The 241,058-nt window shown below is 39.7% G+C and overlaps 2 protein-coding genes and 1 long non-coding RNA gene across 12 annotated transcripts; 2 read left to right on the top strand and 1 right to left on the bottom strand.

Moving 5' to 3' along the window:
- Nucleotides 1-2,887: 2,887 nt before the first annotated feature.
- SPMIP2 (sperm microtubule inner protein 2) lies at nt 2,888-101,441 on the top strand. Of its 2 annotated transcripts, none has more exons than XM_082727797.1 (5): nt 2,888-3,057; nt 43,829-44,061; nt 56,891-56,949; nt 85,428-85,617; nt 101,251-101,441. In XM_082727797.1, the coding sequence occupies exons 1-5, from the start codon at nt 2,994-2,996 to the stop codon at nt 101,296-101,298; spliced, it is 594 nt and encodes a 197-aa protein (XP_082583923.1). In that variant the 5' UTR covers nt 2,888-2,993; the 3' UTR covers nt 101,299-101,441. The 2 variants fall into 2 exon arrangements, with proteins under 2 accessions (XP_082583923.1, XP_082583922.1); XM_082727796.1 differs by lacking the exon at nt 101,251-101,441 and adding an exon at nt 87,472-87,587.
- FNIP2 (folliculin interacting protein 2) lies at nt 93,318-227,631 on the bottom strand (the record flags this gene model as incomplete). 9 transcript variants are annotated; one of them, XM_082727780.1, is made up of 18 exons in its annotated part: nt 226,889-227,630; nt 159,517-159,643; nt 156,413-156,550; nt 154,059-154,159; nt 153,884-153,955; nt 152,155-152,255; nt 151,886-151,975; nt 150,292-150,363; nt 137,785-137,914; nt 130,258-130,459; nt 129,844-129,932; nt 127,353-127,499; nt 127,067-127,236; nt 119,391-120,744; nt 118,329-118,485; nt 103,681-103,881; nt 99,029-99,144; nt 93,318-97,073 (listed from the first exon to the last, which is right to left on the bottom strand). In XM_082727780.1, exons 1-18 carry the CDS (start codon nt 226,999-227,001, stop codon nt 96,995-96,997), a joined length of 3,459 nt encoding a protein of 1,152 aa, XP_082583906.1. In that variant the 5' UTR covers nt 227,002-227,630. The 9 variants fall into 9 exon arrangements, with proteins under 9 accessions (XP_082583906.1, XP_082583914.1, XP_082583913.1 ...); XM_082727788.1 differs by lacking the exons at nt 151,886-151,975; nt 226,889-227,630 and adding exons at nt 184,322-184,473; nt 184,946-185,279; XM_082727787.1 differs by lacking the exon at nt 226,889-227,630 and adding an exon at nt 184,322-184,468.
- A 21-nt stretch (nt 227,632-227,652) lies between these two features.
- On the top strand, nt 227,653-230,813 carry LOC309863246. Its single transcript, XR_014310944.1, has 3 exons — nt 227,653-227,722; nt 228,367-228,407; nt 228,759-230,813. It is a non-coding gene; the product is annotated as an uncharacterized lncRNA (long non-coding RNA).
- The last annotated feature ends 10,245 nt before the right edge of the window (nt 230,814-241,058 follow it).

The raw sequence follows: 241,058 nt of genomic DNA, 5'->3' as shown, positions 1-241,058 counted from the left end.
GTACTGGTTGGATAAATTATGGCAGATCTACACAATAAAGTATTTTGAAGCTATACAAAAATGAGAAATATCTTTAATACTATAAAGTAATTGCCAGGGGTGCCTGGGTGGCTCGCTTGTTAAGCGTCTGCCTTTGGCTCAGGTCATGATCTCAGGGTCCTAGGATCAAATCCTGCATTGTACTGCCTGCTCAGTGGGAAGCCTGCTTCTCCCTCTCCCACTCCCCCTGCTTGTGTACCCTCTCTCACCATTTCTCTGTCAAATAAATAAATAAAATCTTTTCAAAAACTTTTAAGAAATAAAGTAATTGCCAGATGCGTAAGGTGGAAAACATGTTCAGTTTGTTACTGTTTTTCTGAGAAAAGGGAGGATATAAGGATATATTTACTTATAGTTTTTAAAAGTGTAAGGAAAAAGAAATAACAAGATGGAGATGACAAGAATAAAAGCTAGACTTTTCTAGATATTTCTTATTTTAAGGATCTTACTTTGGAACCATGTAAATATTTTACTTAATTGTGAAATAATTTTATAGTCCCCCCAAAATGAAAAAGAAATGAACCTAAATATGTATTGAATTGTTGGAATAATCTCACAGAGACAAACTGGTTTTTCCCTCTCTATTTTCCCTTCCCTGCAGCCCCTTTGCCATCAGATTTGTTGACCCTGAGCCCACAGCAGATGTAAACTGCAACAGTTTGTAAGGCAGAGGGGTAGCCTGCATTTCCGATGATGGGTTAATGGGAGGTCCTTGGCCCAATGTCAAAGTTTCCTTTATTTTCTGTTTATTTTAGTTAATAATTACCTTTCCTCATTCAGCTTCCTCCTTCCTTTCTCTTCCCAGCACCATGAAAATCACAAGTGGTATAGCTAAATGGGCAGGTTCCTACATTCGATTAGTAGGTTTCAAATTTGAACCACTTGAGCTTGCAAAATGATATATCCAAGGACACTATTAAGAAAATTTTAAAAAGATTTATTTATTTGTTTGTTTGTTTGTTTGTTTATTTAGGGGGAGAGAGAGAGCTTGTGCATGCACAGGGAGAGGGGCAAGGGACAAGCAGACTCCCCGCTGAGCAGGGAGCTGGATTGACATGGGACTCAATCTCAGGATCCTGGGATCAGGACCTGAGCCAGAGGCAGATGCTTAACTGACTGAACCACCCAGGTGCCCCAGATAGGGGATTTTCTGAGAGAAGCTTTCAGCTAAGGATAGGGAGGCCTTGGCCATAATAACCAGAACTAGTAACTTCAGCAAGAGCAGAAAAGCTTCTGAAACTGCAGAGGGCCTGTATAGAGGACAGAAAGAATGAAGTGCAGGTCAGGATCAAAGAAAATAACACCAAAGATCAGTAGCAAAACAAAGATGGACTCTAGCTGCCCACACAGGGGAAACAGAATCAGTTTCTGATTGGAAGGATTGAGTGGTTAAAATGAGAGGTCTTCCTGTATAATACGCTTGTGCGTGTATGTCTATGCTGTCTGGTCCTCACACATCAGGTTCTCTGGAATGTGGGGGGCAAGATGGTTACTTGGGATCTACATGCAAGAGCAGGAAGAGGCAGAAGCGGGACTGGGCAGAGGGAGAAGCTGAACTGTGACAAGGGCTCAACAAAACCTTGGCCCATCTGGCAAAAAACTGGTCCTGCGGCAGACAGAAATGATCGGCCATTGTACTCCCACCTGGTTTAGTCACTTGACACAGGTTCCCTGGGAAAGGGCTCGACTTCCAACAGAAGAGGCCATTCTGCCACTAAAGCAGACCCTGGAGAAGCTGCCAGCAGAAGGCTGTGGGCTGACCGCATTTCCTGTAGCGAGGAGGCAAGCCCTTCCTTGAAGGGGAAGTGGGTGGTGCATCTCTCTGCCTACCAGGCTACCCAACCTCACCACAGTCAGTCAATAAAGACTGGTTTTATTTTAATTTCTTTCAACAAAGAAAAGGTATTACCTTTTCATACATTCAGTGTTGAATTTGAAATTACCATTACAATTTCTATTCCATAGATTGTCAGGTGGTCAATATTATATTTCTGGGCAGGCTGAAATTACCTGCTCATTCATCCATCTATCTCAGAAACATTTGCATGGAAGTCTCTGGAAATTGAAAAGATGAATAAAGATGCTTTCCCCATGAACTCTTGGGAGTTAGATTCTAGTAGGGTGGCAGACAATTAAATAGACAATTAAAACAAATGGTTAGAGTTTAAAAGATAGGTATGAACAATGTGCCATAGACGTTTAAGGGTGGTGAAGAACAAAATACTCAGCTATGTCTGCAGGGATCCTCCTGGAGAGGAGATGTGGATTCTGGCCCTCAGATGACAAGAAATATTTCCACAGGAATATTATAGGAAGAGCGAATTGCATGTGTAGAAGGCTGAGAAGAAAAAAAGAGCATCCCATGTTATGGAAACCCTAAATAAGTTGATACGACCAAGGCACATATTTTAAGTATTGGAATTGGGGCTGGGAAGACAGACAGATATGGATAGAGATACAATCCTTCATTCATTAATGTAACTTTGTATTATATATTATCTAGCCAGTGTTTCTCAAATGCATTTAATCGTGATTTGTGGTTCTGCTTGTTGTTTTTTGCTTGTTTGTTTACATTAACACCCCTCTGCAGAACATTCTTTGGGAAATGTCGAAGGAAGTCTCGATGGAGCCTGCCAGGTCGTCTGTGACATAAGCCTGCTCTAGATCTAGTACTTGGAAAGGTCTGTTTTGACTTGCTTCTGACAGATTTTTAAATATATATTATTAGATCCTGGGAACATTACAGCTGTATCCATCCGTTCTTAGAGACTGGAATACAGAACTTCATTAGAAGGAACACCCGATCTCCCCATCATAAAGAGTCCTTAGCAACCACTTAGTTTTAGGACACAGACAGAGAGACCAGAGACTGTAGAGACTTTGACTCTTTCTGGGGCAAACTGGGCTGAGGAGGCTGAGGAAGAAAGTCTAGGCGCAGAGAGAAGTCCTTCGCCATGGCATCTGTATCATTTCGAGAGCCAATATCTGCCACAGTAGGAAAACGGATGATCGTGACAGGTAAAGAGTTTTCGCATATGCTTTCACAAGGAAATCTATACTTTCTTTATCCCTCACCTCTATGATGCTCACATGTGATACTCACATAATGGATGGAAGAATAAAATCATCACATATGTTTCTTTTATATGATACTTCTACTCTTACACACACAGTTTGGGCATCAACACTGCTGCTGTAAACAGATCTGCAACATCCCAGTTTTCACTCTATAAGCTAACTTTCACAAACGAACATTTTTATATCATAAAGCCACTGGGTGGCTCAGTGGGTTAAGCATCTGCCTTCAGCTCAGGTCATGATCCCAGGTCCTCAATCGAGTCCCACATCGAACTCCCTGCTCAGCAGGGAGTCTGTTTCTCCCTCTCACTCTGCTCTCTCTGTTTCTCTCAAATAAAAAGCTAAAAAAAAAAGTATACTTTTGATCAAATTTTAATTATTACCAATTTAGTCTTCTTGTATTTTTATAAACTTGAAATATTTGGTTAATAAAAATTTGAGCAAGATGTACATTAAACCTAGTACAGTTATTGGCTTGCATTTTGTTCAACTTGTTTTAAATGATTTGAGTGGTGTGGGGGGGGATTATAATAATGTAATTAAATAGAATATGACTAATTGTGATAAGTCCATAAGAAAAAAATTAAATTTCATCTTATTTCCTTTATAACTTTAAATCATGAGCATATCTTATAAGCTTACTTTCTTACCTGTCTATAAATTTCCACTTCAATCTTGAGAAACCGGCTCCAACTACTTGCCATCCACTAACTTGTTCGATTCCAGTATACAGGTATATAAGTACCAGAGTTATTAACCTGTATTCCATGGGAACAGACTTTATCAACTAGAGGATGGTGCCTTCTTACAATTCCTTTTGCTTTTAGATGAACAGACTCTACTCATTTCCAAATGTCGGCATCTTTCCCTCCCACTCCCTACAGTTAGACTCTTGTCACAGTATGAATTCCTTCCTAGAATCCCCCAACTTCCTAAATGATTTTTTTTTAATTTGCATACATCAAGGTTTGCTCTGTGTGCTGTAAAGTCTATTTTTTTTTTAAATTTTATTTATTTGAAAGAGAGAGAGAGACGGAGCTCAATCCCAGGATCCTGAGATCACGACTTGAGCTAAAGGCAGATGCTTAACCACCTAGGTGTCTCCAGGCTGTGAAGTCTAACGACAAATTCATAAAGCCATGTATCCACCATCAGACTAGTTTCACCACTCTAAAAATCTCTTGAACTGCATTTATTCATTTCTTGCTTTTCTCTCCCTGAGATCCTAGCAATCACTGATCTTTTCACTATCTATACTTTTGCCTTTTCCTGAATGTCAGGGAGCCGGAATCATACAGGATCTAGGCTTCTCAGGTTGGCTTATTCCACTGCCAATATGTATTAAGTTTTCTTGAGGTCTTTTCATCACTGGATAGCTCGTTTCTTTTTAGAAATAAATATTCCATCGTATGGATGTCCCACCATTTTTCTATTCCCCTGTTGAAGGACATCTTGGTGGCCTGTGGTTTTTACAACATTTGGATGCTGGCCCTTGTGTGGATATGTTTTCGGATTAATTTGGTAAATACCTAGGACTAGGATTGCCTGATCATAAGACAAGACTATGTTTAGCTTTGTAAGAAACTGCCAAACTACCTTCCAAAGCAGCTGTACCATTTTGCGTTCCCAGTAGCAAAGGGTGAGAGCATGGCTGTTGCTTTGACATCCTTGTCAGCATTTGTTTTTGTCTGTTTTGGGGCTGTTGATTTGTTTTGTTTTGTTTTTCACTTTTAGCCATTCCAATAGGTATGTAGTCACATCTCATACGTCTCACTGCTGTTTAAATTCACAACTCCTTAATGACTAATGTTCATATACTTATTTGCCATCTGTGTATCTTCCTTGTTGAGATGTCTGTTCATAATGTTTGCCTATTTCATAATTATTCTTTTTTGTTTTCTTATTGTTGAGTTTTAAAGTTCTGTCTGTATTTTAGATGCAAGGCCTGTATCAGATAAGTGTTCATAGATTTTTTTTTGCCAAACCTGTGGTTTGTCTTTTCATTTCCTTAGCATCGCCTTTTATAGAGAGGAAATTTTTAGTTTTGTTTTTTTTTTAAAGATTTTATTTATTTATTTGACAGAGAGAAATCACAAGTAGATGGAGAGGCAGGCAGAGAGAGAGAGAGGGAAGCAGGCTCTCCGCTGAGCAGGGAGCCCAATGCGGGACTCGATCCCAGGACTCTGAGATCATGACCTGAGCTGAAGGCAGAGGCCCAACCCACTGAGCCACCCATGCGCCCCGAAATTTTTAGTTTTAATAAAGCAAAACCAATCAATTTTTTCTTTCATGGATTATGCTTTTGATGTTGTATCTAAAAATTCATCACCAAATCCAAGATCACTTAGATTTTTCTCCTATGTCTTTTCTTGAAAGTTTTACAATTACGTCTTTTCAGTTAGGTAAATGATCCGTTTGGCAGTGATTTTGTATTTCTTAAACTTTTCATTTCCATCAGCCATAAGATTTCCTCTTTTCCTTAAGCCACTTTGCAATAGGTTTTCTGTCACTTTCAACTGTGGTTCTTCATTGATAACTTAAAATTTCTTCTGATTTATATCAGTGTTAGTTTCATGTATTTACATAATTCCACATTGTCACCTTTGATAGATTTCAGCATATTGACATAGAATAATTAATTTCACATTCTTCCATATTTTATATTTAATTTCCAAATTTTCACCATTATAATAAAGCCACATGAATACTTTCGTATAAATCATTTTTCTCTTTTATTTTCTTATGGTATATTTACAAAGAATGAAATTAGCAGGTTAAAGATTAAAAACTCCATTATCCTACTTTTTAAAAGATTTATTTATTTATTTTAGAGAGAGCTAGTGCATGTGAATGGGAGGAGGTGCAGAGGGAGAGACCCTCAAGCAGACTCCCAGCTGAGCGTGGAGGCTATGCAGGGCTCCATCTCATGACCGATGGGCTCACGCTCAGAGCCCAAACCAAAAGTCGGAGGCTTTACTGATGCCCCAAAGACTGCATTATTCTGTGCGATAATTCAGGGTGTATTATTTGGTGGATGTTGACTACTTATCTAATTTGACAACTCATCAATTTTTAAAATATATTTTTGAGACTAAATTTTTTTCATACTGCTTTGAAACTCAATGTTAACAAACATAACTGAATCTCTACTGAACACTAAAAACTTGGCCAGGAGAGGGTGACTGGCTGGTTCAGTCAGAAAGAGCTTGGTTTCAGTGGACCAAGAGCTGACTCTTGGTTTCAGCTCGTGTCATGATCTCGGGATCTCAATCCTGAGCCTACACCAGGTGTCATGCTCAGCCAGAGTCTGCTTAAGATTCCCCTCTGCCCCTCCCCCTGCTTTCTCTCTTTCTCTCTCAAATAAATAAATAAATCTTAAAAGAAAGAAAGAAAGAGCAAGCATGGGGCTCTTGATTTCGGGGTTGTGAGTTTGAACACCATGTTAGGGGCAGAGATTACTAAAAAAATAAATAAACTTAAAAAAAATAAGTAAAAAAAAAACCTGTCCAGGAGCTTTGGAGGATATAGAAATGAACATGAATAAGATGTTCTTTTTCTTCTAGAAATTTATAATCTGTAGATCTGATTGGAACATTATATGTTATCCTGTTATCCTAATTGTTTAATCTGAATATCCACCACAGCATAGTGTGGTATTGAAAGGAGACACAAATCTAACGCCAAAGGCCTTGAGAAATAATGTAAAAGAAGTAGAAAAGGAGGAAAATTATATCACAATGCACTCCACAAAACTAAATCACACATTTTGTTTTGTTTTTCCTGTTCATTTCTTTTCTTTTTGAATATTGCAATTAGAGCATAAATTACCTCTGACATTATAGGTGGATTTTAGAATGTATTTAGTTTACAGTTAATAAAGGGATAGAGAGTCTTTTAGAAAACCGTCAGAAGGTCCCACTTTTAAAACTTTATTTTTAAAAGTTTTATCTATTTGACACAGGAAGAGAACACAAGCAGGGCTTGGAACAGCAAGCAGAGGGAGAAGCAGGCTTGTTGCTGAGCAGGGACCCTAATGTGGGGCTCGATCCCAGGACCCTGGAATCATGATCTGAGCCAAAGGCAGATGTTAAATTGACAGCCACCCAGGTGTTCCTCCAACTTTTTTAAAACTTAAAAAAAAAAAAAAAAGTTGATATGTAATTGTTTAACAGATGATGCCCAAAATGGAGTCACTCATGCAAAGCTTCACTTCACCAAACTGAGACTTGGTTCAAACAGCACAGGCTCTCTCAGAAATGGATCTTAAACTAGTCCACCAGGAGCTACCTGATCAGCGGTAGTTAGATAACCAGCCTAACAGCTGCCTGTGATCCCCTAAAGGAAAGTAAACCTGCAAAAGCCAATTTTTCCTAGTGTAAATTCCTTGTTCTTGCTTCCTTCGGCCCATAAAGTCTTTCATTTTGTACAGCTCCTTGGAGCATCTCTCTCTATCTGCCAGACCGGAGGCTGCCCAGTTCATGAATTGTTAGGTAAAGCCAATAAGATCTTTAAAATTTACTCAGTTGAATCTTGTTTTTTAACAACACATACTCTATAAAGTACATTAATCTGGTATTCAGCCTGATGACATTTTATAAACTGAACATTGTGTCTATGTGTTTACTTTTTAGATCAAGATAGAGCACATTTTCATCACCCTAAAAATTTCCTTAATGCTCTTTCCCAGTCGGTCCTCCCAAAGTCCAACACGTTCCGCTTTCTGTATTCCATATGTTTTTGATAATTGTGGGTTTAATCTGATAGGGCAAATTAATCATCTGTATTTTTAAAACATTTTATTTGCTGGTTCATTCTACCATAAAGGATTTGCTAGCAATTTGTTAAGTTGTATTACATAGTGAGGAGATTATTTATAGATGTTATTTTTGCATTACAGAGATCTTATTATGAAAGCTAATATCATAAACAAAATTATGAAGAGATTTAAAAAATATTTTAGAGCATGATTGTTTATTTTTAAAACATCTATTTATAAAACAAAAACAAAAAACAAGAATGGCTTATCCAGTTCTAGGTCCTCTGTTTTAAATTTTAAAAATAACATTTATTTTAAAATACATTCTTTTTAATTGAAGGTGACACAAATGAATGGAAATATAATCCATGCTTGTGGATTGGAAGAACAAATATTGTTCAGATGTCCATACACACAGCAAGCTATAGATTTAATACAATCTCTTTCAAAGTATCACCAGCATTTTTCACAGAACTAGAATAGATAATCCTAAAATGTGTATGGAACCACAAAAGACCCTGAATAGCCAAAGCAATCTTGAAAATGACGGACTAAACTAGAGGTATGACAATCCTAGATTTCAACATGTACTATAAAGCCTTAGTAATCAAAACAGTATGGTACTGACATAAAAATAGACAACACAGTTCAATGGAACAGAATAGAGAGTCCAGAAATCAACCCATGATTATATAGTCAAATCATCTTTGACAAAAGAGGCAAGAACTTGCAGTGGGAAAAGGACAGGACTCTTCAACAAATGGTGTTGGGACAAATGAACAGTCACATGCAAAACAATGAAACTGGACACCTTTTATCACCGCACACAAAATGTATAAAAGACCTGGAATCATAAAAATCCTAGAAGACAGCACAGGCAGTAATTTCTCTGACATCAGTTATAGCAACATTTTTCTAGTTGTGCCTCCAAGGCAAGAGAAACAAAAGCAAAACAACAACAACAACTATGGAACTACATCAAAATAAAAAACTTCTGCACAGCAAAGGAAACAACAAAACTAAAAGACAACCTATGGAACAGGAGAAGATATTTGCAAATGACATAGCCAAAAGATAAGTATCCAAAATATATAAAGAATGTATACAACTCGGGGCGCCTGGGTGGCTCAGTGGGTTAAAGCCTCTGCCTTAGGCTCGGGTCATGATCTCAGGGTCCTGGGATCGAGCCCCGCATCGGGCTCTCTGCTCAGTGGGGAGCCTGCTTCCCTCCTTCTCTCTCTGCCTGCCTCTCTGCCTACTTGTGATATCTCTGTGTCAAATAAATAAGTAAAATCTTTAAAAAAAAAAAAAAGAATGTATACAACTCAACACCAAAATAAATAAAATAATAATCCAATTAAAAGTGGGCAGAAGACATGAACAGACATTTCTCCAAAGAAGACATCCAGATAGATGGCCAACAGACACATGAAAAAATGCTCAGCCTCACTAATGATGGGGGAAATGCAGATCAAAACTACAATACAAAACTGGTGGGAAATGTACCAACAACGCATGAGGATTTCCACAAGTGCAGCCCCTGTGGAAAACAGTATGGGAACTCCTCAAAAAATTATAAATGGACTACCCTATAATTCCATAATCACACTACAGTTTGCCCAAAGAACACAAAAACACTAATCCAAAATGATATATGCAGCCCTATTTTTATTGCAGCATTATTTACTATAATCAAGTTATGGAAGCAGCCCAAGCGGTGTCCATCAATAAATTGATGGATAAAGAAGATGTAGTATCAGGTCATCTGGGTGGCTCAGTCAGTTAAGCATCTGCTTTCAGCTCAGGTGATGATACGGGGGTTCTGAGATCAAGACCCGCATTGGACTCCTTGCTCAGTGGGGAGCCTGCTTCTCCCTTTCCCTCTGTCCACCATTCCCCCAGCTTGTGTTCTCTCTCTCTGTCAGATAAATAGATAAAATCTTTTTTAAAAGATGGTATGTGTGTGTGTGTGTGTGTATATAATATATATATATATATATGTTTCTTATGACATATATATGTCATAAGAAAGAAAAAGAAAAAGCTTGCCATCTGCAATACCATGGATGGATCTAGAGAGTATTAATACTAAGCAAAATAAATCAGTCAGAGAAAGACAAATACCATATGATTTCACTCATATGTGGAATTTTTAAAAAAAGAGTAAAAAAGACAAACCAAAAAACAGACTCTTAACTATAGAGAACACACTGATGGTTACCAGAGGGGAGGTTCGTGGGGGGAGGGGTGAGATAGGTGAAGGGGATTAAGAGTCCACATATCACAATGAGCACTGAGTAATGTATGGAGTTATTGAGTAACTATTTTGTACACCTGAAACTAAAATAACACCATGTGTTAACTATACTGGAATTAAATTTAAAAAAAGAAAAAAGAAATACATTCTTTCATTCAGACTTTTTCATAATTCCCACTTGCTCCAAATTAAAGAAAGGGATAGAATAATTAATATGGGATGTTAAATCAAAAAGGCAGCATGAAAGATGATCTCATTTAACCTCTCATTTTTCAGAAATACTGAGGATCAGAGAGCCAAGTGGCTTGCTGAAGGTCACACAGCCTTGATCAGAAGGTGGAAGCCTGCACTTGCCACCATTTACATGACATATTTATGTGCACTATATCCAGATTAGAATAAAAAATTAATGTATATAGTCGGTCATCATTTACCTACTAGAAAATCTGCTAGTGTAAACGAGGAATATTATAAAATCCTACCATACAAAGGAGTGATCACAGCAAGGGATTTCTGCTAGAAATACATTAGAATTGGAAATACTCTCAAGGAAATGGCCAAAACCCAGTATGATGAATGAAACTATAAGTGGTAGGAGAAGTACATAAATGTGTATGTAATTTTGAAAAGCACTGCTCCATTAGCTTGGGTTTCAGACCCATTTATTCATCTCATTTTTTGCCCTGTGAAACTGTCACACTAATAGTTATGTCTCAAATTCAATTACTTTAAAAATAGAAAATGACTTCACACTGAACTGCCAGTGGTTTCCTATTTGAAGAAAGAATAAAACTGTCCTACTGCAAATTCAGCTGATGTCTCATCACTATCATTCATGATGCAAATATTTTACATTTTTAAAAAGTAATTCATGACAAAAGCTGATGCATTTTAATGGTGCTAACACATTTGGTTGACTAATCTGCATTTTATTCTGTAGACATAGCATGTGATTTGCCTGAATCAAAATTTATCTACAAGGGACAGCAGTTAAAATCAATCTTACCTAAACTCGTTGGTCATCTGCATCATCGCCAATGTGATTTGTAAGAAAAAACAAAACCATCAGTTGCTGTTATCACTATGAAAAGCAGGACAAGTTTTGTCCTATACTCTGTTTGTTTTGTTTTGTTTTGTTGTTTTTTAAACAAAAACACTTTTATTAAATGAGCTAAGATGGGAAGGAGAAGCATCTATTTGTCTTTCTGGACTTTCATTTAATTTTCTAAAGTTGATCCTTTGTGTAGGTGACATTAATATCACTTCTTTAAATCAGGGACAAGTGCTCAGGATGGAGCAAAAAAATTTTTTTGTTTTGATGGAACAGGGTTTGAAAAAAATGGGTTTTTCTCTCAAAGCTTAGCTGAGTGTTTACTCTGAGCTGGGCGCTAGGCTACCTCCTAGGAAAGAGAGAAACATGATCATCCCACACCAAGAAGCAAGGACTGTAGGAAACTCAGGCGTCAGTCTTGGCTTTTCTCAAACTTAACTGTTCTTTTTTCAAAAGATTTTATTTGTTGATTTGAGAGACAGCAGAGAGAGAGAGCATGCAAGTGGGGGGCAGGAACAGAGTCCGAGGGAGAAGGACAAGCAGATTCTGCACTGAGCGTGGATGACATGGGGCTTGATCCCGGGACCCTGAGATCACGACCTGAGCCAAAACCAAGAGTGGGCGCTCAACTGACTGAGGTACCCAGGCGCCCCTCAGCCTTTCTAACTTCTGTTTTCTCATCTGTAGTTTGGGAATAATAGTACCTCTTTCATAAGGTTTGCTACGAGTTCATGAAAAGAAAGTGCTCTGCATAGAATACAAATAACTTTTTGAACTTTTTAAAAGACGCTATTAAAAAATAAAAAGAAGCTATTTTTTTTTTTTCTTGAGAAGGGGATTAGCTAGAGGATAGATGTACTGAGGAGAGGACACAAAAATCGTTTTCAAATCCTTTTTTTTTCCCCCACAACAAGCAAGCCAAGTTTGAAGCCATTAGCAGGTTTGTAATGGGTATAAAGAGAAATAATTGAAGATTATATAAGTCAGTGGCTTTTCATTTTTAATGTACACAGGAATCACCCAGAGTCTTGTCAAAGTGCAGATTCTGACTCCAAAGTTCTGGGTGGGGCATTTCTATCCAGCTCTCAGGTGAGGTCCATGCTGCTGGTTCAGGGACCCCACTTTGAGTAGTAGGGGTCTAAACATTTCTGGCTTCCGTTGTACCCTGAAGAATGTATTTACCACTCTGTGCCTCGGTTATACCATCTGTAAAAGGGCCATAATAATATCTACTTCACAGGGTTGCTGAGAGTTTAAAGTGAGTTAGCACACATCAAAGACTTAGTGCCTAGAATGTGGTAAGCTCCATACCTGTGTCACTGTTGTCAACTGATACAGATCTCTAGCAATACAACAAAACTGCCGGCTTCTGGGCCCAGAAGATGAAGTTATTTGTGAGGCTAATAATCAGAGCCCTCATAAAACACATTTTTTAACCTGCTAACTATTGGCCTTTGGATTTTCCTATAAATCTCCCATCCAAGTACTAACCAGGCCCAACCCTGCTTGGCTTCTGAGAGCAGACAAGATCGTGTGCGTTCAGGGTGGTATGGCCATAGATGGATTTTCCTATAAATCGAATCTAAACCATACTAAAAATACAAGTTCCATTAAGAAGATTTTATAGTGGAATGGCAGATTTTGGAATATGACATGCAAGCCCCATTTATTTATGTAATCTTAGTTGGTGAAAACTAGATGTCATTCTATAGGGAGAGTAGAAAGATCTCCTTAGGGTGCTCTGGGCAGGACGTCTTTTCCACCGGCACCCATCTTTGCTTGTTCAGCTGGAGTCCATTTCTCTCTCCTGCGGGGGGGGGGGGTAGTGCATGATGACATCCAGCGGGAAGCACTTTCCCTGGGCACCTGCTGTGTACGATCCTAGTCCATTTCATTCACAGCAAGCGATAAAGGATAAAGTGCCTCACTGTCTTGCTAACCCCAGTTGCCAGCAATTATCTCAGAAAAGGTAGAACCTTTCAAAGCACCAATTAAAAGGCCCCTTGGACCACAAACATCATCTTTTAGAAAAATACACTCTAGGGGAAAGTCTGAGGCAGATAGAAGATTATCTACACCTTTTAAAAACAGTACTGAAAGAGACCTTAAATCATTTATTTGGTCGAATCGTTGACTTGGGGCAGCACTTTCTAAAATAAAGGAAATCACTCTGTCAAACTACACAATTGTGGGATTATGTACACAGAATTACAGAATTACTGGACAGGGTCCACAGTCAGGGATGGATACTCAATTTCCTGGCACTTAACTTTCTCACATCTTAACTAGACACAACTGAGAATATAAAATGTTGAGCAAGTGACTCCAACATAAGGTAGCTTCAAAGACAACTTCTACTAGAATGGGTTTTCCTGTTGTCTCTTCATCAAAATGGATCACAAGGGATCATTTGAGGGGAAGAAAGGAGCAGACTGACGGCTTTTGTTCTGTATTAGGTGTTGAACTAGACAGACCTCACAGGGAGGACCAGTACTTCATTGCCAAGCAGAGTCTGAGCAGGGCAGAGTTTCTCTGATGGGAGCTGGAACAGCCTCAGGAAATCTGGTAGAGGAAAGGGGAGACCCAGTTTCTTTCTAAGCCTCATTCTTGACAGGTATGTGAATTGCCTTGGGAATGGAGGTTGGGGGCGTGAGGGCACAGCTAGGAACCCCGAGGGGTCAGATAATGCAGTACCTCCCAAGTGCAAGAAACAATGATCAAAACTCACAAACACATAATTAGGAGAAGGAGGTGGCTACTAAGGGAAAAAGAGACGCAGGGTGCCATGAAGTGTGAGTCAGCCCGTTTCTGGGTTCTTTGTCCCATTCTGTGCCAGCAATACTAAGATCTCCCTGAAGGGGACTCCGAACTAACCACAATCCCAAATGCAGGGCACTGATTCTTAAAATGTCATAAGCTTAAGGAGCACTTACAGAAACTGTTAAGAATGCAGAATACCCCAAATCTGGAGTTTTCCTGGGGCCTTGCACATGACACAAATATACTAAGGCTTCGTGATCCAGGTGGTCCACGTGACTGGGGAAGGCAGAGACTCTCGGGTGCTCGAACTGTTCTGTGTTCTGCTCCTGGAAGCTCACATATGCTCCAATCCTATTACTCTATAAGCTCGAACTTGTCTTTCATCAGAAAAAGATCAGAAGTCTCAGCTCACAATGACTGATTTTTTAAAGTAGTTTAAAAGCCCACAATGAAAAGAATAAAAGAATGGAACATTTGTGTAATTTAAATCAGCGTGCCTTATATCATTCTGTAAATGATGATAAAAAACCAAAATATATGTTTTCCAGCCCAGTGAATTCTGGCACTGATGACAGATAATCAAGAATCTAAGTATTCAAAACTCATGCAAACAAAGCGATCTGAAGTTAAGGGAAAACTGGCGAATAAATGCTGATAGCCATTGGGTTACATAAATTCTTTGTTCACAGCAAGGAAATAATACCTCCCACATCTCTTTATTTTAGGGATTTCCAGACTCTTTCAAACTTCAGTCTACAAGCTAAACAGCTCTCACCACCCTCTTTTTCACAAAATGGAACCAGAACAAAGTACACAGGCTAGTCACGTGGGTTAAGTAAGTACATATTTTTTTAAAAAACCCAAAAAAAAAAAGCCAAACATATGATTCTACAGTCCTAGGAACTGAGGTGGGAAATCACGCATTCCCCTTCCTGAGGACTGTGTCAGTACTCGGGACACAGGATCCAGCGTTAACCCACGTCCCTTCCTCCATCACTGCCCCTCACAGACTGTGCACGCGTGCGTGGGTACACACCAGCTCACACACGTGCCCTGGACATGAGGAAATGCCCTGCAGATCCCTCTCGTCTGCAGGGATTAAACAAAATAACAAAAACGAACACAACAAAAAAACCCCTATCTCTTCTGGTCTCAGGGATCACCCCCCCCCCCTCAAACCATGTGTCTTAGATTTCCTTGACATGGGCCCCAAAAATAAAGGGTTGCTCATCACTGACCTCGGCATATAATTACCCAGAAGATAAGGATTGAAATGAACTTGTAATAAATCCCCAGTCCTGTGATCATTCTCTCTCTGCTTCTGGGGGAGGAGAGGTCCGATGGAAACACTGTCTGTAGGTATAGATGGTTCTGGGTGGACTATAAGGTAGGAAGCTATTTACATTAGTCTATATTTTGGTCAAGAACCTCATTAGTCATGGTCTGATCAATCATTTCCTGCTGCTACTCACCCAGAACACCGTGAGGCATAAACAGCAGTGTGGAGAAGCCACTCACTCACCGTCATTGTGGGAAATCGAAAGCCGTGGTGATTTGGGGTTTGAGGATCGTGGTCATCCACGAACAGCAGCCTGATGTGGCTTTCTCCAGTCGGCAGTCCCAATTTTATTTTATTATTATTTTTAAAGATTTCATTTATTTATTTGACAGACAGAGATCACAATTAGGCAGAGAGGCAGTCAGAGAGAGAGGGGGAAGCAGGCTCCCCGCTGAGCAGAGAGCCTGATGTGGGGCTCGATCCCAGGACCCTGGGATCATGACCTGAGCCGAAGGCAGAGGCCCTAACCCACTGAGCCACCCAGGTGCCCTGGCAGTCCCAATTTTAATGTGACTTTGGAAAACTGTGGTATTTATTTGCAACATCAGCCTTTATTTCAAATCAGACCATCTCAAACATTATCTTCAAATTTTGATGGGCGTTTGTCCATTTTTGTGCGATGATATAACAAACAGACAAAAACTGTAGTAAACGTTTACCTCACCACTATGAATCACCTAAAATAATGACAGAGTGCTTCAGCTTCAAATGTTTTGAAGTTGAAAACATACATTTGAAGCGGAGATGGTGCCCAAAGGAAAATGATGTATTGTACAAAAAGTCAGAACCATCTATTAAAGCAGAAAGTTCAACAGAGAGTGGGATAGTGTCACCCCACAGACGAATGGAAAGGAAATGCCAACCCACCCTCCCTGGCCCAAAGCCGAGCCTCTAAGGTCAGGGGTACTTCAGTTTTCTGCCGCACACCTTTTTACGTCTCAGCTAGTCACAACAGAGTAGATAAACGATTTTTAAAAGATTTTACTTATTTAGGAACACCTGGGTGACTCAGTCAGTTAAGCGTCTGCCTTCAGCTCAGGTCATGATCCTAGGGTCCTGCGACCAAGTCTCGCGTTGGGCTGCCTGCTCAGAGGGGAGTCTGCTTCTCCCTCTCCCTCTGCCTGCTGCTTTGCCAGCTTGTGCGCTCTCCCTCTCTTTTTCTGGTAAATAATAAATTTTTAATCTAATCAATATAATTTATAATTATTTATAATAATAAATAATATTTAAAATAATATTAATTTATTATAAAATTGATTGACTTATCAGAGAAGAGAACACAAGCAGGGGGAGTGGCAGGCAGAGGGAGAGGGAGAAGGAGGCTCCCCGCTGCGCAGAGAACCTGATGTGGGACTCAATCCCAAGACCCTGGGATCATGACCTCAGATCATCTACTGTATCCTAACTTCACCAAATGACTGATATGCCTTTAACCTCTGTGTCTACTCCCCACCTCCACTCCCCAGTCTCTATTTTTTTCTCTTCTACAGTTACAGAGACAAAGAAAAATGAGGAGCAAAACAAGCTGCGTATAGATAATCACAAACCCTAGTTGGTCTCTGTTTATATATTTTTTTAAACAGCTACCAAAGGATATTTAGGGAATCTTGATTAGAGCTTTGAAATTCAGCTCCAGTACAGAGCTGATTTACTGTCTGCCTCTCTCCAACCAGCAAATCCAACAGGCCAGATGGCTGTTACCACCTCCTTGTATATTTCCTTTACCTTTCCTCTGGCTTTTGTTTCTCCTACCGCCCAGGTTGAGACCTCCTTTTTCCAGCTACACCAGCATTCTGTCCTAGCACGGCCCATTGTTCCAACTTACCCCAGGGGAAGGGTTTCCTGGTACATTGAAATTTCAGTGCTAAAACTCTGACCCTTAGTTGCTGCCCTGGCCAGGCCAATCTCCCCAATCAGAATACATCCACCTCAAGGTGGGATAGAACGCATTATTGGAATTCTGCACAATGCAAGTAGGAAAAGTGTTCATGATGTCAGGGTTCTATGTAAGAGTTCCCTCATATACAGGCCTTTACTAACTTCCTCTCCTGCAATCAGAATAAGATGAAAAGGTTCAGGCTGTTTCCCCAGGGATCCCTAGGTAGATGTCCAGTGGTGACCAGACTACTACTAGATAATCTGTCTGAATTACTTTCCAGAGCTGGTGAGTGGACTGATTATGTGTGGAGGTTTATCACAGTCTTTCTTGTGATGCTATTTGGGCAGTTCCAGCTAGGGGACTGGGATCTCTGGGACCCACTGTCTTTCTGGTTCCAGCTTCAAAGGATAGGGAGATAGTCTTAGAATTCAGGGCAGCCTAGCAGAGCACCTTCTCAAAAAATCTGCAGAGGGGCACCTGGGTGGCTCAGTGGGTTAAGCCTCTGCCTTCGGCTCAGGTCATGATCCCAGAGTCCTGGGACTGAGCCCCACATTGGGCTTTCTGCTCGCCAGGGAGCCAACTTCCCCCACCCCACACACTCTCTCTCTGCCTGCCTCTCTGCCTACTTGTGGTCTCTGTCAAATAAATAAATATAATCTTTTAAAAAAAATCTGCAGAAGGAAGGGGTGCATGAACTGATTAACAAAGCCTTGAGAAATGTGCAGTCTAGGTATTTTCCTTACACATTTGACCGATTATTCTTCTACCCAAAGAGTCATTCTGGATATCAGTTTATTCCTAAACTGGGTCAGTAATTATCTCAGCATAAAAGGACAAGGCAGAGAGAACACACTGTTGTTCACTCTTTTAGTTCTTTAGTTCTTTGCCTGGAGAAGATATGCATGGGTGGAAAGGAGAGGAGTCCTCCACGATATTTTCTTTCTTAAATCGAAAATTTCTCTCATGCTACTTTCTCAATGATTTCTATGACTTGTTCGCCAATACAGCACTGCTAAGAGCAACATCGAGAAACAGATTTCAGACAGACCTTCCACCTGCTCCCTCCAATCCATACCCCATTCGCCCAGCCTTCTACCCCCTTGCACCCCCTACAGAGCTTTCCCGAGTGGTGGTTACTTACGTTCAGGCTCCTTTGGATTTGCTTTCTAGTAGAAATGGAAACATAAAGGTATTGCAGAGGCATAGTGGGAAGCAATGTCAAGGGATCATCCAAGTTCAAAGGGAGTGGATTTTAACCCCTCCTGGTTCCAGGGGCCAAGCTGCTGCTCACCCAGGGTCTCCTCATGGGGGGCAGGCTGCTGTTAGAAACGAGAAATTGAGAGCACAATAGGACTCTCCACTTTAGCCTTTTTAAACTGACACACAGGCGTGAAGTAGGCAGGCTACAGCCACAAGGGGCTACCAGAGAAAAGGTAGGAACATAGAAAAGATGACAATCTAGAAAGCCTCCCTAAGAGAGAAGGAACAAAAATTTTTTAAAAAGAATTCCCTCCCCCCTTTTTTTAACTAGAAAATTGGAAACTGGGGGGGAAAAGATCTGTAATTCTTAAATTGTTGAATTTTTTCCACAATAATAATTAATATGAAAAAGTAACACCTGATGGAACAAAAGTAAGGTAATTGTGAAATCTGTGAACCCTGCAATACTAATTGGGCTAAAGAGAGTGCTGTTAACTGGTCCATGACTATTGCTTTAATTTCTTGAGCTGCTGTATGAAATAGTGTTTGAAGAGAGGAGAACTATGAGGGTTCTTTTATATGAACATATTTATCTCATAACGGTCTGATTAATGGAGAGTGGGGGTGATGTTGGAAATCTGCTTTACATTCCATTTTTTTTAGGTGGACAGCAGAAAACTTTAAGAGATTCCCATACCCAGATTTCACGTCTTTGACTGTATACTCACATTTTTAAAAATTACAATTTCTAATTTTTTAAATTTGTGTGTTGATCTTCATTGATCTGTCCAAGTCCTGCACCAGAGCTACATTTTCCGTGACTACCTCTCACTAATCACGCCCTTCTCTGAATTTTTTTTTTCAATGAAAGGTAGCATTACCCAGGTTTGCTCTAGTTGTTCAGCATGTAAGACTATTTTATATTATATTTATTTATATTATAAGATCATTGAGGGCCAGGCCAAGCCTTATCCTTTTGCCTCCTCTGTCTCCTCCTCCTCTGTCAGCATAACACTGTATATGTAGTACACACTTAATATAACTTTGAAACGGCTATAATCATTAATCAGTCTAATTGCACAAAATTCTAGGTTTTTATCTTTGGTCAACATTTTAATAAATGGTATTCATATTTATATACAAACTACAATGCAAAGCATTATAAAAAGCTGAATTTCTTTGTTCCAGCTCTCTTCTTCTAATAGGATAGACTGTTTCTCTTCCCTTTGCGTCTAGTAAAACTTGGAAATTGTGAATTACGGCATTTGCAAAGGCATTAAGACAGATACCCAGAAGTCACACCAGTGTTCTTGTCTTTTGCTTTACAAAAACAGCTAAGGGATATTGAAAATTTTAATTTCTAAATACGCTACTACACTTGAAAAAAAATCTTAATAAACCAAAAATTATTAGCTGTATTTTCAAAGCTGAATTATTCCTGTAATAACGTAATACTATTTCAACATGTGTTCATACTCAGCTTAGACGTTCACACCCAACCGTTTTGCATGAGACACTGGATTTTTCCCTTTCTTCAACAAGGGAATTTTTGTATAACATACATATCCCACATTTATTCATTTCTTCCACAGATTTTTTTTAAAAAAGGTTTTTGTTTATTTGAGAGAGAGAAAGGGAGAGAAAGAATCTCAAGCAGACACTCTGCTGAGTGCAGAGTCCAACCTGGGGCTTAATCCCAGGACCCTGAGATCACAACTGGAGGCCAAAATAAAAAGTCAGACACCCAACCAACCGAGCCACCCAGGTGCCCCTCCCCGACAGATAGTTATTGCATGCCTGGACCCAAGCATTCCCTGCATTTGGATATTGGATGAAGAAGGGAAAGATACCAAAGGGAATATAAATCTGGGACTTCCCAATTTTGTTAGTTTAGAGTCAATTAACATCTAACAATATTGTTAAATTATTTACATTCTTGTAGGGCTGGAAGTCCCCAGACTGATTTTCCCATAATTCAGTAAATATACAGTTTTATTACCATCAATGTGGTGATGATACATGAAAAAAACTGTGTTTCACATAAAAATTTAGGAGAGCCTATGGAAAGGTAGATGTAGATGATGAAATACCCACCTTATACATCTGAAAAGACAATATAGAAAAAAAGCATAAAACAAGGAATTAGACTGTTGGTTGATACGCTGATGGCACATCATGGTAACATAGTGTGTGTGTATGTAAATGTGTTTCAGCAGAAACAGATCCATCAAGGGGAAGGGACACTTGGGTCACATACTAAAACATGAATGGTTTAATCCAAGAGTGCTTTTTTCACTTTTGTTTTGAATTTTGGTAAAATAAACAAACATAAAATGGTCAATCTAAGACTTTACAGCATAAAATAGTAAATACCTAAAAACATACAACTCTGTTTCATTAAGTACATTTACACTGTTGTACAACATCACCACCATCCATCTCCTGAAGTTTTTCATCTTGCAAAATGGAAACTCTGTACCCATTTACCACTAACTGTCCATCTCCCCCTCCCCCACCCTTGTCAACCACCATTTTACTTTTTGTCTTGATGAATTTGGCTGCTTTGGTAATCTCATAAGTGGAATTATACAATATTTGTCATTTTGCGACTCGTTTGTTTCACTTAGCATAATGTCCTCATGGTTAATTCATGTTGCAGCTTGTGTCACGATATCCTTCCTTTTTAAGGCTGAATAATATGACATTGTATGTTCTTATGGACTGAACTGTCCCCACATCCCACTCCAAATTCCTAAGTGAAACCCCAGTCCCCAGGATGACCATATTTGGAGTCAGGTCCTTTATAGAGATAATTAAGGTTAAGTAAGGTCATAGTTCTAATCCCATACAACTGGTGTTCCCCTAAGAAGAGGAAGGGACACCAGAGGGCTTTCTCTGTGTTTGCTCAGAAGAAAGGCACACGAGAACACAAAAGGGGGCCAACTACAAACCAAGGAGAGAGGTCTTACCAGAAACTGATCCTGAAGTTACCTGGTTTTGTTCTTCCAGCCTCCAGAATTGTGGGAAAATAAATTTGGTTTAGGCCAACCAGTCTGCAGAATTTTGTTATGGTGGTCCCAGCAGACTAATATAGTACCTTTTAAAAAAAATGTATTTATTTTCGAGAGAGTGAGACAGTGCAGTGGGGAGGGGCAGAGGGAGAGGAAGAGAGACAATCCTCTAGCAGACTTCATGGTGAGCATACAGTCCAATGACAGACTCGATCCCAGGACCCTGAGATCATGACTTGAGCTGAAATCAAGAGTCAGACCACTTAACTGACTGAGCCCCCCAGGTGCACCATATCCCATTTTTAAAATCCATCCATCCATCAGTAGATGCTTGGGTCGCTTCACCTATTGGCTACTATAAATAATGCTATGAACGTGAGTGTACGAAGACCTGTTCCAGTTCCTGGTTTCACTTCTTTTGGGAATATATGCATAATATATATGGTAATGCTATGTTTGATTTTTCTACAGCAGCTATGCTGTGTTACACTCCCACCAGCAATGTGCAAGGGCTCCAACTGCCCTGTGTCTCCTACTTTAAAAACATATAAATATGATATTTTGGTGATTGTGAGGAACCTATGATTACTCAGTAATAACTATAGACTTGGGACTACTGACCACCTATTCAAATGTGTAAAATGAATTTGCTTTCCTATAAGCTGTGATGCAACAGTACATGTTACAGCTTTTGAGGGGGAGATTCAAAATAAATAGGACTATTTAATGCCATGTTGTATTGGCATTACTAGCAAAATTATCTCAAAATTCTGTGATGTTAGGTTGGTCAGGGTTAAAAGAAAAAGTCACCTCCCCTGCCCCCTCATGAGGGTCATCTGAAACATATTTTCTAATCTTTCTTCTCTGGGTAGTCTAAAGGTGCCTGACCAGATATCCCTCAGAGACCACCCCTTGAACTGAATTATGGCATTTGTGATTTTGATGTTATTTGCTATCAGCTCCACATTTTACATAACCATGTAACTCATAAATAGAGTTTAGGAATAAGTTTCTTCACATAGCCTGTAAACTCTACATTCTGCACTGAACAGGAGATTTTTTAAAAATCTTTGTCACTATTTTCAATTTTTACAGATTTACGGGGCCACTTGAGGAACAATTTCCATACACATAAAAACAATTCAAAGAAAATTGCAAAGAAACAGATTTTGTAGTAACGTTTTTAGTACGGTTCATATCAATGCTAAGTACCTCAACTAATTCAGGATTATGATTAAAGCTTTTAATTTTTCTACATTATTCTTAAACTGTCTCTTGCACACATCAAAGGATAGGGATATATATGTCAAATAAATCTGTAAAAGTATCCTAAATGTTTCCTAAGAATTATTTACAGTGATTGCAGCATTTTTGCTTTTCTGGCTACAAGGCAAACTGAGGTAAAACTGGCAAGTGAAAGTCAATATTAAACTTGTACGTCCCCTGGACATTGTACTTCAGTTTTAAGCTTTGATGTTTAATAATTGATTGAGGGAGGACAGCAGGAGTAAGCTCTGTTTTGTTCAACAGTTTTCTCAGTGATTTGAATAGAAAGAAGGCATGCCATTAGGTTTGCAGAAGGCATAAACCTGGGAGACAAAGAGAAAGAAAGAGAGAGAGAATTAAACCAGAGGACCATTTAGGTAGTAAAAGATAGTATTTTAGAATTGGCGGCTGAAACTAACAAGATCACAATTTAACAGGAATAAATATGAACCTTGCACTTAGGGTTAAAAATCAACAATACAAGTGAAGAATAGCTAACGTGTTACGTAATCACTTGGTGTGGAGGTTGTGGCTGATGGGGATTCAAGATGAGCCCAACTCAGGTCAGGTAAGTGGCATCATTTTTGGTGATGAGTGGTACATTTTAAAGAAGAGATTAATATATTAAGGAGCATCAAGAGACAGAATGGTGAAGAGTCTGAAAATCATATTACATGAAGAATACCCAAAAGACATGAGGAACTTAATTTGCATAAGAAGCTAGGGCGAGCCTTTCCTCTATCTGACAGGCTGCCCAATAAGAGATTATTAAATAAGATTCAGAATTTAGATGACTGCTACAGGAAGCCAGATTTCAGTTCGGTATATGGAAGAATAATTAGACCTGTCCAAAAATAGAATGTGCTCTGTGGCTGGAAATATTCTGATGGTTGGATGACCACCAGGCTCAGGAAGGAATCCAACCTAGGGTACAAGGTTGTACCTGCTGACCTCTAGAGGCTGCACCAATCCAAAGCCATCTACCCCTCACCTCCACCCCTGCCGCCAGATTCTGCTGCAAACATGTACCCCTTTGCCAATATTGTGAACGCAATAACTGGATTTAGGGCCGTATTAATGTGATTTCCAAAACCAACTGGCAACCCAAGTTGATTAATATATCCACTAATGCCACACGACATTATTTATTTTAGCACAGGAATTATGCCCTTGATGTCTACTGCCGAAGCCACCAGAAATCACAACTGGTAGCACTTAGTGACCCATTCTTAGAGACTCTGAGTAGCAGATGAAACATGGAAATATTTGAAAATGAAATTGTCTTTCTCCCTCACCGTAAGAGTAGCAGCTTGGTCTCTTTTCTTGAATATATGAGTTAAATTTCAGAGGCCATAACTAAATGCTTTTAAGAATCAAAACACCGACATTATTAGTCATTAGTTAGCACACTAATTAATATATGTTAGAAGTTACTTAGCACTTTTGCTCCCTCAGAAACAACAGCAGTAGCATGAGGCCATGGCTTTCAAAATTTTGTATGCAACAAAAGCACCTGGAGGGATCATTCAGACGCAGATTGTTAGCGCTGCCCCCTACCCCCACTCCATCCTCATGGTTTCTGTTTCAGGACAGGAGGAAGGACCTGAGACTTTGCAATTTTAATAAGTTCTTAGGTGATTCTATGCTCTTTCCATCCCTGCATTCAATGACATCAGATTGAGCGTTTTAAATTGGCCGTGGTGGGAATACTGACATCACAAAATTTGGTAAACGTAAATGCTAAAATCATAGCTTTCTCCTCGGAGAGCCAGTTGTTAAACATTTACCGGGAAACCACGGCTGCAGACTTGGAGCCAGAAAGAAAATACTGGATGAGCCAATGTCCAGTGCACCATTGCTCACATTCACCTCATTCATGGATTTAATGGATGTTTCCTGAGTCCTAGCTCTGTAACCGCAGCAATATTTTTTCAATTATAATGCGTTGAAAGATTTAGTAAGGACGGAGTTAACAAAATAAAGTGTACTGTTGGATTAAAGCAGATAATGAAATATGATTTACTATATTAATGATTTGCTATAAAAAGTCAACATTTGATCCATTTTATCAATATATATTAAAATTGTAACATGAAAATGAACAGACCAGTGATCATTAAATATATGTATATATCAGATCATCACCATCACCACCATTATCTAACATTCATTGACAGCATAGACTATGCTAGGCACCATTCTAAATTCTTTACATGAATTATTTTATGTAATCCTTATAAAAATCTGTGCCATGGATCTTGTTATCGCCATTTTACAGATAAAAAACTGAGTCACAGCAGTCACAGCAGGTATATGGAATATCTGGCAGCTACGTATCAGGTGAACTCATGTGTAATGTCCTGAAAACCTCAAATACAGCATTTTTAAAAGACAATTGACTGAAAACAACCACATTATTATTAATCCCTGTATTTTTTTATCATTTTTAAAAAAGATTTTATTTATTTATTTGACAGAGATCACAAGTAGGCAGAGAGGCAGGCAGAGAGAGAGAGATGGGGAAGCAGGCTCCCTGCTGAGCAGAAAGCCCCATGCGGGACTTGATCCCAGGACCCTGAGATCATGACCTGAGCCGAAGGCAGAGGCCCAACCCACTGAGCCACCCAGGCACCCTTAATCCCTGTGTTCTTAAATATTTTTTAAATATTAGAAGAAAATACTGCTAGCATCATCATTCACAGAACTATGCTAGAAAAACATTGGTATTCCAAGGAAAACAATACACAACATTGACTCAATGGGGCTAAACCATAATGGCCTGACCCTCCTCACTCTCCTCTTGAGTAACATCTTAACAGGAGACCCCTCAGCCCTCTTTTATGGTTAGCAGACACTTTCAACGTTTGCCATTCTGACTACCTCATTTATATGCTTCCATGAAGTTGACCTATCTATGGTTGACATATTTTTTATTTATACTCTTTACTAGGTAATTAGTAGTCTGTGATTGCTCTGACTTAACCTTCTGTCCCTAAAGTTGTCTTGTATCTATCTGATTACAACTCATAGAGATCCAGGCGATCTTAATTTGTCACCTTCTCGTATTACCTATAATCATCTTTCATAGTCAGTGTTTTATTCAAAGCCATAACGTGACCTGGGATGCGTGGGTGGCTCAGTCAGTTAAGCGTCTGCCTTCACCGCAGGTCATGATCCCAGAGGCCTGGGAGATAGTCTACATCAGGCTCCTTGCTCAGCAGGGAGCCTGCTTCTCCCTCTGCCTGCTGCTCCCCCTGCTCATGCTCGCGGTCTCTGACAAATAATACAATCTTAAAAAAATTTTTTTTTTTTTTTTTCAAAACCATAACATGACCTAAAGTGAGTATTACGTGGCGTGAAAACTTAGAAACTTTCAAGATATCAGCATGTGCAACATATCCTGTAGGGAGTGTAATCTCACTCTAAAAGGGATCCAGCTGTGAGCAATTAGCCACAGAAACCTGGGAGGCAGGTTTCAGGGATGAGTAACGAGTTCAACATTACATTGCACTGACAAGGCGTGGTCGCTTATCCACACATTAAAGCCACTTGCTCTTCCCCTGCATAAACACAGTTGCTCAAATTAGTTTCATTTTAGTCTCCTGAATAGACCATTCTAGACGCTTCTGACTCTTCAGTGAGTTATGCTCACAAAGACCTCGCCCTCTCTAACAAACACTGCAACAAGTACTCCCCATCTTAAGAGCCACATTTATAATTATCCACCAGCTTAAGGATCACAGAATTTCACAAGTTTCCAAACTCCAGACTAGCACTGTTCAATAGGAGTATAATGCAAACCACAAATATGTAATTCAAAGTTCCCTAGTATCCATATTTTAAAAGTTAAAATAGGTGAAATAACTTAATGTACTTTATTTAACCCAATATATCCAAGTTCTTATCATTTCTATATGAAATCCTTATCAAAAAGTATCAATGCAATGTTTTGCATTCTTTCTTTGGTACTAAATCTTGGAAGTCTGGTATGTTTTCAATTTACATCATGTTTCAGTTCAGACTAGGAGCTTGAGTACTTCATATCAGTTGTGGCCATGGGTACTATATTGGAAGGTGCAGCTCTAGACCTGTGAAAGCTCAGATCAAAACTTTTGTGGAACATCCAAATATCCAAACCCTACACCTGTTGATGGGTTTTAAACTAAGTTTCTGGAATGAGGTATCAATGAGACACTCTTGACCTATAGCTTCTATACCAGGCCATTGTTTATAATTGGAATGACTGAACAAATTAATTACGGTGAAACAGCTAGACACTTACCACATGTAAGTAAAAACGAGTACATTTATTAAAATTGTGATACGGTGCAAAAATAGAACAACCATATTAGCTTCCAGAATTTCAACACGTGTAATCAGGTTGTGTTTACCTAGGCTAGGAAGGCAGGAATTCAGAGTGCTTCCTTGATTATTTTTAATATTTAAGGAAGTAAACACAACAAATATAGTCTCCAATTCCTCTTTGCAATGGACTCACCAGATAATTCTTAGACAGACAGTGGTTCAGTCCGAATTTCTCTTGAGTGCCAGACATTTTCTTATCTGGTATAAGACAATAGAATAGTCTTGCCCCTGTTGGCAATCACAGAACATTCTAATTGTTGTCTTTAGGTTCTGGGGAATGGTAGTTTCAGCTACGGCTTTGGTCCTTTTAGCTGAATGGTTTACATTTCTAGCAGCTGCGTTCTGTCTAAAGAGTATTTTTCTTCTACTTTGACAGTGGGGGGGATTTTTAAGGTTTCTTTTATGGAAGAAGAATTTTTCTCTTTTAGATTAAAATTAAATCTGATTTCCATCTGTTTGGCACCATGACACTTCATGTGTAATAGCATTAAACATTTCTCACTGCAGTAGCCCAGGGCAGTGTATTTACTTATCACAGGACTAATCTTGTAGAGGCTACAATAGCATTAACACAGAAAAAGGAACAGGCCTGGCAAAAGGTGAGAGGAGTAATAAAAATGGTGGTCAGAAGGTATGTAATAGGATAATAACCATCATCAGGCATCTGTTACATGCCAATGATATGCCTAGGCATGGCATACACATGCTACATACAATACCTCTCAATTCTTGCAACAATCGTATAGGTTTTTAGATGTGGTTCCATATAAGTGGGCCAGAAAACAAAGCATTTTGAAGAAAGACACAAACCTCTAATGAAATAGAATTCAGATGAGGTATGGTCTCTTCTCTTTTCTCTACATCATGATGTCTCCCAACAAAACAAAAGGAATGAGAAAGGAAATGGTTTGCCATAAACCACCTGCAAATCGCAAGACATATTGAATGAAAGGGCAGAGTGTGAATTACACAGGGAGAGTGATGTATACTCAGTGGCGAGAAGTAAAGTAGGAGAGAAAAAAAAGTAATTTGAGTGACTGTTATATCAACCACTTTCAAACCTTTCTGACTGCAGCCCACAGTAAGAAATACACTTTATACAGGGACCCAGTAAACTACCACTGTGTGTGTGTGTGTGTGTGTGTGTGTGTGTGTGTGTGTGTGTTTGTGTGTGCATTTAGTGATGTGTATAATTAGTGATATATCACTTTAAAAAAAGAGCAAAGACAATTCAGGGGGAAAACGACAATTTTTTAAAATTTTTTAGTTTTTTTATAAACATGTAATGTACTCTTATCCCCAGGAGTACAGGTCTGTGAATCACCAGGTTGACACACTTCACAGCACTCACCAAAGCACATACCCTCCCCAATGTCCATAACCCTACCCCCTTCTTCTGACCCCCCTCCCCCCAGCAACCCTCAGGTTGTTTTGTGAGATTAAGAGTCACTTTTGGATTGGACAGCCACATGCAGAAAAATGAAATTGGACCACTTCCTTACACCACACACGAAAATAGACTCAAAATGGATGAAGGACCTCAATGTGTGAAAGGAATCCATCAAAATCCTTGAGGAGAACACAGGCAGCAATCTCTTCGACCTCAGCCGCAGCAACATCTTCCTAGGAACAACGCCAAAGGCAAGGGAAGCAAGGGCAAAAATGAACTATTGAGATTTCATCAAGATCAAAAGCTTTTGCACAGCAAAGGAAACAGTTAACAAAACCAAAAGACAACTGACAGAATGGGAGAATATATTTGCAAATGACATATCAGATAAAGGACTAGTGTCCAGAATCTATAAAGAACTTAGCAAACTCAACACCCAAAGAACAAATAATCCAATCAAGAAATGGGCAGAGGACATGAACAGACATTTCTGCAAAGAAGACATCCAGATGGCCAACAGACACATGAAAAAGTGCTCCATATCACTCGGCATCAGGGAAATGCAAATCAAAACCACAATGAGATATCACACCAGTCAGAATGGCTAAAATCAACAAGTCAGGAAATGACAGATGCTGGGGAGGATGCGGAGAAGGGGGAACCCTCCTCCACTGTTGGTGGGAATGCAAGCTGGTGCAGCCACTCTGGAAAACAGCATGGAGGTTCCTCAAAATGTTGAAAATAGAACTGCCCTATGACCCAGCAATTGCACTATTGGGTATTTACCCTAAAGATACAAACGTAGTGATCCAAAGGGGCACATGCACCCAAATGTTTACAGCAGCAATGTCCACAATAGCCAAACTATGGAAAGAACCTAGATGTCCATCAACAGATGGATGGATCAAGAAGATGTGGTATATATACACAATGGAATACTATGCAGCCATCAAAAGAAATGAAATCTTGCCATTTGCGACAACATGGATGGAACTAGAGCGTATCATGCTTAGCGAAATAAGTCAAGCAGAGAAAGACAACTATCATATGACCTCCCTGATATGAGGAAGTGGTGATGCAACATGGGGGCTTAAGTGGGTAGAAGAAGAATCAATGAAACAAGATGGAATTGGGAGGGAGACAAACCATAAGTGACTCTTTTTTTTTTTTTTTAAAGATTTTATTTATTTGACAGAGATCACAAGTAGGCAGAGTCAGGCAGAGAGAGAGGAGGAAGCAGGCTCCCCGCTGAGCCGAGAGCCCGATGTGGGACTCGATCCAAGGATCCCGGGATCATGACCTAAGCCGAAGGCAGAGGCTTTAACCCACTGAGCCACCCAGGCGCCCCACCATAAGTGACTCTTAATCTCACAAAACAAACTGAGGGTTGCTGGGGGGAGGGGGGTTGGGAGAAGGGGGTGGGATTATGGACATTGGGGAGGGTATGTGCTTTGGTGAGTGCTGTGAAGTGTGTAAACCTGGTGATTCACAGACCTGTACCTCTGGGGATAAAAATATATGTTTATAAAAAATAAAAAATTTTAAAAAAATTAAAAAAAAAAAAGTCACTTTTGGTTTGTCTCCCTCTCGATCCCATCTTGGTTCATTTATTCTTCTCCTACCCCCTTAACCCCCCATGTTGCATCACCACTTCCTCATATCAGGGACATCATATGATAGTTGTCTTTCTCCGATTGACTTATTTTGCTAAGCATAATACCCTCTAGTTCCATCCACGTCATTGCAAATGGCAAGATTTCATTTCTTTTGATGGCTGCATAGTATTCCATTGTATATATATACCACATCTTCTTCATCCATTCATCTGTTGATGGACATCAAGGTTCTTTCCATAGTTTGGCTATTGTGGACATTGCTGCTATAAACATTCGGGTGTACGTGCCCCTTCAAATCACTACGTTTGTATCTTTAGGGTAAATGCCCAGTAATGCAATTGCTGGGTCATGGGGTAGCTCTATTTTCAACATTTTGAGGAACCTCCATGCTGTTTTCCAGAGTGGTTGCACCAGCTTGCATTCCCACCAACAGTGTAGGAGGGTTCCCCCTTCTCCGCATCCTCCCCAGCATCTGTCATTTCCTGACTTGTTGATTTTAGCCATTCTGACTGGAGCGAGGTGGTATCTCATTGTGGTTTTGATTTGTATTTCCCTGATGCCGAGTGATGTGGAGCACTTTTTCATGTGTCTGTTGGCCATCTGGATGTCTTCTTTGCAGAAATGTCTATTCATGTCCTCTGCCCATTTCTTGATTGGATTATTTGTTCTTTGGGTGTTGTTTGCTAAGCTCTTTATAGATTTTGGATAGTAGCTGAAAGGACAATCATTTAAACATGGTACTAGAGCAACTAAATATCCGTATACAAAAAATTTTATTTTCCAAACCATATCTCCCATCATATATAAAAATCAACCTGAAATAGATCATAGACCCAAACAAAAACCTGGAATTATAAAACATCTAAAAGAAAACATAGGAGATAATCTTTGTGACCTTGGGGTAGACAAAGATATTTTAGATTCAACATCTAAAGTGTGATCCATAAAAGAACATTTATAAAATGGTCTGTATCAAAATTATTCTCCATAAGACACTGTTAAAGAGGATATAAATATACAAAGACAGACTAGAAGAAAATATTTGCAAAGTACATATTGATAAAAGACTTGTATCCAGAATATATAAATAACTCAACCTCTCAATAAGAAAACAACACAATTTAAAAATGAGCAAAATATTTGGATAATTCATCCAAAGAGACATATAGCGGGCAAATAGGCACAAGATGTTCAACATTATCAGGGCACCTGGGTGGCTCAGTCATTAAGTGTCTGCCTTCCACTCAGGTCATGATCTGGGGTCCTGGGATCTAGCCCTGCATTGGGCTCCCTGCTCAGCGGGAAGCCTGTTTTTCCCTCTCCCTCTCTCCCTTCTTGTGTTCCCTCTCCTGCTGTGTCTCTCTCTGTCACATAAATAAAATCTTAAAAAAAAATGCTCAACATTATCAACCATTAGAGAAATGCAAGTTAAAACTGCAATGAGATACCACCACACACCTATTAGAATGGCAAAAATTAAGATCAACTCTACCAAGTATTACATGGATGTGACGGATGTGGAGAAAATACAACTCTCATACCATGCGGAAGGAAATGTAAAATGATACAACCACTCTGGGAAGTAATTTAGCAGTTTTTTAAGTTAATACACCCACCCTATAATCCAGCTATTCCACTCTTAGGTATTTACCTGGAAGAAATGAAAGCACATTTCCATACAAAGATCTGTGCACAGCTGTTCACAGCAGCTTTCTTTGTAACAGCTACACACTGAAAACCACCTCGAAGTCCATCAGCAAGAAAATGGATAAACTGCTGCTTACCATACAGTTTTATTTATTTTATTGTGAGATACTGCTCACAATAAAAAAGAATAGTCTGTTGGTACATGTCATAATAAAGATGATCTAAAAATAATTATGCTTGGTGTAAGAAGCCAGACAAAAGAAAGTGTATACTGTACTGATGTCATTAACATAAAATTGTAAAAAATGCAAATTAATTATAGTAAGAGAAAGCAGTAAGTGGTTGCTTGGGGTACAGTAAAAGGGTAGGGAGGGAGAAAAACGATTTGCAACAGAGCATGATTAAACTCTTGGGGGTGTGGATATGTTCTTTATCTTTATGGTGGTGGATATTTCATGACTAGGGTTGTCAGATTTAACAAGTAAAAAAATAGAGGATGCCCAATTAAACTTAACGTCAGATAAAGAGTTTTTAGCATATGTATCACACAATGTTTGGAACATATCTATACTAAAATATTCATTGTCTACCTGAGATACAAATTTGACTGGGTATCCTTTATTTATCTGGCAAACCTGTTACATGTGTATATATAAAACTTAACAAATTATACACTTCAAATATATGCCGTTTATTGTATTTCAGTTATACTTCAATAAAGTTGTTGAAAAAAAAAATGATGAAGAAATTGAGGTTAACAAGGAAGACAAAATGACTTTCGGAAGTTCACAGCCAATGGCAACGAGGTTAAAACCAAAATCCCAGGTGCCATTCTCCTTGCCCAAGTGCTCTTTGTATTATACCAAATGGATTCTAGAGGAGATGTTTGCTCACGGGGATGGAAAATAGATCCCAGAGTAAGGTTATTTGATATGGAGTGATAAGGAAATTTAAATTAACTTATGATTTGTAAATCTCTGCTCTCATGTGGCTTTGTGAATCTTACAGTTCACCTGTTCACAAATCCATTTTGAAAGCAAAGCTCTGCAGCCCAGTGAAATCTCTTCTAGGAATAAGTAAGCAGTCATTTTATTTTGATTCTTCAAACTGTCTGGGCGCACCACAAGTCCCCAAGGGGTCCAAGTAGAAAGGGTTAAAGGCGTAACAAAAAAGATAAAAAAGAACTATAAAGAGTACCTGTTGATCAATGCTTTCTTGTTTTTTATAATTAAATATTTCTCAATAATTCAAATAGCAGGTGTCATATGCTTTTCTTACAGCATACCTTTAGTCATTTCTAGTTTTTTTGTTTTGTTTTGTTTTTTTTAAGTAATCCCTACACCCAGTGTGGGGCTGGAACTCAACAACCCTAAGATCAAGAATCACATGCTTTACCAACTGAGCCAGACAGGCATTCCTGTACTTATTATATAATTTACAAGGTGAGAAATATCACTTACTAGTCTAAATCACCCTGGTCTAAATTGAATTCACTTGCTGGCATCTAGAAATAGACAATCCTTTCCTGACACACTGTTTATCGAGAAAATAAGAAGAAAATTACCATCTTTCACCGAGGCTAAAAAAATGTTATTTTAATAAATTACATTTTAACTTGTCTGTAGTTATGATGTACCTTACTATCAATATCTACATTTAAAGTGGTAAATTTCTTTTCTTTTCTCTTTTGAGGCCAACCTGATATTAAGTCAACGGTACATTTTGTAACTGGAGTAGCCGTTTCTATCCAGTCCGGTGTTAGCTATGCTCTTTGGATTAGGTGGTAATTATTATCATTACTCAGAGCACTAATGGAGCAATGTGTACTCTCTCAGCTCTTTCTGGTGGGGTAAAACCAGTGTAATTCTTAACTGATGTTATTTCCAAACAACCTGTATAATTTAGTATTCCACCCCACTGTTTCTATATTTTATTTGCCCTGGCAGGTTAACTACATTTGCATCTCCTTATTGGTCATTTGGACAATCCTAATAATAACAAAATCAAGATCACAAAGTCAGAAATGACATGAGGCCAAATTAACATCAGCAAAATAGAATTAAGCAATGGTCTTTACTGGGACCTATTATACAAATAAAAAGTGAATACTTCCATGCAAAATAGTGCATTTAAAAGAAAAATTTTTTTAAGCACTAACTTTTGCTGTGAAGTAATCAGAATAGAAACTTCCTATCTAAAATACGAACGGCAGCTTCTCATCTAATGATAGCTTCTTACGTAAAATAAAAGGCAAATATAAGACACACGTTGGATCTGTTAACTACAGCCTGTGGAACCAAATCTGGTTTGGTACCTGCTTTTATGCAGCCAAAAATGGTCTCTAACTTTGTAAGTGGTTGGAAAAAATTAAAAGAATATTTGGTGACATGAGATGACATAAAATTCTAACATCAGGGTCCATAAATCAAGTTTTGTTAGAATGTAGGCACACAATTGTTTACATATTGTCTGTGGCTGCTTTTGTGCTGCTTGGGGCAGGGTTGAAGAATTGTGACCAATAGGGTATCACCCACAAACCAAAAACATTTACTCGCCGTCTTTTACAGAAGAGTTTGCAGACCTCTGCTCTCTCTCTGAGGAGTGTGTGGGTGACTCAGTGGCTGAGGATCTGGCTCTTTTTTTTTTTTTTTTTAATTTTATTTATTTGACAGAGAGAGATCACAAGTAGGCAGAGAGGCAGGCAGAGAGAGAGAGAGAGAGAGAAAGAGAGAGAGAGAGAGGGAAGCAGGCCCCCTGCTGAGTAGAGAGCCTGATGCGGAACTGGATCCCAGAATCATGACCTGAGCCAAAGGCAGAGGCTTAACCCACTGAGCCACCCAGGCACCCCCGAGCATCCAACTCTTGATTTCAGTTCAGGTCATGATCTCAGGGTCCTGGGATTGAGCCCCATCTCAGGCTCTGTGCTCAGGGGGTCTTCTTGCCTTCCCTCTCTTCCTCTCTCTCCCCCTTCTCTCTCTTATAAATTAAATAAAATCTTTTTTTTTTTTTTTTTAAGGTTTAAATAGATAGGAACACCAGCAACTGCTCTCTTTTCCTTGCATTTTGAGAAGATGAGTTCTGATGGAGCCCCTGGCTTGCCTCCATTTCTTTGCATCATTTCCATATAAGTCTGTATCCTCAGGTAGGAGAGCACAAACACCAAACAGATCATCATGATTGGAGATCATGCTCCAGAACCAAAGGAAGGTGAAGTACTGACTTCAAATAATTCATGCAGTCTTATAAGTAGATTACAAAACAGGAAAAAGTTGTATTTTGTGTGTGTGTGGGAGATTTCTTTCTTTTTTTCTTTTTCTATGATGAACATTTCCCTATATGCTTTATAGCAGACAACTCAGAGGGCAATACACCTTCTTCCTTTTAGAGGACCTTCCTTTTGTTCACATGACTCAGGGTTAAACCCTGACTCCTTCAAGCCAGTCACTCTTACCAGTGCTTAGTTTTCAGAAGAAATGAATGACTCAATCCTGGCCAATAAAATGAGAGAGCGACTCATCTGGGGTTTTCTAGGAAAGGCTTCTCCACGGACAAAACACACCCCGCCCTCATGGGCATTATGGTATCTGTGTTTGACACCAGAAACTGACAGGCTCATTGAGACCTCACTGGGAGCTTTGCCTGAAGGCACACAGGTGGAAAGACTCTGCATTTCTGAAGACATCACTGAGCTTCTGAATTAAGCAACCACAGAATCTTCCTACCACAAAAGATCTTATTACATGACAGCAATTTTTCTTATTATTGAATCCATTTGCCATGGATTCCCTGTTATTTACAGTACTTATAACAAGTTCTTATTAGTGTTACATAAATCTTTTAAATATCCTTTTTCAGTGAGACACCTAGAACCTGTTTCCATGAGTGGTAATACAATTTCTTATAATACAATTGACTATGCATGTTTATACTAGGAAAATTCCCAAGACAAAAGCCAAAAGGAAAAATGAAACCTATTTATTATTATCTACTTACATTTCCCCTTCATGTGAGATGAACCTGTAGCAAATCACCTGGTTGCAAACTTTTGTCAGGGTAAATCTGTTCGTTTTATTTTCCAAGTAAAAGTCCAGAGATATCTGCAAAACTTTTGATATTGCCTTCTTTCTGCACCCAGCAGGAAAAATACAGAATTTTATACTTTTGAATTATACCAGCACCTTTAATGATAAAGTAGTCAGTCTTTTAAGAAATATTACCAAGTATTTGCTTACTGTATCGCACTACTTAGAATGCCGTGGAAGTTACCAAGCAAACAGAAGACAGTTCGCGTCTCTAAATGGAACTAACAAGGGCTGGCTTGACAAGCAGAGAGACTAGACCGACACTCACGAAACAGCTAGGAAATCTAAGCAGGCATATGACACCTAGATCAAACTGTACTTGAAAGTTTCAATGAATACCACTGCTTGTCATGAGAGCAATGTTTCCTAGTGGAGATGAACATAGTCTTCTTTAGACTGTATGGTGTCATAGTTTTTTTGGAGCTACTGTAATAAAATATCATGGCCTTGGGTTATTCACAACAGAAATTTATCTCTCATGGTTCTGGAGGCTGGAAAGTCCAAGATCAAGGCACCTGGTGAGAGTAGAGTCAGCATCTGGTGAGCACCCCCCGTCCTGGTTCAGAGACGGCTATGTTTTTTGCTATAACCTCAAATGGCGGAAGGGGTGAAAGAGCTCTTCGGGGTCTCTCTCGTGAGGGCACTAAACCCATTCACAAGAGCTCCCCCCTCAAGACCTAGTCACCTCACACAAGCCCAACTTTCAAACCTCATCACGTTGGGCCTTAGTAGTTCACATATGCACTTGGAGGGGGACACAGTCATTCAGTCTATAGCATTTGAAAAAGCAGAAAGACAGAGGTTATGTCCTATTAATCTTTGTTCAGCCTGACCCAGCTCCGGGCACACAGTAGGGTGCCATCAATGTGAGTCCAACCATCAGCTGAACTGTGCAGAAGTCTCAAGTGAAATCTCAATTTCTTTATAACTCTAAATTCCAATTTGTAATTTCATATGTAATTATCATATAAGTTGCTTATTGATACAATAATCCTTTGAATTTATTAGAGGCAGTTTGAGTTTATTGGAGGCTTCCCCTAATGTTTTCAGATTATCCACAGGAGGTTTATTGTTTGAGAGAAGAACAGATGTCCAGAGCAAGGATGTTTCTGCCTGTTTATTTGCCTCTTTCAGAAATCTGACAAACTTAATCTTTCAGTTCGTTTAATGGTTAGACCCACTGCATAACTGCACCAATGGGACTGAAATGAAGTCCTTAAAATTTTTCCAGTCCGTGGGTCCATTCTGTAGTAATTGTTGGAACTGGAGAGTCCTATTCACATTAACAGTTGCAAAAATTAATTTACAGCATCCTTTCCTCTCTTCTCCCCCCCACATGGAAAAAGATGTATCTTGTGCTATGTATCCATTAGTGTTCATTTCACAGTTTCACATTCCTGCTGTCACCTCTGACCTCTGTCTTGCCTCCAGTCTCCCAATAAGCCCAGCTGTTCTGCACAGCGCATCTGTAATGGCAAATTTATGCCCATATTGTCAACAGATTTTCAAATATACTTATTAAAACACTCATTTCCATGTTCCACTTGATTCCTTTCGATTTATTTCCTTGGAATGTTTCATTTTGGTCACTGAAGTGGAGAATTGGCCTCATGAGGCAATATTATAAAATGAAGTAATATTACTATGAGCTCTCATCCTTCTCTCTATTAAAAATAAATGTTGTGAAAAGCAGTTCTTCCTCTGACCTTACCCTTAAGTGTCATATCATAAAATCCAAAATAGGAGGATTTAAGGCCGCCCTAGAGAGTAGATTGCTCTTCAGATATTTCAAGAAGTGTTTGCTTCTCTTTTAATATAAGTTTACATGCTTCCTCTGTTATGACGGATTTCTGTTAAAGTTTATTGATTTATTTATCCTAAGTAATCTCTACACCCAACACAGGGCTCGAACTCATGACCCTGAGATCAAAAGTTGCATGCTTTTCAGACTGAGCCAGCCAGGCACCACTTTGGATGGAATTTTCAAATTCCTTTATTCAACTAACAACTCACTTCACATTTGACACATATTTCTTGAGGACCAACTGTGTTCAAAGTACTGTGCTGGCAAGAAGGAGTTTACAGAGGTAATAAATACAGACAATGGAATATTATACAGCCATGAGAAAGAAGGCCATCCTGCCATCTGCAACAATATGGATGGAATTTGAAGACATCATGCTAAGTGAAATAAGTCAGACAGAGAAAGACAAGTACTATATGATACACTTATACATGGAATCAAAAAAAGCCAAACTCGTAAAAATATAGAGTAAATTAGTGGTTACCAGGGCCTGGAGACTGGGGAGATATTTAAGGGCAGAGACTTGCAAAGACCAGTAAATAAGTCCTAGGGATCTAATGCACAGCATAGTAAATACAGACAATAATAATGTCTTATTTTCATCTAACCTGTCAAGATGCCATATATTAACTATGCCAACCATTAAAAAGGAATTATAATTAAGTGACAGATAGATGTGCTAATTATCACAGTAGTGGCAATCATATTACAATATATGTATCAAATCAACATGCACACTTTAAATTTACACAGTTATGTATCAAATATATTTCAATTAAAGAATCTTTTTTAAAAGTTTAGAGACATAAATAAGATAGAGCCTTTACCCTCTAGGAGGGTAAGCTCTAAGAGCTTAAATATGATATAATCAAATAAATATGATATTAAATATCACATAAATATCATATAAATATGAGATTAAGCTCTAGGAGCTTAAATATTATATAAAAAGGAAAGTGAAATTAAAAGAAACTACTGTTAAGGCAGCCTGGGAGTGTCTAATTTGACTTGGGAGAGTAGGGGTATTGTCTAGAAAAGTATCACTCACAATAAACCTTTAAAGATGAATTTTGATAATGAGAAAAAATGAAGGAAGGTAAAAATAAGTAGGTTAGGGTCAGATTATGAAGATACTTATCAGTCATCCTAAGAAATCTGGGTGGAAAAAATTATGAGCACTGTAGAAAATCATTTCATGTTTTTTCAAGAGAAGAGGCATTTTTTAAAAAAGATTTATTTATTTATTGACAGACAGAGATCACAAGTAGGCAGAGAGGCCGGCAGAGAGAGAAAGGAAGAGAAGCAGGCTTCCCGCTGAGCGGAGAGCCGGATGTGGGGCACAATCCCAGGAGTCTTGGATCATGACCTGAGCCGAAGGCAGAGGCTTTAACGCACTGAGCCACCCAGGTGCCCCAAGAGGCATTTATTTTAACTGAGTTTTAATTTCCTTTAGCAGCTGTGTGGAGGACGGATTGGACAGGATAGAAACCAAAGCCAAGACTAGTTTAGGAGGTTATTGTGATAAGTCAAATGAAATCTATTGAAAGACTATTTACTTTTATTGCCTGCCTCTTCAAGGAAATGTAAGCTCCGTGAAAGCAGGGTGCTTGCTTTGCTCACTTCTATACCCCCAGCATGCAGAACAGGGAGTGACATGGAGATCAACAAACATTTGTTGAATATATAAATAAGTGAAAGCATAAACAAATGAATAAGTTGATTATTAAGTGAAACACTAGAAATGTCAAGAGGTCAGAAAGAGACATTTGCCTCAGAGATGGAATTTTCTCTTTTTCTACTGACTCATGCCATAGTTGGGTCCTTTTAAGGGCTGGCAACAGATGAAGCTTGTTGGAAAACCTCCCTGCCTGTCTGTGCTCTTTTCAGCCTTTGTGGTGATCTGCTTTCTTAGGTCCACCATGATCCCACCATCTACAGCAGAGGTCGGCCAACTATGGCTCCTGGTTCAAATTTGTCCTGCCACCGGTTTTTGTAGGTTGGTGAATAAAGAGTGGCTTTTACATTTTCAAATAGTTAGGGAAAAAGCAAAAGAAGAATATTTTGTTGGTGAATTTCAACGAAATTACAATTTCAGTGTCCATAAATAAAGTTTAATGGGCACATAGCCACACTCTTTTGTTCACATGTTGTCTGCAGCTGTTTTTGCCCTACAGTGGGAGAGTTAAGTAATTGAGACAGAGACACTATGCTCTATAAAGCCAAAACTACTTACTCTCTGGCCTTTCATAAGAATAGTTTGCCAACCCCTGGAGAGAAAAGGATTTGAAATTCACAATAGGAATAAATTGCTCATCAGGGAATGCTACTGGAAAAAAAAAAATATATATATATATATATTTTTTTTAAGATTTTATTTTTATTTATTTATTTGACAGATCACAAGTAGGCGGAGAGGCAGGCAGAGAGAGAGAGAGAGGGAGAAGCAGGCTCCCCGCTGAGCAGAGAGCCCAATTCGGGGCTCGATTCCAGGACCCCAGGATCATGACCTGAGCCGAAGGCAGAGGCTTTAACCCACTGAGCCACCCAGGCACCCCCCCTAAAATATATTTTAAAAAAAGGTTTTTTTAATTTAAAAATAAATATTTTTTTTAAAAACAAGCAAAAAAGAGGAAAAAACACTAATAGTAATATTAGCGATATACCGTATGCCACATTCTCACCTAAGCACTTCTTTAAATAAAATTGATCACCTCCTCTCCATCCAACATGGCAACAAGATAGGTAGGCATCACCATTCTCATTTTATAGATAAGGAGCCTAAAACTCAGAGGCTGAAGAACTCTTCCTGGGTGACAAAGACAAGATTTGAACCTTCAGCAGTTTGATTAAAAAACCATAACCTTGGGGCACCGGGGTGGCTCAGTCGTCGGGCTGCCTGCTTGACAGGAAGCCTGCTTCTCCCTCTCCCACTCCCCCTGCTTGTGTTCCCTCTGTCTCTCTGTCAAATAAGTAAAAATCTTTTAAAAAATTAAAAAAAAAAAAACCCTCACAATCTTAACTGTAAATCTAGAATCTCAACACAAACGAGTGAGTACTATTGGGTCTATGTAGCGGAGAGAGGAAACATACTCAGCCTTTCCAGGTCAAGAAGATAGAGAAGCGTGGAGCCACGAAGCCGGGTACAGGTTTGAATGGAAGTGCATCTCCTTTCCCCATCGTAATGGGGCTCCCCAGTGGAGAAGAGTTCAGAGTAGACTGGCTGGCACAGGGCAGCTCCGTGTTAGTGCCGTAGCTGCTCCTTGTCCCGTTCGAGCAAGCCTTCAGACACAGAAGAGAACTTTAAAGAAGATGGGCAGATGAGGACTTTATTAACCCCAGGCGGCTGATTTCACTGTTGGCAAAACGAGGCTGAAGTTTGGGGAAGAGGATGAAAGATCCAGGAAAACTTGCCATAGGATGAAAAAAGAAAAAGAGAAACTAGAAACACCCTAAGGGATGTAGCAACCGTGGGTGAACAGAGATGATCGTTGGTAATGGAAAAATAAAGAAAGCATGGACTACACATGAGTTGGAAGTTCTACTTTTAAACAGAGAATCACAGCCAGCATAGAGTCTAGGATCTGGAGGATGAGGTTTGGAAGAGCACAATGGCTCACTTTAAGCCGGGAGCATCTAGGGAGGGCTCTTCCTGTGAGTCGCTGGTCGGGCAGTGATATGCCCAGGTCTGGGTCCAGTAAACCCTGGGCTGGCTCCAGGGCCTCTGCTGTGAAAATGGGGCCTGCCTTGCACTCTGGCATCTAGCTGCCTCCATCTCTTAAGGCAGATGCCTGAGTCCACTCTGTGCCCAGGGCAGGGTCTTCCCAGGAATCTCCTGTGCCATGACTATCGAATCACACTATTTCTAAAGCATGGATAAGGAGATAGGACTTTGGAAAAATCCAGCGACCTGACTAAAGCCACAGAGAACCCTGATTGGAGCCCCCTGCCCACCCAATCAACCCTTAAACATACTCCCGGTTTGCAGAGTATGGGTACCTTCCCCTACACCTCTACAACGAAGTGCTTTTGATTCTGCCGCAAGTCACGGCTCTTTTAAACAACAAATAGCAGTCCACAGAGTGACTAAGGAACTAACTACAGATATGTATCTTCTCTCCCATCTATAATAACAAGTGGTGATGACAAAATTTTAATGATAACCAAAACATTACACAAATGTAATGTTCCCCAAATCCATTGGTATCTGCAGAATGTGTAAATGGGACCCAGCAGAGAGAAGAGATGCATGTTTAAATAAGTTTGGGAAACACTGGGTTACCTCATTGTAAACGGGCTTATTTACTACAGGATTTCTCAGAGCTTTTATTATGCTTTCATATGCTGTGACTATGTTAAAGGCAAAGGTAGCAATCCGTGTTCCCAGATGTTTTTGACTAAAGAGCACTCTTGTTCTTGTCCCGGCCCTACATATATCTTCATGGTACCCTCACGGGAGCAGCATTTGATGAAACATTTGGGAAAATACTGCCCTAAACATATACTAAAATTTCAGCAAGACTAACCACAGTTCTTCTGTATTTTGTTGCGTACAGAAGAGCCTGCAAAAAATCCCTATGACAGGAGTTTTATAGGTAAGACCTCAGTCCTGTCACATAAAAACAAAACAAACAAAAAACATTATTTCATACTCTGGCCATTCTAATCTTTACCAAAGTCATTACACCTGAGGGAAAACCCAGACATGAATACAATGGAAGAGCCAATGAATTCATCAAGGGAAATTAGCCACAGTGAATACTCAGTGCATCCTAGGGAGTGATGGAGGTTAGGAAGCTGTGAAAACATTGGCCCCAATCACATGTCTGAAGAGCAATTTCTTATGTTCCCAACTTCTCAGGAAAGCTTAAACGACTTTTGTAAGCCCAGAGTTGCTAGCATGTTGACCATCCCGTCAAGAGTACCTTGTCAAGCCATAAGTGACTCTTAATCTCACAAAACAAACTGAGGGTTGCTGGGGGAGGGGGGTTCGGAGAAGGGGGGTGGGGTTATGGTGAGTGCTGTGAAGTGTGTAAACCTGGCGATTCACAGACCTGTACCCCTGGGGATAAAAATATGTTTATAAAAAAAATAATGATAATAAATTAAAAAAAAAAAAAAGAGTACCTTGTCAAAGCCCAGGTGCATCTGTGTGCTCTGCAAACACTGAGCTTCCTAAGCCAGAGAGCCAGATGAAAGGAGCCACAGGACCCGGAGGGACCAGGTGACATCATGATCACAGCACAGCTTCTGCCTCCATTGTCTTTGGTCAAGTTCTGGGAAGGAGAATGAAGCTTCTCCTTTGCTCCCCTCACCTGTCCAGACAGTCTGCAGCTGTGTTGGGTCTGGGACTTCTGAAGTACTCCCTGGCCAGCAGCTCACTTTCTATTGTACATCAGTACCATTCTTCCCACAGATCTTTGCTCCCCATTACGTTTCACATCCTCAACTTTCAATACCAGGTTTATTTAAGTGATCTTTTCCCAGATCTTCTCTTATTTCTGCTTGTTTCACCCACTTCCACAATTCATGGATTCCTTTTTGATCACTGCCTTACATGTAAAATACAAATATTTATTAAACATCCCCATCTCTGGTCATCACCTGTTACACAAGGCCCTTCTCATCTGAGAGTTTCCATTTTCCAGTTGCTTCTGCTACATTTGGGAAATTTGCTCATTCTCATTTCAGGATTTTATCTACCTCAAACACCCCAATATCTAAAAGCCCGCAGCCTACAAGTGTGGCACGAGTGAGGGTTTTTAGTATCTAAGACATGTCTGTACTAAGTTGGTTCTAAACAGAGCAGTAGAATGGGGGACGATGAAGAGCGCAACCTGTGAGACAGCCTGTCTGGCAGCGAAGACCTTGCTAGCTGTGACTCCGCAAGAGTAACCAGTCTTTCTGGGCCTCATTTTCCCCACCTATAAACTGGTGAAAACAGTATCACATATCTTACGGTTATAAGGATTAACTGAACTAATATACTTAAAAGGCTTATAAGAGCAACTAGCATCTGGTCAATACCATATAATCATTAGCTATTATTATTTTCACCATTTAATATGACAAAGAGCACTTCGGAATAAAGTGTAGAGGTTTTTTTGGTGTTATTTTTGTTTTTTTAAGTAGGCTCCACACCCACCATGGAGCCCGGTGCGGGCTCAAACTCAGGACCCTGAGATCAAGACCTAGGCTGAGATCAAGAGGCAGATGCTTCACCAACTAAGCCCCACCAGGTGCCCCAAGTGTAGAGTTTTTTTGAAAAGTCTGTCTTTCCATCTTTTTAAGGCCCAGATTATATAAAGGATCATCTACCTAAAGTTCATCAGCACACGTCCTATATAGGAGAAAAACGCCCGGCATTGGAAAAGACTGGAGATCTCAGATATTTATGGAGACCTGCCTCAAATGGAAACTTACCAGCAAAATATAAATACGAGTATGTTGGTGAAGTTGGTTGGGGAATACCAGAGTATGATTTTATCAACCAAACAAGGCTTCGGACTGGCTTTCAGATCAAGGTATTGCTCTTAAATACGCTCTTCATAAACGGATCGTTTCTGACTTGAATCCTTTCTGAGTAAGCTTCCCCAGGAAATGTCATGTTCTTGATTTGTCATTGAAAAGTACTAGGATTCGAGTTTTGCAGAAAAAGAAATGTGTGAATAAATGGACTTGCTATGATTCCCTTTTAGGCCCTTTAATACATGAGAGGAGAGGTGTGAAGAGAAGGAAGCCATGCATAATCCAAAAGCGTTTGTGTTTGGCTTTGGAATGCATTCAGATTCACATTTCTGCTGCGACATTCACACGTACTCCCCCCATCCTAGCGCTGCATTCTGAGTGGGTGGTATAAAAGAAGCCTGGGCTGGACATCATCCACAAGCCGAAACAGAGAGTTCCAGCTCTTTAAGATGCACTGTGTTGATAATGCCTTTGTATCACATAATTCAGGGTAATTAGCGGAAGGGTGCTTCGAGACCTTGTCTTAGTTCCTTTTGGTGATGTTGATGTAGGCATGAGTCCAGACAGTCTCCTCTGAGACAAGAGAACCCAGGTGATTTTAGAAGTAAAATCTGAGAATTCAGACTTTTTTTTTCCAGGCAGACCTTTGCATTATCTGAAAACCGGACATGGATCAACCATGAAATAACTGGATTTCCTCAAATGCGTAAGGCAATATGGGACTGCCTCCTATGGTAAAGGTCAACAAAAGAAAAAACCTTTTTCTGGCTCAACTTAGGGCAGTGGGAGAAAGTGCTTGGAAGCTCAGTCTTTGACGTCAGACAGGGCTGGATTCAAATCCTGACTTTGAGTTAGGTTTCGCTCTGTGACCCTGAGCGAGTGAGTTCCGCTCTCTGGGTCCCTGCTCCCTTCTCTCCCACACGGGAGTGCGTAGAGTGCCCGTGTCCCAAGACCACCTGAAATCCCTTCCTCTTCTGCCACCTACTTGCCTGCTCGCTGTGGGTGGCCCTGCAAGTTCCTTAACCTCTTTGGTTTCTTCATTATGCGTCTTAGTGTTTACCTCATGGCACTGCTGTAAACAGTAAGCAAGTTAATATTCGCAAAGGGCTGGGAACAGTGCCTGGCACATACCAGACCTCTATGTATTAAATATTATTTTTGTTATGTTGTGAGGATTAAATATGAGACCACAGGAACACACGAGGTATGAAGCCTGGCACGTGGCTGACATCCAGATGTCAGCTCTTAGCGTATGTTTGCGGTACTTACTGTTAGTTAGTGTTATTTAACGGAACAGATATTCAGGTTCTTAAACTGTGTCCCATTCCGTCTAAGCAAGAAAGATGAAGTCAGAGATACCAAGACTGGCCACCTGCGGGAAGAGTACAGCCCAGGCGAGGCGGCTGATTTGAAAGAGTCCAAACAGTCTGTTCCTTTTTTGCTTCTCTTTGGGTGGCACCATGTATCTGTCTGGCCATCTTGGGTGTGTATTGCTTCTCTTCCTTCTTTATCTTTAAATTAAGAACACATTTGCTTATTCAAATGAAGCATATTCAAGTGTTCCTTGGATGTTGAAACAAGCTGTGAATCTAAAAGAGATAGCAGCCATGAGCTAGCCTTCCAGGAAGGAATTTATTGTTTCTTCCATTCATATTTCACAGGCGGCTTTAAATCACTATTCTGTTCCGTAGCACTGTCTTCTTAACCCCTGTGAGACGGGAGTATGAGCCGCATGATGGTTTTTCTCCCCTGACTTGTGGCACATTCAGAATCTCGTCCTGTTCGGCACAAGCCATGGGAACTGTTACCTATCATCTGTGCACCTTCCTGGCCCTGGCATTTTGACAGTAATTGTTTCCAAAGATGTACCTACCTCATAACGATCTTCAACAACATCTTATAGGAGTCCTTGGACTCAGATCTTTGGAAGGAGAACAAGATTCATGGAGATTGACTGTACATCTGACCCCTGAACAATGAAGCAGTTAGGAGTGCTGATCCAACCGTTGAAAATCTGCGTGTAACTTTTGAGTCCCCGCAAATTTAATTACTAATAGCCTACTGTTGACCTTCAAGCCTGTGGATAATAGAAAAGAGTTGATGATGATGATAATGATGATGACATTCTGAATATGTATTATATACTGTATTCTTATCATAAACTAAAAAAAAAGAAAATGTTATTAAGAAAATCGTAAGGAAGAGAAAATACATTTATTTGTACTGTATTTGTCCAAAAAAATTCCACATGAAAGTAGACTTGCACACTTCAAACCCATGTTGTTCAAGGGTCAGCTGTGCATATTAGTGAATAACCATCTATAATTTATCCACCAGTTAGGGTCTAGACCTGGCCATCAAGGCTCCTGATCTTCCACTAGGCACCTAGACATGGCTGTCTACATCTAAGGCAATATTCGTTTTTCAGTCTAGCCTCAGATTCCTTACCAACCCAGAGCTTCAGGCAGTTACTTTCGATCCATATGACTTGGCATGAATTGACATTTGAGTTGACACAAATACACACACTCCATGCATAAAAATGATTTCCTAATTACAAATGGTATATGAGAGTCCGTGTCACTCAAACCCCTCCTTACCGGGGAGCTGGTTCATTCCCTAGTTTGATGTCACTTAGGGAAATGGAGAAATGCCTCAAGGTACCTCCTGTTTTTCTCTGGCTCCTTGTCTTTAGTGGACCTTGTCTACATCCCTCCACCATCCTTGTGCATAACCCGATGAAGACGGCGCTCTGTTTCAGCCTAACTTCAGGGACTCCTCAGGGTCTCTCATTGCAGTTGCTCAGAGCTCTGATTTTTCAGCACAAACCTTTATCTAGTGGGTTTCTATAGCCTGAACAGCTATTCTTTCTAATCCACCACTCCAGGTTTGCAGGAGACTGTCAGCTACCGATGCTCAGGCACCTCCATTAGACTCTTGGTAAGATGCCGGGGCAGCTGCTTCCTACCTGGGAATGGCCTCTCCTGTTTGGGGACTGGGAAGGGTTTTATAGGTCATCTGCATTTTGGTAGAAAGACAATAACTTCTAGACTGAGTGACGACTGAAAAATGTCCCCACATCAAAGAGGTCAGTAAAGATCATAATATCGGGTTTCTTTTCTGGATCTTTTTACATTTAGCTATTTCCTACTCATGTTTATACGGGCTGCAATGTCATCATAGCACACGTATATATAAACCAATAAAGATCATTGTTTTTGTTATTATCTCAGATTTAAGAGTAGTACATTCTCCTTCTCCTCTATTAAAAAATGGATTTAGTCTCTGCCAAACAGCATGTGATATTTCTGTAAGAATATGAACACTGGGCAACCCTCTCGAGTCTCCTTCCTCTTTGGGAGCTTTGCACTATCACTTTATTATCAGTCAATAAACTTTGCCCTGCCGCCCACAAAGAAAAGAATATATGAAGACCAATGAAACAATTTTGGTTTCAACCCCCTGCTAAACTGAGGGGACTTTCTAACTCCTTCCTAGCTGAGCATCTCTCCCTCCCCTTGGTTCTCTTTTTAACTCAAACCTCAATAGTATCAGCTGGCTTCCTAGTGCCATTTTCTGCTCCTGCACTCTGGCCTCATGACCAAATGATTTAAGTCATTTGGTTTTCCCACAAAAACAAGGTTATACTAGATTCAATGACTAATTCTTCATAGGTGTGATCCCAAAGACAATATTAAACCAATTAATCATAACCTATATTACAACCAATATGTCATGGAGTCTAACAACTTGAAAATCTACATAAAGTTCTCTTTATGGGAACCCATCAATATATTTATATATGATACAGTATAGTGTAATAAAAAGTAAAATCTTCAAGACTTTGCAACTTCTGCCTTATTTGTAAATGCCACAAATTCCAGGGTTATGAAATGCAGAGGTCAGAACACCTGAGTGGCTCAGTTGGTTAAATGACTGCCTTAGGGTCAGGTCATGATTCCATGGTCCTCAGATCAAGTCCCACAGAGGGAGCCTGCTTCTCCCTCTACCTGCCGTTCCCCCTGCTTGTGCTCTCTGTCTCTCTCTGTCAAATAAATAAATAAAATCTTTTTTTTTTAATTTCTGTTATGAAAAAAAAAAAAAAAGAAATGCAGAGGTCTTCTCTGTGACAGTATTAGGGCTATTTGAACAGACTAATAATGAGACCTTAAGTTTCTTAATGGCTGTGAATAAACCAACCAAGGTTTGGTTGCTTCATTAGACATTTTTTTCTCTCTGTGAATTTATTTAGAGAAAGCAAATGTAAAACGTGTTTACCATGTGAGGGCGTTTCTGTGATTAGTTCTGTTTTGGGTTGAGGAAACTGGAGGTATTGACAGGAGGGTTTCTTGTCCGAGGCCTTGGCATTAATAAAAGGTAGAACCAGGATTTCAACGTAGGCTGTGGAGTCACAGGGCTTCGTGGGAGTACAGCGTTTATGAGATGAAAGGACTGAACATGAAGTCAGAACCCTTGACTCAGAGCCACCGTGTGAAGCTAACATCTATCTGCGTGATCCTCATTCTGTGAGGCAGGGTCTGGCTGGGGTCAGTCCCAACTGCCTTCTCTTACAGAGTGTGCATCATTTCCTCAAGGTTCCCTCAATTTTCTCCCAGCTTTCCATTCTGTTTCACTGGCACCCCAGAGATTTCATTTACACTAGTAAGATTAATTTTGAGTAGCTATCACTCACATATTTGATATAGTAAGAAATAGCTTCGTACTAGTTATTTTTGAATTTCTACCTAATAAGCATTTTACATTGCTTCAAAACATAGCATCAAGTACAATCTTCAGCATTATGGGGAAAAAAGAAGACAGTGAGGTTCTAGTGAACTGCCCCTTCTTTTTCGTCCTAGCAGAACTCTGTGCGTTCTTCTAAACCATCCACCTTCACACCACAGGGTCCTGTATAACCTTCAAATTCACCTGGCAAAAAGGATTGCCAGTGTGGAGGTGATCAGTATGTAGACCACCAATCACCTATTTCAGAATTTCTAAGTGTTTTCCACACCAAATTTCTTATTTACTTCTGGGTTTACTTGGGTAAATCCCATTCAGTGTTATTAGAATTCCTAGGATCTCACATTCCTAATCTCCAGATTTTTTAAGGAAGATTTTATTTATTTCACAGAAAGAGAGATAAAGAAAGCAAGCAGAAACAGAGAGAGAATCAGGCTCCCCATCGAGCAGGGAGCCCGATGTGGGACTGGATCCCAGGACCCTGGGATCATGACTTGAGCTGAAGGCAGATACTTGACTGACTGAGTCTCCTGGGCGCCCAAGATGTTATTATCGATATAGAAGATTTTATAAAGATAATAAACAGGGCACCTGGGTGACTCAGTGTGTTGGGCCACTGCCTTCAGCTCAGGTCATGGTCTCAGGATCTTGGGATGGGACCCTTGCATCGGGCTCTCTGCTCAGCAGGGAGCCTGCTTCCCCCTCTCTCTCTGCCTGCTTCTCTGCCTACTTGTGATCTCTCTCTCTCTCTGTCAAATAAAAAAAAATTTTTTTAATACAAAAAAGATAATAAGCTCCTTTTATCAACCAAGTTATAAGAGCAAAACAGAAATAGCTTTTCTAAAATTAGGCTTCCTTTTGCATTGCTGCTGTTCTTCCCCAGATGGGCGTGTGTTTAGCTCTCACTTTATACTTCTTAGAGTTATTTGCATCCTAACAGTTTGTGATTTAATATAAAAATAATTACATTAGCACCTTTCATCCTTAAGTGCTGAATAAAGTCATGCATTTTCTGATAGCAGAGGAAGTCTTCCATGAGGGAGTGCCACATGCTGTCCATCTGTGAGGGAGGAGAAACACTGGTAAGGGAGGCCAAACAACCCTCCCTCTCCTCGAATATAATATAGTAACACCACTAACCTCCTGATACATAGATGTTATATTTCCCCATTTTATAAAGCATGCCTCTATAGGATGCCTCGGATAAACTGAAGGAACTAATTCTCTTATAAAATCTTACTCATAGCTGAACTTCTGGAAAAAAAGATTTTCCGTTTGATGTTTCCTTTCTCTAACAGACCATGAAAACAACAAGGGAGGCATGTATCACTGCTTTGCATTCTGTATTGTGTTCAGAGCAGTTCCGTGAAGAATAACATGTTTGGAACGGGAAGCGTCTGTGTTGGTAGCTAGGGACACTGCCACGCCACATTTTACTGGGCAGCCCGCCCTGGACCTGACGCCCTAACCAAACACAGCTTTCTCTCTCTTGTTGAGGTGACTTTATAGAAAACATTGGCGAACTGGGAAAAAAAAAATACATCTTAATTTTCACATCTTTCATTAGGATGTAGAAATGTGAGAAAGAAAGAAAAAGAAAGAAAGAAAGAAGGAAATGAAATGAAAGGAAAGGAAAGGAATTCTATAATTTAGAGCCTAGGGGGTGATTTTATTCCTTAATTAAGGAAGGCTTAAAATATGCCATGCTGGTTACAAACTTTTACAGGGCTTGACGTAACATCTTGAGGATGTGTCTAACAGTAAACGCCACTTTTTTTTTTTTTTTAAATCATACTACCTAAAGTTAGTAATTCAGCATATGCCATCAGTTTTCAACAAATATTATTTGATGAGGATAGGGAAATACAAAGCTTAGAAAAGAATGTGTAAATTAGAATGTGTTCTAGTAAACCTGTGGTTTAAATCCATAGCCAAGGTCTTTTCACTATACTGTCAAAGAACTGTGAAATTTTTGTGCGACTAATACCCCCAACTCAGGTGGCTAAAATACCAGAACATCTATTTTTAAAATCTGGCATTTAGGGGCATTGGGGTGTTCAGTCAGTTAAGCTTCTGACTCTTGATTTTGGCTCAGGTCATGATCTCAGTGTCGTGAGATTAATTCTTGTGTCGTGGTCTGCGCTGGGCATGGAGCCTACTTAGGATTCTCTCTCCTCATCTCCCTCTGCTCTACTCCCTTACAAAAAAAAAAAAAAAATCTGGCATTTATCCTGGCTTTTAAAAATCTTTGGGAGAAATTCTAAAATTACTATAAATTGAAGATTATAGTTTTTCCTACTATTCAGGTCCAACACTCCCATAGTACTTCAGTGGTATTGACAGAAATGCCCAGAATGCATAGCCAACAAGACTAGCAATCTGGAGTAATCTATTCTTTTCCTGGGACTGAATTTAGGATATCCAGAAATCTTGATTAAGCAAACTGAAAATGATTCTTTAAATAGAGGAGATCCCTGCTATGTGGTCCCAGCTACACCCCTGGGTAGAAAAGATCTAAAAGTAGTTGCTGTTAAGGATCCATGTGAGCTCCCTCAGCTGTTTGGGGAAGTAATCACAGGAAGTGTCTTTGTGTTGCTGCTGTTGAAATTTTTAGTGTGACTCCTGTCAGCAATTGGACAGCACAAGCCAAGATACATTTTATTTTTTTAATGTTGTTAAAAAGTATATTTGGATATGGGCGCCTGGGTGGCTCAGTGGGTTAAGCCACTGCCTTCGGCTCAGGTCATGATCTCAGGGTCCTGGGATCAAGTCCCGCATCGGGCTCTCTGCTCAGCAGGGAGCCTGCTTCCTCCTCTCTCTCTCTGCCTGCCTCTCTGCCTACTTGTGATCTCTCTCTGTCAAATAAATAAATAAAATCTTTAAAAAAAAAAAAGTATATTTGGATACTTACTCTTATGTTTCTTAATTTCAATTCAATTAACATATAGTGTATTATTAGTTCAGAGGTAGAATTTAGTGATTCATCCATATCATAGAACACCCAGTTCGTCTACTGCCCTCCTTAATGCCTATCGCCTAATTACCCCTTCCCCTCACCTACCTCCCCTCCAGCAACCCTCAGTTTGTTTCCTAGAATTAAGTGTTGCTTATGGTTTGTTTCCCTCTATGTTTTCATCTTGTTTTATTTTTCCTTCCCTTCCCCTATGTCCATCTGTTTTGTTTCTTAAAATTCCACATATGAGTGAAATCATATGGTATTTGTCTTTCTCTGACCGACTTACTCTGTTTAGCATAATACCCTCTAATTCCATCCATGTCATTGCAAATGGCAAGATTTCATTCTTTTTGATGGATGAGTAATAATCCATTGTACATATATACCACCTCTTCTTTATCTGCTCATTGGTCCAGGGATATCTAGGCTCTTTCCATATCTTGGCTACTGGGAACATTGCTGCCATAAACATTGGGGACCAGATACCACCTTTTAAATGGCTTTAAGCAACTTGAGGTCTGAGATCTGTTTTATTTAATCTTATATGGACAACATCAACACCACTTTCCTACTGCTTAGCATGGTGTAGATGATTATCAATAAGTAATCGGAGATAGGCATGGAGATGGCTTCATTTCTCACGCAGTGTCTTTGTGCAGAGATCAAGTTGCAGAAGGGAAGAAATGAAGTTTGAAGTGTGCATTCAATTGAGAACTGTTGTACTCCTAGCTTATTCCATAGGCATTTGAAAACTATGTACCATCTTTTTTCCCCCTTTGTTGCTAAGACTTAGTTATACCGTTACTGTTCCTACAGCCTGAGCTGCCACCCCTTGTGTAATTCTGTGTTGTAAAGCTAATTGGACAATTAGCTTGGGAGAAGCACACTTTGTAACCTTTGAGTTAACAACTGTGCCAACACATCAGAAAACTCCAAGGGTGAGAACACTTGCAAAACATGCCTTGATTATATTTCAGAAAATGTGCCCCTGAGCACAGAGACCTAGGAAGCTCTTGTGTAGCTTCTCTGTAGCTCCACTAGCTGAATCTGTGCAGATCTCAGAGCCTGGATCTTCAGCCCACTCCAGAGGAAGGGCCTGTAGTAGAATGGCTACTCATCACAAAGCCTCACAATTCCCAACAGAACAAGTTCTAGCCTTCCTTTAAACGAAAGTCCTTGGGTATTTTGAATAGAGAATGAATAAGGAGAACACTTATTGTCTGGGAGAAGTATGGCGACAAAATAGCAGATATTTGTCTTATCTCTGAGAATAACTGGGGCAACTAGCATTCCTAGTGCTTTTCAGGGCATGACTGTGAACTTAGCAAAAAACTGAATGTGACTTAAAAGCAAAAGTCGCCACTTGAAGAACTCCTCATTTTCCCCTTTTTCTCCCTTTGCATGCTAGACTGCCTGTTTTTTATAACATCTCAGCTTTCCTGTCTGTAAAATGGGAACTGTATTCGTTTTCTATTGGGCATAGCAAATTACCACAAATTCAGTAGCTTAAAACAGCACCCATTTTTTTTATTTATAGTTCTGTAGGTGAGAGGTCCTGGAAGGCATGGCTGGGTTCTCTGCCTGGGTCTCAGAAAACTGAAATCAAGGTATTTGCTGTAGCTGTGATCTTGTTTGAGGCTTGTGGTCTCGTCAGAGTTCACGTGGTTATGGCAATTTTCAGTTCCTTGTGGCTGTGGATTGAGGTCCCACATTTTTGCTGGCTTTTAGCGGCAGGCCATCCTCAGCATCTGGAAGCTACCTACATTCTTTCCCACGTAGCACCCCCCCATCTTGAAAATCAGCACAGAGAGTCTCCCCCATATCAAATCCCTCTCACACTTCAAATTCCCTTTGCCAGGAAGAGCCCAGATCCTTTTAAGAATTTACTTGATTAAGGAAGGTCCACTGAGGATAATCTCCTTTTCTTAAAGTCAACTGATTTAGGGTCTTAATTAAAATCCCTTCACAGCAGTAATTAGATCAGTATTTGGTGGACTATCTGGGAGAAGATGTGTATACCAAGGGATGAGAATAGTGGGAGTCATCTTAGAATTCTGCCCACCACAGGGATAATAATAATAATAATAATACCATATGGTATTGTTAAATGGATTAAGAGAGATATGTATGTAAAACTCTTATCACAGTTTCTAGGAGAATGTCTCAGTAATGGGATCCAGTATCACTGGTGTTTATATATACCATATTTTCTTGCCTACATGGATTTTTGAATTATAGTATTATAAGCACTTTAGAAGCATAATGGAATATGTTGCTCACTATTTGGACACTCCACAGAAAACAGAGATGCAGGGGCCATAGTCAACAAACTCATAAAACCTCATGAAGTATTAATTCAAATTATTTAAAAACACTGCAGTTAAAAAAAGAGATACCAGGATATAATTTACATTGGAACTCAAGCCCATATATAATGTAGCATAAAATGAAGTATGGGTCTCTGCTTTTTTTTTTTTTTTTTTGCATTTTAATACAAAAAACGCATCGCAGAGTCCATGCCTTAAACACTGACATTTTTCAGAAAGAATTGTTTTGTTTCTACTCATGCCCTGAATATAAAATGAATACTTCAAATGCGCCATTCATACAAAGGCCTTTATGCCCCCTTTCACCCGTCAATAGTTCTGGTCTAGAATAGGCAACATTATGCAATTCGGTGATCCGGCTACAACAATGAGAATGCTTCTCACAGGCTGTGGGAAGAAAGACACCTAAGGGGTTAACAGTAATATTTTGCAAATTGAAGCAAGTGAAGAAAAAATACATTAGCATAAGAAAAGGTAGCCTTAGGGAATTTTCCACTCAATGTTTGGTACTAAGAGCTCTATGTTACCGAGAAGGAGGATAGAGAAGAGAAACCCTAGTGTCTATGCATTCTTGAAATGCATTGCCATTGTATTCATTCTACGGGTAAGAAAGACCTCATAGTTACAGAGATGGAAAATAGCTCTTTTAAGTAAAATAAATAAATAAATCAAAATCGGATATATTAAGAAAAGCATGTTGACTCGAGTACGGTAGAAAAGCAAGAGGACTCCTCCATGATCAGTCCCAAAAAGATTTCTTAAGTATGTCAGGACTAGCTTAGAAGTGGTTTGAGATTAAAAGTGAAAGTATTAAGCAACAATTTCAGTTGTGAACTGGAATGGGCCCCTTAGGTCTGCAATTAGCTCAAATTTTACAGGTTTTAACCCATTTCAGAGATAGTAGCTAATTCATGGTACCTGAATATAGTTAGTAGTTACTTCCCTTCTTTAAAGATTGCTTCATAGGAAATGCCTACTTTTGAGTTATGATTGTTTGTGCTTGTTAAAATATTCAAACTAACTGATTTCATTAAGCTAGAGACCATACTAATGCATTGTTACCTATTTCTATGAAGATGTTGAGCTAGGTTTTGATTCAGTCTTTTCTTTACTCTTATGAACTGACCAGTTTTTTTGTTTTTTTTTAAAGACAAAGATCTTTTTCATTCTGAATTTCATTAGATTTAACACCACAGGCAGCAAGATTATCCAAATAAACTGTGGTGGATTTCATTAATAAATTGAGAAGGGACAGCTTATTTTAAGTAAATGTTTTATGACATTATACACTAATTAAAAAACAAAAGGGGTTAGCAAAAGAATCTGTTGCTTATTTCTAATAAAAGTCTTTCCAGATTAAGACAGTGCAACTTTTGTGTTTTAAAAATGGTAACAAAGATCAAAGAAGATTGTCCAATTCCTGGAAAATTTGTCAAAATGCTGATAACAAAGTTATTTATAAGTCAGTTGGTAAGGTCAATTTTAGGGAATCACATGTCAGAAATAGCTGAGAAAATTATACCATGATCTATACAGATTACTAATTTTCAAATCTTCTCTGGAATAATGGGCTACCTTTGCATTTAAACCTTGATTTTCCTTTTTTTTTTTTTTTTAAGATTTTATTTATTTATTTGACAGAGATCACAGGTAGGCAGAGAGGCAGGCGCAGAGAGAGGAGGAAGTAGGCTCCCCACGGAATAGGGAGCCTGATGCAGGGCTCTACCCCAGGATCCTGAGATCATGACCTAAGCCAAAGGCAGAGGCTTTAACCCACTGAGACACCCAGGTGCCTCTAAACCTTGTTTTTCTTGTCCCTGCTTTTATTTATTTACACATGAATATTAAAGAGGTAGAAGTGATGAAGGTTTCAACTTCATCTCTGAAAAGATGACAAATAGATCTGTTTTCCCAACACAAATAACTCTGAAGGACTTGATTAGGAAAGTCCTAAAGTAAAGCTTGAGGGAAAAGGAAGGGGAGGATTTAAAAAAATGTACTAAGTATTTCTTCTGATGCTGAAATTATAATTCAATCTTGCTACTTTTTGAGATGTTATGAATATAGCATCCCACGTAAGTGAAAAATGATTTCCAAAACTGAAGTGAGATACTTTGATAATCCAGATCATTGTTTCCCAACCCAAGTATGGAAAACTGAGTAATGATTGTAGACCAAAGGCTTTCCATTATAAATTTGACACCCCTATTCCCCTTGCTTATTCACAAGATGTGCCATCCACTGCCTAGTTCCTGGGGTAAAGGAGCCCGTATAGAAAGGCCATTTGTTCAGTGATAATGAATCATTTCAATGTACATGAGAGAGTGTGGGGGTTATTTTTTTTATGTGGGAACTGGTCCTAAACTAAAAATATTTTATCAATGTTCTAAATTATGCTTTCTGAAAGGAATTTTCAGATTTACACCTTACCACAGGCTGTCTATAACCCAGTTTTTCCTACATTATTGCCACCACATTTGCTAATTCTGTGAGGGTAAGATGAAGTAAAAAGAATTAGACTATTTGGATCTGAATAGCAGTTTAGGATGCCTGCTCATTATCAGACAGAATCATAAAAACAGAAAAGAGTTTTGAAACTATGGGCTACACTCTTCCTACTACTAATATTTCTACTTTTACAGAGAGGGCAAATAAAGCACACAGAATGATATTTGCTTTACTTCTTGCATTTTTATTCTCAAATCAAGAATCAAAATGTTATGTTCTTTTAACTGTATTTACCATCTCTTACTTCATTTCCCAGCCTGACTTCCTTTTTGACTAGGAGTACAGACTGTTAGACATGCTGGTGCCAATTTACCTGGAAGTTAGGTTACATAATTTTTCTTTCTTTTACAGTATGGAGAACTAAGTCAAGCCTCTATTGATAAAATAAGCCACAGATACCAAAACCCATGGTAAGCACATGCTAATACATTGTTAATTAATTATTTAGCTAATTAATTGATGTGTTTCCTTCTTAAACTAGTAATGTTTTTGTTTGTTTGTTTTTGTTTTTGTTTTTTTTACTTTTGAGTGTATTACAACTTTATTTCTTTTTATATCAGGTAGGTTTCTTTGTAAAATCATGAATTTTTATTCCTAATAAAAACATAAAATTTTCGTGGCCTGTTAGGTTTAATTAGGGGAAGGAAAGGAGCAAGGCAGGCAGAGAGTAAGCAACTGTGAGAGTAAGCAAGTGGAAAAAAAGAGAGCCAGCGACAGCTATTGAGAACACCAACTGGATGAGTAAGGTAGAATTAACTATATAAATAATTCTGTCTGTGAAATAGTAACAACACACATTTTTTTTTTTTTAAACCCATTTCATGCTGTTGGCCTAGAAACTATCATCAGGGGTAACCTGGGTTAATAAACATAATCCTACTGAAGTCACACAATGACTTGAATTCGTGCTATCTTAAGGCAAACTAAATTAAAAATGTCTTACCTCAAGGTATGTTAAATTATGGGAAAAGAGCAAAACCTAGGCTTATCACCTGTAATTCTGATTCCTAAGTGGGAAGGAATCAATCAGCATTGCTCTTATAAGACTGCAGATTCAAAATATCTTTGTTATCTTTAGATTTTTGATAGTGAGAATTTCTGGAGCCTCTTTCACTCATTTTTATTTGTTGAAGGACACAGCTATTATCATGAGCAAAATGAATGAATTCCAGTCTCCTTCTGCTTTGCCACAACATAAGCTGCCCCAAAAAGAGAAAAGCTCTCAAACCCCATGTCAAAAGCCTACTAGTTACCACAGCAGAATCCCAGGACAAAGAAAGATCTCACTGGGCAATTCCTATAACTTACAAAGCATATCTTATGTTTAAACCACAGAGAAATAGTTACAGTTTATTGCTTGCAAGGCAAATGTTATTAAAATATCAATTTAATTTGTTCAGATAGATGCAGGCATCTATCTGTAAGTGCTCTATGAAAAATTTTTAAACCAAAGAAACCCATTAAAGGTCACTGAAAATCAAAGAAACTTCTACAAACACTGGTAATATAAGTGCGAAAATTTACTGCATTTATTTTAACATTAAACATTAGAAAGAATCTGGGAAATACTTAAGCTCTGAACACTTTCAGAATATGAAAGAACGTTAGCTATATTCATTTCTAGGGAATATGATATGGTTTGTGCCAGATCAGGACATGTAAACGTTTATAAACAAGGACCTCATACTCAACTGGGAAATTGGAGATTGGATATATATTTGTATAAATTATAAAATCAGTTTGCGTATGTAAAGCGCCAAATGCATAATGAAGACAATTATCATTACAAAATGATAATTAGGAAAGTTCAGAATTTTTAAAAAAGTATAATGATGACCCCCTAGATTTGCCTGTAACCTCTGGCCCAGGTCCTACTTTTAACTAGTCAGATGCCAATATCCTGAATGCTGCCTCCCTCTTGAGACTTCATCCATATCCACTGTTGTAAGAGGCTTCTCACCCAAGTCTCTGGCTGGGAGGGAGCTCATGAATAAGACACTGACTTGGATAGGCCCAGGTGTGCCCCACTACCTCATGTTCTCTAAGTGGGACGAAGAGCCATTTCCTTTCTGGACAAGATTAGTGCTTTAGCCTCCCATTCAGTTTTCATGCCCTGTCCTCCTCAATCAATGGTGTTCACTCAGTAAATCTAGTACCTCCTGTTTGAAGCATAGGTCGATTCTGTGGCCACAGGGGTGAACTAGACAAGCCCAACGTATGCTCTTCTTGGAATTTGTATTTTAGGGGAGGAGACAGACATTAAACAACTATATGACTTTTAAAAAACATTATGCTGTGTCTCATGTTTTTAAATAACTTTTAACCTTACACATATAATTCATGCTTGTGGCTACAAATCAAACAATATAGAGGTTTATTAAGAAAAAGTTAATATCATACCTTATCCCATCCAGTTCATGATTTCAGTTGGATTTTCAAGAAAACACATGTTTTCAATAAATGAAAGGAAGGATTTGAGCTGAATTTTCAAGAAAACACATGTTTTCAATAAATGAAAGGAAGGATTTGAGCTGAATTTTCAAGAAAACACAGGCTTTAAATAAATGAAAGAAAAGAAGAAGAGATGATATTTGCTGTTATCATGGAGAATAAGAATGTATTAGGCACTCTGTTGAAGCAGATTTTAACATCATCTTAATTTTACAAGTGAAGAAATTGAATTTCAGAGGTTCAGTTACATGACCAAGGGTCACAGCGTTAATATTCCAGCCAAGTTGACCAATCCCATTGACCTAGGCTGGGATCTGGGCTTAGACACTTTAAGAGGGCTCTCTGAGAGATATCGCTGTGGAGCCAGGATTGAAGACCACTCCTGAAGCCTGAAGAAGGAAGGGCACTGAGCCTTCAAAAGTGCCCACACTGGGAACAAGATGAATGAGAGCTACAGAGGGAGAAAGGAGCCTTAGAGGAAGGGCCTTTGAGACAATAGAAGGCCATAAAGCCAGGGAGGAATTTTGAACAGAAGTGCTTAATACAAGGAAATGGAAATCTAAGAAAACAGTGACAGGTAAATATTTGGAAGTTAATAGTCCTCTCAGAAAAAGCACTGGAGGAAGAGTAGGATGATCTCAGTCAATAAAACCAGCACAAAAGAGTTTCTGTCCGAGACAAAAAAAAATAATTTTTGCCTGTTGTCATAATGGAGGTGAGTCCACTGTGTTTGGGGGCCCAGAAGTCCAGTAAAGGACAATCAAAGGATTTCCTCCATTCTGAGGCATACTTTTTAAACTCTGACTTTCTTGAAATCAGGATGTGTTTTAGAATAGCTATTTACAAATGTATTATACAGATGTGGTGCCTCTTTTTCTCCTCCCATGTAAAGCTTTTATTAAAACAAGGGTGTGTTATACAATTTATTGGATCCTAAAGACCAGGAAAGATAAACTTCAACAAGCTTGAAATGAAAATCTGCTCTGTGCCAGACATTCAGAATTAAAGAATTAATAAGCAGGGTCCTTACTTTCAAGTAGCTCACAGAGAGATGTAAACAGAAGATTTCAGTATAATAGACCTTGATGGAGAACAACTGCAGTAACAGGGTGTGGGTTACCTCCTTTTTTCCTTCTGAATTAAAGAAAACATTCTTGGGGTCCCTGGCTGGCTCAGTCAGTTAAGCATCTGCCTTTGGCTCAGGCCACGAGTCCAGGGTCCTGGGATGGAGCCCCGCTTAGAGTCTCACGTTGGGCTCCCTGCTCAGGGGGGAAACTGTTTCTCCTTCTGCCCCTCCCCCATTCACCCATTCATGCCCTTCTCTCTCTCTTTCTCTCGCTCCCTCATTCTTGCTATCTTTATCTCAAATAAATAAATAAAATCTTTAAAAAAAATTCTCTTTCTAAAAAAGTCTTAAGTTTCTCTAGATATATAAACCGACGATTACCTGGTTTTCATATGGTCTCTTTTAACTGCAACTCAGTATTTTCCAATACATTTGTACTGTGTTTCTAATTTCAACAAGAAGACTAAAAAACACAGATAGGAAATGGAGGAATCATTTACCGTCAAATTAAAAGAGGTCATAGGAGAATGCACCAAAAATAGTGAAATAAGCAGGGACTTTTGTTTTAAGAAGCAAGTAAATTTATGGAAGTAGAAAACACTCCAGATAGCTAAAAGAATGTTGAAAAAGAAAACCAAACCTGGTGACATCCCAATTCCAGACTTCAAGCTCTATTATAAAGCTGTCATCATCAAGACAGTATGGTACTGGCACAAAAACAGACACATAGATTAATGGAACACAACAGAGAATCCAGAAATGAACCCTCAACACCATGGTTAACTAATCTCCGACAAAGCAAGAAAGAATATCCAATGGAAAAAAGACAGTCTCTTCAACAAATGGTGTTGGGAAAATTGGACAGCCACGTGCAGAAGAATGAAACTGTACCATTTCTTTACACTACACACAAAAATAGACTCAAAATGGATGAAAGATTAAATGTGAGACAAGAATCCATCAAAATCCTAGAGAAAACAAGCAGCAAACTCTTTTACTTCAGCCCCAGCAACTCTTACCAAACACGTCTCCAAAGGCAAGGGAAACAAAGGCAAAAATGAACTATTGAGACTTCATCAAGATAAAAAGCTTTCACACACCAAAGAAAACAGTCAACAAAACCAAAAGACAATTGACAGAATGGGAGAAGATATTCACAAATGACATATCAGATAAAGGGCTAGTATCCAAGATCTTCAAAGAACTTATCAAACTCAACACCCAAAATAATAAGTAATCCAATCAAGAAATAGGCAGAAGACATGGACAGACATTTCTCCAAAGAAGACATTTCGCCAACAGACACATGAAAATATGTTTAACATCACTTGGCATCAGAGAAATTTGAATCAAAACCACAATGAGATACCACCTCACACCAGTCAGAATGGCTAAAGTTTACAAGTCAGGAAACGATAGATGTTGGTGAGGTTACAGAGAAAGGGGAACCCTCCTACACTGTTGGTGGGAATGCAAGCTGGTACAGCCACTCTGGAAAATAGTATGGAGGTTCCTCAAAAAGTTGAAAATAGAGCTACCCTACAACCTAGCAATTGCACTACTAGGTATTTATCCCAAAGATACAAATGTAGTGATCAGGAAGGGCACCTGCACCCCAATGTTTATAGCAACAATGTCCACAATAGCCAAACTAGGAGCCCAGATGTCCATCAACAAATTAATGGATAAAGAAGATGTGGTATATGGATACACAATGGAATATTACATATCCATCAAAAAAATGAAAATTGCCATTTGCAATGACAAGGACGGAACTAGTAAAATAAGTCCGTCAGAGAAAGACAATTATCATATGATCTCACTGATACATGGAATTTAAGAAACAAAACAGAGGATCATAGGGGAAGAGAGTAAAAAATGAAACAAGATGAGACCAGAGAGGGAGATAAACCGTATGAGACTCTTAATCATAAAAAAACAACAGAGGGTTGCTGGAAGGGATGCGGGGTGGAGGGCTGGAGTAACTGCGTGATGGACATTGGGAAAGTATGTGTTGTAATGAGCACTGGGTATTATATAAGACTGATGAATCACAGAACTGTGTCCTGAAACAAATAATACATTATATGTTAATTAAATGAATTTAAATAAAATTTTAAAATAAGAGGCAAGTAAATTCTGTAGACGCTACACACCATCACTGAAGAGTGTGGGGCATGGAAATATTTTGTTTTCTTCTTCTTTTCCTTACATTTCACATAGTGCTTGACATGAATGGGCACTCAATACATATTTGCTGAATCAGATATAAAAGACAAATCCCACTTCTTATATTCATAATGGCACAGATTGTTACAGCTCAGGCCAAAGAAGCTAGAGAAATTCAAGCCACAAGGACTTCCTGAGAGAGACTAAATTTAAGCTGGGTTTAAAGGAACATTTTAGGAAAATCTCTGGCTGCCTACTTGGGTGGATTTTTTTTTTCCCCATGCGAATGAGAGACTTGCTGAGATGATGATATAACAGAATTCTTCACAGGCAAATATCATTCCAGAAAGGAGCTGCTGACCTGCCTTTGACCTAATATCATGACAAAGTTGCCTCTGTGCCAACCAGGGCCCATGGTATTGGCCCAAGATTTATCTTAGTAATAATGTCATAACGAACATTACAAGTTTCTATGGAAAGTAGATGGGAATGGAAGGCAGTTGTCAAGGAGGCTGCAAAGTCCAAGGTAAAGACAAACTCGATGCCAGCGATGAAAAGAAGGGCAGCATGAGTTTGAATGAGCGGAAATAACAACAATAAATAAAATCTTAGGGGAAAAAAAAAGCCCTAGTTCTGGGCTCTGAGGACAGACTTCCTGAGTTCAAGTCTTAGCTTTACCACCTAGGATCTATGACATCTTATACAATTGTTTAAATTATTTAGCCTCAATTTCCAAATTTACATGATGTTAACAGAATGTACTCCATTGGGTTGTTGTATAGATGTATTGTTATGTACATAGCACTTAAAATAACACTTGGGGAGCGCCTGGCCAGCTCAGTTGGTGTAGCATGCAACTCTTGACCTCAGGCTTGTGAGTTTGAGCCCCCCATTGAGTGTAGAGATTACTTACAAATAAAATCTTAAATATCAATCAATCAATCAAATCAAGTCAAAGAATACTTGGAACATGCTAAGTACTCAGAAAATACTATGACCATGTAACTTATCACCCAAAACACGATACTTCTGAGAGTGAAACAGAAAGCTAATCAAACTGGTCACCTGGACAACAAACTAAAATGAACAAATCAGACCAATCTGTTAATAAATGTTATTATTAGTTAAATAAATGAAGTACATTGCAATAATGTAGCAAATATATTTATTAATGTATTTTTAGCTAAAAACAATCAGTATAGAGATTAGTATGGGATACAAATTTCACACTATATGGTTGAGTTAACCTCCCAAAAGTAGGAGAGAAGAAAGAGATGGAAAAGAAAAAAGGGAAAAATATGAAAATAAGAAATCGATTAAAATTAAATTAGATTAATATCTGACCAATAAGAGATCTAGAAAATAATCAGAAAAAACATAAGGAAATTGATAAAACAAGAAAATTTCTCAGAAGGGAATAATATGGGTTTCCAAATTGAAAGGCTCCATCAAAGCCAAAAAACCCCCATCCAAAACAAAATATATCAAGTCATATATCACTGAGAAACTTTGCTATGACAGAGATGAAGAGACCATTTTAAAACCTTCAAGAGGAAAAACAGGATATATACAAATGATCTAGAATCCAAAAGGTGTCATACTTCTTGATAGCAATACTAAACTCTAGAAGACAATGGGTTAATGCCTTCCATATCTGACAGGATATGACTTTCAACCTAGAATTCTATACCCAGCCAAATAATTAAGAAGAAACGTGGAAAAGAGACATTTTCAGGCATGTATTTAGGCACATATGTATTCAAAAAAAAAATTGTACATCAAAGCATTTTTTCCTAGGAAGCAACCAGAGAATATAATCTAGCAAGACAATGGAGGTATACATCAAGAAAAGACAAAAGAAGACAGAGCAAGAAACACATTTCTTTGACAAGCAAAGGGGATTCCAAAGATGATGTTAAAGGAAAGTACCAGAAATATGACCATGCAGGGCCTATGGAACTATCAAATCAGATAAGAACAGGACAAATGGGGACTTTAGAGAGCACGTTTACTGTATACAAATACTAGGTTAAGTTCCAAAAGAACCAAATGAGCTAAAAAGTGTTTACTTCTGCAGAAGAAAACTTTGGGACAGGGAGCAGGGAGAGAAAGGAAGTTTTTTGTTTTTATCTTTTTTGTTTTTTTACTATGAGCTTTTAAATACCATTTGTATTGTATATATGTACCTAAATTATTTCATTAAAATTGAAAAAAACTAGCACTATATTATTACTTGTACATAATATGACTTGTACAATATTATATATTATTACTTGTACAATGTACAAGCATTTTATTTTGATAAAAGTATCACTAAATTGCAATAGTCAACCAGAATTTTAGTAATTTGGGCTCCTAAGTTGAAAAAGTTTCTGTCTAAAAGTAGGATTTTTGGTATGAAAGAAATATTCACTGACCTGAACAAACAGGGCTTTCTGTTTATTCAAAAAGGTGTAAGGTGTGCCTGTATTTGGCATTAGTGAGCGGGTGTGCAGAAAACTGCTTGTTTTATTCCATAATGAAATACTGCCAAAACCAGTTGTTAAACTAGCACAGACTTAATGACAGCCACTATTTTAAAAATATATTGGTACATAAATGTGTACTTCTTTTCTTAAGAGTTGTTTTCCTCAAAACAGCCCTAAATCTTGACAGCTATTTTTAAGGCTGTCTGTGCCTGACCCATTGGAGGGATTTCCATGAGCATCAAGTAACAAAGGTCTGCAATTTTTGAGATCATCAGTACCTGCTTCTATGTTTGCCCTCTCGGTCCATTACCCAAAAATTGTCTTTGCACTTCCTTCCACCAAACCTCCTTGCCCCAGCCTCCTCTTCACCTTTGTGGGGAGGGAGGAGGGCTCTTGCTGAAGCCACAGGTGTTGACAGGTCAACACGGAACTACCATGGTACTCACTGAGTCAATACCACAACTATTCATTCAATAAATATTCAAGTGCCAAGCATGTACCAGGCACGGTGTGGGGCCTGGGGATTCAGGTTGAACCAAACAGCCATAATTCCTGTGGTCCTTGTATCTTCTCATCAAGGCAGGACAGAAACAGCCAAGATATGACTGAAAATTTAACTGTGGAAGGTGCGATAAGGAAGAAATGCAGGATGGGTGTAAATGTTTCTGATGGAATGAATGAATATTCCTCATCACAGGTTGGAGGTCTTGAGCAACAGGGTAAGATGCACCTACTTTTTGAAAAATCTACTGTTTTTGAAAGAAAAGCTAGCCAAAGAGATGGTGGTGTTATTCTTAAGAAGAAACTTGATGCCCAGGAGGAAAAACATTTCCTTCATTTCAGAATGTGGCTCTTGTCCATGCATTACTCTCTGGATAATTTACAAAAGATACAGATGACCTGATGAACCCTGGGTGTTATATACAACTCATGAATCACTGAACACCACATCAAAAACCAATGATGTACTACTATATGTTGGCTAATTAAACTTAATAAAAAATAATAATAAAAAGAAAAGAAAGAAAGCTACTTATGTCTGACACATGTAAGAAAGAGACATTACTAATTCCCTGGCCTATCATCTACAATTTCTCAGTATATCAGAACTGTAGTTCTTAGAACCTGTTCAAGAGACCAGGGTTACTGAGAGAGCAGCTGCTGGGCCTAACAAAATGGTTTATGGCAATGAAATTCATGCATGGACTGCAAACTAATAGTAAACAGATGAGCTAAAATTTGGGGCCGGGGCAAACAGAGTTTATGCACTGAAAAGAACACAGAAAAACAAGGATGAAGTATGTTACGAAGGCTCAGATTGCTTTTATTTTACTATTACCTATTCAGTTTCGTGATGTCACAAACATGCCCTGATCATGGTAGTTTTAAACATTCTTACATCACAACATTTACATAAATGGTGTACAGAAGCTCAATAGTATCTCTTAGTTAATATCTGTATTACCAGATGAAGCAACAGAATAATAATCACTGTAGTCCATTTAATATGTGCTACTTATTATCATTTCTGTTTTTCATTTTTTATTATTAATGTTCAATTAGCTATATGTTGGCTAATTGAATGCAATCTTTTTTTTTAAGTAGACTCCACCCCCAGCATGGAGGCCAGCAGGAGCCTTGAACTCACAACCCTGAAAATTAAGACCTGAGCTGAGATCAAGAGTTGGAGGCTTGGGACACCTGGGTGGCTCTGTGGGTTAAGCCTCTGCCTTCGGCTCAGGTAGTAATCTCAGGGTCCTGGGATCGAGCCCACATTTGGCTCTCTGCTCGGTAGGGAGCCTGCTTCCTCCTCTCTCTCTCTGCCTGCCTCTCTGCCTACTTGTGATCTCTGTCTGTCAAATAAATAAATAAAATCTTAAAAAAAAAAAAAAAAGAGTGGACGCTTATTTGCGACAATGTGGATGGAACTAGAGGGTATTATGCTTAGCGAAATAAGTCAATCAGAAAGATCATATGATTTACATATGATCATATGATCATATGATCTCCTTGATATGAGGAAGTGGAGATACAACATGGGGGGTTATGGGGGTAGGAAAAGAATAAATGAAACAAGATGGGATCGGGAGGGAGACAAACCATAAGTGACTCTTAATCTCATAAAACAAACTGAGGGTGACGGGGGTGGGGGTTATTGGGGAGGGTATGTGCTATGGTGAGTGCTGTGAAGTGTGTAAAACTGGCAGTTCATAGACCTATACCCCTGGGGCTAAAAATACATTATATATTTATTTAAAAAATTAAAAAATTATTTTAAAAAAAAGAGTTGGAGGCTTAACTGGCAGAGCCACACAGACACCCCTCGTTACCTCTTTTACTTTTCATTTTCAGCCCACTCATAACTTCAGGTTCCCTTGCCTGGAAGAGCAAGACTCTGAAACTGGGCAGAGTTGGGTTTAATTCCCTTATCTTATGAAATGTAGATGCTCTCTGAGCCTCAGTTTCAAGGGAAAGGGGGGAGTGAAAATATATATCCCATAGGGTTGTCTTGAGAATGAAGAGTCAACAGAAGTCAAGCACCCAGCATGGATCTGACACGCAAAAGATTAGCTTTCTTCCCCATTTTAAGAAAGTCCCAAATTGACCACAGAATTAGCTACTTCTTAAGGCTTTCTATTCGCTTTTAAAAACTATCACCTCAAAAGTGATAAATTCTAATTCTACTCTCTTCTATAAAATTTTCTCTAGGAGCACTAGACTGTTTTGAGGTACATTATTTGCTTTCTGTTTAAAAAAAAAAAAAAGATCATTAAAAATTTTTTTTACCATCTTCCTGGTAAGGGGCCAAACTATTTCAAAGAATTTGAGTTTGGAAAAACTTCAGCTGTGAGTAGTGGTGAATTTATTATCTGTGGAATATCATTTCTCATCTATGTCATCATGAGGCCTGTGACTGGTGCATTTCCCCAAACGTTCACTGACCACAGTGATGAGAAAGAAAGCTGCAGTGCTCAAATGGGATATTTAAAAGACTGGGGGAAATAAAAAACAACAACAAAACAAACAAACAAAAACCTACAACAGTCTCTGTAGTAGGAATGTTTTGAAATTATTAATAATCAGAAGGAAAGCTCTTGTTTACATAAGTTTTATTCCAAATTAAATAGTCTACTTGATATTGAGAGGAAATACTCTTTTGTAACTACTTTGGTTTATAGCCATTACTTGGAGCACTCATTTATTGAGTCAATCAACAAATATGTTTGGGATGTTGTTCTTTCCATCAAACAGCTCATAGCATAGTGGGGAAAAGAGACATACAGATAATTCTGAAACATGGACAGAGCAATGCTATAGCCACACAGGGATATTACACATATAACCCAGCACAAGGGTGAGAGAGGAGTTATGGGAAACTGGGGAGGAGTCTGAAAAGGTGAGGTTAGGCAATACAAGATGAGTGGGGTTGCAGAGGAGTGTTTTAGGAAGAACAGATACTGGGATGCTTGGGTGGCTCAGTCAGTTAAGCTGCTGCCTTCAGCTCAGGTCATGATCCCAGAGTCCTGGAATCGAGTCCTGCATCTGGCTCCTTGTTCAGCAGGGAGCCTGCTTCTCTTCTGCCTCTGCCTGCTTTTGTGTGCTCTCTATCTCTCTGACAAATAAATAAATAAAATCTTCAAAAAAAGGAAAAAAAAGAGCAGACACCAGTAATAGAAGTTCAGAAGTGATAAATAAAATCAATGGATGCCTAAATATTTCAGTGCTACTGGATCCCAAAGTGTTATGAATGGTGGAGGGACAAGTGAAGGCAGAATTGAGTCAGGAGTTAGATGAGTTCACTTTTAAGTTCTTGTTTAAATTCCAGTTAGTTAAGACACACTGTAATGTTGGCTTCAAGAGTTCATTCTTAGTTCTGAACTTTAGAGGATCGAGAACCCCAAGAAGGAATTTAACTTTACCCATCTTCTTTTTTTATGTAGTACCCGAAGTGATAAAGTCATGCTTAGATTTTAGATAGGGGATGGGTATGAGGGGACATTACTGGAGATAGGGAAGTCCAGGCAGGAGTCTATCTGCTAGGCCCAGGAGAATGATGGTAATTTAGAGAGATGGCAATTAAGATGGAGAGGAGGAAAAAAAGTCCAGAATTAACAAGGACAAAAATTGGCAGGATTTAGATATTGGATGTAGGAGATGAAAGTAATAATGGAGGCAATGGGCTTCCAATTTCTAGTCTGAGTGAATGATTTGACAATGGACCAACTCAGACGAGCACAGAAGCAGCATCTCCATTAAAGGGAAGAAGGTGATGATGATGAGTTCAGGTGGACTGGAAGTACCTGTGGGACATCCAGTAAGAAGCAGATAGATAAATATGTGAAACTACATGAAAGAGCTGTGCCAAGGAGCTTTTTCTGTCATCATAATTATGTTGTTTCTGAAAAAAATGTGCGTGGATGAGAATAGGGAAGACCAGAGAAATAAAGATATAATTGTAGGGAATTCAAACTCCTGCTGTTTGAAAAAAGAGAAGAGCCACGATAGAAGGCATAGAAGGTGCACCTGGTGGCTCAGTCCATTAAGCATCTGCCTTCAGCTCAGTTCATAATTCCAGGGTCCTAGGATGGAGCCCAGCATCAGGCTCCCTGCTCAGCGGGGAGCCTGCTTCTCCCTCTCCTCCTTGCTTGTGCTCTCTGTCGCTAGCTGTCTCTCTCTCAAATAAATAAATAAAATCTAAAAAAAAAAAAGACAGAAGAAAGGAATCTAAAAAAAAAACCAAAAAAACACAAAAAAAAACGACACAGAAGAAGTCCAAAGTAAAATAAGATGTTAATTGAAAAATGCCCACTGAAGAAAGTAGGCAGAAAGTCATCAGAGACCATAATGAGACTAGAACAAATAGAACAATTTGGGAGAAGTGGAAGAAAGAGGGATGGAAGCTCCAGTAGAATGGGTTGAGGTATGAAGTACTCAAGTACAGGCATGGCTTTGAAAAATTTGGATAAGAAAGAAACTGGAGGAGATGAAGGGTCAACTGTAGGTTTTCTTAGGATAGGAGAAATGTTATCCTAGAGAAGTCTTCCCTGCTTGGAGTGATGGGTAAGTGGTGATGCAGCTAGGCGTGAAATGGCCCGGGTCAATGTGGAGACCCCAGATGATAAAAACTCCCTCATTTCCAGAGACTGAAAGGAAGGAGAAATGGTTTCCTTGGCTATGTAGGTAGAGATGTTCTTGTACATGTAAGTGTGGGGTAGGCATTGATGGTGGTGTTGAAGGAGTATAGATCTGATGGCCTCAGGTTTCTCGATGGACTCTTTTTTGTGTGTAGATTTTTTTATAATGGTAAAATATACATAACATAAAATACTATTTTAATCATTTTTATTGTACAATTCAGTAGTCTGTGAAGTGTTATGCAAGGCTCTGTCCTCTAGAGGACTAATGAAAATAGTGGGAATGAGATGCGAGTAGGAATCTTGAGGAAATAAGGAAGGGCTAGGGTGGCTGTTGAAGATGTGCACTAAGGATAAGTAAAAAGGTTGCTGCTCTGTAGTACTGAAGGCTCACCTAAGGTTGGAGACAGCAGGTCTACATCAGCAAGGATATCCAATGTCCCAGGGAAGAGTTATTCACCTTGACACAAGACCCAAGAAAAACTGGAGTTGGGGCAACTGGCTCAACTTTTAGAAAAAATAAAATTACACCTATATCTCATAACATACAATAAGATAAATTCCAGATGAACTAAAAATTAACTATTTTAGAAGTGAAATAGGGGCTCCTGGGTGGCTCAGTCATTGAGCATCTGCCTTCAGCTCAGGTCATGATCCTGGGGTCCTGGGACTGAACCCTGCATTGGGCTGTCTGCTCAGCGGGGGACCTGTTTCTCCCTCTAACACTCCCCCTGCTTGTATTCCCTCTCTCGCTGTCTTTCTGTCAAATAAATAGATAAAATCTTATAAAAAAAAAAGTGAAATACTATAGAATGAAATGTATAGGAACATTCATATTATGTTCATATAGTCTGAGGGTACAGATGTCAGGCTGTAGCATTAAGCCACAGTTGAAAATTTATGAGCGTGTTTTTCATGACTTTGTCTTTTAATGTTGCCTCATACTTACAATCCTCAAGAGCGTCTTGTGTTTATACTCAGGAATTCTAATTCAATTTCAATAGTATCACCCCTATTCATTGTACCAGTTAACCTATGGGCAAGTGTAATACCAAGGAAACAAGACAATTCCTGCCCTCAAAAAATTATCATATGGGGAGAAGAAACACATCAACACATAATTACACTAGAGTATATTAGGATGCAGTGATAGAAATATTGAATCAATATTTATTGATTACCTATTTGTGCCTGGCTAGGTCTGGTGCTGTGTTTAGACACTTGAGAAAGTATAACAACGAAGGGTCATGCCTTTTACAATAGGGAGTATGTTCGGAGGTACAAGGAAAATATGTAACTGAGAAACAAAACTCTGTGGGAGGGTCAGAAAGGCTCCATAAGATCCCCTGACCTTAGGAGTTAGCTTCTAGAACTGCTGTAGCGGGATTGCTATCACTTCAGAGAGGGAGCTTCACCTATTCAGACACATTACCTTGGAGCGCATTACCACATATTTGACAAAAACTTTTCATTTCTGGCTTCTATAGCAATGCATAAAGACGGCAGGACTTCACAGAATGCTGCAGCTTGTTTTCCGTCTAGCAGCCTAAAGGCTAACTCATTAAAATTCAAAGATGAATTACATGGTGGGTGACAGAACAAATGTTTTCTTCACTGAGCCGAGTGAAGGCCTTAAGACAGTTTTTCCCAGAATCTAATTCACTCTTTGCAGCTGTTTAGTAGGACGTGACTGAGGCTTCACCTCCTCCCACAAATCTACCATGACACCATCCAACCCTTTTTGTTGGAGGTCACATGTGTATGGTATCAAGAGAAGAATAGGAAAACAATACGTGGTTTGACTTTGGAATCATGTGCATATCTTACAGGTAAGATATATATCTTACCTTTCATTTATAAAATAATTTAAATAAAAAATCTTAAAAAAAACTAGACGTGTAGCCAGTTGATGGTTTAACCTACAAAGAGGGAATATTCCATGAGACTTTAAAGCACAGTCATTTGAGTACAAATATCTGGTGGGGTATACTCCAAGAACAAAAAGAACTGCAAAACGCTTGGTGGAAGTGTTAGTGGTGTTACTCTGACTCTGTTGTAGGTGTACTGTGGGATAAAGCAAATGAGCAAGAATGTGATGTTCTTACTCAATCATTCCCGGTTTGGTTGAGTACCAGGATTCCTGGAGTGGGAGAAGGGAAATACAGATGTTAAGATAAAGGAGCTGAAAAACAGCCCCTGAATGTGAGTGGAAGATACACACACACACACACACACACACATATACACACATATATACATACATATATACATATATATACACACACATATATATGTATGTATGTATGATTGTATGTATTTACAGACATTGTTTCCTAGCTCTATCCACTCTGAAGGCCTAGACATAGGAAGGAACTCAGCAGCTGTGAACTCCTCTACTACTCAGATTCTGCTTTCTGTCTGTCTATCTTTGAGTAAGTTTTATACCCAGTGTGGGGCTTGAACTCATGATGCTGAGATCAATCTTAGCATGCTGCATGCCCTACCAACTGAGCCAGCCAGGCCCCTCAGATTCTACTCTTCAAATAACTTTTCCACTAAAAGGAATTGGGGCTTGTGGAGAATTGGTTGATTGTGGATCTGGAGAAGGAAATGGAAAACTTGACTATAGTACATACTGTGTGCAGTTTTATAAGACAAATGGCCCAGTTTTTTCAACAAATAAATAGCAAGAAAGAAAAGGAAAGAGAAGAGGATGCTGGGAAAAGGGGAAAAGAAGGAGGAGAAGCTAAGAGATGAAACAGAACCTATGAATGAAAAGAAACTCAAAAGATTGATCAACCGATTGCAAGGTGCGAAGCTTATTTGGATTCTCTTTCTAACAAACGATCAAAAGTATAGCGTTTATGAGGCAACTAAGATTTTAAACACTGAATAATGGTAAAATTGTTAAATTTTCCAGAGAAATAATGTCATTGTGATTATGCTAAAGAAAAACAGTTTTTAAATTTTTGAGAGTCATAAATATAGGTCGTTTGGAGAGGGAAGATTAATCTTATTAATCTTCTTAATGACTTAAGAAGGTTAATAAGTAGGATAGAGATGAAATAATATTGGCTACCAATTGAAAAGGTTTGAAATTGGGTGATGGGTACCCAGGTTTCTTTAAAGTCTTTTGTCTATTTTTGTGTATAATATATTCAAATCTCCAAAGTAACTAAAAAGAAATTGTATCAACTTTATCCTTAGTTAATGAAGGTCAAGATTCACCATCTGGATAGATAAAACTTGTCCAAAACGAGATTGAGTCAATACTGTTGTAGTCTCCCAACTGACCTTCACCCGGATGGCCTCCAAGCAGCTGAAATATATGTTGTTCTCCTTTGTCCCCTTGCCATTCTCTGATCCGCCCACAAACAAGTAAGGGATGCCCAGGAAAGCACAAAGAGAAACCTTGAACTTGATATTTCAGAGGTCCTTAGCTGCTGAAATTGGCAGAATTTCCTGAATGTCTTATATAAAGTCTCTCATATCTGTAGCACTAGGAATTATATTTAACATTCCTAAGAGGTGACCCTCATCAATCCAATATGCTGCATTTCTGGTAAGATTTTGGACAGCTGCCTCTGAGGCCATGTGTATGAGAAATAGTCACTTCATATAAATCATTTGAAAATACAGAATGGGAGTCAATAAACACCTCTGTGTATTTCTACACCGTGGACACACTCTTGGCAACAGGAACCTTTTGGAGGACATTTTTCTGCACAGGAAGACAACATGTTTGATTTTGATTGCATAACCCGTGGAACGGGAAGCCCAGCTGGGCCCCATAAGGGCAACCAGCAACGTGCTGGTGACATCACTGTGGCAAGGACAGCATTTCTCACATTCTGGAGCTCGAAGAAGACAATCTGGCAAAGCCATGAAAAAGTGTTCATTTAGGGTAATGCGAAATCTTTCTTGTTTCAATTAATTCTTTACTTCAATATAGTGGTAGAATATTTAACAAGCCTTTTGAATAAAGCAGTTGTGTTTCCTATGAAATAAAACAATAAATCAAACCAAACAATCGCAATCTGAGGTCTGAAGCATATGGTGTGTGTAGTTTTACAGAACTGCACAAGCCTTTGATGCTCTCCTTCGAGAAGAAAGTCTGAGAGTGGGCTTTTTCTACTTAAAAGAAAAATATTCTTATAGTTAGCGATCTCTTTTGGTCTTTTAAAAATAGCTTTTAAGCAATAATCTTATGTTGGAAATACGCTGGCAGTTTGGGAAGACTTCTCTTGTGTTTTCCCAAACACTTCTTTGAGAAGCAATTTCATTTTTATCCTTGAGATAGTATATGTTTCATACTAATGTGAATTACACACATTTTGTTTATGAATTTAAATAACGCTACCTACTTTAGCAAAACAATTTGTGCCCATAGATAAGCAAACCCATTTAAGAAGTTTAGTTTTGAATTGTTAATGACATAAGACTGATCATAGGCATTTTGGCAAGTATAAAAGATTCAAACAAATATAAAAATGGTTCTAGATTTCCTCATGAATGATAACTTCATTTTATTATAATCAAATAACCTCTCAGTAACCATTTCATTCATTCACAGGCACAGCCGTAAATAAGCAATTGTTTATTCATATACTAATGTCCTTTTGCCATGTGTCCATTTTACATAGACTATCAGCTTTCTGTATGGTCTCCTGGAGAAACTGCTACATTGTGAAATACATACTAGGTATTTGGTCAAAAAACTCTAGCTAAGACTCTAGTTGTCTAAAGACAGGATTAACAGATAGAGAGCTCTGGATCGTCAGTGCTATAAATTACCTCAAATTGTCCTGATCATTCAGTTGAATATTATTTTGGACTTTTATCTTAAAAAGATTAAGTTACAACTCAGAGGTAGCCTGTCAGTTTTCCTAGTATCCAGAAGACAGAACATTAAGCAAGTAGACATGGCATATGCCTTCCAGCTAAATCTCTATAAGCTCCTTTGGCTATGAATTACTAAAAATTAGCTTCTTTCATTAGCCTCTTTTTCTTTCCACTCAGTAAGAATCTGTTGGGCAAAAACTAACCTAGTATAAATTCTATTAGCATTAAATTTTTCTCTACTAATAATTGTTAAATATAATTGCACACTCATTTTGTTTGTTCAAATATGAACTACCCAGAAAATGTCATGTTTTTAATCAGCTCTATGACATTTGTTGATCTAGGATCAAATACATTTTAATCCAGAGGATTAAGATTAGGTCTTTTGGAAATAAGACACAACATCATTGTGCATGATTCTATAGGACCAGGGAGAGAAGGGAAATCAATGTGTAAGAAATAAGGTTGGACTTAACTAAACAAGGATATGGCTAAAGCTGACCTGGGGCACCCCAATTTCCTCAGCTCCTCCTTTGTGGTACTGCCCCTTCGAGACACATTCTCTCTAGAAGGGCCAGGTAAAATGCTTTATAGTGCCTCTCCCCAACCGTGTGCACTGGAAGCCTGGTCTCTGGTTGTGGAATAAAAGGAAACAGCAAGGGAGGGTCGAAGGGAGTATTTTCTCGGGCAGCTGGTGTCTCTGAAATCACACGACATATGTGGCTGCCTATGTCAGCAGGAACACCCACTCTATCTATGTAGAAGGCCAATTCAAAAAAGGAAAAATACAATTAAAAACATCTTTAAAGGCCTAATGGTAATTTCTTGGCAGGTTCCGACTTTAGGTGTAGATGACACCATAAATTCAGAAAGATCTTTCAAAAACAGGGGTCGTATTTTCTTGTGAATGTTCTAAAGAGAAAATAACAGGGAGAGAAGGCTTAGTCTCCCAGAAAGCAGAGATCCTGCCAAATGGTTTCTAAATGTGTTTCTCAAAAATTTCCATGTGCCATCAATGGTTTTTGAGTACTTCTGGAAATGGAAAGAGCAGAAATCAATGGCCCTGTGAGAAAGCAAATACTTAAGGTACCTAATGTGCTGAGAACATAGGTCGTCACCCTAGATGCTGACAATATATGGTCATTCAGTCACCATATATGGTGACCAGATACAGTACCAGTCTCCTCACAGGCTAGAGAGGCACTGTTCCATCCCTGTGACACTACACAGAAAATACTGAGGCCCTCAAGGGACGCTACCACATATTTCTCTATTTGAAACTCAAGTGAGTAACTGTTTTCTGGGTCTATATTAGGCGACCAGACTGACTCACTGGAACCTAAACAGTAATTTGTTTCCTTAACTGTGGAATCCAGAAGACTGTAATTTTACCACTTATTAGCACTATTTTTAGCCAACCAAAGGGAATCCAAAAGATGTCCAAATAGTGGAAAAAGCTTCACTTTTGGGCAAGACCGATGCTGGGTGGTCAATATCCAGAGTAACCAGTTATTTTGATCCATTAAGTAAACATATTAATTCAGGCTGGTTATTTCGCCAACATACTGAGACTTCATTGACTTGTTCAGTCATGAATCAAAGAGGCTGCCCTAGAGCCTCCTATGGGTCCAACTCTAGTCACAAAAAGGCGGGAACCCCGAAGACCAAGCAGAGCCCCACCCCTAGCAGAACCCTGTCCTCAGCTCTCCAGAGTATTTTCTCTGGCAGAAGAGTCTAAATGAGAGTTGTTTGTCCCCTCAGTTTTAGACAGTTACATAAGCGAGGCCCAGCCAGTCACTTCCTAACTTAGCGCTAAAGTCTGTTTTATCTTCTCAGCCCATTTCTATGCTGCCCAGGCTGTGAGGACAATTTTGGTCATCTTCCAAGTAACCAACAATTTTTAAGGAAAACTCAGACATGTTTTATTATAAAAATAAAACACGCTTGCGGTTTAAAAAATTCAAACAGCAACAGGGAGAGTATGAATTTAAATCAATTCCACCTCACACCAAACCTTCTATCATGTACCATCATAGACCCTCTCGCTGGAGAAGATGACAAAGCATTTTTTTTTTTAAACTGTCTTTATTGAAGCAACCAAAACTGACGGAAAACATGTTCTGTGTCAGGAACTCTGCTAGACATTGAAAACACAAAAAAGTAGGAAACAGTTCCTTCGCTTTACTTACAGATTTACTGAGAGTCACCACGATGACACCAAGTATAATTGGTATGAACAACACAGTAACAGTAGTACAGGGAACAAAGGAGGGCATGACTGCGGCCCACTGTGGAAGGTCAGGCTGCTATTCAGGAAAGCTTTGTAGGAGAGGTAACACCAGCTACATTATGAAGGCTGCTTGGGAAATGAAAAGGAGGGCGTAGAACTAGAGCTGGGGAAGGAACACCCAGCCAGAAGGAATCGTATAAGCAAAGGCATGGAGGAGTGAACCCTTACCATGTGCTGAGGAAATGACTAGGAGTCTGGTGTAGCTCAAACAGGGTACTGGTTTAGGGGTGTGGTGGGAGGCAATACTGGAATTGCAGCACAGGGTCCAGATTGTGTACTATTGCAAATTCCATGCTAAAGATTTTTGTGCTTAATTCTGTAGGCAACAACTGTTGTTTTTATGTTTTTAAGTAAGGAAGTTATATAATCAAATCTGTGTGTTAGAAAGGATACCTGGCACATAAGGGGTGTAGAAAACTGCTGAATGGACGAGCAGAGAAAGGGGAGCCCGAGGGACAGAAAACAAGTTAAGTGATATTGTCACCATCACGATGAAGGGAGCCAGAATGATAGAGGTGGGGACAACAAGATGATTTAGAGAAAGACTTACTTGGCAACCAATTAAATGTGGAGGAATGGAGGAGATGGGAAAATCAAACGCAATTCTGATGGTCTCTTCTGAGTGGCTGGGTATTTGGTTAAGTCATAAACAGAAATACAGGAAGGAGAGGGTATTTGAGGGAGATAGGAAATGGGGAGATAAATTGAGAAACAATAAATGGCCAACACATTATTGAATTTTTACCATGGGCCAGATACTATTTTCAGTGCTTTATAAGTATTAACTCATTTAACTCTCATAAAGGGTAGTATTTTAATAATATCCCCATTTTACAGATGAGATCACATAAGTTTAGAATCCAACAACTCTTGAGTGCAAGTCCCAGCTCTACAGCTTTTAACTGTTTGATCCTGGATAAATTACTTAATCAATCTAACCTCAGATGTATAAAAGCAGAAAATGGTATCTACCATATGGAATTATTATGAAGATTAGCAGTAATACATCTCAAGCAACTAGCATAGTGTCTGGAAGCTTATATATCTTAACGAATGCAAGAAATTATTACTAGCTATGAGATATCCTGGCACTATGATCAGAAAGGAGCTTGGAATTTCTGTTTAAGTTATAGAGGTGAAAGCAGAAATTTCAAACATGAGTGTATTGATGTTGATTGGGTCCCTGGATATAAATGCCATTTCCTGGTTTGGAGATGGGTGGTAGTATACCAAGAGATGAGATTCAAGGATGAATTCTGGGAGAATACCAATGATAAAGGAGCAAAAAGAATAAGAGATTCTTCTAAAGGAAATGCAGATGAGGTGATATAAGAGGAGGAGAGACATAAAGAGAAGAGCTCCTGAAGCCCAAGTGGAAAAGTGGGAGGAGGATAATGTCAACAATTGCAAAAGCTTCTGGGAAGTCATACTAGAAAGTCTGAAAAGAGATGATTTGATCCGGCAGATGGAAAGGAGGTTGCTGTTGGCTGAAGTGAGAATCATCACAATGAAGTAATGGCAACACAAAACGGAATGCAGTGTATGGAGGAGGTGCAAATGAAGAAATGGAAACAGAAGACACAGGCAATTCCTCCTTAAATAGTGAGTCTCCATTTTACTTTAAAATGATTTAGTTCAGGAAGCACTTTGGGAATGGTGCAGTAAGTACCTCCAAAAATCTGTTCCTCCAAGAAGAAATAAGACCAATGGCAAAAATTATCAAAACTACCTATTTTTTTTTCAAAGCACTGGAAGTTAATAAATAAATGTTTCCAATAATCCATGAAGTATTTATTTAGGAAAAAGCACTGAAAATAAAAGAGAAAAATCACTAAATCTCAGAAAGAACAATGATCTTTGGGCATTTTAAATTTAAATTGCTGTATTCCCCAGAGACAAACCAAGAAACAGACTCTTTTTCTATTTTTTTTTTCAGACTCTTAATTATAGAGAACAAACTGACGGTTAACACTTGGTAACCAAGTGGGTCGGGGGTAGGGGAAATAGGTGATGGGGATTAAAGAGTATACTTATAACCACACCAAGTAATGTATATAATTGTTTAATCCCTATATTGTACTCTGAAACTAAGAGAACACTGTATGTTAAGTATAGTTGAATTACATTAAAACCTTAAGAAAAAATACAAAAAATAAATTGCTCTATTCCCACCCTTTTTTGCCAGCTCCATGGTTGCCTTGAAAAACCCAATAGCCTCACAACCATACTAGCTGTGAAAACAAGAAAACAAGCAGCCTATTAGTCACTGGAGGAGAACTATGGGTTTGAAGCTCCTTGAAAAGTGTCATACTCAGAGAAATGTCACATTTGATCCATCTTGCAAATCCCTGGAAAAAGCCCATTCTTAGGGCTTGTCATTATTTGACCTGATTCTGTGTGAACAGCTCTATCTTATGGGGATTCAAAATCATCAGTCAAAAATCATCAGCAGTAACTGTTTAATACCACAGCTGCCTGAGGGGACAACACCGGTTGGGCAAAGAAGGAGTGGATTAAAAATCTTAAAATGAAAAATTGGGCAATGAGACATCCATAGGGGAATTTGAAAGGCTCCAACATATTCTTGGAAATATAGAAGGCTATGAACGTGTGCCATGCTGTGCACATGCTCAGGAAAAACCTGAGAAGGTGCTAATCTCTCGCCTTTGGCTCATCTTGAAACTCTATGCAAGTAGGAAATGAAGGCTAAGGTGGAGTTATAAGCTGCCTGCTATCGCCCTCGCCCCGCAAGGACGACAAGACGCCCTGGTTCGGATGCATCTTCTCTCTCTCCTCTCTCTCTCTCTCTCTTTCTCTTTATTTCCGCAAGTCTACACACGTATATACGCTTACATGACCAATCAGCGAGCAGGGTACAGGAGGGAGCGAATCAGGCGGTGCACCTAAACGAACAACTTTTCTAGCAACCAATGCTGTTTACTTCCTCTTAGGGCGTTCCGCTTAGTCTCACAAGGCAATCCTAACCTGGCAACTAGCCAGGCGCCATCTTTTAATGGCGGAGGCCGCCCTGGCCAGGGGCCTGCCTCCGACAGCCTGCCAGAGCACTGAAGGTATGCCTCAACACACACAAAGGCAAGAAGACATATTGATTTGAGACATTTAAGGAAATTTCTACCCAGTCATTAGGGGACCACTAAGCTAACCAAGCAAAAAATTCAGGAGGTACACATGACAAAATTTAGACAATTAGTCCAGGAAAGTCATTAAACAACCACCAAAAACAACAAATAGCAACAACATCAAGCTCTAGGGAGGGGAAAGAAATCTCATTTCCAGAATTGACACATTATATTATTTGAACTGTTAATTTTTTAACAAAAAATGATGAGACAAACTGTGGTAGTTCCGAGTAGGGTGAGAAAGACTGCAAGAGGGCATCCTGGACTGGGGTGTTGGGTCCTAAATGGGGTGAGGAGAACATGAGGAGAACATGAGGAGAAAGTGGAGAGGGAGGTGGTGGTAGCAGTGAGACACTGGTTATCGACAGGAAAACCAGTCAAATAAGTAAATACATAAAGAGAATGGGAATCAGGTTTCTCACTGTAGGAGAAGAGAGCTACAAATATGGAAAGGGAAAAAAGTAGAACACACACCCTAATGAATCCTGGGTAATGTTATCTGAGAAGGTTGTGTGACAGTGACACCTCAACACTAAGAGGAATATCTAGCACCTGGATCTTGGTTTGTCAATACCATTTTCCACTAAAAGGAACCAGAGTTCCTTCAAGAAATGGATTATTCCAGGACTGGAGAAAGGAAAGATGAACCTGGAACATCTTTTCGTTTTAAAAAGTAAGGAAATGCCCCCAAAATGATGGGGGCAATCAAAAGGACACAGAAGTGAGATTAAAAGAGCTCCCTCCAGCTGAATCTGGGACAATCTGAGCATCAAAATGAATGTTATGAACGGATCATAGCCCAATGCACAAAACAGGAAATCCTGAGTCCATCCTGACGTTAATTAATTAATTGAATGTTTGACATGGGATGAAGTTTTTACATAAATTCAAAGTATTTTTGAATACCAAAATACTGAAGTATTTCTGAATACAAAATACCAATAACGAATGGGAAAGGTAATTTTACACCATCACCGTCCTGCGTTATTTCTGCCTGAGGATGCACGGCCTGAATCTAATCAAGAGAAAACACAAGATAAACCCAAACAGAGGGACATCTACAAAATAACTGGCCTGTGTTCTCCCAAAGTACCAAAGCTGTGTGAAAGTCACAGGAAGATTAGGAAAGGATTTTAGATTTAAGGAGACTAAAAAGATGAGAAAACCAAATGCAATGTGTGGTTCTTAAATTGATCCTTTTGCAAAACAGACATTATTGGGAAACTGGAATGGTGTCTGAAAGGATTAGGTAATAACAATACAAACACTTTAATTTTCTGATTTCCTCTGCTTTTCCCTGAAGTTTTATTGGGGAATAATTATTGACATACCTCCTTGCATAAGTTCAAGATGTAGAGCACGATAGTTCAATTTACATATATTATGAAATGATTACCAAGTCAATGTAGTTAAAATCCATCAATTCATGTGGATACAAAAGAAAAGAAAGAAAAACAAATTCCATTGTGAAGAGAACATTTAGGATTTACTCTCTTAACAACTTTGCCATACATAACACAGCTGTGTTAGCTCTAGTCATCATGCTGCCATGACACACCTAGTGCTTCCGTATCTTGTGTCTGGAAGCTTCTACCTTTTGTCTGCATTCCTCCAACTTCCCCTCCCCTCAACTCCCACCTCTGCTTACAAGTCTGATTTATTTTTTTTCTATGAGTTTGGTAGTCTTTGTTTTTAGATTCCACATATAAGTGGAAGCAAACATTATTTGTCTGTCTTTGTCTGACTTATTTCACCCAGTGTAATGTCTTCAAGGCCCCTCCATGTTGTCACAGATGGTAGGATTTCTTCATTTTTTATGGCTGAAGAATATTCCATTGTGTGTGTGTGTGTGTGTGTGTGTGTATACACATATATATATATATATACACACACACATATATATATATATCTCACAACTTCTTTATTCCTCCATCCATTGAGGGACATTAATGTTGTTTTCATGTCTTGGCTACTGCAAATAATGCTGCTGTGAAACTGGAAGAGCAGATACCTTCCTGAGCTAGTGTTTTTGTTTCCTTTGGATATATTCCCAGAAGTGGAATTGCTAGACCATATGGTGGTTCTATTTTTAATTTTTTTATGAACTTCCATACTCTTTCCATAGTGGCTGTCCCAATTTACATTCTCACCAACAGTGCACAAGGGTTCCCATTTCTCCACATCCACACCAACATTTATTATCTTTGTCTTTTTGATGATGACCCTTCTAACAGGCATGAGGTGATATCTCACTGTGGCTTTAATTTGCATTTCCCTAATGATTGCTGATGTTGAACAGGCTTCTCATGTGCCTCTTGGCCATTCGTCTATCTTTGAGAAGACGTTTATTCAGGTCCTTTGCACATTTTTAAATTGGATTATTATTTCTTGTTTGCTATTGAGTTGTAAGAATTATGTTGGATATATATTTGGGATATTAACACCTTTGCAGATATATGGTCTGAAAATAAATTTTCCCATTCTGTAGGTTGTCTTTTCACTTTGTTGATGATTTCTTCGGTTGTGTAGAGGCTTATTAGTTTGGTGTAGTCCCACTTACTTGTTTTTGCTTTATTGCTTGTGTTGATCTTCTCGGATTGTGTTAGTTATGTTGAGGTTATGTAGAATGTCCTTATTGGTAGAAATTAACACACTCAAGAATTTGGGTGATGGGTATCATGTCATACTTTCAAACTGTTCAGGAAAAAAAAGCTTTTGTAATGTGCTTCTACTTTTCTATAAGCTTGAAATTGTTTCAAAAAGAAAAGAATCTGACCCTTAGGGGCCTACTTAACATAAGAATAGTAAGATTGTTACACTAACAATCTTTGTTATCTATTTTGGTGTGTGTGTTTGCTGCCGTGTGCTTGTATAACATCAAATCATTGCTGATGGCCTAGCATTTATGCCCCAAATCATTCTGGAGCTAAACCTTCTGCTCCTGGATTTACCTCTTTCAACTTTTGTGGCTCAGTTTTAAGTTCAATATGGTGTATGTAAATCTCCACAGTTACTGTGTCTATTATTTTTATAAGACTTTTAAATTCATTGAAATGCAACTAATTTTTAGCTTTCCATTGTTCCTGGGAATTCAAGATTCGGGGACATAGGATATTCTGAAATTAAAATAGAAGATTATAAAAAACTGCATACAAGGATTTTCCTTTTCTATTAGTACAGTATAATTATTTCTGTGATACATTATTTTTGTTAACTTTTTTCAAGCTTTTATTTAAATTCCAGTTGGTTGACAATATATAGTATAATACTACCTTCAGTTGTAATACATTATTTTTATAGAAAATATGGCACATTTGCATGAAATGATTCTCTTATGAATCATTCATCAAGCTATTATAAACTATAAACAACACTCCCCCCATACATTTTACTCACTAGCTCTCTTGTCCTTAAAACTTTCTTGGAATTATTCCCAGCTATTAATATGTGTTTGTAAATAAAAGCACTCAGACAAACCAGACTGTGATCTGCTCCTTTACACCTGCTGGTGGTGGGAGGGAAGAAGAGGCTGCAGGAGGGGTGCCTGGGCGGCTCAGTTAATGGGTTAAGCGTCGGCCTTAGTTAGGCTCAGGTGGTGATCGGCCGGGAATCCTGGGATTCAGTCCCAGGCTGGGACTCCCTTGCTCTATGGGAAGTCGGCTTTCTCTCTCCCTCTATTCCCTGCTCCTGGTTCTCTCTCTTGTTCTCTTGCATGCTCTATTTCAAATAAACAAAAAATAATCCTTAAAAAAATAAAGGGGGGGGGCTGCAGAAGCAGGCAAGTGGGAAAGAGTAAGAGGGAAGGAACCTTCAGCAGAACTCAGCTTTGGTCTCCTTCCTCCCTCCCGTCACAGACAAGCTGAGAGTCCCGGTGAGTCAGGCCAGGTAATGAGTACTAGGGATCCTGTGATGAAAGAGACATTCTGGGCTCTTTAAGGAGCGCTGAGTTCAGAGGGGGAGAGACTGCTGCACTAGACATTTAAGCAGACGCTGATAGTTTCTACAAAAGAAGTCAAATGCAATGTGCTATCAGAGGAGAAAAAAATGCTACCTAACAGGAATAAGGAAGGAGTCTTTCCAGAAAAGGTGAGGTTTAAAGCCTTGGCTGCAGTTTGTCAGGAGAGGAGGAGGAGGGAGGGAATTACAAGCAAAAGGAAAAGTTGGAGCAGAAGGCTGAAGGTCTGAAAGCCTGACTTCCTCAGAGCTCAGAGGGACGGGTGAGCGCACAATGGAGTGCTGTGTGGGTGTCTGGGAGGAGGGAGGCGCTGAGTACAGACCAGAAAGGCCCAAGTGGGCAAACCATTTTTAAAAAGAAAACAGATGAAAAACAAACAGCAGCAGCACACACCCCTGTGTGCTGTGCTAAGGAATTTGGACTTCATTCTGAAGGCTATGGAGTGTCAGCGGAGGGTTGCTGGAGAACGACTGGGTCAGCTCCTGCCCAGTGCAGGGATCTGTGGTTCTAGGGAGTGGGAGGGAGTGTCCCCGACCCCCAGGGCACTGTGAGAACGGCTGGCTCCCTCCCTTCATCTAGCTCCCTGCTCAAGGGATACCTCCTACTCCTCAGCCCACCCCCACAAAAACAGCATGACTGGCATTTTCTATTCCTTATCTGGCTTTAGTTTCCTTCATGATGCCTCCCCAATACTCGACTTTCCTGTTTGCTGTCTGCCCATTATTGCTGTCTCCCCACCACCTCGTCGGGTGCCGGGCATACAGTAAGGGCACCTATCTTCTCAAATGAACAAAGGGTAAAGCAAACTGTCCAAAGAACTTGGGAACCCATAAAGCTCAGATGCTAGGAAGGGAAATTTGTAGTGACCAAGAGGCTCTGAGCATTCAGGAAAATGGATGGTAAGGCAAGAAGCTCTAAGAGATTCTTCAGAACGACAGACTTCCAGAGGAGATGGCAAATCCTCTCTCCTTTGATCTTTTTCTTTCGCTTTTCCCCAGGGCTGGCCCTTTGTAATGGGAAATCAGGACTTAGTATTCTAATTTAGGGATGTTGGAACCTAGATAAGGATCTCAATGGGGAAAGAGAATGAAGGAGGATCAGTTATGATACAGGGGTGAATTCATCAACAAGGTTCTTAGATTAGTATCTATCTTGGGAGGTAGTTTCCTGAGCCTCCACAGCTGCACATCTGTTGGAGGAGGCAGAGTCCGGAAACTTCTTAGAATACTGGCTGATGGCTCAGGTCCCTAACTTTCTCGAGCCACACAGCTAAAAATCGAGGGAAACAGACAAATCTCAACTATCTGAAAACTAATGGACTTGTTTCTAGATCTTTCGAATTTGAGAACCAACCAATTTGTTCCAATTTCAGGCAACCAAAACCTGAGATTATGGATATGCAAGGAAAATACAGTCGTGGTTCTATTGCCTGGCATATGGGAGATTATGAGAACACCAATGAGAGAAATTCAAGAAGATCTGTCCTTGTCAGGCAGAGCACAACAGCATTGCCAAGAGCTTCCAGATCACCTAAGTTGCCCAAGGTGCCAAGAAAGGAGGAGGTACCATCATTTGCTTTTCTGAATCATCACAGAAAATGTTGAATTATTTTAAGATGAATTAGAGAAAGATAGTTAGTAGTACTACTACTAATAACCAGTTTTATAACTCCTTGTAACCTACCAGAACATTTTGGAATTAATATTGGATTTCCACAGTAACGTCCGTACTTTGGGTAGGCGGGTATTATTCCCACTTTATAGGTGAAAAAAACAAGAGGTTGTAGAGTTCAGTCCTTACAACTACTTCTTTGTCATATGAGTGAACCTGAAGAGAATGGCCATCTCCTTGATTTGCAAAAGCTGAGAAAGATCTCAGTGTGTAAAATGGAGGTAAATCTATAGCCATGTCAAAACTCTTGCTGGGGCGCCTGGGTGGCTCAGTGGATTAAGCCGCTGCCTTCGGCTCAGGTCATGATCTCAGTGTCCTGGGATAGAGCCCCACATCGGGCTCTTTGCTCAGTGGGAGCCTGCTTCTCTCTCTCTCTCTCTCTGCCTGACTCTCCGCCGACTTGTGATCTCTCTCTCTGTCAAATAAATAAATAAAATCTAAAAAAAAAAAAAAAAAAAAAAAAACTCTTGCTGGTTAGCAAGGTAAGACTGGTTAGCAGAGTAAGTGTATAGTTGTTCAAGTGTTTCCCACTGCTATCTATGAAATCTTAATTAAGCAGGTTGCATAATTTCCCTGGGTGGCTTTTTAATTTTTTAAATTTTTAATTTTTTTAAAAAAGTGCATTTGATTTTCCACTCCATACTTTTAATGAGGGTTTTTTTTTTTTTAAGATAATTTATTTATTTGAGAGAAGAAGAAATCACAAGTAGGGAGGGAAGGGCAGAAGCAGACTCTTGGCTCAGCAGGAAGCCGGATGCAGGGCTTTGTGTTTGATTCCAGGACCTTGGATGGAAACCTGAGCCTAAGGCAAGATGCTTAACCAAATGAGCCACACAGATGCCCCCCATTATAGGGTTTTTTTATAAGTAAAACGAATAGTATTTGCACTAAATATCTGATAAAGTGATCATGAGAGTCAAGGAAAGAATGAATAAATATATGTGAATCAGCAACAATTAGCATAACCCCACAACAAAATGCACTTTGTAGTCATTCTATATGGAGTTGTATGAAACTTAGTATGAAACTAAATTTCATGATAGAAAGGGAAAGGGATAGCTTGGAATAATTCAGACCTTCTTAATTCCTACATGAGAGCGTCTCCTTGCTCCATCCAAGAATCTTGCCAACTCCCTAGAATACTGTTTGCCCTCTGTCACTAGAGATCTGATTCATTAGCAATTAATTATATCTATTTGAAACATTCTGTGAGGGAGCCATGGAAGTCCTCCTTGGTAGGTCCTGACCCCAGAGACACTTTGTATTAAAAAAAGGGGGGGGGGGCAGTTCAGCGGCTAACATTCCTCTGTGGTCTGATTTTGGGCTGGGTCCAAATGAAATGATTTATTGCAATGGGTGTGCAGGAGGCTTGGGCTAGTTACTCTCCATCACTGTACTAATTTTGTGTAAAGCTATCATAAATTCAAAAATCCCAAAGGCCTCCTTCTATCATTCACTAAATCCAATTGAGATATTTTTGTGCATTAAAAAAAAATCTGTAAAAGGACTTTCATTTCGGAATGATTTCAAATTTATAGAAGAGTTGCAAGAACAGTACAAAGTGAACTTTGAAGAGTCCATTGTTTATTTGCTTTAATTCTTTCTTTCTAAATGTGTATGTGTGCATATATACACATAAACACACGCACATATTTGTTTTTCCAAATCATTTAAGGTTTAGTTGCAGACATGATTCTTCTTTAACCCTAAACATTTCAGAGTGTATTCCTTTTTTTTTTTTTCAGAGTGTATTCCTAAGAACAAAGATGTTCTCTTATATAACTGCAGTACAATAAGATCCACAGTTTAACACTGAAACAGTATTATTATCTATAGTTCATAATCAAATTTTAGTAATTGACCCAATAATGTCCTTTGTATTTTCTTCTCATCCAGGAGCCAATCTAGATTTTATACATTACGTCTTCATGTCTCTTCAGTCTCCTTCAATTTAGAACAGTTCCTCAGTCTTGGTCTTTTGTAACACTGACATCTTTAAACAGTACAGACCAGTTCTGTAGAATATCTCTTAATTTGGGTTTATCTGATGTTTTTCTCCCAAGTAGATTCAGGTTATATGTTTTTGGCAGGAATCTCAGCTAAGTCACATTATGTCATTCTCAATGCGTCACATCAAAGAGGCACCTGATGTCAGTTTAACTCATTGTTGGGAAGCTTAATTGAGCACCTGGTCACATCTTTTACCTTCCAGAGATCGACAAAATACTATTTTACCCCCAAATAATCTCTTTTTATAAACTAGGCTTTCTTCTAAATTTCTAGATACATGTTAGAAGCTTGTTCCCTAAGTCCATTTCTTGGACCAGCCCACAGGATTTCTGTGAATGATACTTCAATATGTACTCAAGCCTGCCCCTCTCTAATAGAAGTCCTCTTCAGGAAAAATAACGTGAAGCAAGTGTTCTTATATGTTCCGAGGCAAAGAAGGAATACAATGTGTGTAAAGCCTCCAACATACTGCTTTACCCTGGCCCGCAACGAGTGGCTGCCATGACTATAACACTGTACATAGTGGGGATGTCAGCACATTTTCCTCTTACGCTGAAGGAATCCAAGCCACGCATGGGCAGCAGCCTCAATAGAGAAGATTAAATAACTGTCAATGGTATTGGGGGCTTGATGGAAATCCTTCTTCTCATGAAGGTAGATGGTTGAAAATGGGGATATTTCATATTCACATTCTTGAGTTTGTACCTTTACTTATAACTCTAAGTTTGGAGCCTAATTACAATGTTTCTAAAAGTGCAATTTATGATATTTAACAGTATATATCATTCATGTATTCATTTATCCAAAACGAAATGCTCTCAAAATTGGGCACATTTCTAAACTGCTTCTACTATATTTCCCCAGTTTTTTATTTTTTAAATTTCAAGTTCTATCTGATAGTATATGTTACTTTCCCTTCTTGACTTTTGGTTCAATTTTTTCCTCACATAAATAATAGCTACTTATGTGTTGTCAAATGTATGTTACATACACTTTTAACACCATCTACTCCTATCTCATTTCTTGGCTTGCAGATGTTCTCACTGCCTGCTTGTCATTTCAATACGGGAACACAATCTCAGTGATGGGTACTTCCTCTCCCTCATCCATTCACTCACATCGAATCCAAAGGCAATAATTCTCAAATTTAAAAATGCATATCAATCGCTTAGGAGTCGAATGAAGGCACAGATCCTGAATCAGTTGGGCTGGGAATCTGCATTTCCATGGAACTCCCAGGAAAAGCAGCTGTTGTTAGTCCAGACCCTGAGTGGCAAGGTGCTTGAGAATCTGATACTGAATTGCAGTTTGAGCTATGAACAGGAGGAGCTTGGACCAAAGGGAAGGGGGAGATAAGGAAGGACAGACAGCTGGGCAAAGGTAACACTAATGTAGTGTCTTTGGTTTAATCCCGCTGAATAATATCATGCAAAGAGCAGTATCTGGTGAGGAGGCTGGGAAAGAGGAACCAGCTGGGGCATTTGAGCGTCCAGTGCCAAGGAACTTGGATTTTACAGGGCTGGCTTTCAAACAGAAGTTGATAGTGTTAAGCTTTCATTCTGGAGGGGTTCAGACATCAGCGTGGAAGATTGATCAGACCTGTTTGATATGACAGGGAGACGAGTTTTGAGGCATTTTGGTAATTCAGTTGAGAAATGAGGAATTAAAAGAAGGCAAGAGAAAGGAGAAAAGATGATGCATTTGAGACGCAGAGAAAGTAGACTCGACAGCTCTTTCTCTGGGAACAGAAGTAGAGGCCAAACTGCACTGCAGAGTTTGTGAGCCATCGGGGCGGTGAGGGGAGGGGAGGCAGGGGGCAACAAGTAGAAAATGAGTAGGAAGCAAAGAAGTAAGGGCCCAATAACCTCTCCAGAAAACACAGTTGTCGAAGGGAAGAGAGATTTGGAATCACGATGAGGCAGGGAGACACAGGGCAAAACATGGGAGAATTTCTGTCTATACTTAGAAAAGTCTGTAGATTGAGCACTTACAGATGAGAAAAAGGAACAACAACCGATGTCTTGAGGTCCCCAGAAAGCAGAGGGAGATGTACAGCTCTTGGAATTAACATACAATGGCAGGGACTAATCTTTTACAGGAAGGGGGCATTTTTCTCCCACTCTGAAGGAGTGTCATCTCCTTTCTTGCCATCCCAGAGGGTTATTTCTCACTCATGCTTTTCCTGTTCTCCCACATCTCCTTTGCCCCACATATCCAGAGACTATTGTGACTTGCCTGTCAGCCAGTCAGACAGGAATCGGTGCCGTGTTAGAGATCTTCCCTTCGAAGTCTACTACTTACAGTCGGGTATGACAATATTCTGACTACCCAACTCCTTTTGGGGGGACATCCTATACATCATCTGACTGCAGCTGAAGTACCGGTTATCAGTCAAGGTCCTCCCAAGAAATAGAACCAAAAAGATGGACAGACAGACAGACTGATTGATTTTAAGGACTCACGACTTTGGAGTCTCGCAGATGCAAAATCTTCAGGGTAGGCCAACAGGCTGGAGAGTGATGTTGCAGCTCAAGCCCAAAGGCAGTCCACAGGTAGAATTCCCTCTTCCTTAGCGACACCAACCCCTTAAATCCTTCAAGTGTCTGGGTGAGGCCCACCCCCATAATGGTGGGTAATCTGCTTTACTCCAAATCTACTCAGTTAAATGTGAATATCGCGGATCCCCACGGCGGCCCTCAGGGGACAAAGGCGGGCGGGGGCTCTGGAGGCGGACGACCCCACCACCACCCCCATCGCCCCCAGTTTCCTGGCCCAAGGCAGGAGAGCTGGGGTTGTGGGGCGGGACGCAGTCTGCCATAGGGAGCTGCAGGATGAGAGCAGTCCTCAGGTTTCAAGAAAACCTTGGGGCCAGAGTTGCACATCGGCCACCAGAGCATTCCTCGCAGGCCCCCAGGCAGAGCGCGACCTGGGGTCCTGGAGCAAACTAGGGCGGGGGCGGGAACGCCTGACTGTGCGTGGGTCTCTGCGCGATCCACCTGCCTTCCCGCCTTGCGTCACGGAGCCCCCCCCCCCCCCTCCCTGGCTTCTCTATTTCTTTCCTCGGTTGGTTCTGCGCCAGGCCTGAGGTTAGCCGTGAGGACTGTGAGCCTGGCCCCGCGCTGGCCCTCAGCCTACTGGACTCCTCAGGTCTGTGCCCCCTGCGGGGAGAGAACCCTGCCCGCACAGCAGGCGAGCCAGAGGCATGGCGCTGCAGGCTTCGCGGTATCCATTTGGATCCTCAGGACCCTAGAGCAGCTTGAAGCTATTATAACCCTGACTTCACAGCTGTGATAACCGAGACCAGAGAGGCTGAGAAATTCTTCCAGTGTGTCCCACAGCTAGTAGGCAGCCGATCTGCGACCTTCACCCTGTCCAAAAACACCACCTGTGCCTGGCGCACAAGCCTTGCTAACTGATGGGAGTCTACCAGAAAGGAGCCTTAAGAACAGGAGGTAGACCTTGGAGGGGAGAAGGGTTGCTGGTCGGACACAGGGGTCTGCAGGAGAGAGGCCTGTAACTCGATGGTTTTGCTGAAGGCAGATAATATATGGTCCCGGCCTGACCCTGCTGTGGCTCTTGGCTGTGTGACTCTCCCGGGCTTTCCCTCCCTCCTGTGGGGCAGGGGATGATTGCTCTTTTCACTTTTTCTTGGGGGGAAACACAGTGTTTAGCAGGACTCTAAAGTGACTTTCCTGACGGGTTAGCTCTGAAGCCCTCTGTGGCTATCAATGCCCAGCAGGAGTCGGTCCTCAAGTAGCAAACACTCAATCACTTCCCTGAACCTTCATCTCGCTGAAAACCAGGTCCTGATAAAACCTAACATGGCCCGGGGTGGGGGTGGGGGAATGCCCGGGGGCTCAGTAGGTTAAATGTCTGCCTTCAGTTCAGGTCTTGATCTCCAGGTCCTGGGATGGAACCCCTTGTTAGGCTCCCTGCTCAGCTGGGATTCTGCTGCTTCCTGTCCCTCTGCTACTCCCCCTGCTTGTGCTCTCTCCCTTCTCTGTCAAACAAAATCTTTAGGGAAAAAAAAAAAAACCCTAACATGGGGCCCATTTTGAGCAACCTCCTTTCCCACTCCCCCCGGAGGTGCCCCTCTGTCTTCCAACCTGGTTTTGAGTTCCTCTGTAGCTGCCACAGGCACTGATGTTATTATAGGTGCTTTGTCTGTAACCCCCCCCCCCCCGCCCCCTCAGCTACCAGGAAGACCCCACTTGGACTGCTTTTTCCACCTCTGTCCTGTGCATTTCAACCAGTGCCTAGCATCTAAATATTTGTTGAATGCTAAGGGAGCGGATAAGGATTAAAGGAGGTGATGTATCAATCAAGCTTAAAAAATTAAAAAAAATATTAATCACATCTAAAAAATATCCTCACAGCAACTTCCACATTCATGTTCGATCCGAATATCTGGGTACCGTGCCCTGACCAAGTTGACATGTAAACTGAAATATCACGGTACCTATCTCATTCAAGTGTGAGTTAAATCCTCATGTATGAAGCTCCTGACAAAACTGTCCCTGCACCACAGAACCAAAAAGCAATGTGGTGTGTGTGTGTGTGTGTTTAAGTTCTTTATTAATGCAATACTTTTAAAGTTGCTTGAGGGAATATGGAAAACACTTTTGAAATTTTCATTTAATCCAAAAGGAGTTGGAAATACCGAAGGTTACTTCTTCCTATAGTCTTTGAGATGACATAATTCAGTATGGCATTATATATGTTTCAAAAGTTCTACTTAAAAGCATTTTTTTTCCTGAGACTATATATATGGATGATCTCATCCTTTACATAGCAAATATTATATAATGTCCTTACTTTCCTAAAATAAAATTCATAAGTAATATAACCTCCTTAACACACATAATTTATAATAAATCAACATAATGCCCTAGATGTACTATTTAAAAAATAACATTAAAATATATTTTAATAAGGAGACATTGAAATACTAGCTTAGAATAGAAAATATAATGAAGCAGGCAGAGGCTTGCATCTATATGTAGTCTCCACGAATGCTACAAGCAAAGATGGATATACAAATGACTCAAATTCATTAATACAGTAGCTGTTGTTAATGTCGTTTTCCAAGTTTATGTTAATTCTTGTAAAAACCCTGAATCTTATTACAAAGTAAAACCTTCCCTCAATTTATACAACGGTGGCATTCCTGGAAAATTCAGCATATATCAAAATCATGTGAAAAACACATTTGGCTTTTATAAGTAAAGCAGAATTAAATTCTTAGCTTAGATAATTATATACAGCTTTTTCACCCACATGAATGCCCAGCAGAACATTTAAAAGTCATGCAGGAGGGGGGACAATTCTTCACTCTGTGGGGGTGTCCCATACATTCCAAGACATTTCTCTTACCATCCTCAGCCCCCATCCTCTATGTGCCAGTGACTCTCACCCACCCTTATGCTAACCAAGAATGTCCCTATACTTCCAAGACAACCCTGCTGAAAATCACTGACATATATAACTACTCATTTCAGCATGAATTAATGGAAATGAGACCTCTTAAGTTTTTAAGAGCTAAGATTAAATGAAACAAGTCACATGCAGTACTGAGAAGATCTTCAAGATAAATTCAAAAGGTTTATTGCACCAAATGCCACAGAAAAATGGATCAAAATAATACAAGAACAAATTTTAAGAAAAAATTTCTATACATTGACATTGATATTTACCTGATCAAAAATATAAAGTCCTATCAATTTGTCTTCTGGAGCGTCAATAATAACAAATCCCAGAATTTTCTCTTTTTAAACACCACTTAAATTTAAACATATTGCAATCTTGCTCCGAAGATATATGGTCACCCAAATTTTGACATTTAAAAATTAACACTCAGAGGGGGCTGCTTGATTTAGGTAAATATTATATTAAAATATCCCTTCCCCCACAGCACAATAAAAAACAAATGGTTCACATTTACCAAGAGAAGCTAAAGAATTTTTCAATTTAATGGTGAAAGTATGCATCAACAAAATACTTTCAAAAGTACATATTAGTGGGAAAATCCAGACATTTAAAAGATTTTTAGGGTCACTTTATATTCTTTATTTTTATGTACAACCAACTCTAATGAATAACCTAAAAAGCTACAGACTAAATTTTTTATAAAATCTCAGGACCTAATTATAAGAGCCTAAACAACAGTTTAGTATCACTTAGCAAGCGGGGACTTTCCTCCCTCCAAAAAAGTTACTTTTGAAAAATATGGTAAGTTTAAAAAGTTGTGATGTGTAAACGGCAGTTCCATGGGATGTGAAAAGATTATAGTTACTTTTATTAAAAAACAGCACACTTCAGAAAAATGGATTGAAGCCTGTACAAAAAGCTATTTAACACTGATAAAAATAAAATACTTTGGAATTATGCACAAGTATGGAAGCTACATTTTAAATTTTCATTGTCATGTTTAAACATACACAATTATCTTTACATTCATATCACTCGTCAATCTATTAAAAATAAAACTGCAACATGCTAGAAAGAGGTCCATCACAGTAACATTTACACACTTCTGCTCTGTCATGCCTCACTAGCTTGCTTAAAAAAGCAAGATGCTACAAAAGTTACACTCAACAGGTAAGACTTAAAAGTTGAAGAAACCCTAAAGGTGGAATCCTGTCAACTGAGGTAGTTTTCTCTTTTCGTTTTGTTTTGTTTTGTTTTCATTTTAATTTTCTTCTTGAGGTGGGCACTGGGAGAAGGCGGGATCCCTTTCTTGCCTCTTGGGCTACGACAGAATGAAGCCACCGGGTGGTGTGTGTGGGTGTATTTGAACGCAATTCCATGAGATTTTTTTTTTTTCTTTTCCACTTTCAGGAAGAGGTTGAATTTTAAGACAAAACTTGAGTGTTATTTAAAGGAGGATTATAAAAGAGCAGCAACATTCCTGGTCTGTTTTTGTAGGCAACAGATGTGAGGATTAGGTTCTGACTAGAATCCTGAGTGTCACTGAGACAACCCCCACATGTGACCCACCTGTAGTTTTCCAATAGATGTTTTCCGAGAGAGAGTTTTAGAACAGTAGATTAAGAGGCAAATTAAATTTTCTCAGGCTTTGAGAGGACTGGGCTAAATTTTTATGTGTGGAGTTTAGAATTAGCCATTTAAACCCAATTTCCCCTACATGGGTCTAATTTTTAACATGCCGCTATGCATACACATTTTGAATGAAACTAGTTTTGTTTCTAGTTATTTTCTATGAATCCCTGGAAAATGGTGAATGAGGGAAAGTGCTCAAAACATGTAAACAAGGAAAGGGGAAAGAGAGATGAGGGGAATGGTCTACACCGGTACAGATGGGAATGCTGTAACATCAGCTATCATAATTTATTCACACATAATGAGAAACAAATGATGAGTGAGCCGAGCCAGAGGTGAGGTTCATTCTCTGTGTACCACACCAGCAAGCAGTGATGTCACGGAGCTGGAGACTTAAAAAAAACACCAAACTCAGATGTTAGAGGAAATAAGATAAACATAAAAAGGACGGAAAACTTCAATCCTGTAAAAGAAAGACGTAAAATAAAAAGCAAAGATCTTAAGAGCCTTAATGCACCCACCTACAGTTCACATCATAAAAAGAGAGAGAGAGAGAGAAGGGAAGGCAGCAGTTCTGACCTTTTCCTTAAGAATTATTACACCTATTTTTCTCCATTGGTACTGCTGCTATACTCTTTCAAACAATTAACTTGCATTTGTAAAAGAATAGACATTTATGGAACTTGGGTGTTCAGAATCTGAATTTTATCAAATAAAAAATCTGAAGTCATTCTAACCCCTAAAAGGGACGTTACTTCATAATCTTAGGTACAAAAGGGGACACGAGAAGGACCGGAATTAATTTCTACGACAGTGAAAGGAAATCAGAGCCTGGTTATAATCAATTGTACTCAAGATCTGTGAGGGGCTAACAATGTTCTGATGTGTGAGATTAGCGCCGGTCTTTTCACAATCCAGTTTTGAAAAGTCTTTTCCCTTACCCTGGACGTCAGTACGTGGTCTGACATGGCCAGGGTTCATGGCCAGTAAACCAAGTAAAGTTTCTTTCACATTAAGGTTTCTGAAAAAGTGAACCATGCTAATAAACAATCTATCATTTCGGCAGATTTTATCACGGGTGAGTTAATTTCTGGAGAGGTGTTTTGCAAAGGACTTATGGGTTAGAAGGCACAGAGATGATAATGTAACAACAGATCATTTATGGATTGTTGGTAGATGTACAAACCAATTTCTTTCATTAGCCGTCCTGAACTGTTGCAGGTTCACTTCCTGCTAGGCCCGCTGTGCCTCTGAAAGTACAAACAGTCGTTTGTATTAACTATTGTGGAAGAAAGTGGCTTCGGCTGGAAGAATTTAGCAAGAGAAACACTCTTGAGCTTATAGAAATAACTTTGGTAAATGGCCTCTCTTAAAAAGGCTGCTGAAAGCTCTAAAGTATGAGGATAAAACATATGGTATCAGACTGTGCACTCTGCTGCTCTGAACTACATCTTGATAAGATTAAGATGCTACATTGGTTCCTGGGTTTATTGCACCAACAGTCCGTCTCTAACCTACCTGTGGCTGCATCTGCAACAAGGTAAACTCCAAGATGTGGAAAGAGTGGGTCCCTAAAGCACCCTCTGCCCAACAGTCGATACTCTTTTCCTGTTTTCTGCCAGGCAGTAATGTCTACAGCCACCGGAGCGGAAGATGGCACAATGCGGCTTGCTTGCTTTCACCTTCTGTAAGAAGCAAACTCTGCCCTGGAATCCCTTGCTCTGACTGTCTTCTTAGGACAGCAAATGAAGCTTCCATTTGCTTCATTTGCAAAATGAAGCTTCCATTTTGGAGAGCTCATGCTTAAACTCTGAAATGTTGTCCTACTGGAATGGTATGTCCACTGGTTCCCTTGTCATTCTGCCCAAACACACAAGGTGATCTGTACCAGCAGCTTAGTGTTTACTGTAGTGTTTGTTTCCTCCTACCAAAAAGGTCACTCTCTCTGTTGATTCGTGGGTAACAAAAGGCCAAACAGTATTCACGAAAAACACAAATGATATAACGTCAAGTAAACCTAAGTCATCCAACGAAGCATCCGCTTGAAAGCAAGAAAACAAAACAAAACAAAGCGGTGGAATGACTGTTTCTGTTTGCTCTTCTCATGCTTTTGACGTCACAGAGAGCTTACTCCTTTCACCTTCGGTTGAGAATCTGATTTTTTTTTTCTTCCAAGGAAGAACTGTCCTGAGCTTTAGCTTATAAGAGTATTTGCGCAACGTAAGGAGAATGAGTACTGGCAATAGCAGTCAAAAGAGGCAGGTCATTGGATTCAATCCTGAATAGTGAAAAAAGAAAAGAATATTAAAATAGCATGATTTTACAGCAAAGTATTACTGCTAGGTACCAAGCTTGCCAGATCCTTGCTTAAAACTATAACAAAGAGGTGGAAAGATGCTGAAACTATTCTTTTAACACAATCTCCCAGTGACCACTGCCTGACGATGCAGAGAAGGATGCAGGTGTGCGGTGTGCGGTGGGTGTGTGTGTGTGTTGGGGGGGTACACAAAGCTGCTCTTCCCACAGCTGGAGTCACCCAGATGAAGCCCAGAGCGTTTCTATATTCCTCAACAACATCACTGCATTGTACTCTAATGTCTTCTCCAGTATCTCCTCGTTCTCCCAGTCAGCACTCTGGAACACGGACTGAAATTCTGCACCTAGGTTAGACTCAGGCTTAGGAAAATGATGAAAATGGGAGTTTTTTCTATAAACTTGGGAATTTGTTCAACAGGTTAGACAATTTAGATCCTCACTAAGCATCTGAGCTACAAGATTCTGAGAGCAAAGTGACACTAACAGATAGTCAAGAGAATCATAACATCAAAGGGATGCAGCTTGGGCTACCTCTCTTACAGCAGAGGCGGATACAGCGTGGTCACTGGCTCAACGCTGCCAAATGTCCTGAAAAAAAATGAGGACTGCCTCAGTCCGTGAAATATGTCCTATATTTTTCCCCTTGAATTCCAAAAATGAAAAATCAAAAATAAAATTTAAAAAGGTAGCTGGCATTACTTCATGGAACTTTCGATGCTTTCTCCAGTAAGCTGCCTACAGATCTCCTTTCAGGGTAGATAAAGAAGTTCTTTAGTACCTTTTGTGCTGCTGGTTCGGCCTAGGAGAGGAAGGGGCAAAAGCGAGGCTGGGTGTGACCCTCACTAATAATGTACCAAGAGGACCGAGAGACCACGAAGGTATATAAATCCTTAGGATCCTTCTAACAGTGTTGATGGACACCTGCCAGTCAGGGGCAATGGAAAACTGGTGAGGCAGGACTCAAGGCTGAGGCTGGTAGAGATGTGAGCAACAACTAACAACAACAGCAACAAATACACATTGCAAGTTAACTGCAAAAGCAAATGCCTCAAAAGGGAAAAACACTTTTTTGAATAAAGTATGGGAAAAAAAATGTATGACAGGAAATGCCAAGAGCCAAACAATGCAGTAAGTCATATCCTGGGTGTGAAATATGAAAAGTCTGACAAGAATGCAAAGGCCCGAGTCTTGAAATAATATTTTGATTAGCAGGCTTGATAAAGAATTTCAAGGTTGACACTATATACACAATATTTTCTTAGGGGAGTCATCATCACAGGGAAGGGGGTCAATTCCCCATGGGCACAATGTCTTTTTGTTAGTTCTCTGTTGAAACATTAAGCAGAGAGTAACAAGTCAGAATTTCTTCTCTGAGAGAAGGTATGGCCAAACCCCGACCCTCTGGAAGATGACCTACACTGTCAATCGCATCAGCACGTCTCCCTTCCCAAGGGGATTCTAATGAAGGAGGGGAAAGTACAGTCACCCTGTGGACATGCAGGTGGCCCCTGAGGGTCCAGAAGGCCTGCTCTGCCTCCTCCAGGGAGCAAAATATAAACCCAAGCTCTGCTGCATGTCTGACGGGTTGCACCTTTGACATCTCACCTAAATGACTAGAAATGGGCAAGCAAAAAGGGATTAAATTTTTCACTTTCAAGCATAAAATAATCCAGAGAGGAGACTAACATAAACTACCACTCGCTTAGCACTCTGCATTTGTTTGCAAGTATGAAACCCCAGTATCAGAGATATGAAGAAGGAAAGCAGCAGAGGCACAAAGCTCATGAACCCCACACATTTCAATGGGGCACCAGGACCACGGGTTCTAGGTGAGACAGGCTAAGTGGGTCAGTCAGTGGGTGCAGTGCTAGGGTCAGTCCTATTACGGGGGAAACGGTGGCACTTCACAGCACTCACCCCAGTACGACACCTAATTCTTTCACATGGACTCGTGTGTGTCCACGAAGATATTCAGACAGCATCTTACTCTTCAGGTACATCTCCTGTAGTCTATCTTCAAGATGCATGATGCACTGCGAAGCCAATAACATTCACAATGAGGGCTGGGATTCAAGTCTCTGCCAACGTTCTAAGAGCTGGAATGCTCTTAATTCATTTCTAAGGACACAGCTATAATCGCATTCCTTCCCAGTACACTTGAAAATTATAAACCACATCAAACCACTGGTAGGTAGAAGAAAAGGTTTTTTATAAAACAGCTTACTTTTTCTAACGACAAGATTTTCATACATATCTGCTAGTCTTTTTAAAAAAGCATTTTTAGGGACGCCTGGTGGCTCAGTTGGTTAAACAGCTTCCTTCGGCTCAGGTCATGATCCCAGGGTTCTGGGATCGAGTCCCGCATCGGGCTCCTTGCTTCTCCCTCTGCCTCTGCCTGCCTCTCTGTCTGCCTGTGCTCACTCGCTCTCTCTCCCTCTGTCTCTGACAAAAAAAAAAAAAAGCATTTTTAACAGGGTGCCTGGGTAGCTCAGTTGGTTAAGCCTCTGCCTTTGGCTCAGGTCATGATCTCAGGTCTCGGATCTAGCCCCGCATCAGATTCCCCACTCAGCAGGGAGCCTGCTTCTCCCTCTCCCTCTGCGGGCTGCTCCCCTTGCTTGTGCCCTTTCTCTCTCTGTCAAATGAATAATAAAAAAATCTTTAAAAAAAGCACTTTTAACACAGCTGAAATCAGTCTGTAAGTGCAATTATCTCCTACTTTTTAAAAACCTTGTAATAATCCTTTCCCCATGTTATTAATAAATCTTTATCAATGTAATTTTTATCATTAAATAATTTTTGAGAATGTGAATTACCATTATTTATGTATCCACATGACAATCTGAGATTTTGCTACTTTTTAAAGAATATCTTTGTTGTTTTCCTATAGCTCACATTATTTTGGCAAAATGCATCCTCAACAGTAGAGTAAATGGAACAAGGTTACCTTAAATCTTCTTTTTCTCTCAAGAGTATATTTTAACTAGGTCTTTAATAACAATAAAGAAAAGGCAATTATTCTCAGGACATCTCTACCCTTGGAATTATGTCCAACTTCATTTTTTAGAGAATAGCAACCATCTGTGTCTTTCACCAGAGGCAAATGCTTTTGCATTTGGCAGGCAGAGCCATCCAAGCATCTTCAGTAAGACACCTGATGGCTTTGGCAAGGGTAATTCCATCATACATAATTTTCTTCTAGACCATTATGCCTGTTATTTTCAAGGTAAAAAGATTAACAGATGCATTTGAAAATGTTGATCTTGACCATCTGGGCTGATCAGTGACATGAAAAAAGTATCTATTCAAGAGGCAATCTTTTCAGTTTTTCATTGGCTTAAAATCTTAAATGCATTGTGTTGAGTGGATGAAAAAACTGGTAAGTGACTAAGAGTAATAATCAAAACAAGCAGGATTTTACCAATTTTCATGAAAATGTTCCTCCAAGTAAACAGAGTTAAGTGGTAAAAGGATCTCCTGTTCAGTTTCAGTTCCTTATGAAGTAAATACAAGGTTTTTAATAAGGTTTTATAAAATATTAAAAAGAACTTTCACATTACATGGCATCCTTTGTTTTAAATGGTTAATTTATGGTGTTTCCATCATCCCCATGGACACCGTATGTTGTAATGTGGAAATAAAGAGAACACTGGTCTATATAGAACTTGAAATCAAATCATTCAGAGTTTTTTTATAAAAGGTTTGATTATCAAATTGAACTGCTTTGTGTTCTACCTTTCCCTTCCTGGCATTTTATTCCTGAGATGGATTTCTTCAATTTTTAACTTCGGAAATTTTAAATAGCCACTTTCTCCTTTTGAAAATACTAAAAGTTCTAATAGTCATTTAGTCATGTTTCATTCAAGTGATTTTTTAAGGAGAATTTCAAACCGCAGACGAAATTTTCTTTGACCTCGGTTTTGTCAGGTTAAATAAGTCATTCACAGTATTAAGTGGCCAAACACACTTCTGCCCAAACGAAGTAAAAAGGATTAGCTATAGCAATTTACTGCCTAGATAACTAAGATGTCAAATGTAGCTATGTTATAAGACTTATGTATCACAGAATAAAATATGAAAGTTTGGCAAATTTTATAACAGTAAAAAAGTATTAAATCTAATGTATCTGTCTTTCCTTACAGAAAAAGAGAGTTCAGCCTCTACATCAGCGTGATGCAGCTTGCTACTAGGAAGAAAAAGTGCCTGCAAATATAGAACAAAAGTAAGGTCGTCATAACCCATAAGGGCTTCTCACATTACCCCTTTGGGACAGAGGTCCTTCAAGAATATGCTTCAGTCTAAACCCCAAATAAATAAAAGATTTTGGTGAAAAGCTGTTGTTAGTCTTTACAGCCAGTAAAATTATTTCATGAAACTAACTATTAGCAATCACTCTAATAGTAGCTGTTTCCTGAGAACTCATGACATGTAATGCATTCCAAGTGCTTTACCTGAATCATCTAATTTCGTTTTCATAACCACCTGAGATAAGCTACATCATCTCCTCAGCTTTCTAGATGTAGAAACGGAGACTTTGAGAAGTCACACAGAAAGTAGTGGAGCTTGGATATGACCCTAGACTACTGGACTCTAAAATTTTTTTTTTTTTAAAGATTTTATTTATTTATTTGACAGAGATCACAAGCAGATAGAGAGGCAGGCAGAGAGAGAGAGAGGAGGAAGCAGGCTCCCCGCCGAGCAGAAAGCCTGATGCGGGACTCGATCCCAGGACCCTGACATCATGACCTGAGCCAAAGGCAGAGGCTTAACCCTCTGAGCCACCCGGGCACCCTAGACTACTGGACTCTAAAGGCCACACACAGGCCACTGCTGTGTACACTGGCTGTTAGAGTGTCTCATATTGGCAGAGTGCTTTGCCAGTTTTTTAAAAAGCAGTATCTCAGACTTAATTTTCAAAGGATTCTCATGACATGCTTGTCGAATGGGTACTATCTTCGTTTTACAAGTGAGAAAGCTGAGGTTCAGAGATGCTCAGGACCACCCACCATCACACAACTCACTGATGGCAAAGCCTATACTTCAACCCAGTTGCGTTGAGGGGGTCTCCCTATCGTGACACACTTCCACAACTTAGATGACAACTACACAGTATCTCAAAGCACCTTCTTTTTTTTTTTTTTTAAAGATTTTATTTATTTATTTGACAGAGAGAGATCACAAGTAGGCATAGAAGCAGGCAGAGAGAGAGAGAAGAAGAAGCAGGCTCCCTGCTGAGCAGAGAGCCCGATGCGGGACTCGATCCCAGGACCCTGAGATCATGACCTGAGCCGATGGCAGCAGCTTAACCCACTGAGCCACCCAGGCGCCCTCAAAGCACCTTCTTGAAGGCCACAGAAGTCTTGACTTTCTGAGGAATGTGGGGAAATTACTTCAGGAAAATTACCACTCCATTTGCAATTAGTGTAGGTAATTAATATTCTGCTTCCTCCTTTGTTATTAAATAGCTCTGTATCTGTTGTGGAGGCCAGAAGGGAGGTAATGGATACCCTGGTCTGGGGGTATACTGCAGAGGGCAACTGAGCGCAGGAGGGAATGAGTGGAGAAGGTGGGCATTCTCTCACCTAGCGCAAATCCCTGAAGTTGGACAGCTCACTTAGCTTCTCCTAGCTATCTGCCCTTGAGTCTCTCTTCCACTTTTGAGACCTCTCTCCCACCCTCTCAAAATATATTTTTCTCAATCTCTCTGCACACATACACACGCGCACACACACATATTATATTGAAAAGTATCTGTTTTATATATTCATTCCAATGCCGGGGGTGGGGGGAGAGAGGTTAATCATTTCCTAGGAGTTTACAGGTTCTATTTGCTATGTTTAATATAATGTGATGAAGTGAAATTAAAACCCGATTTGAGGGGCGTCTGGGTGGCTCAGTTGGTTGAGCGTCTGCCTTCAGCTACCTGAGCTACACGATCCTGGAGTCCCGTGATCGAGTCCCAAATCAGGCTCCCAGCTCCACAGGGAGTCTGTTTCTCCCTCTGACCTTCTCCCCTCTCATGCGCACTCTCTCTCACAAATAAATAAATAAAATCTTAATAAATAAATAAATAAATAAAACTCGATTTGAAAAGGAGCAACTGATACCATCTTCTATGGGTATAATACTTCAAAACTGTCTTTATACAAATGATATTCCATTTTCCATTTTATCTTTAATGATATTATAGGAACAGTCCCTAAACAAAAGGAACTAGAATCCCTTCAGAAACTCACTTGCTTTATGTCAGTCCGATAAAGGAGAACTAATGAGTTCTCCAAAGGAAGATTTTAAATTTCCTTTTATGTCTGATCCCCTCCCCCAAACCTCTTTTGTTTCACCATATACCTTATTCAAAAAGATTTCCATGTCACTGCGTGTTGTTTCGTGGAGGAGCTATTGTTACTGAAATCTATCCCATCGGCCGGTGTTCTGTTGCATGTTCTATTTTTAGTTATGCTAATGTCCAATCATACTAAAAACAAAACATGTGGGTCTGTGATTTTATAATCAAAGTACTAGTAGAAGTGCTATAACGATCTTTCTTTGGTGATATGAGAACAAATACTTACAAAATCAGCAGGGAGGTGAAGCTTGTAGAGCTGTAAAATGGAGTGAAGCAAACTGGACACCTGACTCGAGACCAAGACATCCTGGCCCAGTTTCATGCTGTCCGTCACCTTCCTCTGACTTGTGGCTACCTGGACACTCCACTTGTCCGTGTCTGCAATAATACAGACTGCTTCGGCAATCGGCTCATCGAGCACTGGATGCTGGAAACAAACACAGGGGGTCAACTCTCCACAGCACGGCCAAGTGGCACTCAGAAAGTCCAGAATGTTTTTGTAATTTAATATTAGCCTAACCCTTCATAAGCTGCCAGCAGGAGCTACAGAAATTGAGAGTGTTATAGGGACTAAAATAGGAGTGTCATCAAATTGTCATTTGAAATTCCTGTGATAAAAATTGCATTTAACTGGTATTTTTTTCCTTCCACCCAGGAAGTACACTATAAATGTTGTTAATGTTCACAGAAAAGTGAAAAGATACATGCCCTCCCTACATTCCTGGATAGTAAAATTCCTTTTGAAAGACTGCACTCTCTTTTTAAAATGGAGAAAATTAGAATGAGCTGTAGGATTCTATTGCCATTTCTCCAAAACAAGCTTAGTCTGAGCTTTAATCATTGAGCACTATTTACTTAGTGACCATGTGTGTCATACATAAATCAACTCTAAACAACCAACTAAAATCCGATGGGGGACTAATTTATCTAGAGGAGTCCAAAAGGTCAAACAATGGCTACTGAGGAGTAATTTAAAATACAAAATTCTTAGTAACTCCGTAGTTACAGATAGAGCAGGTTGAGTACCAGTGAACTGTGACATAGGGCAAACAGGGTAAACACTGATGGGATCAAGGAAAAGGCCTTACAAACCAACCAACAAACAAATATTAATGTCCTCAAACTGATCAAAGTGTAACTGCTTTATCACCAGCACCTGGAATAAGGGTGTTGTGGCTCACTGGGGAGGTCATGGATGGAGGATTCTCCAAACATGAGTTACTTTAGAAGGCTGCAGATCCAGATATTGATAACACAAAGGGACAGAGACGTTGGCTCAATTATTTGAAAAGGAGAAACTTAATGGGTACAAGAAATGTTAAAAAAAAAAAATTGAACGTGAAAAATGAGAATGAGTCATTTTTAAATCACTGGATCAAAGAGAAAAGACTCAAGACAAAGGGGTCAAGGGTTGAGACAAACCGTGGGGAATCTGTGAGCCTGTTCCTTGAAGGAGAGACCTGAATCTTTTCCTGCCTGAATTCTTAGCTCCTAGCACAGGGCCTGGCATTTGAAAAATGTTACTAAATTAAAATGAGACAGGTTAAGTACGAGCAAATGACAGCGATGATGAGCACCCTGCATTCCCTAACACAGCATGGTATTGCTGACTTCTATGTTTTCAGGTTCTAGAACGGAGAAGAACCAGCCAAACATTTACAGAAGAGTACCTTAAAAGAAATACCTGAAGCATGAGACCCAGTCTCAGACTACTACGTATCTAACACAGAACTCCCTAAATATATCCACTGGGCAAACCCAATGTCTCCATCTAACCATGTCATTTAGTAGCTACTTACTTGTTTACTGAAGAATAAACACTCTTTTTTCTTTAAATAGCGATTTTATTTATTTATTTGACAGACAGGGAGAGTGAGCACAAGCAGCAGGAGCAGCAGACAGAGTAAGAGGAGAAAAGAAGGCTTGATCCCAGGACCCTGGAATCATGACCAGGGCTGAAGGCAGATGCTTAACTGACTGAGCCACCCAGGCGCCCCAAGAACAAACATTTTCTAAAAGAAGATGGAAGTAAAGGAAAATGTAAATTAGTCAAGGCAAAAAAAGATATAAAAATATCATGAGCAACTACTTTAGTTATAATTTAAGGGGTGAGCTCTTGGTAGTCCATCCCTGACCTGGTCTAAACTTCTATGAGGTCAGAGAGTTGAAGCTTAATTAAGTTCCAATGATTCTGAAGATTTCTAACATATATCTTTGCAAAGAAAATGCAAACCCCACTAAAAAGATTTGGCTTATGATTTGGTCTATTGGTCAGTCTACAAGCTTTTACAATTTAAAGAACTCTAAGATCCAGAAGACCATGTTTGAATTCATCAGAGAAACACACACCCATACACACCCTATGCCCTGGTATTCAATTTAAAATTCCTCTTTGGAAAGGCCCTACTTTTAAGGCACATGCAGAACTACAATATACAAAAAATTTGCATGTAGGCTTCTTTTTAATCCTGGCTTTTTCTTATTAGCTGTATCTTAATTACAGAAGTAATTAACAGTGGGATCTGTAAGGGTGATTTTTTAAGTTCACAATTTTATCAAGTTCACATGTACACCAGGATCCACACAAACATATACACGGAGCAGCAGTAGTAAACCACATGGAACAGTACCTTTGAGAAATTAAGTACTTTAAGAAATGCTGTAAAACCTAAGACTGAATGATTCAAACACCTATTAAAAGCCTGATCTGCTATCCTTAGGACTTGGAGTTTGGGTGCAGAAACTAAAAAAAAGGGCAGGAAAGGCAGGGCGGCATCCTGATGGAGACTTTGGCCTCCTGTGGATCTTAAGAAAATCAAGATAGAGTATGGGTAGCTACCAGCTGGGCAGTAATTTTATTTAGTGGGCAGTAATTTTATTTAGTAAGATTCCTCTTCTTAATGTTAAAAAACCCTAGGGGCGCCTGGGTGACTCAGACTTGGGTGTCTGTCTGTCTCTGATTCAGGTCATGGGGATCAAGCCCCACATCAGGCTCAGCAGGAAGCCTGTTTCTCCCTTTTCCTCCCCCTGCCCCCCCCCTTGTGTTCTCTCTCTTGCTGTGTCTCTTTCTGTCAAATAAACAAATCTTTAAAAACAAGCGAACAAAGCTTAAGGGGTGCGGGGCACTTTGTTAGTTTGACTAAATGTTAGAAAACCAAAAAGGCCCCATCATGTATTTACCCCTTTAACAGTTCTCCTCCCAACAATTAGTGTCTGAGATTAAACAGGACCTCTGATGTTTGAGTTTGCAATGAAAATCTGAAGGAAATATTAAAACAGTCACTTCCCTTAAAATGCTTGTTTGGTTGAAAGCTTTACTGACTTTAGGGACACTTATTTATCAATTTTCCTTTTCTCTCTCAAACTGAAGAGAATTAATTTCAAGGTAAGTTTCTTGTACACAGAGTTCATTAAATTCTCTTATCAGAATGAGTCTGCAGAGGCACCTGGGTGGCTCAGTCAGTTAAGCGGCTCAGGTCATGGTCTGAGCACGCTGGGATCAAGTCCGAAGTCAGGCCCCCTGCCCTACAGGGAGTCTGCTTCTCCCTCTGTCCTTCCTCCCACTGTCCTCTTAATGTCTCACAAATAATAAGTAAAATCTTAAATCTTAAAATTTTTAAAATCTTAAAATAATAAGTAAGAACATAAAAAAGAATGAGTCTGCAGTACGTTTCTACATTCTCCATAATCTGAGACTTCCAAAAGTGCTGCCCTGTTCTCGCCCTTACAAGTGCCCACACCCTGGTGAGCGCACACCCACGACCCAGGTGGCAAGGCAGAGCTGCCAGCCCTTCTGCCCCTGCTGGCCCTCCTACCACCGCTTCCACATGACTGCTAGCAGCCTCCATGTCCAGGCCTCCCTCAGCGACGTGATCAGACAACTGAGAAACTTCTAACAGAGACTGGAGGATGAGGGAAACCTGGAGATCAATAGAGAGCTGTAGGCAATTGTCAGGGTGGAAAGCCAATCTCTGTCAGAGGAATGAAGTCTCGGCCATAAGCCAATTATCTTTTTGCCTTGCTCTGCTCTAGGGGAGTTAGAAACAGTCATTTCTTGAGTTACACTCTGTCAATATCTCATTTATCCAATCTACTTTCCTGTACAGATTTCTCAAGATAAAGTGACAAATGAAAGGCTTTGTATTAGAGGTCTTTAAAGGTTTCTCAAATATCTTTTGGCTATTGTATTTTGTTGAATCATCAGATTAGGTCTGGTTTAATTCACAGCCACTAGGAATTTATGGGTCTGTTTTCCAGGAGTTCTAGATGTCCAGGACATTCCAATTTCAGGGTTCTGGATCAGAGCTCTGAGTACACAAAATAGACTACCTTGGCTTACATAAACAAGACTTCTGCCTAACCTGCTAATTCAAAAACCTACTCTAGCACTTATCACCCAAACACCCAAGTTCTAACTTTTCTTTTTTTCTCTTTTAAAAAAGATTTTATTTTATTTATTTTTGCGAGAGAGAAGGGGAGGTTGCACAAGCTGCAGGGAGGGGCAGAGGGAGAAGCAGATTCCCCTCCCCCTCACTGAGCAGGGAGCCCAATGTGGGACTTGATCCCAAGACCCTGGGATCATGACCTGAGCTGAAAGCAGATGCTTAACCCACTGAGACACTCAGGTGTCCAATTCAAACTTTTTCTTTTCCATACTTAAAGCTCTTTACAGTGTGGGCCACATTCACCTATACGTATTTACTTCCAGGACTCTCTAAGAATCCCCTTCTCCAGTCTGGGAGGGCTCCTGCCTCTTAGCTCAGGCTGTGCCTGGAATATTTTCCCTGCTTCCTTCTAAATTTTTCAATCTTTTGGGGTCATCTGGGTGACTCAGTTGGTTAAGCGTCTGCCTTCGGCTCAGGTTATGGTCCCAAGGTCCTGGGATCAAGCCCCATATCAGGCTCCCTGCTCAGCAGGGGATCTCCTTCTCCCTCTGCCCCCCACCCCACTCTCACGCTCTCTCTCACTCTCTCCCTCAAATAAATAAAATCTTAAAAAAAAAATGTTGCTGAAGCAGAGAGGGGCGAGATGGGGTGTCTGAGTGATGGACAATGGAGAGGGGATAGCGAGAGAGGGAACAGAAGCAGGGGGAATGGAAGAGGGAGAAGCAGGCTCCCCATTGAGCAGGGAGCCTGATGAGGGGCTTGATCCCAGGACCTTGGGACCATAACCCGAGCTGAAGGCAGACGCTCAAAGAGCAGGCCACCCAAGGTCCCCCAAATCTACATTCTTAAAAAAAAAAAAAAGTTTATTTATTTGAGAGAGCGCATGAGGGGAAAGAGGGAGAAGCAGGCTCCCTGGCCCAACACGGGACTTTATCCCAGGACCTGGGGATCATGACCTGAGTTGAAGGCAGACACTTGACTGACTGAGCTACCCAGGCGCTCCTACAATCTGCATTTTGACATTTAATCACACTGTCTTAACTTGTTCTTGATTTCACATCTGTCTTGTATACTCAGTGATTATATAAGTAACTGAAGGGAAAAAAAATCACATTTACTTTTTCTTCTGTAGCCTCTGAAATGAACATAACAAAATGCTAGGCATGTGCTAAGTATCTAACATGTGCTGGCTCTGTTGAATAATTCTCTATGCAGATTTCTTTATTTTTGGATTCAGACTAGTTCCTATTAAGTCATCTGCGCAATTATTAATTTACTTCTTTTCCATGTACCATGTTTAAATGACTAACATTTCATGTAATCACCTATTTTTAACTTAAGGGCAGGAAAATACCATTATCACATATATGCTTCCTATAATTAGTTATTAATTCATCATGCCATTTTTCCTGTGGGGCGGCCAGGAACACAGCACTGCTCTACAGACAGAAACACTGAGGACAAAAAAATGTAAGAGCTTATTAAGTATCTTGGTATGTCAGAAATAGAAACTAGTAACTCATGCAAGCATTTCCAACTTTTAGCTCAGTGAGTCTGCCAAGCCCTCTACTTTGAAATCCTAGGACCTTGTCAGGGTGGAAATCCCTTAGGAGACAAGACTGCAAACAGTGTGAATGACAGTCTCAACTTAATGTCAAAATAGGAAAAAATACAGTTGCCTCTATTAAGATTTTGTTAAGAAACTTCCCCATCTTTACACTGTCGGCACTGTGCAATACATACTCTGAGCTGACATTTTATCAGTCCTCAGAGATGTCCAGCCCACATGTGTGTTGCAGACCGCAGGAGAGTGGACAGACTTCTGTCCTCATAACCAGCTCCAAAATGTGCACACTGGTTTATATCGAGGTGGGTCTGATTACCAGGGACAAGCCACTGAGCAGCCTCTTTCAAACATACAGGGGCAGGTGATTTATGATTCAGGAGATTGGAAGCATCTCCCTGTATCTTTTATTTTTCTCTGAAATATTCTGAATAAAACATAAGACTCCTTGGCATCATTTTGAGTGTCAATTTCTTATTCTATATAAGATAATTCTGGTACATTCTGTAACTTTATTAAACTGAACTTGAATAAGAGGATACCACATGACAGAATGCCTTTCAAAAAGATTCTCCACCATTCTGTTACAGCACCATGACTTAGTAATATTGGCTTTCGCACAGCTTCAAGTGAGGCCTTTCAGGAGTCCTATGAAGACACTGGGATGACTAATGCAGTGAGATTCACCTTCTCGGTACCTGCTCTTGGATAAACGTCCTCAGAGCCCCCTTTTTATTCTTCTACCTCATTAGAAGTGAAGGCCCACCTGCTTCACCATATCCTCCACCGCCCTGGAGCTGAAGACCTAAGCAACATAACACAGTTCTGGGCCAGCCCACCCCACCTCTGGATGGATGAGAGCCACATATAAGGACTGCAGCCACATGTGGACTGCTGACCAGTTTTGTTTGGTTTTAGTAAAACCAACCAACCAACCAAACAAAACACCAAAAACAACACCAAAAAAAAAAACCCTTCATTCATTCAGAGAAATTCAGAGAAACCATTCATTCAGAGAAAAGGAGCCTGGTTATCACTCACCATTCTTAAACACTTCTTCTCATCTATAAAATCATGTAGAATACTGTCTTTTGCTAACTGCTCAGCATCTAGACTTTCCTAACCTCACTTTTACCAAGAAACAGTACAGAGAGAAACTCCTGTGCTGGTGAGGTCAGTTCCACCCGCGGGCTAAGAAGATGCTCATCAACGATCAGCCAGAAGTATCTTGGATTTCCTGAGAGAGTCAAGTGGTTCCCTGTACCCTCCCTGGCCCCACATGCTCACCCCTACTGACCTCCTGGTACAGACACCACTTCCAGGAAGTCCCTCCATGCCTGTCCTGTGCCTCCCACTACAGGAGACTCTACTGTACTGTTTTTACTGCTTATTGACTTTGTACTTCCCATAACAGATTTCAATCTCCTTGAGGACAGGTGCCATATCTTCTCTTGGGCTCCTTACAAGTTTTCTTTGTCTTTGATGTTCTCTATAGCATAAGACTGGATTTGTTTGTATTTACACTTACTTGGGAGTCAGCGTGCTTATTTCAACTGAAAAACTCAGTCTTTCCTCAAATATTGTTTTTCCTTGCCTCTGTTCTCACTTTCTGAATATGCTATAAAATTTTCTTGTCCTAGCCTTCGTGTCACCAATTCTAATTCTCTCCAGCGGTATTTAATCTGCTCTGCTATTCAACCTACCCTTGTGGGATTAAATTCTAATGGCTATAATTGTCACTTTTAGAAGTTCTTTTTAGTCCTTTTACAAATCTAAATATCACTTATCATATCATCCCATCTCTTTATTAAAGTTCCAATTCCTTCTTTTTTATGACCGGAACCATTTTAAACAGAGTGGCTTCATGGTTATTTCAGATTGTTCTGGGAGCGCTAATTGTCCATTTTGTATTTGCTTACTCTTCCTCATCACGATATCTTCATACATGGTTTGTAATCTCTGACCATGAGCCCATCTTATTGTGGCTATTTGTTTTATGTACTCTGTGTGTCACTTGGAAACAGGCTCAATGGCAGTCACTAAATATTTTAAAGTGGAGAAGAGGAAAAGCATCTCATAAGGAAAAGTGTCTTATAAGCTGGTGGTTATGAAAGTGTCCAGTGTGCTTCCTTCCGCCAGAGTCCTAGAGGTTTCAATGCTTCTGAATTTTACATTTATTTCTTGGGCAGGGATTCCCAAGTCACTTGGGTAGAATAAATCTGGACCTCCAACCTACTCCTAGAATGGGTCTGAGGCTTTGATTTCTCATGGGTGACTTTACTTTCTCCCACCCAAGTTTCCAACTTGTTTCTTTGCTGCCTCACTGTTCATGGCTGGTTTTCTAATCCCCCTTTTATGGAAGAATAACTGTTTGAAGCTCCAGACTTTACAAAAAGGGCTCAGTTCCCAGTCCCAAGCTTCATATGCATATGAGACCACATCTTTCATCCTGAGTAGATCTTAGAAACTCAGCACCCAATTCCTAGGGACCTGTATCCAGATTGAAACCCCAGAAGGCCAGGGTTGTTCTGGCTTTGATTTTGATTTGTTTCTGCCACAAAAGGATTTCCACTTTTCTTCATGCACAGGTATTAGAAAAAATTGGTGTGGGATGGTACTACTTTACCCATCATGTCTATAGTTTTAGAGAGGAGGTGCATCATTAGCAGCAGCACGACATGGTGCTGGAACTTTCCCACCTCAGACCTTGACCATGGCTGTAAACACAGCATCTAGCACACAGTATTTTCTGATAGGAAGTAAATTTCCAAGGCATGACTGTCCTTCTCTTCCCCAAAACCCATGTTCAGGCTCCCTGCCTCATTTTTGGCCAAACAAGTCAGCCAGACCACCTGACATGCCACCAACAGAGATTTCTAGTTTATATCAAACAGACTGTTAACATATGAAAATACCAGAAGAGAAAAATTATATGATCTTATGATAACTCTGTAAGCATCTCTCCACCAGAATTTATTTTCTCTTGGAAACAGATTCAATGCCAGTTGCTGAAGGCTTAAGGGTTGTAATGAGGCGGAGAAGAGAAAAAAATCAATCATTGTGGACCACAGACATTGCTGAGGGATCCCAAGAGGTATACCAAAGTGAGGGCTCTGGGAAGCCCAAAGACATCATGAAGACACAGGGATCTAGCAGAGGGAAGATTAAAGAATAAAGACTTTGCATAGATTTAGCAGAGGGAAGGAGGAAAGGGTCTCGTGAGGTGATCTAGGAGGGGCTACAGAGGAAACATCTGACCTTCCGTGGGTTTGTGCCTGTGGCTGTCATTACCAGGCTGACACCCAAGTTCAGCCTACAACCTTGTAGATACAGTGTGCAACCTTGGGCACAACTTTATTTTCAGGCCTGTCACTTGCTGAGAAAAGAAACAATTTAAAGTCCAGAAAAGGAGCTCAAGGTCAAAAAGAGTCATCAGACTAAAGCTATGTGATGATGCACAGGACTCCAAAATAAAATGCAGAAGGTTGATAGCTTTTTTTACAAAGAATGGCATAGATGTCCAAATAATTTGCATTAGTGAACACATTTAAGAAAAAATGAAAATTAGCTATGTGTCTAACATTTACAAAACGCAAGAGCACTGAAGCCTGAGTGACCTATAATAAGCTTTTTACTCTCCTTTACATAAAGAAAATGAACACAGAGCCAAAGGAATCATGTCTAAACACACTACTCTTCCCTTCTACTTTTAAAAGACTAGCTGCCATTTCTCCTTTCTTTAGAAAAAACACATAAACCAATCATCACAGTTTTAGCCACAAACACATATTCCTAAATACAGGTCTGTAGGATAGTCAGTTATAATAGTCAGTTAACATCACTGAGCATGTTGTAGGTGCACACAGTGAGAAGCTGGGAATATGAAAGAAAGGAAGTCTCCCTTCTCTGCTCCAGAGGCCTGCAGCCCTAGTGCTAGAAAAACACCGGAAACAGAACAAAGATGTGGTAAAATGTGCTAAGGAGCCTGCGGGTGTAAAGTTCTACTTGGGGGCAACTCCAGCCAAGGAGTTTATATTTTACCATCTCAAAAGAATAGGAAACCATTAGAGCAAAAAGAGTAAATGATCATATTCAGGGGTTAGCAAGAGCCCTCTGTGGCACAGAACAAGATGACTAGAAGAGGAAAAACTGGACGCAAGAATTCTAGTTGGGAAGGTTAAGGGGAACTTAAATAAGATTGTATTGTAGTCACTGGAAGGAGGAGAATCAATAAGATTTTGGATTAGAGTTGGTAATACCCAGAGATCAGTATTTCTTTTCAAAAACTTTAAAAAAAAATCACAATTCACAATTAGAAATCCATTTAACCATCACAACCCCATGTACATGCTTATACATGTGTGAACATGTGTGTCCACAAACACACACATGCATATATACACACAGATTTTTATGAAACAGTAAGACCGTGCTGTAGGCCCAAGGCACTGCCATTCTCATTTTCCATTATAGGAAAATGAAAGCGACAAGAGGTGTTCTCAGATAGCTGATCTGTCCTACATGGATGCTTCCTTTGCAACACTATTGATTTTAAGGTTGTTGTTGACTTGAAGCACCTTGATGCTGTCTGCATTACTTAAGTAATGATTTATCATTTGATGCAACTTGCTGTTCTTTTGTAGTCTCCCTGGTTGATTACACTGCATGGCTTAATTAGGTATTCATGACCATATATCACAGCCAAGCTTTTAGCAAAGCTCCTTATCTGTGCGACTGATTTCTGCATGGTATTTCTGGAGTCAATCTGTCGCTACTCTTAAAATTAAATGAAAGAGGCTGCAATATCCAACTGTTAACTTTGCTTTATAGATTATTCTGTAAAATGCCTGCAGCCCTGGAACACAGTTTTTTTAAAAGAGCATTACAATGTGATGTTGATTTTGGGTTTGATGACCCTACCCTGCAGTTAGCCACTTGGCCTGCTCTTTGTGATTTCACAAGCAAGGAGAAATGGATGCTTTTTAGCCTGGAATGAATGTGTATATGGGTTCTGTTCCACGATTTCCAGCAAGAGTTTCCTGCGAAACTCAATTACCAAGCACTTGCACATATATTATTTTAATAGCTAACATTAGTAATGTGCCAGGCACTGTGCTGAACACGTGATATGCATGACCTCTGAGTCTTCAAACCAGACCTGTATGTACTGTTCATTTTATAGAATCTGAAACTGATGCTTGGAAGACTAAAGAAACCTGCCAAGGCCACGAAAGCCACTAAAGGGTGAGCCATGATTCAATCAAGTTTGTCTGTCTTTAGAAGCCAAACTCTTAACCAGTGCATTATAATCTCATCTGCTCCTCTAAATATATTCTTTTGAGGCTTAGTGATACCAATTGATTTACTTGACTACCAGCAAATGAGTGGTAACAGTAAGACTTAAACCCAAGCCATCAATGCTGAATCAGTGCTCCTCCCTGACTAATCCATAACTTAATACCCCTAACACTGCCCTGAGCAGGAGTATTCATACCAGACAAGCACACAGGAGGAAAAAAGAAGAGAGAAAAAGTTACTTGAGGGTCACAGGTATAGTGGGAAGCGGACTCTCTCACTCTTTCTCTCCCAGTTTAACATTTAAAGTCAAAAGGAAAACAGAGAAAGAATGCACAGTTAGATACGACAGGGGTAAAACAGTGAAACTAAATATTACTTTAGCCTAATTTAAGGCAGCTGTATAATCTACATGCTAGGAGACAGAGAAACAGTTCAAATGACAGAAAGGAGGGTATATGGATTAAACAAGAACACATGTTTAAATATTTAAAGACCATCACAATATTGACATAGAAAAGCCGATAATGAAAATGGAAATAAAGTTAATATATCTTTCCTTTAATGAGACCAGAATAAGGAAATGCCTAAAAAGAATTTCTTAGTGTCGGAAGCTCTAGAATGCAATCCCTCAATGAGAGAAGAGATTCCATGAATTTGTCCACCCATGGTTATAAAAGCGCATATTTACATAAGACAGATTCTACAGTCTACTCATGCACAGATCTAGAAAATAAATCATTAAGTCAACTGTTTTTAAACAGTTAATAAAAATCCTTCACTAAAAACGATTATGAATATCAAAGCCCAATGAAGTCTTGCATGAACACTAAAAATTATTAACATCCAAAAAATAGATTTCTGAAAGCAAGTTAAGTAAAGCAATTTATCCCAACCTCTTCTTCCTCAACAAGTTATTATTTCAGCTCTGTGGTCATGTATTTTTGTTCTTGGATCTTTGCTTCTTTCTCTGGGAACATACTCAAGAATTTAAATAATTACTAGACTTTATAGAGCACTAATTCAATAAAATGTTTTTTAAAAAAAAAACAATTTATTTTTCAAAAAATATTTGTAAATGGCAGCTGAAAGTAAGGTTATTTTTATTTAAACACTGCCACGAACCAGAGTCCCAATCTGAGAGGCAGTTTAAATGGAACACTACTCTTCAAAAGCAAAATTCATTATGATAAATGTGCCAAGTGAAATTAGAAATCTACTAATGCTAATTGGATACATTCTGAATGTATTAAATTTCCAAAGATATTTTTATGAACCCTTTGCAATTTCCTATTAACACCCATGCATGGCTGCACTTTGGATGTACCCACAATTTGACACAATATAGGTTATTACGCTTAATAACTTTCGATCTCTCAGGGTGATTGCATAGTCTAAAGAAATGAGAAAAGCCTACAGTGTGAAAACACTACTTCTGAAAGGAAGGGAAAATGATATATGAAATATCTTTAAGAGTACTAATAGAGGAAACATGGATTTGTTTTTTTTTTTTTTTTCAAATATAAGAATTATAGAGCTCAATGGTCACCATTAAAACCTAATATACAAAAAATTGGTAACTGTCAGCCTATGGAAACTATAAAAAAAAGTCATAAATGGTTTTACAAAGAAGTTCAAGGAGGGTTATCAATCAATTAATGACATCTCCATAGAGGTAAGTGAGCAAGTCCGGAGCATTTGGGCAACACCCCCCTCCCCCAACTGGTAAGATCAATGGCACTGAGACAAACTGCCCCAGTTCACACTGGGTCTCCTGGCGCGTCTGTCAGAAGCAGAGCACAGGGCTTCATGGAGGAAGGGTCCCGCAAGTAAGAACACCAATGTTCTTCTTTTTTCTTTTTAAGATTTTATTTATTTATTTAAGAGAAAGTGCGAGCACAAGTGGGTGTGAGGTGGTGGGAGGGGAGGAGGCGGAAGCAGACCCCCTGCTCAGCATGGAGCCCAAAGCAGGGCAGGGCTCAATCCCAGGACCCTGAGATCACGACCTGAGTTGAAAGCAAGAGTGGGACACAACCAACAGAGTCACCCAGGTACTCTACAACACCAATGTTCTTACAAGTCAAACTGACACAGAACAGAAAGAAAATACCCACAGGTTTTGGATATATGGATATGAACACATAGATTGCTGACAGAAAGGGAAAGGAAGGCCTCTACTTCCCTGCCTTAATGCTACCAAATGCTACAAAATATATTCAAGTCTCTAACATCACTGAGACTTCCCTGGTTTAAAAGAACCTCCACAGCATCCACACAATGAGGACACTGTTCTTATTCTAATGTCACTGACCTAGGGACCTCTGAAGTGATAAACAAGGATACAGTCTACATTACAACCATGAAAATAAAATGTTATGGCATTTTTTACAAGACAAGAAAGAAACCTCATAGCCTCATTCCTAGAATATCCTGGTGAGGGGTGGTGTCCGACCACAAAGCAGGGTGGGGTTAGGAATGTTTGGGTATAAATGTATGCTGGATTGGTCTTCCTAGCTTCCAATCACCCGTTCCCCATTTCTTCTTCCTCCTCATTCAGGGGGGGTTTATGAGGACACCTGCTTCACTACTGAGCTCTTCTTCCCATTTCACAAAAATACCTTCAGCCTGTTTAGCCTGTGTCTGAAGTATGTTTAGTCTTCACAGAGGAGATGCTCAAGGCCAAAGATAACATACATGGCCTTCTGCTCCACCTCTTAAAAAACACTTGCTGGGCAAGGAGGTAGGTAACAAGCCACATTCCACTTTTCTTAATGCAGTGAGGCCTCTCCCTATTGCACAAGACATGGTATGTTTCCGATGCAAAACATTTATCTTTGCACGTCTGCCCAATAGCACCTCAGTTAAAACCAGGCCCATCAGATTGCCACAGTTTCCTTAACTGCTCAGTTCCTGTCACGCTACAGATAGCAGAAAAGCACTTAACAGCAGCCACAAGGCAATTTTCCAGTAAGACTTGTTAATCTTTCTACAGTCATCCTCATGTAGCCATCAAAGTGAACTTAATGACAAATCAGTCAAAATAATTTACTCTTAGGAACTTGTAAGGATCAAATAAAAAGCAAACTATATGTGATATCTCTTCAGTCCTCCCATGACGGCACAGAATTGTCACCATCTGTGTTGTTTATTCTATTTTGCCCAGCTTGTGTGCCCTCTTGATCCACTCTCTGCCCTTCTCTGTCCTATGCCGGCCCCAGGAGGCTGACGTCTGTGGACCTCACGAATGCTGCATCAGTTTTGATCTTGCTATCTGGCTTCCAGCTGGGCTCAACCAATGGGAGGGACAGAAGAGCTCAGAGGCTGAAGGGAAGAAATGGCAGAAAGCTATCCTCCAACTCCCTCAGTGCTCACCTCGCCAAGTGGCCTGGCCCCTCCTTCAGCCCCAGCTCTCCACAGCGCTGGTGTCACTGCACCCCACTTATCCTTCAGGCCCAGGTGTGCTCATAGCTTCCGGCTATTGCTCACCCCTGGGTGCTTCACCAGCCCTTGCCTGCATCCTCTAGAAACAATCCTGTAATTACACACTCTTTAGCCTAAACACCTTTTGTTGGCCAAGACCCTGGCGGATGTCTGGTCAGCAGCCAGGGGCTCCAAGCTGGGATCACTTACATGGACTGTGTGGACCAGATCAGCCACCAGACACTGCTTCAGCTTCTCATCACTGCTGGTCCCGTGAAGCACCAGATCAGGCATGTACGTGGGGCAATAACCTGCCAGAAGTGAGCGGCCAAAGTTTCTTACATTTGGGTTGCTGATGCTCTGAGACCTAAAACAACATTGGTCCATTAGAATACACAATTAAAAATGTACTCCCTTCTTGCATCACAACTGGAACAAAAACTCTAGTAACACAGGTAAGGAAAACAGATTCAGGGAGGTCCATTTCACCAGTCCTCCAGGAAGTGGATCATCGATGTGGGAAAAGGAAGGGAGCTGGAAGAGAAAAAAAATTTTTTTTTTGGTTGGAGGGGTAGGAAAAACAGTATTCTGATGGCTGGCTATGAGCTTGTTCTTGAAGTTCATATCAAACATCTACCAGGCAGTCTGTGTCAAGCGAGTGAAGAAAGAGAAAGTCTCCTGAGGGGGGAAAGTTGCCAAAAACCTGGCTTTAGGAACTCGACACATCTGCACAGGGTGGTGCCCACGACAGTGCAGAAGAACAGAAGAAACCTCTAATTACTGCGTTCAGTCATCACAGACCAAATAATCAACCTGATGGAGTGTTAAGGAAGAGGTGTTGTTTCCCCACCACTTCCTGCCGCTCTGATCTGCAGGAGAGAAGTCACACAGCGAGGGTAATCCACCACCTTGGATGCAAGGCATCTGCTGCCAGCCACCTCACTTTTACTCCGATGACAGAAAATTAAAACTTCTGCTCCCCACCCTCACCCCCACGGCATCCTTTAGCTTCCCAAATGCCACAGCAGTTGCAATGGCAACAACTTGCCGCCTCACTCAGAGAGCTCAGATGCACCAGGCCACTGATCATCCTGGAAGAAAGGGTGGGCTTGAAGCTGTGTGCATCGGGTTGATGACACTGCTCATACTCTGAGGGATAACACCTGTTACGGGTGAAACAGCCGCCAGCAGCTAATGTGTTCATGCACGTTAAGTCAGGAGAAAACGGTATCAGAGCCCAGTTCCCTCAGCTTCCCCACCTGCCAGTGTTACCTTGGCAGAGGCAGCTCCACTTCCAAGGACCCTTCAGTCCGGTCATCGCTGTGCTCTAGATTCAGCGAGGCTGAAGCACATGCTTCCTCATCACTGTCTCCAAGTGCACTGTCTGAGCTTTCATTTCTGGGAATGTCTCCCTCCATCCTGAAGTTGGCCTTCCTGTCGGCATCCCCACAGGGGACATCTGCAGTGCCCGAGAAGCCAGAGTCCTGCTGTGAACACTTGCTTGGAACAGGCTGTATCAAAGGTCCTTCTGTATCCTTCAAGTGCAAATGTCTTGGTTTCTCCAGCATCCTCGTTCTAGTTCCTGGCGCACTGCCGTCAGGTGCCAGCGAGTCAGCAGACCGGCCGGGCTGCCCGGTAGCATCTGCTACCACCTCAGTTTTCATGCCTCTGTCCTCAGCAAAATCCCTCTCAAATTCACCTTCATTCCTCTCACAGGATAGACTCTGACGACAGTGGAAATTTTTCTGGAAGCCAGGTGTGAAGGAGCACCTAGAAACCGGTGGGTCCTGAGGCATGTCCGTGGTCATCCCGGACGTAGCTGAGGAATGGCAGCCTAATTCTGGATAATGTCTACAGGCCGTTAGCCGCTTCTCCATTTTTTTGGTGCGGCTTTCCAAGTCAGACTCTGGAGATACGGAGCTTCCAATCTGGAAAGTAACCTTTTCTAAGGGAGGTTTCTCCCAGGAATGTCTCTCAGGGCAAGGCCAGGCTGCTGACCGGTCTGTGAGTTTCTTAGGCATCTCCCTTCTCAACTCCTCACTGACAGTCTGCTGGCTGATCTTCACGCCTGCCTCTTGCCTTGCACAGCTGGACTGTCTTGAAGAGCCATCTCCTCGTGCCTCGTTTTCACTTTCTTCCTCCCCATAAAATGTGCCCTGAGGTTCCCAAGAGCTGTCCAAGGCTGGCTCTTGGAATCCCATGCTGCAGGCCTGAGAGCTCTGCTCTGGCCTTTTGTTTCCTTCTTTGTCAGGTTTGGAACACAGGTCTCTAATGTCAGTGCCCTCTGGGGATACACCCAGCCCCTCAGACCTGGGGCTCCTTCCCTCAGCCATAGTAGGTGGCAGGAGAGGGGGAAGGAGAGCAGGCTCACTTCTCACCGTGACCACCACATACTCAGACTCCTCTACCTCTCCCCTCTCCAAGGCTGTGGTGATGTTGCTCCCGTTTAACACCTGGTCACCTTCACCGTGATTCCCACTCCAGGTCAGCTGGTTCTCTTGCAGCTCCGAGCAACGGAGAAAGTAGGTCAGGACATAAAGTATGCGTTGGACCAAATCCTTCTGCTTCCCCACCACAACGGTGCGAGTCAGCCTCACTGGAGAGCCAATGGCTCCGTAAAGATCACCTATAGAGCAAAACAGACACAAAGTCAAAGTCATCTGGGGCAAGGCAGGTCATGGATATGTCAGCCTTTATGAGAGAAGGAGAGACAACTCACACTCCCAAATTAGAGTTGCTTCTCCACACAAACTGAGGCAAAAACTGGGTAATGACCATGTTGCAGTGTTGCCTCTCTAATGGGAAGTGTGCCTGGAAAGGCTAAGGCCCACCACTCTCGGGGCATGGGTATAGCACTGGTATACACAGCCCCTTCCTGTGCTTGTCAGGTCTTCCCAGCAGCTCACTGGACTGGCCAGCTCCCTCTAAAGCCAGCAGCCTCAACATGGGACCAAACCAAATACTGTAAAGTAGAAATTAGTATGATGAGATTTCTTTTTTTTTTTCCAGAAGAATTCCAGGACAATAGGCCTTGGGGTAAAATCCAAATTCAGGGATCTCTGAACAAAAGTGCAGTGCATCAATTCAAAATACTTAATGAAAAGGACTGCTCCAAATTCCCTCAATACACACACACACACACACACACATACACACACCCCAAGCAGAATCAATCTGATTCTTCTGATTAAGAAGAAATCAATTAGTCATGAAAAATGAATCTATTTTCTATTACTTCACATGACAATTCTACTGGATGAAAATATGTCCCATAAGTTATATCCTGACAAGCTGATTAAAAACTACCTAATGAACCTCAAAAATTTAGCTTAAGGTAGAAGAAGGCCAAGTAAGGCAAATGTGTCGATGAGCCCAGCAGTATAAGCTTTGCATCAAAAGTATTTAAGTGCTTATTGAAATATTGCATTTGATAATCTGCTTATTACATTTGATAAGTTGTACATTTGATGCTTTAATAATAACACTGACCATAATAACAAAAAGCCAACATTTACTCACTGCGTAGGCACAATGCTAAGTGTTTCATTTTGTTTGTGCCTCTGTATAATCAGTCCTGAGCTAGAAACTATTATGGGAATGATTAGAAGGCTGGAATAAATCAAAACGTGAAAAGATATTAAATAAAGGAAAGAAGGTTACATGGCTACAGTTATAAATAAGAACTCAGGAGGTTAAACTCATCTGAGGAATGCATCTAGAGAGGAGGGAATGCATTTTTATAAGGGCATATACTAGATAAAACTAACTAAATCAATAGACTACAACAGGAAAAAGTGACAGGAACCATTAGGAAGTACCTGCTCTGGAGAGTGGTCCCTAGTGTAAGACTACTGCTCCTGACCACATGCAAAGGGCAGGACACAGCTGACTTTAAAGGATTCTGTCTATAAAAAAGACTACAAGCTAGCAGAGTTTTATCTTTGAGGCTTTTGCAACTGACAACTCAAGAATTTAAAAGAATAGCTCAAGACTGAAGTCTGATGCTAGGACGAGTATTTCTGTTTGAGAAAACCTTCCTGACTGCTCACTGCTGCACGGTGTCAGAGTCATCTCAGGAATGCCTGGGGCATGCTTGCTAAATCAGTCTCATGTTAATAAAAACGATAACTATTACATATCTGAGACCTGGTACAAAAGAATCACAAAGAAAGGCCACTAAGAATGACAATATTATTTTTTAGCAATGCAGTTAACATTAAAACTCATAAAGAAAAAGAGAAAACAAGGAAAGCTATTAAAATAGAATTTATAATAATTAAACTATATGAAGCAATAACAGCAATGTTGTGTGGAAACTGTGTTTTTATTTTAGGGTCAACTTTCATAAAATAATGCATCATTTAAATAACAGACCTATAATATTAAAGATTTACAGGATCCTGAACTGGAAGACAACTTTTGAGTCCCTGGGCTGACAAAGCTACTAATTTCAAAGTAGATTCATTTGTTTTCATGAGTATAATTTTGCAAAATGAAGAAGTTGCACAACAGTGAGAATAAACAACACAACTGAACTTAGAAATGGTTAAGATGGCAAATGTTATGTTAGGGCTTTTTTAAAAATCACAATTTAAAATATAAATTTAAGGTGTGCTTGGATGGCTCAGTTGGTTAAGCATCTGCCTTCTGCTTGGGTCATGATCCCAGGGTCCTGGGATCTGGGACAAGTCCCTACATTGGGTTCCTCGCTCAGCACAGAGCCTGCTTCTCCCTCTGTCTGCCTGTGCATTCTCTCTCTCTCTCTTTCACAAATTAAAAAAAAAAAATTATATTTTTAATTTTTATTTATTTATTTGACAGAGAGAGACACAGCAAAAGAGGGAACACACACAAGCAGGGAGAGAAGGAGAGGAAGAGGTGGTCTCCCTCTGAGCAGGGAGCCTGATATGGGGCTGCATCCCAGGACCTTCAGATCATGACCTGAAGGCAGATGCTTAACGACTGAGCCACCTAGGCACCCCAATAAATAAAATCTTTAAGAAATAAAAAAATAAAATGAAAACAACTTTTAAAAAGAGAGAAAATGAGAGTAAGACAGAGTGGGGGGAAAGGGGTACAAAAGAGTATCTTCAGGTGAAAGAGAAGCTAAAGGCAGAGAGTGCAGGGAAGCAGGAAGGGCCCTGGGTTGGGGAGAGGAGAGACCGGAAGGGAAGGACTCAAAAGGGCACCAGCAGGAAGGAGCAGGAGGGAGTGGGAAGGAGCGAGAAGAAGAGAAGAGCAGGTGGGGGGAGAGACACAGCTGGCCCAGAGAACAGAGAGGGAAGTCCAGAAAGAGGAGGGCAAGACAGAGAAAAGGGTTAGAAGGAGAGAGAGAAGAGGCGGGCAGTGGAGAGGTACAAATAGCAGAGAACCTGAGAGAAGCAGAAAGAGGTGGAAGAGGTATGCAAATAAGTGAAGGGGGAGCAGTTACAGAGGGGGATGAAGAGGTGACAAGAAAAGGTATCGAGGGGATGGTGAAAAGACAGAAACTAGAAAGCTGGGAAACTGAGAATTTAGAGCTGTAAAGAGGGGGTGGTACATGGAGAGGCGGTGGGAGAGGTGGGGAATGTGGAGGCAGGAGCAGACGGGGGAGAAACTGAGACAGTTTTAAAAGGCCACTTACTCCAAGACGAACTTCTAATAAATGTGTATATGCAATAAAGTTCCCTTTTCACAGTCTCCCCAATCCCATACATGGTCATTTACTGTATCTTTATTATTATTTAGTCCAACCTATCTTCTAATTTCTCTCGTGAAGTATACCTTGGCTTTTGGGTTATTTAAATGGGTTGTTTAATTTCTGAGCAGGTGGGGATTTTCTCCCTATCATACAGACAATTCATATATATTGATGTGTAGTCTAATTCCACTGCATTCTGAAAAATACAACTTAAACTTCAGCAGAAAATGAAAAATTTCCAACATTTTTACTTACATTAATTAAAACCAACAATCCCAGATGTTTTATGAGGAGAAAAGCTGCTTTGCATTTCCACATATTCTTGAGGTCATTAGTATCATAAAAGAGACCCACACGGAACTCCTTCAACAGTGGCGAAAGAAAGTGGCTTTCAAACTACGCCTACCCATCCCAAGAGAGAAATGCATTTATACCAAAGCCTCACTCACCCTCTGAAAGAAATATTTTACAAAACAGTGTATGTGTTACTCTGATACGTTCTACTATATTGACCCTTTTGAATGCTTTTTTGACGCACTAAATTGCTTCTACAAGCCACCAATGTCTGGTGATCCCTTTAGAAAGCCCATGTGCAGAGGGCTCCTGTGAGGCAGAGGTGGGGAGGAGCTCCCGGAGAGTAAGCCAGGGAGGGTGTGAAAGGGCCCAAACGCTGGGTGCTTCCAGCTTTTCTCCTCCCTTCCCTGAAATTGCCAGGGAGGCAGGCAGAAGTGGGCATAGCAGTGGTACCGGTCCTGGCAAGCACTCAGATAAGCCTTGGAAATAATTCAAGATAAAGTCCTTTCTATTACTTAAGAACCTGGATTAAAACTACATCCACATCATTGTATGTTCCCAGAAATTTATATTTTCTTCTTTACTGTGACTTGATATTTAATGGAAATAATAATAATTGGAAGCACTCTCCTATCAAATTACTGAAGCCTCTTGATTTTCGGTAATAATGGAAACTCAACCATCATTTATATTTGGCTTTACCACATGACTCTGTGCAAGGGTCTTAGCCCCTCTCACACTGCTCATCAACAGCCAAACCCTAGGTGGATTGTCTAGGGGTGGGAAGGATTGGAAACTTTCAATAATACATGACTTACGGCTCAGTTGCTTAAGTGTCTGACTCTTGATTTCAGCTCAGGTCATGATCTCAAGATCGTAAGATCAAGTCCTGTGTTGGGCCTGGAGCTCAGTGGGGACTCTGCTTGGGATTCTCTCTCTCCCTCTTTCCCTACTTCCCCCACTCATGAGTGAGTGCACTCGTGTTCCCTCTCTCAATAAATAAATAAAATATTTAAAAAAAATAATACATGATCTACTACAGGACTGTGAGACCATGGGAAGGGGACTTTGCCTTGTTATACTGAACACAGGGAATTAATGGCTCTCTATTAGTTAAATTTAAATGAGACCCATGTCTAATTATAAATACATTTATCTAATTAAATGCAAACTGCTTAATTAGCATTGTTTTTAAATGGGTGACCCAGCAGCATGGAACACCATGTTTCCTTAACATCAAGCCCCCTTCCCTTTGCCACTTAATGATACTACATTTTTTCAGGACTATTGTTCCAGGGGCACCTGGGTAGCTCATGTGGTTAAGTGACTGCCTCTGGCTCAGGTCATAATCCTGGAGTCCCAGGATCAAGTCGCGCATGGGGCTCCCTGCTCAGCGGGGAGTCTGCTTCTCTCTTTGACACTTTCCCCTCTCATGCTCTCTCTTACACTCTCTCAAATAAATGTTAAATCCATTTTTAACATCCATAAATTCTTTAATTCAGTTAACATGTACCTATTATCCACTATCTGTGAGACAAATTTTCTCTTTCTTATATCCAGGATACAAGAGTAAGACATCTTTATTATCTATAATGTGAGGACAATAGTAATAGGTTTGGAATGAGAATCTGATTAACTAATACATGTAAAAAGCACTAAAAACAATGATTGGCTCACAATGTCAGCTTTCATTATTGTTATTACAACATGCTATTTTCTACTAGAGTGTGCCTCCCTTGTCTGTATTTCTGAAGATGTCATTTAAACATTTCCTTAAGTATGCTTTCCTTGAAAATACCCTCCAACCCCTAACTCTGTCTCTTGGTGCCCGTCTATGTCAATATTCTGACCAGCAGCATAAATAACAAAAGTACTCTATGTAGAACTAATTTCCACAGCAAACATTTCATCCCATTTTACAAATGAAGAAACTGAGGCACAGAGAGCTTAAGTCACTTGCCCATGGAGACTGGATTTGATTTATACAGTCTGGCTCTGGCTCCCTTGCTCTTAACCTCCACACTATACTGTCTCTCTCTTGCATCCTTCTACACATTTCTATCAAAGGAGTAATCAGGATGTTGTGAGACTATCTGAATACAAATCTGCCACCTCCATTAGGATACTAGCTTCCCAATGCTAAGCCATGTCCCTGGCACCTAGCATAAGATCTGGACCACAGTGAGTAGCAAGTATAACTTTGTCATTCTCTATGTTTGATGAGTGAGTGATCCCAGGGTAGACCTGTTCTGCACATGAACCCAGGGAGGCCACTTTGATGTCACAAGTCCCAAATTCTATAACCAAATATGCCCAAGAATTAGGTTCCTATACCATGCTTAAGAACGAAGCTTAAGGAAATAAGCACCACTAACTCATTGTGTAGAGAAAGACAAGGTTCCTAACTTAAGCTAAACTTATAAAGGCAGTAAAATTTAGTGCACTACTTTCTTTTTTCTCCTATTTTTTTTTTTTTCCTATTGAGTCCATCCTTGAGAGCAGTGGTTCTCAGCCAAGGAATGTCTTGCTGCCCAAGAACAATGTCTGGAGAAACTTCTGATGGTCGTAACTCTGAAGGATTCTTCACTGGAAGCTAGTGAACAGTGCTAAACATCCTACAATAATACACAAGATGGACCCCCTTCCATCCCCCCTCCCCCCAACCCTGTCCCAAAAGAATTATCTGGTCCAAACATCAACAAGGCCAAGCTTAAGAAACCCTGCTCCAGGGTGAGCTGCCGCTGTCGTCTGGTAGAACCGTTTGCCTGTACTGTGCTTCGGCAGAGCACAACAAAGCTGCCAGCAGCAGGAAGGAGAGGAACAGACTTAAACAACTAGAATCTGTGGGCCAATCTCCTATTTTCTGTCCATCCAATGACATCTCCTGCATTGCCAGGATGGAGAGCCAATATTCACAAAAAAACGGGAGCATTTTCTCCATTCCCTCCCATCAAGTCTCTGAATAGGTACTAACCCAGCTGTGCCCAGAGAGGGTTATACGGATGTGTCTTGGCCAGCATGTTCACGGACTGAGAGGTGCGTTTCTCTGAGAAGGCTTTAATGGGAGGATGATCAACAGGCATGACGGTCGGTACCCAAGCCAGGTGGTAGGTTAACACTGCAGTCAGTAAGGCAGCAAAAAACCTTGGAGAAATGGAAGAAAATACCACCACATGAGCCCATGTAGGAAGCAGCATGTCACGTGCAGTATATACACTGACCACGGAAGCTGCACCCGAGGCTCCAGAGTTGACACTTACTGGTTTTTGTTGATCTGTTCTATCAGAAGTGTGAATTCCTTGAGAAAGCGCTGGCATAGCTGGGTTTTTTCCAAAGTGCTGGACATCATGGTAAGCCATACAGGTTCGGCTATCCTTGGAACAGAATACAAGTTCCAGATTGTTCCTCTAGAGAAGAGAAAAGGGATATACAAAACTGTCACAGCTATCATTTTGGGTGATCATAATCTCTTCATAAAGGAATAAAGAAGAAAACAATAATGTGAATCTATGCAGCCTTTAAGGGATTCAAGCAGTATATAAGTCAGGGATCAGCCAGCTGTGATCCACAAGCCAAATCTGACCACCTCCTTTCTCGTAAACAACATTTTATTGGGACGTAGCCATGCTCACCTATTTACATATTCTCTGTCGCTGCTTTTGCATAATGGCAAAGTTGAGTAACTATGACAGAGGCACTTTTCAGAAAAGGTATACTAACCCGTGATATAAAATATTCATTTTTAAAGCAATTTATTTTCACAATACCTAGTATAGAACTTTACGACCATTTTTTTAAAAAAGATTTTATTTATTTGTTTGTCACAGAGAGAGAGAGAAAGAGTGCACATAAGCAGGGGTAGCAGCAGGCAGAGGGAAAAGCAGATTCCCCACTGAGCAGGAAGCCCGAGGCGCAACTTGATCCCAGGATCCTAGGATCATGACTTAAGCCGAAGGCAGACACTTAACTGACTGAGCCACCCACGAGTCCTGACGGCTTTTCTTATAGTAAAGAAATCAAGGAAGAAGGAGAGTATACACTACATCAAAAATGTGACTAAAGGCAACTCAACGCTCCCAATTTGGTGCTTTAGTTCTCTAAACCAAAGCACTCTATTCATTTCAAAAATGGAAAAATTATGTAAGTGGCTCTTCTTCACTATAATATATGCCAAGTTTTTATAAGCACTAACAGAATCAAATTCTTAGAACTATAAGCTATTACCAAAACTGACTAATATGGCTCTATCACTTTACAGATTCAGAAACAGGCCTAAAGAAATTAAGTTACTTGCATAAAAGCTTGAACAACAAGGTCAGGAGGACTTCAGGTCTCCCAACACCTGGTGCCAAGGGTTCTATTGCGAGGTCATGATGCACAGTGTTTTTCCAAAGAACACATTAACTTAGCTTAGGATCTCCACTGGAGAATACATCCACTTCAAATGAAAAGAGCTGAGACATATTCTGATTTGGTTTTCTAGCTGTGTGCCTATCGGTTCTCGGCCTTTTGGCTAAGATCAAGAGTCTAGCTGTGTGCCTAAAAGAATTGAGACACAATAGAATTCCACCTTGGCCAAAAAATGTTTGCTGAGTTAGGTAGCAAGGACAAGTTACAGTCACATGGAACAGGAATTTCTTTACTAAAACTAAGTTCTCCAATTGGTAACACTTTTTTTTGTCCCATTTCTGGAGAGGTAGATCACTGAAGTAAGAATAAGACTGGTCTATGAATAAGTGAGGTTCTCTGGCTCTGTATTTTCAGATTCTTGACCTCTGAAAAATTAATACTTTCATTAAATTAGGACAACTTCACCCTATTTCTCAACTATATGACTTAGGTCTTGACAATCACCAGATAATGACTTATGTGTTATTTGAGTACTTTATACATATAACCCAGGGTTCGAAAACTACTGGGGATTTTGCTCCAAGAAGCATTATAGAATTCACCTTAAGCATCAAGAAAGTGTTCTAAAATTCTAAGAACTACAAAAAATATTTTTATGCTTCAGTTACAGAATAACAGTTTGGCTCATTAGCTCATGACCCATTTGGAGTGTGATTCCACTCCCCATCGAGAAACTGGCTCAGCAAAATGGTGTGAGAATCCCAGCTCAGCACGGTGAAGGAGAATCCCACCCCCTATACTACACCTTCCTATCCAGATATTAGGAGCAAGGACTATAGAAAACCAGTCTCCAGAATACAAAGATCATGAATGAGAAACTGAAAATGAAGACACACAATTGTGGTTCAGACCAGGACACTGAGGAGAGGACACTGGGTAGAAACACAGATCGTCCTGGCTGACTGGAAGATCTACATCCCTGACATAGATATTCTCCAGCTACCCTGTGGATAAGCAGCCCTGAATCCATGTTTCCACATCTGTACCATGGGGCTAGTTTTTAGTGCTTATTCCTAGGGCTTTTGTGAGGAGGACATGAAATAATGAACAGGCTTGTAAGAAACACCTAAATATTAGTTTTCTCTATTCATCCTGTTAAAAGCAGTCAAGGACTGGATGACAGGCAGCAGTGTGGATTACACAGTGGGGAGTAACCCAAACTTTTTCCTCCAGTTGTTCTGGATTTCCATCTTGGGGGAAGGAGCTACCAAAGTGAGTGTACTAACTGCTAGTCCCACAATTCTTCCAAGTGGGTCTCTGGGTATCCCCAGATCCATGGCTGCCATGGCTACGGCCACTTACAAGCTACCTTCAGGGATTTGCCAGACGCTGCCAACACACCTGAATTCTCCCAGAGCTTCCATCAGACGGCTGACGTAGAACTGGACACGCAGACTCGATTCTGCTATCTTTCTGCAGGAGATCATGGCCTACATGGAAGAGAAAACAAACCAAATTGCTCTCTGAGAAGAGATTCCTTTGTAACTGTCCACTACTGGGATTTTATTAATAAAATAATATTATAATCAAGACATTCACTGTGGTAATGATTTCAGGCATCACGAAGAAGTGATCTCCTTTCCTAAAATACTATAGTATCTGATATCTGATATCAACATGCCTAAGGGTCTATTACTGTTGCAGACAATTTAACTTCTCTAAAGAAGTGATCGGATACATAAACCATGAGAAGTTAACCACCTTAAAGTGCCATGATCATGTCTCTATTTGACACTAGAACTACATTCTTATTACCTTTTCAATGGCACTCTTCAACCTGTTCATGTGAGATTCAAACAAGGGAAAATGAGAAAAAAAGAAGTCCTGGAAATTCCTTTGTGCCTCTTCTTTCTCACACAGGGAAAAGATGATGCTTATGGCAATTTTCTTCCTCCGAACTATGGCTGGATTAGAACTGCAGGTTTCTTCAGCTAGGCTGAATGTCTCATCCGTTGACCTGAAGGAAAAAGAAGTTTGAAAAGTTGCCATGCCTCCAAGAATTGCATTGAGGATAAACTGTAATGCCAGGGGATGACATTCAGAATGTGAACCCAGAACACCCAGAGTCTTAACCAAGAGTTTGTCTGCTTCCAATTCATTCTCTTCTCTAATTCTCTGTCATGATAAATGAAAACATCAACTTGCCACATGTTATTTTCTAACATGAAAAGAAGTGTAAATAAAACCTAAAAGTAATTTCAAATGTCCTCCTGTTAGGCTCTTAGTCTTTTTCCCTTGGATTATTTCACATCGGACTGGTGGTATTTAGAGAGCAGGGAGATATATCTGGTCACTCAAAACATAGGCCCTTTGTTTTGGTTAAGAGATACCAATAGACAGGAACATTAGAAGGGAAATGATCCTGTGGTTTTCTGTTAAACCAGTGCATCATGTTTGGAAATTTACTTGTGGTTGAGGCTTACTTTCCCAAGGCTATTAAAACCATTAGATGAAGTAAGTCCGGTAAATGTTCAGATTAAGCCATGCAATTGATTAAACTCTCTGGGAAATCCCCCAAGCAGAAAGACATATCTCTCGGCTGGGTAGTCAATGTCTCAAAAAAACTTAAGATTCTTTTGAGAGACTCTGCTTCTATGATAAGAGAATCATGAAACCAGTAAATTATGGGTATGTTCTCAATCTGTCTTAAGGGGTAAGACTCAGAAATACAGTCTAACCCTGTCTCTTACAGAACTATTCTGAAAAACCAGCACTACCACATAGCTACTAATAACAAAAGTGAAAATAATTTTTTTTTTTGTACAAAGATACCAAAAGCAAAGTCCATAATACATCGCACATGAAAGCACTTTGTCTAGCACACAGGAGGTAAATACAATTAACTTTCTTTCTCACCGACTGTCACCATTTAGTCTCGGATCTCCACTGAATATGGGAGGGTACTACTTCCTCTGTTTTCTTTACCACAAACTACCACAGAACAATTACTTATGCTTGGCAGGACTCAAGGCCTCCATACTCCTGATCTTAAACTTATTTGCTGCTCTACTACTCACAGTCTGTAACGTTACTGTGATTTTCACATATCCATAGCTTTGAAAACACGCATACATCAGATGTTTTATGGTCAGGAAAGCCATTTTACTTTTGAAGAAAAGGAGAGAGACATCTTGTTCTAAGCTCAGAAAGGACATGCTATTGTTTTATTCTCAACTTTAAGCAAGATTCCCGAGATGGAGATGTGGTTGATAAATCAGTAACAGGCTCTCACTAACAGACATGCCATGGGCAGGACATGATCTCCAGGTGCTTGTAAATGCTGTGCACTCTAGTAAACCATCAACAGTTTTTTCCGAAAAATTCCTAGATCTTAATCATCTGCTCATCAGAATAAAAAAAATCTTGAGCCTCTCTTAGAATTTTACTTAATTTCGTACAGTGAAATTTCATATGGTGAATATTCGTCCTTCCCAAAATAACTGTAGTATAACTTTGTTTTTTGCACCAGTTTATTTCTATTTTATATAGGAAGTTCTGAGCTTATATATGGCCAACATTTTCTTGCAACACTTTTTTTTTTTGGTCTGGCATCTATTTTTCCTCTTTTTTGAAAGTAAAATGACTGTTTCAGTCCATTCATCTTCAGCCAACATGGTCCTTAATAATGAAATTGTAATAAACACTTAACCCTATGCAAGTTTATGCACCATCTCTCATAAACAATAGCTGACTCTATCTTAATGTAGCAGAGAGTGCCACCTACTGCATTTCTGAAAAACTTCCATAGCTACAACAATGTGGATAGCTCTTCCTCGCTTTGCTCTATCTCTGCCTACCGAATTCCAAAGCAACTGAGCTTCATTCTATAGTCTCACAAACCAGAATACATCAGTTCACAGAGTATTATGATTATATTTTTAAAATTATTCCACAATGAAAGAATGTTTCAAAATGTTTTAAAACACTTGAGTATGCAACCCAATATGTCATCTCTTCACCCTCAAGTCACCATGTAAGGCACACAGGCCTTTCTGCAAATGTGGGAACTGAGGCAGAGTGAGTCATTAACTTGCCTCAGGAATAGAAAACTTCTCAGTAACAATGTTGGAGCTAGAACCCAGGGTTTCTGTCTTCTAAGCTAGGCTTGTTTCTGGATGTTGGAAACGAGCAGGGTCCGTGCCCTGTGTCTGATCTGTCTTCCGGTCTTCACACCATCAGGTGCACCCTGCCAGCTGCAGCACTCAGAAGAAAGAGCTGGGAGTGATCACGTCAGCTGGCAGGACTTCAAGTCAAGGAAAGACCCCTGCTACATACTTAAGCTTTCTCCTTACAAAAAAATCAAATAGCATTTTGCTGACACTTACGGATAAGCATTTACATGTATTACTTTTACCTCAAGATCATAAGCAAAGCAAAAACTGTGATTATTTAAGTAATCTCAAGAATTTATAATTGATATCAGGACTTATAATTGATATCAGGCTTAGTCTAATTGTTTTTGTCAGCTTTGAACTTCATCTGAATCTATGTATTATATTGGAACATAGGAAACTGCCATTTTTGTAGGTCTGAGAACAAACCTGCAGCAACTTTGTATGGTTGGTTCAATATAATAATCCAAATCAAAAGCTCCTGTGAGTACTTTAGGGTTTCTGTCGCCTCACTAAGGGATGAAATCTTTGCAGTTTCTCTTCTATTATAGGCGATACTTCCCTACCAGCTGGCAAATGCCCCAAATGACTCCCTATCCAGTAGCCAAAATTTACCACTCAGCACAGCAGGGGGTCTGGAGACAGGAGTATCCAGTGTGGGACTAACTGTTCAGGACTGTGAAATCTTCCCTTTTGCCTCTCTCTTAGGAAGTTTCTGATTACTGTGGATTTTCTCTCAAAGCCAGAGGCAATCATATTTCTGGTACCTGCTATTCTTTTGTCTCACATCAAAAATTTTCCTACCTGCATACCTGCCAAAAGTAAGAGATCAACTGCAACATCTTTAAATGAAGGGATCTTCACAGGCGTAGTGATCAATTCAAAATATCAGCCGCACTTACATTCTCTGTGTGCCAGCTTCCTGGGCATGAGACCCCACTCCCCCAGAGCCCTGTTCCCAGATGGGCTCCAGGCTTGATGTAATGCTTTGCAGCTACCATCTCGGATTCTTAGTAATTTTATCTTTCAGCCTGTATTCTGGAAGTGAAATCTGATGGGACAATGAAGCATTTGAGTGAGCAGTGAAGACACCAGGCTGCAGAGTACACAGTGGGCTCAGGCCTAAGGGCATGCAACCCAGACGATGAGCAACTGGCTGAGCAGTTAGGCACACACCCACATGTCTGAAAAGCCCAGGGTGCCAGGAGGCCCCAAGGCAGCAAGGCCGGGACTGGAGCCCAGACTGGTAGCTGGGACAGCAGCAGCAGAAAGAGCAGTGACCACAGCCGCGGGAGAAAGGGAGGGCATGGGTAGTGGTGCGACCCACGGTGTGAGGCTAGCTTACCCATCCATCACTGGAATCTGTCCCTATAGAGTGTGCACAAATATTTAACTTTCTGCCCCAAGCCCCAAAGACAGTAAATTATCACAAAGAGCCTACAGTGGACATTGCAATAAAACATATCCAGGAATAACCAGAATTCTTCAGTTTATCATCTCCAGTTTTAGAAACTATTGCAACACTGCAAAGTAAATATGTACAGGCATAGAAACAAATTAAATGTAAAGATTGTTGTACCGAACAGAAAAAAAAATCCTACTATTTTCATATGAAGCTTCGGATAAACTATTAATAAGGAAGTCCACTTTAAAATTAATTTTCCGGGGCGCCTGGGTGGCTCAGTGGATTAAGCCGCTGCCTTCGGCTCAGGTCATGATCTCAGTGTCCTGGGATCGAGCCCCGCATCGGGCTCTTTGCTCAGCGGGAGCCTGCTTCTCTCTCTCTCTCTGCCTGACTCTCCGCCTACTTGTGATTTCTCTCTCTGTCAAATAAATAAATAAAATCTTAAAAAAAAAAAAATAAAAAAAAAATAAAATAAAATTAATTTTCCTTATAATTGAAGATGCAGTGATAGTGAAAACACAGGCATTCTGAATTATATACAACTCGTGAAGACACTTTCAGTTGCTTGCAAGACCTCTATGAATTACTCAAAATGTCAGAGGAGACATTAAAAGAAGTTTGTATAAATTTACATTTAAAATTAAATTCAGCCTTGCACAAAATGGATTTGTGTGAAGACGAAAACCTTTTTAGAAAAACTGTTCCACAAGAATCATCAGATCTAGATGTACTGAAATTTATATTTTGAAAGTTTATCAGAAACTTAATCCAGTGTTTTCATAATCCATAAAGTTCCAGTAAAGGTTACATCAGCAGAAAGATCTTTCTTACAAAATTGTCAAAAAATTACTTGCCATCTTGCATTTGCTAAGAGTGATTAATGCTGCTTTCAATTATATCAATTGAAAGCAAAGTTGCTAAAAACTATAAATTTTGATAACCTAACATCTGAAGATAGAAAAGAAAGCCAGAAAGGTCTTATGATAAAACAAGATATAGCATTATTTATTATATTATATACAATTATGATACCAAAATATTATTTATTGCAATTTATGTTTATGTTTTATTCATATTTCATTATTATTCTATTAAATTTTGTAAGTAAAATATTTTTAACCTTTACATTTTAGTACCTTTAACAGCACTCTTCCCCACTTTTTGAACAAAGGCATTCTGCATTTTCATTTTGAACCAAAGATATTTATTTTAGATGTAAGTTTTGTAGAGATTCTTTAGTTTCCAAAGCCACATCTCAATTCAAATTAAAGTTCTGAAGAATTTTCAGAGGAGTGGATTGAAGAATGCTACTCAACTCTGCATTTAAACCTGAAGGGATGGGGGCACCTGGGTGGCTCAGTCGATTAAGCATCTGCTTTGGCTCAGGTCATGATCCCAGGGTTCTGGGATTGAGCCCCACATTGGGCTTCCCGCACAGCGGGGAATCTGCTTCTCCCTCTCCCTCTGCCTGCTGCTCTGCCTACCTGCGCCTCTTTCTGTCAAATAAATAAATAAATAAATAATCTTTAAAAACAAAAAACTTGAAGGGATAGAAAAACATTTTTAGTAAAGAAATGTCTAAAGGGAAGGCTTCTATGACTCATCATTCTCTTTAATCACAGAAGCTGTTGTAAGGACAGTGAGGATGGTGGGATGCCCTCTCCTGACAACTGCAATGATGACAATGATAATGACGGCAATAATAATTGTAAATAAGTCCTACTGACCAATATTTTCTTTACTTATCTTATCCTAGCTTGGCTTGACTTGCTGTATCTCATTTAACTTTCCCAACAACACTGTGAGACTGGTACTAGTACAATGATCATACTGCTGATGACGAAGCAACACTTTGTTTTTGTTTTTGCTTTTTTATTTTTTAAATTTATTTTCAGCGTAACAGTATTCATTGTTTTTGCACCACACCCAGTGCTCCATGCAATCTGTGTCCTCTATAATACCCACCACCTGGTACCCCAATCTCCCACTCCCACCACTTCAAACCCCTCAGATCGTTTTTCAGAGTCCATAGTCTCTCATGATTCACCTCAACTCCCTTCTCCTCTCTAACTCCCCATGTCCTCCATGCTATTTGTTATGCTCCACAAATAAGTGAAACCATATGATAATTGACTCTCTCTGCTTGACTTATTTCAATCAGCATAATCTCTGAGGAAGCAACATTTTGAACACAGATTAATTCACTGTCGGTACACCCAGTGAGTGGCAGAAGTAGGACCTGTTCTCAGACCAAATTACAAGCTCCTGACCATTCTATTCAAAGCCCACCAACCACATAGCAGTTCCTCAATGAGTGAAGCAGCTCTATTTTTCTCTCTTAGTCGAGCTTGCTAGGATTGTGAGAACAACAGAAGAGAGGCAAGCAGCCCGACACATCATATACACACACCCTGACCCTTGCCTCTCAGCCTGACCTTTAAGCACCATCTCTCCCAAAAAGGGAATCTCCAACTCCCCACCTAACAATGCAAGTGTTCTCTCCCTTCACTGAGTCCCAAAGCACTTGATGATCCCCCCACCCTGGCTCACGGCATTTATAGTTTAACATTTTATTGTTATTATTTATGTGTGTATGGTCTACCCCACTAGTCAATAACCTCTATTAATGGTCCCCAGATGAAGGTGTATATCTGAATCATCTTTACACCCTCACATACCCCCTACACACGGTGATTACCAGCCTACACACCAAATTGAACAACTAACATGTGAATCGTGATAGGTACAACCGATGTTAATTCTCTTTTTAGGTTTTGGGTTATAGGGAGAAGGAAGTGGAAGCTACTGATATAATATCATAATAAGCCAAACTGTGTATTTTGCAAAACAACCAAACTTTAGATCTAAAATTCAACTGCAATGAAGGCAGAATATACCTCGATGCTGTCTTTATAATCAGAGTCATGACCATTTCGTTTAAGAATTTAAGTTTTAGGGGCACCTGGGTGGCTCAGTGGGTTAAGCCTCTGCCTTTGGCTCAGGTCATGATCTCAGGGTCCTGGGATCGAGTCCCGCATCAGGCTCTCTGCTTGGCAGGGAGCCTGCTCCCTCCTCTCTCTCTGCCTGCCTCTCTGCCTACTTGTGATCTCGCTCTGTCAAATAAATGAATAAAAATCTAAAAAAAAAAAAATTTAAGTTTTATGAGAAGAGTATGCATGTTACAATCCTTGTGTTCATATGTTTTCAAAGACCACATTGGTGTCACAGTAAGCTGAGGAAGAGATTTATTTCAACCCCCTAACTCACAAGAGCTACATCTGGAAGGGAGCCAATTCAAAGACAGAGGAAACTCTTTTTTTTTTTTTTTTTTAAGATTTTATTTATTTATTTGACAGAGAGATCATAAGTAGGCAGAGAGAGGAGGAAGCAGGCTCCCCACTGAGCAGAGAGCCCGATGTGGGGCTCGATCCCAGGACCCTGAGATCATGACCTGAGCCGAAGGCAGAGGCTTTAACCCACTGAGCCACCAAGGTGCCCCGAGGAAACTCCTTTTAAATTAACACCAAATCTAGCTCGTACATGGCACAAAGACCCAGATGGTTCCCAGCGTCTTCCAAACCAGACTGGTTTTCAGCTTTTATATTTATTGATTTATAAAACTTCTAATCTACCCATTTTCAGCCTAAGCAGAAGCTAATCCAGCAGTCTGGGTTTTTTCCCCACTGAAAACAGGGGAGTCCTGCCAGGTTGTTTAAGCAGTCTACAACCAGCACCTTTCTGAGCAAGAGCAAACTTGTAACTCACCTCCTTGGAATGATGCCATTTTCCAAACTTGTTGTCTGACTTCGAAGCCAGCGGCGCTGGTAACTGCTGGAAGAGGATGTAGAGGAGCTTGGAGATGGGAAAGGTGTAATCAGAAGGCTGCTTAGTGAGGCTGTAAGGAAGAAAAGTAGAAAGTTGAAAGTTGAGGTAAAGGAATCCTCATGTAGCCACACAAAAACATGCGTGCCAAGTGACCTAAATTTTCCGGTTCTACCAGCCATGTCCAGCAGGGGGAGACTACAACTCCTCTCTTCCTAAGACTTCTGGACTGCAAAGAAAACGTCCTTTAAAAAGGAAAATAAATTTAAAAAATAGGGATTACAGACATATCAAATGCATCAATTATCAGGCCCTACATTACAAAGGCAGCATAATTATTACTCACTTAACCAGAATGCAGATTTCTGATAAAAATGGTCCACATAGCATAACCGTTTATATTGTTACCTGATAACCAATGTCATACACAGTGTTTATTTACACTATTTTCTCCTCTTAACTACTTCTTCACTCCTATTTTGAAGTGAAATCTAGGCAAGTAAGAAGTTCCTCCACAGAGTATCCTCCCTCCTATCCCCTGTCTCTAAATACACAATACTGACCTTCCTTCCCTCCAGCAACCAGCTTCCCCACTAACCCATCACCACTCCCTTGGCTGTGAAAAGCATCCTCTAGCCTTAAATATATTTTCTGCTTGGATTGCTTATTTGCCTCAGGGCCTCTCTCTGCTTCTCTCTGCTAAATAGTATTAGATGCCTATGCTTGGGCTCTCAGTGTGAGCTGACCTGCCAGCCCATACTTCTCAAAAAGGCAGGGAGGGATTGGTCCCTTTCATGGTAGGCAAAGGAATTCTTACAAATCAGAGCTGCTTGATTGGTGTCTACTAGTTTGGAAGAATAAAAGAAGGCGACGGACGTTTTTCCTTTTACTTTCCTCAGGCTAAGGAATTAGACATTGATATGTCACTCAGTCCAGTGGAAAAGGAAATGAGGTCCAACTGAATGCTGGTCAGCGTTTTCGGAAGCAAACCACAGGACAAAGGAAATTTATTTGAGCACATATAGTATACTATGCTTATGGATATCACTTGATAGGGCATTTCCCCATATGAAGTGTTACATTTTAATTTATACTTTTATAGGCAGATGTAAATAACCTGACTCCCTGACCTGATTTCGTAAATATGACAAGAGTTACTTGGCTGTTACTCAATTCTCAGTAAGCAAATGCTGGAGTGTGTACAATGTTCCAGGTGTTGTGCCAGGCCACTGGGATGCAGTGGTGGACAAGACAGACACATATTTGCCTGCACAGAGCTTCAAGTCTCTGTGAATAGCAGTGAACTTGCCAGGCTACAAAATGAGATGCAAAATGGTTCAAGGTTCTTTCCACACCAGAGGTATATTGAGATGCTTTTCTTCTAAACTAGTCAATATCCATAACAAATTTGTTTGGAAGATCTAAATCATCTATGTACTCCTTGTATCCAGGACAGCTCCCTGGATAACTTAATAAAGCAATTAATGAATACTTAGTGAATGTATGGCACTTCCTCACTAAAGTATTGCCCAGATGTGGCTGACCCTAACAGGTTGCCTTTGTTCTGATCTGGTTTCACCCTTTGAAGCTGACTTAAATCTCCAAAAATCAAATCCATATTTGAAATATCGATGGTGGGCAATTTCACTAATTGTGAAGGGAGACAAAAGAGAGTTTTTCCTCAAAATCACACAAAATTACTTAATAAAAAATGTCAACTAGACATTTGTGCCCCACCCCCAAATTCTAAAAGTCCTCCATGAGGTACACAAGCTCTTCATTCCCTATTCCTAAATCTTCAGGGTCCCCTGTCTCTATTCCTATCTTATGCTGGTTAAATCATCTTCTTGGCAGGTGGAGGACAGGGCTGAGGGGTAGATGATAAACGTCTTTTCCCCTGCCACAGAAGCAAGATGGAAATGACTCTGAGGGCTAAATTTATTCTGGAAATTGTATGTATTGCTGTATAATTCACAGTTTAGTAAACTGAGTAAGAACCCAGTCTCCCAATTCAAATCCTGGCTCTGCCACTCACCAGCTGTAATACCTGGGCAGTTTACTTAACCTGTCAGCTTTCTCATCGGTAAAATGAGGACAGTAAAGCATCACACCTCAGGATTTTCATGAGAACTGCAATCTGCTAGTGAGTTATGAATTATTTAGTGAACCAACACCAACATTTAAAAGAAAAGAAAACGAGTATATTGCAATGCTAATATTAATTGATGAAATTTTTGTTATATATAAAGATGTTTGTTACTGGATCATAATATAAAATGCATTAGCATGAATTGCAGACAAAAGAAAAGTCTGAGAAGCACTGACCTATTTCATAAAGTTCCTGTGAGGATTAAACAAATCAATACACTTAGCCCAGTGCCCTACACAATAAATGTTGGCTATTGACTCCCTCTGATAATTCTTGGAACAGGAAAACTAAGTAAGACATTTCAGAGTACTAAAACATTATTAGTTCTGATTAGTTAATCATGAAAACAACCTCGGACTTGTAATAGACACATGAAAGGGAAAGGGAAAAAAATTAATAAAAAAACAGAGACGATATTCCTTTTTTCATTGTAAAATCCTGAATAAAAATTTGTAAGGTATACAAATGAAATACTTCGCTAAAGTGCTGGTTTAGGGCTACCCAGCACTTCCTTATCAAAGTATTTTAATATTATTTAATATGATTTTTACATTAACATACTGTGGTATGTCATTGTCAGTCACATACTCTAGGAAGCAAAACATTTGGTAACTCTCAAGTGGAAGAACTCTCAAGCTTAATTTTGGCTTCTAACTCATTGTCACTTTCATGAGAAAGGGGTGGATTCAGGTATCTGTTCTACTAACATTTAGTGGTTGGCTAGACTCTTCTGTATCTTCTGCAGCTTTGACAGACACCAGTCTATGTGTATTTGGAAACAATCCCATCACAACAAAAAAATATACTAATGTGATGAGGCCCCTTATTTCCTCTCCAAGCTCATCATACACCACTCTCTCCACTCTCCCCTTACTATATTCCAGTCTTCTCTCTATTCCTTATACACAAAGCTCCGAAACCTGTTTCCACTCTGGGTCTCTGCACTAGCTGTTCCCATACCTAAAATGCTCTGTGCTCTGATCTTCATGGAGCCTGTTACCACCAGCAATCCAGCCACGTGAATATTTCTCCTTCTTGAAGAGGCCTTCCATGAACATCTCATATCTTTTATTTTCCTCAGTGATAAGTGCTTACCTACATTTCACTGTCTATGATTTGTGCTTCCTTTATTCAATATAAACTCCATGAGATCAGGGATCATGCCCATTTGATCACTGATCTATCCCCATATTCTACAAAAATGCTTGGTACATAAGATGTTCAAGAAATACTGCTGCATGAAGAGTGAGCAACGATTATGTGAAGGACAATGACATCTGTCTCGATCAATAATTATGACAGAAACAAAGCATTAGAAAAACAAATTTCTAGGAATTGCAAGTCTGAATTTGAGGAAAGTTTCCAGTGGTCAAAGCTATATACACAGCATTTGGATTTTCTCTTTTTCCTCCTACCTTCATTTTAAAAAATTCTTTTTTTATTTTATCTTATGGTGGTGGTAGACAGCAGTGGTGTAGCTCTGAACCTGAACACTTTCTCTGCATGAAAGAGGGTACTACATCCAAAAGACAGGAATGATCTTTTGTACTGTAATACTGACAGTACTTCCCTTAGAGTTTTTGCTTATTTAAACACTTGAGAAGTATAAGGTTCCTTAAAGTTTAACAGCTGTATTCCTCAACAAAAGAATAGAAGCATTTAACAAGGTCAATTAATAGAGCTGTGATTATTGTCTGATAGGCGAATGCCATTTTTTTTTTTTGAGAATGCCATTTTTAACAAACCGAATACATTAGTAGGCAAATAAAAGTTAATACATTGTAGTTAGAAATCACAGAGTAATTTTAAGACTATAAAGGATCCTTAAAAGCATCTCAGGAACTTCAACTTTTAATAAAATTCCCACAAACTCCCCTCAATGAAAAGACAAAGAAAATATCCTCACCGTGATGATTTCCAAACACCTTAATTTTTTTTAAATAGACTTTATTTTTTAGAGTAGGTTTAGGTTGGAAAAAAAAAAATGATTGGAAGGTCCAGAGATTTCCCTCCATAGAGCCCCTACTCCCCTGTGATCAGCCTCATTCACCAGAGTGGTATACTTGTTACAACTGATGAATCTACACAGAAACATAATTATCACCCAGAGACCATGAATAGAGACCACCAGAGAGACCATAGAACCTTAGTGTTCACTCTTAGTGTTGTACTGAGTTTGGACAAATATATAACGACATGCACCCACTACTACAGTATCAACCAAAATAGTTTCAGTTCCCTAAAAATACTCTGTATTCCAACTATTCATCCCTCCCTGCCCTGTCCCCAGGGGGACAGGGACCCCTGATTTTTTTACTGTTTCCACAGTGTTACCTTTTCTAGAATGTCGTACAGATGAAATCATGAAGGACTGTAGCCTTCTCAGATTGGCTTCTTTCACTTAGTGATGTGCCTTTAAGTTTCCTCCCTATCTTTTCATGGTTTGATAGATCATTACTTTTCAGCGCTGATTTTATACTTCATTGAAAACATCTTAAATTTTAATTCCTTAGCTAGACATAAACCCTAGCCCAGCCTTTGTGATAAGCTCAGTCTTGACATTTATTTGCCAAATTATTTGATCTTTCTAAGTCTTCTAATCCATAATTTGCAATCTAAGACTGAAGTATCTGCAAAGACTTTTGGGAAGTCTAAAAAGACTCTCTTGGTTCTTTGCCCTTCCATATAAATAAGAGTTATTTTGTCTGGCTTCACAGGAGGTTTTAGTTGAAATTACACTGAATTTATATTTATTTGTGAAAATTCACCTCTTTCTCTATTCATATTTATTTTCTTTGAGACATAGTTTCTTTACCTTATTGTTTTAAACATTTTCTTAAATTTAGCTTCAATTAATTAATTTATAATATATTATTGGTTTCAGGGGTACAGGCCCATGACACATCAGTCTTATAGAATACTCAGTGCTCATTATATCACACGCCCTCCTTAACGTCCATCACCCATCCCCCACCCTTCTCCCCTCCAGCGATCATCAGTTTGTTTCCTATGATTAAGAGTCTCTTATGGTTTATCTCCCTCTCTGGTTTCGTCTGTTTTTTGGTTTTTTTTCTCCTCTATTACCCTATGATCCTCTGTTTTGTTTCTTAAATTCCACATATGAGTAAGAGCATATGATAATTGTCTTTCTGTGATTGACTTACTTCATTTATCTTTTTTTAATCAAATTTTTATATCTCTCCATAACTGTATCAGATATATGTATATCATTACTCTTAGATCCCTTTACAGTTTGAGTTGTTATTTGCATTACTTTTTTATTCTAATTTTTCTTAAACAGGTAATAAGAATGCAAATGTAGAACGGAAAAAGCTAAAGCAGAAGTTAGCAAATTTCTGAAACTGAAGAAGATACATATCCATTCCAGGAGAATACCACAGGTCTGACTTGAAATATGAGAATTATAATGAAATGAAAAAATGAGTTCTGTCCAAGCTACATTACAGACTGCCAACTCCATATACAGAAGGCAAGGCAAAGCTCAAAGTAAAGATTTGACAGTACTGATAGAACAAGACATTTTTAAATTGAGACAGGTTCTTACACAGGCTGTGGAAAGAAGAATAAAGCAAAATGCTAGTCCCTAGTGATCCTTGCCCCACACACCACAAAGGACAATACTGACACAAAAGGGATCAGATGCCTGCTCCACTATCTTTAGGAGACCCTGATGCTGGGGAGCCAGCTGAAGACTAGACCTCGAGTCTCAGGTGGGCTGGGCAGAAAGCTCCAAATCTTATCTGAACCCTGGAGGTGATGAGAAACGTTTCATGACAACTTCCCAGGGGAGAGAGAGAAGTGAGTGGGGGATGACCTCCCAGTAGCTCCTTGGAGGCTTCCCTTTCTCTTGTGTTCCCTGAGGAGTACAAGTTGTACTGCCAAGACTCAGATAAGCTGAGTTCAAGCCTTCGCCTATATGTGCACGTGCAAGGTCAAGGATGCTATGGCCCAACAGCAAACAGAGCAAATCCCTCCTGGACGCTTGTCCTTCTTTACAAAGCACTGCAGCAGTTAAATCAATAAAGAATTCTGATACAAATGGGACGTCAGTTTGCATCATTCAATGGTGACCTGTGTTGCAATCAACAGTTTGACTCCATTTTTTCACGTTTGACTGCTGATACCTTTTCAGGTTCTCCCCCCAACCCCCTTCCCTTTCTGCCTCAAATCTGGACAAGATGATGAGAAAGCCCGGGGGCCCTCTCCTTTGGAACCAGTGGGCAGTTCTGCCATGTGTGGAAGCCCTTACCCTGGCCCTACCCCCTAACCACCATTAAAAAACCCCAAGACCATCTCCTCTCCCTGTCTCTCAAGTCCTTTGCTGACCAGCTTGGGAAGCCCACTCTGCTTTCACCAGAAAGCATCATTATGTGAATGGTAAATATTTTCATATCATCTTGGCATGTGTGTGGTGTAATCAGTTTTGATACGGAAACCGTATTTTGGGTGGGGTCCATTCTGTACCTGTATAGTGGCTAAAACATATGTCCTATTTGAATACTATGATTACACTGAAGGTTCATTTTAAAACATCTGAATAAAGGGGCACCTGGGTGGCTCAGTCAGTTAAGCATCTGACTTAGACACCGGTTATGATCCAAACAAAGTCCTGGAATTGAGTTCCACGGTCAGGCTCCCTGCTCAGTGGGGAGTCTGCTTCTCCCTCTCCCTGTGCCCCTCCCCACTGTTTGCATGAGTTCCTGTTCTCTTTCAAATAAATAATACCTTAAAAAGTATTTAAAAATTTTGAAAAAAAAAGTATTTAAAAGTACATTATTATCAAAGTTTTTCTCATGTTGACCTTCTGTTTATTCTACTTTTAAGAACAGAGGAAATGCAATTGTTCAGTGAATTAGGAAATTATTTTTTCTTGTCAGTGATTTGAACATTCTGATGAAGAAGAGAACTGAAGCCTGAATTAAGGTCACAGATTAACAAGGCTCAGTGGCTCTGGTCTCAATCCTGGCCCTCCAACCCTTAAACGCTACTCATGTACTCAGACTTTCAAATTCTAGCTTCTGCTCCAATCCATCTCTGTAGAGCCAGTTTCCTATTTCTAAATTACAGATTTCTACTTTCTATTTCTACTCACACACCTAAAGAACTCAGACACTTCTAACTAAAAATTGTCTGAATATCTACTTCCCTGGACTGGCCTCCTGTTTTCCCTGTACTAGTTAGTGCCATTATCCTCTGCTTATTTACCTGAGTTAGAAACTGAAGAGTCACCCTTGTTTCCTCCTGCCTCCTCCACATCCTGTGCCCCCTTAGTCACCGAGCCTTGCCAATCCCACCTCCTAGCATGGCTGAAACCCACCCTTCCTTTCTCCCAAGACCTTACTTAAAAATTTTTAATGGTAACCACTAAAAGAATAACCTCTCAAAAATAATATTCTGGATTAACATATGTGCAAAGCACACATTAAAAAATATCCACAATAGAATACAATGAAAATGCATCTTCCCTTCTTATCTGTCCAGGCTTGTATCCCTTCCATAGACAGTCTATGACTTGATCTCACAACCCATGAGATCATGACCTGAGCTGAAATCATGAGTCACACACCTAACTGACTGAGCCATGTGGGTGCCCCTCTTTTTTTTTTTTTTTAAAGTTAGATATTCTTGTTGCTTTATTTCTTATTCTGTGCGTAACAAGCTTGTAAAAAAGCACTGGAGTACTTAAAATGAAGAGTAACTTAGAAGGAAAAGTTGTATATTTTTCAAAGATGCTATTCCATAAAAGCAAAGAGGAAAAAAAAACCCCAATGGACAGTTTTTCAAAATTTTATGCTAAATCAGATAATCATTTTATACTAGCTACACACACACACACACATACACGCGTACACACACATAAACAGTGGTAGGAAGCCCCAGTGTTTCAGAAAACTATATTGAAAAAAAGTTAATGGGGAAAAAAAACCCTAGGCCCCTTCATGCCCTGCTAAATTAGAAAGCATCACCATTCATGTATTTTAGCAATAGATACATTGGTCCAGGTTTTTCTGGAGCACAGTTTTGACATACCACCTTGACCTCAAAAACAGAGTCAATTATGTTACATCCCTTAGCTGTCCCTGCTTATAAGATTAAATCCAAACTCTTTATCATGGGACTGGTGCCATTCAAAATTAGCCTTTCATAACCAGCCTTACCTGCTGACATTCCCAACCCCACGTTCTAGACCTGCCATTGTTCAAACATCCTAACAGTATACTCTCAAGGATCTACACCCTTGCACAAACTATTTTCAGAAATGCTCTTTTCCTAAACTCTGGTACAGCTCTTTTCTACCTTCAAGGTGTCACTCAAGTATTACCTCTTATATGAGGCCATCACCCTGAATTCCCAGGCAAAGTGACTTACTGCTCCTCTTTGTTCCCACAATATCTTATGAGGTGGTACTTATCACACTGGATTTTAACTCTTGGTCTGCACAAACTCCTCCTGAGGTCACGTGCTATACTCTACTCTTCTTCAAAAACATCCAAATTCTGGTAAAGTCTGACAACACAGGGGACTAAAAACTGCTATTCAATAAATAAACAAATATAGCTTAATAACTGGCTAGTTAGGAATCAGTGCTATCCTTCTAACTCTTTCCCTTAATTTCAACTGTATCAAATTGGTCTTACTGTGAAAACCACCAAAATAATTCAGTTTTCTAACAACAGAGTAAACTCCTTTAGGAATTCAAACCCTTATGGCTCTTTGTATTCCCAGAGCATACTCTGCATTGAACAAGTATGCTGCTGAATGTGAAATAAGCTCCTATATCGATTCCCTCCTTTCAGGTTTGCCTGCAGGAGAGGATGCATAAGGAAGGCACTAGTGGGATAGGACAAAGACCCCCAGGTTTCTTTTCGATGGGGAACTGTAAACTCTCTTTTAAAGTTCCTTTTTATCCTGGAACAAGTTTCTCTGTATAGACAATGATTTAAAAACAAACAAACAAAAAAGCTTTTCTCAAGTTTCTTCTCTACGGGACTACTGGGGGAGGGGAAAAAAAGAACCTTAAATTATTCTTCAAACCTGAATTGCAATAATTGGAATTCTGGGCAGAATTCATGAAGCCTTTATATGGTGAAATGGTGTGAACACTAATTTCAGAGATCTACTGGACTGGCACATATAGCTACAAAAACTCCCCCATCTCAAGAGGTGCTGACCTCAGGGCACCTGGGTGGCACATTCAATTAAGCATCTGACTCTTGATTTCAGCTCAGGTCACGATCTCAGGGTGGTGAAATCAATCCCCGCATCAGGCTCTATGATCAGCCCAGAGCCTGTTTAAGACTCTCTCTCCCCAAACCATAAATCTCACAATCTCACAAAACAAACTGAGGGTTGCTGCGGGGAGGGTTGCTGAGGGTTGCTATGGGGTTATAGAAATTGGGGAGGGTGCTATGTGCTATGGTGAGTGCTGTGAAGTGTGTAAACCTGGCAATTCACAAATCTGTACCCCTGGGGATAAAAATATATTATATGTTTATAAATAATTAAAAAAAAAAAACCCTCTCTCCCTTTCCCTCTGCCCCTCTGCTCCATGCTCTCTCTTGCTAAAATAAATAAATAAATAAATAAATAAATAAATAAATCTTCCCCAAAAAGCTGACCTAAGTAACTTTGGAAATGAGTAGACATCTTTAAAACTAAAGGTAAAAGAAAATGAATAACGGCACTATCTCTAGTTAATAAAGTTATTTCCTTCCCGGGTACAGGTTAACAATTCGGACACCACTACACACGTATACTGAAATGTACACAATTAAGTAAGCAGATGGCAGACAGTGAGACCCAGGAGTCTCACTGCTGGAGTATGGAGTTTCACATAACCGAGGGGGGAATGATCCATGAATGAATTCCATCATCCATGGAATGATCCATGTGGTAATAGCTTACAGATAATGGAGATATCAGTATAAACTCATGTTTTAACCCAACATACACATATATAATATTACACCCAGCAATATTATTATTTATGTATAAAGTTAGCATGAGCTCTTTATTTTTTGCTTGTCAACTGACAGGACCTATAAAAAAATGACATTCCAGTAGCAACGAGCATATCTAATGTCTAGATCTTAGAATCAAATATCATTCTCCAATGAAAGAATAGGGTTCCATTCAGCAATGGCTGATTCTATGACTGGTAGGAGATATATAAGACAATATACAAGTCTAGAGTATCTTATAGTGTCAGAAAGTAAGAAGTATTAAAAACACATATACCCATACCATGCCAATAGGGGTATATTAGAGAAACACAGAAGCCAGCAAAATGAGCTCCAGGGCTTCCATGGCCAAAGCTGGAACAGCTTCAGCACTACTGACTGACTGAATCAAAAAATGAACAGATGAGGGGAAAGAGATCAATCTCTCACGCAGAAGAATTCCAAATACTTTATGTAGATACAGATACCGTGCTCCAGGGAAGGTGAACAGAACTCTCCACTCCTTAGGTGTGGACTATACCTAGTGAATTCCTTCCTAAGTTACAGTAAAGGGAAAATAAAGAGTAACTTCACGCGGAGAAACCTGACAAACATATGTGCCCTGGTATGATGTGACGGAAACAGCATTTTATCTCTGGGATCTTTCTTCGGAAAACCATAACCTTAGTAAACATATGAAAAGCATCAAACAAATTTGAATAGGGAGCATTCTATAAAATACCTGGACACTATCCCTCAAAACTGTCAAGGTTATCAAAAATAAAGTCTGAAAAAATTGAGAGGAGCCCTAAGGAGACATGATAACTAAATACAATATCATCCTCGAACAGAAAAAAGACATTAGATTAAAAACTAAGGAAATAAATAAGACTATGGACTTTAGGTAATAATAATACATCAATATTGATTTGTGAACTATAACAAATTCACCATACTAATGTAAGATGCTATTAATAGGGCAAACTGTGTGCAGGTTATATGGGAATTCTCTGTACTCATCCCAGTTTTTCTGTAAATCTAAATCTGTTCTGAAAAATAAAATCGATTTAAAAAAACTTCCCCAACTCTCAACTCTTCAGACACGAAGTTAAAAATTATAGAAAAAAGGAATAAGCATGTTTTTAATTTCTCTACATCTTCTGCTAAGGCAGTTCAAACACCTGGAGTCCCTATTCTGTTTCAGGATGAGGACCTTGGTTCCAGCAATGTAAGGAGGGTATAAGAGATCTAAGAGAATTAACTACAGTAAGAACATAAAGAGGATTTTATCAACAAACTGCTGAACCCCACCACGGGTATAAAGCTCACACTGGTCTTTCCTTCCCACATCTGGTCAGTCCCTAGTTCCTCTCATAGGAAAACATTCAGATCTGGCTGCTCACATGAATGGAAGGCCAGGAAGAAAGGCATCTGAGGCCTGGATCCAGTATGCCAATGTAAGCACTGACCGGCTGGCTTATTCTGTGATGGAGCTGTGTATCACGGGTAAAACCAGCAGGGTACCCTTGGTCTTTAGTGGAAGGCAGAAGTGGCATGTATGACATGTTCATCAGGCAAAACCACAAACACCTCCAAGGCCTCTGGTTCCAGATCACTGGTTCACTACCCGTCTTCTACAGCACAGAATCTACCTCCGATCTAAACCACAAATCAAAAATCATAGCAGAATCATGTACAAAAACAGAAACTGAGAGATCTTAAAAGCAATATTAGAAAAGCTGAAGGCTTGAAGGAATGAGATCAAGGGGTATCCAAAATAAAATCTAGATCATCAGCCTGACTCTAGGACAGGACAGAGGGTGACTGGCAGGCCCCGCCCCAGTCATGGATAGACCGTCCTCTACAGACACCCTTCTTCCTCTGATTTTACATTCAATATCAGCAGGCAAACTCCCAGTAACAATAGCTCAAGGAAGCTTCCCTTTAAAAAGAAATTTCTACATTGGGGAAGTTATGTGCTATGGTAAGTACTGTGAAGTGTGTAAACCTGGTGATTCACAGACCTGTACCCCTGGGGCTAATAATACATTATATGTTAATAAAAAATTAAAAAATTAAAATTGAAAAAAAAAAGAAATTTCTCAAAGTATAAGAGTCTCCTATGAGACTCTTAGAAAAAATTAGTTTAGAAAAAAACAAGTCCATTTTGCACAATCACCCTTAGATGCTGTATATCAAAGTTCACGTGAGAGAACCTTAGAATGTGGAGAGGGAAAAAAAACCTGGAAGATGAGACCTGTCTTCTGTTTCCCACCTACCTCCCCATCATGGACGAGAGCTCACCCTACCAGCTGAACCAATGAAGGGAAGTACAAGTACCTGATCTGGCAATGCCACTGTCCCGGTCTTCATTCTGTCCTCTGCTTGGCATGTCAACCGGAGTGCTATGTGCTGAGATAAAGGCAAAAGGTAAACATGTTACTGAAATGCCCAAAGAACGAGTTGTTCAAAAGCAACTGTAGTCCTTTTTACATTCCAAGGTAGGCTATTGCTACTGATGATCGGCCTACATTTATAGAAAGATTAACCACAAAGCAAAAATTTAATATGTAGAAAACAAGTGAAAAGAAGATAGAGTCAAGTAACTACCTGCTTTTATCCTGTTGTTAACACAAACACTTTTTGGAGTGATGCTTATTTCTAAAACAAACTGCCATAACAAACTATTCGTGCAGTTGACACAATGAACATTCTCAGGTAGATACTTTCAGCCCCTTTCCTCATTATCAGTAATACTTAAATAGCACTGTATTTTCAAAATGCTTTATAATCAGTTTCATTAGAGCCTGTAGGCAACTTGAGGGAACAGAAATTCTTGAATACCATTTTGTAAATTTAAAAAATGTTTCTTTGTTTATAACCCACTCTCCTGGCAGGTATTTAAAAAAAAAACCACATATCCATTTTCAAATACTTCTTCCTCCACTTCTTTTCCATATATTCCCAGCATTACTGTAGTTACTGAGAAAAACTCATATCTGGCATGAATTTTAGAAAACACACTAAAGTACTATAGACTTCAGATTCACCTAAACTGTACAGTGACTGAGCTGCGGGGTAGACGACGTGTTGCTATAGCAAGCTTTACAATGTACAAGAAGCCCAGTGCCCTGCCTGATTATTATACTTGCCAGCTATTTTTGAAGCACGTTTATTTTCACAGTTTTAAAAAGAGCATATAAACACCTTATCCTCACTCTAAGTAGGTGGGACAGTGTCAGTTTCAATGTGCTTACTTAGCATACTTCTGGCTACGAAGAACAGAACGAAGAACACCATTTGCCATAAACGTAACCATTCATGTTAGTAGTGAAGATTCCCCACACTTGTTAATCATGCCAGACTACAGCAGACATTCCATAGCTTTAGCTAGCAAGGTCAGTTAAATCTCAGAATTTACCTACTCAGAGAGACCGAGATGATTATACCTGTAAAGAACCTAGAAACTGTGTTTAAACTGCTTAAGTGCTAGAGAGAGAGAGAGAGAGAGAGAGGAAGAAAAAAGAGAGGTCTTCCATGCTCTTACTAGGGTGACTTTTGAAGAAACTCTGTGCAGGTAAGGATGCAGGTGAACAAATGGGCAAAGGTATACCATGAGAAAGGGAAACAGTTCAGAGCAGCAGAAGAGGCCCAGGAAATCAGAAAATATAATCCTCTTAGAAACACTAAGGGCTCATTTCAGATCAAAATCAGCTTACACCGGGGTATTAGCAAAGACATTTACAAAAGAGGTTCTTCGGTGGAATTTTCAAAACACCATAAACTTGGCTGCATTTGAAACTAATGTCTCAAGAGCCCCTTGGATTTCTAGAGAGGCACCAAATAGGAATTTTTTTTTTTTTTCTAAGAACCTGCACAGGATTTATTATTAATGTGTGTGTGGGTCACACTGTACTCAGCATTCCACACAAACCTGCAAAGAAAGAAGCACTCCGGGTGAGCCGGAGCGGTCCTCCTTCAGCTACGCCCTGCAGCAGTTTGCTGCTGCATGCCTGCAGCAGACCTGGAGACAGAAACACACACAAGAGGGCAAACAGAGTACACACACAAAAATAAACACAGATTAAAGATAATGCAAAAAAAAAAAAAAAACCAGCACAACTAGCTCATAATAAAGCAAAACACACACCCACAATACTGGTAATTCAGAAAGAGAGAGCCCAGTTACGTGGCGGATTTTACCTAGGTTACTCCCAGTACGACAAGGACCCAAATTATTCTGATTTGTGTTCAGTTTTCCCAAATTAGGATCTTGGTGGATATATTCAAAGCTGTCTTGCAAGCTAAATCCGGAGGGGGGAAGGAAGGGAGGGAGAGAGAAAAAAAAAAAATCAAGAGACAAATAAAGCTGTTTTCTAACAAACTTTCAAACACAGACAACTTACCAGCTGCCCAGACTTTTCTTTAAAAATGAATAAAGTCTCACATCTAACAAAGGAAACCAAACTTTAGGGGAATTGCTGGAGGAAAAGACAAGAAAAGCTTTCTGGAGGCAGTCCAAACTATAAAACTAAACAATGCTTTCTTAACCGTTTCACGTGATGTAATGGTGCATGGAACTCTACAAATTTTGCTCTGGTGACTGATAGCTAGGATACTGCTCTTTGCCTCTGAATTGTACTTTGGTAACTGATACCCAAGATGTTGCCATTCATTTCAAGGATAATTTCACATAAACCTTCAAAATAAAATTCATCTTAACTCTTAGTTCTTGTTAACATTTTGTTAACATTCTTGTTAACATCTACAAGCAATTAGGCAACTTTTTTCAGGAGGACGATAGAACAGAAATTAGGATTCCTTAGGAATTTGACTTCACAACATCTAAAAAGTTAGTTATTCATAAACAGAAATGTGAGAGAAGCAGATTTTAATAATTTAATTATTTATTAACCAATAAAATAAATATCAAGACTTTGAGGAAAATACAGCATAGTGAGGCCAAAATCATTTTTACTTAAATTTGAGCTCAATATTCTATTATAGGGAATTAGTGTAATAACTGAAAGAGTCTAAAGAAGAATATCTCACAAGGAAAAAAAAATCAATTCCCATAACTGGCTTAAGTCATGCCAGTCCAATGTTAAATGCTCAAACAAGTTAAATTCAGGGGCGCCTGGGTGGCTCAGTGGGTTAAGCATCTGCCATCGGCTCAGGTCATGATCCCAAAGTCCTGGGATCAAGTCCAGCATCAGGCTCCTTGCTCAGGCTTCTTCTTCTGCCTGCTGCTAGCTCTGCTTGTGCTCTCTCTCTCTGGCAAATGAATACATAAAAGCTTATATAAAAAAAAAAAACTACCAAAGTATAACAAATGTTTTGCTTTATTCAAAAATGAAGCATATGAACTATTTCTGCTTGAAAAGTTTGAAATATATGAACAAATGTACCAGCATGAGAGTTAAGTTAGACACATCAGTATTCTTAGTCTACTCAGAAGTATAAAATTAGAGGAGGAAAAAACTCAGAGGAGTGAAGATCAGAACAGAACATGGCCCAAATAACCATGAATCCCAGAGGCTACACTGATGGCTGAAGAGACCATGAGCACATAAGACCCATCCTATCATACACATGCCTAGGCGTCTGGAAAAACTGATTACATATTTCATTCCTTTAGAAATAAGTTAACAAACTAAGTACCTAACAAGTTTTTTTTTTTTTTTTCAAGATAAAATAATGTTAGAAAATAAACAGGCATTTGTCTTTAAGACCATCTGATAAAGTCAAAGGTCTTTTCATACTCATTATGTACAGGAAAAGGGCCACTTTTAAAATCCCTTTGTTAATGTGGACTCTCCCCACTTATCATTTCAAAAGAACTTATGGTCCTGGAAGAATTACTTTATCCAGAAATAGCCACTTAAAAAAGTGGAGGCAAGGGGGAAAGACAGGTACAAAATCCCACACTTACTTATTTGTACTCCCACAGAAGCTGCCCATTCTAGCAGAGAAAACCTTACTAATCATCAGTTGTGGAGGAGAACTGGAAGAAAACAAAAAAAAGTGAGGGAATGCATTTTTGAATTAAAAAGCCAGTAACACCATTCCATTTCCCACAATTAGTAGAAAAAGACACTTGAACTCACCGGATATAGTGTATCTTTAAAGTGGAGCCTTTGTAACTCATGGCGACTGAGCCAAACATCATTTCCCCTAGCATGTTGACATCAGAAGCTGGTCTGGTGTACTGTCACACATGAAAGAGACCAAAGTTAGTACGTGGCACAATGTGATGTGTAATGCAACAGAAAATAACGTTTATTGATCTATAGGTCCATCTTTAGTGTAGTAGTAACTAAAACTGTTTCTCAAAGCAGAAACTGACCATTTTAATCCATAATGGCTATTGACTATTTTTCCCCAAATTACTACTTATGTTCATGATTTCATCTTTACGTACAATATCTTCATACAGGATCCCAGTGCCTCAGCAGGGGTCATTTTTAACCTTGTTATGAAAAACAAAGATTTTGCATTATCTCTATTTATAAACTATAGAGAGAAAGATTAAGTTCTGGGAAAGAAAAAAAAGAAAAAGAAAACAGGGTAACTCTTATCTTGGTACCAAAATATATCCTGAAAAGAAACACAGTTCAATACTATTCACCTAAATAATTAACAGTGTTGAATGAAAATGCCAGTTGGCACAGGGAGGGTTTTGTGAGGCTCCAAAAGCTAACAGACAGTCTGATACCTTGAAAGTTTTACCAAAAATATTTCAAAAAATATTTTACCCCTCTAGCTTCTGACAAGTCTTTCTTGTCATCCAAAAGGGTGGCCTGAGCTAGCTCTAAATTTGCCTCATCTACTCAAATTATCCTAGGCCTTCCTGTCAAATCCAGTACACTTTCCAGTTTCCTTTCTTAAACATCTCTCACAGTAGCTGATGATTTTATCTACCCCACCTTTTTTGAATCTCTTCTTTCTTAGGTCATCCCTTGAGCAGGGTTTTTTCTCAGAGGGCACTCCTACTCACCGTCTGCACTCTCAACCACTCTTGGAATTTTGGTTATTCTTTACATAGAAATACCTTCCACATCTTTATCTGTAGGCCCAGACCTTTCCCTTAACTCTAGAATCCTATATCCAATGTGAATGCATTCATTCACATATCATAACAATACATTATTACATGTCATATATAAGTCATATGTTACATGCATATTGTCATATACATATAATGATAATGTATAACTACGATAAGCCGCAGGCACCCCAGCACAGCCTGACCAAGACAAAACAAGCATCTCTCTCTGGCCCAGCACACACAGCCCCGGACTCTCTACTAGTACGCTTTCCACCTAAGCAGAAACATGGGAATTGTTCTCAACATTCTCTTCTCAATCTCTTTTTTAAACTACAAATCCACACAAGACACATATACACACAAGTACATGCACACACAAATGCACATATGCACACCTACTTAGACATGTCTGCAGAGAAGGAAAGAAAAACACACATCTACCAGCCTCGTTTAACTAGGCTGCTCTCTGTTTGGTTACAGCTCACGCCAACCTCTTCTCACTCCATCCAGACAGAGACCAACTGTCTTTCACATTTTTTATTAATAACTTCCACCCACCACCTCCATTTTATAATCTGCTTTTTCCTGGGGTACAAGGTCTACATGACAATTGTAATTCTCAACGAACTGAAAATTTCACTGTATACTTTTTAAAACACAAACTGCCTCAAAACCCAGGAGTACTGTGAAATAAGGGCAAACGCATGGCCCAAATCCTGAACATGAAATTCACCAAGTTCTATAGACCAGTGGCTGCTGGCAATTTACCTGGTTTAGCTTTTCCAGCAACATGGAAAATTCCACGAGTCAAAACCAAATCTGATACATCTTCCATCAGTTTACACCCTCCCGCTCTTCAGTATTCACAAAACATTTATTCCCTTATGTCTAGTACGCCAGTATTTTTCAATAACCCTAATCCCTATCCTCTACTTCCTTATGCACACACAACCACACACACGCGCGTGCACTCTACCAGCCCTGTATCTCTCACACTCAAGTTACATCCCAAAATGGTTCTCTTCCTCCTACTATCAAATGCTATTTTCTTAGGATGCCCATATATATTCCCAGAATCCTTGAAATTCTCATAACAAAACTGGAAAATCTGTGCTTCTTAATCAGGTTCTGGCAACAAAGGAAGCAAAACAAAAGGTTTTACCTCGTTAGCAATATTTCATCCTCACTCAGTATGTATTATTCTGGGTCACCTCCACTCAATTATAGTTTTTATCAAGAGACTAAAACCAAAGTGTGAAAACAGCATGGACATGAAACCTCAAAGGGCATGTTTTGAACACTTATGCTCATGTTCCTGGAGAAGCAACCTGAAGCAGGCATTCTTCCCTGTGGAGAAGTTACAGTAAGTGGCCTCAGCCCCAGGGCTATCAGGCACAGCAGGGACAGTTTTACCTGGTACTTTGGGAGCTGCTCCTTGGCGTGCTGTAGCGATCCCCCGGAAGAACTGTGGGATGAGATGCTGCTACTGCCACTGCTGCCGCTGCCCTGACAGCACTTGGCTGACAGTTTAATAGGGACATCCTCTGTTTTCTGGAGTGAGAGACAGGCAAGATAAGATACTGCTAAGTGTATCGGGCTCCCACAGCCTGCGCTTCACTGGGAATTTCTTTGCTAAATCGCTCTGCTATGTTGTGCCTAAGTTGCACTGAAAACCAGAGGCTTTTTCCCCCTGGCTTGCGGAGGACAAAAATGTGGTTCCTGAGAGTCTGTAATATCTGGGAGGGAGGCATGATGAAGAGAGGAAACTGGACAGAAGACGGGGCAGGTGTACTGTGTAGTGTGACTAGTCTCAAGTAATTCAACTGTTATATGTTTCAATTCCTATCTTGAACCAGTCATCTCTGTTCGGGTTATTGAGGATCTGTTAGTACTGTGGAGAGTCATAATCTATAAAATTGACGTGGAGAAAGAAAGTTCTTCAAATTTAAAATGTTACCAGGCAAACAGAACTAAGTAAGAAAGCAAAATTGCTAATTTGGAAAGTCTGAGTTTGTATTTTTAATGACACACCTTCTCTAGCACTGCTTTAAAGGTAACAGGAGAGAAAATCATGAGGTCAAATTTGTGAAAGGTGAACCAAAACTCTGAAACAGGAGCTTCTGTGAATTATACATCATGTGATGGAAAAGTGGCCTCTAAAGGTTAGGGGTAACAAAAGATTATCTACTATATAGTTCCTAAATAGAGTTCACTGCTAATTTTATGACAGTGACATAGGTATAAAGATACACCTTTATTAATTTTTTCCTTCCTCCTACACCAAAATATATTACTCCCTACAGAAGCGTCCTGTGCCATCTATGATAAGTTTTTTCTTTTCTGTTGGAGTCTTACTTGTTTTGTGTGCAGCTTTTGCTTGGAAAAACATGAATGCAACTGCAGCTTATCTAATCTCCAATGTGACAGTCACACTGGTGGTCTAATGCAAATGCCTGCAATCATGTGCTTGATACAGACTCATGACGTTTTGTGCTTGCCAAGGGAGTGGGGGGCTGAAAATGGGAAAAGACTGTAAGGAAAACACAAACTGTGCCAGTCCATAATAGCCACTGTAGCAGTGATGGCACTCAAAATCATACTTGGTTATTCTCAGGTATCGGGCACTCCTTCAACACCCTCTTCAGCTCTAGCTGTTACTTAATACCACTTATACCAGAAACACAGCCCCTCAGACAGCCTAAAGTGACACACCTGCCTCACACACTGTTCGACCCCCCCTGGCTGGGGTACAACATACTAAGCATCTATAATTGGAGAAAATAACTGGTACAGTGAATAGAACACTTTTCTTTTCTTTTCTTTTCTTTTGGACTCTGTAGCCTTGGGCAAGTTACAAAACCTCTCTGGACCTATATGCCTTTTTGATTAAATGAGTACATCCAGGCTCCAGTGTTATCACTGCTCCGATATACCAAAATTCCTATTCATTTTGAAAACCCATGAGAATATTTTCCTTCCACCTGTTACCACCATTAGATGCCATAGTGATGGTGTGCAGGTGTTCCAACTAAACTACCTGTGCAGGGGCACCTGGGTGGCTCAGTGGGTTAAAGCCTCTGCCTTGGCTCAGGTCATGATCCCAGGGTCCCCCACATCAGGCTCTCTGCTCAATGGGGAGCCTGCTTCCTCCTCTCTCTCTCTCTGCCTACTTGTGATCTCTGCCTGTCAAATAAATAAATAAAATCTTTAAATTATATATATATATATATTTAAATATAAATAAATATAATATATAAAATAAAATATTTAAAAAATATATATATATGTATGTGTATGTGTATGTGTGTGTATATATATATATATATTTTTAAAACAAACTACCTGTGCAGGGCTTCAGGGAAACAGGAAACGATGTGGAAAATCAAAGGAAAACCATGGCCTGTCCACCAAAGGGTAAAGTGCTGGCTCACTATAACTTTGATACAAATCTACCATTAAAGCCTACAGGTGAATCACCTGAGAGATCCCTGCCCCTCCCGCACCCCCAACCTAACAAGCCCAACAACTACTGTAATGATTAGCTACCTGGCAGACTTCCACTTTAGAGCACTATGGAATCTACCCAGCTCAACTGCCTTTAACCAAATACGTCCTTCCTGCAGAAATGATCTTTATCAAGAACAGGAAAAGAGCCCCTGGGCCCTGATGAAACAAAGACCGTGAAATAAACTATTCATTTACTTAGCTACACATTCTATGAACTTCCAGAATTTGGTCAGTATGGATAGCAAGGTATTGAACATGAAAAGAATGAAAAGTCTAAAGGCAACAACTTAGAGGTACCGCAGGCTGATGTCCAGAAGACTCAGGACGTCTGGACTCTGTGCCTCACCTGGACACATGACCTTACCTTTCCTGTTCTGGCTACAAGGGATCAAGGGCTCTTATGTCCTCACTTTACCCATCCCAGATCTCCCCACACCCCATCCACCATCACCCCAACCCTGCTCACCACTAAAAATAGGAAATAAATAAAGCTTCCCTGGTCAGATGGGTTTGAGAAGCCCTCCCTTTTGAAGATAAAAGCTTATGTTAGCATACTGAAGAGCCCTATGGTAAGGAAAGCTATTTAATTTTGTTTAACTTCATGCAATGTAATACCTCTTATTATCTATGAGAAATACTAGACAGAATGCTCTATTAACTTCCCTTCAAGCTAACACTTTATGAATTTTCGAGTTCTCAGTTTTCCTATTACACAGCACATGTTTGGCATCCAAATCCTACTGCATTGCAACTTTACCTCTAGTAACATTTATAGTACCCTACTGAGCATCTGTCATAATTCCTTGCTAACAGTCTCACCTGTGTATATTAATAAGAATACAAATGCAGCAGAGCAGGGTGGCGGAGAGCCTTTGTTTATGTTTCTTCTGAACCATTACTGGTACTGTACAATACAGCCCAAAGAGAAGATAATGAATTAATAAATGACTGCTCAGAGAGGTGGTTAACAGCACAGATAAAAAAGATGAAAGCAAATCTGCATTTCATACCTGAGTTGCCACCTCTTCAATCTTGTGAACCGCTTTAGAATCAAACAAGACTTGTCTGCCCCTCCTTTCACAGTCCTGGTAAACTATCAGGCGGATCTCATTCAGGTCAAACTCCGAACATGACCAGCTGTGGATTCAAAAGGGAGAAAGGAGTTATGTTACCCACAACACATGGAATGATCCTGGAGAGTAAGTTTCCCAGCCAATGTGTCTAAGGGCATCAGAGGGCCACAAAGGTGCAGAGATTATAACCCCTTCGCACCTAGGGGGCAGATAGCCTCGCCTGTGACCTCAAAGGGGCCCTACAAATATTGCCAAATAGACATGACAAAGGTTGGGGAGACTGCAGTAAATAATAAATCACTGAAGAGAAAGCATCTCCTTCCAAAAAATCACAAGGATGTGGAGAGAAAGCTAAATTTGGATGCCTGCATTCTGGGGATGGCATACCTGATGTATAGGAGTGTTCAAGCTTCTGTGTTACTAGCCAGGTAGCCATTTGGAGTGAGTGGGGCCTTTTCCCTTCCTCTCCCACACACCCAGGCTCAGGTAAAATTGAGTGGAATTACATATCCTAAAATTTAGGATTTTCCTCTATTATAGCTGGCTCTGATACAGAAGTTTTGACAACCAGGTGCAGGGGCACCTGGGTAGTTCAGTCGGTTAAGCATTTGCCTTCAGCTCAGGTCACGATCCTAGGATTGAGTTTGGGATAGAGTCCCATTATCAGGCTCCCTGATAACTGGGGAGTCTGCTTCTCCGTCCACCCCTCCCCTGCTTATGTTCTCTCTCTGTCAAATAAATAAAATCTAAAAAAAAAAAAATCAAGTGCATCACTGTAGGGAATTTGAATTGCTAACAATAATAATCAGCAATAAAGGAAGCATGGCTTATTCCTCTTAAAAAGAAAACTACAGACCAAAAATGGTGTCATTTAAGCCAAGTCACTAAACCAGAACTTAACACCTAACTTAACTACAGTTTCAACCTCCCCTATAGGTTAACCAGGCCTAAAAGAAGATGAGGTTATGTACCTGATAAGACCCTTGTCCCTCCTCCTCAGGGAAAATGACCTAGCCTGAAGTAATCATTTCTTTTCTTTTGCTGTTAACTCCTTGCTCCATCCTCCTCCCTGTAAAAACCGTCCATTCTATACAACTCCTCAGAGCACCCCTCTACTTGCTGGAGGGGATGCTGCCCCACTCAGGAACTGCTTAATAGAGCCAATGAAAACTTCAAATTTACTTGGTTTAATTTTGTCCTTTAACATTCCTAAGCAAACCAAAAGTTGCTGGGATAAAAATTCTCTAAACATAAGTCTGTTCTTGAGTAATGAATGAAATGAGAACGTGAGACTATAAAAAGGGTAATCATTTAAAATGCACTACTTTGGGGCTCCTGGCTGGCTCAGGTGGTAGAGTCTGCAACTCTTGATCTCCAGGTTGTGAGTGCAGGCCCCATGCTGGGCACAGAGCTTACTTTTAAAAAATTTTAAAAATGAATAAATATAAAACGCACTGCTTTGGATTATTTTCAGTTATTAGTCTGTTAATCCACTTAACACATATTTGAGTGCCTACTATGATTCAGGCACTGTGGTCCTGATGCTAGATATTCAGCAGTTAACTAAAGATATCTGGTCCCTGCTCTCACAGAGAACATGGTTTAGCGGGGAATACTGGTCTAATAATATATGAATATGTAATTACAGATTGTCCTAAGTGCATAAAGGGGAAGGAGCCTCATATTTTCACATCTGAGGAACAGGGAAATCCCTAAGTATTTAAGGAAGTGAAGCAGGGTTCTGGCTGGCTCATTTGGTAGAACATGTGACTTTTGATCTTGGGGTCTTGAGTTTAAGCCGCATGTTGGGTATAGAGCCTAATAAGAAAGAAAAAAAAAAAAAAAACAGACAGAGGATTTAAGGGACTAACATTTAAACAGGGCTTGAAGGAGTAAGAGTTAAAGAAATAAAGCGTGAGGGGCATCTAGGGGACTCAGTCGGTTAAGCATCTGCTTTTGGCTCAGGTCATGATCCCAGAGTCCTGGGATTGAGCCCCCAGTTGGGCTCCCTGCTCAGCGGGAAGTCTGCCTCTCCCTTTGCTCATGCTCTCTCTCTCTCAAATAAATAAATAAAATCTTAAAAAAAAAATAAAGTGTGAGAATGAAGAACAGGGTAGGAAGAGGGAAGGACATGGTAAAATATAACACTGATATAGAAGAGACAGAAAAAAAAAAAAGCAGAGAAGTAGAGCTCAAGAGGCAGGCTGGGAAGACAGGCAGGAGCCAAGATCATACCCTAAGTGCAATGAGAGGCCAAGATGAACAAACAAAGGCTGATAAGCTCGCGTCTATACTTCAAAAAAAAAAAAAAGAAAAAGAAAAGAAAAAAAAAATTCAACCTAGCTCCTCTAAGGAAAACAGAGGTGGGTGAGATCAAGACTGGAAGCAAGAAGGCCAGACAGAATTCTTATGAGTTCAGCCCTTGTCAGGAAGGTGAGGACAGCAACTGAGGTGGAGGAAGCAAACACATGCATGATAAGTGCTCCAAAATGTTACTAATTACTTAAGAGAATTGTTAATGGTACAATTAAAAAAACACAGCAACATGTATTAGTGTAACATGTATTGTGGTGTAACAGTGTCTGGTAGCCAACCACAAATTGTACATTATTGGCTCTTTCCTTTTTCAGTGATAGTTAATATTGAATATATTCTTTCCAGGTAGCAGATTAGTTTTCTTAAATTCCAGCACCAAAAAATACAAAGTTCTTATAACAACCTATGTTCTAAACTACCATGTCCAGTATCCCTTCCTCCTGATTTTGATAACATGGCCAAGTTTATCTTGGAAATCATTTTCTTCTCAGTCCACAAGTCATCTGTGATCCAGGTCTGGCCAATCAGACCCCCAGCTAGGCTGTGAAAGCCAGTCCCCACACTTCATTGCTTGGCTGGCAGATGATACTCTAGAGTTGACGGTGCCTGCTTTTTGTCGTTATGAGGTGAGAACCTATCTCTGAAAATGAAGTCAATGTGAAGCAAAGAGAGGTGAGCAATGGGGTGAGACAGATTCTTGTTGGCAATCGAAGCTACCTGCTTCCGAGTGAGCACTCTTCCTGAAGTTAGTTTTCTATCACTTACAACCCAAACGGTCCTGGTGACTGTGCCCCCAAACCACTAAATTTTAAAATTACACAAAGTCATTAATGCCTCTGTGGGGAGCCTGGCTGGCGCAGTCAGCACAGCATGCAACTCTTGATCTTGGTGTTGTAAGTTCAAGCCTTATGCTGAGTGTAGGGACTACTTAAAAAAAAAAAATCTTAAAAAAATAGCCTCCAAGAGTACACAGGCTAAAGTTATTAAAAGTGAGAAAGCAAAGAGGGTTTAATTGTCTTTTTTCTTGTTCGACCTGTTTTGCCCCAGCAATGACACTTCACCAAAACAGCTTTCTAATTTAAGAAGTTGTTCAATCTTTTTTTTTTTTTGAGAGGTAGCCATGATTCAAATATCCAATAATGATCGTAACACCTTATTAAATGTTTCATGCTATTTTTCAAAATTTAAAAGAATGGAAATAAAGATATGGAAGGGGAAAGTAAATATGTTGGATTATCTAATTTTTTGACCTAAATAACTTAAAAAAGTATGTTTTATTAACTGTAAAGCAAACTATACTCTCCTTCCATATGAATATTTTATTTAATGCCTAATTAAATTCTTGTCAGCTGTCATTACTATTATCAGTGGAGAAAATTACAGTTGAGAAATTTGACAAAGAAAATACAGGCAGGACAAAGGAGATATACTGAATGCTTCAAAGTAAGACAGGCCTAGGATCAAATCTCAGCTCTGCCTCCCACTGGTTTGACAGCCTTGGGCAAGTCCCCCCAGGCAGCACTAGTGGGGCCTGGTATAAAGATTAAAGGAGATAATCTATGGAAATCTCCCAGCGCACTGTCAGCTCTTTCCCCTACCATCTTCCATATACAGAGGCTTGGGTTAGTCATCATCAAATGCCACATGCGTCCGCATTCCCTTCAATACTCCACCAAAAGTTTTTGTGGGGCTTCTGTGAGTACCAGCCATGGTTCCTGGTGTTTCACTGAGGGCAACCCTGCATGACTCCAAGAAGTCTATGAAAAAATATGCCTTGGGCTTTTGCCTTAAGATATCTATTTGAAAGATGTTTATTCTAATCAGAACTACCTCATTTCTTTGCTTTGGTTGAAAGCAAGGACAGAACACTGGTCCCTGGTATAATTTGTCTACTCTATGACTGCAGCTGTCGGACTGTAGGCACAACAAAACAAGATGGTTTATCTACCTTTTCTTACTGTAAAACTTAAACAAAAGGACTTAGATGGACACTTTTCAGTTTCAAGATTCCATGATGTTAAGATCTGCCAGGGAATGAACCAGATCTTATTTCTGGAACTACTCGAGAGCAGGAAGAAAGTGACCAAAGTCTAAATTACTTAACCTGAAAGGTGACAAGCAACAGTTCAAAGGAGTTAAGACAGAAAACAGAATTCTCTTCAAAATATATATAACCCCCCCAAATAAATAAATAAAATAAAAAATATATATAACCCATCTGAAAATAATGATGTACTATACATTGGCTAATTGAATTTAAATTTAAAAAGTAAAAATAAAAATAAAATAAAATACATATAACCACGTGTTGTGGGTTGAGTCTTGTCCCCTCAATTCCTCATTTTCACACCTGGGACTAGGACCTTGTTTGGAAACAGGGTCTTTGAAGATTAAGGTTAAGATCAGGTTAAGATTAAATCAAACTAGATTAGGATGGGCTTTAATCCAACAACTGGTGTCCTCATAAGAGGAGGTTAATCTGGACACAGACACAGACACAGACCATCCCTGGGAGGTGATGGATGACAGACAGATTGTGGAAGTACACTGCTACAATCCAAGGAAAGCCAAAGAAGGCTGGCACTCAGAGGCGTTACAGTAAGAAAGAACTGGTAAGTCCTTATTCTCAATGAATTTAAAATCCAGAAGACACAATTATATAGGAAACTACATGAAAATAAAAACACAAGGCAGAATATAGGAAGCAAAAGTGGAAAAAAAAAAAAACAGGAATCGGGGCACCTGGGTGGCTCAGTGGATTAAGCCGCTGCCTTCGGCTCAGGTCATGATCTCGGGGTCCTGGGATCGAGTCCCGCATCAGGCTCTCTGCTCAGCGGGGAGCCTGCTTCCCTCTCTCTCTCTGCCTGCCTCTCCGTCTACTTGTGATCTCTCTCTGTCAAATAAATAAATAAAATCTTTAAAAAAAAAAAAAAACCAGGAAAAAGTTCCCAGAAGCAGCAATATTTGAACCAACAAAGTTAGGAAGGATGGCAAGGATTCCACGTAAACAAGGGAGTCAGTCATTGCAGAAAAAGGGCATGGCATAAACACAAAAAATCAAATGATATAAAGTCTTCGTTGGTTGGATTATGTCTTCGGCAGAAGAATCACACAGGAAAAGAGGCCATAAAGTTTAGGATTACTTGTAGAGAGCCCTGTATATTTCAAGAAAAAATTATGGAAAATGGGTGGCAGTAACAAATATGGAATCTTTTTTTTTTTTTTTTTTTTTTGGTCTGGGTTAGTACTCTCAGGAAAAGAGCAAACAGGAAAAGTAATTTGCAAATTAGTTGACATTCTTATTTTATACTGAAAAGATCTTTGATGCACAACTTGCCAAATTTAGCTTCAGAGACACTAATAAAAATTTACCATTGAATTGCTGTTCTGTGGTCAAGTGTATAATTTAAAAAATACTTAAAGATTCCAATTCTTATTAGAAGCTTTCATTCATCAAGCTAGCCTAAAGATATAATTTTTAAATGATTCCAAATAAATGCATCGCACTGTTATTTTACCAAAAGAAATTCCTATTGGTTACTTGCTGCAACTCTGTCTTTAAGAAAGTAGGTGATATATAATTTTTTTACTTCTTTTGTAGAAGAACTGTGTGGAATGAAAGAATAAATCCCTATAATCAGCAGTATGGTGTGGAAAGAACACCGTAAGTAACAACACAAACCTCAAAGCACACTCCTGCATTCACTCTTTCCACCCACTTTTAGGATCCGGTTAACCCAAGTACCATGGAAGATACTAGGAATAGAAATTAATTGGATGCAGTTCCTCCCTCAGAAGGCTTACAACCTGATATGGGAAGGCCAATATACAAACACAAAGGATGAAGACATCAAGTCCACACTGTAGGGGTAAGGGATGGATGAATGTCACAGAGGATGTGATCCTTGGGACATGAATTGGTATTCACCAGGATAAACAACTTTTATCTCTAGCTCTACCACTTTCGACCCAGGTGACTTTAGGAAAGCACTTATCCAGGGGTCACCTTTCTCAAAGTGTATCTATCTGCCTTATCTCTCTCACAAGGTTGTTGGGAAAAACAGTTACTAAGTATGAAAGTGCTCTTAGGCGTGCAAAGCGTAAATCAGAGATAAATTCAGACACACAATCCTTTCACTGAGATCTTTGGGGCCAGGTGTTTAAGTATTCAGAATTTTTTATATTTTAGAAAGAATGTCATACCACATGTTATGTGATACCTCCTCCCAGGCTCCAGGTATAACCAAATCCCAAAATAAAACAAATTAATATTGCATCAGGCCAAGTTAAGAATATTTATGCTGAGTGGATTAGACAGAAACTATGCATAACTTCACAATAGTTCAGGTTAATTCCAAAAATCTTTTCAGAGATTTTAGGATTTTAGAATTGTAGGATAAGAGGTTGTTGACCAACGTAATGCTTACTGTGTCTTAGGGAAGGTCACAAGGCTAGAATAAGTAACATTAAGTTCACCAACTTTATCCCAGATATAAGCAATCCCTAACAAAGACAACTATCAAAGTTTATGTGCAAGTAAGTTCTAACTCAGGACTCGTTTCTCCCTTTCACTGAAACAGTACTATAAATGGTTGCAAGAGTCACAAGCTAAAACCATATAAGTCTTTATGTGTTCACACAACAATAACAAAACATTATCAGTCACAAAACAGCCTGAGGTTTGGATAGGATGTACCATGAACTATGAAGTACAGAGCAGGAAAAAACAGAATTCTTCCCCTTCCCCCCCCCCAAGTTCAGGGGTCATATCAAGTAAAACTACAAAACAGGTAAAGTTCATGTATGGCCCCATGGCACCATCATAACCACCCACACACTGTCCTAGAGCCCCCGTGGCATTGACTAAACCACAGAGCACTGTACTGATCGTCAGAATGCCTGAGTTCTAGGCAGGATCAACAGCCTATTCCCTTCACCTCGTAATCCAGAGTTCCTTCCTCTAAAAAATGATGGGTTGGGGCAAAAATCATCCCTCAAGGTCTTATCCTTCCAAATGTAATACACAGGAATTCCAAATCATCTATAAAACACACACAGTGTGATTTAGAATGGATGATCCCAGCAAGGTAATAAGAGGAAAGCAATTGTAATGTTGATCCACATTACTGCATGACAGCCCTCACCTCTTTGAACTGTACTCTATAATTTAACAAACATGCTTCTTAATATAAATACATCTTTAATCGATAGAACTTTCAAAAGATGCTAACAAAATCTGCAGAGGAAAAGTACAAGTTCTTTGGAGGCAAGAGGGACACTGAGGGGCCAGGTGACTATGCCACTATACCAACTAGGATACCACCCCTGGCCAGATTTTGCTGTTATTATTAATAGGTTTTTCCCCTTCTCCCCCTTAAAAATTCACAGAAGCTCTAAATTTGGTCTATATTTTCCAAAATAGTCCCTATAATTCATGAAAGAGTACTATGGGTTCTTTTCCAGTATCTTTAAATTAGAAGCTACCTTTACTTACAAAAAAAAAAAAAAGAAAAGAAAAAAAGTTAGGGGGCAGGCGTGCCTGGCTGGTTCCACCAGAAGAGCAAGTGACTTTTTTTTTTTAAGATTTTATTTATTTATTTGACAGACAGAGATTATAAGTAGGCAGAGAGGCAGGCAGAGAGAGAGAGAGAGAGAGGGGAAAGTAGGCTCAATCCCAGGACCCTGAGATCATGACCTGAGCCAAAGGCAGAGGCTTTAACCCACTGAGCCACCCAGGCACCCTGCAAGTGACTTTTGATCTCAAAATCATGAGTTTGAGTCCCACATTGGGTTTAGAGATTAGTTAAAAAAAATATATATATATGTACATAAATGTATATACACATATATCTTTATCTTTGCTGTTCATCTTCATGCACGCTTTAAGTCAATATTCACTGAGCTAATTCTTTCATATTCTTGTCAGCATAACCCAAACACTCTCAATATTCATTACTATATTTCAGGATTACTGAAATGCACAAGGACCCTGCTGAAAGCTAACTTGCAAAAACATGATTTCATATCTTTTCCTGAAAGTAAGGTTTCCCCACCTCCCTTACTCACCCACCCAGGGAAATCATATACTAATAACATAAATATTTAAGACACTAGTTTGTATATTAATTCTAGACCCATTTAAATTATACACAGATTCTGTTCTCCTAGAGGTTTCCAAAGGTCAAAAGCATGCTTCTCTCCATAAGGCTTTTTGTTTGCAAAATGAGAAAGCCAAAATCAACAGAAACTGTACCTATCTTTGGTTGTAAAATATCAGCTCTAAAAGAAATGGGTACAGGAGAGCACGTGGAGAGTGGTCAGAGCACAGCACTGTAGGGTCGGGCCATGGGGCAGAGGCAAGAATGAAAATAAGCGGGAAAAAAAGAAAGACATGGGTACAAACACACAAATTTACATATTCTTTGACCTGGCAATTTCATTTGTAGGAATTGATCCTACAGATCAATTTGCATGGGTTCAAAATGATTATGTACAAAAAGGTATTCAGTGCAGCACTGTTTGGAATGGCAAAGGACTTGAAAATGTCAGCACAAGATTGTTAAATCATGGTCCATCCATACAGTGGAGTACTATACAGATATAACAACAAATGAAGATGAACCTTATGTAATTATATCACAAGCCAAGACACCACTCAGAAAGAAGTACAAGATATTGCTCATAGAATGTTACTATATGGGGGCACCTAGGTGATGCAGTGGGTTAAGTCTCTTGCCTTGGGCTCAGGTCATGATCTCAGGGTCCTGGGATCAGGTCCCACATCGGACTCTCTCTTCGGCGGGGAGCCTGCTTCCCCCTCTCTTTCTGCCTGCCTCTCTACCTACTTGTGATTTCTCTCTGTCAAATAAATAAATAAAATCTTAAAAAATAAAAAAAAAGAATGTTACCATATGTATTTTTGAAAAGAAAAATAAAAAATTCTGGATTTTATTATATATACACAGGCTATCTCTAGAAAGATGAATAACGGATTATAAGACTGGTTGTGTCTAGAACTATTTTTTAAAAGATTTATTCATTTATTTTTAGAGAGAAAGAGCAACTTCACACACTAGCAGGGGGAGAGGGAGAGGGACAGAGACAGAGACTCTCCAGCAGACTCCCCGCTGGGCAGGGAGCCCAATGTAGGACTTGATCCCACAACTCTGGGATCATGACCTAAGCTGAAACCAAGAGTCAGAGAGACATTCAACCCACTTAGCCACCCAGGCACCCCCAGGACTATTTAATACACAGCTGTCAAAACAGCATAGAGTGTAGACTCTGAAACCAGGCAGCCTGAGTTCAAGTCTTCACTCTGCCTGTTTCTAGTTATGTGACTTCAGAAAGTTACCTAACCTCGCTGTTCCTCAGTATCTCACTTACAAAATGGGGACAGTAGTGCCTTCTCCATAAGTGTTTGAGGATTAATGCAGAGCCAGCACACAGAAAGTGTGCTGTAAGTGCTAAGACGTATCTTTTGAATATTTAAGCATATAACTGTATTATCTCTTGAAAAATTAAAAATAATTTACAAAACTGAGGGGTACAATAAGAACATTCTAATATTTTTAACCCATCAGATAGTCTATTATTGCCTTAAGACAAACAACCTTAATTACTGTTTGCTTTGAAAAGCTTCTTGGTAGCTGAAGCATGAGGCTGTGGGTGAACTCCTACAGGGAAACCACCTTAATGAATTCAAGGCATTTAGAATCAGTTTCAAATATGTAGTTTGGCCTTAGACAATGACATTTATTGAGCTTTCTTGTCAGCATTCATATACCACATTTTCCTGCCCTTCTTCGTCCCCTGTCTCTCCCAAGAATAGGATAAGTTTCTCTCTAAAAAGTAACCCCTCTTTCCATTTATTAAACCTATTTATGGCCTTTGAGTTTATTACTGTTCTAGTACTGCTTTACATTGTTTCCTACTATATTCAATAACTGCCCTTTTTTTTACTGCATAATCTCACAGAGCCTAAAGATACTACTTCAAGAAAGTCTGATGTTTGGATATAGGCGGGGGAGGACTGGTGATCAGAGTTACACAGCACACACACAAATAATTGCCTAACATTTGAGAGGTTGCCAAATACTTTACTGAATTCACCTGAGCTAACCTTCACAAATGCCCTGTAAAAGCCTGTATTTCATATTTTATACAGAAATCAGGAGATCATTAAAAAGGTATAACCAGTAAGTGGCAAAGACAGGACTCAAACCAATGTTTGCTGATTCCAAATTCTGTGCTCTTCCAACTCTGAGATACCATCACCTTCCTATCAGTAGCAAACAAGTCAGGGTCACAGCTTCTATGTTCCAGGACATCCCTCTGCATTTCCTTCTGAGGTATAAAAACCCTGTTACACTTGAAAAATAAGAATACTAGTGATATAATCTTAAGACTGAAAAGTAAAACCCAGAAGTACTGTGAATGACCCTAACTATGTTAAAAACAAACAAACAAACAAACAAACAAACCCTGTTATCAAAGTTGTCTTTAAAGCTCACCAAAAATTAGTAGCTCATATCACAGACAGAAGATGAATCTCCCTAATATATAAAGGACCAGAAATCAATGAAGAAGAATACTCACAAACCAATACTCACAAACTGGGCAATGGATACAGGTAGTTCACAGAAAAAAATATATTATGATGGTTTTTAAATAGGAAAAGATGTTAAATCTCACTCTTAGAGAAAAGCAAATTAAAGTCATACACTTATCAGATTGGCAAAATTCAAAAAATTAACACAACTTACTCGATTAAGACAAGCAGAGGCACAAAATGGTATGACTACATTGGGGGAGCAATTCATCATAGCTAGAAGAATTACAAGTATTTGTAACCTTGGACCCACCGATCCTACTTCTGGAACTAAGCAAATATAAACATGTGATTGTGGCATGTTTGCTAAGAGTGGAAGGCTGGAAACAACTGGAGAAGACACTGGTAGGGGTAAGTTGTATCATTTATTTTAAATTTACACAACAAAATACCAAGGAGCTGTAATAGAGAGTGTGCAAGGATGACAGAAAACCTGTTAGATCTCCAGAGGATACTGAAAGTCCGAACAGCAAAGAGTAGATTCGTGTATACAGCATGCTACCTTTTGTGTAAGAAGGAGGAATACATATTTGTATTTGCTTATTTTTATACAAAAGAAATGTAAAAAATTAGTTTATATAAATTGAATTTTAAAAAGTAGAGAAGGAGAGAAAAGTTCTGACTTTTGAAAACAAAACTCACAAGAATATTCTGTTCTCCCAGGTAAAGAGCTAGATTACTTTATCAGACGTCATTGTTCCTTCCATTAGTTCTAAAATAAATTTCTAGATCTTATTGTCTACTCCTGGCCATGAAGAGGCGTGCAGATAAAACAGATAAAATAAGGCCAGGAGCTTGCCCAGCACTTCCTAAGATTGGTTTTTAAATTTATGGCCCAGATAGTTGATAAATTTACCTGAAAATGCTCTCCCTCGTTGGGTGGAGAAGACAAGACTTTCAAAAGTCTTAGTCCTAGAGAGAGACACTGGCAGTCTGGGAGTTCATAGTTGAGGTAAGATGCTGTTAGAGGCCAGAACATTTGTTAATGCGCAAAAAGGCAAGTGAGTGGCCACAGGCCCTTATGGGGGGGGGCTGTAGCCAAGGCTAGGAAGTATACATGCTGTCACACCTTCCACATCATGGTGAGTACTGTGGGGAAGTTCTGAGCAATGGCAGCCAAGAGGGCTAGAGAAAGGACTCCTGTTGCTTCCTTACCGCCCTGCACCAGGTAGACCCCTGTGACCTCTACCTATTGCTCCTGGCATCCAAAGTGCGATTTCTTCATCCAAAAAACCGTCCACATAAAAACATGTACAGGAATGTTTATGCAGCATTATTCATTATAGCCAAAAGGTGTGTATGTGTGGGGGGGAGTCACATGTCCATCACTGGATAAATAAAACATGATACATCTATACAATAGAGTATTACTTGGTCATAAAAAGCAATAAAGTACTAACACATGCTAGAACATGAGTGAACCCTGAATGCATGGTAAGTGAAAGAAGTCAAGTCACAAAAAATTGTATGTTGTATGAGTCCATTTACAGAAAATGTCCAGAATAGGCAAATGTACACAAAACAGATAGCAAATTATAGTTAAATCTTGTGCGGGGTATCTTCTGGGGGTAATGAAAATGTTCTGAAGAGAACAGTGGTGATGACTGCACCAATCTATGAATACACATAAATCCACCCAAGCATATACACACTTTAGATGGGTGGATTGCGTGGTATGTGAATTACATCTCCCCAAGCTGTTTCAAAAGAAAACAAGATACATTTTCTGTATACCTCCTCCACCCCACCCAAGGATGATGAGCAGTGGGAACACTCATGCACCACTGTTGAGAAAGGATTTGAGGCAACTTCTTTGTGGAATATCTAGTAAAGCCAATATGCAGATATTCTAAAACTTAAAAATTCCTCCTAATAATTCCACCCCACCCAGGGGAGGGAGATATGCAGAAAAAGACAAGTGCAATACTATACAATGCAACATTGTTTATAATAGTAAAAATCTGTTTAAAAAAATGTTCATCAATAGACTAATGGATAAATTGTAGCATGCGGTACTGAACTAGAACTAAATGAATTAGTACAAATAAATCTCAAAATCATAGATATAAACACACACATAAGCTTCTGTATGTACAGTACATACAGTTCTGTATGTACTGTATGTATGGTATGAAATTTGTTCTGTAATGTTAAATATGTGTGACCAAGTTTTTTTTTTTTTTTTTCAATACATCTTGGCCAGTAAACTAAAAATATGCAGAGGTAAATATTCAGAATGTAGTTACTTCTGGGAGGTAGAGAGGGAAAAGACTGGGCCCAGCAAGGGTTATGCAGGAAGCAACATCTGTTCCTCTGGTGTTTTAAATTTTCTTGTTTTTAATTATATATGTGAAGCCAAAGTGGCAAAATGTTAAGATTTAAGAAAACTGGGTTGTGGGTACACATATGATTATTGTAACATGTTCTGCATCTTCTGTAGGTTGAAATAGTTCATAAGAAAATGAAAACGCAATCCCTTTGATGTTCTTCAGAAAACTAAAAATAGAACTACCCTATGATCCAGGAATCACTCTACTGGGTATTTACCCCAAAATTACAAAAAAAAAAAATGTTAAGGGACACATGCATCCCTATGTTTATTGCAGCATTATTTACAATAGCCAAACTACAGAAGCAGCCACAGTATCCACTGATAGATGAATGAAGATGTGGTATGTACATATACAATTGAATATTATTCAGCCATAATAAAGAATGAAATCTTGCCATTTGCAACAACATAGCTAGGTAGTATAAATGCTGACTGAAATAAGTCAGAGAAAGACAAATATCATATGATCTCATTCATATGTGGAATTTAAGAAATAAAACAAATTAGCAAAGAAAAAAAAAAAAAAGGAGACAGACAAACCAAGAAACAGACTCTGAACTCTAGAGAACAGACTGATAGTTACCAGAGGGGAAGAGGGAGATGGGAGAAATAGGGGATAGACATTAAAGAGTACATTTACCATGATGAAAAAATAAAATTAAAGAAACACTTAAATTGAGGGAAAGAAGAAGAAGAAGAGGAGGAGGAGGAGAGATGATGCTAGCACAGACTAGGCTGTAATAGTGGAGGTGGTAAGAAGTAGTCAGATTCTGGGTAGCATTTGCAGGTAGAGCCATTTGGAGATGCTACGGATTGGATACAGTAGGTAAGGAAGGGGGTGGGGGAAGACTGGTCCCATAATTAGGACCATCAAGATGGAGAAGGCAGCAGGTGAGACAAATTGTTGGATATACAAATCTGGAGGTCAGGGAAAAAGTCTGGGCTGGCATTATAAAAGTGGGAGTTGTTGGACTACAGATGGTTTTTAAGGCCAAGAGCTGAATGAGATCACTAAGAAAGTTGAGTGTGGGTAGAAAAAAGGTCCAAGGACTGAGCCTTCAAGCACACCAACATTAACAGGTCTAGATAAAAAGAGGACTCAGCAAAGATCAAAATGGAGCAATCAGGAAAGGGGAGAATGCTGGAGTAAAAAAGGAAATGCTAAATGGGTTTCTAATGAGCCCAAACAAACAAAAAACCAAAGCCAAAACCAAAAAAAGGATTTGTAAAAAAAGCTAGCAAAACTGACTACCTAAAGGGCATGGGGGAAAATAAAGAGGTGGGAACAATATATTTCAAATACATATTTTTATTGTTGTACCAAGTGAATGTACTATCTCTGAAGACATATAGACAAATGGTTTTTAAAACGTTAAGGAAGAAAAACTAACTCATACTCTAAAAGGTGATTCAACCTAAAGATGCTCAGTCTCCTTTGGCTCAGGTTATGATCCTGGGGTCCTGGGATGGAGCCCTGTGTCAGGCTGCCCGCTCAGCGGGGAATCTGCTTCCCTCTCTCCCTCTCTCCTGTGTGCTCACTCTCTCTCTCCCTCTATTTCTTAAGCCAATCAATCAATCAATCTCAAAAAAAAAAAAAAAAGGCGATTCAAACTACAAAAGATACTACAGCTGGAAGGGTCTCTTTAGCTTTGCTTCAGGTTTCCAAGTAGAGGCACGACAATCCCAATTAGGGTAACACTCCTGACTGTCTTCACTCCATCTGCTCCTTCCCAGGGCAAAAAGAATGATTTCTGATTAATAAATTTTCTCTTATTCTTTGGCATGTATCTGCCTGCACAGCACACACAAACCAATCTGATCCTCAACTACTCAACATCAAGTTTTACAGGGGTGAACCCTTCATGACAACACTTATATGTGTCCTAGGCTGCCAATGACAAGGTGTGTGAACAAATCTAATTTTGAGGTTATTAGGCAGATCCTTGTTGGTATACACCCTAACCATTTTCCAAATGTAAATATATTTTGGTTTCTATCTATTCGAACAATTTCTATCTTTCAATTTTGAAATTCTATTGAGAACAGAAAAAGGGTCTCCCTCAAATTTCCTACAAGGAAAATTATCTCCCAAGGAGAATGTCAGAAATGTGAATAAAAATAAGTTTCTTTCTATGCTTTGTTAGCAGTCAAAAACTAGAAACCTAAACATCCACCAGAAGAACATACTCTAAGTTTTTGAGGCCATCTATTTAAGAACATACTATGAAGTAATTAAAATTTGTTCACGGAAACATTTTAATAACATGGGGGAGGGGCGCCTAGGTAGCTCAGTGGGTTAAGCCTCTACTTTTAGCTTGGGTCATGATCTCAGGGTCCTGGGCAATGGGCTCTCAGCTCAGCAGGGAGCCTGCTTCCCCCTCTCTCTCTGCCTGCCTTTTTGCCTACTTGAGATCTCTGTCAAATAAATAAATAAAATCTTAAAAAAAAATAACATGGGGGAAATGTTATAGTGAGTAAAAAAGCAGATTATATATAATCTGATTGATAGATACAATATGATTCAGTTAATATAATACAGCTTATATCCATGTACCAAAAAAGGACTGCACGAGGGGCTCCTGGGTGGCTCAGTCCGTTAAGCTTCTGACTCTTGATTTCAGCTCAGGTCACGATGTCAGGGTTATGAGTTTGAGCCCTACACTGGGCTCCGTGCTGAGCGGAGAGTCTGCTTGAGATTCTCTTGCTCTCCCTTTGCCCCTCCCCTTGCTCACTTGCTCATTCTCTAAAAAATAAATAAAATCTAAAAAAAAAGGACTGCAAGAAAATAAAAGTGTTAGTAGTAAAATCTGTGTGATAGCATTATGAGTAACTTGAATTTTCATTTTTATATATGCTTACACCTTTCCAGCTTCTATAATAAAAGTATATTATTTTGATAATCAGAAAAAATATTTTCAAAAATCTTAAAATAAGTTTAGTAACAATATAAAAGAAAAAGTTGGAGGAATTTAAAAAGAAAAGGGGAGGGGATTCCTGGCTGGTTCAGTTGGAAGAACATGTGACTCTTGATCTCAGGTTGTTAGTTCAAGCCCTGTGTTGGGTGTAGAGATTACTTAAATAAATAAAACTTTTTTAAAAACCAAATAAAATAAAGAGAAAAGGGGAAAGTAGCTAGCTTGACATAAATGCAGTCATGCTCCGGAAAATACAACTGTTAAAGTATTTTTTTACAATATTTCATATACCTGCAATTAACAAGTGGAATTTAAAATTAAAAACACAATATCATTTATATTAGCACAGTCCCCCAATATATACAAAACCTGTAAGAGGAAAACTATAAAACTCTGATAAAAGAAATGAAAGAACTAAATAAATGGAGAGATAATCCACTGTCATGGATAGGAGACTCAAGATGCCAGTTCTTCCCAACTTGATCTACAGATTCAATAGAATCCCAATCAAAATTCTAGCAAGTTATTTTGTGGATATAAACAAATTCATTCTAAAGCTTATATGTGGAGCTAAAGTACCCAGAATAGCCAGCACAATATTGAAGGACAAGAGCAAAACTGGAAGACTATAACCACCTAACTTTAAGACCTACTATAAAATTACAGTAACCAATACAGGATGGTTGGTACTGATGAACAAAAAGACAAATAGATCAATAGAAAAGAATAGAGAGCCCAGAAAAAGATTCACACAAATACAGTCAACTGATCTTTGACTGAAAAAAAGCACAGGTAATACAATGGAGAAAAGACGGCCTTTCCAAAAATGGTGCTGGAACAAATGGACATTGACATGCACAAAAATGAATCTTGACACAGACCTTAAATACTTCACAAAAATGTAATTCAAAATGAATCTCAGACCGAAATGTAAAATGAAAGACTATAAAACTCTTAGAAGACAACACAGGAGAAAAACCAAGATGACCATGGGCATAGTGATGACCACCAAAGCACACATCATTAAAGAAATCACTGATAACCTGGACTTTATTAAAATGTAAAACTTCTCAACTGTGGAGGACAAAACAAGAAAATGAGAGGATAAGCCACAGATTGGGAGAAAATATTTACAAAAGACATATTTGATAGAGGTGTGTTATCCAAAATACAAAGAACTAAAACTCAACAACAGGGAAATGAACCACCCAATTAAAAAATGGGCAAAGATCTGAACAAATGCCCCATAAAAAAGGATATATAGATGGCAGATGAACATATCAATGATGCTCCACATCATATGTCATTAGAGAAATACAAATTAAGACAATAGTGAGATACTACTACACTCCTACTAGGATGGCCAAAATGCAGAACACTGACAAAACCAAATACTGAGAAGCATGTGGAATAACATGAACCATCATTCACTGCTGGTGGGAATGCAGAATGGTACAACGACTATGGAAGTATGGTGGTTTCTCACAGAACTGAATAAACTCTTATCTTACAATGCAGCAATCACACTCCTTGATGTTTACAAAGGAGTAAAACTTAAGTCCATACAAAAACCCACACGGAGATGTTTATAGCAGCTTTATTCATAACTGCCAAAACTTGGCAACAACCAAGCTATCCCTCAGTAGGTGAATGGACAAATAAACTGCCACCTCCAGACAACAGAATTCTTCTAGTCAGCAGTAAAGAGAAATGAGCCATCAAGCCATGAAAAGACATGGAGGAAGATTTAACACATACTACTGTATGAAAGAAGCCAATCTAAAAAGGCTACACACTGTATGATTCCAACCAAATGACGTTCTAGAAAAGGCAAAAGTATGGAGACAGTGAAAAGATGAGCAGTTGCCAGGGGTTAGGGAGAGATGAATAGGCAGAACACAGAGGATTTTTAGGGCAGTGAAACTAATCACTATTGATACTACAATGATGGGCACATTCCATCATACAACTGTTAAAACCCACAGGATGTATAACACGAAGAGTGAACCTTAATCTAAACTGTGGTGTGGAGTCACAACAATGTCTCAGTGAAGGTTCATCAGCTGTAACAAATGTACCACTCTGATGCAGGATACTGATAGTAGGGGAGGCTGCACACGTGTGATGTGGGGCAGAGTACAGAGGAACTCTCTGTTCTTGCTGCCAATTCTAATGTGAACCTAAAGCTGCCTAAAAAATAAAGTCTATTTAAAAGGAAAAAACTTTTTCAACTGTCAAGGGAACTTTCAAAATATGGGAACTTTCAGTAATGAGCACTAGTTTTTAAAGTTTGGGGTAGGATTATTCTCTGAAGGTCATTTTGGTCTGTTACAGTCAGCTACAGAATTTCCCGTGAAGATGAAAACCAAGGACATACTATTTGAGCTTTGGATATGGCCATCAAAAACCTGTGTCCCTGTTCAGCTGAGTTACAGGCTGTCTCTCCTCAGCTTGTCCGCTCAGCTGGAAAGGAGAAGGTCAGCCCTCATATGCGGCTCTACAGAATGCGCCCAATCCTTTCATATGATCTTGTTCTGCGTGACAGAGGAACAAGTTCTCATAATAGTTCACACTAAGGTATCACTTTCTGCTCTGAGAGAATGCTTAAATACAAAGAAATGAGGTTCTAATAATAGAAATTGTCGTTATCAAGCAAGGGTCAATGGGAGAGAAAACAGGGAGCAGACAACCTCCCACCTGCCTCTTATCTCACACCACATAGCCACTAGCCCTATCTAGCAGCCCACCTTGGGCCCACTCACACTCCCTGGAAGGACCATTTACTTACTTTCTTTTTTTTTTAATTATTATTATTTTTTATTAACATACAATGTATAATTTGTTTCAGGGCTACAGGTTTGTGAATCACCAGTCTTACACAATTCACAGCACTCACTATAGCACATACCCTCCCAATGTTCACAATCCAGTCACCCTATCCCTCCCTCCAGCAGCCCTCAGTTTTGCCCGTAGGCAACATTTTTCTTTTTAGGGTGCACAGCAAGCATGATCCTGTCTCAGGATCCCTGTTCTTACTTGTCCCTCTGTTGAGAATATACTTCTTCAAATATCCATATGGTTTGCTCCCTCACATGGAAAAGATGACCACTGAAGATAGTTTTGGCTCCCTTGATTACCCAAGGTCTTCACATTTCTCCAACACCCTGTTACTCAAGGGTCACTGATTATCATAGATAATCAGAATGTTAGATCTGAAAGGGACCTCAGACACCACCTGATGGTTCCTAGACTTGACTCATCATTAGAATGACCCCAGAAGTTCTTGGTATTGGTTTGTTTTTTAATCAACAAAACTTCACCAGTTCCACTTCCACAAATTCGGTCTGAAACGGTGATCAGGAAGCTACATTTTTAAAAGCAGGTCACATATTTAGTGATCACTGACTTACCACATAATTACAAATAAATAAGATTTTATTTATTTATTTGAGACAGAGAAACAGAGTGCACAAGCAGGAAGGAAGATCAGTGGGAGAGGGAGAAGAAGACTCCCCTCTGAGCAGGGAGCCTAGTGCAGGGCCCGGTGCAGGGCTCGATCCCAGGACCTAAGATCACGACCAGAGGTGAAGGGAGACACTTAACCAAATGAGCCACCGAGGTGCCCCCACTTCTATTATTTTTTTGTAGAAGAGAAAGTAGAAGCACAGAGGGATGAGGTGATGCTCTGAAAGACACAGTAAATTCAAGGCCGAGATGAACCCTCAGATCATAAGATCAGAGTAGAGAAGGTCCCTAGATCAAAGATGCTTCCACTACACCTGGTACTACAGTCTAGATTTTCACATTTTAGAACCAAATTTTTTTTAAAAATTAGTAAGTGAAAAAACTAGCTTAGCATTACTAAATTTTTTGGTTTTTGCCTTTGGGCAGGGTAAGGCATGCAAGTGAAAGGAAAGAGCACATCAAGAAAAAAAAGAACATCTTAATTCACATCTGTTCTATAAAGACATGAGAGTAGCTTGTGTGTGTGTGTGTGTGTGTGTGTGTGTGTGTTTTAACCTTCCTAAACTAATAAGAGAAGGATAAAACTCTTTGAGATACAAACACTGATGGATAGACATATGTCTAATACCCAATAACCTTATAAACTTGGGATCCCATAAAAGGGGAAGAGAATTGCCAGGAACCTTGGTGTTTCTAGAACCCAGAGACTGGATTCCCTTCGTTGAATTTTTTTTTAAGGTCTTATTTATTTATTTGTCAGATAAAACTGGCAAGTACAAGCAGAGGGAGCATTAGGCAGAGGGAAAAGTAGGCTCTGTGATGAGCAAAGAGCCTGATGCAGGATTCAATTCCAGGACCCTGGGTTCATGACCTGAGCCAAAGGCAGACACTTAACCGACTCAGCTACCCAGGCATCCCTGCTTTGGTGAATTATGATGGGAGTTTAATTATAATCTTAGATGGGTCACAGGTCACTGCTCTCACCGATTCCCACCAAGGCTTGCTACATCATTATTCAGCAGTTATTCAGCTTTTGTTACTGTAACAATAAAAGGACAGGGCTAAGCCACAGCCTGACTCACAACAGGAGTCATAATAGAAGAACCAGGAATCACCAGCATGTGTAACCAAGTATTCCAGCTCAGCTATAGCTGAGTGGTATTCGAGGGAAAAGGCTTTGGAAGCTGCCCAATGACTTGGCCTGCAGACCCCAAAGCTGGAGTATCCTTGTCTTCTATCTGAAACACAGTCATTCTGGACATAATTAGTTATGGAAACTAACAATAAGGACTCTACCCTATTAGGTCATCAACACTTAGCAAAATGAGACCCAGACAAAAGTTTACCTGAATTGTCGGTCTACATGAAGCAAGTTCACACTTCCCTCAAAACCTCTCTACATAGGGCCTTTAGCAAGGGGCACCTGGGTGGCTCAGTCAGTTAAGCATCTGCCTTCAGGTCAAGTTATGATCCCAGGGTCCTGGGACTGAACCCCATATCTGGCTCTCTGCTCAGGGGGAAGGCTGCTTCTCCCCCTTCCTCTCCCCCTCATCCAGGTTGTGCTCTCTCGCTATCTCTCCCTCTCTAATAAATAAATAAAATCTTTAACACACACACACACAGACACACACACACACACACACATACACAATCCTCTATACCAAGACTGCTCTGATTCATTCCCAAGAAGAGATGTGGCCTCAGAGGGAAAAGAAGATGAATGTTTTTTAAAACCTAAATCAAATGTGTTTTTAAAACCTAAACCAAAACCTAAGAACTCTGCAGCAATACCAAGTTACCACTGCATTCCTTCATTCATTCACTCATTCTCAAATTACAGCTCTGAATCCCAAACATCAGCCAGTGGAAATAAACTCAGCAACTCAACGAAAATTCCTCCTGGCACATAAAACCAGTGAAAAGGGAAGGAATGCAGAAAGGGCAGAAGAACTTGTGACAGCAATACTCCATGCGTCTGAAAGAGTCACACCCAGCAATTTCAACCTCTCTGTGAAGCTTGACGCAAAGCACAAGACCATCAGCTGACTAGGGTTTGGGGTTTTTTTTTTTCCTCTACCCACTTCATTCACCTAACAGCTACATTTTCTACATAGTAACAAAGAAGAATAGCGTTCACAGTGTTTGTAAGTGAAGAACACAATGAAAAACACTCTCCCCTTCTCTACAACCTGCATTAGACTTCAGCCCTTTTTCATTAAATTCTTCAAAATAGAATGCTTTGGTCTGTTGCCTTAGCATATCTCTTTCTAAATCTGGGACTGTCTTTGTATTTCTTACTGGGTTGTTCTAACTGCTATAAATAAAGACTGGTAGTAAAATCATGGTTGGCTTATCTCTGTGAAGCAGTTAACTAGGGAAAAGAAAATAAACCTTAGTTTCTGTACTTCTTTTCTTGTTGAGCAATTACCACAAATAATCTGACCTGGTTTCTTTTTTGATAAGTTGGTTCATCTAAATGGTAGACATATCAGATATATACACTCATTAATCCTCCAGTCCTTCCTATCCTGGTGATTCTAAAGCAGTACAAAGAGTCTCTGTTGAATCTAAGTTCCAAGATATAAAACTTAAAGCACCATTGACTCTGAAGTGCTTTGTTTCAGTTCTTCTTCTGTGTGGGTAACATATACTTCTTAAGACAAGGTTACATCAAATTTTCTCTTGCCATCAGAGAAACAATGGTTCTCTGATAAGCTTGGCAAATAATCCCAAATTTCTCACATAAACAGCCCTATGGTCATCTAATTTGCTGGCAAAGTGAGAAAAACCAAGTCATTAACAGCTTTGCTATGGTTGGCAGCTTAAGGAAGAAGGAAATGATTATGGAAGACTATACCATACACCCAACATCTTGTCAGTTACTGGATTTGAGGTGAGTTTCAGTGAAGAATTTCAAGTATAAACCACTTATAATGTTTCATCAAACTCTGCAGGTTTTGATTGGTTCTGAAATTTTGTGAAATAAATGAAACTCCAGTATCTGTCATTCTAGAGATTAAGGAGAAAAGAAGTGAAGTTAAGAAGGACAGACTTAATATCCTGAAATGTTCCATTCCACATGAACTGTAATGGGAAAGATCAAAATGTTTCTTTCTGCACAGGACTACGTCAGTTTTACACTGTGGCCAGTCACTGTTAGGTATCCAACATGACTTCTCTGTGTTTGTGGAATGTTTCTTGTCACCTTTACAGTAACTAGAAAATCATGAGAAAGGATAGAAGAAAAACAAAAATAAAAACAAAACCTACTCAACAGTGTAGTCAGCTAAGACCACCTAAAATTATTGATTTAAGATAACCAAGAGCAAAGAGGGAGTTGGAAGTCATACTTCACTGACCACCACCTGACTTGGACAAACAGATAACTCGTGAACACTTTGGAACCAGATCCTTACAGTGTAAACTGCTGTCAATAATTCACTCTACCCTTGAGACTGGCCCAAATCCTAAATAAACCAGGAAACCAAATAAAACACTGCAAATAACAAATATGTTTTCAAGATCTTAGGAAGGGGAATAGAAAGTATATAAGATCTACCAAGACAATTGGTCTGACTAGAAATTAATTCCAGTTAATTGATGACAAGTGTATATCATCACCACACAGAATTATAAAAAAAAAAAAAAAGATCTGGGGCGCCTGGGTGGCTCAGTGGGTTAAGCCGCTGCCTTCAGCTCAGGTCATGATCTCAGGGTCCTGGAATCGAGCCCCGCATCGGGCTCTCTGCTCAGCCGGAAGCCTGCTTCCTTCTCTCTCTCTCTGCCTACCTCTCTGCCTACTTGTGATCTCTGTCTGTCAAATAAATAAATAAAATCTTTAAAAAAAAAAAAATCTCAGCACCAAAGAACTAAATCTAAAGGAAGTCAAAATAGGAAAGGGCAATAACAGATATGAAAATTTTGTGTTAAATTGTTGTTTAATTAAAAATGATTAAAATCCACTGAAGAATATTAAGTTCACTGAAAGTGATAAGCAGAAGCTCATACCAAAATGTTTTGAAGTTTAAAAAAAAAAATCTGTGTGGCCCTGCATACCCTGCATAATATTTTCTTACATAGATGCTGTCCCCCTCACCCCAAATACCCATTTTGGACATATAGTACTGTATGAATAACAAAAATAGGGCCTACAAAAGGTCCTGATGCTACATTTAGAATTTCAGAGGAGGAAAGGATTTTTTTTAACACTCTGAACCAAGTTCATAGCCTAGAGTTGAAAGTGAGACCAGAAAAGCCAGGAGACTCCCACATGGTTACAAGGCTCTTGGGCAGCAGAGCCGGGGATCAGGATCAGAACCCAAATCCAGATCAACTGAGTACCAACCCATTACTCTTTCCTATCACTCAAATGCCCTTTCTTGATAAGAAACAGATTAAAAAGGATACTATAAAAGGGAAATTCTTATCTGAACACTTAAATGTATTTTTCTAATGTACCACATCATTCATTACCACTTCCTCTATATATATCTCTCTTTAATTGAGTGGACGGGCAAGTGACCCAGCACCCATACATGATTTCTACATTTTCCCCCTAACCCTTCAATCAGCTGGGCTCTTATACTGGAATAGATTATACACCATTTTGTTAAGTTTCTACTAAAGAAAGACAATGATTTTTATATAACAGAAACTATATCCTGATTTTTAATCAACTAAGAAATGCATTGATGGATAAAGTTCATGACACGTTAATTGTAACAAAACTTTTATAAAGAAAAAAATAATATTTAAGTGAATTTAGAAATTTACTTTTACACTAACCATGAAAATCAAGTTTATCCTTTAACTTTGGTTCTCCTCTACCTATCTACATTAGATTTTGGAATGAAATGCAATTCTCAGAAGACTTTTACTTTTCCTTGATATGCAATAAAATTCATTACAAATACGTTTCAATTAAGAGCTATTCCTAATTAAATTAATAAATTCTTCCATCACCCTTAAACAATACAGCAAATGTAATGTTATTCTCTTTATGTAAGCTCCACTATTAAAATTAGTTCAGCACAGTACCATCATTCTCATGGAGATAATTTTCCAGAAGACTGGACCCTCTCCGACCACCCTGCCTCCACCTACCCTTCAAACTACGAAGTGAGAACTTCCAGCCCTCTGTCCCATCTACCAGCTGCGGTGGTACTTCAGGACTGCAACTCTTTTTCTTGATCATCTCTGTGAATAGTACTGTCCAATCTTCAACACAGGACAAGGATATAACCATTTCTTGCAAGCTGGCTCCAGCAGAAGTAATGAAATTTAAGAAAGAAACCCACATGGGTAGTAGAATTGAAACAGTCAAAAACAAATAACCTTGTTGGGACACCTGGGTGGCTCAGATGGTTAAGCATCTGCCTTTGGATGATACCAGGGTCCTGGGATCTAATCCTGCATCTGGCTCCCTGCTCAGTGGGTAGACTGCTTCTCCCTCTGACTGCCGCTCCCCCTGCTTGTGCGCTCTCTCTCTCTCTCTCTCACACACACACAAACACACAAATAAATAAAATCTTTTAAAAAAATAACCATGCCTACAACCTTTTCTACACAGGAAAGGACTTGTTTCTACACACCCACCAACTACCCCATGTCCTACTAAAAGTACTCTTGAAAAACAACTTGCAGATCAATACAATTTCATCTGTTTGGTACTCAGTGATTTAAATAAAAATTCCTCTAAGACTTTAAAAGAGAACTAAAGTTTCAAACCTGTTGCTGAGTTCCGTGTGATCAGCGCCCCTTCCTACCCTGGCACGTTTTCGAGTCTTTGTGCATAAAAGTGCCTTGTAATTCCTCCCAGCACCAGAACCGCCATTACACACACATCTGGTTGACTCCTGCCAGCCCCCTGGCCGATTTGCAGTCTTCTTCGAGCCGCCACACATCTCCTGGGTGGATGAACTTGCTTCTGGTTTATCCTGACTATCAACATGGACCTGGGACACAAATGTTGAAGATTCTCTGCTGTTGGAGGGATATTCCACACTGACCAGCCGTCCTAATTAATCACTGTACTGCGTATACGGTAGGTGAGGCGAGCTACTTGGCAGCAGCCTACTAATTTCCTCTTTCAAAATTAAAAAAAAAGAGAGAGAGAAAAAGGAACATTCATTTGTTACGTAAATTAAGCCTGCCAAAGTATTAGGAAGTCAGATGTATCCATCATGTTATAAAACACGATCTCAGCAGGACCACTATAAACAGACAAATCTAAATCCCACTTCCTACTTTTGTTCCTAAGCTTGTACTCTGGTCAGCAAAAGACAAAACACTCAACAGGTTGAGCAGCTTGGTCTGACTCATTCCATCTGTGCTCCCCTGTTGGAGATTATGTAGTAGTCAATTAATTGGTCATAAGACCTATTCATATGGCTCTGGGCAAATGCGGTGACTTGCCCTCAGCTGCAAGGTTGCTCTGACATTGGCCACACCACCCTCTTTAATGGCTCTCATGTGAGCAAGTTGTCAGCTGACAGATCTTACTCTGCAACCTTGCAAAACTCTACCCATAGCAAGTGAGGGAGATGGTAGGGCTCAATGTACAGGAGGTGATGTGGGGAAGGGAGAGTATGGACACATCCTTGCTTTACCACCAAATATACATATGTAGATATGTAAGAAAAAATTTAGGTACACACATATGTAAGAAAAATAATAAGTGAGAAGCCATAAACACAAACACACACACACACACATATAAGAAAAATAATAAATGAGAAGCCATAAACTCTCTCACAACTCTTGCACTGAATTCCCAATTCCTGGACATATTCAGGATAAGAAAGCCCTTGAACAAGCACGCAAGGACAAAAGTAGTTCAGATTTTAATTCTGACACTAATGTACTTCATCTGTAAAATGAAATACAGCTATAGAGTCAACATGATTCTTCTATAGTACTGAGTTCATGGAAAAAGTAATTTTTTTTTCTTTAAGAAGAAATGAAAAGCATAGGTCCCTAAAATATAGGCAGATCTTAAAAACTATAAGGGATTGTCTCAATTCCTATTCTTCTTCCTTACCCTGAATTTGGCTGAAGAAAATATTAATAGATCCCTAAAATCTGACGAACTGTTGGCTAGGTCTCTAGTGTCAGGAGGATTTAAATATGTCTTTATACATGGCAGCCAAAGATTTCACCCCACAAGTGTGAAAAAAACCTACTGATATCAGAGCAGAGGCCTCAATAACCTTAAGACATTATTCTCTACGGGACCCTAAAGTTCTTTTATAGCAAACCAAAAAAAGATCTTAAATGCACCCTCCCCTGAGAAATAGATTGCAACACACCTACAACAAAGACTGCCCTTCTCTGTGCACGTAATAAACTGATAGTGCCAAGATAAAACCAGATTTGTAGAAAATGAACTCATTTTTCCAGGAAGGGGAACACATTTTGACCTTAAAGCTTAACTGTCTGTATGGCTACCATGTGATCATGGGTTCTTCCTTGTCCTCTGTCTTTAAAATCACTTTCTCTTTTTAATAGAGAATCAGAAGCTCTTCCACATTTTAGGCACAAGGCAGCTGGGTGAGCGAAGGCTGAAAGGAAAGCCACCTTCCACCATCATCATTCCCACTTCATAAGTGACCCAAGTGAGACCCCAAATCAGTGTCTCCTATACACCTAGGGTTTACCTCCTCTAAAATCACAGGAGAAATGAAAGTATAGTTTGTCAAAAAGAAAACCACATGCCTCAAAATGTGTTTCTCCGGCCAGTCCAAGTCATCAAACAGGAGCTTAATAACTAACTTAATTGCAGTTTCAACCTCCCCAAGCATTCTGTCTCAACCTGTCAATCAGGAATTTTCAGGTAAGCACCAATGAGGAAATCTATCACACGGGTCCCCTCCACCACAAAGGAAGTCGATCGAGGTAATTTGCTCAGTAAGTCCCCTGCCCTTCCTTTCTTTTCTTTTCTTATATCTTTCTTGCTCCACTCTCCTTCCTATAAAAACTTTCCATTTTGTACAGCTCCTTGGAATACCCCTCTCCATTTGCAAGGTGGGATATTGCTTGATTCATAGTCATTAATAAAGCCAATTAGATCATCACATTTACTTTGTTGAATTTTACCTTTTAACACGTTCAATGTTGATGGGGTAGGATCTGTAAAAATGCCAAAATAGCTGAATTTTATAAAATATGTAGAAATGTTCAGGGAACATATCCCATTTTTTATATGTAAAAAATAAAGTTTTAAAACTGCAATCTCTAAAAAATATTTATGTAGGAACTAATAAAAGGACATGAAATCCTTTTCATTTTAATTTTTTATTCCTTGGGGTTAGGGTGTTGGAGGCACAGAATGAGAGGGAGAGAGAGTCTCTTAAGCAGGCTCCACACCCAGTGCAGAATCCAAGGCAGAGCTTCATCTCACAACCTTGAAGTCATGATCTGAGCCTAAACCAAGAGTTGGACACTTATCAGACTGAACCACCCAGGTACCCCATGAAACCCTTTTTTAAAATAGGTATTCTGAACAAATATTTAACCTAGACGTTAGCCACAAAGCTGTTCAATCATCCTGATATTTTACATTTCTAAAGGCTTCAAATACTGTTATAAAATGCAAATGTTATCCCCTATCCAGATGATGTAAACATTTTAAATGATCAGAATACTAAAATATGAAAATGACAACATAGTTACAAAGAATAATTGGATGAAATAAGTGTCAAACTGCATTGGGAAGGAATTCCCTTAAACAGAAGCTAAATCCCTCCTGCATGCTTCTTTCATTCAGCCAGCCATCTTTTTTTTTTTTTAATTTATTAATTTTATTACCATATAATGTATAATTTGCCCCAGGGGAACAGGTCTGTGACTCATCAGGCTTACACATTTCACAGCACTTACCATCGCACATACCCTCCCCAACGTCCCAATAACCCAACCACCCTCTCCCTACCCCTCCCTGGCCCCGCACATGCCCCAATCCTCAGTTTGTTTTGTGAGATTAAGAGTCTCTATGGTTTGTCTCCCTCCTGACCCCATCTTATTTCCTTTTTCCCTTCCCTACCCCCTAAATCCCCTGCCCTGCTTCTCAAATTCCTCATATCAGAGAGATCATATAATAATTATCTTTCTCTGATTGACTTATTCCGCTCAGCGTAATACTCTCTAGTTCCATCCATGTTCAGCCAGCCATCCTTAACTAAACACTACACACAGTCACCGTTTCTCCCTACACTCAGCCAGCATACCTTTTGTCCACCGCTTCCTTGGCTGAGTGATGCTCACATACAGCATGCTTATAAACAGAGACTCCTGGACCTACCCCCCAGGGTTTCTGACTCAGCAGTTCTGAGGTGGAGTCTGACAGTGTACATTTCTAACAAGTTCTAAGGATGTTGTTGCTGCTTGTCTGGGAACCACACATTTGAGAAATACTTCCTTGGTAAAAATTTCGTCTTCCCCCTAATGACTTCCTAGGCTGGAAGATCTTTTTCTCCCTTGAATTCCTCTATGATATTTTTAAAAAGATGTATTTATTTTAGAAAAAGAGCATGTGTGTGGGGGGAGGGGTGGTCAGAGGGAGAACTCTCAAGCAGACTCCCCACTGAGCAAGGAGCCCAATAAGGGGTTCAGTCCCAGGACCCTGAGACCATAACCTGAGCCAAAATCAAGAGTCGCATGTTTAACCAACTGAGCCACACAGGCATCCCCCTCTATAATTTGTTTTAAACCACACTTTTAACACTTAACACATAACTGCTTTGCAACAGAGTAGTGTGCATATCATATAATCCCAACTAGATCATAAATTCTCCCAGTGTAAAACTGGATTTTAACATTCATCTTTGCACCTCATACAAGTCTTACATTTGGTACATGCTCAACAGATAACTTTTTGATAGTTTTAATGTTATCTATTTAGTGGTATTAAACCTATATAGGTATTAAAGCAGTGAACTCCTTTAACAATATGATGCTTATTTTCTGCCCAAGAGGGTGCTTGTGCTTAAACACACACACTCTCTTCCTCTCATTTATCACGGCAGAAGTTCCTTCAGAACCTTTAACATTTTGTGGGACTCCAATCAATGGGACTCATGCCATATGGTAACAGAAAGAAATTTAAAACTTTTTAAAAGTGAAAAAGCCATCTCCTCTGTCCCTCCCCTTGATAATCCTTAATTTCACAGCTCAAAGTATGATAAAATGTAATAGAGATGTATATCAAAACCACAACTACTGTACTTAAGAGAGATGCCTCTATATGACTCCAAATTTCCTTATGTCTAAAAATGGGAGTTTTAAAACTTCTTCAGTAAATGAAAAAACAACTACTGATTGTATCATCACAACCATTTTTCTGAGGCATTATGAAACTGCTTAAAAGCATAAAGCTGAACAAAAATCAAAATGGCTGCACTAATGTTGCAGCAAAGCTTGGTTTTGCAGTAATCTTTTCCTTCTCTTCTGCAAACCTCCCCCTCTTCCCTTCTTAGCCTTTTGTTTCAGGAACCCAGTCCTACCTTAAGGACATGACAAAGCATGCACAGTTCCTGCCAAAACCAGCTAGAGCCTGTATTTCCCTACAAAACCCCTCAGCCCCTTCCTTGGGACAGGCTTGCACTTTTGGAAGGCCACAGTCTGCAGCAGCCTCCTTAGCCCCGCAAAGCAATAAAGCTATTGTTTCTCTTTATCCCAAACTCTGTCTTCATGTTATATTTGGCTCCAAAGCATGGAAGCTGGGTTTCAATAATAATCAGAAGAGTTTATATAGTAGCTAAGAGAAAGGTATCTTTAGATTTTTGGTGCTTCAAATTCTGTTTGTACCTCAATCTGATCTTCCTTTCTTCTCGATCTTCTGCTTCCTGAAATGGAATCATACTCATGTAGGTATCCATACTCTGACTCATTATCATGATGGAAATCGTGGTCTTAAGTACTAACTAACATACAAAATTTATCATCATCCCTATTTGCAGTGCTACTCATGGAAGAGTTCTCTATTTCCTTCACACAGTTCAGCCATGTTTCCACATTTAGGAAAGTATCTGCAGTCCCTGCCCAGACTCCCACACTCCACCTGCAGTTCAGTACACTGACTGGAACTGCTGCTGTCACCACAGATACTTTCACAATACACATGAACCTCATCAGATGTTAGAGGGGAGGATTAGGGAAGTATGTGAGGTCACATGACAGATGTAAGGAAGGAAGACTACTGGTTCAACTTTTTTTTTTCCCCTCAACTTGGGACTCGGACTCACAACCCGGAGGTGAAGAGTCATGTGCTCTCTTGACAGAGCCAGCAGGTGCCCCTGGTTCAACTTTTTAAACTTTATATGTATTCCTTCCAATCTCATAGCCACTACTAAGTAGTCTGAGAGAAGAGTGCTAAGTTTAGTAGGAGTCCAAAGATGGTGTAAGTATCATTCATCCTGGTATAAGTATCATCCAATCCTTTTTTTTTTTTTTTTTTTTGCCATTGGCCAATCTTTAATTAACCAGAATGCTATTTCCTGTTGTGCCCAGACTCCTCTGCAAATCCTTCAATGCAGGGACCCACTGCAACCCAAAAGATCTGGTTATTGAGGAAAAATACATTCCCATGCCTGTTTAGCGTTGGGACAATTAAGGTCAGGAAGGTTTCATTAAAGTCAGGAAGGCATTTCTGCATTCCCTTGACTTCACACTCTTCAGGTGATAAAAACGGTGATTACTGTATGTAATGAATAATTAACTCAAAAGCCACAACTGAGAGAGATGGGTTTAAAGAGAGAAAAAGGAAAAAAATGAAAGCCTGGGGCGCCTGGGTGGCTCAGTGGGTTAAACCTCTGCATTGGGCTCAGGTCATGATCTCAGGGTCTAGGGACCAAGTCCTGCATCAGGCGCTCTCTGCTCAGCAGGGAGCCTGCTTCCCCCCCCCCCCCCCTCAAGCCTGCCTCTCTCTGCCTACTTGTAATCTCTGTCTGCCAAATAAATAAATAAATAAAACCTTTTAAAAAGAAAAGTGAAGGCCTAACATAATTCCCAAAAAGTCCAATCTAATTTTTCTTATCTAATGTATCTTTCTATAAAGAATTTTTTCTGGGGTGCCTGCATGGCTCAGTTAAGCATCCCACTGCTGATTTCCGCTCGGGTCATGATCTCAGTGTCCAGGGATGGAGGCCTGCAGCCCTGCATCAGGCTCTGAGTTCAGTGCGGAGTTGGCCTGTCCTCCCTCTGCTCCTGTCCTCCCCCCAGCCCCACACACTCTCCCACTCTATATCTCTAAAATAAATTTTAAAAATCTTTTCTTTTCTTTTTCTTTTTTTATTTTAAGAAAAAAAAAAAGAATCTTTACTGCCTATTCACATTACCTTAATGAGAAAAAAAGAACAATAAATTGAGGGGAGGGAGTAAGACAGCTCTTAAAACTACAACTATTACAACCAACCCTCCTTTTATTGGGGTAATTCCCTCTCTTCCATTAAACCTTCTCCACATCCACAAACAACTGATCACAAGCCTTTTTACCAGTAGTTTTCAAAGCAGGATCCCCAGAAAGAGACACAAAAAGGTTATGAGATGCTGGCAAATACTGTTTCTTATTTGAGTGCTGATGCCGTGAATACGTAGCAAGCAGAATATGTATACTTTTCTGTCTGTATATTATAGCTCAATTTGAATTTTTTTTATTAAGATTTGTTAATTTGAGAGAGAGAGTGCATGCACAAGTTGTTGGGGGGGTGGGCAGAGTAAGAGGGAGAAGCAGATTCCCAGCTGAGCAGAGAGCCTGAAGTGGGGATTGACACAGGACCCCGAGATCATGACCTGAGCTCAAAGCAGACACTTAACCAACTCGGCCACCCAGGTGCCCCAAAGTTTGTTTGTTTTTTTTATTAAAAGTCACTCATGCGGGGCACCTGGGTGGCTCAGTGGGTTAAAGCATCTGCCTTCGGCTCAGGGGTCCTGGGATCGAGCCCTGCGTCGGGCTCTCTGCTCAGTGGGGAGCCTGCTTCCTCCTCTCTCTCTCTCTCTGCCTGCCTCTCTCCCTACTTGTGATCTGTCTGTCAAATAAATAAATAAAAATCTTAAAAAAAAAAAAGTCACTCATGCTACACTAGCACAAATGGACTAAGGCAAGGGGATGAGATAACTTTCTTGAAGCAGTGTGCTTTTGGGGAATGGGCTTTAGAAACAGATAAACATATCCAGGATTAAGACCAAGTCTGTCAATATTTGGTTGTTTTCAGATATGTGATCATGAACAGCTCCCAAAACCTAAGTAGCAGCCCATCCTCACAATACCAGTTTGGTATGCAGTAAGAAAAGAAAATACTATACCTGCCCTGATGCCATCTAAACTTAACTGACAAGCTCAGTACCCAGGAAATTTGGCAAAATGCACATACTCAGTCACGCAAGGTAGATAATAACCAGTTAGGTTAATTAAGTGCTTATTCTACATGCGAGGCATTGTTCTTACAGTGTTTCATCTGATCACAGGAAGCTGTTAGCACTAACACCTTTTAACAGAGGAAGAGAATGGAGCACAGAAAGGTTAAGGAACTGGTCCGAAGTACGCAGCTTGTCAGAGACAGAGCCAGGATGGAAGTCCAGGAATTCCTGCTCACACGCGAGCCCCTCCGCTCCTTCTCCCACTATCCTGGCGGAAGGGAGGGCACAACTGCACCTGACCATCTGAGGACTGATTTAGGAAGAGGTAAGGGAGGAAGCAGTTGAATATCACCAACTGACAAATTAAGTCAAACTCTATCTTCTACATCTCCGAGTCCCACGCCACTTACAATGTTTAGATTCTCACTAACTCAGTTCTCTGTGAGGACAAGGCCTGTCATGTGCACTGTGGGTGACTAAGTCTCTTTTCAGACACCTTGCATGAACCCTGCCCTGCTCTCTGGTAAACAATCCCTGTCCCGGAGCCAAGCACACCAGCCATCCCACAGGATGCCCACTCTGCCCTCCTCTCTTGACCCTGTCCAGTGCAATACTTTGGCTGAGAGACAGACTCCAAAGCAGAGTGATTTTTTTGATCCATACAAAATTAGCTCAAATGTACAATAAAATCAAACAGTATTACTTCTTTGACTTAAAATGAGGAACTCCCTGGCAGACAATTTAGCTTTCAGATTTAGATAAAAGTTACATGAAAATTCAAAATGATCTTGCAGTACGTAATTATGATCCCAGATTATTTCCACTCCTATATACCCACACTTTGAAAAACAAAGCATCTGTTACCCAGCACCCAAAAGCAACTGACAGAATGAATGAGTGGCATGTCTTCAAGAAATCTGTGAAACACAGAAAAAAAAATTTTTTTTTTAAAGACTTTATTTCCTTATTTGAAAGAGAGCAAGAGGAAGAGTGAGCATGAGCAGAGGGAGTAACAGGCAGAGAAAGAAGCAGCTCCCCACTAAGCAGAAAGCCTGATGTGGGACTCTATCCTAGGACCCTGGGATCATGACTTGAGCCAAAGCTAGATGCTTAACGGACTAAGCCACCCAGGGGACCCCAGAAAATTCTATTACAAAGTTAAATAAAAAGAATGAGATACAAAATTATATATGTACTTTTGATAACAAGTGTGCCTTTAAAAAAGCAAACCTAGAAAAAAGAACAAGAAAGTAATATCAAAAGTCTTTGAATGGCAAGACTAAGAAGGCTTTTCCTTTTATTTTTCTCTACTTTCCTTTTTTTGGGGTAGGTATTATTTACAAACAATGGGTAAACCTATTTTATTTTTTAAATCCTTGCTGCCAAACCAGTAATGATCAAAACAATTTGATTTCTTTATTCTATAACAATTCTGCAGGCTTTATTGTAAGGAAATTTATAAGAGTCAAAACAATTTCAGACAGCTGAAAGGAAAAGCAAAGCAGTCACCCTGTAAGAATTCAATTCTACTCACACTTTCTGTCCTTCAACATAATTGCTATCATTAAGATTTATATAAGCCAGCAAAATATATATAGCTCTAGCTATATGCTCTTTTACAATACCTAACTAAAAACAAAACTCCCCAATTTCCCTTTATTTGGAGACTTAGTTTTAGTACCTAGCAGCAATACAATATACATAACAATGACAGGATTTTTAAGCTACACACATTGCACTTTTTTTTTTTTTAAGTGCTATTCAAAAGGCTATCTAACCAAGTACCAGCATGCTTACAACATAGATAGGGAAAAGAAAGACGAGACTCTGGGAGCTCCTCAACCTAATAAATGAAACAGTGGCTCTGAGGATGAGAGTTGGAATAAACTGCAGCTGTACCAATTTCATATCTAAACTTTAATGTGAAAAAGAGGCGGCCAGGCCTACTAATTCAAGGTTGTAAGGCTCTGCTGTGTTAACTCCCCACCCACGAGAAGGGTCAGCTTGTCCTTTCGTCTCAGTAAAATGATTCACCCCTTGTGGAATCAGCTAGATAACCAGCAATTTAGATAAAAACTTACAAACTTTCATCAATTCTTTTTTTTTTAAGGGTCAATATCAGACCTCAATCTACAATCCTTTTTCCTTATGCATGATTCTTGCAACTCCTCCCCATGTTTCACTGAAATGAATAACAACCACACAACTTTTAAGATTTCCTAAAGTTAGAAACATATTAGCAACAAAATATTACACAACTTTTAAAGTTTAACTCTGATGTCCAGCTGGGTTGTCACTAGCATTTGGACCTTAGCAGAAGTATCAGCAGTCCAGACCTGCTTAAGATGCTGGAAACCAAGCTACTGGGCTGGGGCTATCACCTCTGAAAACATTCACAGGTCTCTGATTCTCTGCAAAGCATGTGAGCAGGGCACCCAGTTACAAAGAAAAGAACAGGAGTCTGACCACAACTGAGGGCGGATAGGTCCGGGAACTTGGGAGTCCCAGGGACACTGGGATGGCCCAGCCAGCCAGCCAGACTGCAGAGGGGGCGGTGGCGGCAGCCGCAGTGGCAGTGGTTGCCTGTAGTACAATGTGTCTGAGCTAATAAAATGGCTGAAGAGGCGAGAGAGCGTGTGGCTCCCTGGGCCCCGCCTCCAGGATGCTGCCAGGAGTCCGTCTCCACCCCCTGGGACACAGAGATTATATATAAAGTCTTTAAATCTAGTGGGTCTTTTGAGGGGGCACCACTGCCTGCCCCTGGGATCCTTTTTTATTTTCTGGAAAATCACTAATGAGACTGCTGTCCTCACTGCTGGGGGCATATGCTCCATCCCTTGTAATACCTCTGCTGCAGCCTGGGCAAGAGAAAGGGTGGGGCACGGAACCTGTAATTATTAAATATGAATTCATTTTTTTTTTAAAGTTACTTTGAAGAGCTGTTGCAGAAACTCCAATTCAGCACATTGGCTCACTCTACCTATTTGACCAAAAATGGCTCTGTTATTGCCAGTGTTCAGTGTTCCCACTTTCCCCATCAAAACTGTCACTATTCTTACCAAATTGTATAATTCATGAGAAGCATACTAGGAAAATATACCTAGTGGAGAAATCTCAGATATCTCCATCCCTCTTCCGTTTGGATGTATATTTATAACCTAAGGAAATTTTACTGTTGATGCTTTCAAACAAAACCAGCTTGGATTACTCCCAAGTCCAAGTCCTAAAATGCTGTCAGAATTGAGACACAGCAGCTCACATGCCCGAGCCACAGCTAAAGGTTCAGCCACTCTGGTTGAGCACCAAGACCCTCTGTGATAAGCCTTCTCATTGTTCTGCATGTACTTTTTAAATTTTTTAAAAGATTTTCTTTTAATTTTTACATAAGCTCCATGCCCAACATGGGGCCCAAACTCACACCCAGAAATCAAGGGTTGTATGCTCTACCAAATGGGCTAGGCAGGCACCCCAGTTCTGTACCTTCTTCTATGCTTTGTTCCATTCAGGCAAACTAACCTGTGTCCCACACTAGATGGGTCTCTGAGTCTTCCTGCAGAAGAGTTTTATTGTAAAAAGGCCTTTCTCAGGGCGCCTGGATGGCTCAGTTGTTAAGTGTCTGCCTTCGGCTCAGGTCATGATCCCAGGGTCCTGGGATCAAGTCCCACATAAGGGTCCCTGCTCACAGGGAAGCCTGCTTCTCCCTCTCCCACTCCCCCTGCTTGTGTTCCCTCTCTCGCTGTGTCTCTGTCAAATAATAAATAAAATGTTTAAAAAAAGAAAGGCCTTTCTCTCCCTCTCTCTTATATTTATAACATTTCAAAAAACATTTTTAAACCATTTGTACTTTTTCAACAGGAGGATACAACTATCTCATAAAAGAATAAAACACTCAATTAAATTACTGTAAATGGCATTACACAAACAATACTGTTATTATTGTAACAATCATAGCCACTGGGATAATTCTACAGTTACTATGAGTTACTCGTTAATCTGTGCTATAATTAAATAAAACAGCAAATGGGATTAATCAAAATAAAAAGCATATTACTACTCTCCTACAATTTATAAAGATATCTCATTAGTTTTACAGAATAACTTACCAACTTGTCTTCAGTATATGCTATCTAAAGACTAAAAACTTCATTTATTTATCCTTTCAAAAATTAGATGTGCCAGGCCAGCCCTGCTCAAGATGCTGATGATACAAGAAAAATGGCATTGGTGTGCTAACAGTCTCATGGCAAGATGCAATGATGGTGTAACAGGACTACAGTGCTGTGGGCTTGGGGATACTTAATAGAAGTACCCGAAGCACTGGGGCCTATCTCTCCACTCACCACTGGGGACAGGAAAGCTCGGGAAAGGAGCCCGCGGTGCTTCTGGCTCCGTGGTGACCCCTGCCTATAGAGACGGCAGCCTACACCACAGCCTCCACCACTACCACCCTGGTAGCGACACATACTAAAAAACGGTTGCTTAGGAGTTGATCAAAATCAATTTAAGGGAAGAGAAAGCTGGGAAATGAGAGTCTGGGAAAAGATATTCAGCTCTGAATCAGCCGACTCTCATTTCTCTGAGTCAGTTCCTCATGACAGGGCTGAGTACTAGGAACTCAGGAGATGCCAGCAACCAGATGAGCAGTCACTGTCAGATGTGTCTCTGCTGAGAGGGTGTCATGCAAGGGAAAAGAACCCTGGACTAAGAAGAGAGCTATATCTAGTTCTGGCACAGTCATTTACTAGCCACATGACTCTGAGGAAAGATACCCAGCCTCGCTGAGCCTCAGTTTCCCCAGCTGGAAATAAATGGGTGATGGTGATACGTATTCCACCTATCTTAGAAGAATGTTAAAAATATTAAATATGAGCATGTGAAAGTCCCTCTGAAAAACTGTACAGCTTTAAGCAAATGAGATTTTTTTATGCACGTGTCTGAAAGTACTCACTGTCCTATTTGAGTTGCTACACTCATAGATGACTGTATTTATAAAACATGAAGCCAAGATAAATAACTTTGGCCACAGTGGCATCTGGCAAATAATAATTTTATCCAAGAAAGTTAATCACCTCTCCATTCCCCTATCCCGAAACATGGCCAATTCTCTGGAAGCTCCAGGCAATTAAGCCCTCTAAAATAGACTTATTGCAAGTCCCTTGGGAGAAATAAACTCTAGAACAAATTAATGCAACAGCTAGAAAATTACATCTACAAAATAATTAGCTTTCAAATTAACATAAGGCATTCTTTCTTCCACTGATAAATTTCTTTTACACCTTCTGTGTACTTTCAATCATACCAGTTCCCTCCTAAAATACCTTTCCTCTAATTCTACAAGTCAAATTCTCAAAGTTTTTTCAGGACCCAAACCAATGGCCGTCTATGCCATAAAAAGTTCCCACAATGACCCTTTTCTGAAGATGTTTCAACATCTATAAAGGGAAGATAAAATGGACTCTATACACAATGCTTCTGAAGGGTTCTCTAAGTGTTTCTTAGAGTACAGAATCTCCCAACAACCATGGTTCAGCTTTTCCATTGGCTACACCTTAGAATGACAGTCCCTGTCCTTTATACACTGCCATGGTTATGGTATAAAAAAGAACATCTACAGGCCATGTACAATTCCCACAAAAGAACACATGTGTATGGGACACCTGGGTGGCTCAGTTGGTTAAGCAGCTGCCTTCGGCTCAGGTCATGATCCCAGTGTCCTGGGATCGAGTCCCACATCGGGCTCCTTGCTCAGCGGGGAGCCTGCTTCTCCCTCTGCCTCTGCCTGCTATTCTGTCTGCCTGTGCTCTCTCTCTCTCTGATAAATAAATAAAATCTTTAAAAAAAAAAAAAAACACATGTGTAAGTGGTGTTTATCCAAAGTAGCCATGAATCTGCATTCTTATAATAAAAAATTTCCAGATTTTAATACTTTGTCACTACTGTAACATATAAATCTCTCCTCATACCTCATCACATACAGAATGTTAGAATGTGTGTTAGGAACTTCTAAACCAATTGATAGACTTCTTGAGGACACACACACCACATCTTCATTTTTTTTGTGTTTGACTTGTGTAGCTCAGCTAACATCAAGCAGAGAGAAGGCAACTAGTAAGTGATGCTTAAGTTAGAACTAATCTCTTTTAGGGCATCTGGGTGGCTCAGTGTGTTAGGTGCCTGCCTTCGGCACAGGTCATGATCTCAGGGTCTTGGGATAGAGCCTCGAATTGGGCTCTCTGCTCAGTGGGGAGCCTGCTTCCCCCTCTCTCGCTGCCTGTCCCTCTGCCTACTTGTGATCTCTCTCTCTCAAATAAATAGAATCTTTTTAAAAAATTAAAAAAAAAAGAATGAACCTCTTTTCTGTCATATTTACTAATGCTGCCTCACAAAATAGCTGTTCACCTAAATTATGGAAACAGTGACTCTCTCAGGGAAAACAAAACTCTTACACTATAGCTCAAGGTGACACAGATTCAAATGTTCCTTTGGGAAAAATAGTTATGCATTTAAAAATCCAACTGTATTTAATTAGTCCAAAACACAATCCAATGGTAATCCTGCTATTATTTCTTAAAGAGATTTAGTTATCTTCCATCCAGTAGAACTGTCATGAACACTGACTTATTCATAACAGGAGAGTTTCCAAAGAAAATGAAAAAACTTCTTAGTTTTCTTAGCAGGGAGAATTTCTAGTATTCATGACAGTACTATTTTGTTTGCAAGAGCTACGTTCAGGTACATCAACAACTTCAATAGCATTACAAATACAAGTAGACCCAAAGTTTTGGCCTTTAAAAGTAGTACCATCTAACAGTCATTTTCAAATTATTCCCTGGAAATTTAAAGGGTGCAATGAAACACTGTCCATCAGAAATGTATTGCAAGGGGTGCCTGTGTGGCTCAGTGGGTTGGGCCTCTGTCTTTGGCTCAGGTCATGGTCTCAGGGTCCTGGGATCAAGCCCTGCATCAGGCTCTCTGCTCAGTGGGAGCCTGCTTCCCCCTCTCTCTCTGCCTGCCTCTCTGCCAATCAAATAAATAAAAAATCTTAAAAAAAAAATATGTTGCAATCCCCATGTATAATTTAAAATTTTTTAGTACCACATTTTTTAAGGTTTTATTTTTTTTTTAATTCAAATCTGTAGAAGTATTTTATTCATTTTTAAAATTAACATATAATGTATTATTGGTTTCAGGGGTACATGTCTGTGATCCATCAGTCTTACACAATCCACAGCACTCACCATAGCACATACCCTTCCCAATGTCCATCACCCAGCCACCCATCCCTCTCACCCCCTACCTCTCCAGCAACCCTCAGTTTGTTTCCTGAGATTGAGTCTCTTATGGTTTGTCTCCTTCTCTGGTTTTGTCTTATTTCATTTTTCCCTTCCTTCCCCTATGATCCTCTGTCCTGTTTCTCAGATTCTAAGGTTTTATTCTTAAGTAATTGCTACACCAATGTGAGGTTCAAACTCACAACCCTGAGATCAAGAATTGCATGCTCTATCAACTGAGCCAGCCAAGCACCCCTCTGGTACCCACATTTTTAAAAGGAAAAAGAAACAGGTGAAGCGAGTTTTAACAATTTATTTTATTTAGCCAACATATACACAATCCTATCTCAACATGTAATCAATGTAAAAATTAATGAGCTATTTCCATTCTTTTTTTCACACTAAGTCTTTGAAAGCCAATGTGAACTTTATACTTCAAGAACATCTCAATTCAGGGGCACCTGGGTGGCTCAGTGAGTTAAAGCCTCTGCCTTCGGCTCAGGTCATGATCCCAGGGTGCTGGGATCAAGCCCTACATCGGGCTCTCTGCCCAGTGGGGAGCCAGTTTCCTCCTCTCTCTCTCTCTCTCTCTCTCTCTCTCTCTCTCTCTCTCTCTGCCTGACTCTCTGCCAAATAAATCTCTGTCAAATAAATAAATGAAATCTTAAAAAAAAAAAAAAAGAACATCTCAATTCAGACTAGCCACATTTCAAGAGTCCATGAGCCGCATGTGGTTACCGAGATGAGGCAGCACAGCTCTAGAAAACTCTTGAGAAGAATTACAGTGGTGGTATGTGTATATAATTTGCCTCTCCTTCATTTTCAAACCCCATCAAAACAACCAAAGTGAAAAAAGACAAACCTAAGCTGGTGGCTGGTGGGAAAATTTGGAAGACTAGTGTCAGAGTCAGAGTGTCCACAGTTGTCAGTGAAACCTTACAGACAGTCAAGGGGAAGCAGGCTCACTCCCAACCCCCACGCAAACAGAACTGAGAAGAATCATTACCTCTATTTACCAAACAGTAAGTACACGCATTCGCCAATCTCAAAGGCCGTAATAATGAAAATCACAGGACAAGGGAAATGAAAATTGAAGAATTTGGGGCACAAAGAGATAACAAAGAACGCTCTAGAAGTATAACATCAACCAATCTCCTCCATAGAAGAAAAAGGATCTCATGACAGTCAGTCAACACTTTGGAGCAACTCTTGACCATTCACCCCATCTGTCTCCTCCTCTCCCTGAATCTAATCAACAAACAATCTTGTTGATTTTTCCTCATGTCCTTCCCATGGTACAAAGAGGGCGGGGCTTGTAAACTAAAGAAATGTATTGTACTCTGTGCAGGAAAAAAACTTGCCACTCATTTGAAACTTTGCATAGGCCTCTTTATAACTGCTTTTACACCTGGCCTTTTAAGATTCCTAGATCATGTCTCAGGGCTCTTGGGACCTCTGGAAACATGCACGGTTACACCCCTGGGCACTGAAATTATCTTTGTAGCTCTCTGGGCTCTTTGATCACTACATCACTCCTTAGGAACTCAGCATTCCTTCCCATGAATGGTAGATCCAACAACAAATGTGCTGTTTTCTGCCTTCTTTAAAAACAGCCTTGGTTTATATCCTTACCCATTTTCTAATATTGACTACAACCTACTATTCTTACAGCTATCTTACTCCCTCTGAGACTCAACTCTGACTCTACATAATCTTCCAGCTTCTTCCTGTATCAAGCTCATTCTGGCTTACTTCTCAACGATTCAACCCTACAAATCAACACTTTGATGCCCCCCCTGCCACCATGCCCTCAGTTAGAACAGCCCCTAAAACTCAGAATCAGTTGTCCATTTACCTTTTCCACAGTTGATGAATGCTGTATAGTACTTCCACCGTACGATCGATTCTCACTATTTGCAATACTTACATTCTATGAAGTCTCTGTGACAACTGAATTACTGAATAATGAACCACTGCTCTTAGGGGAAATACAGGGTTAGTTTCCTACAAGCCTTGTAGCCACATGTTTTTAATTAATCAATTGATTAATACTTAATATTGTTTTATGTGGGTTTCTACTTAAAGACACTTTAATATAGTTGCTTCATTAACATTGGAATCATAGTCAACAGCACTATAACTCATCACTGAATGAAGCCTACCTAACGCATAGACGGTCTCTGTAAGCACAATACATCACAGCCTTCTTCCCTTAGGAACACTAGATAGCACTTCAGCCCTATGGTTTGTGGCCCTTTCAAACAGCAAAATCACCACCAAGAAGCACAAAGATGCAAAACAAAAACCAACCAAACAAACAAAAAAAACCCCAACCTCAACACTAAATAGACTGAAAACAACAACAACAACAATACTTGTTTACAGTATGAGAGCTGATAGAAGATGGCTGTTCTGCCTGACCTCTGCTGGGAACATGCATATTAGGTGACTTCAATTATTTTACTGCTCTGTGGATGTCCCTGAATGACCATAAAAGCATCACAAATATTGACTTTGGTGATTTTAAATAAATTTTAGTTAGTAGGAGAATACACAAACCTGGAATCCACGAATAATGAAGATGGACTGTACTTAGTACCTGATAGGGCTTTTGTGACCATCTCCTCTGCTGAACTGTAACCTTCCTGAAAGCAGATCATGTCTCAGTCCTTCATTTCTTCCCAGAAACTAGCACAGTGCTTGGCATACAGAAACCACTTACCCACATTCACCTTTGCTTCCTATGAGAAAAACCTTCATTTTTTTCTAGTCTAAGAACAAGACTAGATAGACCCTGATCGCAGAGTCTCATTGTCTCTGACCTGCTCAGGGACACTGCTCTATCAGTTCCCCCACCCCACCACCACCATCTCTTGCCTATTTTCAGCCCTTAATAATGCATTCAAAATCATCAATTTATGTAACCTTCATTGCTTATTCCACATGATGCAGAGATCGTGTGGGAAATGAAAGACACAGGGTCATTACTGATGGTGTATGTTATACTCTGTGCAGGAAAAAACCTTGTCACTCATTTGAAACTTTGCATAGTTTGGGAAATGAAAGACACAGGGTCATTACTGATGGTGTATGTTGACAGCTGAGGAGGCATTGCCCTCTGCAAGCCTGTGGAAAGCAATGACATTCCAAAACAGAATTTCCTGAACTTAAAGTGGCCAGCTGTGACTGGTAAAATTCCTAGTATCACGAACACACCAACATGAAAACTCCTTAAATGTTCACAATGAAAAAACAAAACAAAACAAAAAACAAACCCATCTAAAGCTTAGAGTATTTATGAAGAGTAAAAGAAAGTGGGCGCCTTAGTGACTCAGTTGCTTGAGCAGTATACTGCCTTCAGCTCAGGTCATGATTCTGGAGTCCTGGGATTGAGTCCCACCCACATCGGGCTCCCTGCTCAGCAGGAGCTCTGCTTCTCCCTCTGATCTTTTTTCTCTCATGCTTGCTCTCTCTCATTCTCTCTCTTCTCTCTCTCAAATAAATAAATAAAATCTTAAAAACAAATAAATAAAGCCAATTAGTTTTTAAAAAAGGAAGAAAGAAAGAATGAAGATAAACTCCCATCAGAAAAGCCCACCTTCGGGATCCTGGGTGGCTGGCTCAGTCAGTAAGCATTTGCCTTCAGCTTAGGTCATAATCCCAAGGTCCTGGGATAGACCATCTCCCTGCTCCAGATGAAGCCTGCTTTCTCCCTCTCCCCCTCCCGCTGCTTATGTTCCCTCTCTCGCTATGTCTCCCTCCGTCAAATAAATAAAATCTTTAAAAAGAAAAGAAAAGCCTACCTTCTCATTTATTGCTGCTTCCTCCTGTACACACCCATCACCCTCACCACTCACCATTCCATAATAAGACTTTCAAAAACTAATAAACAAATTCTGATCATGATAACCTAGTTTTGATGTTTAGAAAATCATCTGCAGGTAAAATGGAAAGACAACAAGAATAAAGAAAATTCTGAGCTCAAATGAATGAGAATGACTTACATATATTTACTATTTAATTCTCCGTGTGGAAGGATAAAACCTAAGAAAGTGCTAAGTGAAAAAAAGAACTGAAAAAGAAATCTACCAAGCTTGGACACTCTAGTCAGCCATCTATTAAGCACTTTTCTAAGCCTCCCTGCCTTGACCTTTTAGTCCTATTACACACAATACAATGGAACAGTATATAGCAAAGCTTCAGGAACTGAACTGCTCAGGGCAGAGATGTGTCTTATTCATTCTCATATTCTACCAACTCATTATATCTGAAATACCAAAAATAATCAGTAGGTGGGTTTTTTGGTAAGATTTTATTTATTTATTTGACAGAAAGAGATCACAAGTAGGCAGAGCAACAGGCAGACAGAGATGGGGAAGCAGGCTCCCCACTGAGCAGAGAGCCTGATGTGGGGCTCAATCCCAGGACCCTGAGATCATGCATGACCTGAGCTGAAGGCAGAGGTTTAACCCACCGAGCCACCCAGACACCCCATAAGTAGGTGTTTTTGAATGAAGACTTATTGTATAGGGTCTACAAGTTCATTCATAATTTTAGAGTTGACTAAGTATCAGAAACATTATGATAAAGGGTGGCCAGAATTCCTGGCTATCTTACAAAAACCAAATTAACTACAGTCATTAGACTAAGGAATAAGTGAACAAACTGTTCTTCATAACAATAACATCTTTAACAACTTAACTATGGGAAAATGTCTTCCAAGTGGTAATAGCCTACTATTTCACACAGATACATAGATAGACACACATAGACAAACACATACCCAAACACACACACACACACACACACACACACACACACACACACCAATCCTGCTCTTTTACGGGCTCTGAGCATAGAAGAGGATGGCAAGAGACTGCTCAAATGCCAAGAGGTTAAGAAATAGTTGCTGGACGAGTACAGCTTTAAGAAGAGTAATCGGCAGTGGTTTAGACCCGTGAATACATCATGGTCCCCTCTTGCTCTCTGTGGTTCAGTGAGAGACCATCACTTCCTGGTGTAAAGAAACACACTGCTCAATTTTTTTCTGACTTTACAAAGAAATAAAGAACCAATGACAAGGGATGACTAGATATCGAGAAAGACCTTGTCATTGGTTCTTTATTTCTTTGTAAAGTCAGAAAAGCAGAGGTTACAGTGCTCTCATCTCTTATTGGTAGACAATGGTAACACAATCAGAAGCACATATAAATGCACCTAATTAACTCCCAAGTCAGAGTCACAGTAGAAATGCTCTGAAATTTTTCATAAATTTCCCTGGTCACCAATCAAATCAAAGGTTACTCCCAGTAGAAGACAATATAACAAATGGTTAATTACTTGCTAACACAACTCAGCTGCTTACTCTGAGCCTTGTCTAGCACAGAACTTTGCTCTTACTACCTCATCTAATAGGGACTTTATTGGTTTTTAGATCTAAAAAGTGAGATGGAAAGTAATTTGCCCAAAATTGCACAGCTAGTAGGCAGAAGAAGTGGAATTCAAACCTGACACACATACAAACACATTCTTAACTGCTACACATCCTGCTTTGCTTTCTTTGGAAATAATAAAAGGGTATATAATACACTGTGAATACTGAACATATATACATTGGCTATATATAGAAAGCATTTAGAACATTGCCTGTACATAAGCTGTGCTCACTAAATTTTATTATTTTCCTTATTCTATTAGGGCAGATTAGATGTAGGAAGGCAGGAACAAGCTCAAGAAACAGAACTTGTTTTTCAAATTATACTGCTGTGAAAGTCCAGTGTGGAGTTACCCTTTGCTTTTTACTACTGCCCCTTGAAAATCCAGTAAAGCTTATAGCAATTAATTGTCTCATTCTTCTAGTACTCCAAATCTTTAATGCCTTTAAGCAAAAGAATCCTGGCAGCATAGCAAACACCTTCCTCCTTCTTCCTTTTCCCCAAGAAAGACATCATTTTTACCTGGAACACCCCACTATCAGGGGACCTGCCACGACTACACCAGATGACTACTACCTCTAGAGTAGGAAAAAGTCTGTTACTTTCAGCCGGAAACTATTTTACTCTTACATAAGCTTTTCCTTTTACCTTGTTTTTATTCTTGACTATAAAGACAGAGCTAGTAGGAGGGAAAAGTCAAGCAGCTTCTACTGCTATGTGATAGCCATAGGCACACCTGATTGCCAACAAAAGCTGAATGCCGGGAAATCCTGTGATTTACAGGGAGGCTGTGACAATTATTAAATTAAATCCAGACTGTGCTCAGCATGAATCAGGTGTTCTCATGAGTCTGGTCTGTTCTATGTGGAACCCACTTTAACTCTTCCTAAAAAACACAGCAACTTTTCAAGAGCCCTACCCTTATATACAGCCTCTTCTCTAACAGAACGAACCACACTAAGCAATGAAGTGTTAACAACTCCAAAACCCACAAAGAAACTGTGGCTAAACTATCATCTCCACTGTCCTAAAATTACCCCTTATCAAGAACTCCAAATAGGAGCGTAAAGCCAGCTCCGTGAGCATAGCACACAACTCTTAATCTCAGGGTCATGAGTTCAAGCCCCATGTTGGGTGTGGAGCCTACTTTAAAAAATCTGAAAATAAATAAAACTGTCAAGCTTCAAATAAAGCTTAAAGGTCTTCACAAAAGGAAAGGAAAGGAAAACTGAGGCCACAGACATTAAGCATACCACATGAGTTAACAAAGCCTTGCTTATTCATTTATACAAACATTTCCCAAGTGCCTATATATGTGACGGGGGCTGCATCCCAAAGTGAACAACACAAATATGGTCTGGTCATCTCTGGTCTTTAGAGTGGGAGAGTCATGCACAGGCAATTCCAGTCCAACGGGGTAGGGTACAAAGCACAATGCTGAGTATGAGAAAGAGGACCGGAGGGTCAGGACACTATCAGTACCGGCTTCCAGCTATCAGCACTTACCAAGTTCCAGGCACTGTTGTAACATCGCAAAAGCCAACCCATTTAAATCTCATAAGAACACCATGAGGTGGTTACTGTTATTCCCAATGTACCAAGGAGAAAACAGCAGCATAGTACAGAGCTGCTCGGTAACCTGTTCAAGATCTTACACCTATTGGGGCACCTGGCTGGCTCAGCTGGTTGTGGAGATTACTAAAAAAAAAAAAAAAAAAAAAAACTTTTAAAAATAAATAAATGAGTAAATAAAATTAAATCTTAAATAATAATAACAATTAAAAAAAGATCTTGCAGCTATTATGTGACGGTGTTAGGACTGAAAACATGAAGTCTGGTTCCAGAGTCCACACCCACTCCTAACCACCAGAGTAGGTAGGAGTCGGGTAGGTTAAGATGGAAGAGAGGAAGTGAGTTCCAGGCAAAGCAATCCTTATAAAGGGAAAGCTCAAAGTTGTTTGAGGAACTGAGACAAGTTCACTTTGACTGGTGTTAAGTGTGAGGGGAAGAGCAAAGAGAAATGAGACAGGGCCAGGCATGTAAAGGAGTATGGAGTTGATTTTTAAGACTTAACATGTCACAGTTCCGAGCACCTCAATACCAGAAAATGGCAAAAATCTAATGAAAACAACACAAAGGTTTAGCACACAGAAGAAGGCAGAATTATGATCAATAAAAATAAAAGAGATGTGGGACGCCTGGGTGGCACAGTCGGTTAAGCAGCTGCCTTCAGCTCAGGTCACGATCCCAGAGTCCTGGGGCTAAGTCCTGCATCTGGCTTCTTGCTCAATGGGGAGCCTGCTTCTCCCTCTGCCTGTTGCTCCCCCTGCTTGTGCATGCTCTTTCTCACTCTCTCTCTGACAAATAAATATATAAAATCTTAAAAAAAAAAAAAGTAAAAGTAAAAAAGATACATTTTAGCTACAAATTCGTAGCAGTTTTTATTAAGTCCAAAACAAGGGAACTTGCCATACTTTTAAACTAAAAATTGGCTAAGGCCAATGCCTCAGGTCTGTGTTCCAGATCTGGCCCTACCCATATGCATAACCACCACTGGGGCCTTGGCCAGCGAGCCTGTATTCTATTCTATAAAATAAATACAACTCCTTTGGAAACTAAAACTCACGTAAATGTGAACTAATACAAGTAAGCCCAACTAAGTAATTACCCTTTCTCTGAAATACTAATCTTTAATACATAGCTGTACATTTAACCAATATGCATCTTTCCCCAACAATTTTTAGACAAGAAAATCGTAGGAAAAATTGGCTTGGATGCCTAACTTTGGCATTCTAAACCTACAGCATGGCTTCTTTCTGCTTTGAAACCATCACCACGACATTGCATAGGCTAAACAGATCTTTCTTTGTCTTTGCCTAGGAAAGAAATGATTCAATTAAGAGGATCTCTGGCTAATCCCACTCACAGGGGGCAGGGAGCATTCCTCACTTTCTCAACAACATCTAAGTACAAGATCCTTTAAATCCTGATGCCCCCCTTCCAGACTACTGGGGGATGACAGCCTCCACCTGAAGACTCAGGTGCTTCTATTTCAGGGGTAAGATTCAATTCAAAGACTTGGGGATGGAAAGGAATTTTAAGGCCTTGAAAAGCAACACTCAGAAAATAATCTCTCCCTCTGGTGTTTTCTATCCCTATCCCACGAAGACATTACCTTATCTAAGTAAATTAAAGTGGCAAATGAATGGCATAGCATCGTGAAAAAGAAATCACAAAGAATAATAAGGAAAAGGAAACTCCAGGAGATCAAAATTGTAATACCTTTGACTCTGGTTAATTTGTCACTACTTTTTTAGGAAACAGGGAGCAAGAGATCTCGCAGAATAAAGGTTGCAGAGGATAACTATCAGAACCTCTCCTCTTCCCTAAGCTCCATTCTTTGGAATATGATAAAAACCACTGTCAACTCATTACCATTTGAGAACAGCTGCAATTTAGGGATAAAATAAATACTTTCAAGCTCTGGTTCATCCACTTATTTCAAAACTGATACCTACAAAATTCAAATAGTAGAAGTGGACTTCTGATAGCCCACTGAAGTTGTAATAGTAAATGATTTATGTACTAGTAAACCCTTAGGTTTAGTTTTTTTTTTTTTAAACTATGTCTATGAGAAACCAAAACAAGTATTCCTTTATTCACCTAAATCTCATTTGCCATTAACGTTTTCATTACGTGAACTGCATTAGTACACAGGTATTTGGCCACTTGTTTTTATGAGGATAAAATAGTGTGAAGCCAGTAAAATATTTATCTTGGACAGAGAACTGGACTCGGACCAAAAAGCGAAAGTAGGAATAAACAAACATTTCTCTGGAAAAAGAAATATAAACAGTGAACTTTTGGTGATGGTTGTAAAGACTGAACTTAACATTTTTTAAAATACTTTATTTATTTATTTGACAGAGATCACAAGTAGAGAGGCAGGCAGAGAGAGATGAGGAAGCAGGCTCCCCACTGAGCAGAGAGCCTGATGCAAGGCTCCATCCCAGGACCCTGAGATCATGACCTGAGCTGAACAGAGGCTTTAACCCAGTGAGCCACCCAGGTGCCCCTAAACTTAACATTTTTATAACTGATATGAGTGACAGAGTGGCCAGGGATAGGGACATCTTTATAAATGGCACTAAACATTTTCACCAGGAAAATGCCCAACTAAAGGGAACACTCAACAGATCTTTCAAGGTTCTTTGAAAAAACATAAGTAAGTGCCAAGTGAATTTTGGTTTGAGCAAAAGTCTGGTCAGTTGAGGTAAAGATGGTGGTCAAGCTAATCTTATGACAGACCAAAACTCTAAAAAAAGTATATTCTTACTAGAATACGTCATACATTTCTTGGCAGTAAACCTCAGAAACATAAACTGAAACTGGTGTAGAAAAAATAAAATGATCTATTGAGAAGAGTCTCTGGTGTTTAAAAAAATTGCATCACCTGGTAACTGAAAACAAATTATAAAAAGGGGGTAAACACAGTGAGAGGTATGGACAGGATAAACATACTTGCTGGTTAAATTCTAAGAAATGTTCCAAAAGTTTCAAAGAGGAAAATTTATATAAAAGTTTAAAAAAGAATTCCAGATAACAATAAATTATATTACTCTAAGTAGTGGTATTGGCTGAAAATAAACAGGTTTAAATAAATATATTTAAATAGTTGCTGAGGGGCACCTGGGTGGCTCAGTGAGTTAAGCCACTGCCTTCGGCTCAGGTCAAGATCTCAGAGTCCTGGGATAGAGTCCCACATCGGGCTCTCTGCTCAGCAGGGAGCCTGCTTCCCTCTCTCTCTCTCTCTGCCTGCCTCTCCATCTACTTGTGATTTCTCTCTGTCAAATAAATAAAAAAAATCTTTAAAAAAAAATAGTTGCTGAGCTCCTATTAACGGACTCAGTGCTATGCTATGTACTACAGGGACATACATACAATGTTCCTTGCACTTAAGGTATAAGCTGGTAATGCTTGAATAATTAAAAAAAATAAAAATAAAAACAGCTAGTAGATGGCTGTAAGTGCCATAAAAAAAGAAAAGCACTAAATTCAGGAGTTCAGAGGGCATGTATATTTAGGGCAATCTGCAAAGACAATCAGAGGTGGCATCTGGACAGAGTTTGGAAGTACAAACAGAACTGTGACGAAAGTTATTTTGAGGAAGAGAAGAGAAAAAGAAAAGTCTTAAGAGCAAAATATGGATCTCCTAAGCCCTCCGGCAAATACCCGCTTACTATCTGCTCCAATAACCACTGCCTCATGAAGAGCACTATTTGTGGAGTATCCAACTGCACTTAAATTCAGTATGTGCAAAACCAAACATATATACTCTCTTTCTTATTACCTGTATTTTTAAGTAGGTTCCACACCCAACGTGGAGTCCAACTTGGGCCTGAACTCATGACCCTGAGATCAAGAGCTGGGCTAAGATCAAGAGTCGGATGCTTAACCAACTGAGCCACCCAGGCCCCTCAGGGGAAATTACTTTTGAAAAAGTGAGTATAGGGGCACCTGGGTGGCTCAGTTGGTTAAGCATCCAACTCTGGATCTCAGGGTCATGAGTTCGAGCTCAGCATTAGGCTTCATGGTAGGTGTGGAGCCCTTTTTTTTTTTTTTAAAGTAAATTTATTCTTATAGCTGTCCTCGTTCCATTAATTATGCTACTGTTCTCCCAGGTTACTCAGGTTCAAAACCTTGAAATTATTCTTTATATTACTACTTTAAGGGTTTTGTTTTGTTTTAAGTAACTTCTACACTCAACATTGGGCTTGAACTCACAAGCCGAAGATAAAGGGTTATATGCTCTTGAATGAGTCAGCCAGGTACCCCAATTATTCTACTTTTAAAAAATTATTTATTCTCTTTGTTTACAATTCACCTCTTTCATATTCCATCCCTTTTTTCCTCTAAAATATACCTCACATACCTCCATGCATACCAGTTAGGTCCCCAAGGAAACTACATTCACAGAAAGCAATGGAAGATCTATAAACCCTTACTTACCTGCTAAGCTTTGATGCCCAATCTCAGACTCAGATCCCAGTAAGTTGGACTGGGCCAGGCTCTGGAAGTGTTTGGGACCAGATGGAGACTTCCAGCTATGAGGATTTTAGGCCACCCAGAGCCTAAACCAACATAGGTCAGATGAGCTCCTCCTCTGCCCCCAAAAGGTCACAGAGGACCTAATCTGACGGTGAGGAAAAACCCTTGTTGGGAATCCCAGCCAGCCAAGAAAAAGAAAAGAAGAAAAGAAGAGAAATTTGGACACTACTTGCCCCAACACACAGGGCAGAGTTGGTCAAGGCCCCATATCCCAAATATTTCTAGGATAGGAAGACAAAGGGAGTCTTCTAAACAGAGGGGTGATAACTGATAGATTAACAATAATTCAGGATTTGTTTAGAAGGAGAGGAGAGACCCTGTTATTTTCTCCTTGAGGATAATTGTTGCTCCCTGACTAAAAATATCTCTGGGGTACTGGAGACCAAGTGCCTTGCACATAAAGGTTTCTAAAATAAAGAGCACAGGTCTCACATTACGGCAATACTTTAATCCAAGGGAAGATACCTACTATGGTCTGCTGATTGGACCACAGCAATTCTGACAATCAAGCACTAACTATAACACAGTTCTGAAAAGAAGCTTCCTCTTACAGCTACTTAACATGCTAGTGGGTCTAGGCAAGCTCGAGAGAACTCACATTGCTACAGCTGTGTTACACACAATATTGACTCTTAGAGTCCAAGCTATAAAACTTAATACTCACTGGAATAATCTTAAGAGCCACATAGCACAGTAATCAGCTGCAAGATCAAAGTCCAACACAACCCTGAACTTGAAGGAAAGAAAACTGAAAGAAGGAAGACACAATGATGAACAAATTATAAAGTGTGAATATCCACCTAGGGCAACTAGACTGCTTTTTAAGATTTTATTTATTGGGGCAACTGGGTGGCTCAGTGGGTTAAAGCCTCTGCCTTCGGCTCGGGTCGTGATCCCAGGGTCCTGATCCCAGGGTCCTGGAATCGAGCCCTGCGTTGGGCTCTCTGCTCAGCGGGGAGCATGCTTCTCCCTCTCTCTCTCTCTGCCTGCCTCTCTGCCTACATGCGATCTCTGTCAAATAAATAAATAAAATCTTTTTCTAAAAGGATTTTAAAAAACTAATCTTTTTTTAAAAAGATTTTATTTATTTATTTGACAGAGAGAGACACAGCGAGAGAGGGAACACAAGGAGAGGGAGTGGGAGAGGGAGAAGTAGGCTTCCCGCCGGGCAGGGAGCCCGATGTGGGGCTCGATCCCAAGACCCCAAGATCATGACCCAAGATGAAGGCAGACACTTAACAACTGAGTCACCCAGGTGCCCCTAGACTGCTTTTTAACAGCTTTACTGGGAACACACAGAGTTTGCACACTTCTCATTGGCACATTATCTAGACTGATAATCCACGTAATTCTCAGGGTCAGTCAGCACTTCAGTAAGGTAAGATTACTGGACAATTAAAAGCTTTTCCTTTCTCTAGTTTCTGAGGCAAATGCCCCTCTCTCTCCTTCCCTTTTCCCCGCTTTCCATTTCTTTAAAAAAAAAAAATTGACTATCATGATTAACTGAGCTAGTCCTCAAACACAAACTCCTCTCTCTGGTGTAAGTCTGGAATTTTAGGACACAGCCAAAATGTGCTCTTCACAAATGTTTGGGAAACTAATCAATACATGAAGCAGAACTATCAGGAGACTACTTAGAGAAAAAAAGATGTCCTGAGATAAAAAAAAAAAAAAAGATATCTGGGCAAGGGGTGGGGGGTGGTGATGACTAGGCCAAGCACAGAGGATTTTTAGAGCAGTGAAAATACTCTCTGTGATATTATAAGGATGGATATATGCCATTTTACATTTGCCCAAACTCAAAGAATGTAAAATACAAGTGTGAACCCTAAGGCGTACTATATAGACTTTGGGTGAATACAATGTGTCAATGTAGGTTCATCCTTGGTAAAAAGGTACCACTCTGGTGAGTGATGATGATAATGAGGGAGGCTCTACATGTGTCGGGGCAGGGCTGTATGAGAAATCCCTGTACCTTCTCCTCAATTTAATTTAAACCTAAAACTGCTCTAAATAACTAAGGTATTTATTGAAAGAAAATAAAAAAGACAAAACGAAACAAAAAAAACCCAGATAACTCTGTTTACCAAGTATGAATTCTGCCATAGGCTAGGAAGAAAGCCAAAAAGGTAGGAATATAATGTTACTGGCTTGTGATGATTTGTGGCTTTTCCCCTTGGAGATAGAGGCCTAGGGTTGGGGGAAAGCAGGAAGACTAAGAAATACAGACACATTCTGCTTGTAGATATCATATATAGTAAAACTGTACTATCTTGGATCCCAGCACCAAAATTTAGGTCAAGGCACTGGTGCTGAGCAAGCTGTTTCACCAGTCCGTTACCCAAAATCATAGTGGCTCCCCAATGCCTTCAGAGAAGGAACTCCACTTTTTGATGAAGACAGCTACTTGCCATTTCCCTACAATTTGGAGATGGCCAAGAGATGTGATTAAGACAGGGAAGTAGCTGGAGAAGCTAGGAAGAAAAGAGTATTTCAGTTTCTGAGTGCTACAAGACTTACACCATTTTTCAAATGTCTGAGTGCCAAGGGCTGTGTGGGACAAATGACATATATTATCTTTAGTCTTCAGAACAACTTTGCAAGAAAAGAGATTTTACATTCATTTTACAGATGAAAAAAACTCAGGGGGTAACGTGGCATACATCGTAAGTGGGGGAGCCAGGTTTGAACTCAAGAAATCTACAAGCAGAATGTGTCTGTAACAAGCAGACATAGCAGATATCTACAAGCAGAATGTGTCTGTAAACCTACAAGCAGAATGTGTCTGCAAACCCACAACAAAATTCCTATTCTTTCTATTGATCCTCAAAGTAGCATAGATTGAAGACCTCTCACTGACTCTTTGGGGTCACCTAAATTTAAACTTAAAATTAGGGGCACCCAGGTGGTTCAGTAGGTTATGTGTCTGCATTTGGCTCAGGTCAAGATTCCAGGGTCCTGAGAGTCCCACATCGAGCTCCCTGCTCAGTGGGGAGCTTGCCTCTTCTTCTGCTTGCTGCCCTCCCACTTGTGCTCTCTCGCTATCTCTGTCAGATAAATAAAATCTTAACAAAAACAAAAAAAACACCTTAAAATTAAATGCTTTCAAGGCCCCGCACAATCTCATCCCAGTGGATCTTGCCTCACTAGAACATTCGTATTTCCAAAAAACCAGTCCACTCATTACCCCAAGTACACATGTAAGATAAAACATTTTCACCCTCTTCATCTCTTTACAGATATTCTCCAATCAGATCTGACCTCCTCTGTAAAGCCTCTCCTAACCAGCTCAGACTAAAGAGCCCTTACTACTTGCTTTCATCTTAATCTGCCACTGGATCTGTGGCCTTGGAGTCCACCGCTCTGTATTACCACTTAGCTTTTTACACTTATTATCTATTTCTTGCACAACTAAAATGGGAAGTTGCCTAAAAATAACACTTAAGACTACATGCTTCCTTATAAACCCGACAGAATGTACCAGAATCTTAATCTCTCAGGTATCTCAAATAATAATCTGCAAAGTGGGGATACAGATCAGTTATTAGTAAAGAATTCACAGGCATGGCTTTGAATTCCCAGCAATACTAGTTAACCACTCAGTAATCCCATGCAAGCCTCAACATTTTCATCTATAAAACATTATGACTTTATAATCTAGAAATTAGCTAATAAAAATACCTAGACTTAAAGGAGAACTATGAGACATGGGTGAGAGGATATAAGTAGAAGCAACTCAGCACAGTGCCCAGTACATAGTCAAGTTTTATTTTCAACAAATAGTAGAGTATGGGTCTCTTAAAATTCTTGAGAAGGAGATATTTACAGGCATCTTAAAAGATTTCAAATAAGCCATTTACATACATATTCTATAATATGTCTCCACTAATTAATGATGTTCACAATATGAAAATACATCTTTAAAACCATAAATGGCTATTTGCATTATAAAAGAATTTGAGGTTTGCCTTAATTTTTATCTTTTGCCCAATTTTATTATTGTGAAGGATAATTTTTTAAATTATCCTTAAAAATTTAAGGGCATTTACCCACAAGCTCATTACCCCATCATATCATCAGCCTTTTTCCCTTATTGTATTACTGTTATATTACAAATTAATATGTTAATTATATATTAATAATCATATATCAATATATTAATATAACATTAATTATATTAAAATATTTGTGACTTGATTACATTAATAAGTCATCCTAATCATTTAACTATCATATAATATCCCATGAAACTAACATCATATTTACCCGCTCTCCTGCTGTTAGACAGCTATTAAGATTCTTTTTAGATTTTATGATTGTAATGATAATGTCTAAAGAGCATCTCCATGCACTAAAGTTACTTTGCTTTTCTAAACATGTTCATACAACGAACGTTTTTGGTAAATTACTAGGGTCAAAAAAAAGGGCAAGCACTATCACGTCTAGCTAGCACTGCTAAATTGAATTACAAAGGAGCTTAAAACAATATGCAGGACCCTGGACTAGAGAAGCGATTAACAACTACCAAGAGCAAGCTAAGGCTCCAGTTACACCACCACCCCACCAGTCGGCATTGTTTCTTTAGGGTACTTGAAGCTACTAAACAGTCACTGTTGTATGTTACTGGTAGGAGTATAAATAGGTGCAACATCTCTGAAGAGCAATGTAGCAGAAATTCCATTCGAGTTTCTTATCCTAGAAACATACTTCAGCTTATGCATAAGACCTCTGACTTGGTTCACTATCTGCAACCAAACAGCCTGGAAACAATCAAAATATCCATCAACGACGGGGGACTAGTTGATATTAGTGTGCTTGGCTGCACACTAAAGTTACCTGGGAAGGGTTTCATAAAGACAGACACCTAGGGCCCTAACCCAGACCAATTAAATATGGATCTCTGAGAGAGTGAGCAGTTTGGGTATTTAAACCTCTCTACATGACTTTAACGTCCAACCAGATTTAAGAACCACGGGGGGTTAAGTAAAGTATTCATACATTTATTCAACGGAATATTACATAACTATAAGCAAAAGACAGTACACAGGAAACTACCACTCTACGCGAACGAAAGAATATTTTTTCCTTGTCTACACAAACGAAAGAATATTTTTTCCTTGTGTTTGCATAGAATATTTCTGGAAGGATATAAAAGAAACTATTATAATAACTGTACCCTTTAGGAAGAGAGACTGGCCTGTGAACTGAAGGTTTCTATTTCAATGTATATAATTTTATATTGTTTCATTTTTTAATCAGGTGCATTTAAATTTTCAAAAAAATTCAAATAATTCAAATTCATTCAAAAATTCAAATAATCTTGAACAAAATAAAATCGTAATTTATAGAAAAAATTTTCAAGAACATATGCCACTAAAAAAATGTACAGTATCCCACAGCAGAGGCCAGGTAGCAACGTTCATAGGGTCTCTGTAAAGACCCACAATACTTGGAAAGAACTAAGTGGCTACCAGGGGTACTTCTTTGCCCTTTGGGCAGAGACAGTAGTTCCTGCTCAGCTACCTCCTTCTGCCCTAGCAACTAACTTACTCAGTGTACCATTCTAAAGCAAATAGTCATTGCCTATTATGCTTGGTCAAAATGTTTACTCAAAGCTCACTTCCTCACACAGTGTAGGTCAACTTTATATGTTAGTCTGGGTTATACACTTCTTAAAGAACATGCCAGATTTGTAACGCACATTTAAGTTAGTTTCTCAAATGGAAGGCAGAGTTGATTCCATCTCTTCTCTGAAATACCTACTTCATGTAACATGCAAACATGGTCTCTGCAGGTTCAGAAGACCAATATTGTTATTAAACTTAAGTGTGCTATTATCTTAAATTTGAAAAAAACAATGAGCTAATGTTATTGTATAATGTATTTCAGGTTTACCAAGCCACACAAGAATTAAAACAAATCTAAAAAGTATAGAACGAGTTTTACATTTATCAACACAGCTAATAATTTGAAAGGTTCACATTGTTTAAATACTTTTTCAACAGGTTATTTTCAGCAGCTGTGGGATTTTATAACTGGGTTCGGAAATATTACTTAGGTGTCTTTTTTGGTTTAGTTGTATGGTTTCTTTTGTTTTGTTTTGTTTTGTTTTGTTTTGTTTTGTTTTTAAAGAGGAGACAGGTCTCTTTAGACTATTTATCCTATGATTTTGATACCAGAAAATTTTTCATTATAATTAATGGAAAGAAAGAAACTGAGTTGTGTAAAATGAGATACCTTTAAGCAATGCCACAAGGCATACCAGAAACATCAAGAAAGGAAGTTCCCTACAAAAAAAAAAGCATTAATATTTCAAGAGATCAGATTCTGGAATACCAGAGAATCTTTAAGGACTGTCAGTCTTTAAAACTCTAAAGTGCATTCATTAATTCATTCATTCACTCATTCAACAGGTATTTATTAAATGCAACTTCCTGCCAAGCACTGCATTAAGCACTACAGATACAAGGACATGGCTAGGATTTAAAACTCCCACATCAATGCTCTAACCACAGCATGTATGTTTCCTTGTTTCATTCAATTATTTTCAAATATATGCTTTAAAGTGGGAAATTTAAGACATTCTTATTACTATTTCTCAATCATATTTTATAAAAAGACCTTGAGAAAATGAGGATAATTAAGAGCTAACTGGTAACACACATTTTTTTCTATAACCCTAACCCGTTTCGCATGAAAGAAAAAAGAAAATGTCCAATCTTCTGGATATACCAGGGAGATAGAGTTGGCAGTATGAAGTATTTATAAGGTGTTAAAGGCAGAACAGATTAGATTGGTGATTCTGTTGCTTCTTCCTAACACATCTTAAATCAACACCTGTTTCATCTCTCGAGGAACGTGCAGGTTAACATCTAACTTGTCTTCAACTTGTGAAGAAACAGAGTTGCCATGACAACTGAATGAAAAGTTTAGTTAGCAGAATTTCTCAAATGAAATGCAAAAATCCACTCAATGCCATTTAACTAATACATGTGTACTTATAAGCAAATTCTATTTTTCTGTTTGGCAAACTATTAAAGTAAATGTTAACCTATTCTCTGCAAAGTTTCATGGATAAAATATTAAACATACACACACATCTTTTTGTTAGAATCGGCCACAAATAAATAAAATTGGACAATAACCGTTTGACTATTAAATCTTGGCAGTTCTGCATTTAGTATTATAGGGTCTCAAGTAGACCTAAATCAAGAAAAAGCAGACACTTATAAGTTTATTTCTTGTTATGTTAAATTATCAGGTAAATTCATGTACATGTTTAATTTCTACTTATAGCTATTACACAACGCAATCTAGGGGATATTCAAATACATGAACTATCAATTTTTTTTCAGAAAAAAAATTTCCATCATAAACACACAGAGTTTAGGCTGTTTACATATGCTGCATAATCATTAACTTCCAACATGCAAACTAACCTTACTGGAAACTGAAGTGCCCACCAGATATGTGGTTTCTCAATCTGTCCCCCTACAGCTTTGGGGAATATATTTCTACTACACCTATGCCTACTCTCACATTGGGACCCTGCATGACTTGGGAGTCATTTTCAATTAGAAAACAGTGGATAATCAAACACCAGTGATCACTTATTTACAGATTATATTATAACATATACAGAAGTGCTCTTATTTATGATTTTAAAAAGTCAGGTGTAGTGATAAAATCATCTTCATAAGACAGTATACATATCTATTTATAACACTCTGCTGGGCACAAATTCTAGAGTATAATCTATAAATTAAACAAGAGTACAGGGACAAATAACTAGAAAAATATTCTAAATATATATAAATGAAAGTCATACAGTCAAAAAGAGTAATGTGATAGTCAGGAATCTAGATTATCCATGCTAATACTAAAATCTTATGTAACAGAAGGAACACTCCGCTATACAACACTTATCCACAACATTACATTATTAATGGCAACATTTATTAGATTTCATATATTGCATTATTTTGGCACAAACAGCACAATAAGAAAAAAAAATACGTAGCATGGTGTGTGAGAAGGCACATTGTCCTTTTCAGAAGTCCATTATAAAGGCAGCTGGACAGATTCTGGCTGAGCACAAGTGGGATGCCAGCCCATCTCCTTCCATCCCCATCCCACCCTCCCATTCAAGCACTGGTTACAAAAGTGCCTGTGTGGCCCTGAGAAGTGAGTCATGGATGTTCCATTTACAGATGGGGTGGAGTTGAGGGAAATCACTATTACATGCCCAGTTAGCTGGAAAAGTCCATCCTGTTTTTCCTCTTTTACATAATAATCATTTTTCACAAACCTGAGATAAAGAATACTCAGTAAGTAGGAACTCACCAAATATTTCAGCACTCAGATGCAAAAGGGAGAGACTTAACTTTTACAGTCAAGGACATGACCTCATAGTGCAGGCCTAACAATTCACACTAGGCAAGGGACTTGTACAATCAGGATAAAACATTTGTTCCTTTTCGCCCACACCAAGAAAAACAGTGGCTGGAGAAATAAGCACAGTGCCAGTTCCCAAATCAGATTCACCCACCAGGAGTTCACACAGACAGCCAAAGCATTTTGTGAGTGCAAAGACAATCTTTTACAACTTCCTTTGCCTAGGAAACAAAACAGCAAAGTGGCTTCCTTAAGCTGACCTCACAAGTAAACCATGAGAAACACAACCTACAGCCACAATGACAAAAATCAATGCTCTCTTTAGATCTATAGACTGTGCATTAAAACACCACATGCCTTGGCCTATCTCGTGATTACCACCTACTAAGCAAATCACAATGTGTTAAGATGACCAGTTCGCATTTCAGAACTCAAAATTATCATACATATCTTAGCTTTAAAAAGATCTATTTCAAGGGCACCTGGGTGGCTCAGTGCGTTGGGCCGCTGCCTTCGGCTCAGGTCATGATCTCGGGGTCCTGGGATCGAGTCCCACATCGGGCTCTCTGCTCAACAGGGGGCCTGCTTCCTCCTCTCTCTCTGCCTGCCTCTCTGCCTACTTGTGATCTCCCTCTCTGTCAAATAAATGAATAAAATCTTTAAAAAAAAAAAAAGATCTATTTCAAGCACCTTCATTTCTCCAAGTTCTCCCAAAATCTAAAAGGCTGTGTCACTTTCTAAGCATATTTCAAGTAAATCTTAATTTGATCTCTCTCTCTCCATCACCAGCTGAAGAGCTGCATGTAGCTCCTAACCTGTGCTCTGAGCCATGGTGAGGATTACAGTGGGGTCCAAAGCATGGGGGAAGCCCTTACCCTACCCAACCAGTAAAAATTGTGCATACGTACATTGCCAACAATTATCAGTATCACCAATTAAATTGGCCTCCTAAGGCTCATAATGAACTTAGGTGTTAAGCACATTAAAATTCACAGCATATTACTTTTAATAACAGGAACTACCAGTTATTTTAATGAAGAGGAAAATTTCTATGAAGAGTTTTCATTCAAGTCAGATTTCTCCACAAATATTATCCTTAACCCATCTACCTCCACCTCACAGCATAGAGCCGTCCAAAGATTATTTAAACATTCAAAATAATTTAAATCACAAAAACCACACAAATTTATCAGAGCAAAATCCAAAATACCAACAAAAAAACAATATTCAAAAGAGTAAAATTAAATTTTCAGCCACCCATTGGCTGCCCCTGGCTGGTGTACAGTGCTGCTATCTCTCTTCCATATATGCATAGTCACACATATTTTAAAACTAATCATGCAAGTTTATATCTTGTTTTTACCTTTTTTAAAAAAAGATTTTATTTATTAATTTGTCAGAGAGTAGAAGCACAAGCAGTGGGGGCGGCAGGCAAGGGAGATGCAAGCTCCCCACTGAGCAGGAAGTCTGACGCAGGACTCGATCCCAGGACTGTGGGTTCATGACCTGAGCCGAAAGCAGACACTTAACTGACTGAGCCACCCCGGCGTCCTTGTTTTTACTTTTTCTATCCAGAATTCCTTTCTGTGTGGGTATATACATACCTCTGTGTATGTATATGCCCATGTGTGCATGTATATATGAATATACACATGTATGCGCACACGCGTGCACACACACACATAAAATACTGATTTGGCTGTTGCAGAGTATCATCCACAGTGTGATGGGTATCGTTTTGCTTAACAGTAGTTCTCTTATCAGCTAAATAAGTTTTTTTTTTTAAGATTTTATTCACTTATTTGACAGGCAGAGATCACAAGTAGGCAGAGAGGCAGGCAGAGAGAGAGGAGGAAGCAGGCTCCCTGCTGAGCAGAGAGCCTGATGCGGGGCTCATCCTAGGACCCCGGGATCATGACCTGAGCTGAAAGCAGAGGCTTTAACCCACTGAGCCACCCAGGTGCCCCAATAAGATTTTTTTTATAAGAAAAAAATATAATTCTGAAAAACAAATACACCACACTCCTAAACATATTCCTGAACTCCTAGTCATCTCTATCCAGGTCTGAGTTACAGCCTGCTGGATGTCTTAATACACTCTAAAAACTTAAGGTCTTTATTTCACCACTGACAACATCAAAGTAAAAAAAAAAAAAAAAAAAAAAAGGTAAATAAAAACATGTCACATGTCACTTCAGTTCTGTCTCAAGTCTCTGAAAAATGGTTCAATTATTAATAAAGCCTCAATGTGAATAATACTGAACTCCACAACTTAAAAGTCTCTGGGTAATACTTAAAATCATGTTGCACTGCATTAGATCCTTTTCAAAAGATTTTCAAACTATTGTATTACCTCCTTACCACCTATGTAACCCTATGACATAGGATGGTGCTGTGACTTTACAAATGACAGAACAGAGAACCGGAGAAATGAAGACACTTGTCCAGGCCCATGTTGACACGGTGACTGAGGCAGGACTAAATCAGTGGTCTGCTCAATTTGTCTTCTAAGTGCTTTTAACAGAACCCATTGCATTAGCTAGAACAGTCCCTTCTTTACCTCTGCCAAAAAACTCTAATAACCCCCCACAGTGTACGGCATGTTTCAGGACAAGGAGGTATGATGTAATGAGTACACCAATAAATCCAAAACCGCAGGCAAGGAAACCTCCAGGAAGTCTTTTAGAAAGTAGAAAAAAAGAAATCAAAACTACTATTAATGCCACATGTGTCTCAGGTTTGATGCTATAGGAATTAAAAATGAGTATAATGAAACAACACTATTTTTTTCTCCAGAATATTCTACCTCAAAAAAAAATCTCATTGGAAACATGTATCCTGGGAGCTGGCAGTGGGAGGGGAAGAAGCACTTCTGTGTAATTTCCTTCTGTCCAAGAGACTAATTTATATTCCTACCCTCAGTCACACTTAGTCTAAGAACAGTGAGATCTTAATGCTGTACTTTATATTAAGATTTACTCTTTATCACTGTTTCAGTTATCTTCTTGTTATAGCTTCCAACCAGTACTTTGCTGTTTATTCATCTTGGTAAATAATCTGTTATCCTTTAGATTGCAAACTGCACTAGGCAGGACCATGAGTGTCCTACCTTGATTTGTACAGGTGGAGTACAAGGCCACAAGTACATGGGCATCAGATGCTATTTGATAACGACGATAAATAGATTAAATTATACTAACCCTGTAACAGAGTACTTAAATTTATTCTTACAGAACAATGTGGATTAGTACTAAGTAGGCCACTTGGCCTTAGATATTTAGGACTGGAGGAGAGAAGGAATGGAATCTACTTCTAGCCTTTACATAGCTGGCTACCAGGCAGCTGAAATGCTTCTACTTACTCCTCAGGTCCCAGGTGATATATCAACTTACTTCATTTAACTGGTCCAAAATAAAACAGCTGATTACCTAAGATCCTTTCACCTCCCTGTTCCATATATTTTTTAGAAAAAGACCTGTCCACTAATTTAACAGAGACATTTAAAAAAAAACCACTATAAGATAAAACCTCAAACTTGAACCAGACATGCGAGTCAATGGGCATACCTTGGCTTTTAAAAATTCCTATGTGAACATGCTGACCTCAAATCCAAGGTAACGAGGAACCTAATTTTACTTCTGACTTGAGCCACTAGACAAAGTACCTCTTTTTGTTCTACTTTACCCCTCTAGAACAAAGGGTTGTTCAAATACATATTTATGTATCAACTAATTAAAAGTGAAAGTATTCTGAAAACAAGAAAATAAAGATTACTCTCAAATTTCAAGACCATGATTTTTATAACTTTAAATAGAGCTTACATTTCACAATACCATAATCATATCTTCTCCTAAACATATAAAATCAATCTCTTTTGATTTCTTTTGTTTTCCTAGAAGTCGCTTTCCTCAAAGCAATGAAAGGGCTTTTGCTGAGATCCCAAACGAAACACACTTAAGAAGAAATCTTGACTGTGATGTTCCTCTTTTTTAGATGGAACACCAGAAAGCACGAAGATCTGAAAATGATCTATGAGATAAGCTACTTATACTGGACAAAAACGTCCTCTCTAATCAATTATAGTATATGAAAACCGGAGGAGTGAGAGGGAACAGTAAGAAACCGAGGGAAGTGCCCAGGAAGTGCACAAGAGTACACAGAGTAAAACAGAGGGCAAAACTTGCGGAAAGGCTAAACTTCAGAGAATTGGAGAAAAGTTTAAAATAACTAGTGAAAGCCCATCGCGGGAACAGGAGAGATATAAAAAGGTTTTCAAAAACTCTAGAACAAATATACGTGTGTGTGTGTGTGTGTGTGTATGCATGCCTTTATATATACTATATATATATATTATATAGATTTATAAAAAATATATAAAGTTGGATCTTATTTTTACTTAGGCTTTTCTCCAAAATATATGTTAATATATGCTACAAAACTGCCCAAAAAGTCTATCTGATTCCTCAGGAGACTTTCATTCCCAAGATCCACAAGTTACATACTATATTTAAATGCACTGAAAAATAAAAATTCACGTTAGGAATACTAGATTTTTAACCTAAGGGTTTTTACTTTAACTTCTGAAAATCTATTCAACTATGAAGTGGGTTCCTAAGGGCAGCTAATCCCCTGTATAAGGCACCCACTTCCCCAAAAAGCACATGCCAGCTTCTGTCTGGTAATATGGATAAAATGGATAAACTGAAGCACAAGGGTAAGAAAAGGAAATTTTCTAAGAGACTTTCCCCAGGAGGGCTACACATAATTATTTATACATAATATATTATATATATCTAAGAGTGAGACAAGGTGGAAAGAGCGGGAGGAAGCGGGAGGAAAGACTTGCCTGGGTATCCTTAGTTGATCTGGTGCACTGGTTGCTTTATCCCCACCTTCCTGTGCCTTCCCAGACATGTGTTAGTTCACTCCTTTTTCCATGGTGACCCCAAGCAGGGACACAGCTAAAGGGCCTCAGGAGTGAAATGTTTGACTGCTCCAATTCTCCCAATCTACCTCAAAAATCTACCTCAAAAAACTTGTAGAAAATCTTAAGGAGGTCAAGGAAAAAAAAAAAAAAGTCCTTGGCATACTTTTGTGTTCTTCATTATACACCAATGGGACGTCAGAACATTATACTGAAAATGTTCCCACAAAGTGGGAATCAATTGCCCTAATATGGCCAAGCCCTAAATATAGCCACAATTTTTTTTGTTCAAATACATGCCATTAAACTTGTGGATGGAGGAAATGGTGGTGGGCAACTGGGCAGAGAGCACAGGAAACAATGACAGTGTAACTCCACTATCTCCACCAGCAGGTTGGGGTACTAGGTGGTGGGTATTATAAAGGGCACGAATTGCATGGAGCACTGGGTGTGGTGAAAAATAATGAATACTGTTATGCTGAAAATAAAAAATAAATTAAAAAATAAAAACGCAAAAAAAAAAAAAAAAAAAAAAAAAAAAAAAAAAAAAAAAAAAAAAAAAAAAAAATGGCTTTAAATGTCCTTGACAAGGGCTGCCAAAGTAAAGACACCAGTAACACACATGCCCTTTTTTCTCCAGGCTTTGTTCCCTTGATCAAGTCTGGGTTACTGGGAGGGAAGGAAAGAAATTCCATACCCTGGGTCTGAAGTAATTCTACCATTCTGAGAAGGGACACAACATCACTAGTACTCAAAGCAGTGAAAAGAATAGAATTCCCTACTCGAATTATAAGGATACAGTTAGTCTAAAGGAAACATGAGAATTTAACTAGGGTAGTTGAAAGTCCTCACAATTTACCTTCCAAACAAAATCACACCCACACGCACCCATACACAACAAATTAAACTGATATTTAATATTCACATAACTACAATGAGGGGCTATGTTCTAAATGAATGGGATTCAAGATAAGCAAAATCTAGAATATTAAAACAACCCAAAATGTATTCAAAGTTTCACTTCAAACTTTTAAAAGGTTTATTCTACCGGCTCTGAACTTGTTCCATAAACTAATTTTGCAAGACATTTTGGTCAAAAAAACGTGTAGCACTGTGTCACAGCTGGAAGCAGATAATTTAAAAATCCACTGAATAAAACTGTTAAAAGTACATAAACAAAACCTATTACATATGTGGGCTGAAAGGCAACACAGGCCATTTTAAGTCACCTTCTAAAAGTTTGCTCTTGAAAGCAGAATAACATTGGGATTTTAAAGACTAGATTCCGTGGTCAAGCTGCCCGGGTCAAAGGCAGTCTCTGCCGCTACAGCAGTGGGTCTTAGGCAAGCTGTTTAAGTTCCCTGTGACTTTAAGTTTCCTCATCTGTAAAATGGGAGTTGTAATAGCACCTACCTCACAGGGTTGTTAAAGAAATAAACGAAAGCAAAGAAGTCAGCATAAACCATTTAGGTTGGTAAACGCTCAATAAATACTAGAAATTATTATTCAAAGGTGTGTGTTCACAAGGTCGGATCTATTAAATATATGCATCAGCGCTGTTAAACACTCAACCATTTCATAAAAGCAGCTTACTCCCCTTTTCCATACATCAGGCGGCATCAACCCTCAAAATGATGTGGAAATTACATACTTTCACTCATCCGTCTGAAAGCCTGTCCTATACAGCAAGAAAGAAGGAAGATGCCTTTTTCTTGACTGTTGCTCCTTCCTAACTTCAAAATACTGTCACGTACACAATAGGTTGAAGCTGCCCTCAAAATGACAGCTCACAGCTTGGCAGCGCCCGCAGAGGCGCCCAGGCGGCTCCGCCGGGAAGGGGTTCACCCCATTTCACCGCCAATCTCCCACCTCCACGGCGAAGGAAGCGCACGCCTGGGAATCCCCAGGAACACAACAGAACTCTCTGCAAGGAGGAAGGGACCCTGAGGAGTGGGGAAAGAGAGGGAGGGGAAGAAGGGGAATCAGAGAGGAAAGAAGCCTCCCGGTCAAAGAGGTTTCGGAGCCACCCTCGGATCCGGCGCGTCCACGATGACAAGCCCGGGACCCGGTGCCGGCGATGGGCTGCGACGTCCCGAGCGGCCCACTCCCTGCTCCTTCCCTCTCCCGGCGGGCACCGAAGCCAACTCCGTTCCCGCTCCAGTCTCGCCTCCCGGCGCCCCCTCACCTAAACGCGGGTCCTTCCTTGGAAGCCCTGCCCTGGGCAGACGCCGACGCGGTGCTACCGCCGCTGCCGCTGCCCTTTTTGTTAAAGAGCTTCTGGAGCAGGGTCGGGGCCATGATGCTGCCGCCGCCGCTGCAGCTCCGGCCGTGGCGCTCGGGGGGCCGGCGGCTCAGCGCGCGGCCGGGGGCGGCGGCCGCGGCGGCGGGGCCATCGCGGCGGCGGCGGCGCGGCCGCCCAGCCTTGTGGGAGCGCGGGGCCGCTGCGGCTGAGTAACTCTGCTCCGCGTCGGGGCCGCCGGAGGCCGGTCATATGACTGAGCCGGCCCGCCGCCGCCGCCTCGCGCGCTGACAGTTATCTCCTGCGGGAGGAGCCCGCAGCCCCACGGCGGCGGCGGTGGCGGCGGCGCGGGAGGAGCGCGGCCTCCCGGGCGGCGGCCATTGGCCCGGCGGCCGCCCGCCCCGGGCTCACGTAACCCCGGCGGGAGGCGAGGCCCGGATCGGGAGGTCCTGTGCTCCCGGCACGCGGGGAGCGCAGGCGGGGCGGGCGCGGGGCTTAAAGAGGCCGGAGAGGCGGGGACGGGCGCCGCGCGGCCGGGGTGGGCTGCTGGAGGGGCTCAGCTCAGCTAGAGGCGAGGGGTACCGGAGGTGGCTGCGTTCTTTCGAAAGCGAGGGCGCAGCGGGGCCGATCTTTGTTCTTTTGAGACAAAGCCCTGAACTTGGGTCCTCGCTTTGTGCAGGTGCAAGGGCTCGTGCATAGTAAGCCGTGGCGGGGGTGGAGGGTTTAGTACACGAGGTTGCTGTTTCACACGGGACTGATTCGAATCTCACGACACCCAAGGTATTGGCATGTTTCTACCATATCCAGATTAGAGCTCTCCGTTTTTTGTTTTTGTTTTTTTAATTTAAACTGTTTAGTCGAATTATTTGCTCTTTAGCATCTTGGGTCACTATACTATAGTTATATAAAAAGTTGCTTGTGAAATTAAAAAACACATGGAATTTACTACATTGATTTAGAAAATTGAGAAGCGATTTCATAAAAAGAGAATGCTTTCCTAATACGTATTTAACAATCAAGGCACATAATAATCTGATGGCAACAGCAGATAGATATTATTTGATTTGGGGAAGGGAAGAGTTAATCATATTTGAGTCGGCTTTCCTAGCCAGTCCCACCCAGCCTGCATGAGAACTTCAGCCTCTGGTGTGGAACTCTCGAAACAGCCTGTGGTGGTGAAGGAACGTGCCAGACTCAAAGCAGCTTCTTAATCTGCCTTATAGCGTTAGCTCTTCAGTTTTTCTGATGAGGAGTAGTAGAGATCAAAGTTAAGATTCCAACTCTGCCTCTCCTAGCTTTCCTTCATGAGCAATGAACAGTGATTCTCTTAGACTTGTTCAGAGGAGGGCTCTTGGAAACTCAAAAAGGCAAATGTATTTCCATGAACATAAGTAATTAAAAATACCTCTTTCTGGCTTTGGTAGGAAACGAACTATGAATAATGATGTGCTGAAATTTCACAAAGGTAAGGGACAGGTGGTAGAAATTGAAACTCAGTCCTTTTATCCTTTCAGATTTCTACTATTAAAATGGTTGGATTAAGTGTTCACGCCAGTAAGCAATCCTTGTTTTGCACAATGGAGTATACACAGAATCCTGATTTGCAACTTCTATATCTCTCTCTATTTACTGGAAGCATCTACCTCATGGAACTGGCAGTATTGGTCAGTATCCTATCTAACAGGTAGTGGCTTCATCTGCTGTGAGTCTATTAAGACAGGTTTTGGCTGGCACTTGACCACCCTCCCTTCCCCCCTACTTGCTCAGAAAATGTCCTTTATTCCCCCAACTCAAGTGTATTCTTTTATGCCTACAGCTTTTGTAACTGGACACTGAAGAGGAATTCGGCATCATGTTCCTTGTGTCCCCCCACCTGCAAGGACTATTTCAGTTCCAGCCTCAGTCCAAGTGTGCAGAATTACCCAAAAGAGGCAATTCAAAGATCAGCCTGCCCCAGACATCACCCTCAATTTTGATCTTCACTGGGCAACTCGAAAGGGGGTGTGTGCATCTCAAACTATTAAGAACAGACTTCAGTTAGGTGCGAAAAAAAGGAACTGAAATGGTTCCCTTTCCCTTCCCTCCCTTTTTCTCCCTTTGCTTCCTCTCAACACCACATTCTTCCTCATTCTGGTTCTGGCCACACCTCTCGCTCTTAATTTTAAAAGCATACAAAAATCCTGACCAGCAAAATGTGGGGAGATTGCTCTAGCCAGCTTTCCTATCCTGGTTTCATTATTTCTCTTTTTGTCTGTTCAAGGCCTCTTCAAAAACCCCGTCTTTTGCCTGTCGTCCATTGGTCACTGCCTCATCCCATAAGTTTGTCATAGTCCCAGTCTCCAGCTCGGTCATGTGGCTTGTCCCCCAATTCCATACATCTCATCCCACTCACTCCATCTTAGGAAATCTATTGGTTGGCTGTTCCTGTATGCAGCTATCAAGAGAAGGGAGTAAAGCAATATCCAGAATTTTGGGGAGATGACAGAATAACATTTAATATAGGAAAGGAGGAATTGTAAAAGGGCTTACACACTTACCCTGTTCTGTTCTGAGTCCTGGTGACAGTTCTCTTCGGTTAGTGAATGCATGTTCTGGAAGTCGGTTTAGGAGTTTCACTTGTACAATTAGACTTGTACTCTGTAGCCTACCTAATATCTACTACCCCTTCTTCCTAACAGAATTCCAGTTTTGTTCAGGTGTCTATCCCTCCCCTAGGCCAGTAGGCCTCAGGTAAACTGACATTATCCCCAAAGCAGCTGAATGATCTGAGGGTAATTCCAACGCATTTGCAAGGTACTGGTTCAGGAATAAACCCGTGAGGCAAATCTAGCTAAGGAGGCAAGAAGGAAAGGAGCCAGAGAAGGAGTGATTTCTCACTCTTAATCGAGAACTATAAGGAGAGATGTGGTTTGTCGTTGTTTCTTCCTTTGAATGTTGTTTGTCTACATGTAATTCTACAGCTATCTTACTAGCAGCTTGGGCGTGAAACCAGTTAGTTCTGGAGAAGGCAGGGCAGAGAGGCGGAACAAGCTGTGTCTTAGTAATACTGTTGAGCCATAATACATCTACCCTAAGCTGACATTCCGCATTTGATGAGATAATATTTCTGTTATCTGAAGCCAAAAGCAGTCTATAAGAGGGTCCTATTTTGTGTTCTCTATTGCTTGTTATGTGAAATAAATAAACTCCTGCTCGGTGAACCCTCAGTACACCAATAATCACCAATGGACCTGCTTTATCTTTTCATATATTTTTTTTAAACATTTTTTTTTAAAGATTTTATTTATTTATTTGTCAGAGAGCGAGAGCAAGCACAGGCAGACAGAGTGGAAGGCAGAGTCAGAGGGAGAAGCAGGCTCCCTGCAGAGCAAGGAGCCCGATGTGGGACTCGATCCCAGGACGCTGGGATCATGACCTGAGCCGAAGGCAGCCGCTTAACCAACTGAGCCATCCAGGCGTCCCATCTTTTCATAAATTTTTAAAATTGTCTTTGGATTTTATTTATTTGAGAAAGAATGAGTGGGAGGGGGCAGAGGGAAACGCAGACTCCTTGTGGAGTAGGGAGTCCAATGTGGGACTCAGTCCTAGGTCCCTGAGATCATGACCTGAGCCAAAGGCAGACGCTTAACCAACTGAGCCACTCAGGCACCCTATTTTCTCATATTTTTAAGTCATTTTGCAAATCATTTATAAGAAGCAAAAACAAAGGATGGTAGTGAAACAATTTTAAAATAAATTAATAATTTAAACAGTGTGGGGTGCTTGAGTGGCTCAGTTGGTTAAGTGTCTGCCTTCAGCTCAGGTCATGATCCTAGGGTCCCAAGCTCATTGCTCAGCTGGGAGCTGCTTCTCCCGCTCTCTCTCCCTGCTGCTTCCCCTACTTGTGTTCTCGTTCTTTCTCTCTCTCAAATAAATAAATAATTTTTTTTTTAAAGAATTTAAACATAGCAAATTCAAGTTTTTATCTTATATTTTCCTGCAATTATAGAAACATTACCCTAAATGGGCCATTTTTTTTTAAAGTAATCCCTATGCCCATCATGGGGCTCAACCCTGAGATCAAGGGTCTCATGCTCTACCAACTGAGGCTAGGTACCCCAAACCATATCCTTTACATACAACTACTGATCAATGTGTATGAACCAGGAATAAAATTATTTCATAAATATTGACTCCAAATTAAAAATACATCTCTGTTGTTCTAGTTTATTCTTACTTTTGCTGCTTCTTGCCCTTGAATCAACAAAAACACTTGAAAATATAGGTGGCTTGAAATCTTGTTGAAAAGAAGGTAACCATCTTCTTAGCTGTAAAATATTTTCATATTTAGATTTATAAACAACAATTAGAACTACCAATTTAAACACATTGGACTTCCTAAACTTATATAATGTATGTCAATTATATTTCAGTAAAATTGGAGGAAAAAAGATCTAGCAATTCAATCAGTTTTTCCTCCTACACCATGATTTCCTTCCAGTCATCTTTGCATATACATTACCTTTAGCATCTGTTGACTTCAAACTATATCAACTATAAATGATGCAAAACATCAAAAAAGATGACAAAATACACAACATGTGTTTTGGATGGCTTGGGTTCTTGTTGTAAAATATTGAATAATGGAGTAATTCCTGTTGAATAGATAGGAATACCATATTTCCTTTTTGTCTTTGAATATATATTGTTGAATTATCAATTCTTGAGTGTGAGAAGTTAGGATATCATCATCTAAAGACTCACCTGGGGCTGCCTCGCTGGCTCAGTTGGTAGAGCATGCGACTCTTGATCTTTCAGTTTTGAGTTCAAGCTCCACGTTGGGTGTACAGATTACTTAACAAACAACAAATAAAATGTCTAAAAAATAAATAAAGGCTCATCATCTGGTATTCCATTTGTGTAATAAATTTCACCATCATCATTAAAGTCTAGTGTCTTTTTGCATTTTTTTTTTATTTTCAATACTTTTGAAGTGTTTTCTTCTATCAGTTTTCTTTTCTTTGCCATTATGGAATAAAATATGAAATTTCTGCATTTTCACCAGTGATTAATAAAAGGTTTAATAAAAAACTATGAAAATCATATCTCCAGATTTTATATACCTTCTTACAAGATGATGCTTTGAACAATACAATAAAATAGTAGAAGAATGATATAATAATGATGATTTATTTTACTATTGAATAAACTTTCTAGGCAATTCCAAATTGTTTTTATTATTATTTTGTCTTCTCTAGCATAGTTGGGAATAGCTGTTGAGTAATGTTGAAATAGTTCCTACAATGATAATATAGCAAAATGGATAAAGCTAAGGGAAATTAAGATCACTAAGATCCCGCTAATTACGAAAGACTTCAATGTACCCATATGGTAATTGCAAAACAGAATGAGTTATTACATTTTTAAAGTACATTTACTTCTTGTTTTTTGGAAAAAATAGGAGTTTAAGTAAACTCATGAAATATCCATCCTTATAAATAGTTAGAACCTCTCAGAATGAAATATCCATCCTTATAAATAGTTAGAACCTCTCAGAAAAGAAACTCAAACTCTAAAATTGGATCCAATGGACTCTGATGTGCTAAGGTTAATTCACATTAAACTGATTCTCTGATATTTGCAGCACAACTCAATACACTTGATAATCTCACTATAGCAATCCGTCACCTCCATGATGCCAAAATCAGGGCATTTTCCTGTCTTCTTTGCAATCAATATAATTGATCACTTCCTCCTTTTTGAAACCCTCATTTTTAGTACTATTGACTTCTACTAGTTTGGAATAACCTGACCAGCTCCTCCCTCATGCTCTTCTGGAGGGTCCTCCTCTCCCCTCCCTTTAAAATATGAAACTTCTCAGGGCTTCTCTTCTCCTCCTCTCATTCATACTCTCCCTCTCCTAGATAAACTAATCCACTCCTGTGACTTTAAATGCCATCTCTATATTGATGATACCTAGCCTTTTACCTCCAACCCTAACCTCCATTTTAGATCTTTATAACCGGCTATCTAATTGATATGTCCAGTTGGATAACTGACAAGCATCCCACATTGAACACTGAATCAGTTCTTCCTCCAAAGCCTACTTCTCTTGCCTTTTCCCTCTTTACACATTTATAATACCTGCCTTTACACATTTGTTTACAATAGAAACCTGGGAAGCATCCTTAACCTTTTTCTCTCTCCTCATCCAAAATATTTCTCACTTCCATTTTTCTCCCTGTTCATTGTTACAACCCTAGTCCAAGTCAGCATTATCTCCTGCCTACAATTGTTATAACTGGTTTACTTTCTTGCCCCATCTCAAATATATTCAACATGCAGCTGCCATAGGGATCATTAAAAAATATAAATTGTTGTCACTTCTTTGATTAGAACTTTTTAGTAGCTTCCCATTGCACTTAGTAAAATCCAAAATTCTTCACATAACATAATTCTTCACATAATTCTTCCATATAATTAGGTCCTTTCCTCCCTCTCCAGACTTACTTTACATCCCCCCCACACACACACTCATTTGCTCACCTCCTGTCATACTGTTATATTTTCATTTCTTCTACCTGGTCTCCTCTGCCAGGAATGCCTCCACCCCTAGCTCACAATTCCCTCTGAATAATTATCTTTCAGTCCTCAATTTAATGTCACTTACGCATGTTGACTGTCTGACTCTCTCAGTCTCCATTCTCAGTTAAGGATACTTTATCCCTCCTATGTTTGTTAGAGCACCCTTTTCTGTTCCTTTAAAGCACTTCTCAGGGGCATCTGAGTGGCTCAGTCAGTTAAGCATCTGCCTTCAGCTCAGGTAATGATCCAGGTAATGGGGTCTCACCCCCTCTGCCTGCCTCTGCCTCATCCCTTTGCTCCCCCTCTCTGCTTATGCTCTCTCTGTCAAATAAATAAAAATTTAAAGCATTTATCACAATTTATAATTAACCAATAAATAAATATATAACACCTGTTTCCCACTAGACAAAAAAATTACTTAGGTCAGAGGACTGTGTCTTGTTGACTAATATGCCTGGCACTTGGTGTCTTCTCAAAAGTACATTTGTTGACTGACTGAATGAATGTGTGAGCCAATGAATGAATGAAGTTCACAGTCTCTACTGCATGTAAGCCCTAGTCCCTCACGAAAGAATTCTCTGTAATAATCACTAGATGAGGAAAACTTCCTGAACTTTTTCTACTTACTTGCTTTGGTTGGAAAAAAGATCAGTGCTGGCCACTTTTAAGTCCCCATTAGGAAACAGATCATTTATGGGGCTCACACTTTTGTTCCTAATTTCCTGGTTTAACAAAGCCTTTTTGCTTGAGCACCAGCAAAGAATCCTGCCCCAGATGTGAGTTTTGTATGTCTAATTTGCCTAACACTTAATAGTACCAACTGCTTTTTCTCTCATCAGCCCCTTGCACCAAAGCCCCTTCCTGAGACAAAGCATACTGTATCAGTTAGGATGCCTTTTGCTGCAAGTAACAGAAGCTCCAACCCAAATTGGAATAAACAATAAAGGGATTTTTTTTCTCAGAAAACAAAAGATCCAAAGGTAGGTCAGGGTCCAAGCATGGTACATCAGAGTTCTGATTCTGCTTCTCTCGGATTCTTTTGGCTCTGTTTTCCTCTGTGTGTTGGATTCTTCTTCAGGCTGATAGCAGTATGGTCCCCAAAGCTCCTGGGATTATGTGCAAATGCAACAAAGTCCAACCCAAGATGGGGGTGGTCTCTTTCCATGTGTCTTTCTTAGTTTCTCAAAAGCTCTACAGATTTTAATCATTGGCAAGGGAAATATGGCGTTACCATTATTAGCTTTGACTAATGGGGAGATTTCCCAAGTCACATATGGGGAGGGTTAAGTCACTGGAACAAAATCAAGTCTCTAACAAAGAGAAATGCAGAGTGGGGAAAGTGACTGTTAAGTAGAAAACCAAGAGAATCAGCCACATATGCATTCATTTATACATCATAAAATGCAAGCAGCTGTATTTTCCCTGAGTATGTTTCAAGAACCCATCACACCATCACTATGGATTCTTAGTCTAGCTCATGGATTTTTTTTTTCTTTTTAAGATTTTACTTATTTATTTGTCAGGGAGAGAGAAACAGGCAGGCAGAGAGAAAAGCAGGCTCCCTGCTGAGCAAGGAGCACAAAGCAGAGCTCAATCCCAGGATGTTGGGATCATGACCTGAGCCAAAAGCAGATGCTTAACTAACTGAGCCACCCAAGCATCATTAGATTATGAATTTTTTTTTAACATTTTATTTTGGCAGAGAGAGATCACAAGTAGGCAGAGAGGCAAGCAGAGAGAGGGGAGAAAGCAGGCTCCCTGCCAAGCAGAGAACCCGATGCAGGACTCGATCCCAGGACCCTGAGATCATGACCTGAGCCGAAGGCAGAGGCCTAACCCACTGAGCCACCCAGGTGCCCAGTTTATGAATTCTTGATCTCCAACTCCATGCATGGAGTCTGTGAGATGATAGGTACCAGATAGGTGTTTTATGTTTTTAAACAAATTAAATGCAAAAATGTGGAAGACACTATTGCTTTTCAGTTTAAAAAATTGCCCACAAGATACTTCCTTCTTCTATACTTTTTGAACAGTCTCTTTTCAGATCATGATTCAGAAAATACTTATTTATTACTGCCTCTGAAGTATGTAACTTTGGTCTAAGCACTCAGTAAAAGCTTGTTCAGTCAATCTGTGGACTTTATTTCACCTCCATAGTTGAGGTATTGGGAAAGGTACAGAAATTTTCTCCCATACACTCATTCACACGCTAAAAGTAATGATCTACAGTGCATAAAATTTAGAAAACAGAGAAAAGTATGAAGATGAATATAATAATGTGACCATAGATAGACAGAAATAGCTACAGTTAGGGATGCTTAACTCACTCAGTCAGTGGAGCATGAGAGGTTTTGTCTCAGAGTTGTGAGTTTGAGCCTCATGTTGGGAGTAGAGATTACTTAAAAAAATAATAATAATGTAAGAGCTCTTTTTTTTTTTTTAAATAGCTATAGTTAACATGTTTGTGATTTTTCTTCCTTCCTTCCTTTTTTTTTCCTTTCTTATTCATTTGTTTGACAAGAATTTTTGTTTCAAGATCTGTTGATCCCCCCAGATTGATAATTCAACATACATCATTGTTTTTCATCAATCATTAATTTTGCATAAATTCATCAGTTCATGTATTTAGTCAACAGTCATCCAGTATTCCAACTAGGTTCTAGTCATGGTCCTCAAGTGTGTGTTGCCCAAGATATACTTTAGAATTCTGCTTAAAACAGTGATTTGTCTGTGAGTATTTGGCTTCTAGCTGTCCCCGCCCCCACCCCCACCCCCACTGCTTCAAATCTCTCTAAAACGACAGCAAAGGAATTTAAAAAAGCATTAGCTTACAAGGAACAATGGTAAGAGGAGGATGAGATAATGATTACAGATTTTAATAAGTGTTTGGCCAAAGATAAGTGTTTGGTAGATGGAAAGTGGATGGAGTAGTAGTAATTAATTAAATAGGGAGGAAGAATTCAAAACCTAGGAATGAAGATGGGGGCCAGTTTCCTTCAGAAGATCAGTAAAGCCTCAGCATTTGGGACCTGAAAGGTCCCTGAAGGGGAGGTCAGGTACAGGCTGAAAATAGGAGGGATAGGTTAAAGTCTACATATGAAATAGACCCCCAGTTCCTTTCTATACTTACCCTGCCCAGGCAGATAACTTTTGGTCAGTGGCTCAGAAAAGGGCCATTAAGTGAATGCTCAGTTCCCAGAGAAAAAGAATGATGATAGAGAACAGAAAAAAACTCTCCAGACATTTACAATTGGGGAGCCCAATAAAAAGCTGGTTCATTACGAGAGCATCTACTTGTGAATTTCCCAGATCAGTACTCTACACAGGGAATTCTCATAAAATGTTGAGTCTCATTCTTAAATATGAATGGCAACTGAAGAATCACTAGAAATTTGATGAATGCCTCCAACATAGTAAGAAAAGTACACAGGAAAGTGAAAGGGATCTGGAGAGAATAGAAACAATGCAAGGAGAAAAGGACTTTTAAAAAACTGTACTTGAGGGTGCCTGGGTGGCTCAGTGGTTTAAGCCGCTGCCTTCAGCTCAGGTCATGATCTCAGGGTCCTGGGATCGAGTCCCACATCGGGCTCTCTGCTCAGCGGGGAGCCTGCTTCCCTCTCTCTCTCTCTCTCTCTGCCTGCCTCTCTGCCTGCCTCTCTGTCTACTGTGATCTCTCTCTGTCAAATAAATAAAATCTTAAAAAAAAAATAAAAATAAAAAACTGTACTTGATTATTATCACCAAAGAGACAAAGGAATATATATTTCTAAAACAAAAATAAAAAGTGATTTAAAAAAAAAAAGGAAAACACATACAGAGCTCTTAAAAATAAAATCTATGGCAGTGTAAATTAAATATTCAACACAAACACTGGAGGATAGATTTGGGAAAGATGGAAAACAGAAGAGGAGAGTGAGAACATTATAGAATCTATTCAGTGACTTACTAATAAGTGTTTCAAAAAGAGAAATCAGGGGCGCCGGGGTGGTTCAGTTGTTTAAGCATCTGCCTTCAGCTCATGTCATGAACCCAGGATCCTGGGATCCAGGCCTGCATTGGGCTTCTTGCTCTGCGGGGAGTCTGCTTCTCCCTCTGCCTGCCACTCCTGCCACACCACCCCTCCCCCAACTTGTGCTCTCTCTTTCCATCTCTCTCTCTCTCTTTTTCTCTGTCAAATAAATACATAAAATCTTGGAGGAAAAAAAAAAAAGAAGGATCAGAGAAAACAGAGGGGAACAAATCAGAAATAATAGAAGGATATTTCCCAGATAGGACTCACCCAGAGCAATGAATTTTTTTAAAGACCCACTTCGAGGCATATCATCGTTACATTTCAGACACCTTGGATAAGGAAAAGAATTCTAGAACCTTTCAGAGAAAAAAAAAGATGATCACAAAAAATTGGAATGACTCAGAGTAACATTGGAATTCCTACTAACCACTCTTGATGGTAGAAGACAATAAAGCACTACCTTAAAAATTCAGAGGAAAAACTATTCTTAGCCTAGAATCCTTTACAAAACTAAACTGTAACTCAAGTAACATAGAACACACACAATTTTCATATATACAAGGTCTCAAACATTATCTCCTTTCTTGGGAAGCTGGAAGATGTATTTTAGCAAAATAGGAGATTAAAATGTGAAAACAGAAGATAGAGGAGAAGATCCTAGAAAGAAAAGCAGCAGGGAAAGCTGTAAGGTGGCAGGAAGGAATGTCACAGGACTTCTAGAAAACAGCCAGGCCAAAGAGGAGGAGGAGGGATTCTTCCCAAGCTCCCAGAACAACTCAGAAAAATGGAATAGAAGTTTTTGAGCATGAAGAATATATTATTAATAAGTATATGGCAGAGATGCCAGCACATTGGGGGAAAATTAACAATAGGTAAATGGAAAACCAAACAAATGATAAAATGAGGCAATTATTAACTTCAGAAAAATGGAAAGCTCATACAGGAAAAGAGGTGTGATTGCAATGCGTTACTTGGCTCAGTGAACAATATTTATGTAGTTTCAATGAGGTAATGCTGACTATTGACTTCACAAAAAATTGTATGTAATTATATTGGGGGATAGAAGAAGAAAAAGGGAGTTGGGAAGCAATATTCCAGTATTTATTCACAATAGCAGGAAGTCATCAGGCAAATCAAGGAACAGTGACATAAGCATATAAAGATATGGAGGAAAATTATCAGTGGAACTAGCTAGAAAAGTTGAGGGTGTTAACCTGTCATGTTGGGAGTGGGCGTGGGGAAGGGTGCGGTAGGAGACTGCTGGTTTTTATCATAAGCCTTGCAATACTATTTGACTTTGAAAATGATATACACGTATGTGCTTGTGTGTGTATGTTTCCTTTGACAAAAAATAGTTTATTTTATGTGGTGTCTGGCTGGCTCAGTTGGTGGAGCATGTGACTCTTGATCTTGGCATTGTGAGTATAAAGTCTTAAAAAAAAAAAAAAAAAAACAGTTTAAAAACCTCCGAGTGGCATAGTTGGTTGAGTGTTGACTCTTGGTTTCCGCTCAGGTCAAGATCTCAGGGTCTTGAGATCAAGTCCTGCATGGGGGCTCTGAGCTCAGTGAGGAGTCTGCTGAAGTTTCTCTCTTCCTCTCCCTCCAACACTCCTCTCTCTCTCTTTCAAATAAATAAATCTTTAAAAAATAGTTTATTTTTAAAAAGTCTCACCTGTGGACATTGTTAAAAGTCTTATTTCTGGGCTTGATCTTATGAGATTCCAATCCAGTGAGTCTGCACTGGGACTCAGGAATCTGAACTTTTAACTAGAACCTCAAGAAATTTGGATGCAGATCATTCATGAATGATTCTTTGAGAAATCTCACCCAGATCCCCTGAAATTATATATAAAGTTTCATAATCTCAGGAAACAAACTGAGGGTTGCTGGAGGGGAGAACGGTGGGAGGGATGGAGTGACTGGATGATGGACACTGGGAAGGGTATGTGCTTGGTGAGTGCTGTGAATTGTGTAAGACTGATGATTCATAGACCTGTACCCCTGAAGCAAATAATACAGTATATGTTAAAAAAAAAAAAAAAAAAAAAAGAAGGTGTAGTGTTTGGGAAGGAGTCCATAATTTTTAGATTCTCTTTGATTCCTCAAACCAAAAAAAGTTTGAAAATTGCTATTCTATGTCTGTCTTCCAAGAATAATTGAGATTCCATCAATTACTTAAGGTCAAAGCACAGCTAATTATTGTTAAAGTGAATTAAACACTTCATAAAACTCATTACATAAGCATATGTATTGAAAGCATTGGCAAAATTCTTAGTTAATTGCTTAGGATACTACCAAAGTAAATACCAGTGCATTACTACTGCAGTGAATTGAATATAAATCTAGTAGCTTGGAAAAGTTAATACAAATTAGTACCTACCAGTGGTGTTGACCAAATCTATAGTTAAATTTATTCAGCTGAAAAAAATGTTTGTATATGGTCATTTAATGTTACCTATAACATAGCTATAACTATAGTTATTATAATAATATAATTATTATATTATATATTAAGAATATTATATATTATATAGTTATTATATAACTATAAAAACTATAACAGTGCTATAATAGTACCATATAAATGGTACCAGAGTCCCAGCTAGAAAATTTAATGCAGGTATTTTGGCAATCTTGTATTTTTAACAAATTTAGCAATTTTATGGTTCAATCTTCCTCAAACTTGGGCTTTCAGCCTTTTAAAAATGGATTTTTCTCAGGGGCGCCTGGGTGGCTCAGTGGGTTAAAGCCTCTGCCTTTGGCTCAGGTCATGAGCCCAGGGTCCTGGGATCGAGCCCCGCATCGAGCCCCGCATCGAGCCCCGCATCGGGCTCTCTGCTCGGCAGGGAGCCTGCTTCCTCCTTCTCTCTCTCTGCCTGCCTCTCAGCCTACTTGTAATCTCTGCCTGTCAAATAAATAAATAAAATCTTTTAAAAAATGGATTTTTCTCTATAAAATATTACAAGAATACATAAGATATTATTTGGATTAAACTAGACAAAAAATATAATTTCAGATTAATTGCTGGAAGAAATTAAATTTTATGTTTTTCTTTAAAGTTAATACAATAAGAGAAATGAATTTTTTAACTTTACTGACTATAAAAGGTATAAAATATTTTAAAATATAAATCACAAAACCATCACAAACCAGTAGCTAACAAGTTAACATTTGTTATATGAACAATAACATACAGGATGACCATTATTAGTTATTTGAGGTGATTATGCACCAATTTGCATATCAGATGTCCCTTCTCCATATATCTAGTCATCTCTGATATTTTTAGAGGTGGCACACCATTCTTAAAAATAATAGCAGGGTCATCCATAGCATTTACTGTGTCCCAGACCTTGTTTTAAGCATTTTTGTTGCGGTTTTTCATTTAATTCTGACAACAGCACTATGAGGGAAGTGTTATTATTATTCCCATTTTCAGACAAGAAACCTGATACTTGGGAAACCTGGGTGGCTCAGTCAGTTAGGCATCTGACTTCAGTTTCCCTCATGATCCCAGAGCCCTGGGCCTTCATCCAGCTC

The sequence above is a fragment of the Mustela nivalis genome (assembly GCF_964662115.1).
Source record: "Mustela nivalis genome assembly, chromosome: 4".
NCBI classification, from domain to species: Eukaryota; Metazoa; Chordata; class Mammalia; order Carnivora; family Mustelidae; genus Mustela; species Mustela nivalis.
Note: the sequence above shows the minus strand (reverse complement) of the source record. Positions and strands in the feature narration are given on the sequence as shown.

Coding starts and splice junctions, on each gene's coding strand:
- SPMIP2 (XM_082727796.1), top strand. CDS start 2,994: ATGGCATCTGTATCATTTCGAGAGCCAATATCTGCCACAGTAGGAAAA. Junction 3,058..43,828: donor AAAACGGATGATCGTGACAG/GTAAAGAGTTTT, acceptor CATCTTTTTAAG/GCCCAGATTATATAAAGGAT. Junction 44,062..56,890: donor GGACTGGCTTTCAGATCAAG/GTATTGCTCTTA, acceptor TTTCTTTTACAG/TATGGAGAACTAAGTCAAGC.